At 45.8% G+C, this 262,988-nt stretch overlaps 1 protein-coding gene and 1 long non-coding RNA gene across 3 annotated transcripts; one reads left to right on the top strand and one right to left on the bottom strand.

Annotated features, from left to right (window-relative positions):
• Positions 1-143,113: 143,113 nt before the first annotated feature.
• Positions 143,114-217,310, bottom strand: LOC142585536 (follicle-stimulating hormone receptor-like). Of its 2 annotated transcripts, XM_075696352.1 has the most exons (21): positions 216,862-217,310; positions 216,624-216,726; positions 205,063-205,212; positions 181,928-182,011; positions 173,568-173,670; positions 164,572-164,643; positions 162,343-162,414; positions 161,875-161,946; positions 161,177-161,248; positions 160,525-160,596; positions 159,667-159,738; positions 159,507-159,578; positions 157,540-157,608; positions 156,309-156,380; positions 154,786-154,857; positions 154,202-154,400; positions 152,471-152,882; positions 150,394-150,621; positions 149,347-149,588; positions 146,797-146,967; positions 143,114-144,036 (listed from the first exon to the last, which is right to left on the bottom strand). In XM_075696352.1, exons 2-20 carry the CDS (start codon positions 216,667-216,669, stop codon positions 146,833-146,835), a joined length of 2,316 nt encoding a protein of 771 aa, XP_075552467.1. In that variant the 5' UTR covers positions 216,670-216,726; positions 216,862-217,310; the 3' UTR covers positions 143,114-144,036; positions 146,797-146,832. The 2 variants fall into 2 exon arrangements, with proteins under 2 accessions (XP_075552467.1, XP_075552468.1); XM_075696353.1 differs by lacking the exon at positions 143,114-144,036 and having other exon boundaries at positions 146,818-146,967; positions 149,261-149,588.
• On the top strand, positions 194,936-253,524 carry LOC142585537 (uncharacterized). The gene is made up of 3 exons (XR_012829104.1): positions 194,936-195,367; positions 253,068-253,139; positions 253,222-253,524. It is a non-coding gene; the product is annotated as an uncharacterized LOC142585537 (long non-coding RNA).
• Positions 253,525-262,988: the final 9,464 nt, after the last annotated feature.

Below are 262,988 nucleotides of genomic sequence, written 5' to 3'. Positions count from 1 at the left end.
TTATTGTTAGAGAAAAAGCTCTGCTCCTCCAGGTACAACTCCCAAGGTCGATCTCGGCGCACGTTTGACCTTCAGCCGCCGACGCGCAAGTGTGGTGGTGTGACGCTGCGTCACGTGATCCACTGCGGAGAGGCGTCGCAGATGCGCTCGCTCGAGCCTCGCCGTTGTGCACCACGTGACTAAGCCAAGGTTTAAAATGGTTAAATACAGTCCGACGTAACGTGAGCGCGCGCACACGTTATACGTCACGTCGGCGAGAACAGCGCCTATAGTTCGACCGGTGGTAAGAAACACTGGCGTAGCAAACGCAGCCGGACGCTGCCCACGCACTCCAACGCGCCCGGCATCGAGCGGAACTCGCCCGCGCACCGATAAACGTCGGACTATAAACGAGTCTTACCAGCTGCTTCGGCGGCGCTCGCTCGCTCAGCCTCGCGATTGATGAAACACGCGCCGGTAGGAGCGCGTCAACCCTTCGCCGTAGGCGCCAGGCAGACTCTCAGCACCCTGCCGATATAGCTCGCCGGGAAGAAGCACAGAAGCACCGTGCCTAACCAAGCTTAACAGAGATTTCACTCGTATAACTAAGTTTAAGCCACGTTAAACCCAAACTACATTTGTGTTCTCGTGCTGTGCATTGGCTTGGCGTCGACTTCTCAAAGAAATTCTAATTGCGCGTGTTTCCGTATTTCTTATAACTTTTTTTTTTTATCATCGCACGCAGCGGCTCCTTGTGCGCCAACAGTTCGAACATCCTGTGATCATCTGGCCCGGAAAGCATTAATATTAAGGCCCTTTGCTCCCACCAGAAGTATCTAGATCCTTCCCCATTTGCAGTGGGAAACGTAATTACATCGCATGGACTTCAAACGTTCCTATGCTAATGCACGCTCGCTCGCGCATCTTCCTTGCACACTTGATTAACTCTTGAGCGCAATCGGCACCTGTACTCTCCTGTACCTGTACCTGTACCTGTACACTCTTACAGGGTCTCTGCGAATCATGCAAATTAGGCACACCTATTCTTGGAAATCAGCGTATTTTTTTTAAAACAACCATCACCACAACTTCCACCATTCTGTCAGCTGCGCATGAAGAGTAACCCTTATTTCAGGTTTTTGAACTTGGCCATTTGACATAAAAAAAATTTAAATTAAATTCTGGGGTTTTACGTGCCAAGAAGCACCATCTGATTAGAAGCACGCCTTAGTGGGAGTCCACGGGTAAATTTTGATCACCTGGGATTTTTTTAACGTGCACCTAAATCTTAGTACACGAACGTTTTTCGCATTTCACTCCCATCGGAATGCGGCCGCCGGTGCCGGAATCGAACCCCCGGACATCGACCTCAGCAGCGCGACGTCATAGCGACTGCCCTGCCATGGCGGGTGCTGTCCATCTGTCGCCGTCGCTATATGCCTGTGACGCCGAGACAACTCCTAACCATATAGGCAAGTAGAAAGCAAAGCAAGAATAGATGGCTCAGAACTGCAAGTAATAACGCGCCCTCTCAACAAAAAAAAAAGTAGTGAAAACTTAAATAGCACCGCCATCGCCAACGTCAAGACAATGTCGTATCTCCGCAAGGTAGTGTAGCAGGTAGATGTTGCTATAGTGTGAGGTAATGCACTACAGAGAAGGCTGTGCGTGAAATTGCATAAACACATGTTTTTATCAATTCAAATGCTTCTCACTCGTCCAGGCGGTTGGACGCGTCCACTGAATACCGTTTAAACCTTATTAAAAACGCGTTGACGCATAAACATGTATCCTAAGCGTACTTTGACAGCAGTGGGATCAACTATCGAAACCTATGTGTGCACAAGATTTTGTAAAATCAACGGGTAAAGGTTGCTAGTGTGAGTAAATGCACTGCAGAGAAGAATGTGCGTGGAATTGCATAAACGCAGGTTTTTATCCATTCAAATACCTCTCAGTCTTCCCGGCGGTTGGCCGTCGATTGAATACGGTTTAAACCGTCTTAAAAACGCGTTGACGCATAAACGTGTATCCTAAACGCGCTTTGGTGGCTCTGGGATCAACTATCTAAACATAGGTTCACAAGATCCTGGAAAATCTTATTTTGTATTTAAATGAATTCTCGACGCATGGCCTTTCTTCACCATGCGCAACCAGTTTGCGTGCATCTAAAAGCACACTGCCAAATAATATGCACCCTTCTGGTGAATAAGGGTGTAAACTATTTTACAGTGTTCGCTCATCGCAGAAGGGCAGTGCATGCTGCAGCTTTACTTTGCTGCATGCATGCGTGTCAAGCTCCACTGTTTTGCGGCGGAAGGATGCACTTGATAGTGTACGTTCACAAGATGAGGCATTTTCTCTGATGACGATCTTACATTAAGACGAGGCGGTGAGCTTACAGCAGCTGCAGATATCGACTCATATTTCAGGAAGCTGTAGCAATATTTAGAAACAAAAAGAGGTGACAAGAGAAATCATTCGGGGAAAAATAAATCATAGACAGTCTAGGCACGTGGTGTGCCATCTCTCGCGTTCTGAGGTCTCATTCTCAATTGAGAGTTCAGGGAATCCATTGAGAAGAGTGCCTCAAGAGGACAACAGACTCTTCAGAGAAGCGGTGTTGTGCCACTTCAATTCTTTGTGGAGCTCACCTCACAAGCCATGTGTGATCAAGGATCTCAAAAGAAACCAAGCCACCTTACTGCTCCGCATTCGCACGGGCTCTGCTCGTACCCCTGCGTGGATGTATAAGACTGGCCTGGCGTTATCAACATTATGTTCAACGTGTGGTGTGTGCGGTGACATAGAACATAACCTAATGTGCTGTACTGTGTATAATGCAGAAAGGAGGGTGTTATTCGGGTCCCTCAAGAACACAGGAGTTCCTCACAGTTCTCTTCAGGACATTGTTTTCCCGCGCGGGAACCGGTTGTGTAGGAAGGAGGTCTCTCGCCGTCTGTTAAATTACCTACAGGACACGGATTTGGCCTCCACATGGTGAACTCAGGAGCGACCATTTGTAATTGTGAGGTCTGTGTCTAATTATGTGATTTATTTATTTTAAGTGTCGCTACGGTGGAGCAATTTCCGGCAGCAACTGCAAGGCTAATCCAACCAGTAGCCTACAACAACTCAACTCAAATCAACTGAACTTCAAGGAAAGTTGCTTGTGTGACATGCGCACTGTGTGGTAAAATATGTCTGTCTGTATGTATGCTCTATGCAGGCTTGCCCTGTGAAAGTAGTGCTCATTTTCATCCGCTTCCATGTCCTCGCCTGGATAGCGCCTCAGTTACGCATTACATCCACCGACAAGCCCAAACTGCTCTTATCGAATGAATATTCAAGAAGACATACAAATAGCTCAACGCTGTCGCAGGTAGCACCGGGAGCGTGAACACGCGTGAGTAGCTAACAGAATTGTTTTCAAATAATACTTTTAAACAATTCAAAAATACTAAATGTCGATTATAAGTTTGGAATTCCGTAAATAAACGCGTGCGATCATTTAAGCACTAGTGTTTAGCGGTTTATCTAAAGCAATTATTCAAAAAACTTGAATCCACTGCTCGAAGGAGTATATTAACTGCATCACATGATAATTTGGATATGTTTTATGGAAGGCTGAATAACTCTAAAGTGAGAAAATCTCTTCAGCGTGTTCTTCTTCAAGCACGTTTTACTTTTATACGAAACCTGATCTTGATTCAGCTGTCAGTTCGCGACCGCAGACATTTTAATTTCCCTGCAAGCATCGAGAAATATCCGTGGGCATATATAATGCTTTGATCATATCTTACGGAATCGCTTTCTTCTGCATAGTTACACTAAATGAATATTCAATCCTGGACCTACTAGTTGGGAAAAGACTCGCTGCTCAATGCCCTGTAACGTTCCGGAGCTCAATTGAGCGCACTGTTCGATATGTGACCCGGGCCGGCTGCCGACTTGCTGTTCGGTTCGTGCAGGGCCGCTCGCACCTCCTCGACGCTGATGTCGCGGTCAAGCTTCTCGTTTGCTTGACCGCCGTACTCGGGATGCCTTTCCGTGGGTGTAACCGGAAGGTACTTGCTGTCTATGCGTCTGATTACTTCGGTTTCCCCGTCTTCCTTGACTGCTACGTGAATGATCTTTGCGAGGCGGTCGCGTTGGTGCGATTTTGTTTTAGTCTCGTCGAGCAGATGCCGCATCAAGTTCTAGGTTTTGCCGCAATGCATCTGCCCGTCCGCAGCGTTATAGATTTCGTTCCATTGTTGCGTGCAGAGCAGCCGACAATGGACTTCGATGGCGCGATTCAGCTCTGCCACCTTCTTCCTTAGGCGCCGATTTAGTCGTTGCTTCTTCTACCTGTTTAGGATAGATTGCTTTGCTTCGAATAAGTGCGCGAGACGGATGTCAACCTTGTCGACCTGCTCATCCGTTTCTATGATTTTGGTCGCCTCCTTGACCTTCCCCGCGATGTGGGCTGACCATTCTTCTATGTTCTCGATTTCCTCCATCTCCGTTGGTAACAAGCTACGGAAGGCATCCTAATCCGTAAAATTATGTTTTCTGGTGTCCTCCGAGGCCTTGACCTCCTCCGGTATGATGACCTCTACGATGTAGTGGTCGCTGCCGAGCTCTGAACCTGTGTTGCGCCAGGAGATATTTCCCTTCTCGTCGTTCTTCACGAACGTGAGGTCCGGCGTCGTATCCCTGGACACAGAGTTCCCAATCCTTGTAGGATCAGTCGGGTCTGTGATGAGGATGAAGCCCAGGTCTAATGTGTCTTGGAACAGGTCTCGCCCCTTGGACAATTTCTTGTTATATCCCCATGTCGGGTGCGCCGCTTTGAAGTCCCCGCAGGCGACGAGCCTGTGAGTCCCCGCCACGGTGCTGGCTCTGTGAACGAGCGTCTTGAATATTTGCTTGCAGTGTGAAGGGCTACTGTATACGTTAAGCAGAAAGGTGCTGTTCTTTTGTTTCTTGCCCATAATGACCTAGATGAGAGTGTATTCAATCTTACTTTTGTGCCACTCGTGGTCTTTAAGAAGTTATTGAATAACTTGTCTTTGTGTTGAATGCGCTTGTATAGTTGTTGATTTACCCATTCATTTCTAGCTTTTTTATGCTTGACCACAGGGACGGAAGGAAATGCTACACTGTATATTTGTTTAACTTTGGACACAAATGCATCGTATGATGCTGTAGGATTTTCTTCAGCATAAACATCAGACGAATTTACACTGGAAAGTAAAGCTTGAAATACCTGTATAGTGTGATTATTTATGATCCGCTTGAAGTCATGCTTACTACCTGTGCGCACACGAAATGGCAATGCGACAAGAAACGGCAGATGATCACTACTGCCCCAACTGAGCACTCCGGAATATGTCTCATCTTTTGTGATAAAAGTAGAACATAAATCAATCAATGCTTTTGAGTTCAAAGTTATCCGCGTAGGAAGTTCAGTGAGGTTTTCACAGGCATTTGCTAGCATAGTTTCAATAAGTTGGATCCTGTCATTATTTTTTGAAAGTAAGTCAACGTTGAAGTCACCAACAATTACCGAGTGTAATTTCTTCGCACTAGCAAGTTCAAGTACCGAATCCATATACTGAAGCAGGTTCGTTAGAGCACCTTGAGCTGGGCGGTAGACCAACAACAAGTATAATATTTCGAGAAAATACTGCGACACATTCAAAATCGTCAGTCACATATGTGAATTCAGCCAATGACATTCACGAGTATAAACAGATACGCCACCACCTCGTTTTCTTGAACGACAAATTGAAACGTGCTTGATCCCCGAGAAATGTATGACGTCATACTCGCTAGCATATCAAGTTTGCGAAAAAGATAAGAAACCAAAGCAGCAGTTCAGCTGACTATCAGCCTGTCTCACTATCAACCTGTTTGTTTCTTAAATTTTGTGCATTCATATAAAACAGTTTAAGCCCGTTTTCATGGAAGCAAGTATTTTTCGTTACTAAACTGTTGAAGGACTTAACACTGCATGTGGTAAGGTTCCATGTTTGTGGTAGTTGATGATCTTGCTTAGGTCGCTTTCTATGGCGAACTTTATCGCTCGAGTATTCGGCTGCTTGTGTACATAGTTCCCTGTTAACTCCAAATGAATTGATAGTTCAAATCTCTTGAAAAAAAAAATCTAGGCCAAACGCTAGATTGATACGCATGTAGAGACTAACTCATTATCTCAAGCAGGCTAGGTGACTTTGTCACTGCCAAGTTACAGCGGTGATGACAATAAATCAGTATCATCATCACTAAGTCGATATGGAGAGTTGAATGGGGAAACGTCCTACGGGGTGATGAATTTTTAGTTTTGTTCATTTTACAAAATTGCCTGTTTCAAATAACATAGTTCTAGTCACTGAGCTGCATTGCTCAGAGAGGTGGACATGAATGAAAAATCGAAACACCTATTCAATTAATTGCCGAAAATTCAATTAACTTCGGAATTAATTACTTAACGGCACATACACTTTACGAAGTGTAGCCGGTGAGTCTCTCCGGTGTATACACTTGGAAAGAATTTCCCGAATGACACCAGCTTTAAGATATCCACAATAAAAGTCGCCGTAAAAATGCACTGTTGGTGCAGTTACTTCTTTAACAAAACGCTATTTTATGCATTGAAGCACAAAAGTAACTGAACCGCCCACGTATTTCATCCCACACTTTTGGAAATATCTCAAAACTGGTGTATCCCTGTAAATTAATTTCAATTGGATGCGTCTTGCAAGCTCACTGGCTACAATTTGCAATGTGCAATATGTGCCGTAAATAATTAGGAAGCTAATTAGTCCATCTTTGTTAATTACACGATTATGTGTTTTGATTTCTCGTGCTAGTAATACCTGCCTCGGCGAACACTCCACCTTAAAGACAATAGTTATGTTACCCGCAACAGTCTATTTTAAAAGAAATTCCATAAAATTTATATTGAGCAACCCGTAATATGCGATGGCAAAGCGATTCGATACAGTGGAAGTTAACTTCTGGGAGGGCTACGTTCTAGCTTTTTCCAACTCGGCGTTTCGTACACGCATGTACCACAGTAACGGTAATGCGTTTATTTACGTACATACCTACCGTCATGTAAACCAGCCCGCTTTGGCTTCCAAGTACAACGTGCCCCATGTGCGAAGCAGGTCATTCCAGACTGACCACCAACTTGTGCATTTGAAGAAATTCTAAGCGATCGTTGCGTAAGCAACAGAAGATAAAATGTACTGAGTAATTTGGAAGATTACTAAAAAATACAGCACATTAGGTGATGATGATGATGTATAGTGCTCAGTGGCGCAAGGGCCAGACAGGATCAAAGAGCGCCAAGAGCACATGAAATGCATGCAGAGAGCAAAAAGAAAAAAAAGGAAGGCTATATATTAGATATATTATATTAGAGGAAGAGGAAAACGTTTATGGACACAGTACGACAGAAATGAAGAAGTTTGCAGGCGCAAGTTGAAATCGCTGGGAGAGACCTTTGTCTCACAGTGGATATAAATGTAGGCTGGTGGTGTTGGCGTGATGCTGCTGCTGCTGATGATGATGATGATGACAAAGATGACGACGGCGTCGGCGTCGTCGTCGTTGTTGTTGTTGTTGTTGTTGTTGTTGTTGTTGTTGTTGATGATGATGATGATGATGATGATGATTATGATGATGATGATGATAGCGGCAACACCAGTACAACAGAACCCACAAAATTGTACGCTGTCTAGGGGAAATGAGCCATGAGCGCGCAAGAAATATGAAGGTAAACTTAAATCCAGGACACATGAAAATTGGCACTTTTATGTACAAATTTTACGTTTAATAATATCATGTGGCATAAAGTCACGACGCCTACTCCCGAAATTTGTATATACACTATGGTACAAGATTTTTTTGATGTAACAAAGAAAGCGAACTTCTTTAATACTAATATGAAGTGTGTGATGACAATTATATAGTACGTCAAGTAAATTATATCGATATGTTTGAAAATTGATTAAATCTCTCCCCCATAGAATCTAGTTCCGCAAGCAAGATTGGTTGCAATATTCTGTAGCATTCTGTCTAAAGTGTGAACTTTTCTAGGAGATGCTACACTGTACACTGTATTTCATAGTGAAGCGATTGTGGCCGCAGTTCCCGCTATAGCGGGAGCAATGTGTATATTAAAATGGCTATTAGGACAAGGTACCGATAAATTATGATTGGAAACATGACATCAGCGAAGGCGGTTGGTAGGTGGCAAAAGGTCCTTAGCGAACGAAAGGCCTTCTGGATTCATTTCTGGATCATCAAGATACCAAAGTTGAAACTTCAGTCTAAAAAAGAACACGCTTCGCAGTGGTCGCGACACTGCGTAGGATTATTTTTTACAGATGCTTTGTTTATGTAAACAAAAGCTTTCTCCATCCAGCCCACCTACAAGTGGCAATGTTTTCTTCGACTGCCTGTTTCCTTCACCATGTGTTAGTCCTAGAAAGCAGTACGCAACCCGATGGCAGTTGTTATACTCTAAAGCATGTGGCTAGTTATTTCGATTTAATATACTTTATTCTGCAATGCACCTCTAAAAAGGCTCGAATAGCGCGGGAACATCGGGTGCACGCGTCATGACACTAGGGGAAAGCAATCTTCATACGAAATTTATACTTGCCCTATCTGTCCCGACAGAGCACTGGCTGTGGGATCATAATCTTCCACAGCTTAACCTTTTAAGATCGTGCGATGCGTCGATCAGCCGGCCGCGAAAGTTGCGAACGTTGGAGCGGGCTCAGCGCGCATTCCTCGACGAGACGGCAGGACCCCTGCTGTCCTTCCGCCCGGCACATCGAACCGCGATCTCACGCTCAGAATCAAGGGTCTGCGATTGGCGACTAAACGGCGCCACTTGGGTGACCTGCGGCACCAGGGCAGCGCGCTGGCAGGAGCAGCCCGTGAGCGACATGGGCCCTGGTGAACGTGATACACTGCTTCTTCCCGGGCTGCCAAAGTCGCGCTTCGGTGTAGATAGAGGTGACGCCAAAGAGCGGACGTGAGATGGCCGTCCCGCCGCAGCCACTGACAGCGCTGCAATCGACCCCGTGGCTCCCGCATACCGGCGGCCGGAATCGTCCCCACTTGTTGACCTGCGGTCGGCGGTCATCGGAAGACTCGGTCGGCCATGCCCGATATGCGCGGAAACAAAGTGCTTCCTTATCTCCTTAGGCCTTGCTCCACTGCCATAGGCAGTTAACGCTTCCCATGTCCTGGCCTTGCGTTCTGGGTCTTTGCCAACGACGCGATCGCAAGGCCACGTCGGCTCACTGCGGGTGAAAAGCGTCTCGAGGCTCTTTCGCGCACTGTGCTCGGCGTAGGACAACCTCAAGCGAGACTCTGTGCACCGTCCGAAAAGCTTGCTCGATGACTCGATGGAGGGCCCGTAGAAGTGTACGTTGGGGCAGCTGTGGCCGCAACAGCAACCCGAGGAAAAGCCTATCTGTTTCTCTGGAGCGACGTCCGAATAGCTGTCCGGGCAGATCACCTCCAAATATCGGCCCCGGTCCGACACGACATGCCGAAGGCATGTAGGTATCGGCATGGCAAGCTCCTCCGACCGGAAATTTCCGTGAACCCTGCCTCGAAGCTCGCTTTCCGTGAACATGGCGGTGTTATCGCCCTCATCGGCAGTTCCTTCTTCGATTGGTTCACACAGTTTGGACATGTCGCCCACCCAGAAACTCGTCGGCGTTCCATAGTTAGATGACGCCGCAGACGAACTGCAGTTGACGCGTGTTTTCGCAGTATTACAAGGCATAAGCGTGCTCGTTGACACAGTCGATATTCTTGTTCTTGGCCTTGGGAGCGGCCCTATGCGTCCTTCTCTTCTTGCGTCTGGATAGGCAGTCATGCTCACTGCAGATGAAGCCGCGTTATGTGTTCGTTGCATAGCAATACTCGCTGGGGGCACGAAATGTGGTGATGTGCCATCAGTGGTGCCGGAAGGCGCGTGCGGGAGTACGCTGCTTGATTGTGGTGGAAGACCGGTCTGGTTGGAGCACTCACTTTGGGTTGCGACCCGATCTAGCGGCGTTCGCTTCGGGGAGTTTGCGCATGACCCACTTCGGCCAGAAAAGGACCATCGACAGCGGCGCTTGGCCAGTCTCATCGTGACGCTCGACAAAAAAGAACGTAGCCAACTCCAGACTGAGTTATTAGCATCACCTTCGTGCTCGTCGAGGCTGCCGTCGAAGAAGTCAGTAGTCATCCGGTCACGACCAGAGTAGCCGATGTTATTTGGTAATGACGTCAGCTGTTGCGCGTGCCGTGCCTTATCGCACCTTGGTTTGTGCAGCCTGCGACGCGAAATACGACAGGAGTTACCTGATGTGATGTTTGGCCACTGAAACATGTTTTGCGAATAGTTGACGAAGAATAGCGCTGTATTCATTTGAAGTGCGTGCGTTACCGATTAGAATGACGTCCGAAATGCCGTTAAGCAACTTTCGTTAACTCGGTATTGCGGAAAACAGCGTTTCATAAACGGCTCGAGCCGGAGAAAGGCAGCACTCGGCATTATGCACTACTCTCGGCATCTTTCACAGAAGAAGCCATGCCATACGGACTTGGGGCTAACAGTAGAAAATGCACCAGGCTAATAGGTGCACAAATAAATTGTAAATTTTAGCGAACAATTGTTGTTGTATAAGAGAGCGCACCTCTGGTAGCCGAGCCCTCCAAGGACGACGAACCCGATAATCAGCAGCGCGGCCGGGAAGATAGCTGTGTGCAGCGGGCTCCGTACAAGGTAATCTGCAGCAGCGAACGAGACGCGAGCGTCGCGTCTTAGCGCATTCCATACCTAAGCGAAAGCGTATAGAATGTCTATAACGACTCAATTATTAAAAATATGGGGTTTTACGTTCCAAAACCACTTTCATGATTCTGAGGCAAGCCATAGTGGGGGACTCCGGAATTTTGGACCAACTGGGGTTCTTTAAGGCGCACCTAAACCTAAGTACACGAGATTGACTCAATTATGGGGTTTAACGTCCAAAAGACAACACTGCAGCTATGGGACACGCCAGTGGAGAGCTACGGATTGCTTTCGACCATGTGAAGTTGTCTAACTGCACATAAATGTTGTTTACGCGAGCGTCTTTGCATTTTGCTCCCATCGAAACTCGGCCGCCTCATCCGGGAACCTAAACCCACAGCTTGTGGTCAGTAGCAGAATGCCATAGCCACTACGCCACCGCGATGGGTAGAATATCAATAGTAAGCTATCAATAAATAATTTATTCGTCAGAATGACGGCACTTATAGTTACGCGTCAGCAAAAATGAAAATGCTAATAACCTAAGCGCCGAGTCAAGAGTTAGGCGAAAACTCGTTTCGGTCAGGTAGCATGTTAGAAAAAGAAAAACGAAAAAAAAGTCTTACGGCCGTTTATCAAGCTAAAAGTTAATTGATGTTTCGAAAGCCGTACTTGTTCAAAATCCCAGTGCTCACAATGACATCGTAGATGTGGCGATACACCATCACCAGCACTGGCCGCATTGTTTCTTCCACGTCACCGTTTCGCCCAGCAAGGAGCTGCTTCCATGGCTACGCTCCTCGCCTTTTTCCTTATACAACTGATAAGAGCGCTCTGCGATTGTCTTGGAGCGTCTTTCTCAACCTGCCAAAATTACCTGGCACGACGTTTCGACACTCGGAGCCTGCTCCCAGCCTCCCGAAAGCTTCCAACATGCCCACTAATATATCACTGCGCCCTTTCCACCAGCATTACTTTATCGCTAATGCCTCACCCCCATCGGTTGTCTCGCTCGATGTCCTCACGAACAGGAAAAACGTGCGTTCCGAAACGCCCATTAACTTTTGTCTTGACCAGTGCTTTTTTTATATATAACCCAATGTGTTAATAAAATCTTTATGCTGCTAGCAGTCGCCAGTGACACGAGCGGCTGCTACACAGATACGGATTTGCAGCGTTTTAGCTTTTCGAGTCCGCAACTGACTCGAAAGAAAGAAAGAGAGAAAGGAAGAAAGAAAGAAAGAGAGAGAGAAAGAAAGTAAGAAAGAAAGAAAAAAAGAAAGAAAATGAGAGATGAATGTCGTGAGCCAAGAGAATCTGCAAAGTATGCAAGTCCACAAACGCGCAAACACTCCCAGACACGTTCCTGGTAGAACAAAACCGGCAAGGGAAAAGGCACTGCCTGAAGGCAACGTGTTCTGACGTGCCCGAGGCTTTGTGGGGAAGCTCCTCCTCGGGGGCTCTGCTCGATGGGCAGCGGGAAAGCCCAATCTGCGGAAACCTTCCAACGTGTGCCACAGTGAGCTCTTAACAAGCAGCCAGCAACTGTTCCCCCCTCACCGGCCAAACAGAGAGATCCGTCGATGGAGGCGTAGAAACGGGACTGGCAGCTGCACGTCGAATCCAGACACCGTGCGTGTTCGTTGCCGTGCCTGCACTCGGTGTCGGTCAGACAGGGCTCGCTCAGCCGCCGGGCTGCGTCACAATATTCCTGTTCAGAACTGATTGGCGAACGACCAGCACTCGATTACCAATGGCTGCTGACGTCACGCCACCGACGCGGCACAGATTGGCATATATTTTGCACCGACAACAGTAAAGACTCTACAGATAAGGTGTACACACCGATTACTCATGAATGTCGTACCACTCAATGCCACACTTACATGGAATTTGCATGGCATATGATATGAATGCACTTGGAAGCTCCGTACAGCAGCCAAAGGCCTATATTTTTTAATCATCCAGTTCACTCTCCAATAGAGTTCCCTTTAAGAATTACTTAGAAGAGAGAGAGTGAGATAAGTTTATTATAAAAAGAAGTACCCTTAATGGAAGTCTGGCTGAATGAGGGGCATAGGACATGCATTCATCTGACCTTCGTGGCTTGCAGCTTCAGACGTTCTAGTCACGTTATTTCGTTTTATCTCTGTAATTTTCAAGAAATGCATGAAAGTAATGGGGGTTTCCGTGCGCATGCATAATAACTTGGAAATCATGCATTTATAACGGTACATTTCCTTGAAAATGAATGCAGCAGTGTCACAAAACCATTTCACAAAGCTAACTCTCTGATTGGCTAAAAACACTAGCATGGCGAAATTTGACCGCGTCCAGAACAGCACCCCGGCATGGCCTGCGCCTTACGCGCGGGCGGCACAACTGCGATAAGCTGCACCGAGAGCCTCGCGGGCATTAGAAATAGGCTGCGATTATCGGTGAATGAGCTAGGTACAACCCGGCGCATTCAGCGGTGACCAGCCCGTTCGACGCTGGTTACCTTACAGAGCGAATTCCCCGCTAAAGAACAAAAAAAAAAATCTTTCATGGAACCGGCAGGAACTTATGTCCCACGTGGAACACGCAGCTGTCGGCACGTCAACTCTATTTTTACTGCCACGCAGAGACACAAAATTCTCGAGGAGAATCTCACACCCAGCCCTCGCAACGCCGCCTGCCTTGTCGTATTGACAGAAGTAGCTGCCTAAAGTCCTCAGGTTTTGTTATACCAGTACGACACACCGAGGGATCAAGAAGGCTGATTCTTGGGCTAGTTGGCACGGTTTACGCACAATGGCAAAGTCTTTAGCGCAAAAGCGCCAAAAGCGCGTCGCTGTTTTTTTGGATGGCGCTAAAGGCTTTACCATTATGGGTTACCGAGGGATGACAAAAAACTGTTTCTTTGGGACAAGGCACTACGGCGTACGACAACTCTCTGTCGGATGTCAGTGTGTTGTTTTTGTATGGTGCGTCACTCTCTCTCTCTCTCTCTCTCTTTTCTTTTTAAATTTGGACGTTCTCTTCAAGCCTACTTCCCCTACACGTATTGTCAAGTGCTAAATACAGAATAGGCACTTCTTTGAAATTCGAGGTACATAGGCATGAATGAGAATGTAATATTTGACGGCTAAGCATTTTTTAGAAAGCATTGTCTTAGAGCTTCCAGCAATTCTTCCCTTCGAGTACACTTTACAAACAATAGTGCCCCCATTAAAATGCAGTTTAACTAATTACGTTGCCTTTACATATAAAGGAAAGAGGTAAATTCTTATTCTCTTGCGCTTTAAATCAAGCATTTAGTAAACTTATTCCATGATTGTTTTATTCTCTAAATACGAAACGTATCAGCATTATAACGCAAGATACATAACTTCTAAATATGCTTCTATGAAAACGTAGCTTACAAATCTTCCATAACTCCGCTGATAGAACATATGAAAGGGAGGTGTTGGATGCCGCTGCAAATAAAGCTCTAAACCACACCCTTGTTCTATAGTGGCAAAATTAAGAATGTGCACCCTCTTGTAACTGATCTCATATTTTTGTGCATTCGTGAAAGCTGTAACAAATCATGTCAGTCACGTCCGACAAGTTATCTGTAAGTATAGCTATGCGCAAAACTACAATATCTATTATCTATTCAGAATAACAAGGTTTACAATTCTGATCTGATCTTATTCTTTTTCTTAAATATTGCAAGTTTTGCTCTCGTTCACAAAAGTTTCACTATTATAAACAAGATGGTGTGACAGCAATGGAGTCAGCAAATGTTACTCAAATCAGTTTAGAGGTCGTCCGATGCAGGCATTTCTACAATTGCCACGTGTCTACGCACGAGTTCCTGCGCAGAAGCTTCCTCTCGATAAAGCAGCGCCTCTAGGTGGAGACAGTACGGGTGGAGGAAGAGCTTGGTGGCGCAACCCACCGCCCCGTTCCGAAGGGGACGCTCATAACATCCATTCATCCATCCATCCATCCTTCATGCCACTGCTGCTAAATAACACCCTGTATATTCTTCCGCATAAGTTGCGCTAGCTAAATGGGAGACTTACAAAAAAAATGTTCCACTTATTTAGCCGTACTTATGTGGAACAAGATTTAGAAGGAAAAATAGGCTTAACACGCACCCGAGACGCAGACGACGCCGTCTGCTTCCTGCAACATCACGGGTGCGAGTTCCGGACAGCCACAGGTGTTGGACGGCAGACAGACCAGGGCGTCGTCACAGTCAGATTGCTGGGTGCACGACGAACCACGTCCGAACGGGACTGTCCCTGTAAGGGAGTAATCAATATCATTGTGCTCTTTGAAAATTTAACTGCAATGCTTCCTTTCCTGTCGACTTTGTTTTGTTTTTGTATCAAGTGTCATGCCAGTGAAGGTAAAGGGCATGAATGATTACCAAGTTTGTGGGCAGCTATGGATCTCATTCAAAAGCACAAGAAAAAAAGAAGTACGTATAGAAAGGTGCAGTGTACACTCTTATACCGGGTGCGCGCGGTATTTGGACACATAATGAAAACTTCAGGAATAGCATCGATATTCCAGAAAAGATTTGGTATAGTCATTCCAAATATTTTCAGTGTTTCGTGTACTGATCTTCTATAAGACTGTTAAATAGGAACATATTCAGCTTTAATTATTGACTGAATTCGGCTTCAGTAATGTCTGTACGCACGGACCAGACAGTGTGTGTTGATGTTAGGCAGTGCTTTCACAGAATAACTTAGCAATTTTTATTATTGTGAGGATGTTTGTTAGTTTCCCTATCAGTGACGCCCGCCGCACGTATGGGCGCACAGGTTTAGATGTTTGGACTTAGGCCGCCATACTGAGGGTGTCGCGGCGGCTGAAGTTCGCAACCAGACCGTCTTGGGTAACGCACGCACTGCGAGCGAGAGTAAATTCATAACTGAGGAGTGTCGCCGAATACTAGTGTGCACAGAAAGCTACGTTTTTGCTTATGCCACCCGACGCCGATCGTCAGCGGCCCATAATAGGCTTTTCAGGATTCTCACTCGTCGTGACCTCCACGTGCTGAAGAAATTTCAACCGTCCGAATAACATCTGAGCACTGGCAGGGCCTAATTCTCTTTGTCGCAAATTATTATTGGGCCCTAAATCTCGTCTCACTCAGAAAACAAACCATTTTGCGATATTCCAGAGTTGTTGGTTATATTCAAGTCGCTATGGTCGGCGTGCGGGACGACTAGGACACACAAATACTGCTTCATCTCCAGTGTCAGACTGAAAGCTGATACCCTGGTCTAAATGTGCTAGATAGGTGACGGAGGCGTTGGTGTGCATGACGTTACGCGCCTATACAGATAGAAAGAGAACGTTAATGCCTATGGCGATTCAAAGCCGTGTCCTCCGATACATCGTGCAAGTGATTCTGCCGACATTTCACGTGTTCCAGTGGCCGCCCCAGCGCACATGCAGTACCTCTTAGCATACTGAGAGAGAAAAACAAAAACAATGTGTTACAAATTTAACGAGCACTTGAGGACGTACTGACGGTTGCGAAATATAATGACCCGGCCTGAGGTCACAGGAACAACAGAAGTGCCCCGTCGGCCGGGCAGACGCAGTCATCCGGCCGACGTTGGTATCCTTCTATAATCAAAATACACCCTTCCGCCACGCACATACGCGTGCATCAACACAAGAAAGCACACACGCACACGCAACGCAAACACACACATGCACACACACGTACATAATCACACCAGCAAACTCGCAAACACAGGTGCGCGCACAGACACAGAATTTTTGCTTTTAATTCTGCTGAAAAACGCCTTAGCTGTCTTTAGCAACACAGTTACGGGTAGGGATGGTATTAAGAGGATTACACCTTTTCAAGGAAAATCTGCAGCTTATCTGCGTTTTGTAAAAGGAAGCAAAATGTATCGTAATGTCTGCTTGGCAAGTCATTGTGAAGCCGCTTGACACCGCTGTGCTGTGAGAAAGCATGACACAAGTGTGGTGATCACGTGGTCCACCTACCATTAATAGCTTGGAGGGGCACTGGCGTAACGGTGAAATCTTCATCCTGACTTGAAAACGCTCCACCGAAAGTAGACGTAGGCACATCAGTTCCCTCCTCGAGCCTGCGTGAAGAACCGATCCATCTTCATTACCTTTGAAGTTCCCGTCTACTCAACGTGTTATTTTTCTTTATGCTACGTTTTATTTATTTTTAACCTGCGCAGTCTTCCGGTATTTCAAATTCTTTATTTTTACCAAACATGTTTGGAATGGTTACTAGGGTTAAAAGCTGCAGTCAGCAGCTTGACAGCTGCCCAGAAACCGAATTGGAAGTACTGGGAAGTACCAGGCTCGCAGCGTTGAAGAAAGGAAATGCGGACAAGACAGTTGACGTTTATTGTTGTGTGGCAAGATACAACCCAAATGTTATAATTTTGTTTTAGAGTGTAAGTAAACAAAAGACGACTTAAAGTACTGCCTTGGGGCACGCCACATTTTACAAGGAGGGTAGATGAATGGTAATTACCGATAAACACGCACACACTGAGTCTTGTTTATTAAATATTAACAGAATGATTCTACCTGCTTGCCACAAACCCTGTAATCTGAGAGTTTTTGTGTAAGTACAATATAATTGAGTGAATCGAAGGCCTTAATATAATCGATGAAAACAGCTAGGGTTATATATTTACTTTCAATGTGCTGCAGCACGCTCTCTTATAATCTTAACAAAGCTGTTTTAGAAGAAAGCCCTTTCCTAAAACCGAACCAGGCGTCGGAAAGGAGATTTATTTTGTTAAAAAAGTTGGTTAATGGAGAAAACAGTATCTCTTCTAAGGCTTTCGAAAAAATGAGTATCACAGATATTGGCCTATAATTTTTTGCCTAGTGTTTATTGCCACTTTTGTAAATAATTGGTACCTTATATCTTTTGATTGGATCAGCTAATTGACCTGATTGGACAGCAAGATTGGATATGTAAGCGAGCACAGGTGTAATTCAATATCATACTTTATAAGTTTTACTTGCAGGTTATCTATACCTAAAGCTTTGCTGTTCTTTACACTTGTAAAAGTTCGGCAGATTTCAGCTTCACTTGTATCATGTGAAGCAAAGCTTTCAGCAGGGCTACTGAATGACGGTCTGATAACCCCTAGGTTGATATCTGGGAAAGCATGTTTAAGAAATACTCGGTTAAAATAACCAACAAACACCTGACTGGCGGGCAATTTCGCGGTTCTGGTGCCTTAGCGCTATGGGTGTTTTCGATTTTTTTTCTCGACAAAGAACCCTGTTTAACAAATTTCCACGCAACTTCGGGTTATTTTGTTCTAATGTCAGAAAACAGTGCTTGATAATATGTTATCTTGGCGGATCTAAGCTGGGCATTCAGTCTATTTCTGAAAGATTTAAAATATTTCAAGTCACATGGTGTGCTGGTACGCAAGAAGGTGTGCAATAATCGATTTTTCTTTTTGATGATTTTTCTGTGAGCTCGCGTGGCTCAAGGCTTTCTTACTTTTTGGATTGTTTGAAAGACATAAACGGAAAGTGTACAGCGTAAATTTGAAAAAAAAATTGCATGAACTTTGAAAATGCATCGTTCACATCCCTCGCCCTGTATATAAAATATCAATCCTGAGCACTGATATCACGTTTAAATGAAAGTAAGTCATTGTTTCATACATGCTGCATGTTAATTACGTCTTTTCGGCAATTTTGTGAGTGTCGGGGGGGGGGGGGAAGAAAAACACGAAGATTGGGCAGTGATCACTTATACTTAAGGCTATGGTTCCCGCATGCGTTACAGTAGTTTGTGTGTTAGTGATAAACAAATCGAGTGCGGATGAAGTAACTACCTGATCTGTGTTGGCGTAGTGATTATGTTCATGAAGCCTGTTGGATAAATAGTGTTGTTGAAACCTTGAGCAAGGTTATGTGTTTCGAGTGTACTCATTTTAAAATCTCCACCGCAAACTAGTTTCAGACAATTTGTTGAAATAAAGTACAAAAATTCTTCAAGCAAGCTAATACACTAACCGCAATTCGCATTTGGGGGGCGATAAACGACGGCAATAATGTCAAGCTTCCGTTTTAGTGTTAGGTTCTCGAAATCATTAGTAACACTAGTGTAACCTGAGATTACTTCATATTCTCTCGAAGCTTCAGTATAAACAGCGACGCCACCACCACTTCGATTTATTGGGTCGTTTCGGAGTAGTGCTTATAAACACGTCAAAAGGCAACATTTGTTGTCTCGTTAAACTTGCAGTCCGATCGGCTGCTTTTTCACGCAGAATCGCTGGTTTCAACACAAGTGTTCCTGTTCTGCCGGAGACACCTTATCAATAATGACTTGACAGACCTTTGAAACGTAATTATTGGCGTTCTTTTCTACATCTGGCCGACAAGTTTCACATATATAGTATGTAACGGGACTACGTCCCAGCCGATATTGTTCAGTGCACTTGCTAGAAGGTGTCTCGATGATAAGGCACTTTATCCGAAGATGAAAATCGCAGAACACATTCTAAAGTCATTGTTGACAATTTCGCAGGTTACAGAATGTACCTTCCTTTGAGCGCCGTAAACGCGAATTTACGCCACAAATTAATGTGCGCTTAAATGGTTACAAGAATTTTTCCTGCGTTCGGAAAAACGTTAAACCTTTCACAGTGTTTAAATCGCATACGACGTCAGTGGTAACATTTACTTCGTCAATAACAATGTAGTGTGCTAGCGATTGCTTTGTCAAGAACTACGTAGACACGCGTGCAATATACGACAAGAACATGCCCGACGAGCAGCCTTAGTGACAGAAACCCTGAGAAAAACTATGAGTACTGTAACGTTGCACTCTTAAATATGCACCAGATTAAAGTGTACTTCGTCGCTAAGGAAGGGCTTGCAAGCCATTTAAAGTGGTTTGTGCAATAGGCCTGGCTGATTCCTCGTTTACGTTCTATTCATTTGTTTAAGCCATGGTCAACTGAAGCGGCAAACGCCACATCTAGAAGTCCTTCCGTACGTCGGTATAGTCGTCTAGGAATATTTTCCCTTATAACGGGACTCGCCTAGTACGGAAGCAAGCGTAACAATAATTCTCTTGCAGTACTAGAACGCGACGAATCACAAGCGTTAATGCTAGCAAACGAAGATGGGTACCATATATCAAACCCAGTTTTCCAAATTTCTTAGTTTGCTAACCATTAATGCTGGGGGAATACAAAACAAAACGCACGCCTTCTGTGGTTTATTAAACTATGGGGTTTAACGTGCCAAAACCACTTTCTGATTATGAGGCACGCCGTAGTGGAGGACTCCGGAAATTTCAACCACCTGGGGTTCTTCAACGTGCGCCTAAATCTAAGTATGTGGCTGTTTTCGCATTTCGCCCCCATCGAAATGTGGCCTCCTCGGCCGGGATTCGATCCTGCGACCTCGTGCTCAGCAGCCCAACACCATAGCCACTGAGGAACCACGGCGGGTCCTTCAGTGGTTTAAAAAATATTCATGCAGGCTTCTTAAGCCGACTAGTCCCGACTTTAACGGTACCTCTGCGATACGTTCGTACAGCGAAACAGTTTTCGCGCGTTGATGGGCCCTCGCTGGTAGTGTTTAGGAGATTCGATAAAACTTCATCGTTACCTGACGCTTTCCAACAGCGGAGCGCTTTGAGTGGTCGCCACCACGCAGAAGGCGAACATTACCACGAAGAATGGGAGAACGCGCATCGCCTTAGCAGTGACCTCGCTCCATTTAACTTCACCGTCGTCGTCGTCGTAATTGTTGACCAGCGAACGCGAACATGCGGCTTATTGGTGGGGGAATTGGTGAAGAAATAGCTGGATTACTCCAACTTAAGATCAGAAATAAATTTTGATAGCTGATACAGTGTAAATGGCGGTAAAACATGAAATAAAATCTATAAATGAGATCAATAATGCCAGCGAGAATCGGTAAGTGTTAACTGAAAAGCACACAAAGCATAAGAAATGAGATACAAATTCACTGTCGTCGTCATCAGACTGCTAAATGGATTTCGCACTTCGGCTTCTATTCGTATTACCGGAGTGTTTATTTCTGGGTGAGTCGGGTGTATTGACAATGTTGCTGTATATTAGGTTAACTATACTCCGTTTCATACATCAGGTGCAACGCTGTAAAGGCTAGAGATACTTTTTGCAGTGGCTGCGTTCGCACTTAGAAAGAGTCCGGTGTCTTTTGACCGATTTTTCTGAAAATATCCTTTATCTAAGGTCAGTTCCGAATGAAATTAGGAATTTACCCTTAGAAGCAGACAAACCATGCGCTCATTCAGCTGCTAACACATTGTTCTATATTAATTTACATTTCGTTGTTTCTTTGTTTGCATCCTGTCACGGCAGCCTCACGTGCATGCTCGCGCGAGCAAACGCCACTGGCGCTCAGCGAAGCATAGACGGAACGCGCGCAGTGATAAAATTTGGGGACCGCACTACTTGCGTAGCTTCCACAGCCTTGCACCTGATGTGTGAAACGGAGTATAGTACTGAGGCAAGGTCTGCCCATGGCATCTATTGACCAACGTATTAGATAGATATTCGCGGATAAACATCGCGTACAACATGCCGTAATCGGGCGCTGGGACCTCTTGAGAGCAGTTGTCCTTATTGTACGTATTAGCTACATATAGATATCACCTACATGAGAGATTGGAAAAGGGCCGGCTGGTTAATAAAAAAATTCAATAGCAATTTCAAGACAAAATAACAATTGATGCACTGAGAACAATCAAGCGTCATGGAACAGGATAGACTGCATGAAACAGGTAAAGGACAACGAAAAAATGAATGGAACAGCATGAATTGAAAAGTGTATGAAATAGAAGCAGGAAAACGTAATCGAGAGAAAGTCGATACGCAAACAGCCAAAAGTCTTCCTCCACCCCTTGTCTTTCTTTTTATTATTACTATAATCTCTGTCATCATTATTAAAATCTCTCCCAGAAAAGCACTAATGCTCACTGCCACGTTACAAAAATGCACGTTAGGCCATTTCTCGCTGCAGTGCTTTCTCACTGATCGCCAAGACTCGCAAGAAAATATCGCAAGAAGAACCCCGAGAGACTTCCGTATTAATGTCTTAATGGGTTTGTGCTGACACTCTTCCTTTGCAGGAAGGAAGACTGTCAATTGGGAAATCCTTTACGTGTTGGAACGATGACCATCAAAGGCGCCTCGGAGTGCTTTGCGAAGAGCATTGCCCGGCAAAGATAATTACTGCAGTGCTCCGTAAGAACGTATAGCTGCTATTAACGTAGATGCACTGGCTAGTTGGTTCAATCTCCGGCGGGAAGAGCGCTAAGGAAGAGGGCGAATTACAGAGACGTAGTGCTGATACGCTGCCGCAGCGAGTCGCCTCATTGGTTGTATTTATTTCGTCTTCGAGCTTTGCACGGTTACCGCCTAATGGAATATTGTGCCTGGAAGCGGCTCCGAGTAAACTAGGCCCGCTGAGCATATCCTCCTGCCTACTTGATGGCAGTGCTGTGCCCTCCTGTATCATCTTCCAGCGAAAAAGAAGAAAACCTAAGTAATGACGTACTCCGAAACTCTGATGACGTTATTGTTTGCGTTTCCTTCTTTTTCCCGAAAGAAGATTTCTGGTGCTCATCTGGAGGCTGCCTTACGCGGTCCCAATATCGAAGAGGAAGTATGGGCAGTCCAGCGGGCCCGCGACTTGGCGGAGAGGCTAGGTCTTTCTGTCCCGACGTGGCAGTGGCCCGCTGCGGGCTAGTGCACGTTCCAATGGACCTCAATAAAGTTTTCCGTCCGTCCGTCCATTCATCCATCCATCCATCCATCCATCCATCCGTCCGTCCATCCGTCCGTCTGTCCATCCATCCATCCATCCTCGTCCGTCCGTCCGTCCGTCCGTCCGTCCGTCCGTCCGTCCATCCAACCATCCATCCATCCATCCATCCATCCATCCATCCATCCATCCATCCATCCATCCATCTCCATCCATCCATCTCCATCCATCCATCTCCATCCATCCATCCATCCATCCATCCATCCATCCATCCATCCATCTGCGAATGTGTTCTGCAACCAGTACCACACGAAACTGTACAAGACTGCTTGATGTTGTGCCAATATCAAATCACTGCTTCGCAGCAAGGACAAAACGGCGATTCTTTTTTACATGCTTCATATGTAATATACATGCCTCTAGTTGACGTAAGTGTAATATACAGCAGTTGTATGCAAGCCTGAATGATCTGTTCCTTTCAGGCACATGGACATTGTGCAACGGACCATTTCAGGCCCTCTTTAACATCGATGTGGACAACAGTCATTCGCACTCTTTGTCTAGGTCTTCATCAACCCTTATAGACTCACACTGAGAAAAGGCGCCGGAAGAACGTTCTTTCCTGCTGTGCGCATACTTTCACCACACCATTGAACCGGTAGTGCGCTGCATTCAATTTTACTCCACGTTTTAAAGCTTCAAAGGTCTTCTTTGTTAACCCTCACGGACTTTGCTTTCCGTAGCTGCTGTTGCAGCCGCTTGCTGCTGCTAGCTGCTGCTGCCGTTGCACAGAATAGTTCACGAACACAGCACTCATATAAAGGATCGGCTTCTATACAGCTATAAGTACTACCTTTACTAATGTGCCGATGACCCTCGCAGTTCTCTGCACAATTACGCAGTGAAGCAACAAACAGTACCTAAAGATATTCACTGCAACAAATGTACTCCTTCAAGCGCATAAGGCCTCTTTATATCGAGGCTTTTTCGCCCACTGAAGTGTGCCAATCTTCGAGAGAGTGCAAAACTGGGCTGGCGCCAGAGATAGTGTTATCGACGATCGCGTGGCTCACGCAACTCCGCAACTTGCTGTTTTCCCGTGCTGGCACGCAATTGCAGTGCGGCAAAATGTGGTGGTGCAGAAGGTGAGCAGTTTTTACTGCATATACGATTAATCCCTTTACTGAAGCTTCACTTCACATGTGTTGCAACATATGTGCGTTAGATCTGCATAACGTTTAACTGCTTTTCTTGTTCGCAGCTTCCTCCAGTTTTCCCTTCTCCCGACAGCGCTGTTGAGTTTTTCACATTTGCGTGGGACAGTTAACGCGCCATTTCTTCATTTACATAGCCACTCCATTCTGCTCACGAATTGGCTCTTGATTGCGACTATTCACTCCTTGTCCGCATATTTTATTACTGCGCAGCAGCTGATTACAAGAAAGAAGAAAAGGACATGCTCGCGTGCTGAACCAAGTACTGCCGCTTATGAAGGGGAATGTTTACTTCAGGGTTTTCCTATTCAAATAGACGCAAAATGCGGTAGTCCACTCATTATCGCTACCCCTTGGGCGAGTTGTTCGGAATGTTTGGTGATTAGAATGTGCTTTACGACTGGAACATTTATTCGGCCATTCAAGTTCTTTCTCAGAAAAAGTGAAAAAAATTACGGAGAGAGAGAGAGAGAGAGAGAAGGCTAAGCTGATGAAGTGAAGACATCTTCCAGAGTGTGCATAATTGCCTACACGCTACTGTGCATGCAAAAAAACAATAAAATTAAAGCTCTTCTAAACGACGTTAACAGCGAAGTAAACTGTGGTATATTTCGCTATTCTGTAAGCTGGAAATGACCGAGTATTCAAAGCATATCAGACATACACGTTGGTTTGCGTTTTAGGCGCAGCTGATACATCGATAACACGTGCGTTACAACAGTTTTACAAAAAAAAAAAAATCAGCGTTGGTTTTTCGATTGCTGTCGAAAAATTGACTTAATATCGCCCCTTTAGGAATTTTTTGTGTTTATTTCTAGCTGCCGAGTTAAAATACCTACATGTCTTAGACTGTATCAGAATTACTTAGCTGTTCATTTTCTTTAAACTTTGTCCATTTCTTCATTATTCCTATACAAATGTATTTTAGTCTAAAGGAATAATGTGCATTACGCAATCACGGAAATTTTGCGTTTTCTTTAAAATGCGAAAACTTCCGTTCCAGTGGTTCTCTTACCTAAATGGGAATGAATACTGCCGCATTTGGCATGTGTTTGACATGTCATGTGCTTGACATCTCTTTGCACCCGCTTTTTTTCCGTTTTAGTACTTCGCAATCTTTCGACATTTCAGTTTCGAAGAAGTTTTTGCGTCATTACGCAGTGGAAGAAAGACGTCCCGTGATTTTCGCGCGTGGAACATGTAGGAGGTTCTCACGTTCCCAGCCTAACCGGTGAGAGCGAGGCTAGGAGAAGCAAAACGTTCTTAAAGCATGACTTGCTCGGTACCTCACTTTGTGCGCGGGCTACGACAAGCTAACAGCCCGTCACCAGCGATCTAAAGCAAATCAGGTTCGCGGGACGTAGCGAGAACCTCACGAATAAAAAGAAAAAGAAAGGAAGAAAACCTAGCACCGATAGAGTTGCATTATCAGGGGGGTCTTAGGGGCCCTCATTTCTCTACGCGTTTTCGTGGAGTGTAAATGATGCGACATCCACGGCGAGCAGAAGAACGACGATAACGTCGCCACGGCAACAACAGCGTGTGCTCAGGGGCGAGAATATTTTCTGCTTGCAAATACTTAAGAAGTAAGCAGCGTACAAAGACGATGGAGAAAAAAAAAAATAGAAAATGCAGTCTTTCTCGTTTCTGGAGTTGCGGGGATTTTCAGAGTTTCGAAAGCCCATTCAGTTCGCATTGGCGCGATACATTTTCTCCTGGACTTCGATTTGCCGATCGTTACAGCTATTGCCACCTCGATGCCGCCAAATCGGTCACTCAGTGTTCATAGCGCGCAGCATATTATGGATATAGAACGAGGGTTTGTACGAAACTAACAACCGAGAAAAAAAAAAGAAAGAAAGTAGTGTTCACTATGCACCGCTTTGTCGGTTTCCCCAGTATGATTGTGCGTTTAGATGAACGGTATTCACTTCTCGCGCAATGCATGGATTTCAGAGAACCCCTAATGGTTTCCGTGATCTGATACGTCTCAGGCATGCAGGCACGTGCGGCACTCTAGAAAGCGTTCAAAGTACGCGTAACGACGTGTAGGAATGTAGATACGCATGCATGGTGATGTGCGTGAGATATTGGATTGTTTATTGAATAAGAATTGCGACTAAGGACGGGAACTCCCGCCTCGCCTGTAAAGTAGGACTATCACCCCCGACAACGTGTTCGTTTTCGTCACGTTCATGGTTATAGGAAACGTGACTTGCCAGAATAACCAGAATTCGTGGAACAACGCAGGACTCTTCTTGACGGCGTATCCACGGACGACCAGTTACGGCGATAGCACCGCGTTTGCCTGAAGTAGTGCTAAACCAGCCAACTAGTTTATTCGGTTGATTCCCGTACCGGGCACGCATTCACGAACGATCAGTAACGGCGAGACTTTCCCGTTTGCGGGAAGCAGTGCTATACCCGCTAATCAGTGCGTCCCGCTTTGTTCAGTCAATAAGCGCGCAGTGAAAGTCGTATTGCGTAAAGTGACTACGTCCGTGTTCACCAAATTTTTCGTAAATAGAAAATGGAGTCTCGTTTCTGGAGTTGCGGGAATAAAGAACAGATTGGCTCCATGTGCGCTACCGCGAAAGACTTGGTCTGCGTGCGGGGACGCCACACATTTAGCAGAAGGGTGTTTCATTTCCTCCTGAATTTTGTTAAGGATACCGATCTGTTCCTCTAAAAACTGATCTATTTGTGGTATTGGTATCCGAGGATACCGATCTACTAGCAGAAAATGTGAGGCAATAAAATTGAATCGTTGTACACCTAAAAGTTTTTGTTTGTTTGTTTGTTTGTTTGTTTGTTTGTTTGTTTGTTTGTTTGTTTGTTTGTTTGTTTGTGTTTCCGGTCGCACGGCAGTTTTGTGTGGTTTCGCGGGCTTGTTTCACGCTCGGAAAAACACTTTTATGTATAGCACGTATTGAGCAACAGAGAGCTGTGTCTGGAATGTTTCATGTTGCTCTACGATTTCGAAACACTTTGACACTTTTCATATAATTATAATAAGCGAAAAGTTTATTAATTGATTAAGACTAATTATCGAATTAGTCGGAATGCAAAAACTAACTTGAGTGTTTCCAAGCGATGGCATGCAGCATTACTTTGATTTGGCCCAGCTACGTCGCATTTGCATATATTTAATGTTTGGCCTAAGTTAAGTGGAACACCCTGTACCGTTGTATTCAGCAGCGCTTCCCTATTTCTGACGTAAAAAAAAAAACATTACCACCATCTTTTTCTTTTCTTTTTTACATTACTTTATGTGTACTGATATTGAGAAAATTTGCAGAAGGTGGCAGGAATCACTTTTTTTATTTATGGGCATAGTGGAAGAGTTTTGAGACACTTGCCGAACTTAATTGCGCACGAGATTCGGTAATTACCTTTTTTTTAATTAGGTGTTCGCCCGATCGTAGCTACACAAAAAGATAACGGCGCTGTCGGTATCAGGGAAAAGCTCCTTTTACACGATGCATCGTAAGCATTAATGCCCACCTTGCGCGATGTTCGCGAACAACATTTTAGTCTCTCAGTGTGTTTCATATCGAAAGGTGCGCGGCGCCACTCACCCGTATATACGCGGCCTGACTCAGTGTTTGGGAGGTTATTTCCTTATCACAAGACTGGCTAACCAAAATACTACTCGTTCCGAGCGTTGTTCAAAACAAGTACGAGAAGACAAAGGAGCACTTCATGCCTCTGACCTGCAGTTAAGCGATGAGAAAGCCGATATCCGAAAGAAAGCGTTCTTTACGCTAGGTTCAACAGTGTTTGTTTGCCTCAGGGAGAATCGCCATGAGCACTGAAATAAATATTTCAGTGCGGATGAGATCAGTGCCAGTGAGAGGAAATTTCATTAAGCAATTTGGTAGTTACCTGCACCCTTCGGTAGATAACGAGTGCAAGTGCTTGACCATGTATAAACAAGGCGCTTTTCTGATTCTTGCGGCTGCCTTCAAGCTATGTGACAAAATTTTTTAACTTCTAAATCTTAACACGCGATATACGGTATTCTTTCACGAAGTTTGCTGTATATGAAAGATGGTGCATTTGCAAAAAAACAACGTTAATACACCATGAGACCGCGCATCACTTTACAATAGCTACTACCATTGTCGACAGATACACCATATAGAGGTGCAACGCATTATATCATTATCAGTTTTAGTTATTATTTCTTTTCGGCTTTTCACACTCCCCTTGATCATTTAATTCCCTTTCCCTCTCTATGATAGCTAGCGTATCAGTGGTCATATGCACCCCTCAAAGAAAAAAAAAATATGCCTCACAATAAAGAGTTCCTCTCTCTCTCTCTCTCTCTCTCTACAGCACAAGTAGTAAAGGCAATCCGTTGTTTTTGTAGTTGATGTCGTTGATGTAAATTACTTTATTTAACCAAAGAAGTACTCTTGCAGCCGTTGCGCACACATGCTGAGGTGTCTGATTTCAAACAGATGCAACCGTCAAAGAAAGACATCGCGATGTTCATTTAAAGTTTGTCAGAGGAAATGAGAGGAAACCCTGGCACAGTGCCACCTCCGACTTAAAGAACTTGTCGTAGGGTTAGAAACCCCCTATTCCTTTATTTTCGTTTCTGCTGCATATATCTGGGTAGTGAAGCCTTTACTTAGCCTCCAATATATCTTGAATAATGCTTTCAAGATGTCTACATATGGCTTGCATTATACGCTCTCCCACCACAGCGGCACAATGGATACGGCGTTGCGCTGCTGAGAAGGAGGTCGAACGTTCTATTCCCATCCGCATTCCTATGTGAGTGGAACGTAAAAAAAAACAGCCTGTTCCGAACTTTCTTATTCCGCAACCCTCAACTACGGCGGCCCATAACCCAATGCGCAGTTTCGGCATGTTAGACTCCACCATTTATTTTTATTTAAATTGCTCGCTCACACTTCTCCAATTACACGTCACAAAATCTTCACAGCTTGGTTTTTGCCTACTGCACCGAGGGAATCAAGCAAGATAATCGATCGCGCTTTCAGCTCGGCCCCTGGCACGAACGTATACCTCTGCGTTCCATGTGACAAACAGCCTGCAAGACAATCGGCAGCTCCGTCTTTCGTACACGTTCTGGAGGCCGGGGCAGGCTGCGCTAGATAAAGACCATGACTGAAAAAGCTTAAGTCCCGGGTCTTGCTCCCGATAAGTGAGAAGGCTCATTATCCCGCACCGTTTCGTTGGGGTTTGAAACGAAAAGCGTTCAATGTTTTTTTTTTTCTTCGCATTTCTAAAATAGCTACACGTGCGGCCGGTAGTACGGCTTGCGCGCCTAGAGAGGCTTTAGCGTGGGAGGCCACTGTAAGGTTCGTTAGCCGCAGGATTAGCTTCAGGCTGTAGTCATTTTTAATCCGGAGTTGCGAGCGCGGAATGTCTGAAAGCAGTATTTTCGCAAAATAAAAGAACTCGGCCAGGTCTGTTCTTTCTTTGATGTACTTGCCTTGCCTTATTTATTCTTGTTCTTTCTTGTTCTTTTTTACCGTTCGTTCAGCATGCATATAAGTTTTATATCAAGCTTTCTGTCGCGTAGCGACCTAGATGTGGTAGCGACAGCTGGTCAATGGTGATGCTTCATAATGCTTATGCTGATGGCCTCTTGCGCTATAGTCTTTCTATCCTGCAGCGACTGCCTCCAAGTAATAGGAAAAGCTTGGAAGCGGCACGTAAGAATAGCCTGCGTGTTTGTCTGGATATTCCAATGGGGTTTTCTTTTATAGGGACAGTAGCTGAAGGTCACTGTTTTGACCTGCTACATTTTCAGGAAACGACCCAGGTACATATAAGGCACGTGGTTTACAACAAGAGTGATTTCTTGAGTAATATCAAAACGCAGAACCATTCCGGATTCGGGCAAGCTGTTGGCAAAATTCGACTTACTATCCCCAAATAGGCACCACAGATGATGCCACTACGGTTCCCTCCGTGAATGCTGTCTCCTCTACACATTCGAAAGTACATTCCAGTGATAGAACCAAGAAGAACATGCCTCAAGCAGCTATATTACAGACAGCACTGGCCTACATTAGCGTGAAGTGCTCCACTACGAAGAACACATTTACTCACGGCTCCTCTGGGCAACATAGCTCTTCCTGGGGAATTTTCGTTCCTTCCACAAACCCAACTATTCACGGCGTTCAGATCGAGTAAAGTAATCAACATTGTCTGAGCTGCACGCGATGAAACAGGCGCTAAAATGCGCACTACGGCAGCTTCAACAAAAAATGAACCATCTTCACGGACTCGAAAGCAGCACTGCAAAGCCTTTGCCCGAAAACCACTAAATCAAGCAATTATATTTTGACCCAGGACCCAGCATACGTATAACACTTCGCATCTAACGCTAGACATGCGATAGTATTTCAGTGGCTTCCTGGATATTGCGGTATAATAGGTAATGAAAAAGCGGATCAGGCAGCCCGAAAATGACATCATCACATAAAATTTATAACAGTGTTTTTCACTAAAAGTGAAGCTTCAGCTTTGGCGAAGCGATATGTCCTCAATGAACCACATAAGAGATGGTCTTCACCTTCAGGCAATTACATGTTTTTGTTGAACGACGACCCAGGACTCCAAACGAGGCTACCACAATTCCTACCACGGTATCTGGAGACCCTCTATCGCCGGCGTCGACTGAAAGTTTCGTACAGGAACAATATTCTTTTTCGCAATGGTCAGACCATAAATCCACGTTTTGACAACTGTCACGCGGTAGAATGTTTGGAGCACAACGTGCTCGAGTGCCCAGCTTACAGAGGCCAGCGACATCGGTATAAACGGAACATGGATAATAATAATATTTGGGGTTTTACGTGCCAAAACCACTTTCTGATTATGAGGCACGCCGTAGTAGAGGACTCCGGAAATTTTGACCACCTGGGGTTCTTTAACGTGCACCTAAATCTAAGCACACGGGTGCTTTCGCATTTCGCCCCCATCGAAATGCGGCCGCCGTGGCCGGGATTCGATCCCGCGACCTCGTGCTCAGCAGCCCAACACCATAGCCACTGAGCAACCACGGCGGGTTAAACGGAACATGGAGAAGCTCGACTACAGCCACTTGGCATTGACACGGACGTTGTGTCTCTGTACTTGCCTATCAAAACAACGCAACGCCCTGGACTTCTTGTTTTTTATATATTGAGTCAATTGGTTTGCCGTCTGAACTATGACTCGTGCACGTCGTCTCATCAAGACTGTCATTTTATTTTCTTTGGCATTTACTGTCTACATTCGTCGCATCGGACACTTGCTCTACTGCTAATAGCGCCCAGAGACAAGTGACGTGCAGAGTACTGGACCAGTTGGACAATCGTCCACTATCAGAACTGAAAGCTTTAGGCCAGTGCTCTGAAAGCACATCCGCGTTGAAGGCCTTAGTCGCGTTATTAAGGTTCCTGCGGTCTACGGGGCTTAACGATAGACTTTAAGAACGCCGCCCATTACCGCTGTGTACGCGCTTTGTTATAGTGCTCGTCTCCCTTTCTCTCTATCTCCCCCTTCGATTCTCTTTCTCTTTTCATCCCCCTTAACCCTTCCCCCCATGCAGGGTAGCCAACCGGAACTACCTCTGGTTAACCTTCCTGCCTTCCTCTGTATTTTCTTTCTCTCTCTGCTAACGACATCGAATGAACTGCATTTTTTTCCGCTTTTCCTTCTGCCCACCTTCTACCAGAGCCTTTCTTCTCCTTCGTCCCATTACCTGTAGAGCGGCATGTAGGCGAAAATACGGTCCCTAAACACTCTGCACGTTCAATAAAAAGCTTTCTCTCTCTTTGTCGGCTTCCATGTCCAGCTCTTTCTGCGAGCATGTTGGTGAGCTCAAGATCAAGTCTTGAGAGTTCCTGCCGACGGAATTTCACTTTGAGAACTGCCAATATCCCTTTAGACTGCACAAATATTCGCCGCTTAAAGGGTCCAAGTGTCCACCTTGTAGAGTGTTTAGAAGTATATCGAATACAGAAGGCGGAAATTCGTTATTAACAGAGCTATTGTACAATGATTCCATCTGACACATTCCTTTGTAGCGGCTAGCGACTGATAAGCGAGGATGGTATATAGATGAATTTTAAGCAATTTATTTCGCACTATAGGGGCCGCACGAGGTGAAACGCGATATGATGTTGCCATATAATGCAAGATGAATACAGCTGCATGCAGTTACCGAAGAAACGTCGCGATGGATGGAGAAACTATTCTAATTACTTGTCCATAGGGAATGGGAGCGTCGTCAGAAGCTTTGATTACTTGCGGACTTCGCGGCTCGTAACAAAGAAGCAGGGCCAGCCCGATACAGCCAAGTCACCGGCACGCGACATTTTAGCGAGATTGCTCTTTGAGGGACACGGGCGCTAGAGTTCGCGGCGTGCTCTCGGTGCCGTGTCGCCGCTGCTGCCCCAACGGAGCAATTAGTATGCACCTCCATGATTTTCGAGTGTGCGCAGGATAGCTCTGCGGAAACCCGCAAGGTGGAGAGATGTAACTGATTAAGGGAAAATTAGACATCCACCCAATCGCAGCAATTGCTCTGCGTACCAAATGCGCAGCAATTAATTACTTGTCTCCCCCTTGAGGGTTTCCGCAGAACTGCTACGTCAAACTCTTGCCTTTGCTTCGAGTCGTTGACAAATTCGACTTCGCTTTGCCATCTACTAGCCGCCTGGTTGGCTCAGATGGTAGAGCGACTGCCCCAGAAAGGCGGTGGTCCCGGGTTCGTGCCCCGAACCAGGACGAATTTTTCTTCAACTGCGAGGCTTTTCTTTTGAGGAACCTCTGTGGGTTTCCTTTGTAGCAATTGCTACGATTGGGGGGATGTCTCATTTTACCTTATTTAAGTGCGCAGGATACGCATATAGCGCGTAAGGAAAGTGCACCGAAAAGGGCCAGCGACAACGGTGCATGGATAATCGATATTGCTCGAGGTTGAGCAGCCGTAGACGCCGAAAATACATGAACTGCGTTGCACGGCACCAAATGAGCGATGAATTTTTTTTTCCCTCGAGTTTCGGGACGAAATGCGGCTCCGAGTTCGGGTTGCTATATATTTGCACCGAACAGTCTTTCTCACAACAGTGGTGCATATGGCGCATCGGCAGAGATAAAAGAAAAACTACATCGTTGGCTAAGACACAGCAATGGTATATCGCACGATCGCACGGTGTCCACGCGTAGTGCGCAGGCGATGGGCTTACACCTCTTGTTTCCGTTTGTTTGCTTCGATTTACTCCGCTTATTATTGTGTACATATGCCGTCCTTATTTCCTGATTGCGTGTTAGCGATCAAACCTCCCTCCCTCCCTCTCTCTCTCTCTCTCTCTCTCTGATAATCTTCTGCTTTCTTGACCAAACTTTCATTTAGGAACTCACCATTCGCGCTCATGCCATACCGGTAAATTAGTGACCATTTCATGCGCAACATTGTCAAGGCTGGTATCTCAACAAATTATTGCTTAGATGAGCGTTAATTCCACAATGCCTGCGCAATCTACGATGGTGTAATTGTTTTGTGGGAGATAAAAAAAAGCGGAATTACGTCGCGGTGGTAAGGACGGCCTCGACTAAATACGAGCGGCCACTGGCTGCAGTTTTACAACCCGGCCTTCGCTGCCGTTGTTCTCATTAGGCGCAGTAAACTAACGAAGTCGCCTGCTCGTGGTGAACTCGGCTGTATGCAGTGCTTAATTCCTCATCTAATGAGCTCTGTAGTGCGTGTGGCAAGCGGAGTACGCGTGTGGCTTAGCCTCACAAAGGGCGGCGAAGCTCCGCCTTATCACGCGCTCGAGAGGAAGCAGCGGTTTATGGGAACTCAGTGAGCAAATATGAATTGCTGAGCAAACAGGCCGAATGCAATGCGACAAACGGTTATTAACGTCGACGAGCTGTGAGAACTTTTCGAATTGTTCGGCCGGTCCATTTTTCTTCTTGCCAGGGCCGCAAAATTAGTTGCTATCTTTCTTCATCTTTAATTTAAATTATTTTGGGGTTTTACGTGACCAAACTACTATCTCATTATGAAGGACGCCGTAAAGGTGCGGGGTAGGGGGGGGAGGGGGAGTTCCGTATTAATTTTGAGGACCTGGGGTTCTTTAACGTGCACCCAATGCACGGGACAAAAGCATTTTTGCACTCCACCCACATCGGAAGGTGGAGGACGCGGCCGGGGTCGAACCCTTGATCCCGAACGTCATAGCCACGGGGCTACCGGACAGGTTTTTTTTCTTTCTTTTTGTTACGGTTAATATTTTAGCGGATGAATGGCAACATGAATGCAAATTCCGCCGCGCCTGTGCACTCTACACTGGGGCGATCTCTTTGTGAAACAGAAAAAAAAAAGAGGGAGTAACGCTGGTTAACCTTTCGACAGTGACCTTTCAATAACCTTTCAATAACCTCTGAATAATTTCAATTATTTTTTCAATAATATCGTTTCAAGGAAGGCCCGTATATAGTTCAAGCGCCGTTATGGTAGTTCAGCATGCAGGCACAATCTTTAGGGAATGTCATTTCACTGTGGCTTATCTCTCTACCAAGCTATAAAGTTTGCTACCACAGTTCCTCGGAACAAGAAGGATTCACTTGCAGCCGTTTTAATCATTCCCTTTGGGATGCGTGTTGCAATTGGGAAATGCAATTGGGATGCAATTGGGAAATTTAAGCCAAGTAGTAGTGAAGTCATCTCTGCTAAGCAGAAGTAGCAAGACACACACTATACATTGCAATCCTTTGTATGCCCCTCCTGTTTGTACCCCGCGGTTTAGAGTATTGAATAAATAAAATAATTACATAAATTAATAAATACCTTCAAGTTGTAGGCAAATATGGCGCGCCTTTCTTAATGCGTTCATCAGCGCTGTCGTTTGAGAAAACCAGGCGCATCAGAAAAACGCTCCCTGAAGCCGTTTGAGTGAAAGAAAACAAATATATTTTTTTAACTCTTAAAGTCTTCAAGAACGTGTGTATCCCGACGCTTGAACACATACTACACATTCCCAACAGCTAGAAAGGGTGACATTCTGCCCGCCAGCCTGAAGTAAATCTCGTAGGTTCCGCTGAAGAACTGAGAGAATAAGCTAAAGCTTGTTTCCCGCTTGACTTCCTTGGCCATCTTTTTAACACCGTAAAAAAAATGCACAGCGTGATAGTTGTGCTTCCATGACATTTCTCTCATTAATTGCAGGCGCCTGCGCACAAGCATTACAAAAAAGGAACTTATGAGCCCAGAGTTTTAAATTAACTCAATCGCTATAGCTTATAATTACGGCAGGCCGGCTGCATTGCAGGGGAAAGGAGCTGAATGAAAGCTAAAGGTACCCTTCGCGTAGTGGAGTAACAACAAAATAAGTAATAAACGGATTTAAACAGGTTCTGTTCACTACACAACGAGAAAGTGCTATTGCAGACTTTTTGCTCGCCCGAAAAGGTGTTAGACGTTGAATTAATTGATCTCTTGCAACTTTTACTGGAACGCATAAGCAAAATTCTGTGCTGGCACTAGTTGATTACGCTAAAGGTGAATCCATAGTCAAATAGCGTTGTCGCCGCGCCTGGGGCAGAGCAGTGATTAGTTTTTCCAACTTGTGTCACACACTCTGCAAATAAAGCCCACTCCATACATGTATATTTGAAGTCAGAAGATTGCTTGAAATATTGCAGCTGCTTCAAATCCGGATTATGAAAATTATCGCCACCGTATAATTAATGCCTATAGGCGATTAATTGGGCACGTGCACACCGTAACACACACACACACACACACACACACACACACACACACACACACATATATATATATATATATATATATATATATATATATATATATATATATATATATATATATACATGAAACTTCGCGTTCCAGCTTTTTATTCCCTTGACATAATAGTAGAGAAGTAACCGCAAAGAATGGATCGATATGAATAACCTAAACATAAAATCAAGAAAAGATAGCATTCCACGCATGTTGCGGGAGCTGTGTGTCGGGCTCCCGCCTGCTACAAAGTGTCTTCGTGACCTCTTTGGTTTCCCCCACGTCATTATTATTTCTACAATTTCAGTGAGCACAACAATCATCTCCCCTAATCTTTCTATGACTTCATTATCCGTTTGCTTTATATATGATTGTAAATAAATATTTGAAAGCTCGAGCGCCTCAATGCACCTGTCATAAATGTACGAATATAACGCGAGATTCTTTTTCGAAATTTCGGGGCCTCGGAAGTTGCCTCGCGGTATATTTTGGTTCGCGACACGAATATAGCGCGCTTTCATTTTTTCTTCGTTTTGTTTTTCTCCTTTCTCTTTTTTCTTTTTTTTTTTGTGGCTAGCACTTCCGCTGCACCTGCGTGCCACCACGATCATTATCCAATCGCAGCGATGAGGTTGGAGTTCGTTGCCGCAGTGCGATTCTCGCCGTCTTCTCTCAGTTTAGAACGCTGCTGGGGCCGCATAACTATACATTCCGCATATTAACACGCCATTGATTATTACGGCGAGGTTACGGCTTATACTAATCGCGAACCTGAGCAATGCGATTGGCCCTGTTATGCAGGTGTGTGTGTGTGTCTTAGAGTCTTCGAGAGGCGTGGAGTATTTTAATGAGTGGAAAATGAAGAGAGGTCGGCCGGATATTGGAGCATCTGGCCTGCTACTCTACGTAAGGGAAGGGGAAGAGGCGAAGATAAAAGGTCACAATGGGGGATGATAATGGGAGGAACAGCGTCTTCGAAAATCACGCATTGCATTACGATGCATTCCGCGAAAGGCTTTGCCGTGTTCGATTGTGTCGCGGGCATTTCCGAAACGCTGCCTGTCCAAAAAAAATCGTGGTTGGTGTCATGCAGGACGACGCCGTTTTCGCCGAAAGGGACGGAGACGTCCGAAACTGCTCCTGCCGCTTTATTTTGTGAGGGCAGTTCGCAGGAACGACAAATAAAGCCTGGCGGGTAACCGATTTTGTGCGTCGTTTCTTGGTTTTGCGCGACATCCCTTCGAGTTGCAATCGTGATGCACCTATGTTTCTTGCTTCTTTTTTTGCGAGAACAAATGTTTCCCCAGGCGTTATATTTGTGGTCGCGTTATTTACGTGCAAATCTGGTAATTCTTCTTAATAATAATAGTAATATTTGGGGTTTTACGTGCCAAAACCCCTTTCTGATTATGAGGCACGCTGTAGTGGAGGACTCTGGAAATTTTGACCACCTGGGGTTCTTTAACGTCCACCTAAATCTAAGCACACGGGTGTTTTCGCATTTCGCCCCCATCGGAATGCGGCCGCCGTGGCCGGGATGTAATTCTTCTTGCACATGTCATCAAGAACAAACCTACAAAGGGAAGGGACAATGACGTCCCGTAAAGCATAGGGTAAGTTACTCGTCTTGTTTATTGTAATCTTTTGCGAACGAAGGTCACCTCTCAAAGACCAGTCGTTGCTCCTACTCTAACGAAATCAACCAAATTTGCAAAAATAATGTTTATCAGCCCATAAACACATTTGAGAATCAAAAACTCCATGATACTATAGATATAGAGGAAAAATAACTATGAGAATACTTATCCCTAATAATAACCGCTGGACTATCAGGGTTACAGAATGGGTACCAAGAGAAGGGAAGCGCAGTCGAGGATCCCAGGTAGCACAAAAGAGATACGTAACGTTTTCGTAGCGTTTATCCAAGACGATAAAAACGGGTTAAAGAAGACACGAATGAGAGAACTTCGGCGGGAAAACGTCGGATATCTCTGCTAATGTCCGGCTTAATTACTTTCTTGAGACGATCTAGAACAGGTCTGCAAGACGTATTCGAAAAGCTGGTCTAGAAATAGGATTGGGAAAGACACAAGTAATCCCTTTGCCAAAACTATTCGTAACCAATTTCTAAACGTTTTTAGGACGTTATCAAAAAGCTGGTCTAGAAGCGGTCTTGAAAGGTTTACGATCATCTGAAGCTAATTTTCGCGGGTGACGGGCGCGATCAGACATCGTTGTTCAAAACACGCGTTTAGTTTCGCCTCAGGCGACTGGCCTATGCCGCGCAGACGTCGTCAGCCGCACCCGTTGGCACGGCCTAGGCCAATCGCGTGAGGTGAAACTGATCGGGCGTTTCGAACAACGATCTCCAATCGCGCCCCAGATGAGTAGAAGCGTCGGTGTTGACTGTAAGAGCCATGGCGCAGTGCCAAGCACTGTTCCCCGCATGGCCGGCGCATCGTCTACCAAGTCGCACGAAAATGAGCCTGTTAGGAATAATAAATCCTTAATACCGCCTTTAGTAAGCTACGATGCTTACAACCACAATGGGAATGACATCCTGCAAAGAACAAATGGCCACGTCTTGGCAGGTGGCCAGACCAAGCCCTTCATGCCATGAGTGCATGAAATGAGAACATTGTGACAAAGCAAGAACACTTTATTAAAATGTAATGCTTATGCAAGGTTCGAACAAACTGTGTGAGAAATGCAAATAGAAATAAAAGTACATCAACAATGACAAAAGTCGCAGAAAGGATTCGTAATGAACTCGAAAGTGAACATTCACTAGCACATAAACAAAATTCCAAGTACACATACAAAAATGAACAGAAAAACCTGGAGTGTACTAAAGTGTCTAATTTATCATAGTAAAGTGCGCGTGCTATTAGATGGACTAGAGTTATGCAGAAGTGACATCGGAGCGAATGGAAGAAGTAGACTGAAAAATGCAAGAGTATGAATTGGATGGTAACTGCCTCCAAGCAATGTTACCAATCATCTAGAAGCTTGAAAAGAGCACAAAAAGAAATACCACCGCATACCATCATAAAACAATCCTGTGACAGAAATAAAAAAAAAATGGGAACAATGCAAAATTGGAAATATTGCCTTTAGGATATATCAAAGAAAGTAATGGCGAGAAAAAATAACCATACAACAAAAAAGCAATAAAGTGAAATTACTACAGAATACTTAAACGGGGGATTCAGTGTAACAAGTGAACACTACTGTAGTACAGCGAACGATGAGACAGTAATGCTGCATCTTGCCACTCCAGAATGTGAGAAATGAATATGCAAGCCTCATATTAGAAACTTACATAAACATGGAAATAAACTGGAATGCACTGAAAGCTGCATTTGTGTAACAGAGGAAGCAATGGCCATAATAAATAGTAAGTGTTTTATCTAAAAAGCCCTTTACAAGAGGCAAAGTTGTACCTCTCTGGCAAAAATAAAGTTGCAACGAATAATTTGCAAACCAGCAAATACATTAATTAGCACACTGACATGTCACACTTTGCGCACATCTCCAGTCTCCTAAAGTAAAAAAAAAGCACTCTGAATGAGAAAAACGTTTAACACATGTAGCCCAGAGCAAATTCTTTGCCAGTTCACTCACACTTTCACATCCAAAAACATTTGCCACAAAGTCCAGGCACAGTTCCACTGATGTTTACCAATTCACCCCCACTTTCACGTCCAAAAATATTTGGCACACAGTCCAGGCAGAGCTTCATAGATAAACAGCTTGAGAGCACCCTACTGATTATTGTGCAGTCCCGCTGCTGGAAATAGAACTGCCGCACATGCTGGTAGTGGTTTCAATCTAGACACACTTGCTGCCCTGGACAGGTATGTTCAGATATCTGCACTGGTGCTCTATTTTGTCGAAGTAGACACATTGATGCACTACGCTGGTAATTGAAATGTTTTGAATGCACAAGTATTGACTTCACCAGAAAGACTTGCCCACATACCACCACTGGCATATATATGCACTTGCTCTTCACTCAGTAGCGTTGAACTTAAAGTGTTCCCTATGTGGGAGCCATGTGTAAAACCGGTGTCACACGACCACTCTCGATCGCGATCAAGCCCGATCCGGATCGAAATTATCGATGCGACTGGCTCACTCTCGTAGCTTGCGCAGAGGAGCCATCAGGACCGAGAAATTCGATTTGTAACGGACTGGATAGCGGCTAAAAGAGCCCCGTGTGAAACCGGTACCAAATAATGCACAGACGTACGCTAGGAAAATGTTTTGCACAAGGACAAAGAACTGCGACATGCCCTGTTGTGCGAAGCGCGCGAACAGAACACATGTATATATATACTAAAAAAAACTGCGAGAGCGCTTCGCGAACTCCATGCGCACACATGGCACCCGCACGAACTCGGCAGGCCGCCGTAAAGCGCGAAGGGCGCACAGCGTACATTCGGACACATGTCCCAAACTGCAAACAATCGTACTACCTAAAGCATACAAGTTATTTTATACCAAGGGCATACTCGACTCACGTATGCAGTATGCACAAGCGAGTTATGCAGCGTACATGCTGTATCCATTCGCCAAATAGTAAAATTGATAACAAGCACAAAGCTACAAGGGACTCAATACATTACTACCATTTGAGGCGTCAAATAAAATCGAATTTGGCCGTTTCATATATTGGACACAATATATGGACACATGTGGTACACGGTAATACCATGAAATACCCATCACGTGGGTAAAGGGGGCGAAAACACAATCGAGAACCTGAAGCGCAAACGATAAAAGCACGGTATGGTGCACGCAAAATTCTGTCAGTGCGCTGTAGCGCGAGGGAAGAAAATAGGGTGAGCACTTGACCTCACCTTTTGGGATACCGCACTAGTAGTGAATCATTAAAAAAAAGCCTGTTTGAACCAGTTCCCTTGTCTGCAATACTCTTGCTAAACGGGAGACTAAAATACCACGATGATGGCTCTATTGCGGAGATCGGCAAGGTGCGCACAGACAGAAATTTTGCCGCCTTTCTTCGCATTCTGCAAAATGCTTTCTTGTTAGGATCACGCATAGCGGCCGACCCCGACGCTAGGGACACACAGGCACGATTTCGTCCCTCTAACTTTCGTCCTTATACTGCCCTTAACGCCTTAATTACAGCGTCAGTGAAAAGGCGTCTCACATAACATGACAATGAACTTGAAGAGCTTATTAGTGCCCTCCACTCCGCGCCCTCCAATTGAAAACACTACTGATTTCCAAATTAAACTACACAAACAGATCGCACAACCCAAACTAATCACAGAACGTCGTTTTCTTGACGGCAAAACCCTGCAACACTTACATGACAAAGGGCAGCGGCAGCACATTCAGAACAGTCGCAAACAGACCATAGTGCCATGCGAGTGCGATAACGTAACTATGCCCCGCTTCACGAATAACGTGGCCGCCTTGATCACATAACAATTGAAAACACTACTGATTTCCAAATTAAAACCACACAAACATATCGCACAACCCAAACTGATCACAGAATATCGTTTCCTTGACAGCAAAACACTGCAACACTTACATAGCAAAGGGCAGCGGCAGCACGTTCAGAACAGCCGCAAACACACCACAGCGCAATGCGAGCGCGGTGACGTGACGACGCCATGACGACGCGACTATGCCCCGGCTCGCCCGGCTGCTCGGCATCACGAATCACGTGGACACCTTGGTCACATGATTTGACGACGGTATCGCCACCTTGCGCAAGGTTGGATCGCGTTGATGGGTTGTTGAATATTGTAGAAGCCGCTAAAGAGGCTGACGCGCCGTGGCGTGGCGGTGGCGTTTTGAGTCGTTTGCAAAACGTATTCACCCCTCGTTTTTAAGCTGTCTGGCTTCCAACGTTATCAAAACGTATTCACCCCTCGTTTTTAAACTATCTTGTTTGGAACGTCTTTGATGCGTCGATTTTGGTCAAAAATCCGTTTCAGACGTTGAATCCCTTAATACGACGTTTTCAAGACTTCGTGTGCTACCTGGGATGGCAGAAAACTTGGTGAGGTAATTAAATTAGGAAATTCGCGCGCGATAGTCAGAATCGGCTGGCACCGAACAGGAGTAATTGGAGATCGCAGGGAGAGGCCTACGTCCTGCAGTGGACATAAAATAGGCTGATGATGATGATAGTTAATATGATAATGATGATCCCTGTTCGTCTTAGGGGACATATGCCCGTGACAAAACTTGGTAACTTTTGTTTGTTAGAAACGAACCGCGGTAGCTTAGTGGTTATATGGCGGTGCACGGCTGAGCACGTGGTTGAGGTCGAGGGTTCGGCATTGGCCGCCGACGCTGCTGCGGCCGCATTTGGATCGGGGCGAAGTGCAGAAACGCTGGCATGGTCAGATGTAGGTGCGCGCTGATGAACTCCACGTGGACAAAACTCAACCAGAGTTTACTGTAAACTACCACCTATCTTATCTCTGCTACACTCCACCAGCAACCGAAGGCCAAAAGACGCCAAAAGACATGTTCTTTTATTCAATATATGTCGAGAGCGCCCATCGACACCATGACGTTAAAATGACGTGGGCCAGAACTACTAGATGGCGCCGTTTATTTTCCGGTTTTGCTAAAACCGCCAATCAGCGCGCGCCATTGGCGGAGGCGTGGCCGGGGCGATAGTTTCGCGGAAGGCGAACGTTTCAGAATACGGGCCCTGGGATGCTGCCCTGCCGTACGTAACCTTCACTTACAACACGGTGGCGCAAGAAACAGCACAGATCAGATCGTTCAAGCTGGTTTATGCCACGAACCTGATGACGACTCTTGACGCCATGCCGCGCATGTCACCGACGAAGAGAATGTTGACGTCGCCCCCTATCTCCAGCGCGCCAAAAACGCCCGACAGTTCGCCCGCCTGCGGATCAGGAACCAGCAGAGGACCGACAGCCGACACTACGATCTTTGACGACGCTGCGTCAAATACCATCCCGGTGACCGTGTTTGGGTTTGGACCCCAGTACGCTGACGAGCACTTAGAAGCTTTTACGCCGCTATTTCGGACCCTACAAGATCATCCGATGCATTCGCACACTCAACTATAAGGTCGTACCAGACGACATTTCGCTATCACAGCGGCGCCGCTCACGACCTGAAACAGTCCCCGTTGTGCGACTTAAGCCGTTTTACCAGCGCTAATGCACTTGGGCGTAGCTGACCTGAGGACTTTCTTTATTTTTTGACTGGGTTACTTTGGACTTTGATGCTTTTCGTTGTTTTGTTACTTTTGTTTAATAAGTGTCCTTTTGTGTTTCGTTCTCTTCTGTTTGTGGCATCGGGACGATGCTCTTTAAGAGGAAAGGGGATATTGACACGTGTACTTGTTTATCGGGTGACCCCGTCTCACCACCTAACAAATGTTATCGCACAGTGCAGGACGCGCTTGAATGTATCGGAAGTTTCTCGAAAGTTATCGATGGTCCCATCCGCTGTCTGTTCTCACCGAACCTGGTGCAGAACTTTCTGGAAGACACGCGGGTCTAAACGATTACTCTTGAACTTTAGATGAGTGACGTATAAAAGCCGACGAGCTTGACCCGCTGATCATATTTTCGCCGATCAACGACTGCGTTCGCCGCTATCGTTGTTGTTCGTGCGTAGCCTGCTTTTGAGGGCACAAGTTCGCCCAATAAGACGCTAGTTTCTTTATTCATAGTTCTGTTGCTTTCTTCACCGTCACTACTACGCGACAATATGCTTTCTGCAGGTGTTTAGGAGTAACTGTTTACGAACTTCATATCTATAATAAAGACAAAGGCAAGTAAACCTGTAAGACAGCTTTGTAGCCGTTGATAGCCTTATCCACAAAGTTAGCAGAATGTGTTCTGTTCTATAAATATGGCTTCGCTAACGACTCTTCATTCGTTCACTGGCTTGGCTATTTATGCGTGTCTGCAGCTAATCTAGCCAGCACCCTCGAGGTCACGTGGCTGTATGTAGAACATCTATCAACCCGCGGCCGTCATGCGGTACACAATGTCAGGTGCATGCAATTAGCCAGTAAACCTATACGTGTGCTACGTCAAGGTTTACGGCGATCGATTATTTCTTTCTGACAAATTAATGCTTCTGATATGAAAAAAAAAATAAAAAAAATCACTTCAAATGTAAGGCTCAAAAGCCTCGGAGGGAGCATGAACACGACTGAATGCGTTATTGAAACGACTAAGCAAGGCTAATACTAATTCTACCCTCACAGACTCGTTTGTTGCCCGTAGATAAGAGAGAAGCAGTCAAGTATTGCGTCGAGTATCACAGCTTGTTCGTAAATCGTGAGACCGATCGCTAAAAAAAAATAATAAATCCGCTCGCACGCGTAAGGAGTGCGTATGCATGCGAATACCTTTAAACGTATTGTCTTTTCGCGTTGCGTTAAAATCCAGAACACACGCCAACTTACCAACCAGAAGGGATACATACCAACTCACCCTAGTGGACCCGTGAGTTCCGTGACAAAGAATGGCCCCGGAAATTTTCCATCCCAGCGAACTCAACTTCTTACGAGACGCTTAGGGTGTAAAAGTTCAGTTGCTACACCGCTTACGTAGTATTCTGGGCGGAACCGAGCCTCTATACTGTTACCGCACAGAAATGGTCGTGAACGCGCGAACTGGAGCCTTCTCGAAAGGACGCTATTTCATCCTGAACAGCGCCTCAACAAGGACAGCGCCAAGCGACGGCGAAGCAAGCAAGCTTACGTTGGGCAAACCGCTCCGTAATTTTAACTTAAGGCTCGGGTATAGTCCGACGTATCGCGCGCGGCAGCGAGTGCCGTCGTTCGAAATCAGCTGCGTCACGCACGCCAAGTTCTGCGTTGCTGAAATTCACCGTCGCCCGATTACGACCGACGTCGAAAACGCTGCGACGGCTGGACATCTATGCGCAGCTGTGCGCGTGTTCATCGATCGCAACCGGGTCAACCAAGCATTAGACGAAGATGGCTAAGTAGGGGTGTCACATGTCTTGTGCTGCTCTGTGGTGTTCTAACACGGGGATTTCCAGTTCTGCAAAGTATTTCAGATTTCCCCATGACAACAGGTAAGCGCAAGTATTTCACTCTATTTTCTGAGCAGGTATATACGAGGAGGAGCGGTCGTAATTTTAGCAAAGCGCGCATCTGTCGTAAAGCCCGTATGGTGCGTTACTAGCGTTCAGATCGTTAACAATGCTCGTCGTACACATTGTCAAGTGCACACGTCACGCTTCGTAAGACCGGCAGATCAACATGTAAACTGGCCAGTTGCGTCTTAGTGGTTTTCGACATGGCGAAACCATATAAAAGCTCTAAGCGAAGGCACCAAAGAAATGCGGGCGCCGTTGCAGCTCGAACAATGCACATAAGCATGCGCATGGAGTCATGGCTGTTGCTCTAGCTGGGGATGCTGGAAGTGCGCCAAGGGATATTTAAAACCGAAACTGCGGCGCTTGCTGGCCACGACGTAACTGTCGTATTTGTATGAAGCGTAAAACCAGTGGGCCTTCCAACAAATACGCTTGCGTGTGTGACTACTTGCGCTCTTAACGCTTCTTATGAATGTAGTCTGAACAATTTAGTTGGTTTTCAGTGTTTGCGCTTGCATTTCTTGCGAAATGTCTGCACGTTACGTACGAGCAGCCCATCAGCTGCCGGTGAAATACCTGTAATACAGGGCTTGAGTGCGTGTTTATTTTCATTCTTGCTTACCTTATACTTCATGCTCAGCGTCGGTGTGTGCAGGTTTTTGTTCACCTGCATCATAGACAAGGCGCAATGCTTTCTCTTTTGCCAAGGAAATGTATTCATAATACCAGTATGACATGTATCCGAATTAAGTACGCACTGGCGTTAAGATGCAAAGCGCTATTAAGCTATCTTTTTTATTGAATGGTTCGCTCCTTGTGTTGTTGTGTCAAAATAGTCTCTTAACACATGCCGTGCTTTTCTATATATAGGAATATGATTTAAAGTGTGATGACTGGCAGCTTATATGCACTTTTAAGTGCTATAGAAATTGAGCACAAAAGCGTGCTCCCTTATTCGCCATGCAGTTCAAATGGGGAGAGCAATTGTAGGCTACTTTATGCAGATGCAAGTAGCCAGCTTAAAATTCTGTGTCTGTACTTGTAATGATGTCAGTGAAATACAGGTATTATACTCAACCTTCTACAACAAACAAAATATGTGCATCGTCATAACTTGACGAGATAGAATCGAGTTCCGTGTGGCCCGCTCTTGATGGTTCATCTTTTTCCCGTTGTTTTTGTTCTTCTGGAATCTATTTTCTCTTATTATGTACAAATTTAAGTTGTGATTAAAAATTGGTTCTGCCGATTGACACTTTCGCCGTATGGGGAGGTCAGGCTTTTCCCAGTACTAATTGTGCGAGCAAGAACAAAACTTTGAAGTCTGACTTGGCTTGAGATTTGGCTGACTGAGAAATCGACCATATTTAATTGATCCACTTCACGACACATGAACACACGTAACGAACGATGGTGGCAGGAAGTTTTTTTTATGCCAGCTCCCACTATATCTGTGGACTAGTCGAACTGTAGCCCTAAAGTTAACAAGTTGGGGATTTCAAAGCGGCTACCATCACGAACTGACGAAATGTAACACTTTAGGCGCGAATATTGGGATAGTTAGTGACGGTTTGCTATATGAACATTTCTCGTTCTGATTGCTTGACGCTGATGTGAACGAGCAATGTCCCAATGGTTGAAAAACTTAGCAGAAGCTTGCAAGCTAAACGCCGCAGAAAAAAATACGGGCTTGGTAAACACGGTGCACTCGAGCATGTTCTGCTCTGCGATTTGGCCAATGTCGCAGCGCGGCCAGCGGACCTGCAAGAGAGCACGAATACACCAAACACCTCCTGGGAGGTTTTGACGCATTGCCCTTGCAAGTGAAGGGAGAAACGAAAGCTTCCGCGGCAACCCTTCTCCACCCAGCTGCGTGCCCTCTCCTTCCGCTTTCTGACCTGATCAGTGGCGTCATGAAGACACTGTTCTTTTTTTTTTTTGTGAATAATTTGCAGTTGGATACCTGGCAGCCGCCAGTGGTAGAAGCGGCGCTGCCGCTGGGTATCGGCATGCGACCGAGTGCACCTTGCTGTGGGCCAATACACTCTTACACTCTAAGAACAGTTTACACCCTTTGGAGTGCCCCTTCTGCCACACGACGATAATCATCATCTGCCTTGATGCGTTTCCTTTCTTTAACGCTGCGAGCGCGGTACTTTCCAGTAACGAACGGCACCCGCGTTATCGGCATGATAGCATTGCCGACAGGAATTCTATCACGCTGATAAATCGCGTGCCGTTCGTTACTGGAAAGTACCGGGCTCGCAGCGTTAAAGAAAGGAAACGCATCAAGGCAGATGACGATTGTCGTTGTGTGGCAGAAGGGGCACTCCAAAGGGTGTAAACTGTTCTTAGAGTGTAAGCAAAATTACACACCTTTGCCACACAACAATAATCGTCATCTGTCTTGTCCGCATTTCCTTTCATTACCGCGGCGAGCCCGGTACTTTCCAATAACGAACGCTATGCGCGTTATCAGCATGACATAGCATTCCCGACAGGAAAGCAGCGGGCGCGGCGTTTTCAAGAAAGGAAATGCAAGCAAGGCAGATGATTGTTGTGTGGCAGAGATACACTCTCAGGGGTGTAACTTTGCCTAAGAGTGTATATACTGGCGCGTGACTTTCCCTAAATACACTCTTAGGCAAAGTTGCACGCTTTGAGGTGTATCTCTGCCACACAGCAATAATCGCCATCTGCCTTGCTAGCGTTTCGTTTCTTGAAAACGCCGCGCCTGCTCCTTTCCTGTCGGGAATGCTACGTCATGCTGATAACGCGCATGCCGTTCGTTACTGGAAAGTACCGGGCTCACCGCGTTAAAGAAAGCAAATGCCGACAAGACAGATGACGATTATCGTTGTGTGGCAAAAGGGTGTAATGTTGCCTAAGATTGTGTTTCGAGAAATTGCGCATCTTCCTCTCTACAATTTCAAACCTCCCGCTTCCTTCCCATAAAAGCGCGTCGAACGCCGCCGGTCATGATGGCTGCACCGTGACGCGGCTGTGACGCGGCTGTGAAGCGTCCACTTTGCGCCGGCGTAAAGCGTAACTGCGTCGAGCGTGCGTGCTATACGCCGCATTGTATGTCCGCGTTTGCAACCGAAATGCAGTCAATGACGTGTCCACCCCGCTCACGCCGGCGGGCCCTAACTGCTGCGTCATTTTCGCTGCGAGATGCGATCTTGACGTGTCTGCGCGCGTGCCTCTTTCGAGCCGTTTTATAGCCGTGGTCGTGAAGTGCAGTTCATGAGATAGTTTTCGCTTTGTTCCTTTCTTGTAGTGGTAAACCGAGAAAATATTGCGTAATATCTGGAACCGCAAGAACCTGCTTCTTTTGTAGCCCCTGTGGCGCTGCCGACAAAATGCCGGAAAGGGTGAGCAGCGAACTAAAGGGGTCGCTTGGTCATCTGATATTTTTATTTTGCGGAACATCTTTTTGCCCCCCGCGTGCTCCTCCCTAAACCTCCTAAATATTTATGACAATCGTCGCTTCTAATATCAGCCTATCACCTGGTACGTCATCCATGTATGCCATGACGCGAATACTTCAGCGCTATTTGGTGACCTTGACGCCGCTGTAGGCGTAATTGAAGTATTTAGGCAGACTACACGATGTGAGTGGATGCGGTATCGTAATGTAGTCTTCGTATATTCCTATGAGTGCTGGAAACGTACATTAGCAAAACTGTAAAAACCAGACCGATATTGTCGCTCGTGCTGAAGTGAACGGGCGTAACTACGTTCATTGGTCTAATGATAACTCTATTGTACAAATAGCACAAGTTACATATTTTTTGGAGTGGTTACTGACAGGAATCTGTCCTGGACCACTCGTGTGAATTATGTGAGAAAACGTCTGACGGGAATTTGGCACACGTTTAAGTGTGCCAAATTCCAACCGTGACCAACCCGCAATGGGCTGGTCTGCGCTCCTTCGGCTGGCACTGCAGCGTTGCTTTGCGAACTGTATTATCGTCTAAGAAATAAGCTCTTTGAATAAATTTTCGCGAACGAACACGTCCTATAAATATATTTGAGCGTACGACCCCCATAAGTATACAAGCAGACGGTACGAGAGCGAACAAACGAAAACACTGCAGAAGGCGCCCGGACACCGCCCGAAGTGCAGCAGACGACAGGCGCGAGTCCGTGCTCAGACCATAGACAAAGATTGCCCCGACGTCACAGGGGCGGCGCTCGCAGCGCCCCTGTAGTTCGTTCTCGGGACTAATACCCCTCTCTCTCTCCCCCTTCTTTCTCTTCAATTCTTCCTTCCCCTAGCGTAGTCAACCGGACCCTTGACTGGTTAACATCGCTGTCTTCCTTATACATATAACTAACTTTAGCCAGTTTAAAAATATGTGAATGCCACGTAGCTGGACAAAACCAAGGGAATTTTGTTGGCCGCCACTTGGAGAAACACATTTTTTTTTCATTCCGCCTTATTAGATAACTAGTTTAAATTAATTAACCCACTTTCCAAATATTGTAATTAAATGAATAGTGTCAATGAGAAAATTGTAGGGCGACATGAAAAGCTCCCGACACAGCTTTCTGTTACTCAATACGTGCTACATAAAAGTGTTTTTCCGAGTGTGAAAAAAGCCCCCGAATGCCTGCAAGGTGCCTCAAACGACGAGTCGCGCGGCTTACGTTTCATTTAGATTTCAGTGACACGAAAGGAATCACGAGAAAATAAACTGTGTGCCAGAGACTTCATACAAGAGAGGGTTGACTTCTGTTGCGGTCGATCCATTATCAAAAAGGGCATTTAACCGCTACGTCTTGTGAAAGACCTGAACCTTGAACGCCCGTCGAGCGCCGCCATCAAAGTACTACTGACATTATATATATTGATATGCCCACCGGGACGCATGCCCATCCGCAGCTGTCATGAACAACGAACGAATTAGCATGAACGAAACCACCTCTAACCTTCAGCATCAGTAGACCTGCGCTGACTGTTCAGCGCCAACGTTTATGATTTGCGGAAGCCTTAATGTTTTCGTAACACTGCACCGCATAGCCGCAAGGAGTAGTTGACACCCGCGTGTCTAGTCGGACATTGCCCGCTCCGAACTTGATCTTTCCCTGCTCCTGCTTTTTGCGCGCTTGTCCTCCTGTACATTGTAAGTGAACACATCGCCACGTAACAATATTAAACACTAACGAGCATCTGGTTGGCAGCTTAAAACGCTGCCAAATTTGATTCTTGCGAATTATTTACAACGTTCTGGCTACGAGCATCGGTGAAATTGAAAAAAAAGATTGACGAGAAACACGGTTGAGCAGCCAGGACGCACGAAAACGTATCCAGTGACCATCGCACGGTAGGAGTAAAACATGATAGCACGCAGCAAAAGCAGAAAAATCGGCATGAAATACTGAAGTAAAAACCACTATCAACCGGTGGCCAGCAACGAGAAGCACTAGGAGAGACAGCGAGACACAAATGTGACGAGACTAGTGGCCTTAGAGCAAGATTGGATGCCACGAATGGATTTGCCACGACGTCGAAAGGAACAACTCGGGGATTAAACTTCCAAAGAACAGAAAAGCCGAGGACAATTTTCGCAACCGCAAAAAAGAAAGAAAGAGAAAAAATGGGGAAAGAAAGGAAAAGGAAGTTGTTCAACTAAAGAAAATCTATCACGGCATGCTGGAAAGAACAAGTTCTTAACGGCGTGAAAGTTCACTTTGAAGGCGGCGAGCAAGATTGAACAAACACCGGTGTTTGTTCTGTAGAGTGCGAGGCGCCTCTTATAAGCGAGAGGTTTTAGTAGGAAAAGATGCGGCTGCAGGAAGCAGCTTCATACTTCCGGAGATAATTTTTATTTTCGGTGCGTGGTTTACAAATCTACACTACAAGTCACCAAAAACGTAAAGTAATGTACAAATAACACACAGGAAGTAATGCACTCGTATCTGAATGTGGACCAACAATTCTTGCCCTAGGATGTTCCGTGTCCGTACATCATATCTCTGAGTGCCGCTGGCTGTCACTTCCAGGGCTAGATTTAGTAACAATTAATACCTATAGTGGACGGATTGATACCCGTCGCCGTAGTTCATTCGGTAGTGCAGTGCGTGTGTAATGCGTAGTCTGTATGTTCAGATCCCACCGCTGGCAAGTTGTTTTTCGTCCAATTTTATTTCCCTTCATTATTTGCTAAATTTAGATTTCAATCGCAGCTTCCATTTCCGATGCTTTCCTTGGCTTTATTGTATGTTGCTTTATATGGCCATGGTTACCAAAATCGAGTCCCTCTCAGTTGTCGATCTCCTCTGGCATATTATAGGGTGCGCGACGAGTTCGCGTCCTCGCCGGACCTCGATTAAATTTTCTTCACTCACTCACTCTGTCATATATATATATATATATATATATATATATATATATATATATATATATATATGCGTGTGTGTGTGTGTGTGTGTGAACGAACTTCGCAGTTTCATTACCGCACTCCCTCTGACCGTCGTTGTCGCGGGAAGGAAATTGTGCACGTATCTTGCTTAAAACCTGATGTACGGCACGTTTCGTAGCGGACTTCTGCGGGCAGACTGGCCGCTTCCGCTAGAGGGGGAAATTAGTGTGAGCAAAGTATGAGCATCTCATCCTCCTCGTCTTTACATCTCATCATCATAGCCGCGACTTCTTTGTCGTCGTAGCGCGGAATCTTCGAGAATAAAGAAGTGTCTCAGAACATATATATATATATATATATATATATATATATATATATATATATATATATATATATATATATATATATATATATATATATATATATATATATATATATATATATATATATATATATATATATATATATATATATATATACATACGTGTGCGTGTGTGTACCTCGGCACGGTGTTTCAAACAGGCTAAGCGATCGTTCGACAGACCTATTTCTCCAATGCAGCCTTGTCATCCTTGGCTCTCTACTCTCTAGTTTCATGTGGTTCTTGTCAAACAGACTGCTCACCTTACCTTTAAGCCATACTAAGTCCAAGCTATGCCTGTCGCAGACCGCTTGGCTACCCCTCGCCATAGTGATCGATCCATTTAATGGAATCATTGGATCATGTGTTATGCCTTTCGAAGTGTATTCGTTTTATGTAGGAAGAAACGTTTGTTCAACCTCTGTCTTCTGCAGTGCTGTTTTGCCTCTTGTCAACCACGTTAATTTCCTCTTTCATGAATGGCGGCGTTACGGGGAAGTGATGCGGATGCGTGTTCAATTGGGACGTGGTCCACAACAGAAGACCTGCGGCCTCGGAGCTGCGCGCGGCAAAGCACGTGGTCGGCTGAGCCTATGCATAGCCTCTTCTCTGCTCGGACGATTTTGCTGTGATGAACCAGTTCGGTCTGCCGCGCATTTCCTTTCTACAAAAAAACAGTCCCGCGCGCTTGTTGTGTAAGCTGGGAGCATGGTTTCATCGGCATTCGCGAGCAACTTGCAGGAACAAGTAAACATTTAGGCGCCACTCGAATACCTAAACTAAAGTTTCCGAGGGCTAAACTTACCCTTCGGAAACGTTTGCCGAGAGAGACCATCACTTACATGTTACTGTCCACTCACCCGCTGAAAAATCGCGCTTTCATACCGCAGCGCTCCTTTCGTATTCTTCACTTTACATACCACTACGAAGTTTGGGAAACTAATTAGTTTGTCATTATTAATGCTCACAGCGCGGGGAAGCCGCCAGGTTTCAGGTCAACATCGCGTTGACGCAAGCCGGCTAACAGAAGCCGCCTATAATGATCTTTAGACATCAACCTTGTAACTAGAAATAGCTCCGCTATCTCCGGTTGCAAGGTCGTAATTGAACGAAATTCTCTCGGCAACGTTTTAGGCGTCTAGTTGCGAGATTCGCTCATGCATAGGTTATTACTGGAGCGTTTAAAAATGCCGCTTTGGAGCTCCACGTGTAATGGTACGGCCGTCTTGTTTACGATAGTGCTTCCCACGTGCGCTTTTCGAGTGAAACGCTCAAATAAACACGGTAATTTGAGGCACTCATCGGGACATGACCTCCAGATAGAGAAGGGATGTAAATTAAATGTCACATTGGAGTAACCTTCGCACGACATCGCGTCTCACTAATTATCTGATAGACTGTGTAAATGCATCTGAAATTTGTCTTTCTCCAGGAAAAAAAAAACAAGTTGGCACACTTGTACCTGGAAAGAAGAAGCGGCAAAAAAGAGCAAGACTAGAAGAAAGCAAGGTATGCGGTGACCAACAACTGTCCTGTCTTTCTTCCTGTCTTGCGTGTCGTTTCTTTTCTTTCTTGTTCCTTTTTTTTGCGGTATTCCTTTGGAGACTTACCTTTCTCGTTTAATTTCAAGCAGGCATACGAAGCGCGGATCGACGAGAACGAGCAACGCACCAAGCTTGGGGACGTCGCCATTTCTGAAACTTTGTTTCGCTCCTGATTAATTAACTGTTGATTGTTGTTTAATAAGTGAAATCAAATGTAAGTGCGATTTCACTTATTTAGTTGCTAAAGCGGAGCATGGCTCCTGCAGCAGGCGAATCCTGATTCACTTCGTTTGTCCAATGCGCATTCTATTTATGTGTCTGCGACCCACTGATTTTGCGTTGAGAGATGCCATTTGCGCGTTGTCTAACTGAGACCTCTGCTGTGTTGCGAAAACATTAATGTAGCAGCCTTCAGTTTTGCTTGGTTGGCGCCACGTTGAGGAAGTTGTGATGCAGCCTATGCTGTACCTGAAGGATAATAAATTATGGCGTGCGGATATTCAATGTTTTCCATTGCTGAACCAAACATTGTCCTGTTCCATACGGTTATCGAATTGAATCTGTTGAGAAGCCCTGCCTACAGCGTCATTGGTTTACTTCACACTGCGGCTCGTTATGTCTTGCTAGAAGTCAGACCCCACCGATCGTATAACTCAGTGCATTCCCACGTGTGCAGCAGGCTTTCGCCTTCACGTGTTACAGGAATGGAACATTCTGCCGAACTTTTATAATTGTTCGCATCCTCAACGGTTGATGATCAAGCATACATTTTAAGGTAAAGTGGCATTCAACAGTGGATATTGTTAATTACTGTTACGGACACAGCACCTGTGTTTGCTCATTGGAGTATAAGTTTTTAATGCTTTTCCTTGCAACACTATTTCATATTTTAGTGGCACCTTCCGACACGACCATTCAAACTGTTAAAAAGACTGTCTGCTTTATTTGACTCTGTCGTTGTCGCCGCAGACAATGCCTGTTTTCGGTTTATTCCACAAAGTATACACATGTGCTGACTGGCCTTCTTTGTAAACTTGATTCTGCTAATGCATGGCCTCCTAGTTCCGAACCGTGCTAAGAAAGTGATTATTTCTTTTAATGCTTCACTTGTTCCATTTCGCCATGCATTCTTATATGTGTACCAATGACATAAGCTTGCTAACGTTGTGAATACTACTATGTGAAGACAGCAATGGTAGAAAACACTGTTCATAATTCACAAACTAATCTAAGGTAGTATTCCATTCAATTTTCTTCTGATATTAATTGACTGCGTTCAATTGGAACTCGAAAACAAATATTTGCACATACTGTCACGTTATCCACCTATACCAAAAAAACTCAACGTCACTGGGCGAGGCGAGGTTCACATTTTATCGAACAAGTTCTCTAACGACCATCTTCCGAGGACGAGCTGCTTAACAACGGAGATGGTGAGCGTGAAAAAAAAACGTAGTCGCGCTCAGAGCTTATTCCGGCCTCAAGACAAGCAGAACACGGATTCTATTGCAAAACAAGAACGACTGGAAGTTAATGGCATCGTTGCGTGCTAGTTTTCTCGAGTTTCCAGCAGCTAAGCTAACGACTGCCACGCCTGTTGAAGACAGTTTTTTTTTTACGAACTGACATTTCGGTAAGCTTCGACGAATCGAATAAAAGCATGCTACGTGCCCCCAGTCATGCCTCCAGTCGTGCCCCTAATTGGTCGTTTAAGTGGTTGTTTGGGATTGTTGCCCGAACTCAAGAGGTACTCAATTTGGCCAGACCTGGGCCTTCCTACATAGAGCCCCTATAGTTATGCAGGGGCTCTATATGGAATGGGACGTCCGAAACCCCGTGTCTGGGAAAGTATTGACTGAATAGGGGATTTGTCCAATGATGAGCTCCAGAAGAGTCAGTTGAAGCAATGCTCATTGACCATTAGCGTGGGCAGAATCGAGAAGACACGGATGTGTTTTCGCAAACTCGTTAGGCACGGCACGCGTCTGAAGTTGCCGATGACGGTCAAAGCAGAACGCGTCTGAAACTTGGAGACGTTGACGAAGACCGAAGCTCCGGTGTGCCTGTAGCGCATATAATACAGTTTATAAACCAAACTGAATCACGTGTAACTGAATTCTCGCCAAACCGAAAGTCGAAGCAGGTGTTCTGTTTCGATTGCCTCTTGTCTGAAGCACTGGAAAATGCTCAGATCTCTTGAAAAGTTTAACGCGTCCTGAATGGACATGAAGACGGAAGTATGCGATCAGTCTAGTCAAATCCGCACTTCTCATAGTATTCTCACGCATGCATGCACTATCGCCATATGTTTGGCAAGCTTTGACGAGACACTTCATTTATGCCTATCAGGCAATGCGGCGTTAATGTTGCTTCACACTAAATGTGACGTGTTGAACAAGATGGCGGCGGAGCATGTGAATGCAGTTGCTGAATAAGGCATTTTAAAGAAGTTTCTCAAGGACGAACTCCTAAAACCGATTGGAATTCAAGCTAGGCTTCAAGCTCGGCTTGGTGACAAGGCGCTGAGCCGCACAACGATATTTCAATGGTGCAAACGGCGTCGAGATGACCGGACGTCAGTGGAAGACGTTGCCGGACAAGGCGGCTTGTCGGCAGTGAAATCCAAAGCGATAATTTTTTTTTAGGAGAGCATGGGGGGGATGCAGCAGCATCATTGGTGTTGATTAGCTCTCCAATGTTGAGATCATCATTATCGAGTACTACTGTGAGGTTCTCAAACGTGTACTCAGGAAAGAAAAGGCAAGAAATGGCATGAAAGAAACTCGGGAAGAAATGACACGGCTTATGTCGATTACCAGGTGTATTCTCTTTATCCTCGACAATGCGTGCAAGAGAACAGCGCTCCGTACAACGTGCACTCCGCCAAATCTCGGTTGGGCTTTACTTCCGCATCCGCCATACAGTCCAGACCTCGTTCTGAGTGATTGTCATTTGCTTGGCCGACTGGAAGAGTGCCTTCGAGGCCTGCGTTTCGTCACTGGCGATGATGTCTAAGAAGCTCTGCGTTCATGGCTGCGATGCGACTAGAAATGTTTCTATGTTGCTGTCAAAGAGATGAGATAGGAGCGTCAGTGTCAAAGAAAATTGCCTCAGAAACTAGAGTATTCCTACGCGTCTAATTCTGAATCGGTTATTCACGTGAATCGATCGTTGAATCCTAAAAGAAATAATAAAGAAATCGGGTTTTACTTGAGTACTCCTTTTGTATGCAAGCAGACAAGATAATGAATTTGTCTTGTCCGCGTATTTTCCCTCCTCGGTCTTCCTCTCCGTTTCAGGCTGATTGATACATTGAATGCATGGGAACTATCTAACCCAGGAAGGAGCGATCCAGTAATGAGAGCTGAGAAACGATTCAAACGTCGGTCAACAGCCTTGAGTTTTTGAAAGCACACGTATCCTGTTAGCGCAATCCAAGAGCACGAGTCTTAAGATGTTTTAATCAATAGCTGGCTGCACTTACGAGGCCGATTGCGACATACCCTCCCGCTGCAACAGCAGCACCACGCCCACCGATTGTGATATATGTAAAAAAATTACCTTTGTTGAGAAACGCGCTACTATTATTTAACTTGCGTGAACCTTGAGGTGCAATTGAAATTCTCTTTAATCATCCAGGCTTGAATGATTCATACTGGCATGCATAAAAGAATTTGTCCTTTCAATATATCAACTCTTGAGGTATTCTACAGCAATGAGGCGCCTCAATTACCTATTGATGTGAATCTCTGTAAAACTCAGTGCATAGAGAATCGCCTTGAGTTCTGCCATTGTTCGCAGTGTTACTTGCCCCTCCGCTTCTTTTCCGGATATTATTTTCTTGTGGCGCATGATTATCAGATGTTCACATTTGCACGCAATGCCATCTGCCCCTTGAAACGTGCGACGGTCACAAAATGTCAGTGACATAATATTTTCTTGAAACAAACATATTAATAATACAAGTTCGCTGGAACATCCCGGTGTGGGCTGCCAGGTGGCGTTTTCTTGCCAAGCATTCAGCGATAACGTACGCGCATTGCCAATGTCCCAAGAGCGACCACCTAAACGTAGAGAGAAACGAACGAAGGAACGAACAAAAATAAACAAAAAAGACGAGTGTTGATTTCTGGAAGATAAACAATGAAATACTTACTTTTCGTTGTGGTGACAACGCGCGCCAGCGCGAACACAAATAGCTCGGAAGCGTTGTGTTTATTTCGTCCACATAGCAAGGGACTCGTGCGAAAAAGAGGACACGTAGCGCCACGGGGGCTGCCTAATTGATCGACATGGTTAATCTGGCGGGCCTTACTGTCCTGAAAGCCTGCGTGAAAGCTTGCACTAATGGCTCGTTGCGATAAAAGATATTTACGAATAAAGAGAAGCATGCGATCACTTTAGGCAGGTGAAGCTATAGCGTGGTAATCCGAAAAGAATGGCTGTCGATAATTTTGCAGGCGCTGCGCTTTTACGAGAACAAGCACTGTAAGCGCAAGATTCGGTTCACTTGAAAATAGAATACATTGCGAGTCAACTATATAGCGCGACGCAGTGATGTGTTCCTTGGCGTTTGAGACTGGGAAACAGGCCTCTGCATCAGAAGCAAGGTAATCTTGCACGAAGCGCTACGTTAAATCAGTTCACCGCAGTTGCGTACATCTTACGGCCTTAAAAAAGTTTGGGCAGAAATCTTGTTTTTTTTTTTCTTTCTTTCTACAACTGACAAACGCATGTTACACATATTCTACGCAGGGGGTATAGAATCAGGGAAAGTGAGTGTACCGATAACACTTTTTTCGTTTTTTCGAGCAGCTTGCCTTGCGGCATGTACTATGTGTATCTAAACAAAAGCGTGGAGGCACTCTGTACGATGAAATTGGAACACTGGCTTAGCGAACTTATCATTCAGGGTCAAACCCGTGCCCATGTTTCTTCAATTCGTTCGCAGCTTGGGAACTCTTGGAATGTTTTCTGGAGTAGCCCTCACTCCTAAATGTACAAAGTGTGCTGTTCCGGCCGGCACACTTTGGGCGACTCATAGAACCTTCAAATGTTGGAACCCTAGTCCAGAGGACGGAAGGTGTGAGGGCCGCGCTAAGCCTGCCATCGGAGGGGAGAAACTTTCTTCATCCAAGTACGATTACGGGCATGGGAGCCGACACGTGGATTAAGCTTTAAGTGCGTGTGTCCTAACGGAGCAGAAAAATAAAACAAAAAATTGGGCATAGAAGGATCGAGAGCAGGTCTGAGAGTTGGGTCTCAAGTGGGGTTTCTTGCCTGGAAATGGTGTGGCGTGGTGTTGGTACTTATAGTACCGCAAATGAAGAAAGGAGTGGAAGGAACTGAAGGAATGACAAGAGGCTTAGCCAGTTCGTACAATGACTTGCTACCCCGTGCTGGAGTAGAGGGTCAAAAGGTTTCAAAATAGGTGAAATAAAGAGAATTAAGTAAGAGGACGAAGGAAGAAGTAAGGAACAAGACGAAGTGTGCCACCACCGAACGTAAGCTCCTCAGGGACCCGCTTTCTTGTCTTAATTTGTGAGTTTCCGCGCTTGACCTCAGCACTCAGTAGCCAAAATTCGGTCGACGACTTCCCGCCTCACCAGGTGGGAGGAATTTTTGGCCTCCAAGCCGTACCAGCAGCTCCTACGGCAACCGAAGGAGTTGGCAAAGAAGGAACCCCGTTCCTCCCAGTGCTTGCCTGATGCAAGCACTGGAGAGATGAATGCTACTGGAGAACAACACGTGCTTGCTGTGCAGCCGGCTGGCAGTGACCACTTCAACCCAAGTGCGACAACAGATGCTGACCTTGAGACGAACTCTCCCAAGAGTGCACGTAGTGACGATCATGAGCCGTACAGCGATGCCACAATAGTTGAAACCACCGACATGGAAGCGGATGACAGTTCGTTCACCACGGTGACGTACAAGAAATCACGCCAAACGGGAATACCAGTAATTTTCAAGCTCATTGACCCGGAAGCGTCGTTTTGGAAAGTGAATTCAGACATGTTGGCCAGCGAGATTATTACCACGACAAGAGAGAAGGTACAGTGATTTCGTGTAACGAGGGAAGGTAACTTTTGCGTCAATTTTTCTTCTCTCGCTGCCTCTACGAGACTAGTTGAGTTAACTCTTGTTGCAGTCCTTGCAGTGGAACCATACGTACCACCATCGTACACGAAAAATCTAGAAAAAATAGAACATGTTCCAATTCAATACTCTGAAGACCAACTACTTGAGTACCTACAAGATAGCGGCTTCATTTCCAGATGGATCTGGCGAGAAGATGGAACAGTGGAACCCCATGCACTTGGGAGCATCATCCTACATTTCGTGCCTCACAAACCATTGCCAGCACGCGTCCTACTTGGATTCACGAGTCATCCAGTCGAAGAATATTTAGAATCTGCAACTCGGTGCTACAATTTCCAGCGATTTGTCCATGTTGCTAAGGCTTGCCACGGCCAATTGCGATGCCAGATCTGTGCGGGAGCGGATGATTATAAAGCCTACATCGCTAGAAATCAACCCAAGTGTGCCAACTGCAGCGGTGACCACACAGCTTCATACGCTAGATCTTCAAAGCATCAAGCGGCTTCATTACTCAGGCAACGAGAAATATTACATTGTAGGACCCCCAAGCAAGGCTCGCCTTCTCCGAACTCAGATGCTGTCAACCCAGTGAAAGTAGCTCCTCCGTTACAATGAGCAGAGCGCCAAAAAGTGTGCTGTGGTGGCTATTGGTTTACAGGATATGAAAGCCAAACCAAGCAGGAAAGACAGCCAAGGAAAGATGTCAAGTGTTGTCGACCGCCAACATGAGTCTCAGCAGGCATACATCCTTTGATAACACAAGCACCTGCACATCTCTCACGTTATAAGCGGAATCATCTCAGCAGCATATGGTGGTGCTTATACTCTTTGTAGCGTTAAAAGCAATTCTGCGGGCGTTTCCTATAACAAACAACCTTCCAGAGGTGAACGCTGTTATTTCGTTAGAACCGCTGGTACTACAAAAATAGCTTACAACATAGCATAATGGCTCGCAAAATGGATAACTGTTTTCGCAATACAACCGTATTTCAATGAAATGCAAATGGCATTCGATCTAAGAGTGCAGACTTCAGGAAGCTTAACGAAGCCGGCGTACACCGTACTTTCCGCCTCTCGAACTACGTAATATAATCATCTTCACAAACTTCGAAACCTAGCCGAACTATGTTATGCGTCAGACGCGATCAACCTTCCTGTCTTCTCTTCTCCTCGGACTTTGATGCGCCTGAGTTCGTTGCCTGTAGAGTTCAGTTTGAAGAGCCGCTAGTGAGCATTTTTTTGCGTTTACATGCAACCAGCATCGCGCATTACTGAGTCAACTTTCGTACATTTCTCAGATATCTCAATATTAACGTAAAAACTCTCAGCTGGATAAAAGTTTTTCTTAAGAAGAGGTCGTAGTACGTTTTAGCTAACAATAACAATTCATCGATAACGTCTAACGCATCAGTTGTACCACAGGCGTCTGTCTTCGGCCCTCTTCTCTGCGTTTATAATAAAGAGCTCTCTAACGACGTGACTTCCTCTATCCAGTTATTAGCCGACGACTGCGTTATGTATCGCGAAATAGCTAATGCTATCAATCCTTCTGCTTTAGAGGTTGACCTAAATAGTATATTTAAGTGGTGTAATGCATGAGCCATGGATTTAAATGTTAAAACTGTAAAATTGTGCGAGTATCGCGCACTAATGTCACTGCTCCTGCTTGCTATGAATTAAATAACATTCCTTTAGATCGGTTTACCTCTTACAAATACTTAGGCGTCTATATAGCTTATGACCTTAGCTGGAAGCATCATATAGATTACATAATAGCAGTTATCGAATGCCTGATTACCTGCGTCTAAATTTTTCTGAAGCACCAGTTTCTGCTAAACTGACCATGTACAAGATATTACTACATTCAAAATTAGAATACGCTTCTGCAATTTGTGACCCCGGTTTCACGAACTTACCATCCTCACTCGAGATGATCCAGATCAATTTGGCATGTTTCATTCGTTCCAATTACAGCCGTACTAGCAGGATCACTTCAAAAGGAAGGAAGGAAGGAAAAAGTGGAGAAGGAAGGCAGGGAGGTTAGCCAGTTTTGCCTAACCGGTTTGCTACCCTACACATGGGAGCGGGATGGGGGGGATGAAAGATGGGGAGAAGAGATAGAGGGCACATAACACGGCACACACATCGTCGGTTACAGTCTGTCACTCTTGTGCGGTACGTGACATCACTGTCACAGCCGCTTGTCCAAGCCCGTATCCTTCATAAACCGAAGTAGTCCCTTCGTCGCCTTCAGCTGCGATGACTTCAGTCGGCGATATGTGAAAATGGTTGCAACTGACAATGGTCCATTGTCAAGGCTCGCTAGAACGGACGCCATGGACTGTCTCTGAACATTATATTCAGGACAGTCGCACAGAATGTGTTCCAGCGTCTCCTCGCAACCTATGAGAGTAAACAAGAGTTTGTTCTTTTTAACTGTGACGCATATATACTGATTGTCGTCGTGGGGCGCAATCGGTTGCAAAACATAGGTGAGTTCCCGACCAACAAAAATGATGATTTTGCTGCATGCACTATTTGTTGATGACATGAAACATTCGTACCCTGACAGTCTGATTGGTTTCGACAAGTTGGGCTCACAAATGACGATGAGTGGAAACACATTGGTGTACACATACTGACGGAAATCTGAAATTCGTGATTTTAGCCCTCTGGCGTTCCACTGCATGACAGACGCTGCCTTGACTTCTTTTCGGAAGGATGGGGTATGGGTAGCCCATCCCCATCCCCATCTTTCTAGTTGAGGGATTCAAGCACTGGGCTTAAGGCGTCCAGCACTTTAAGTGCGCTTCGAGCAGACGGTGTCCCCATCTCAACTAAAATCGTTCGGATGGCCTCCATGAGGGAACGTACCACCGAGATGACTTGATCTGTTTTAGGTGAATCATCAATGACCGGAGAAGGCTCCGGTGGCGCCGTGACCTTCATAAACTCAAAAAAACCCTCGTTATCATTACCACCTCTTGAGCTCCGTAGGAAACTATCACGCCTTAACCTTTTTCACAAAATTTATCATCATAACCACTTGAAGCATCCTTTCATTTCACAGCCACCTTATCGCTCATCCGGCATCGACCATCCCTACAAATGAAACGTCATCAGCTGTAAAATCAATGCCTTTTTTCATTCATTTCTGCCCTGTAAATCGACTGAGCGGAATCGCCTTCCGCTCGACGTAGCATTAGTACCGGATTACGACTCATTTCGTTCATTTCTTGTGCGATGTCTTGGTGCTCATCCCTGACATTTCAATTTCTTTTTTCAGACAGTGATTAGGTTTTGAGTGCGTTGTGTTCTATGTATATATATATATATATATATATATACATATATATATATATATATATATATATAATATAGGGTGTCCCAGATAACTTGGACCACGATTTTGAAAAAAAAAAACCTATGCGTTCTTAAGAACAGAAATCGCGTGGATGTTGTTAGTGTTGCTCTAAACTTACAGTAGTATTTTTCCTCGTCTTTTTTGAGTAATTAGCTGTGATAAATTAACTGTTTAAATACAGCTTGAAATGTTCAGGCGTCAATAGGAAAGTTGTGGAGCTCCACAAATATTGCCCAACCCAGGCACTTCCAACGAGATAGACTTTACGCGGCTGTTTTTATTCGGGAAAAATGAAAGCCCGCGGAGTGTAAAAATACCACGGGACAGCGCGCTCTATGCACCCGAATGCGCCAGGATTACAGCGCTTTCAAGCGTGCTTTGTTAAAAACATCGCTCGCTTCGCGCTTTGCGTGCTGCCCACGACAGAGCTTCGCGTTGTGTTTGATTCCGAGATAAACGCCAGTGAGTTCGGGCCGGCAGCTTAAATACAGCGCGTCTCCCGTTTCTGCGGCAATAATTGCACTCTCACGCTAGAAGAATGCATGCGGAGGAAAAATGACAAGCTCATGAATTCGAATTTGGGAGCAAGACCCCAACAAGCAAACACGCATTATAACAAGGTTGATAACGTCGCTTGCTGTCACAAAAGGAGGAATTGTAAACTTACACGGAAGGTTGCTTTTAGCTTCCCCTCCATTCCTTGTCGGCACAGAACCTGTAATTTTATATTACTTAAGTGCTTTTGCCACGTTGTACAAAAGTTTCACACAGATGGCTTTTTTCATGAATAACGGTTGTAGAGATTTATTCGCTGTGATGTCTGTCTAAAGAATGTGTTCAAACAAGTCGCCATCTGCCATAATGCAGTATTGGCACCTTTTTAGCACGTCCGATGTGGTTTCTTTTTGATGACGCAATACGGTATCTCGCTGCAGGCCTCAGCAATCTCTGCCTTTAGCGCTTCTGGTGTAAATGTGGGATTTGCGGTACACTCGGTCCTTCACGTGTCCCCACAAGAAGTGAAGAGGTGTCAAGTCCGGTGACCTTGCAGGCCATGCCACTGGTCCATGCCGCCCGACCCGCTGGCGTTTGAAGGCTTCGTCAAGCCAGGCTCGGGCAAGGCTGTAGCTGTGAGCTGGTGCACCGTCGTGCTGACACCAAGTTCCATTTAAAAACGCAAGAGGAAGATCAGAACAAAAATCTTCGTCTGGGCCTTCCAAGATGTCGTTCACGTACCGCTGAGCAGTGAATATGTGGTCAAAAAATGTGGGGCCAATTAATCTTTCGTCAAAGATTCCGAGTACAGTACTGAATGACCATTGGTACTGGTTGACTGGTCTGCGCCATCCAATGCGGGTTCGTATCGCTCCAGTAATGTGCATTATGGATGTTGACTTGAGAATTTCTGGAGAAGGTTGCCTCATCTGTTCAGAGCACTTTGTCAGCAAAATCCGGTATTTCGTCACTGTTTACAAGGATCCAAATTGAGAAATCAAGCCGCCATTGAAAGTCTTTCTCGCAGCTTTTGATGCAGTTGGAGGTGATACGGATGCATTTCAGCCTTCCTCAGAACTCTTGACAACGAAGACATTGAAATGCCGAGCTCACCACTCATATCACGCACGCTGGAATGAGGATTTGCAGTAATGAAAGCCAAAATGGTCTCCTTCAGTCTATTCTCTGATGGTCCGCTTTCTGTGCCGCGTCTTCCTGAAGCTACCTGTTTCTTTCAGCGTCAAGTAACTCCTCATAATTGTGTTCGTGCTAGGTCTTCCCCCTCATTGCCAATTTCGGTATACCTTGGCAGCTTTCCTCTTGTCTCCCCGTGCTGCTCCCAAGGCTAAGACCATGTTCGCCTTCTGCTCGCTTGAGTACGGCGTGCTTTAGGCACTGCAAACAAATTCTTCGAAGCGGTTGCGCGGCACGACAGTAATAGACAGTCGAGCTCACATGCATCTAGCCGCTGGCACCGCTTGGAAGAAAAGCGGCGTTGTAACAAATGATGCTCTCTCTCGCACAGGTTCCAAATGTAGGATGCATGTTGTGTGTGTATCCTTTTCTATTCCGCCTCGACTTGAACGCTGGAAAAAAATTGCTGTTCTCGTCATATAGGAGTAAACGGCTGATGAAGACGCGTTCTTCGGCGACAGGTGCGAGCAGCTGCTGACGAAGCGCTTTTTCGGAGCGCCGTCGCCAGCCGCTGCCGGTAATATCAGAGCCGAGCAAAAGTTGAAGCCCTTTCTCGTAAGTAAAAAGAAGGCGCGGCGCTGGCGATATTTTTACAAATCACTCATGAGAACGCTGTAATCGCGGCGCATTCGGGCGCGCAGAGCGCGCTGTGACGTGGTATTTTTAAACCTCCGCGGGCGTTCGTTTTTTCCGATTAAAACGGCCACGCTAAGTCTACCTCGTTGGAAGTACCTGGGTTGGGCAATATTTGTGAAGCTCCACAACTTTCCCATGGACGCCTGAACGTTACAAGCTATATTTAAAAAGTTAATATATCTCGGCTAATTACTCAAAGAAAGACAAGAAAATGCTACTGTAAGTTTAGATAAATGCTAACAACATCCACGCGGTTTCCGTTCTGAAGAACGCATAGGTCTATTCAAAATCTTGGTCCAAGTTAGCTGGTACACCCTGTATATGTATATTGCTTATTGCTTCGCGTCTGGTTCTTCTTTGAACTACTGGGTAGCGTTGTCGCTTATCACCATTTATTCTTATTATCAATTGTTTCTACTTTAACATATATTTGGCTCTATTTTTTTCTTGTAGTTTCTTTTCTGTATTGCATTTTGTTTCATTATTCTTGATTGCGTTTGTAAATTTTTCTCTACATGTTACGCCCCACTCGCCTCTATAATGAATATGCGCTTCAGAATAATAAAACAAAATGGAATGAAATGAAAACGGAATTAAAGTGTCAGAGAAGCCAAAATCACGACCTCCCCTACACATCATTGATTACTTCACATATCCATGTTAATGTATCACAATTTCAGAATCAGAATTTATTGTTAGAATTTGGGTCAAATTACATGTATTTAGTATGCAGGAGGAGGTCCCATAGTCAAAGACTGTATCGGGACCTCCTATGTGAGAATGAATAAAGATAGGTGGTTATTAACAAGTGTTAGAAAATCAAGAATAGAAAATTGCTCGAGGGCAGTACCATGTGTTAGAAGAACATGTGTCATGTGTGAAATGAGCGGCATTAAAATATTTCGGAGGAACAGTTCATTTATCAACAACGAGTTGAATCAAAAGCCGTTGCACTGCTACTTCAGGCACTTCGCAGTATGCGATAGCTGTACGAGAAATTATCCTAGTTGCGTACAGTAGTCTTTGTAGTATGAAATTATCGCAGAGCCTCATATGCATTGAGGTTTATACAAATGACGGCATTAATGTTACTCGTTCACCTTATTCACTGACATCTAGTGAAAAATGAAAAAAGGGATATCTGGGCCTGGCCTAGTTCTTGTTTTTTGTATTTATTTATCTATTAGGCCTGGGGTAGCCTGTTTGATAACGTACTAAAGGTGCTCCTTTTGTTTCCTTTGCAGCTGGTAGTTTCGTTCATTTGCTACCTCGCAGTTTGTCCCTATATGCAAGAAAGTTTTGTTAGCCATGGGAAATAGGAAGGAAAACATTGCTACGTGCATCAAATTTACCTTCAGTGAAATTATAGGCATGTGAATGTTTTGCTTATGTCTCTTCGCATTGGCCGTGCTGCTAACGTTATGAACGCTTTGCAAGAGCCATCCCCATTTTGTGTTCACACTTTCTTAAAGAAAGGACATTTTCCCCGTTACTTCTGCACTCATCTTTATCTTGTTACCTAACATCTCTTTACACTGAGCGTGCGCTGCAGCATGGGCTCGCGCTTGCTTCTCTCATTACAGAAAGGCATGCCAGACAAGCAGGCCCCGCCGAATTGCCGTCGTACCATAACCGGCTCGAAATAACTTATGCATGCTTCGTAAAGGAACCGTTTTAGGCACAATAGAATGCAGTTGCCAGATCAACATTGAATCGGACCCATTCAGTGCTTTCAAATACTCTCCGTATATATTTCCTATGTTACCGCTGCTCTCAATTTCGATTAAAGAAAGACCCCATGTTCTTAACTTAGGTGGCAAGATAAACAAGCCTTTTTTTTGTTTCGTCATTCAAAAAGAGAGTGGTAGCTATGGCAACAAATCGGAAATGCAGAGCCGTCGACTCATTTCAAGACTACCTGGAGCACTGTGTCGCAAACTTTGCCTGAGGCTTGAAAGCTTAATGTTCAGCCGTTTCTGAAAACACTGCTCCTCACAAGCGTACGCATAGGCGAAATCACAAGCGGAATTGTTTCCGTAAGCAGTAAAAAAAGTACACAGAGCAGCTCGTGCTTAGCCAAATGCCTGCGGGTCCACCGCCCCGGCAAATGATGATCTACGCGGAAGCAGGAATTGCCGCCTTGTCTACATTCTCGTGTTTACGCTAACTCTAAATTAGGTCCCTAGTTAGTGCGCTGATGCATCTCAGCTGTCGTTATTCAACAAAGCCTAAACAGGGCACTACTAGTACCTGTTGGGGAAATGCGTGCACTTAAATAGCACAAAACAGCAAAGAGTGATGTGCTGTCACGTTAGTTTGTTCTATGGCGTGCTTCAGACTTTAGCCTTTGCTTTATATAACAGCAGGTGCTCTCTATAATCATCCAGGAGACGAAGCAGCATTTTGCTTAGTTGGAAAGTTGTGATTGCCGCCTGGTCTGCAGAATTTTCCATTAGCAGGCTCTAGTACGAGACTTCCTTCTTTTTTTTTTTTTGCGCGCGCGCACCACACCGTTTTTTTTTTCATTTTTGTTTTCCCTGCTACTCTGCTGCGTTTGGTCCAGCGTTGCTTTAACATGCCAGAAGGAAGTACAGAACAGCGGCAGCTTAATGCGCATCCCACGTAACTTTGCTTTCATTAACGAGCAAACATCGAGAATACGATTTTTTTTTATATTAACAGCCTCGTAAACCACCTCTTTTAACGTTTTTTGTATTGCGCCGCCGCTGTTTTGCAATGCAAGAAATCTCAAGGATTGCGAAGTGCGGATTTGGAGGGGCGAAAAGCACTAATAATGTTGCAGATCGGTTTGCTACCTGCGTGGAGCAGAGGCTTGCAGAGCCGACTGAATGAAGCGAAAAGATAACGATTATTGGACTAGAAAACTGCCGGAAGTAGCTGACGGCGTTGCGCTTAAGTGAGGCAACACTCGTACAACGTGCTCACCTTTACGCACCGCTTATAAGCAGTAGCTTTTCTTGCCTACCCTCCCGGGTATGGGGTGCCTGCTGCTACTGGTTATGCTGTCTACTGACTGCTGCTGGGTCGGTCGATATTTAGGCGGATATGTTTGGGAACCTAGCGAATGCTGTATTGATTCGAAAGGACGAAATGGCCCATTCAGCGAAATATGCGCCGTTTGTAGCATTGGAACGGCAGTTAAATTCCTGTTGGTTGCGACGCATTGTCACAAGCGCGCGTTGACGGAACGGAGCGGGCAAAAGGGGACGTGCGCTGTGGCGCGCCTAGGAAGTCACGTGAGGGGATAGGGCATCGCCACGACGCCACGTCACCCTCACTTTCGAAAGCCTGCGTTATATCCACGCGTTCCTTGTCCGCGGAGGCTCTCTCGCCTGCGTTCTAATTTCGTCTCGCTAATCGCTTTAAGGAAATTAATTCATAAAATAACAGAATAAATTCGAAAGGAAGAACTTTTGATGGTCGTGAGTTTCGAGCCTATGATCCCACGCTCAGAAGCCGAGTGTCTTAACCAATCGGCTGAACCAGCACCTTGTAGGTAGCAGACCTATGCACTCTGCTTTATGAGATCATGCTACTTGAACTTGAATTTCCATTGCTAAGCCCGCATTGACGAAAGCGGTGACGTCAAAATCGTCGCGGCTTACTCGGGAGCGTCCGCATTATATTAGCCATGGGACAACCAAACACCCTTTATACACTCATAAAGCGGTAAAAATGTGTAGAGTGTATGTGTGTAACACCCTTCTGGAAAGGAAACAGATAAAAATACAAAAAGTTCACATCTGAAACGTGAGTAGATAAGCATGCATCTTTCTTTAAGCGCGTTTGAGCGGCATTCTTCTACCATGCTGGTAACATGATGCACATTCAGTAGCTTAGGAATCATGTGTGTAAGTTTCTGTCAGACGTAATTTGTCCGGATTCTCTTAATGTAATAGGTAGTGTGTCTAAAACTACAATCATGCTGTTTCCGAAAATTAGCTTCACGGAGTGTATCCGCGTTTGATTATTATTTATTGAAATCGAAATGAAAGAAAGAGATGTATTCCCCCTGTAGTGGTGACGGCTACTCTTTTTCTCACAGCAGAAACAACAATATAAAATATATATGTATTAAGAAAACGAAAAGAAACTGCGTCATAGGGCCAGATTATTCCACAGCACACGGTCCTATATACCCAGTAACAATTAAATATAGAAGGCAAAAGCAAGTCGCACCGCAATGAATTTGTAAAGAAAGCCACACATACTCACAAGCGGCTGTGATGTAGACTGTGATGAGCATATAAACAGATATGAATACACAGAATACAAAAGAGTAAAACACGTAATGTGCAAGCCCTGATAATTGCAAATAGTAGAAGCACGTTGTAGTTACAAAGTGCGCGACTATTCAGTACGATATCTAGTACTTCTTGAGGGCGTCTGGGTCTTCAGAAGAATGTTCGAGCGCACTCAATGCTTTTCGCTGAGCTATTTTCGATATGGCGAGTGAGAATGGCCGGTTAGGATCAATGAAGTGCAGCTCTTGATGCAGCTGTCGTCTTTGCGTCGCGTATCTGGGGAATTCAAGGAGTAGACGGCGAACATTCTTATCGTCGTTTCCACAGGAGCAAGCCGGGGAAGAAGCCTGTTTTATGCGATATAGAAAATGTTTGATGTATCTGTCGCAAGGCGCAGTCGATGACTTAGTGTCTCGGTATTTTTCGAAATTCCTACATCCAGCTGCTATTGGAGTTGAGAGTCCATTTCGCAAAGAATCGATTCCTTAGTATTTTCACTGAACCAGGTTGGCATTCATAAGCCCTTCTTTGGTATTCTTAATAAGCGTTCCGTGTCCATTGATGACACAGAGATGATTTTAATTTCTGCATCTTTATGGAGCGATTTTGCCAACGAGTCCGCTAATTCGTTTGATCTCATTTTGTCATAAATAATTGTCCCTATGTAACTGTATAAAATATTTTCAAACGTTAGAATGTTGTGCATGTGAAAGAGTGGGGCGAGATGCGTTCGGCGTGGAACGACTTCGATTATGCGTACTACTCTTTTGCAGTCTGTGAATACTATCTTTCAATTTTGTGGTCGTGTCCAAATTAACAAATGGTAATGGATACGTGAATTGACTGACGTATAATAGAGCTGCTTTCCTGACAACACCTGACCTTTACGATAATAACAATAAACCGTGAAGTATCTGTACCAAGTTTGGGGATGTGGTATGACTAATTAACGTTTCATGTAAAATAATGCCAAGGAACTTATACAGCGGGTTCAATTAAGACACCTCAAAATGTAAGATTAATTTCGTGAAGAATACATTTGTTTCTTTGTCGAAAAACAACATATTTTGTCTTTACAATGTCTAGCTCAAATTTAATTTTTATTAGCCATACTCACAAATGATTAAGCAACTTATTAACCTGCTTTTTTAAACTAATGATATCTACCAGAGAAAAAAGTTAGTGTCATCAGCATGTGCAACCATGTCTGGTGTTAGTGGCATATTGACGATATCATTTATATACATCATGAACAAAGCGGTACAATTATAGACCCCTGTGGGACATTGTATATTGTGTTACCTATTTTTGACATCGCGTGCTGCATATCAGTGCATTGAAGTCGATGTGCGAGATAACTACTTACTAATTTTAAGCAAACGCTACTTATCCCGTATTCATTTAATTTTTCCAAGAAAATTTAGTGCTTGATTGTATCAAAGGTTTTTTAAAAATCGATAAATGGTCTAATTGTGTGAAGTTTCTGCTGGAAGTTGTCAATTAATTTGTCTTTAGTAGATATCGAGGCCTTCTCGGTACATTTCCCTTCCTGAAATCCGAACTGGCGCATTGTTATGCATTTTAAGCTTCAAGAATGCGAAACTCGTAGACACCTTACATGCTCTATAAATTTTGAAAATACTGGCAACACAGAAATTGGCTTATCGTTATTTATGTCACCTTGGTCCTCACCTTCCTTGGTCCTCCTTCCTCCTTGGTCCTCCTTGTCCTCCTTGGTCCTCACCTTCCAGACCAATGAAACTCTGGCCATCCTGCGCTTATCCAGGAAATATTCCAGTGCATAAAAACAAGTTGCATATATAGCAAAATAGCAAGCAAACTGCTTTTAAACTGCTTTCAATGGACCAGCGTTTATACCATGAACACGAGCAGCAAAACAATTTTGTAAGTTCGCCATGACTAAAGTTATCTCCGATTCATCTATGGAAGGCAAAAAAATCGATTGCGTAATGCGATTTGCGATGTACAATTTATAGTGAGCATCGGTACTAGCGGAGATTTCAAAAACCCCTGATCTCAGAAAATGGACATCGAACTATCAATAAGCAATTTGGCGGAGCGAGATTTGCCCTCTAATAAAAGTTCAAAAGTAGTATTTGTATTCGATCTTACCAAAAGTATTCCATACTGCTTTTTGACCATTCATAATGCTTGCAAGCTTGTATTGGTAATATTTATACGTACCTAATTTATATCGGAACCCAACTTATTCTTCATCTGCTTAAACTGAAGCATGTATTCCATCCGCTTTGTCTTGATCAATGTGTTGAATAGCTTATCTCTCTTTTTCATTCTTTGTAAAAGTGAGGCGTCTATCCATGGCTTTCTCGCTTATCTGTTCTTTTTCAGCAATACTAGGGAAAAAGCAAAGTTATAAAGCTCTGTAATTTTGCTATAAATATTTCATACGCAACTACAGTGCCAGAGATTCTGAGAATTTGTCTCAAATAAGCTTGAGCAGCTAGTTGTTCAAAGTGCCTAATTTTTTTTTTTCGGCAGCAATCAAGAAATTGAAGGAAATGTTTTGCGTTCATTCGTGCGTGATCTGATGAATGCGAAAATTTTGAAGTGGAGAACGCCAGCACACGTCTCATTTTTGCAGTTGGTGAAACACAAGTCCTGAAGAGTTTCAGAATACTATGTCACTCTGGTAGGCAGGTGAGTTTCGTTCTCATAACCAAAAGACTGCATGGAGTCATCAAAATCTTGTGGTTTTTCTAGAATCACTAGATAACATATCCGTGCTAAAATCGTCAGTTATGATAACACGAGCACCTCCTTGTTCGCTGTATTTGAAAGCGGCGCGTACAAAGTTCAGGAACGTAGGCACAGATACAGAAGTGGGCTTATACACTGCATCTAGTAACAGGTTGGCCGTTCTAACCATAACAGATACAAAGCTGAATGTTCTCGCAGTGTATTCTTTTACGACGTCATACTTCAGGCTGTTATTGAGGAATTATTGCTACACCGCCACCTCGACCGCTTCTTCTAAAAAAAAAAAAAAGACTGACGCGCAACTGTGCCCCTGTGAACGGCACAGTTTATGAGAGTCAGTGAACCAGGTCTTAGTGAAAGCTAAGAAACCAAAATTGTGTTTTGAAGCGTTAAGGAATATGTCAAATGCCTCTTTTTTGACTTTGTAAACTTTGTACAAAATCTGTAAATGTATATTAAGCATTGGGTTTTTACGAGCCAAAACCGCGATCTATTTATGAGGCACGCCGTAGTGCGGTACTCCAGAAATCTGGACCACCTGGACTTTTTGAACGTGCACCTAAATCTAAGTACGCGGGTGTTTTCTTGCATTTCGCGCCAATCGAAATGCGGTCTTGTAAACATTGTGCATTTAAGTGAAGCAACGATAACTGCTTTTGGTGACGTAAGGCATTTAGTCGTTGCAAAAAATTTGCATCGTAGTAGCGTCCTTGTGGTCGCTTGTCACAATGACGTAATCACCAGATGCAAGCGGTTATATTAAAGTTGAGCGATTGTTTTATCGGTCCTGCGCAGAAGTAATTCTGATAACCAGATCACGTTGGCTGCGACACACAAACATACTTCTAATTTTATGCCAAGTGAACTGTTATTCCTTTTCGAGTGCCCTAGTTCTCATTTCTCAATATAGCTTCTTGTTGTGCGCCGTGAGGTTCGCATTGAAGGATACGGTTGGCTTTGGCTTCCGCAGATCACCTTTGTAAGCAAGCCATCTGTCTTTTATTAGGCGGGACGAGAACCGAACTATTACTGCATAAGGTTTTTCACCTTTCCTCTCATTCCTCGACGGTACGTGGTGGGCGGCTTCCACGTGACACTCGGGAAGAGCTGGAAGATCGAGATGAGTGGCCAATTTGTTTATCTTTTCCAAAAGGTTTTCATTCACGTGGTGCGGGAAGCCATGCACTTCCAGACCGAGGCGTCTACAGTACTGGCCTAGCAGATTGATCTCATTTCTAAATTTATCCACTTCATTTTCTATGCCTCAGGACCCGCCTGTCATGGTCATAAATGTCGGCTGTCTGTTTCTTCATTTGGACAAAAATTTCGACATATTGATTGGACATCACTCTTACTGATTCTTCAATGCCCTCAACAATTGCTTTGATTTTGTACAGAGCGTCGACCTTCGATTCAATAATTAAAGGGTAAGTCAGCTTGCGATGAATTTCTGCCAGTTCAGAGGCGAAATTGATTTCTGATGTACCGCTGTGACCTTAAGCAGTATTGGTATCATGAGTCATCGCTTCTCACGTCGCGCATGTCCAAGGCGTCTTTTGCAGCCGCGGATTTCTTTTTTGCAGGCATTATCTGTTACCCCCGAACATGTGCCAACATGATAGTTGCATTTACAATGACAGCACGGGAGCCACAGATCACCGTCGTTAATCTTGCCATTTCAAGATGGACATGTGTCGCCCATGTCATCAGATACAAAATACATATCAAGAAAACAAGGAGAAATGTGTTCATTCACTCGTAAACAAGCTTGGCGAGTTTCGATCGCAGCCTATAGCAACAGCCGCGTCGTGTTTTGCCTTGGGAAGCTGAATATCATCATACTGAATCGAACCCGCCGTTATCGTGGTACTTCCTCGCACCATCGCCTTCGAAGTTGCGTGTAGCGTATACGTGTAGCAGTTGCAACACGCAGTTGCACTTAGAGCAGCGGAGACTGTGACCAAGGTCTTATGTCGCAGCAGCGACATCTGCCTTCGAGTCCGGCTTGCCGCGAGAGACCGCGCCGCCACACGTGCCGGTGCGACAGCGTTTGCTGCGGTTGTGGCGTTTTACTTCCCTATTGCTTCCCGCTGCTTCCCCTGCAGCATCGAGGGAGTGGAGTGCTCCTGTTTGTCAGCGCACTTTCCTTGTACCTTGCTGATACATCGATCGATAGAGCCGGTCCTCGTTTTTGTCCTGTCATCGTAACTCGGGCAAATAGGCTGGGAAGGACAGACTTCCGAACCTGTTCGTGTGGTACAATCCATCTCAAAGAGTGGACTATGAGACAGGCTGTTGGTCTGCCCCTTGTTCAGTGTCTGCTCACGTGGGCATAGCTGTTGCATACATCTTAACTCTCATCTCTGTGTGCGTTCGTTTGTGTATGTGTGGTTCTTTTTCTCCTCGGTCTCTTGCATGTACACTTTTCCTCTCACATCTTTCGGTCTCCCGTTACTCTTTCCCCAGAGCAGGGTAAAAAAATGAATGTTTTTCTTCCTGTTAACCTCGCGGCCTTTCGTGTAGTGTTTCACTCTGTTTTTGACTCCTTCATGCACTGAAGTTTTGTTTCTATGATAAAGGCAATTAAACCATCACTAAAAATATCCTGCAAGAAAGCCCATGTTAATAGAAACAACGCTATTATATTCGTAAAACATAACGCGAGTTAAAGCGGTAAACCGACCTGACCACCACTGTGAACATCATCATTAACAATGCATATAAACAGAAATCACACAAAGAAAAACACGACCAGGCTAGGCTAAATTCTGTAGCCTGATTGACTGCTAACATAGACCAGAAACGGTAAGCATATTTAGGATGACCCACCAAGTTGCCCGAACTTTTACCTTGCACAAGAGGAAGCCTAAATCGGGCGACAGCGGCCATCTATATGTGCTTATATTATTTTATTTATTTAGAACATACTGCAGGCCCAGTGAAGGGCCCTGGCAGGAGGAGCACCATGAGTACAAGATCAAAAAGTACAAGTCAAGATATGAACAATAACATCAGTTCACAGAACGGCCTGTTCTAAGGCATCAATGTCAACGAGCGAAGGTAATGGCCGTTGATTCCACTGGGTTATAGTACGCGGGAAAAAAGAAAATTTGAAAATGTTTGTTTTGGCAATGTAAGAAGTTAGCGTTTCAGGATGCCTGTTTCGTGTCGACCTGGACGCTATCGGTCTAAGATACAAATCAGGAGCCATTGACAATTTATTTTTTAGTAGAAAGGGGAATTTCAACCTTTGTATTCTGCGCCGACTTTCCAAGGGCTTTACGTTATGTTGAAGCATTAGAGTACATTGGGAATAAGTGCAAGAATATTTGGAAAATATAAACCGAACAGCTTTGCGCTGAACTCTTTCAAGCGCATTAATATTAATTTTTGTGTGAGGATCCCATACAGTGCACGTATATTCAAGTTTTGGTCTAATCATGGTGCTATATGCCAACTGTTTAACGTTAGAAGGAGCTTGTTTTAACTTATGTCGAAGAAAACAGAGATTAAGAAAAGAAGAAGAGCACACATTTTGAATATGTTTATTCCAGCTAAGGTTATTCGTTAGTGTTACTCCAAGGTATTTCTATTCTTTGACTTCTGAAAGATGACGAGAGGGAAGATTATATGAAAAGGAATGACTTTCTTTTGTTTGTGATCCGCATAAATACTGTCTTGTCAGCTTTCATCCCCCATTTCGTACACCGTTCAGTAATATTATGTAGGTGAGAGTTAAGTAAAATCTGGTCACTTGGAGCATTAATTTCATGAAACAAAACACAATAGTCGGCAAACATCCTAATTTGAACAGGATGAGTGATGACATCTGTAATATCATTAAATGTAGATAAGAAACAGTAGTGGTCCAAGGACACCGCCTTGCGGGACACCAGAAGTCACTGGAAGTTTGCTAGAACAGCGACCATTGATATTGACATATTGAAATCGGTTAAATAGATAAGCAGCAACCCTGTTAACCATGAAAGAAGGAAGACCAATAGTTTCAAGCTTTTGGAGAAGTTTACTGTGTGGAACTAAATCAAAAGCTTTCTGAAAATCCAGAAATATTACATCCACTTGACCGGAATTGTCAAGAGCCTGAGCGAAAGTGTGAATTACTTGTGCGTGTTGTATGACCGTAGAAAAGCCTTTCCGAAATCTATGCTGTAAATCCGATAATTTGTTGTCGTCATCAAGAAATATTTTAATGTAGTTGGTTATAATCTGTTCAAGAAGTTTTCAGCATGATGAGGTCAACGAAATGGGGTGGTAATTATTAAAAAAAATGCGGCATCACCTTTCTTGTGTATGGCAACGACACGGGCCACCCTCCAATCGGGGGGTAGATTTGAAGACAAAAGAGAAGCACGAAAAATGATGACAAGAAAGTGCGAAACCATTTCAGCATAACGATGCAAGGATGCATCAGGTATTTCGTAAAGCCCAGGAGTTGCTTTTGTTTTAAGATTCAATAGCATTGCAAAAATTCCAGGTTAGGATGCAAGATCATGTACAGGCGGGAAGAAGAATCACGGGTTCTAAAACTACTTGAAAGTATGGAAAACACACTGTGAAATTACGAATTGAACTTATCAGCAGCATCTTTTTTGTTGGTGAGCAACATGCCCTCATGCATCATTGCAGGAAGATATTTTTTTTTTTTGCTTAAGAAATTTCAAAATGTCTGAGGGGCGTTTCGAATGAAGCTTGGCAAAATATATTGAAAGTAATGTCGCTGAGCAGCCGCAACTGGTTTGTTCAAGGAAACCTGCTTCATTCGAATGATGCTGCGAGGGACACGTGCTCTTCTTAAGCATTTAAGTTTTCTTTTGAGGTGGAAGATTTACCGCGTAATCCAGGGATTACGTTTTCCAGTTCTTTTGGATCTTGTAGGAATAAAATGACTGATAGAATATTCGCGTGTATGTCTCTGAATTTGGACCAAAGCACGAACGTGTGAGTTTTGTCAAAACTGCTGAGGTACAAATTCAAGTAATCTAATACACTCTAATTCCTGGCACTCGAGAAATGTTTTACAAGCACATTTTCGGCCAGTGCGGCACGTTTATCTGCGACAATTTCCCAAGTGAAGTACACCAACTCATGCTCAGATAGTCCTTCGAAACAGAAAGTGTTTCCAGAGAGCGGCTCACAAAAACCAGGTCAAGAACGGAGTTAGATGAACCATGAATGCATGTAGCTTGTCCTACTACCTGTTTCAAATTGTGACAGAGCAGAATATCAAATAAATGTTTAGTATTAGCGCAATGTCGCGAGGTAGATGAAGCCAAATCCCAACTAGAGCCGGGTAAGTTAATATCGCCAACAAGAAATATGTTATCGTGTTTGAATGATCACGTGTGTTCAGACAAATTGCGTAACAACTGGGCAGGACAATCTAGAGCTCGATAAACTGTGAATAGAAGGAAGGAATGGCCCCTAAAATATAGCTTAAGAGAGATGCTTTGATGGTTATCGATCTGAGGAATTAAAGTAGCTTGGATATTGTTTTTAACCAGAACGACCATTCCACCACCTCTTGATAATCTGTCGCGTCGATAGACTTGATAATACTGAAGAAAGACGTCTTTCTTAACTATTTCATCGCGAAGCCATGCCTCGGTTATGACGACGACGTGTGGATTGTAGCCAAGAAGAATAGCCTCAAGCTGCTCGCTTTTAATGATTATGCTTCTCGCCTTTATGTTTATATTCTGAATTCCATTGTAACTTGCTCATTACGTTAGTTATCCTTGCGTGTGCGCTGCGTTTGCAGTTTCACCCTTGTGCAAGTGGTATCATCCCATGAAAACATTTGGCGAGCAATGAGTAACTTATCATTCAGTAACTTCACCTTCATTTTGCTGTCTCTTTCCGCTTTAGCACTGTCCCATAAAAGTTTTCGTTGCCTGAGGGTTTATTTTGAGTAGTCGTGTTGAATCGATATATTCTTTCCTTTCAGCTTGTGTGCGTTTTTGGGTACATTTTGTTTTTCACTGTAATCTTTGAAAAATATTATCACAGGCCTGCTGTTACTGTTTTTTCCTAAAGGATGAATTCTACCGACGAAAGTGCAACGAACATCAAGTGTTTTCGAGAAGATTTCAGTTAGTACCTTCTGTTTTAGGTCACATTCTGTCTCGTCTTGCTCCTCACGTACACCAAGAACGATCAAGTTGGAACGTCTACTGTAATCTTCCATATAGACCAGCTTTGACTGTAATGTGTTAATTGCGCTCTCCAAATTGTCAGAGCATTCTGTTTGTTTTTCGAAATCCGCAAAACGTGCACTTAAGTCAGATATCATCATCATCATCATCATCATCATCATCATCATCATCATCATCATCATCATCATCATCCTGGTTACGCCCACTGCAGAGCAAAGGCCTCTCCCATACTTCTCCAACAACCCCGGTCATGTACTAATTGTGTCCATGCCGTCCCTGCAAACTTCTTAATCTCATCCGCCCACCTAACTTTCTGCCGCCCCTGCTACGCTTCCCTTCCCTTGGGATCCAGTCCGTAACCCTTAATGACCATCGGTTATCTTCCCTCCTCATTACATGTCCTGCCCATGCCCATTTCTTTTTCTTGATTTCAACTAAGTTGTCATTAACTCGCGTTTGTTCCCTTATCCAATCTGCTCTTTTCTTATCCCTTAACGTTACACCCATCATTCTTCTTTCCATAGCTCGTTGCGTCGTCCTCAACTTGAGTAGAACCCTTTTCGTAAGCCTCCAGGTTTCTGCCCCGTAGGTAAATACTGGTAAGACACAGCTATTATACACTTTTCTCTTGAGGGATAATGGCAACCTGCTGTTCATGATCTGAGAATGCCTGCCAAACGCACCCCAGCCCATTCTTATTCTTCTGATTATTTCCGTCTCATGATCCGGATCCGCCGTCACTACCTGCCCTAAGTAGATGTATTCCCTTACCACATCCAGTGCCTCGCTACCTATTGTAAATTGCTGTTCTAGACTGTTAAACATTACTTTAGTTTTCTGCAGATTAATTTTTAGACCCACCCTTCGGCTTCGCCTCTCCTGGTCAGTGAGCATGCATTGCAGTTGGTCCCTTGAGTTACTGAGCAAGGCAATATCATCAGCGAATCGCAAGTCACTAAGGTATTCTCCATTAACTCTTATTCCCAATTCTTCCCAATCCAGGTCTCTGAGTACCTCCTGTAAACACGCTGTGAATAGCATTGGAGATATCGTATCTCCCTGCCTGACGCCTTTCTTTATTGGGATTTTGTTGCTTACTTTATGGAGGACTACGGTGGCTGTGGAGCCGCTATAGATATCTTCCAGTATTTTTACATATGGCTCATCTACACCCTGATTCCGTAATGCCTCCATGACTGCTGAGGTTTCGTCTGAATCAAACGCTTTCTCGTAATCAATGAAAGCTATATATAAGGGTTGGTTATATTCTGCACATTTCTCTATCACTTGATTGATAGTGTGAATATGGTCTATTGTTGAGTAGCCTTTACGGAATCCTGCCTGGTCCTTTGGTTGACAGAAGTCTAAGGTGTTCCTGATTCTATTTGCAATTACCTTAGTAAATACTTTGTAGGCAACGGACAGTAAGCTGATCGGTCTATAATTTTTAAAGTCTTTGGCGTCCCCTTTCTTATGGATTAGGATTATGTTAGCGTTCTTCCAAGATTCCGGTACGCTCGAGGTCATGAGGCATTGCGTATACAGAGTGGCCAGTTTCTCTAGAACAATCTGTCCACCATCCTTCAACAAATCTGTTGTTACCTGATCCTCCCCAGCTGCCTTCCCCCTTTGCATATCTCCTAAGTCTTTCTTTACTTCTTCCGGCGTTACCTTCGGAATTTCGAATTCCTCTAGACTATTTTCTCTTCCATTATCGTCGTGGATGCCACTGGTACTGTATAAATCTCTATAGAACTCCTCAGCCACTTGAACTATCTCATCCATATTAGTATTGATATTGCCGGCTTTATCTCTTAACGCATACATCTGATTCTTGCCAATTCCTAGTTTCTTCTTCACTGTTTTTAGGCTTCCTCCGTTCCTGAGAGCATGTTCAATTCTATCCATATTATACTTCCTTATGTCAGCTGTCTTACGCTTGTTGATTAACTTCGAAAGTTCTGCAAGTTCTATTCTAGCTGTAGGGTTAGATGCTTTCATACATTGGCGTTTCTTGATCAGATCTTTCGTCTCCTGCGATAGTTTGCTGGTATCCTGCCTAACGAAGTTACCACCGACTTCCATTGTTTTCTCTAAATTTCCCTGCTGTGTTCTAAGAGCTACAGTCTCGGCTGTTAACTTGGAATGTGCTGTAAGCAACTGTTTTAATAGGTCTGAAGTGTCCTTATTTGAATTATCAGGCCCGGGGTTCATTTCAACGTCACCGCATAAAAGCAGTGTGGCAATCAACGCCAAAAGACCGTGGCAGTCACTTCTAATTGTAGTGCAATAATCACTAACCTGTACAAAATAGAAGAACAATGCGTGAGGCAACATGCCTAAGCGCCGTCCGCTGTGCCCACTGAATTTGAAGGCTGGCTGTCGGTCTTTTAAACGTGGGTTCGGGGAGGTCACATGACACAAGGGAGGCGACGCTTGAAGAAGGTAATCCGCCTCCCGCCAGGAAAAGATATTCTCCGCATTTGGCATCAGATGGTCGTGTCGACTGTAGCGCCATCCTGCTGAAGGGTCCGTTTGGACGGACCGAGTAGTAGAAAAACCTGTACAAGTAGAAGAACGATGCGTAAGAACGATGCGTAAGAACGATGCGTAAGGAGATTGTAGTTATCATGGACATTCATGACCTTCTTCCCTGTATTTCTTTCGTTCCTTTGTTCTTTCTCTCCGCTGTTCTTTCCGTCTATCCTTTCCACTTCCTTATCTCCTACCGCAGGGTAGCAAATAAGAATCTTATCCGGTTAACCTCCCTGCCTTTCCCATCCCGTTTATCTCTCTCTATCTCTTGCGAAAAAAAGCTAGCGCATATGTGCACTATTCTCATATTAGATGACCTAGGATGGGAGGCACAGGTAAATCATGTAGCGTCATTCGTAATAAAGAGGCTGTTCTTTATTAAGAAGCCAGATCCACTCCGCGCCACATAAAACGAAACTCCTAGCTTGTAGTACCTTTGTCTGTTCAATACTCTAATACACTAACGTTATTTTGGTACCCGTCTACAAAGAAGGTAATTATTAAACTAGAAAACGCGCAAAGAATAGCTTTTCGGTTTTTAAATTACAAATGCCGTTTGGCTAAGTGTCCACGAGAATTAATTGACAACGCTAAAGTCCTCTCTTTAGGTAATTGGCGAGTATTCACATGCCAATAAATTGATGTTTTACCTTGTTTCTAAATCAGCTTAACATTGACAGTTCAAGGTGCCTATGTAAGCTAGTAACTAGATAGATAAAACCATGTAATCACGCCAAAAACATTCCCAATCTCTGAAGCATTCAGTGATGAAGAGTATTCCTGGAAGCGATCGTTCTTTCTACTCAGGTTTATATACCAAAGTAGCTACCCTAAACGTGAAACAATTTGTAATAATATAAAGGGTGTCATAGCTAAGATGGACGTAGCTTTAAAGAAAGGATCAATTTGCACGTGCGAAACCAAGTATACATGTAGTTCACATTCGAGTTGCGGAGCCAGCAGTAATTTCTTTTTGTTCGTGACAATAAGTAAATAACAGCTACGATCGAACTCATTAATTACGGTCCTAATTGACAAGACCACAATTAGAATATTACAGACAGCTATAATCAACATCGGACAAAGATCGGACGAAGGATTGGTAGCGATAGCGAAATATTAGGCAGTCACACGAAATAATGCTCGTAGTATTAGAGGCCGGTTAATTTATATTAAACATTCGCTTACTAATAAGGAAGCGCGAATCTACACGCACGCAGATAGGCACGAATTCACAGATCTGACTCAATGACCGCCAGCATTCGCCATCACAACGCTGGCTTGACCAGATGCGGCGGCGGCGAGGAGAGCGCACGCTCGCTCCAAATCGGACGCTTCATACTACCGCTCGCTTTACCATTTCAACTTTGCCGTCTTTACAAAACCCAGATTACGGGGCCTCCAGCACTAGGCGCACGGAAAGACAGCACGCATAAAGCTACCAGCCATTTCGGCTCCCCGTTAGCCCTTGCACCAGCCGGAGATGGTGCGCGGGCAGCGTCCGCGCTCAGCCGTGTGCAGCCACGGCCGGGCTAGAGAAGGAGACGTGCGCGCTCCTCTCCGAGCACGCGCTCGATCACGTGACCGCCGACATCGGGCAAGTAGGAAGACGGTGCCGATAAAACCACCATTTTTCTTCGGCTCACCCTCGCGTGCTTGCCCTCGCATCGACGGCATACAGCGCACGTTCCTTTTGCTCGAACTTCCTATGGAACATCACGGCGACGGCGGCGGCGCAGATTCGTCTTTAGTGTTCGTCTAAATGTTGCATCGCAGTAATATAAAACATATAGCACGTGGCCGCGCGACCACGCGCACCACAAAGCAGCGCATTCAAACGAGATCATTGCGTACAAAATGTATTGTGATTGCTATTGCGAGATAAAAGAACGCGCACTCTTTTCCACGATGGGCCAAGAGCTATCGGCGCTCGTTCTGAACCGACACCAACGCTACGCGTTGTCCCAGGATGGGGGCAGCAGAGAAAGTGGTTACACCCCAACCTATTCTTGTTGTTGTTGTTGCTCGTCTTTTCTTTTTTTTTGGAGGGGGGGGGGCAGGAGCTGGGGAGTGTTCCAAGTGATCCTGCTGGATGGCGCTCTTTTGTGGAGCGGATTGCGCAGGAGGGTGCGTAATCGCGTGGTATCTTTAATGTTTTGGAAGCTTCCTTGTCCAGCTGGAAAATTTACCTATTCTAATTTTACCACCCCAGTTCCGTGTTTCTTATACCTGTCTACGACTTTCTGATTGCAATCTTTTTAATTAGGACAGTAATAATAAGTTATGTAATTATTGGCAAAAAAGATAAAATATAATCGACAAAATACTGACGCAAAATAGAAGTGAGGCGTGAAGACAGGACACAAGAGTAGAGAAGTGGACAACACGAACGCCGACTATCAACTCTCTACTCTTCTCTACTCTTGTGTCCTGTCTGCACGCCTCACTTCTATTTTGCATAATGAATCCTTACCAACTAGCTCAGCTTTCTCTCGTTCTAAAATACTGACGGCTTCCTAACGGTGCTGTGAAACATATTTACTTGGTTTTGTTCGCGTAATACGATCGATACTCTTTAATAATCGGTTTATCTTTGCACCGACTGCCTGAATATGTAGTGTCATTTAGTGCCATGCTCCATTTTATCTTCAGCTCGAAAACGTTGGTGTTTGGCACTTTTTAGTATGGAGTTTCCTGCAAAACTACGCGTATCGAGAACACGAATGTACATGAAAACAGAAGCGGGTGCACTCTTTATCGGAAGCAGCGAAGTGGATCGAATACACGCCGTCGTGTCGGGCGTCAGTCGATAGCGGAGCGCAATATTAATGCTATACTTACAGAAGCGTCGTCCTGCAACATCAAGCAACGGCGAATCTCTCGCGCTACTCTAGAACATTTTGCAACTAACGAGCACCGTATACCGCCGTGGAGCCTGCACTTATACCACCATGGACTGGAAGAACACCACTGCATGCTTTCTACGTCTGAAAGTGTTCAAAAACTTAAATAAACTCCTACAAATATACAGGCCTTAACTGCCATCAAAACCTGAAGTTTATCCTGCACGTAAAAAAAAAAGACACTCAAAAGCACGAAGCTTTATCGGACAAATATGCCCTCGCATGCAGATTATCTGTCTTCCGGTATGCGGTTTCGACGATCTCGATGGGAAAATAAATGTGATGATTTTTGAAAATTGCTTGAAGTCTTCCCAGAAACACGTGGTATACACACATACATGCATATACGTGGTGTCCCAACTATCGTGCGCCAAGATTTAAAAATACAAGTACCACGTAGCTGGAAAGAACCAATGTGATGTTGTTTGCTGTTGCTTAGAGATACTCGCATTATATTTTTTGCATTCCGCTTAATTACATAATTAGACGTAATTAAAAAGCCGCTTCTGAAATATTATATGCAGTCGAAGAGTGGCAATGAGAAAATTGTAGAGCAACATGAAGAAATACCGATACAGCTTTCTGTTGCTCAATCCGTGCTACGTAAAAGTGTTTTTCCGAGCATTAAAGAAGCCAGCGAATACGCGCAAAGTGCCTCCAGTCGCGCGGCAATTTGGCTGTATCCGCGGGCTACTTTGACGCTACATGGTCAGTTTACAGTACACAAAGGTCGGTTATAGAAGAAAAATCCTCACATACTGCAAGTCCTATACACACGGCCATTGACCTCACCCCCCCCCCCCCCCCCCCCTCAAGACTGCCCAGATAACTTCAGCAATCTTCCATAGGGCGTGTAACTAGATGCAGCATCGTGGTGCATAAATGTCTTTAAGCCGGTGGTGCATGTTTTCAGCATCTCCTGTAGTGATCACAGCACTGCCGCAAGCAAAGCTTCAAATTTTAGGACCTGCATTTCTACTAGACAGTTGTTTCTCGGTATAACTATCAGTAGCCGCGTCATAAAATGTGTCTTGACCTAATTCTTGCCAAGCCTTAAAAGTCCACACGTGTGCTACAAGACTGCAACAAACTCAGTCTCGCGTGAAGCATCGAGCATTTGTTGCTATCGAGTTTGAGGGCAATAACATCGCCACTGGCAAGCGCCTAAACATGTTGTACTTTTTTTTTTCAAATCTCGTGCGCTTTCTTTGCAGCTTGGAAAAATGAACACCACAGCAGCTATCTTCACGGAAATATATGTTGTATATTTTTCAACAGGCTTTACATCTTCTCCGTAGAAGATTTTGAGCTTAGATCAGTACTTTATATGTTGGTCAATTGTTGTTAATTACTAATGTAAACTCATAGTAAAAAAAAAAAGCCTGTCACCTTCTCAAGAAGAGAGTGAACGATATTGAGTCGGCTCAGTTCCCGTAGCACGCGCGCTGCTATCTTGAGGCTTAGCACGAGTTCGCTGAAACATCTGAATAGAGTACATAAGAAGCGACGACCCATTCGGCACCCCGCGGGAGATCCATGTATCAACTGTATCGGTGCATGTAACCATGCTCCGAGTGGCATTGCTAGCCTCCTGAGCAGCTGTACATTAACGCGATAGTGTCAAGGGCCCCGTGTAGCAGAATATCCTCATATCCTCGATTACCGGGCGGAACGGGTAATTGCGACATCTACTGAACGGCTATCGCTCACGTGGTCATAATTAATTCATCCCTTAATTCCTACATAGTCTCTAGTTTCGGGCGTCCCGGTGCTGAGAACTTCGAATATGCATTGCGCCAACACTATAAGCCGATTAGTCAACCAAATGAGCAAATAATGCAACGTTCTGGCGCTTGAATCATCGCAGCTGCTCTAAGCCGATTAACTAATTGACCGAAATAGGAAGAGCGTAAACTTACCGAGCAGTGACGTTACCGTGGTATACAGGGGGGAGGCGGAAGTAGGTAAAATCATTGAAGTCTTGCATGCAAAACTTCGTAGTGTGAGCAAACGTTCTCTGTGTTCGCTCCCCTCCTCCTTTTTGGATAGATCGAAGCTTTGTATGTGACCACTAGTCGCCAGTGCTATTTCTTTTCTTCCTTTTTCCAACTTTTGCCTGTCCATCGCTCTTCCACATGCTTGTATGGTGTCTCAGTTGCTTCCCTCATTCACTCATGAAGCTGTCACCCAAATGATAAAAAAGATCCGGCAGAATCCACCTCACGATGAATGCCGACGTTAATGCGATTAGCATTGAAGCGATGTAGCGACACATTGTATTGCCGCCGCCGATACGTGGATGCAGCGGGGCCTCGCGCTTGCGGCTGCACACGCTGAGCCTTCTAGCGGCGCCGTCACCGTGATGTCCACGTCTGGCATGGGTTCGATTCCGCTAAGCACCGTGGAAACTTACGGGATCGTTTTTGTTGTTGTAGAGCGGCGCACACCCAGCTACACATACATAGTTACCCAAGGTAACGTCAACGAGGCCTATTAAAGAGCGGTACACTCAAGAGGTTTCTTAAATAGCGGAACACACCTACTCAGTGACCCAACTTGGTATCCTAGAGGAAGAGAGAGAGAGGGTAAATAATGCATAGGAAGGCAAGGAGGTTAAAGAGAGGTAGTTCCGGTTGGCTACCACGCACGGAGGGAAGGAGTAGGAGGATAAAATAACTAGAAGGGACATATATATATATATATATATATATATATATATATATATATATTGTAAGCACTATCAACGTACTTCGTCGTTTTCATTTGTGCATAGCCATCATCATCTTCCCTGTTCTTCTACTACTTCGCGCATGACCTGGGGCGTTGCCTTTTTTCTAATAAACAGCGCTGGACATCTTGATCGGTCTCGGCATTATAAAGGGGGGGAGGTGCGGGGTAGCGAAGCAACACCCGCTTAGGTAGATGTGGGGCGCGCTACCGGAGCAAGGTGCGTCGTGGGTGTAGTCATCGCTGTCAACTCTTGCTTTACGACCTCGCGCAAGTCGAAGGTGGGGTTGGGGCGCAGGCAGCAGGTGGAGGCCTTAGGTCTTGTAGTTGAAGCTCTTCGCGGATGATGGTGCGGATAAGAGCACGTAGATCTGGAGAACGGAGAACCTAAGTATCGCTGCTGTCATGTGGAAGACGAATAGACTGCAGCTCGTCTATAGGCGTTGACACGTGGAAGTGATGTCTTGGACAGAAGCCCGATTTTACACGATTAAGGCGTTCCATGCGACAGACCCAATGCTATTTAATATGTGGTGAACGCGTTCGGCTTCCGTCATTCTAGGATTCGCACGGCCGCACAGAACCAAGACATCCTCTATGTATGAGGTGTAAGATTCTTGTGGAAGTTGGAGGCGTGTTCCCAGCTTCTGTTTAGCGGCTTCTGCACGGCCAGACGAGGAAGCGAAGATTTGCTGCAGCTTGGAGGTAATTGTGGACCAATCCGCGATGTCAGATTTGGGGTTGAAATACCACGTCTTCGCAACACCGGTGAAGTAGAATGCGACGTGCCTCAATTTCTGGGTGTCGTTCCACTTATTGCAAGAACTCACGCGGTCGTAGTGGTCGATCCAATCGTCGACGTCATCACCGCGGAGCCCCGCAAAGACAGGGGCATCGCGCTGAGGGCTCGTCACAGTCCAAGAGGGCACTGCAGGCGGGGTCGTCTGTGTAGTAGGGTTAGAGGCACCGGAAGGACCGGGGTTGGAAGTGTCCATCGTTGTAGGGGTAGCTGGGCGCAGGCGGCGACCGGAACGGAGCTCCAGGAAGGACGTCGGGGTCTTGACGTAATTTGTTCGCCTAACGTGTCTCTCCCAGAAGATTTTGCTGCCCGAGTTGCACATTGCCGTCAAATCACCCGACAAAGCACAGAAGCTACCCAAGCTGAGCGCAAACGTCACTGCGACAACAAACGCCGTGACCTACATTTTCACCCTGGAGACCAAGTCCTGCTTTGGACTCCAGTCCGCACCCCAGACCTCTGTGAGAAGTTCCTTCAACGCTACATTGGCCCATACACCGTTGTGCAGCAAACATCTGCAGTGAACTATTTCGTCGGCACGGTACACTCCGTCACTGACCAGCGCCGCCCGCAATGCCGAAATTGTTCACGTCTCGCGGATGAAGCCCTTCACTCCCCGTTTAGATAATCTCTAATCTGCGGCCAGGCTGGCCGCTTCCATGACGGGGGAAAGTTAGTGTAAGCACTATCAACGTACTTCGTCGTTTTCATTTGTACATAGCCATCATCATCTTCCCTGTTCTTCTACTTCTTCGCGCATGAGCTGGAGTGTTGCCTTTTGGAATAAACAACGCTGGACAACTTGATAGGTCTCGGTACTATAATATATATATATATATATATATATAGAGAGAGAGAGAGAGAGAGAGAGAGAGAGAGAAGCACTAACAAACCACGTGCGCTATAGAGCGGTAGGGGGCGGCGTTCTTAAGAACTATCGTGAAAGCCCGTAGATCGCAGGAACCTTAGTAACGCGAGTAAGGCCTTCAGCGCAGATGTTCTTTGGGTGCACTGACCTAGGGCTTTGAGTTCTGATTGAGGACGATTGTCCAACTGGTCCAGCACTCTGCACATCACTTGTCTCCGGGCATTATATCCCGCTCAGACACATATAATGTGTGCGAGCGTCTCATCGCTGCTGCATGTGTAGTACGTGGGGTTGTTGGCCATTCCAATAAGGAAAGTATATGTGTTCGTAAATGCAACGCCTAGCTACAGACGGTACAGCGTGGTCTGTTCACGTCGTGGTAGCCCAGGCGGTAGATGCATACGTATATCCAGAGACAACGAGCTCAAACGACACATGGGGAAAGCGTTGGAGTCCCACAGAGGCAGAATACTTTCACGGGACATCAATCGCAGCGCAGCCGCAGCATCTGTTGGCGAAAGCGAAATCAAGACACGTTGACTACTATCATGCGCAGATCGGGCGTCTTCGTCGGCATGGTCCTTCATGCTGATACTGCAATGTCGTGGACGCCATTGAAGGATTATGTTGTGTCCCTTGTCATGGCTGCGATGATATATCTGTCGAATTTCTGAGTCCAATTGTTCATTTCGTCCGTGGCGCACTGGGCTTTTATATGCACTGAAGGGCTGCGTTGGAGTCGCTAAAGTCTGTCCATTGTTGTGGTGGTTCCGGCTTAATGAAATCAAGTGCAGCACGGACAGCCGCCAACCTCTGCACCCGTCGATGGGGTCACACATAAAGTTCTCAAGCGAAGCTCGCATTGCCTCGCTTTTGTCGGTGTCAGTGTTGGTGTTGCCGTACGAAAAAACTCAAGCCGCACGAAAAAAAAATTTATTTTCGGGCTGCGGATTCGAGCCACTGCCCTCCGGGTTACCACACCACCACTCTAACCAATTCAGCAACTGTCGGTCTTTTTATTATTCTTTCATGGTATTTGTTACAGTAGCATTAAACCCGATAAAGCATTCACCAGTTCTCCATAGTAGGGGAATGGAGCGCACAGTAAAAGCCACACACAGTAAAGGCAGCGTTCATACTGTGGGTGAAAGCGTTGGTTCCACTTTAGAAGGATGGTAAGAATAGGCACTTCACCAAAATGGGGTACCAGTCCGGTTGAATATCACGTTCATCATAAACAGTCTTTTTGCAAAACCTGCACAGTTTTAATTCCCAAAAGTTCTGGAGCAGGAAGGAGAAGCTTTGCGTGCACAGAAATATTCGACAAGAAAATTTCACAGGGAGAGATATGAAACTTTCCTGTCGGATATTTCTGAGCGCCCAAGGCTGTCAGAAAGATTACATAGTTTTCATTTACGCCTTTTGTCATCGCACATCTCTTTAGAGCTCCGTTATCGTAGTCTATAAACTTTGGTAAGGCCCAAACGGTAATGGTGTTACCAGTGCGACAAGAAAACATTCTTATGGGTGTAAGCATTTTTACAGCGTGCCTGTGTTTCGACTATGTCTGCCTTGAACCGATGGCCGGAGTAGTAAGTTCATCGTTCGTAAGATTGTGGGCTAGTGACCGGTCGCTTTCTCAAGTATGCTTGCTGTCGCCATCGTAAAGTGGGTGCGGTTGCGAACCGCTCAAAGCCTTGGAACTGCCTCGTCAATTAGTAATTCTTAAATTGCGAGAGTCATTGGTCAGAACAATGTAACACTAATCACAAAGATCTCATGTCAACACTGCCAACAGTGCCGCCGATACTATGGGTTTGATGATATATGGGGTTTATTGGAGCAAGGGCCAGGGATGGCCAAAGAGAGCCACTCCGAGTTTAGACTGCTTTACATTGCAATGTGTTCGCATTGATTTCCAGTATTGACGCGTTAAACCACGGCAATCATACTTCCTCTAGCGCTACTAATGCTCCGACGAGAGTATTTGGTTGAAACCACAGAGTTTCTCACTGTATTACCTAGAAGGAAATCTCGCGCTGCTGCTCTGTGGTATGTATAGGGATGCCGGTATGTTGTCACTTCGGATTAACATCGTTCACGGAGAACCAGGACACCTTGAAGGCGCGCCTGGCAAGCGCCGTTCTGTCTCAGTGATTTATTTTCTACTAAAACAGCACGTAGACAGCTGTTTTAGCTTTATTATTGCACAAAAATATGTTTTGTTCAACTATGAGAACTTGTTATTGCATGTACAATTATATGATAGGTTAGAAGCATCAGCGGGCCGCTAAATTTGGAGGACAGACGACAAGATTTGCGACCGCTTTGAAACAATTTGTCAACTGTTCTTGCTTTTCTTCGCATGGTCATGAATTATACCTGAGTAAATATGTAATATGCCTGAATTGAAACATTTTATGAAGATTTTACATTAAGAACGTGTTATTTGTGTAGCCATATCCACGTTTTAGACGAAGCCTCTTATAACACCAGCCAACACAAGCCTGGCAGACACATATACCGTCATTCCTATGACGGCACAGCATCCTTTAGGAAACTCCCATAGACGACTGAGCCAGATTTCCCTCTAGGTGCTATAGTGAGAAACTCTATGGTTGAAACATCTTGCCTATAGACACGGTGATCCATGCTTTCGCGAGGCTAAAGTTATCACGTGCTCTTTTGATACGGAGAGAGAATTTAATGAGGCGTTTGAAGTGCACTGCACTGATAGATACAAAAGTTTGTCATTCATTGAACTTGCTAAAAGATATCTTTATGAAGAAATGTATCTTCAATAGAAAAATAAATACAAAGAATATAAACCTAAATTATTTCAGCGCATGCGGTGACGGGCGAAGTGAGTGGTTCCAGCTTTAATGTGTGTCGCTTTATCTTTCCGTCGGATTTGGTTTTTCACAAAATTTTCAACGTCCTTCTTTTTATGCTTTTACGCAAGCCATTCGGTCAAATATAGAATAAAAGTAAGTTGTAAGTTCACGCATCACCTTTTCTGGGTCACGTTGTCAGTAACTTAACTCTCCTGTGTTACGCAATGAAGCAATTCGTCCAGCCGGCTCAAACGAACGCATTTCATTTCTCTTTCTATAAATGTCAATATACTGAGCCCTTTGACAGCTTCGTCGAAGTAACAGAAACAGATCTCGAAGGGGATGCTTTTTCGCGGGCTATATGCACCAAAAGCAATTGCACAGCCGAAAACACGTCACAGTAGCCACGTTTTGGACACCACCTATGGCTGTCTTTTCTTCGGCAAAATATTGTAGAGACGCAGTGTTCTCCAGGAGGAACTTCGCAGTCAAAAGTTGAAATTCTCAAGGAAGCATTTGCAATGTGATGCTCAAATAGGGACAGAGAGAAGGGAACGTCGCATGTTACGGCTCAATATTGTTGTTATATGAGCTTTTGTTGAAACTGCGAGCAAAGTTGGCAAATGGCAGTCCTGATGGAAGGCTAGTAAATTAACAGCATGTGGGCCACGAGCAAAATCGGCTGCCTCAGAACAGAATGAACGGAAGTTATATGGAAAAGCGCCAGCAGCTTCACCATTGGTTTTTCAGTGAGGAGTCAGAATATGGAGTCAAGTAAACTTCAGTCATTTCTCGCATTCTAAGGGCAGCAGTCTTACACGACGCTCGGGATTTGCGCTGCAATGGAATCCAACACTTACGTCACGGCACTTCGTGAGAAGTAGAAGTAGACCTAATTCAGGCAGGCATTGTGTCTCATTGGTAACGTAAAGTTGCCGCATGCAATTCGAGAACGAACCAAAGTTTGAGCCAAATTTTTTTTTCCTGCACTGTAATAATGACGTAGATGCTTTTATTGGACTAAAGACTGCATTAACGGTTTGACCGTCAGCCCTTGGGTGGTATGTGATTCTTAGAGCTGAGGAAAGCAGTTATCTGAGACTACAGAGTTTTGCTAGTAGAACCTCTGCGAGTGGGTGTCTTGGAAACGCAGTCATGAAAGTTCACTTTCCCTTGAAGTTTACTTGACTCCATATTCTGACTCCTCACTGAAAAACCAATGGTGAAGCTGCTGGCGCTTTTCCATATAACTTCCGTTCATTCTGTTCCGGCGCGTCGAAGAAAACTCATTCAATTCCATGGAAACGCGGACAAGGCGGCTTGATTTATTCCCCGTCCTTTTCAGTTGGCATGCCGTGGTAAAATAAGGAACATCGTTACCGGCATATATGCAATTGGATATCTTCTGATGTTCCACCCACGCTGCGCCTTCTATTCAGTGACTTCCTTTTTGTAAAACGATGCTGTTCGCGCACAAACTTCGACGAAGAAAGAGTTCATACGGGTGATGTTGCGTGACATCCTACAGTATGGGACAGTTATAATCATTTCATGCCTATTTTAATACTACAGGACTAAGACGTCTTCTGGGATAACTACCCCTGTCGTACACTAATGGAACATACGCTACGCCTACGCAGATTTTTCCTTCTCATCATATCATCGTATTAAAGCTCCGTGATTCATAGTGCGATGGCCCGATGGAAAACCTGACAAATTTTGTGGTAGCGAATTTTAGTGCCTCGTTCCTCCACGTCATTCGATCATTGATCACCTGTTCCATTAATTTGGGGATGCAGTTTGTTACGCTTACGGGTCTGAATGAGTCTATTTTGCATATAATTACAAATGAAGCAGCCAGAGGAACTGCTTCCAACCCATCTCGTTAATACCATTTAACCCTACCTACTTCATCCCCGTGGTATTCCACTGATTATTTCGTATCGCTGCTGAGCATGAGGCTGCGGGTTCGAACCGGGCAGCGGCGGCCGCATTTCAATTGGGGCTATACGCAAGAAAAAAAAAAGAAGTGAAGGAGTTCGTGTACTTAAATGTAGCTCCACGTTAAAGAGCCCAACATGGTCAAAATTGATGCGGACTCACCGACTACGGCGCGTTTCCTAATCAGCTAGTGCTTTCGGTGGCTGAAACCGGATAAATTAGCACTTTTTACAACGAAGCTATCTGTACCTAGGATCTGGACAGAAATGTGTCCCCGAGATGTTTCACAAAAACAAATCATCATGTGGGCCGATCCTGGTGATAGTGCAGAAAGGGTCCAAGCTCAATGGCACATATCCCTGTGGGCTTGGAGACGTGTAAGGCGCACTTCAACTACTCTTGCCACACGTGGGAACCAAAGAGGTTCCAGGCACAAGGGTAAGAACAAACGTTTTTTTTTTAAAAGAAGGATTGTACAATTTTTTCAAAATGAACTCTTCAAAAATTCTCGGCGCCAACCATGCATACACGCTAGTTCTTTCTCCTTCAAAATTCTGGCTCGTAAACACGAAAAGGGGGGGGGGGGCGGGAGACTGGCCATGGTTCTCAGTGAAACATATGAACTTCTTGCTTGCTGTTAACTTAATGATATGTACTATCCATATTTCATTAATACTGAATATAAATTATTTTTCTGTTTCTGTTTCTTGAATAGTGGTCATGCCAGTTTTGATGAGGATGCTGCATTGCGAAAATAATACGATTTCCCAGTCGCAATGACGTAGTACAATCTGACACACTTCCTTTGGGGCTCGACCAAGGGCACTTGCCCTCAAAGATAAAGTGTTAATCACCGAGAGAGGTAGGCCATACGTGATAGGGGCTGCTCTGAGTAGGTATTTCTCTCGGAATTATATTTTCGGCGAAATAGGAGGAAATGGTCCATTTGTTCTACATCCCCACGTCATGCACAAAGGTTCCATGGTGCGAACCCACACCTACTCATGTACAGATTTAGTTGCGGTATTCCACATCGTAATAGTGTAATGGAAACTTCGCATTGCCAAGAGGCACAAGACTGGACATGCAAGGGGAACGCTAACTATTCGTAATGCGGTGCAGCAAGGAGGGGCTCATTTTTCTACCAAGGACTTGTTATCGCCTTCGGAATCTTGTTAGCGCTAGTAGAGTAAGGTTGGGTATAAAGAAACTCACTGGCCCACCCAGCACTGCCTAGTGCCACTGCTGGCTTGTTCGTTGTCGTCGTCGTCTTCCACAGCTGGCTCCCGTTGTGCAAAGAACTATCATCATCATCAATGGCTCCACCGTCGTCGTCTTCCACAGCTGGCTCCCGTTGTGCAAAGAAGTATCATCATCATCAATGGCTCGACCGTCGTCGTCTTCCTCAGCTGGCTGCGTTGCCACTCATCATTCCGGAGTAGATCACTTCTCTTCTTTCACACAATGGCGATGGACTAACAAATCTGCCATTTGTAAGAAACGCGATGATACTATAACTACATGAAAGAATCAAAGAGCCTGAAAAGGGTAACACTAGGTACCAAAGAATACAGAAGGACGGACAGTGAGAGTCAGAGATGCATATATGTGTACTGAATTCCTAGTTATTACAGCGTTCACTCTTGACTAACGCCATCCGTGTAGCAAGGAGAGCGGAGGAGGAAGGGTTCAGGTCACTCATTCAGATGACATCGTGGAGTCTTTCCTGTAGTCGCTAAATGCCAGAATTATGTCAAGGACTGAAGTCCTCGCTTCGTTCAGTAGTCGCTTATCGTGGCATAACTGGTCGACGTTCTCAGGTCAAAGTCACAAAGGCAGTGTCTCGATCAGCTTAAGCTTTAGCTGAGCGGTGGTCGCACACTCCTACAGAATGTCATGAGTGCTTGCTGGGGAATGTGCTTTGCATTTCAGTCACTAGTGGCAGCAGTACCGGGTGTCTTTACTGGGAAACGCAGCTGTAGAGCTGGTGTGCCAGTCGTCCCCTGGCCATCGCCGCTGTTGCAGGGCTGCTTGGCTGTGGCCGAGTCCTTTTGGGGCAGGTTGTTTTTCGGTCGGAAGGTGTCCCAAAGCCTCTTTCCTTTTTTGCGAGTAAAAATTTTGTATCTTCATTGCGTTGTCTGTGACTTGATACGTCATATTCGCGTCTCATTTTTGCGCAAAATTGAATGCGTTTTTGGTCCGCCGTATTATTGTGGCCGTGTTGATTCAGACATGCACCTCCTATTTCTTGAATGCAAGCGGGGCTGCGTTTCGAGGTGAACATTGAGAACACAATGAACGTGAGCAGAACCGGTGATTACTCACCCTTAAAGAAAAGCGAAAGAAAGGATACATGGCCTATAGCCAACAATGAGACTACAAAAAAGGGCACTTACAGCAAACATTTTTTTTTTCGTATTGAACGTTCATCTCCGAGTACGCTATTACGATTATCTCGTTACAACAGGCCCTATATGTGGCGTCCACATTTGAGTTTCTTGTACGAAGTCATGCAGTTATGTGCCGCGTTATGTAGTTACACGGGGTAGTGCTTGGCGTCAAGTCCACCGACTGTTAACTTCCGTGTTTGTTCTCGGGCTCTTCAGTTTACTTTCCCTTATTATCGGAACAGCGTAAGTCTCTGAATCCCCTCGCGCTCTCTTCAGTGCCTTTTACTGATGTGCGAATCCTCGGAAGCGTTCTCGCTATTTTAGGACTCTATTAAGTGGGTGTCATTACTTTCTTGCGTTAACAGTTAATTTCCTCGCCGCGGGGATTATACGGTGCCCCTAAATGTACCAACCTCTACTTTGAATTCATAACAATAATAAAAAAGGTTGGAAGATGCTTAAGCTTCGCCTTGGAGAATGGTACGCGATAGCATTCAAAGATGCCCGACTGCTTCTCACGCTTCCCGGCAACTGCAGCCGTAATATTTGCAGGGAAACGCTGGCGGTGAACGCTATGAGCAAAGGCGAGCTTTCTGATAGAAACGCGGCCTCTTGCGTGGGCAGCGATGCGGTGGAGGCGAGCGCCTTCTGAGGTGTTGCAAGAAACCGGGCGCGCCGCTCCGTGGCCTCCAAGATATTCGCGCTCCTGCACGCGCAAATAGCGGACAACGTGGCCGGTCTATGCGTGATAGAAACGCTCGAAAAGGGGCTTAAGTTGTCGCGTAACAGAATTATGTTTTCTCGTATATTCAAACTACAATCCGATGCTAGCACGTCTGTTGGTTGTGTGTAAGTTGTACTTTACTATTTTTCTACGTATTTTAGCTTGAGAAATTCGAGTAGTTCAGAAACTTCCTTGCGCCACTTGGAGTGCCTGGGTATGGGTGGCTCGGAAAATCTTTTTATCGAGTCGACGTCCGACGCTGGACGTGGGAAGCTGGACGCTGATGCCGGATTTTTCGTGACACGGGTCCCTTGACACTATTTATTTATTTATTTATTTATTTATTTATTTATTTATTTATTTATTTATTTATTTATTTGAGTACCCTAAGGGCCCGTTAGGGCATTACATAGGGGGGTCGACGAAAAAGTTCAAGCGTAATTGGAATGTGTACAATGTAATGTATCGCGATAATAGCTTGTCCCTGAGCATCCGAACCTGAGGGCTGGGTGCCAGTATCGAAATCATGCCCAATAGAAACAGCTATAAGAAGGAAAAGAAAGAAAACCGAAAATTGCCAAAAGAAACAGACGCTACCGTACCCAGTCCGCGGGAAATCCCCGTGTTGCTCGGCAAGAGATGCCCGACGACGAGCGCCGGAAGCTAATCCTGCGCGCGGCAGTGTAAGCAATGAAAGAATGTAATAATTATCTGCCCTATAGAAGCGTCGGTCTCGCCAGACGGGAAGTACAGTAAATGCGCAAGGATGGATAGATGGATGCTATAAGCGTTCCCTTTGGGACGGGATGGTGGGTTGAGCCGCCAAGCTCCTGTTATTATATTGTCATAATGTCCTACCTAGTTATGTTAACAAAAGAAGAAAAAAATCTCATTGCCCATCCACTCTGTGAAGAAGGATGACCAGCGAAGTATGTGGGCCCCTTCATGGCGAACTGCACCTCCGCCGGGGGTCGGCCCGGCATTGCACTATCTTCGGGATTTTTATCTACACGCGCACACGATAATGGGGAAAGTAGCCCTTAACAGCTTCCCTGTAAAGAAAACGAAGAATTACTATAACGAAACTTTCTGAACCCCTATCGGGAACATTGTTTTTGTGCGCCTCCTGTTCTTTCTTGTTTCCCTACTTCCACGAATCTTCCAATCGCCTCTTACTAATCTCTGTCGCCGACATGTTTACTTTCCGTCTGCTCTCGGTGAACCAAGGGCTTCGAGGAGGCCAGATCTGCCTAAATCTACCGCTGGGCACATATCTTCTTATTCTAATAAAACGTGCTCCACCGTTTCCCTAGCTTTAACGCGGCAAGAACATGCTTCTTCTTCCTTCTTATATCTTGCTTTAGAAACTGCGCGCTCTAAGGCATTCTGCTGATCTCGCTTCGAAAAGTAAAGAGCCTCCCTTTTAGTTATCATAAATTGTTTCTTTCCCGATTTCGTTTCTTCCTCTGAAGTAGATGCTCATGGCAGGTTTATTTTCCATTGCCGCCACCCATGAGATTGCCTCAGCCTCTCTGGTTTTCCGCTTGGCGTTCTTTGCTGCCATGTTGCTCACCATACCTGTCGCATTCAATTCAATTGAATGCGACAATTCAATTTTTTTCCTCTACAGATGCCTGAACTTTCTCCCAGCCCATTTACTTTCTTCCATATTTCTCAGTCGCTCTTTATAATCATTTTCACTGTCAGCTTCCCACACTTCAAACGAATGGGATTCACGCCGCTGCCACTGCACTATTCATGTCATAAATCTCTATTTTCGTGAAGTCAGCAGTGATATGACCGCTCGCTTTACTACCTTTAAGCATGAAGATTCAAGCGGGCTATACAGTGAAAAATGTTGTGCTTGGCAGTCTGACGAAATAAAAGAAGTGTGCTAAACTTTGAGTGGGCTTGAAAGAGGCTCGCAGACATACTACTTCGATCTATTTTCTTATTTCTCTTCGTAACGCATTAAATCTATCTCTCTGTATATAAATATATATACACACTAGTCCGCCTAGCTTTAAGATAGTTTGTGCTCTTGGATAAGCTCTCTTGGAAGTTGTTGGCGCTCACTAAATAAGGTAAACGTACCGAGGAAAATACGGAAACTGCTCTTTCTATATGGAACCAGCTTAACGGCCATTACAGCCATTTTCATACCGCAAGCTGCCTGTCGCAATGCACGAGGGTATAGAATGACGTGCGTATCGCGCTATTTCAGCGCCGCACGGTCCTTTTGCCGTAGCTCTATGTACAAAATCGTACATGCGGAGTTCGATTTAATAAGGCGGCTTTGTATACGGGCGTCTTCTTGGCTTGCAGCAATAACTGTTGCTTTTGGTGCCTGAGTTCTCGAGATACCGCGACTTTTGTGTCCACGAATATATATATATATATATATATATATATATATATATATACACACACACCCATGCATATTCGCTGGGGGCGCGTGGCAGGGCGCGTCGTGGCTTGTTTCATCACGCGCGCCCATAAAACTGCGCGCATCGCTGGTTTAGATTTATTATACGAAAGGCCACAACCAGACTGCCTTCATTCATAAATAAGGAAGCTGTTTTTGTGCTTTTTCCAAACATAGAACTGAGCAGGCGGCCTTCTCGGCACGTGCGACCGAGAAAGAGGGGTCAATGCGGGCGGGGTTCTCCAGCTATGCCATTGTCGCATGGGCACGGAGAAAATTCGTCGACGCCGCATGTGTCGCAAGATAACTCGTCTCGAATCAACGATGCAGTTCACGCGACCGAGCAATTGCCTGCTTCTAATTTCGCCTGCTACGCGACACCCAGCTGCGCTTGTAACGATGTTCCGCATCCGTCGCCACGGCCCTGATTCGCGCTTTCTATCTTTATTTATTTCTTTACTTCTTTCTTCCTTCCTTTCTTTTTTTCTTTCTTTATTTATTCAAGACATTCCTTACAGAAATGCCTTGGGGGACTCGACAAAAAGTAGTGAACGTGCCTGACTGGGCCGCGCCGCCCTTGGCAGCTGCGGTCACACAACCACATTATTATAAAAGAGACGAATAGAAATGCAGAAATTTTGAACATGGTAAAATTTAGACATCAATAAAAATTATTATTTTTTTTACATGAATAACATATGAGTACAGGTGCATGCAGGGGATACGGGTATGTTGAGGCAGCAGTCGACCGGATACAGAACATATATCGGACTTTCACAATGAAAGCAGACTCGCAGGGTAAACGGAAACCAACAAAAATCACTCCGACAGTATCTTTACTTTGTATTAAGAAAACATTTCATGAGCTCTCTTTCTGAGTCTCCACACCCAGGTAGCTGTAGCCGATGCTTCGGCTATTTCTAGATATTGGTTTAGTAGATCTGGTGTTATGAAACTTAGTTTTTGATCCCCATATTTTGAACGGGAACATTGCCTGGGTATTCAGTTCTTTCGCAGGTAGTACGGACAAAGTTCCGCTTGATATTCGGTTTGGAATGTTCTAGTTGTTCGTGGCTGGTGCGTAATTTCTAAGGCCAGCTTACATAATTTATGAATAGGCAATACTGTATTTGATTTAAAAAGGGTGTAGTGTCTTCCGAAAGTTCTGAATTGCCGAGTGAACGCACCACTCGTTAGTGTAAAAAGAAAAGGCGCTCTAGATTAGTCGAAGTCGTTGTTGACCATACTAACACAGCCATGAATGAATAAGCGTGTAGTGTATCTACATTTTCACCGCAGATGGGATACGATATTTTACTTTATTTAAAATTCCAACGGCTCGCCCTAGCTAACTTCGGAGCTTGTCAACGTGAGGTGTCCATGAAAGGTTTTCTTGAAATGTCACCCCCAAAAATCTAACTGATAGAGATTGTTCAATGGTAACGTTCTGAAATCTTAAATCTAATTTTACAGTCGGGTGGGTTCCTCGCGGCCGGAATAGTAAGTATTTCGTTTTACTCATGTTTAATCGGAGTCTATTAGATGGAAGGCACAAATCCAGAATTGTTAGCCATTCATTAGCTAGATTAAATACCTCCTTTATAAACATCAGCACAAAGAACGATGGAACGAAGAACGCTAGCCATAGCCTTGAGAGACAGAAAGAGGGCGGCTTGGACCCGAGAGCAAACGGCTATACCCGATATTCTAATTGACATTAAGAGAAAAAAATGGCACTGGGAAGGTCATGTAATTCGCAGGTTGGATAACTTGGACCATTAGGGTTACAGAATGCGTAGCAAGAGAAGGGAAGCGCAGGAGAGGAAGGCAGAAGACTACGTGGTACGATGAAATTAGGAAATGCGCGGGTGCTAGTTGGAATCGGTTGGCGCAGGACAGGGGTAATTGGACATCGCAGGGAGACCCCTTCGTCCTGCAGTGGACATAAAATAGGCTGATGATGATGATGATGACGTGAGCACCTGAGAAGAATACACTCGTTTCGTCTTCATGTAAAATTAACTTCGTATATTTGTTAATGTTTAGAACAGCATTAACGTATAATAAGAATAACATCGGTCCAAGTAATAATCCCTGTGGTACACCAAATTTTACAAATCCTCTGTCAGAGTTTGCACCATTTATGCATGTAAATTCAGCCCTCGAAGTTAAGTAGCTTTTTATCAAAGACTAAGCTTTGCCGCGTATTCCACAGGATGGCAATTTTTTTAAAAACCACATCATGTTGGACACAGTCGGAATCCTTTCTGAAGTCTACAAATATTCCCAGTGTAACTATTCTCCTTTCAGTATTGTCAAGTATGTGCTGTTTTATTTCAAGAAGCCTACTTTCAGAGGACTTCTTTTTTTCTGAACTCAAATTGATCGCTTACTATTGTTTACCATCAGAAAGCCAGGTAATCTTTTATGTATTATGTTTCCCGCTATCTTGGCAAAAATAGGAAGCACTGAGATTGGTCAGTAATTGCTCTTGTCTTTAACAGAACAACCTTTAAGTATTACGGCCGCACGGGCTAGCTTTATTGTGTCTTGGAACGCTGCGGTTGTAAGGATAAGGTTGAGAATATGCATAAGTGGGATGCTTACTATTTTCGCGACGACTTTCAGTGGTCTAGATTTAATATCGTCAGCTCCGGTGGCCTAATCGTTTCTTAAGGTCAATATGACATCGTTTATCTCATATTTATGAGCGGGTGAGATAAATATAGTATTTTATCAATGTGTTTTCACGAAATGCTCACAAGGTATTTTAGCACGGTCATCTGCGGAAACATCCCCATCAATAAAGTGTTCGTTAAACAGGTTTTGCGACCTCCATTTCACTTATAGACTCACTTTCATACAGAGCACGTTTTGGCGAATTTGTCTTACCTATAATGCTCCGGGTCACTTGCCATACAAGACCACAATTTTCACTACTTTAGAAAAAATTTTCACGTGGAATTCTCGTTTTGCTCTTTCAATATCAGCACTTAATTTATTCTTCACTTTCTTAAATATTTGAAGATCACTTTAAAATCTTGTGTCTAAGAACTTCTGGAAAAGGTTCTGCCTGTGCTTTAGTTCTGCTGTGTAATTCATGCGATATCCAAGGTTTCTCGTTTTTTATGTGTGTTTTTTAGAGATTTTAGCGGAAAGGAGGCCTTCTAGGCAGAATTAAAACACTTCAGGAAAACAATATATGCAACATTAAGATTATTTTCTTATATCACAATGTCCCATTTATGTTGTGCCATGAGTTCTTTAAACCTTAACATGCTTTATTACGAGTAGTCTGTAACAAGGATTTCTTTTTCTGGTATACGCTTTTGTGGTATCAGACAGTAAATTGGTAAAGAATCTGTAGAGATCACAATTACACCTGATTTAACTTCATCAGGGCAAAAGCTTGTAATAAACAGGTCTAATATCGCTTCAGTACTTGAGGTGACATGGGCAGGCTCACTAATTACATTAGAACAACCATATGATTCGAAAAGTTCCTTGAAATGCCAGAAGGTAGTATAATTTTTAGAAGCATTTATATTAAAGTCACCGACAAAAGCAAATTCACGGTTGATTTCAATATTATGCTCAAATACTCCTTCTGCAAACTGCATAAATTGACTTAAACCCCCAGTTGGCGGTCGGAACACGACAGCAAGAACTATGTTGTAACAGTGAATGATAACACAATCAAAATTTTCTTTCAGGATATTCTAATTTGTTGGAGTTTGGTACGGCGGATCCTAACGGATATACAGAGCAACGCCACCTGAACACTTCAATGACCGACAGCCTGACACACACTCATATCCCGCCAGTAAAAGATCACCCGACGTGAACCATGCCTCCCTAAAGCAAACGAAGTCAAATGTCAAAGGTTTGGGCGCAATAAAAATGAAGCAACGTCATCAAATTTTTTACGCAAACTCGGGCTGTTCAGATGAAATAACAAAAGCTTTTGATCATCCTGCAGCTGCACAGTATGGCGAGTGAAACTTGACATGAACGGAGTGGCGCTTTTTTGGAAGTATAGCAGAGGACTATGCTATCAATTCAGATTTGCAAGCTCATCCTTGGCACGGACGACAACAGCTCGTTCGGCTGCCTTTTTTCTTACAACTACTTTTCGATTCACGTGCCAAACGGGCGCGTATCCGGATTCCGGATACGCGCCCGGATTCTGGATTCCGGATATCCGGATAGCCGGATTCCCATGCCCAGTCTTTTGATATTGCCAGAAGAGTACGAGAGAACCGAGTCAGATTTTCTCAGATAAACATGTTGGCATTCGCGTCTCGTTACGTCTTTCTTTTTTTCCCAGCCATGCATGACGAATTTCTGATTTTGCGAAGCGAACGATTACGCCCCGTGTTCTAGCCGGCTTAGCAGGAAGCCTGTGTCTGGCTGTTATGTCGTTGGAGCACAGTGGCTTAAGCTCCCCTTTCGTACCTGTTTCATTAACCTTCTTCGTCAAATCTTCCTCGTCAGTCTCCGGGAGGCCGTGAATTTCAATGTTCAGACGACGGCTGCACCCCTCTAAGTTATCTACGCCCAGATTGAGCTGTGCAATTTCATTGACCCCTTCCCCCTTCTCAAGCTGTTCAACTCGTTTCGTAACTTCCTTGGTTAACTTTTCTTGAGCAAGAAAGACGTGTTTAAAACTCGTCGAATTTATCGGAAAGTGCTTGGACGGACGATTCAAGTGGCTCAAGCTTGCCAGACAAAGCCAAGAGAGAGTCACTGTTACTTTCCATCTGAAGATGCTGTTTGATTAGCTCTAGGTCGGACGGCTGTTCTTCCCGTGCCGTATGGGATTTACTGCCACCCTTACATGAATCGCACTTCCAGGATTTATATGCATTTCCTCGTTTGGACTTTTAAGTATCCTCTGAGAGGCCACTACAGGGTCCAAGATGAAACGCAAAATCACAGTCAGAACAGCGTATCAACGGACAGCCGTCAGCAATAAACTGTCGGCACGCGCAGCAGTGTAACATGATGACTGCGCGATCTACAGCAGTTACCATGGCAGCAGCGGCAGGAACAAGAGGCTATGGAAAAATAAATAACCAACCTGCAAATACAGGAAGCACAGATTCAGGAGACGTGCGTGCTGGTTGCTGCCGCTGCTGCCTAGGCTGCCTAGTCTAACACTCCCTGCCTAGGCTAACCCTCCCTAGGCTAATCTTCTGCTCATACGTACACATTCGAGAAAGTGGATCTAAGAGCAACGCCGCGTTAGCCTAAACTTAAGTTTTAGAATTAAATCATGCAGCACCGAGTGCCTAATTCGGAAGACATGGGCTCGCCTCCCACCTGTGGGAAGTTGTCATCTCATCGGTATATTATTTAACTTTTTTTTAATATTCCTATGGATCAGTTAAACAAAGCAGCGAATTTTCCCTGTGCTTTCTCTAGTTTCATTATCTGTTTGTTTCATTATGTTGTAAATTACGCTGGTCCATTCTTACAGCAAGCAAGTTATTGGAGAACGCAAGCAGCCAACGACTAACAGTTCTTACACACGAGGATCTCCTTTTCATAAGGCATATAGAGGTGTCTCATATAGCCCAAATATTTTTCCGCGTTTTATCGCATTACAGATCATTTTAGCTTTTCTTCTTAATGATTGCGTCCTATTAATTAGCACTGGCCCTAACGCATGCACAAAGCCACGGGAGCACTGACACGTTTATTTATTCATTTATTTACCTTCAACGCTGCTGATTTCAGTTTAGAACGTAGCAGGTGAGCATACAATAATGTGAAAGCAAAAGGACGTGTTACAAAGAGGTGACATGCAGTAGAGGTAACTGGATTCCATGGCCCCCTGCGAAGACGAAGTGTCCGCTCTCTAGAATCTATGCACGCACTAGGCCTTTGTTAGATCTTTCTGCACTTGTTACTCTTGGCTGTGTGTAGCGTAGTGAAACTGGGGATGGAATGTGGTCAACCCTATTGTATTTGCTTCTTTGTTTCTCTTGCTCTTTCTTTCCCACCACTATGTCAACGACGTTGTTTATTGATGAAAAGAGTATTCATCGAAAAATATTTCGGCAGAAAGTCTTAAGACTGCTTAAGTGTGCGAATGCGAAACTATTATTGTCCCTTTGGGGTGTAGTGTGAAATACGGGCGCCATTCGAGATTGGTCATTGCCGTCATAATCATTTAGTCATCACACCGTCCATGGAGGGTGCCAAATTTGGATAACTAGGAATTACTCTCAGGCGTAACTTTTGCTAACTTGGTCCCACGTGGGCCTGGGTATGTAGTTTGTAACAAGTAATGCAGACATTTATTGGAAGATTACGTTCCGCGCTGCAAAACAGCGAATTCTTTCACGAAGTCTGTTGGAGTCAGGAGATCTCAATCCGGCCGGTACATCCGGACAAAGATTCATTGGTATACAAATCACAAAGACAGCTAAAGCAGCGAGCGTATAAAAAGCAGGGACATACATGAAAAAAAAAAACTTTTTCTAATCATTGGTCGGATGTCCATCCTTCGTGTTTCTTACGTGCTCTGTCTTAGTTAAAAAAAAGTGTCTTCTACTCTGGTTGAGGCAGATGCTGCAATAGCTACCCTAACCCACCACCCTCTCATTCCTCTCTAATAAGTAATCCTGCCTTGTTTTTTGTTTCTTAGCCTTTTTTTTCTGGGAAGGGGGGAGCTGCGTTGCTTACAGAATCTCAATGGACGGAAGAATAGGTCTGCGTATTCACCCTCTCAATCAAACGAGGTCATTGCATTTCCTTCACAGGGCCACAATAGCAAGCCCTCTCCTAGTGATCCGCGGTGGTTGGTCATCGATTGGAGTTCTTGCGCAAGAACAAGCTCCTTGTACTCGAGCTTACCGGAGTGTTTACGTTCCACAGACTTACCCGATCAAGGCTTTTCGTCATGAAGAGCGCACTTACCGGCGGCAGGCTGAGTAGTGCGCGCAAGCCGTTGCCAAACAGGCACCTCTAAGTAGACGGCAGCTGTCATTGACAAACTGAAAAGACCTTCGAGATCCGAGAGTTCCGAGGTCGAAAAAACTGTTTTCAGTCGGACGTACGTACGTGGGCCGCAACGGAAGTCCTCGACTGTGTGCCTTCTCTTCCTTTCTTTTTTTCTTATTTTTTGTTCTCAGTGATCTGCAGATGAGTAGTCTTGGTCATTTCCTGGTTTTTATTAAGTACCTTGACATTAGCTCTTTTGTGCATTCTTAATTCTGACCGCTACTGATTTCACTGGTGCGTCTACCGTGTATTCTCATAGAGAAATAGAGAAAAAATACACAAAAGCTCAGAGTAACTGTATGGTTGGCTATCCTGCCCTGGAGGGAAGGGGAAAAGCGGAAAAAGATGAAAAGAATCAAAATTCTCAAGGGAAGCGGTCCTCACAAGTGCGCGAAAGTCAACTGACAATGGCTGCACTTGTCAAAAAAATGTGCAGAAAACTGTATTCTGAAAATGCTGGTTTAGAGTGAAAAGGTGGCGGAGTGAAAAGATGATTAGCGAAAACCGAAGTGTACGAATGAGGGAAACACGCTTATTGAACGCTGATGCATCTGTACTACCAGCACGAAACACAGCAATGAACGCTGATGCGTCTGTATTCCTGTTCCTTATTGAACGCTGATGCATCTGTACTACCAGCACGAAACACAGCAATGAAAAATGAAACTGTTATGTTAGTGTGCACAATCAATCAATCAATCAATCAATCAATCAATCAATCAATCAATCAATCAATCAATCAATCAATAACCTATGTAACGTGCCCAGGAGGAAGACTGAAGTCTGAGCGCTCGATCACAGAGAAAAAGGAGGAGGTAAAAATTAAAACAACTACAACCAAAAGTTGTGGGATCAAAACAATTAGAATATAAAAACTAAAACAAAAATAACAAAATGTTTTGAAAGTTATATAGATGCAGAAAGCGACAGTTATACAGATTTCGCCTTCTGTGGAAAGTTCAGTGCCTGCTGTAAGAGGCAGGAACATGGAAGGGTTTATGTTCTCTGGTAGACTTCTGCGGAACCAGCAGTGAAGCAAAAATTAGCAGACCCGAAGATTAATATTTTCATGAATGATTTTATATAAAAAGAGGATGTCGGTACTACTACGCCTGCAGCTAAGTGATAGAAGCGTAGGATAATTATTCGTAGTTGAAGAGTTGTTGTGCGAGGTCAGAAGACGATGTTAATGTTCTCATGAACGTTTTCTGTACGAGTTCAATTTTCCTGCTCTTTGAATTGCGTGTGCCATTTGCGTGTGGCATAGTGGGCATGTGGATGCGGACAATTTGAGGAAGTGAAGCGCGGTACAGAGATTTCTTGTAAAGCTGCAAGCGGAACCAAGTAAGCGCAGGCTTTCCCACGCTACGTGGTAAGAGTGTGGGAAGATGCTTAATGTATTGATGGAAAACACCATGATAGCTTACTTCAGCAGCACTCGTCAACACTATAGGATCAACAGAATACGGGAAGATAATATTGCTTGCTTTAAGCGAATATGACAAAATTCTGCTTTTAAGTGCAATTTGGGCCAGCCCGTTTATTTTGCATCATTCAGAGAATGAGGGCAGGTAGGACTGAAAGGCATGGTAGTCCTCAATTACTCTGTATCCCCTCAAATATTTTGATGTCGTCAGTGTAAAGAATAAATTAAGACTTCTGAAATCCTGAGTAAACGTCATTGAATAAAATCAAGAATGGAAGCGCACCTAACAGGGAAGCATGGGGCCCACCACTGGTTGCTGTATGGACAAAAGATGATTGAACATTGGGACTCACGAAGCCGGCCCTACCGAGGAGATGGCTGCGTAGTAGAGCTACACTTGCAGCTTCAACACCTCAGTGCTCAAGTTTCTCGAGCAGTAATAGATGACTGACTGCGTGCTGCTGCTGCTGCTGCTGCTGCTGCTGCTGCTGCTGCTGCTGCTGCTGCTGCTGCTGCTGCTGCTGCTGCTGCTGCTGCTGCTGCTGCTGCTGCTGCTGCTGCTGCTGCTGCTGCTGCTGCTGCTGCTGCTGCTGCTGCTGCTGCTGCTGCTGCTGCTGCTGCTGCTGCTGCTGCTGCTGCTGCTGCTGCTGCTGCTGCTGCTGCTGCTGCTGCTGCTGCTGCTGCTGCTGCTGCTGCTGCTGCTGCTGCTGCTGCTGCTGCTGCTGCTGCTGCTGCTGCTGCTGCTGCTGCTGCTGCTGCTGCTGCTGCTGCTGCTGCTGCTGCTGCTGCTGCTGCTGCTGCTGCTGCTGCTGCTGCTGCTGCTGCTGCTGCTGCTGCTGCTGCTGCTGCTGCTGCTGCTGCTGCTGCTGCTGCTGCTGCTGCTGCTGCTGCTGCTGCTGCTGCTGCTGCTGCTGCTGCTGCTGCTGCTGCTGCTGCTGCTGCTGCTGCTGCTGCTGCTGCTGCTGCTGCTGCTGCTGCTGCTGCTGCTGCTGCTGCTGCTGCTGCTGCTGCTGCTGCTGCTGCTGCTGCTGCTGCTGCTGCTGCTGCTGCTGCTGCTGCTGCTGCTGCTGCTGCTGCTGCTGCTGCTGCTGCTGCTGCTGCTGCTGCTGCTGCTGCTGCTGCTGCTGCTGCTGCTGCTGCTGCTGCTGCTGCTGCTGCTGCTGCTGCTGCTGCTGCTGCTGCTGCTGCTGCTGCTGCTGCTGCTGCTGCTGCTGCTGCTGCTGCTGCTGCTGCTGCTGCTGCTGCTGCTGCTGCTGCTGCTGCTGCTGCTGCTGCTGCTGCTGCTGCTGCTGCTGCTGCTGCTGCTGCTGCTGCTGCTGCTGCTGCTGCTGCTGCTGCTGCTGCTGCTGCTGCTGCTGCTGCTGCTGCTGCTGCTGCTGCTGCTGCTGCTGCTGCTGCTGCTGCTGCTGCTGCTGCTGCTGCTGCTGCTGCTGCTGCTGCTGCTGCTGCTGCTGCTGCTGCTGCTGCTGCTGCTGCTGCTGCTGCTGCTGCTGCTGCTGCTGCTGCTGCTGCTGCTGCTGCTGCTGCTGCTGCTGCTGCTGCTGCTGCTGCTGCTGCTGCTGCTGCTGCTGCTGCTGCTGCTGCTGCTGCTGCTGCTGCTGCTGCTGCTGCTGCTGCTGCTGCTGCTGCTGCTGCTGCTGCTGCTGCTGCTGCTGCTGCTGCTGCTGCTGCTGCTGCTGCTGCTGCTGCTGCTGCTGCTGCTGCTGCTGCTGCTGCTGCTGCTGCTGCTGCTGCTGCTGCTGCTGCTGCTGCTGCTGCTGCTGCTGCTGCTGCTGCTGCTGCTGCTGCTGCTGCTGCTGCTGCTGCTGCTGCTGCTGCTGCTGCTGCTGCTGCTGCTGCTGCTGCTGCTGCTGCTGCTGCTGCTGCTGCTGCTGCTGCTGCTGCTGCTGCTGCTGCTGCTGCTGCTGCTGCTGCTGCTGCTGCTGCTGCTGCTGCTGCTGCTGCTGCTGCTGCTGCTGCTGCTGCTGCTGCTGCTGCTGCTGCTGCTGCTGCTGCTGCTGCTGCTGCTGCTGCTGCTGCTGCTGCTGCTGCTGCTGCTGCTGCTGCTGCTGCTGCTGCTGCTGCTGCTGCTGCTGCTGCTGCTGCTGCTGCTGCTGCTGCTGCTGCTGCTGCTGCTGCTGCTGCTGCTGCTGCTGCTGCTGCTGCTGCTGCTGCTGCTGCTGCTGCTGCTGCTGCTGCTGCTGCTGCTGCTGCTGCTGCTGCTGCTGCTGCTGCTGCTGCTGCTGCTGCTGCTGCTGCTGCTGCTGCTGCTGCTGCTGCTGCTGCTGCTGCTGCTGCTGCTGCTGCTGCTGCTGCTGCTGCTGCTGCTGCTGCTGCTGCTGCTGCTGCTGCTGCTGCTGCTGCTGCTGCTGCTGCTGCTGCTGCTGCTGCTGCTGCTGCTGCTGCTGCTGCTGCTGCTGCTGCTGCTGCTGCTGCTGCTGCTGCTGCTGCTGCTGCTGCTGCTGCTGCTGCTGCTGCTGCTGCTGCTGCTGCTGCTGCTGCTGCTGCTGCTGCTGCTGCTGCTGCTGCTGCTGCTGCTGCTGCTGCTGCTGCTGCTGCTGCTGCTGCTGCTGCTGCTGCTGCTGCTGCTGCTGCTGCTGCTGCTGCTGCTGCTGCTGCTGCTGCTGCTGCTGCTGCTGCTGCTGCTGCTGCTGCTGCTGCTGCTGCTGCTGCTGCTGCTGCTGCTGCTGCTGCTGCTGCTGCTGCTGCTGCTGCTGCTGCTGCTGCTGCTGCTGCTGCTGCTGCTGCTGCTGCTGCTGCTGCTGCTGCTGCTGCTGCTGCTGCTGCTGCTGCTGCTGCTGCTGCTGCTGCTGCTGCTGCTGCTGCTGCTGCTGCTGCTGCTGCTGCTGCTGCTGCTGCTGCTGCTGCTGCTGCTGCTGCTGCTGCTGCTGCTGCTGCTGCTGCTGCTGCTGCTGCTGCTGCTGCTGCTGCTGCTGCTGCTGCTGCTGCTGCTGCTGCTGCTGCTGCTGCTGCTGCTGCTGCTGCTGCTGCTGCTGCTGCTGCTGCTGCTGCTGCTGCTGCTGCTGCTGCTGCTGCTGCTGCTGCTGCTGCTGCTGCTGCTGCTGCTGCTGCTGCTGCTGCTGCTGCTGCTGCTGCTGCTGCTGCTGCTGCTGCTGCTGCTGCTGCTGCTGCTGCTGCTGCTGCTGCTGCTGCTGCTGCTGCTGCTGCTGCTGCTGCTGCTGCTGCTGCTGCTGCTGCTGCTGCTGCTGCTGCTGCTGCTGCTGCTGCTGCTGCTGCTGCTGCTGCTGCTGCTGCTGCTGCTGCTGCTGCTGCTGCTGCTGCTGCTGCTGCTGCTGCTGCTGCTGCTGCTGCTGCTGCTGCTGCTGCTGCTGCTGCTGCTGCTGCTGCTGCTGCTGCTGCTGCTGCTGCTGCTGCTGCTGCTGCTGCTGCTGCTGCTGCTGCTGCTGCTGCTGCTGCTGCTGCTGCTGCTGCTGCTGCTGCTGCTGCTGCTGCTGCTGCTGCTGCTGCTGCTGCTGCTGCTGCTGCTGCTGCTGCTGCTGCTGCTGCTGCTGCTGCTGCTGCTGCTGCTGCTGCTGCTGCTGCTGCTGCTGCTGCTGCTGCTGCTGCTGCTGCTGCTGCTGCTGCTGCTGCTGCTGCTGCTGCTGCTGCTGCTGCTGCTGCTGCTGCTGCTGCTGCTGCTGCTGCTGCTGCTGCTGCTGCTGCTGCTGCTGCTGCTGCTGCTGCTGCTGCTGCTGCTGCTGCTGCTGCTGCTGCTGCTGCTGCTGCTGCTGCTGCTGCTGCTGCTGCTGCTGCTGCTGCTGCTGCTGCTGCTGCTGCTGCTGCTGCTGCTGCTGCTGCTGCTGCTGCTGCTGCTGCTGCTGCTGCTGCTGCTGCTGCTGCTGCTGCTGCTGCTGCTGCTGCTGCTGCTGCTGCTGCTGCTGCTGCTGCTGCTGCTGCTGCTGCTGCTGCTGCTGCTGCTGCTGCTGCTGCTGCTGCTGCTGCTGCTGCTGCTGCTGCTGCTGCTGCTGCTGCTGCTGCTGCTGCTGCTGCTGCTGCTGCTGCTGCTGCTGCTGCTGCTGCTGCTGCTGCTGCTGCTGCTGCTGCTGCTGCTGCTGCTGCTGCTGCTGCTGCTGCTGCTGCTGCTGCTGCTGCTGCTGCTGCTGCTGCTGCTGCTGCTGCTGCTGCTGCTGCTGCTGCTGCTGCTGCTGCTGCTGCTGCTGCTGCTGCTGCTGCTGCTGCTGCTGCTGCTGCTGCTGCTGCTGCTGCTGCTGCTGCTGCTGCTGCTGCTGCTGCTGCTGCTGCTGCTGCTGCTGCTGCTGCTGCTGCTGCTGCTGCTGCTGCTGCTGCTGCTGCTGCTGCTGCTGCTGCTGCTGCTGCTGCTGCTGCTGCTGCTGCTGCTGCTGCTGCTGCTGCTGCTGCTGCTGCTGCTGCTGCTGCTGCTGCTGCTGCTGCTGCTGCTGCTGCTGCTGCTGCTGCTGCTGCTGCTGCTGCTGCTGCTGCTGCTGCTGCTGCTGCTGCTGCTGCTGCTGCTGCTGCTGCTGCTGCTGCTGCTGCTGCTGCTGCTGCTGCTGCTGCTGCTGCTGCTGCTGCTGCTGCTGCTGCTGCTGCTGCTGCTGCTGCTGCTGCTGCTGCTGCTGCTGCTGCTGCTGCTGCTGCTGCTGCTGCTGCTGCTGCTGCTGCTGCTGCTGCTGCTGCTGCTGCTGCTGCTGCTGCTGCTGCTGCTGCTGCTGCTGCTGCTGCTGCTGCTGCTGCTGCTGCTGCTGCTGCTGCTGCTGCTGCTGCTGCTGCTGCTGCTGCTGCTGCTGCTGCTGCTGCTGCTGCTGCTGCTGCTGCTGCTGCTGCTGCTGCTGCTGCTGCTGCTGCTGCTGCTGCTGCTGCTGCTGCTGCTGCTGCTGCTGCTGCTGCTGCTGCTGCTGCTGCTGCTGCTGCTGCTGCTGCTGCTGCTGCTGCTGCTGCTGCTGCTGCTGCTGCTGCTGCTGCTGCTGCTGCTGCTGCTGCTGCTACTACTACTACTACTACTACTACTACTACTAATAATAATAATAATAATAATAATAATGTAGAGAAAGAAAGGTCGTTCAGCCCGGTGCATCACCACACGGGGCCGACTGTCGCAGCCAGCTCGCGGGGTAGAAAATCCGCACCGAGTTCTGCCTCTCCCTTCTTGCGTACCCTGTAAACAAACACCTTGACAATAACAATATTATTATAATTTTATTGCTAATAATGTTTATTTTTTACATGTTGACGGCCTCAGCTAAAAACTCAGTGCTTGTTGGTGGGCAGGCAGATTATTCTGACCGATGGAAAACACCAAATGCAGAAGAGATAAACGCCTTTTGTTCTTATGTACTCACTGCATACGGAGTATATTTCCTTCTCTTGGAAATTAAAAATCTAAGAGGTGTTTACATATACCTGGGTGTACCCGCATGGTCGAACTCAAACATTCCCGAAGAACTCACATTGCTCTTTGTCTCAAGCTTCGCTTAAGGCGAGTACGTTTACTCTTAACACAAGGAAGTGGATTTTTTTGTCTTTGATCAGCCAAGAAAAGCGGGACAGGAATTCCTTTTATCGAAGCCTTTGCAGGTACCCTGCTGACGGATTGAGGATATGGAACACCGTAAACTGGGTTCAGTCCATCTCTCTTTCTCTCTCTCCCTCTTGCCGGCTTTACACCCGCCGTGGTTGCTCAGTGGCTATGGTGTTGGGCTGCTGAGCACGAGGTCGCGGGATCGAATCCCGGCCACGGCGGCCGCATTTCGATGGGGGCGAAATGCGAAAACACCCGTGTGCTTAGATTTAGGTGCACGTTAAAGAACCCCAGGTGGTCAAAATTTCCGGAGTCCTCCACTACGGCGTGCCTCATAATCAGAAAGTGGTTTTGGCACGTAAAACCCCAAATATTATTATTATTATCTTGCCGGCTTTACGTCGAAAACACGCTGCTCCACTGTGCAGTAGTGCAGATGTGTAAAGTCACGACTTTTCTTTCCAGCATCTAAACGGTGGTCCCCATGCGAAAAGACGGCACTGTAATTGATCCTGAAAACTGCCGAGAGATCTCTACAATCAGCAGCAGCTCTGAATTTGAGATCTACAAATAACACAAGCAGAAGCAGACACCGCAATTTGACATATATGTAGGCATTCATATGGTGGACAACATACGGAGGGTGGGCGGGGGGAGAGAGTGAAGTAACAAGAGAAAACGCTGTCCTGTGTCTTTCTCGGCTGTTCGTGTGTGTCTTCCCGTGCGCTTATTTTCCCTCGATACGCTTATGGTGGGCACAGCGAACACACGTACGAACTTGGAGTCCCAACAAAAATGCGCATGCACGCTTGTATCACTAAGCACTTCTCACCGCTACCAAAAGAAAAACATAAAAAAGAAATCAATTCTTCAGCGCAAGCAGTACACGTTGAACCTAAAGGAGGAAAATAAGTAGAATAAATTTATATTGGCAAATGTATTTTTCTGCTAATGAGCATAGTTCGTACGTGTGTTTCAAGATTATGCTCAGGAAGTTCGAGATCTACGTACTCTGAGTATTTATTGAGTATCTTTGGAATCGGAACCATCTTTTCTGTGGGCAAGTGCCTTGTTGTTCTCGTTGTCATTTGCGGAAAAAGTAAGGCGTGAGATATGAAAAGTAAGACGATAAAGGCAGCTTTGTGTGAATCAGTAGTTTTTTAGTGTGCAGATCACTTGCGCTTACAAAGTCACGTTGACATGCAGTGATAAAGGTTCCTGTAACAACATCTCCAAAATTTCAGCGCTTCCTCCGGCAGTATATCGAGTTTCTTACTGCTCATAGCATGTGTATTGTCTATACAAGTGCTCACTACGATACGCGAGAGTAGAAACCGGCTTAATATATAGTTTTTGCCAAAGCCTGGCAGTAATACTGTAGGTAATTTTCGCAGACAACAATGGAAACTTACTCGCCGTGGTTACTTAGTGGCCATGGTGTTGCGCTGCTAAGCAACAGGTCGCGGAATCGAATCCCGGACACGGTGGCCGCATATAGATGGGGGTGGAACGCGAAAACACCCGTGCACTTAGATTTAGGTGAACGTTAAAAAACCCCGGGTGGTCTAAATTTTCGGAGTCCCCCGCTACGGCGTGCCTCATAATCAGATCGTGGTTTTGACAGGTAAAACACCATAATTTAATTTTTACCAATGCAAATTTTCGACACTTACAGAGCATGCTTTGCTCAAACCACATACCCAGATATTTTTGTGTATGAACGCGCGGCAATGTGGTGAAAGTTAAAGTTTAGCTGAGCTGAATATTGCTTTGTTGGGGATTGCCTTAAAAGAATTCGTTTTTTTTAATGTGAGGGTAAATGCCTCAGAGCATACTGTCATGTTGTTTTACTAGCGTTTAATGCTAGTTTGTTCTTTAAGATTCATTTTCCCGTTGTGTCAAGCTAGCACTTACGGTAATCTGAAGGACCTCGATTGATTTAGCCTTGTCTGCGTACGTAACCAGATTGTTGGCAGGAATATTATTATTATTTATTTCAGGATACTGTCAATCCCTGGTGGGATTGTAACAGGGGTGGGTACAATAACGTGTTGGTACAGAGTTTGGATCAAACAAGTACACCAGGAGACAGAGCGGTACAATCGACTGCTCAAAATAATTACAGTGCAAGTCCAAGGATAGGTACACAAAAATAGGCAAGCAGTAGAATTCTTATTGTATATCAACGTACGTAACACGAGTGGTACAATTAGGCGCTTAGTATGCATGCAGAACAAAATGTAACAGTACACACTGAAAAAATTATCGCATGCATTGTTAATTTAAACGATAATTAACAAAAGTCCGAAGGCCGAACCCTGAGGGGCACCGTTATTCGGTTATATTAGTGTAGGCGTCTAGTTTACTACCTTAACATACTCTTCACTAGTAAATACGTAACCTTTCAGAGGTTCATGAGCGAAGCCACATATTCGGTTGTTAGGTAAATTTAGGACTAGAATGCCGTGCTTTACGGTATCGATAGCTTTTCTCAAGTAAAAGAACAACCGAAATACCGAGGGTCAGCCTTCAATATATTTTAGTGTTTCGGCTTTTGTGTTTGACAGGGCGGATTCTGTAGACTTGTCTTTCGGGCATCTATACTGAGCGCTGTTTATTTCTTACTATATATAAGAGTGTTCGCAGATGGTACTTGTAGCACATTGAGGCTGATGATATTGCTGATAATATGATTATTGGCCTATAATTTCATATGCCAGTAAAAGCACCACCCTTGTGGACAGGAGATATGCGATCGAGTTTAAGATCAAAAGTAACAACGCCTGATTCGCATGTGCAATTGATAAGGTGAGCTAGAAGTTGGAAGATATTAGTCGCAAGATATGAGAGCGGGCACAACGCTAATTTTATATTAGCCTTTGTCGCAACTATATTACGTGATCTTGTTCATTGTCCATAAAACTTCACTAGAAGTAGCTGGGGCTAAATTATATTTGAGTTAGGCTGCCTTGAGATTTCAGATATGTGTGCCTGGTCACCGACTGGAAGACGGCAGATTTAGACCATGGGCAAAATACTGACTTATGTGCTTGAGAGCCGCCTCATCACTAGTATCCTGGGAGAATGACTTGTTAATATGTCTTGTAGTTGTCGTAATTTCCCCTAAACTGTCAGGCTCATCCCGCAGTTTGCACGGAATATTCTAATTCTGAAAACAAAGCTGAACGTCGGCATTTAGTTTGCTGTGGCATGTGTTAAAAATTATGTTCCAAGGCTAGAATCACTTCTATTGAATTAGGCATTGATTTTGTTTTTTGATTTTATGTATTTCGTTCACAGCTATTATACTAAGGACACAAATTAACGAGCGTGCACTCAGAGATATAGAAAAAGCAAGAGGAGCTCGTTTTGTCTATACCTCATTGTATATATTCATGTGTTAATTTGCGCCCGCTTTCTTAAGTCAACTTTCAGCAACTAATCAACGGCTTAAGAGGAAGCTTCAGCTGGGGGTGATACGACCTTGACCGGGTGAGGTGGGTCTTCACCACAAGAGTCAGGAAACGACGACGAAGCCGGGTATCGTGATGATGAAAAAAATTGGAAGAGATTGTATTCACTTCATTGGTACATGATTATGACTCTCTTTCAAGTCTCGATCGCTTCTGATTAATAAGGGGGCAAGGACGTCTTTAAATAACCCCTTGTGGTCCTGTGGTCGTCGCTGTCTCCTTGGGGAGCCTGTGAAAGTATTAGTGCTTTCGTCAGGATCGGTCATCGACGACCTCCTGCCCTTCGGTTTGTCTTCTATTTGTTCATCGCTTTGTGTGAGCTCGGGGAATAAAAGGGGTCACGCTGTTTCTGGGAAAACGGCAATCATGTCGACATCGGTACGCCCGCTTGAACGCTTCTTGCATTTGACAGCTCAATGTCCATGCTTACCGTAACAGCCTTTTCTGGGACGAGGCAATTGATCTTGTCATTTGAACGTATGCTTGAATGTCTCTCACACTTGACTGGTCGATCATTACAGCCCATTCGCCGCCACAGGAGTTCTCGAAGGGGTTGCAGTATCCAAGCACCTCGAAGGAGACCGGTAGACCTCGTGTGCCTGCTTTGTTTCGCCGATAATTCCAAGGCATGCCTGGTGACACCTTCTGGAAATAAACCACGCCAAGCCCAAGGCCCAACAAACAGGGAACACCCAAATAACCACGAGAACAGCCAAGTTCACACGTTCTTCGCATAACATCCTATCAGAATCGTACCTGCAGCCCTCGTTCGAGATTCCTGAAAATTAACAAAGGAGAAATCCAGACTGCATCATGTATTTCAACCAGCCTAATGCATAACGTTCTTGTGTTACCTTTTTTCGAGAAAGCCATGGCTGTCGAGAGATAGAGAACGTATTGAAATCCAGCAATAATGGCGTTAGTCATAAATTCAATACGGGCAAACAAAATGCTTTCGAAGAAGAGCAAGGAACGAAAAGGGGCCCTTTACAACAAACAAGAAACTTATGGATGTGCCTAATTCTACAATTATTACATTTTAATGCGGACTCGATTGGACCGCTGTCGAAGAGCTTCGAGCCTCGCCGAAGGCAACAAAGGGCGCCAGGCATACGCTGCCCTCTGTCGTCGTCTGCTACTTTGTGTGCCCGAGGCTTGCTTTTTCGTCCCTGAAAAGGAGGTCGTAAACGCAGGAGGAATTACCAGCCTCTTTTTTCCCTCTCTCGCGGCGCATTCTACTGCAGTGACAGTCTGAGAGGTCCTCTTCGTACAGGCATATCTTCGCCCGGTTGAAACTTTCAGCCGCGCCCCTACTCGCCGAGACGCGTTCTGATTTGTTGTTAGGTGGCGCCTTCGTTTTCTCATCCCCCACAACTAGCCCTTTGAAGTCCTGCGTGATGGCCTGTTCCCTTGCCTTACGGGTTGCGGTGTGGCGACTATCTCTATTCTTCGCTGAGCCGGATATTTTGCTCGCTTGATCTTGCGCTGTTTAACCAATTTTTGCCTTGCCAGGTAATCGCCTGATGCCCCTCTGAAGTTCCCGAGCGTTGGGTTCCTGCCATGCAGGACCGCCCTGTCATTCTCCTCTCATTTTGACAATTCCGGACAGCGGCCCTAGTGCGGAGGTACGAGGGCGTTTTTCAGCGCCTCCTTGAACCTTTTAGGGCTGTTTAAACTGGTCTAGTCTCCGCAAGAAAAGTCCTCCGGAATAGACCTTTTTTTTTCTACATTCGCGACGTAATTTCTCGCTTCTTTCGTCGCGATTCCTTCTTTTACAACCTTCAGTAGGTCTAAAGAGGTTTCCGAAAGTGTTAGTAACAAAGTAGTCTCTAATTCCTCTGCTAGCCCTTGCTGCGGTATTCTCACTGACCCGGATGCCTCCTCGCTAGCGCTTTTCTAACAGATTTCACTAGCTATGTGCTATGCTTGCTGATTGTTTATTTCACGAGGCATATTGCCGTGATTTATCTCCGCCGCGATCTCTCGAGCCTTGGAACACATAAGAGCTTGGACCGTACGGTCGCCAAAACTAGGACCCTTTTTCTTCAACATAATTTCCGAGCGATTCGAAAATGAGTAGGGATAGTGTTTCGAATGATTTGGCGATACTGCTGCTTCAGTCAGTAATAGTCCAAATGATCCTTCAATCTTCACACTGGCTACGGGCAAGTAAACACTGTTCTTCTCGACTACCTGCCGGATCCACGCATATTCTCCTGTGAAATCCTCAGGTTTCACTCTCTTTCTCTCCACAGTACCCTTCCCCACGTAGGGTAGCATGTCAGCGATGTCTATGCACCAACTTTCTATCACAAATCTCTGCCTTTCATTAAAGGCTTCTCTCTCCCTCTCATCAGGTTTCAAAAACGCAGGGTGGACAATGTCCATTGTCCCAGCTGAGTCCCTGAATAATTTACACGGCATTCCATTCACTACTAGGTCGCCAAGGGATGTTTCTAAGAGGTCCAAGTTCTCATCGCTATCGTTCACGAAAGAAAAAAACAAGTCTAGGCTTCCGACAGCCGATCGCCAGGTGTCCAGGCTCCTGGCAATGGAAACAGACGACCGGTTTTCTAGCCTCAAACGTTCTGGCTGATTTTTTTTTTCTTGTCTTTGGCGGCGCTATTATTCTGGCCTGAATTATTGGTTGGCACGTCTTTGGTCCCACCTCCAGTTTAGTCATGGTGAAAGGGGCGCCAGTTTTCCTCTTTACTGAATTTGGTGGATGGCCTGATACGCGTTTTCTCGGATTCGCGACGTGCAGCGAATTCAGCTGCTAGCACTGCAGCAAGGTCCAAGTCCTTTTTGCCCGACTTATCTTGAATCAACAGGCGCATCTCTTCGCTCAAGCACCCATAAAACTGCTCCAAGCAGATTAACACAACAACCTTGTCGTCGCAACCAAACGCTTGTTGCCCTTTTAGCCACTCAATTAGATTGGCTTTCAGCTTATAAGTGAAATCTCGAAAATACTCGCCCGGCGTTCTGGCTGTCCCCCGAAAACGAAGACGGAAAGCCTCCGCTGAGAGACGATATTTCCTTAGCTACGCAGCTTTTACTTTCTGATACTCTCTGCGTCGTCTCTGTTAGCCTTGCAATTATTTCGGTTGCTTCGCTAAGAAGAACGGTCAGAATCTATTGCGGCCAACTCTCTAGAGCCAACCCGTTTTTCTCGCAGGTTCGTTCAAAAGTAACAAGCAACGATCCCGTGTCAACATTTACCTTGTACAACGGCATGAGATCTCTTATTCTTACTCCTGCTTCACCTGACCTTCTTTCATTTATTGAGATGTCATTTGCCAATTGCATGACCAGGCCCCGCTGCACGTCTATAGTTATTTTACCTTTAGTTCGTGAGCTCTCTATTCCACTCGTTCCTTTCTTTCTGCGGCTTCCCTCTGACCAGCGCTCTGCCTTTCTTCTACAGCGATTTGCTCAGCTTTTTGCCTTTCATCTGCAGCGTTTTGTTCATATTTCTGAGCTCGTTTCTCTATCCCTTCCCATGCTTCTGAAATTTCATCATCAATAGCCCCGCCCTTCTCGATCGCTTCAATAAGCTGCGGCTTTCGCTGACTTTTTGCGACCTCAATTCCCAGCTCTCGATATAGTAGTAAGAACTGTGGCTTTTCCGTTTGCTCAAATCCATGGTCGATTCCGAACAAGGACTTTCTTACTCTGCTGTGACGTGAGGAGGCTTTCAACAGGAGGCTGCGCGAACAGAGACTAATTTGCAGTTTTAGAAAGCAGACGAGCTAAAACTTGGCAAATTCCCACAGAAATTCCAGCGCTCACCATTCTGCTGAAGCCAGGACGAATGGCGGAGTACCCACCGCTGACCGGGTTAGGTGGGTGTTCACCGCGAGAATCAGAAAACGATGACGAAGCCGGGCATCGCGCTGATGAAAAAAAGCAGAAAAGATTGTATTCACGTCGTCATGTTTGCACAGCGCAAAAGCTGATGACTGAAAGAAGAACACAACACATGCGCTGTGTTGTGTTCTTCCTTCAGTCCTCGTCTTTTGCGTTGTGCAAACATCCCGATATTGAATCACCAGCTAGCCCAAGCTTCCACCTTATCAAGTTGTATTCACGTCATCGGCATATGGTTGTGACTCTCATGCGAGTCTCGAGCGGTTCTGATCAACATGTTGGCCTCGACGGCCCCCATGTTGTGGAGCCTGTGGAAGTATTAGTGCTTTCGTCAGGTGCTGCCGTCGAGCTCCTGACCTTCAGATACTGTTGCTTTCATCCTTCCGTTTGTGTAAGCTCGGGGAGTAAAAGGGGTGACGCTGTTTCGGAGAAGAGAGCAATTATGTCCACATGGGGACGCCCGCTTGTACGCTTCTCACACTTGACAGGTCGATTATACGGGGGCCAAGACGGCCTTAATTACCCCTTGCGGTCTTGTGGTCATCTACATCTTCTCGGAGAGCCTGTGGAAGTATTAGTGCTTTCTTCAGGTTCTGTTGTCGACGACCTCATACCCTTCGGTGTCTCTTCGTCCATTCCTTTGTGTCAGCTCGGGGAATAAAAGGGGTGACGCTGTTTCGGAGAAGGGGACAGTTATGTCGATATGGGGAGGCCCGCTTGAACGCTTCTCACATTTGAGAGGTCGATGTCCAGGCTTACTGTAACAGCCTTTTCTGGGACGAGGGAAATCATCTTGACATGGGAACGTACGCCAAAATATTTCTCACACTTGTATGGTCGATCATAACAGGAGCTCCCATCTGAACACATGGGAAAGGAGAAATCGTTGTTCTGTCGAACCACCGCGCCAAATATGGTGAGGTTTGTCGCATTGCAAAAAAAAAAGTTAACAAAGTAACTGCTGGCAGAAAATTTTTTATTTAGGCAGTCAATATCGTTATAAATATTATTGAAATGAAAAAAGGAAACTATGACGTTTATAACTGCAACTCAGCAATGAAAAACGATATCATAATTTTGTAAATTGTTTGTAATAGCACATCTAAAGCAGACAAAATGCATGCATTACACGAGGATTTCAAATAGACCACTATTGTGCGAGTAGAACTTTCGCGATACTCTCGCGAACAATGTAACAGATGCACGTAAAATGTAAGTTGATAAACCGAATTTGTCCGCTTTAGATGCTCGAACCGATGCTGCTTACAAAACTGCAATTTAGGGTTTTAGTGTAAAACTAGGAATTTTTAAACTTCGTGCTTCTGTATCTTTTTCAAACTTACCAATTTTGAAAGCTTCTTCTATTAAATTCGTGCCTAAAATGAAAATCCTGCTTGCAACAGTCACCACAATTTAAAATTATCTCTCAAATGCAACAAGTTTAATTAAAATCGGTCCATTCGTTATGTTCGAAACGCGTTCCTGCTCTTTGCATTTATTTGAATAGGCGGAATCGGAGTTAGGACCGAGCTAAAGCTTCCTCGCAAGAATTCTCTCTTTCTTTTCCTTAAGGCGTGTTGCACCATAAGGGTATTCATCTCATATCACGTCTGGAGCATGCTTGGTGATTGGGCGATACGCACGTAGTGTTAAGTGTATGGCAGAAAAAAGAAAAGGCCCCAATTTTTCCTTCATGCTTTCTTCCCTTAGTTTCTGGACAGAAACATTTTCGGTACTGGGTTAAAATGTCGAAGCCCCTATTATTCAAATTTTCGTACTCGATGCTCTTTGAATCAAAACCTTATTTTCGAATACCGAGCTCCTTAAGAAACGTGATATGTTAATTCGCGAAGCAACATAAATGTGCCGTACGTTTCAGTTAGCGAACGACTCACCACAGCACAATATATATATATATATATATATATATATATATATATATATATATATATATATATATATATATATATATATATATATATATATATATATATATATATATATATATATATATATATATATTGTGCTGCGGTGAGGATGCTATTCTACTGATCAAACACCAACCAGCCGCATACGAAAGCTATTTCGGGATTGGATGTGAAAAAAGCTTTTGATCGTATAAAGCATTAGGCAATACTTAACGTTCTCTTGGAGATGGGGTTAGGTAAATGTCTTTTTACCTTGACTAAGGACTTCCTTAGAAACAGAACTGCACAACTCATGCTGGGAGAGCTTAAATCAGAAGCTAACAATTTGGGAAATAAGGGCACTCCATAAGGGGCTGTGCTCTCACCCATGCTATTGAATTTAGCAATCTCCGTGGTTGCAAGAAATCTGGAGGAAATTGAGGGTTTACATTATGTGCTATATGCCGAAGACGTAACCATATGGAGTGCCAAGGGTAATGTAGGACAGACATAGAGCAGACTACAGGAAAGTTTATATTTTGTAGAGAAAACACTGAAATTCATGGGGTTGAAATGCTCGGCAGGCCAAATTAGTACTCTTGGTCATTAAACACCGCAGAAAAGGTCGTAAACCAAGAGGTTACCTTCCAGAAGATGAGCCAAGAGTGTGCTGATACACTAATGAAGGATCTGTAATCCGGCTAGTTGAAAAAATCAAGGTTCTTGAGTATCACATAGAAGGCAACAATGCTAACTATAGAACGATACAACATATCTGGAATAAAATAGATTAAGTCATTAGGTTACTAAGGAGAATTACCAATAGACACAGATGCTTAGGAGAAGACAGCGCTTTGAGGCTAATACACGCCTTTGCTCTCTGTCACTTCACTTATGTGGCTGTATTATTCAAATGGAAGCAGGCAGAACTTAACAAACTTCATGTGATGCTCAGGAAACTTGTTAAAGTCGCCCTAGGGACACCCAGTAACGCTGCAGCCGACGAACTCATGAGTGTAGGGGTGCACAACACAATGGAAGAAATCGCGGAGGCCCAACAGCTAGTGCAACACGAAAGACTGACAAAAACAGGAGCTGGCAGGAACATATTACAGGCAATAGGTGTAGAACTGAATAGATCAAGGAGCCGAATAGAGTCCGAAGTAGAATTGTGGACTCAAGTAAGGAATAAGATCAGAACCAGCCCTCTCCCCAGATACATGCATCCAGAATATAATATCAAAAGAGGAAAGGCAAGAGCTAAAGCACTCTTGCAGGAAATGGAGCAGCAGAACCAACTGGCAGGTATAGTTGATGCTGCCTGGGTGAAAGGTAAATAAGCATAAACGGCCATTGTTTCAAATTATCAAGGGAAGGTGCAAGACGCTATCACTATCTTTACCAAGGACCCCACGGTGGCGGAACAAGCGGCAATTGCTCTAGCCATCAGTAGTAATAAGTGGGCCTGCATTTACAGTGATTCGCAATCTGCTGTAATGTGTTTTGATAAAGTCTACGTAGCAGGAGTTGCAGCTAAACTTTTTGAAAACAATGGGTTTTTGAGAACTCTAATCCGATGGGTTCCCTGCGCATATGGGGAAAGTGGAAGAGACTGAGGTAAATCTCTATGAGGTTGCTCATAACTTGGCACGAGCACTTGCTAACCGTGACAGTCACAACCGAGCCGTTCACCATCAAGCCACGGATTCTAGAGATCATTTAATAACTTACAACGACATTACCAAACATTACTGTTTAGGAAGCAGGCACTTCCCATTGCCACATTCAAAACTGATTGTAATAGCATCATTGTATCATGCATCATGTAATGAACAACGATTGTAATGGCATCATTGGAATCAGACATATGCTGGTGCGGTGTCCCGCGACTCTCCCCAACCTCGTTGAAGTATTGACAAAGTGGGAAAAACGGATTCAAAGCCCATTGTTTCAAAACCAGCTAAGGGCCGTCCAGAGGGCCCATGATGTCGCTGAAGGGCTTGGCCTGACAGTGCCAACCTGAGAGCGGCCCGCCTTGGCTTAAAACGTCGAGCCTCCGGACCTCATTCCAATAAAAGTTTTCACACACACACACATGCTTTAAATATACCGTGCAGTGCTTACAATAATATCCGACTCCAGCTTTTAGGGGTTTCAGACATTTCATCTCTTGCGTACTCTCAGGCAGAAACAGAGTAATCACCTAAAAATACATCGTTCCCGTTTTGACGAAGGTCTTCCGTTCAACACCGTGCCAGAAGAGAAGGTGTATTAGCCAACCATTTTCTCAAACGTATGTGCAAGCTTGTAAGAGCCTATATATACCGACCATATGGCCATTTTCTCAGCTATAACTTTTATGATAAAAGTAATTTGGTACGGTCGCTATTTCTTGGTCTTTTTACGGAAGATTATGTGATAGATAGAAGGAAGAGTTCGAGGGCGAAAAACTAATTATTTTAGGGTGAGGCTGCATGCCATAATATTATGTGACTATTTTATTGGTTTAATTATGATTAGTCTAAAGGAAAACCATTACGACCATTCTAGATTTTAATAAAGGTAGTTTCTTTGGACAGCTTCTAGTACAGGCACATAAACGTAAAAGAAAAGCTTTTCGTTTATAACAATGGTTTGCGATTGTTCCTGCGACTTGTTCAATATTATGCTTCCTGTCATGATTGGTCAGTGCCTGATTTCTTTTTTATATGTAGCATGCGAACAGTGTTGCGTATATCGCCTTTCCTTTTGCGTCGTTATTGTTTTTACAGAGAAATGCGAATTGTGCGCTATCGCATGGCCGATAAGCATTGCGACTCGAGAACCCGTGGCCTGTGCGAGACGTCAGAAGTTCTAGTACTTGGTCGTAAATTCCAGCATCCTAAAAGCGGAAGCATATACTGTGTATACACAAAAATGTTGTTTGAAATGCTGTTTTACTATTCTTTAATGTACCTAGGCCATTTCAAATACAGGCGATAGCTGGTGTGTAGTTTAGCATAACTTTCTTGCTGGATGAGTTGGCGCATGGCTATGTTTTAGGAAGAGTTGTGCCTAAGAAAGAACGAATACAGGAAAAAACGTGGTAGACGAAGAGCGCGCAAATAACATATAGGGAACAGCGTTCTGTCTGGTCTGCGTTTGTGGAGAAGTTGGTCCATTTTGCCTACGAAAGGTGCATGCGGTGCCATGTTGTTTATTCGAAAAACGCGTGGGCAATCTGTTTAGTTCCCGAAAGGCGGCCTTCTCGGAATATGCAAATATAGTGCCCCAAAATTAACCGCAGTCTCGAAACCACGCAAACTGCCAGTGATATTAAATCCCGTCTAGACAGTTGGGTCAAGTCAGACGTGCGCAATGCAACTGTACCGTGAGTGCGTCGCTGTTATGATGCGCGAGATAAAGCCATTACCAGGTTTTTTTCCGAAGCAACCTAAAGCTATCGCAGATAAGCTTCTTACCGCTCCAGCCCAGTGAAGAGACCTAATTGCGTCAGTCTTGGTGTTTGCTTTGCGGCAAGCTCAGGAGAAAGCTTCTACAACGAAGCAATCGCAAGCACCGCGAATAGCAGCCCCGTCGAAAAAAAAAAACCGAACAAGAACCACATTAAACGATATTGTGCGCTCCAAAAAGCGAGCCATCACAGAACAGTTGTCGTTTAGTTTAAGCCTAACCTATGATATGAAAGTACAGTACGATGAATGTCAGTACACTTCATAGGGCGTGATGAAAGGCGCCGAGTGGGCGTAGAGAAAAAAATTCGAGGATGCTTAAGCTTTGCCTTAAAGACTGGCATGCGATAGCGTTCAAAGACCCCTTACAGCTTTTCATGCTTCTCGGCAACTGCAGCTTATGTTTACCGGAAACTATGCATGAAGGCGAGCTTTCTGGTAGAAACGCCGCCTCTTGCTTCGGCCCATCTCCTTTTATTGTTCCGCACTTTTATTATTTGACTCTGAGAAGAGCTAACATAAAGGGTATACGTTGTCGGTGTGTTTTTTTTTTCATTACATTTGTTTGTGGGCTGCCATTCTCAAAATTTCGAGGAATAACTTTGTAAAGAATGAAATACAAGGTGTGGGCAACTTTGGTGGTGGAGAAGTGGTTGGGTGCGCGTGGTTCAGAATTTGGTTCATAACTCCTTTTTGGCGAAGCGATGTCCGACGCGGGACGTCGATGCCGTATTTATTTATTTATTTATTTATTTATTTATTTATTTATTAGTACCTCAAAGGCCCCATTGAAGGGGTATTACATGAGGAGGTGGAATTTAGGCAGTACATTGCTTCTGTGGACGATCTGAATGACGATGAGTTGATCTGATCAACGATGGCATTTGGCAGGTCATTCCAGTCCCTTGCTGTATGGACGAAAAATGATGATAGATGCGCGGAAGTGCGGGTAGGGGCAAGGTAGACGCCCTTCCCGTGGTTTGTGCGATTGGAAATGCGATGTGCGGGGCTGATAATGGAGTACAGAGATGGATGATAAAAGAATTTATGAAACAGACACAGTCTGGAAATTTTTCGGCGGTTCGCTAAAGTTGTGAGATGAGCATTACGTTTTAGTTCAGTTACACTTACATGATAGGAACAGGCTGAGAAAATGAAACGAGTTGAGCGATTTTGTACAGATTCGAGAGTAGTGGAGAGGTTATTTTGATGAGAATCCCAGATCGCGCATGCATATTCTAATTTGTGACGGATAAGTTTTAAGTAAGTAAGGGATTTCACTGATGGGGGTGCTAGTAGCAGGGTTCGTTAAACATAACCAAGGACGCGATTTTCCTCGTTATTAACCTGTGATATATGAAAAGACCAATTTAGATCAGGTGTCAAATGGATGCCTAAATACTTGTAAGTTGATACTGAAGCGATTTCTGCATTCCCAATGGCGCCTGCGACCCGGGCTCCTTAACACTATCGCGTAAAAAGTTTAGCGCACGAGCTTCAATTGGCGCTGCAGCTGGAACATCGAGTAGTGCCGAACAGAGCTTCCACTTGAAGGCGCTTTATCCCAACCTACCAATGAACGTCGACGCGTGCGTTCATGCCCAGGCCACTTCTATTGCGGCCACACGTGCTTCAAGCGTCTTGGTGGTGAAAATTCTGCAATGAAAAGACGCGTTTTCGCTTTACGTTGACTCGTGTGAACGTATAAGATTCAACTCATACGCTAACGATCTGAATACAGCTTCAAAAAAAAAAGTACCAAATAGCAGAGGAGGGCGCAGCAAACGGAATGAAGCTGATTAATTCAAAGCCATCATTTTTGTTTTATACTTTTTTACCTTTCCTTACGATCATGAGAAGTTGTGGGAAACACGGAAGCGCTCTCGGAAAAAGGTAGTTATTAGGCATACGCTAAGTTGGAAGCACACGCGAAACGTGCACATTCCTTGAGTCAGCCCAAGGCTACTAGGAGGAACGCCAGCTAATTAAATTTAGACTCCAGCCGGCGGTAGTCGCATTTTTGCGCAACGTATGAAAAAGTGGCACTATGGCTGCTCATTTAACATTTGTTGCGTAATTGAGATCTTGTGCTGAACTGTAGCCAGTTTTACGAAGTTCCGGTGCCAAGTGTTCAAGGCACTCTAACAAGACGAAAGGAAAAGTCTAGTTGAGAACCTGAAAACAAGAAGCTTGGCACACGTGTGTGAGAAACAGATAACATAGAAGAACCGAGGGTAATGCATAAGGCGGTCTGACTATGCTGCACTGAGTCATTGGCATGTGGTAATAAATTTCTGAACAGCCAATAAGACACACAGGCGGAGCGATTGCTTGCCTAAATGGTTTTGCCAACCCCGCCTGTAGCAACCACCTTAACCACTCAATTAACCATGTAAACGAAAGCCGTTCATAAACCTATATGTCGTGACGTATCGGCGTGAGGCGCTTTGAGTGAGCTGTAAAATGGCTGCCATCATTAAAAAAAGAAATGATGACGTGTTTAGCTTAACCTATGCACTAATTGAGAGAATGAAAGATGACGGTAATTTAACTAAATATGTTAAGCGCTATATGTTAAGTCGAATCAGGGGTGAGGATATTGAGGAGGCGACAACGCAATAACCCCCAAAAACAGAGGCGGCCTGCTTGGAGACTCGTGGGGATGGCCATGACAAGGCTCGGTTGTTTCTATTGCTATAAGCCTCCTGCAGACACTTGGTCCCGTAAATGGGCAGAGCCTTCGGCGCGGGTTCAGTGGCGGCGTCGACTCGTTTCTTTCAAAACCACAATCCTTCGTCGAGATTCCGCAGTAGTGTTCTTGGTGGGAACGAAGGGAAACCAGAAAACAACCTAATGGGAAGAAACGCATTTCGCTTCGACGCACGTCGACAGCGCTTCGTCGGTCTCAATCACGTCCCGTTGTTCAGCGCTGTTACTAGTTTTCTTCAGACATGTAACCAACCAGCCCAAGTTAGAACGTTGTGGTAAATCAGACCTAGTGTGATGTTCAATCTTGGCACGTGTACAGGCCGATAGATTTAAACACAGTTTAGATAGTTAGACGGGGTTGGTTCCACCAGTCTACGGGCCGATGTTTCCACAGGAATCCGTAGTGGTGGTTTTTAATTAATTTATTGATTTGTAAATAATTTACAGATACTGCTGGCCCTATTCGGTCCCAAGCAGGAGTGGTGACATCAATGGTAATAAACAAGACAAGAAATTGGAAAATGGAATAATACAGAAAAATAAAGAAAAAATTCCTGGACATCAGCCTCTGCAATTTAAAATTATTAACAATAATTGTAGTTCGTAGCTCGGCAACAAAGCAGTGATATACCAGGCAACGACAACAGTTCACTGCATTCAGCATTTTACCTCATTTTAATACCACACTTATGAGAATTGCTTAATTTCCTTCCCTGTGTGCAGGACGCTCTTTATCAAAAGAAAAAGTATTCACAAGATGAACGAACGATTGTGTTTGATTGACGTTAACTACTACTTCCGGTATTTTATTCCATAATGAAGTAGCATGAGTAAACAAGGAATATTGATGTATGTTAAGGTAACTGAATGGTTACTTAACTGTTTTGTTGTGGTGTGTACGGTGAAAGCGCATGGACGGCTCGGTTATGTGCCGTTCACGCGGTATTTTAGGTTACCATGGCAAAGTTGATAGTTAAATTTTATTGTGGGCACCATTCTACGATGATCGAGTGTTTTCATCTTTGCCCTATCGAGAACGACAGATACGCTCGAGGAACGCGGATAGAATAGATAGGGCTCAAGGTTAAGTTCTCCACCATTTCTATATTTGTATTTAAATATTGTTGATACGCACTCCAGATTAGGTCCGCATATTGTAATTTTAGCCTGCTGATAGCTTTGTACGCTGTTAAATTTACAGTGCGTGACGCATGTCGTAGTTGACGTTCTTAAAATGCTGACTTTTTCAGTGTGTTACTACAAAGATTATCTCTATGGGGTTACTAACTTAAGTTACTCGTGAGTGCAACACCCGAATCATTCCCTTGCCGAGCTTTTTTGAACATATGCATTTTTAATGGTGCAAGCAAATTCTAAAGGCTTTCTGTTACTAATGGTTATGCTGGGTGTTTTCGAAGTATTGAGCTTCAAGCCCCCTTTGTCAGACTATGCACTGATTGAATACAATGCATCACTTAGTCTGACTTGATCAGAGTTGATTTATGCTGGTATAAACAACACAATCGTCCGCAAAAAGTCGGATCTTTACAGTTGGTTGCACTGATAAATAGGTATCATTGATATAAATAAAAAGCAACAGTTGACCGAGCACCGACCATTGTGATACTCCTGAGTGTACATAAAGGGTATCAGTGATGCAGTCATTCACAGTTACGTATTGTTTCCTTGAAGCGAAGTAGCATGCTATCCATTGAACACTGTTGTGTTCAATAGCAATATCATGCAACTTAGTTACTAAATCATCATGTGGAACAACATCAAATGCTTTAGAAAAGTCTAAGAACACTGCCTCAATTTGACTCTTCATATTTAGTGAATTTATGAAATCATTGGTTACTTCGGCTATCTGAGTCGCAGTGGACAGACCAGACCTAAAGCCATGTTGATAGCCATGAAGCAGTTATTTTCTAGATGTATCATAATCGCCTCAAATATAATATGTTCTAACAGCTTACAAATTGTGGATAGGGGAACGGGAATGTAGGGATATTAGGTAAATGATAGTTGTTTAATTTGAATGGAGATCCAGACATGTGAATTGGGGCTATCCTCATGGTGCGCCAGTCATCCGGTATCACACGAAATTCTAACGAGGTTGTATGGCACGTGTTCGGAAACCTTCGGTGTTTGTATTAGAAAAAGCCATCTCCAACACATGTTAATAAAGACGATAAAGCGCGCAGTGGGGCAACCCACAACAATAGCTTGGTGAGGCAACCCACCGCCCCGTTACAAAGAGGACACTGATACCATCCATCCATCCATCCATCCATCCACCCATCCATCCATCCATCCATCCATCCATCCATCCGTCCATCCATCCATCCATCCGTCCATCCGTCCGTCCGTCCGTCCGTCCGTCCGTCCGTCCGTCCGTCCGTCCGTCCGTCCGTCCGTCCGTCCATCCATCCATCCATCCATCCATCCATCCATCCATCCATCCATGCATCCATCTATCCATCCATGTTTACGTTAGCAATGGCCGTGCTTGTACAGCCTGTTCGTGTATACTTCATCATCATCATCATCATCAGCCTAGTTACGCCCACTGCAGGGCAAAGGCCTCTCCCATACTTCTCCAACTACCCCGGTCATGAACTAATTGTGGCCATGTTGTCCCTGCAAACGTCTTAATGTCATCCGCCCACCTAACTTTCTGCCGCCCCCTGCTACGCATCCCTTCCCTTGGAATCCAGTCCGTAACCCTTAGTGACCATCGGTTATCTTCCCTCCTCATTACATGTCCGGCCCATGCCCATTTCTTTTTCTTGATTTCAACTAAGATGTCGTTTACCCGCGTTTGTTGCCTCACCCAATCTGCTCTTTTCTTATCCCTTAATGTCACACCCATCATTCTTCTTTCCATAGCTCGTTGCGTCGTCCTCAATTTCAGCAGAACCCTTTTCGTAAGTCTCCAGGTTTCTGCCCCATATGTGAGTACTGGTAACACACAGCTGTTATACACTTTCCTTTTGAGGGATAGTGGCATCCTGCTGTTCATGATTTGAGAATGCCTGCCAAACGCACCCCAGCCCATTCTTATTCTTCTGGTTATTTCAGTCTCATGATCCGGATCCGTGGTCACTACCTGCCCTAAGTAGATGTAGTCCCTTACCCCTTCCAGTGCTTCGCTACCAATCGTAAACTGCTGTTCTCTTCCGAGCCTGTTAAACATTACTTTACTTTTCTGCAGATTAATTTTCAGACCCACCCTTCTGCTTTGCCTCTCCAGGTCAGTGAGCATGCATTGCAATTGGTCTCCTGAGTTACTAAGCAAGGCAATATCATCAGCGAATCGCAAGTTGCTAAGGTATTCTCCATCAACTTTTATCCCCAATTCTTCCCACTCCAGGCCTCTGAATACCTCCTGTAAACACGCTGTGAATAGCATTGGAGATATCGTATCTCCCTGTCTGACGCCTTTCTTTATAGGGATTTTGTTGCTTTCTTTGTGGAGGACTACGGTGGCTGTGGAGCCGCTATAGATATCTTCCAGTATCTTTACATATGGCTCATCTACACCCTGATTCCGTAATGCCTCCATGACTGCTGAGGTTTCGACTGAATCAAACGCTTTCTCGTAATCAATGAAAGCTATATATAACGGTTGGTTATATTCTGCACATTTCTCTATCACTTGATTGATAGTGTGAATATGGTCTATTGTTGAGTAGCCTTTACGGAATCCTGCCTGGTCCTTTGGTTGACAGAAGTCTAAGGTGTTCCTGATTCTATTTGCGATTACCTTAGTAAATACTTTGTAGGCAACGGACAGTAAGCTGATCGGTCTATAATTTTTCAAGTCTTTGGCGTCGCCTTTCTTATGGATTAGGATTATGTTAGCGTTCTTCCAAGATTCCGGTACGCTCGAGGTTATGAGGCATTGCGTATACAGGGTGGCCAGTTTCTCTAGAACAATCTGACCACCATCCTTCAACAAATCTGCTGTTATCTGATCCTCCCCAGCTGCCTTCCCCCTTTGCATAGCTCCTAAGGCTTTCTTTACTTCTTCTGGCGTTACCTGTGGGATTTCGAATTCCTCTAGGCTATTCTCTCTTCCACTATCGTCGTGGGTGCCACTGGTACTATATAAATCTCTATAGAACTCCTCAGCCACTTGAACTATCTCATCCATATTAGTAACGATATTGCCGGCTTTGTCTCTTAACGCACACATCTGATTCTTGCCTATTCCTAGTTTCTTCTTCACTGTTTTTAGGCTTCCTCCGTTCCTGAGAGCCTGTTCAATTCTATCCATATTATAGTTCCTGATGTCCGCTGTCTTACGCTTGTTGATTAACTTAGAAAGTTCTGCCAGTTCTATTCTAGCTGTAGGGTTAGAGGCTTTCATACATTGGCGTTTCTTGATCAGATCTTTCGTCTCCTGCGATAGCTTACTGGTTTCCTGTCTAACGGAGTTACCACCGACTTCTATTGCGCACTCCTTAATGGTTCCCATGAGATAGTCGTTCATTGCTTCAACACTAAGGTCCTCTTCCTGAGTTAAAGCCGAATACCTGTTCTGTAGCTTGATCCGGAATTTCTCTAGTTTCCCTGTTACCGCCAACTCATTGATTGGCTTCTTGTGTACCAGTTTCTTCCGTTCCCTCCTCAAGTCTAGGCTAATTCGAGTTCTTACCATCCTATGGTCACTGCAGCGTACCTTGCCGAGTACGTCTACATCTTGTATGATGCCAGGGTTCGCGCAGAGTATGAAGTCGATTTCATTTCTAGTCTCACCATTCGGGCTCCTCCACGTCCACTTTCGACTAACCCGCTTGCGGAAAAAGGTGTTCATTATCCGCATATTATTCTGTTCTGCAAACTCTACTAATAATTCTCCTCTGCTATTCCTAGAGCCTATGCCATATTCCCCCACTGACTTGTCTCCAGCCTGCTTCTTGCCTACCCTGGCATTGAAGTCGCCCATCAGTATAGTGTATTTTGTTTTGACTTTACCCATCGCCGATTCCACGTCTTCATAAAAGCTTTCGACTTCCTGGTCATCATGACTGCATGTAGGGGCATATACTTGTACCACCTTCAATTTGTACCTCTTATTAAGTTTCACAACAAGACCTGCCACCCTCTCGTTAATGCTATAGAATACCTGTATGTTACCAGCTATTTCCTTATTAATCAGGAATCCGACTCCTAGTTCTCGTCTCTCCGCTAAGCCCCGGTAACACAGTACATGCCCGCTTTTTAGCACTGTATATGCTTCTTTTGTCCTCCTAACCTCACTGAGCCCTATTATATCCCATTTACTACCCTCTAATTCCTCCAATAACACTGCTAGACTCGCCTCACTAGATAGCGTTCTAACGTTAAACGTTGCCAGGTTCAGATTCCAATGGCGGCCTGTCCGGAGCCAGGTATTCTTAGCACCCTCTGCAGCGTCACAGATCTGACCGCCGCCGTGGTCAGTTGCTTCGCGGCTGCTGGGGACTGAGGGCCGGGGTTTGATTGTTGTATTCATATAGGAGGTTGTGGCCAAGTACTGCACCAGGGTGGCCAATCCTGCTCTGGTGAGAGAGTGCGTTACCGGTTCTGGTCACCGGGATCAGGCCGCACTCCAGGCCTGTTTGTGTAATTTTCTCAACACAAGGTTTTTTTTTTTTGTATTTCCCGGTGGAGAATTGCGCGGCACCGGGATTTGAATCACGGTCCTCTTGCACTGGAGACGGATACTCTACCGTCCCCGCAGGAGTTAAATTAAAAATTGAATTATGCTGTTTTGCGTGACAAAACCACTTTCTGATTATGCACGCCGTAGTGGAGGACTCCGAAAATTTCGACCACCTGGGGTTCTTTAACGTGCACCTAATTCTAAGTACACGGGTGTTTTCGCATTTCGCCCCCATCGAAATGCGGCCGCCGTGGCCGGGGTCCGATCCCGCGACCTCGTGCTCAGCAGTCTAACACCATGACCACTGCGCAACCACGGCGGGTCCCGCAGGAGTTGTACGCCTCATTTAACCTACAGTGGTGCCCTATTTGATCAGTCAAGGTGGACCAATCTGAGCTCGGTTATACCGCATGGATGGCACTCGGCTAGAGAACCTGGTATTTATGACCTGCACATGTGTGGCCACACATAATTGAGGATATATAATTTTTTTTTTAGGAGGGTTTCCGTACAGTGATAAAAGGAAGGAAAATACATTAAAAGAAAAAGAAAAAAAAGGAAGAAAAAAGGAACATAACATGTGATTTGAACTCGTGATCCTTCAATGTTGCCCGGAAAGGTAGCTCAGTCGGTTGGTTCGTCAAGCCAACGGTTACTTTCAAGCGCCAAAGCTCCTGTTCCGAGCATCATACTTATGTGGAAAGGGCCTGATGTTGTCCGCGGCAGTCGATTTTTGCTGATTCTGAGTGGTTGGAAGGCATAATTTCTTGGAAAAATGGCCGCCAGAGGAGCAGCGTGAACTCGAGCGGCTTTAGAGACTAGGAAAACTGCCTTTTAAGGGCGGAGAAGAGGGAAGGAAAAGGAAGCAAACTTGCAGCGCCGTGGTTTTAAGGCGCAACCGTGGTAGAGAAACGGAAAGGCGATATAAGCATGCGTGGCCATGATACGCACACGACAAACTGCCTTACAATATTTAGACTTGAGGGGAAGCTTCGTAAACAAACTATAATACGGCAATGAGCACTCGAATACGACGAGAGAAATAATTGAGACGTGGAAAATTCCCTTGAAATAAATCTGGTTTGCGAGACAAATGCTTGTATGTATGGAATCTCTTAAAAGATGAGGGGGGAAATATGCGCTCACCGAGAGGGCATCGTCCGCACGAGACCACGACCAGGCTCCTTACGGGGATGTGGAGAGCTTCGTATACTTACTCGAATGTATTCTCAAATACTACAGCACCCTTACTCGAGTGCACTTACTCGAGTGTATACTTGACAGGCATTTTTTTTGTAGTCGCGAGGATACACTGTTCCTTGACTCAAAAGCCGGCGGCATCAAGGTGATTGAGATATTGGTCGCATGGATCTAGCTTCAAGTCACTATTGTTTCTTATTTTTTGCGTTATAGTGTATGGTTTACTATTAAATGGGTGAAAGCTAAGGAGGCCTACGATGATGGACACTGAGTTTCAGAAGGAGGCATTTCAGCGCTAAGCACTTTGTTATGAAATCTGTAACGCGACAATTGACACCGCAGATACATGTGTTTAGCTCCTCTAAAATCTGCTTTAACTGATGTAAACCTTGGATATCACGTTGCTCTAGGCCTTATATTAACACTATTTAGGGTATATTACTGTTATTTAGGGTAGCTGATGGCCGATCGCCTACAAAACATCGAAATTTGCACCTTTACAAAGGTTACTGTGTTTACTAGTTTTGTTTTTGCAGCTGCAGCGTGACTTAAAGAATGCAGGAAGTACTTCTGCGCCGCGCACTTTGCCTGTAAACAACTTTTAATTGCTTACGCTAATGAGGATATTACACGCGATAGGAGGGGCAGCCCGCGTTATTGTTTCTGGCACCTTCACCGTGAAAACATGAAGCCGTTTCATGCCGCTTCGTGCTTTCTGAAGGTAGATAGGTCGGGAAAGCAGCTCAGAGAAAGAAAAAAAATGTTTTGTTACTTCTTTTCCGGGGATAAATTTCCCGCAATAAAGAATGCGGTTGTTAAATTTAAGACGGACCTTGTCCGAATTTTAATTATGGCGTCCTTGCGTAGTTCTTACGAAAAGAAGAGAAAAGCAATACTAAAGGAACATGTTTTTGAAGAAGCACGGCCTTCTTTCCCTTTGTGTTTTCTGCTCTTGGTAATGTGGGACACTCATGATTGGCCTGACCCTTACGAGTAGTAAACAGAAAAACGTAACTAAAATAGTCGTTCCAGTATAGCGTACCCAAACAGCACAGCAAGTGCGAAGTTTAAATGTTTCCTGCATGTGTGTGTACATTTTACGATGTTTGAGATAATACTGCGGGGGACTGAATCCTTCCTTCATACATACGCACTAATCTAACAACTAGAACTTTCACTATGTGACGTTATTATACGGCACAATTTTGTTCGTGTCCTTGAAGAACGGGGTGAGTGGTCAACAAATACCACTAGAAGACACATTGTTTGTTTGATGCGAGGTGAGCCCATAGCTTAGTGTTCTTTCGTCTACCCAAGCAACTGCATGATAGTAAATATATGAATAAGCTAATTGACTTAGACACATAAAATTATTTTGATAGAGGTAACTTCTCCCCAAACTGGTGAGACTAACACGCAATTACCTACCTTGCTATACCCGCTCTCAACTGGGCAAGTACGACCAGCGGTCGAATTCACAATGCATTTCATTTGTAAATGAGATTTGCCATTGGCCGCCTGTATCTGCTAATAACCCTGTACCAGGATTACCTAGCATGTTCTATTACAAAAGATTATTGCGTAATGAGCTATTTTTATTACAGACCAAGAATGTGGAATGAGCATTTGCGGCAGCTACGAATATATCGACATGTATAAGATATAAGAATATATCGGAGCATGTATAAGATATATAGAATTTACTGCGAACAAAAGAAATTCAGTAATATAAAATATTAACAGATTTATTCCACAGATTTCGGTTTCCTCAAAGGGCTTCGTAAAATCAAAAGAGCGTTCTGCAATAACTGGCAGTAAATTTTTACCCTTGTGGTGGCCCAGCACACGTAATTCACGATATGAAGTTTATTTTTCCTTAGAAGATGCAGCCGTCTTCTTGAATGTTTTGTTAAATTTTGCAGACACTTAGGGCACATTAATAAAATTTCTGCGGCCAAAAGTCTGTGAAACTATTTTGCCTGGGGGATGAGTTGGTGGAATTACTATTTTTTTCACAGCAAGGAATCTAACAGAAGTTAGTTCAGTGGGTGCTTGATAAGGGCATTTTTTCCGTTTGGTGTGCACTTGAGGTGAGGGGGACGTGAGAAACGGAAATGATTACTGCACGGGCAGTATGCAGAAGGCTCCTAAGCATTCGTCTCCCGTCATGTCGTGGTGATTTGGCTCTTAAGTATCAGTAAGTTCAACCATCCTGTCAGAGCTTTATTAAAACTACGCTTGAAGTTACTACGACTAACTCGACTCGAACTGCCTGTTTTATGTGACTGCAGCCGCTCAGACAGACAATCTCTGAACACTGTGTCGTATCTGTGCCACGACTCTAGTTAAAAATAACAGCGGGACATTCTTGTTCCGTGGAAAAAAAACACTGTTTTCCCTTTGCGTGCAAAGAAATCCCTTCTTTATTTGAGAATTGGGGGTCTGATGAGAATTTAGAAGCACGTTTAGTGTGTGTGCGTGATTCCGGATGGGAGTGCGCTTTGCGTATTCTTCTGATCGCTGCGATTACCACGTCTTTCACCCAACACCTAGAATGCAGCTAGCATGCCAGCCCCTCCGCCAGGCAACCATATTCAGCTTTCTTAAAGAGAGCTTCTCTGTCACTCTCTTCGCCTGAGTGTTGGCATCGATCTGCCCCGACGTCCACATTGGCAGCAATGACAACAACGACCACAAGCACGAACTCCTTTACACACACATGTAGACACTCCTGTACTCACGTTCGGGCGCTGTCACGAAGGCTTGCCCTAATTGTTTCAATTCTCTTTCTCCGGTGATTGTGTTTGGTGCCATGTCACTGCCACTTTCAAGTGGCAGTTGTTGGCAAAAAAGTCACAAACTCCGGTTCAGAATAGATAGGCGTTGGTGCAGATGGTGCGGAAAGCAATCTGGCGCTCGTACCTAAAGACATAGCAAATGTTCAGGCGGCATTCTGACGGCGCAGTGGCACGCTCGACGCAGGGACATCAAAATTGGCCTGATTGCTGATTGGCTATCGTCAAGTGTGGTTTCCGCTCCTGCGCCTTCTGCCACGTGGTTTTTAAGTAGAGCGAATTCCAACACGGCAAACTTTGGCCTTCTTCTACTCAGTAATAACTAATCTAGTCCTGCAATATGAACAAGTATAAATTTAAAATAATTATTTACCAGAACTAATCAATTTAATGCTGCTATCTAGCGTTCCTTTAATGATTGCGCTTCATCTCCGCACAGACTTCTGCAATTTAGCGGAAATGTGAAGGCTCGTGCCCTGCCAGGTTCGCTGCTCAGGCTCAAGCCCCGTCTCCTCAAGCCTGCGGCTTCACATGTAAAATATGTTCGTATCCGGTAGGTGGACTACATAAAAGGCCGGATTTCAGGCAGACAGCGATACGCATATTTTCACGCCCGATTGCTAGTGTTGACAGACACTACACGAAACTCTGCTAGTCTTACCCGCGTCACGCGGGAACGCACGAACTCCTTTAATATAAGGGAGCACGAGACTTCCCAACGGAGTTTAACAACAAGGAAGCTGCGGTTGTGTGGCACGGCCACTAAGGAGTTATTAAAACAAGCCGCCAGAGGCGCGTTCAGCGGTGCTTGGTATTTGCGCAAGTACAAAAGTTCGAAGGCCAAACTATACTTACGCGTGCCGGCGCGCGACGGCTCGTACCCACACGCCTCACGCATGCGCATGTGGTGCAGGACAGATCGTACGCGTCGAAGCGTGGCGCCAGCACAAATATCAAAAGGCCAAGCTACATTTACGCTTGCCGGCGCGTGAAAGCTCGCGCCCGCGTGCCTTTCGTTTGCCGCACCTCGCTAGTAACGGCGGTTTGAACCTGCAAGACGCGCGCCTGGATGCGTCCACTCGGCCTTACTTTACTTCACTTGGCTTTACTTTACTAACGGCTACAGAAGGCAGTTTTTTGCTCTGTGCGCTTTGTTTTTTTTTTGTGTGTGTGTGTGCCGTCTGCCACAAGTACCAGACGACGTGCGTCGCTGAGAACCATTGTATTGAGAGCAGCGCCAGTGCTGCGTCATGATGCGGAGAAATGTTAAACTATGTTCCACATAGAGTTGCGCGTTTGCAAGTTGCTAACATATGTTGAAGCTTCTACGACGAAAAAGGTGAGCGGCATGCATGGTTAGCGGAACCTCACCTCCGATGGCCAATAAGCAAATCCACGCCAAATAATGGCCTTATTTCTACTTCCCAGAAGCTCAACAAGCACACTTATTTCTTCGCTCTAAAGTATAAATCACGGGTGCCTAAAGTAGCATTGTTCTCAGCGCTGAGAAGAGCAGCTGCGGACAATGCTTGTGGGCGAACGACGCTTTTAGGAACAGTTCCTCAAGCGCGATTTCACCCATGTTTAGTACAAGTAAATGTTTACCAAAGATGCACTAATATGGTGTTTCCGCTCATGTCTATAACATTACGTCCTAGAAAATAGGAGAGGATATTTTTTTCCGACTGTGATCTCCACAACGTGATTATGACCGAAAAGTCTTGGAGAGATCAGAGCAACAAGCTGCGAATGTACCTTGCGCAAATTACGACGTCGAGATTTCTGTGCCGGCGCTTGCGGAACCTGTCATCGCGTACGTGTTGCATCATGCTCCATCACTGGATGTGGAAGGGAAAGGTTCCACGGCAGCTGCACTTTCGCTTTGAGCGAAATTAGTCTTTAACATCAAGATGAATAAAGCTTCCTTGTGTTTGCGTTCCTGTGCGTCTAACTGAAAGTCTTGAAGGGACGCACACAAAAGCGTCCCAAAAAGGTGCTTTGCGTTTAATGTACGTAAGGCGACAAACGCTATTTTGAAGATGTCTATCTTCTCCAGGCAAATTTCGGCACTGCGGCTGGCTTACAAAAGTAGGAGATGATGTCTACCGAGGCGAACATGTGAGCCAAGCATGGAGGAAGGAAATAATAGGAGGGAGCATGCTGCAACGCGATTGAATCATTTGTGGCGGCCCAACACGTGATAAAAACGTCAGAGCGCGCGGTGGGCTTTAGTACTCCCGGTTGAATTTTTTTTTAAAATACACATTAGAAATCATTTGAAGCTCTTCAAATAAGCGAAAACATGGCTAGCGCCGCGGTACTTTCGCTTAATGCCGCGCTCAAGTTTCTGGATTGTGGCATCCTTGGTGGCATCGAATCGCGGTGTTGCGCTATGCGTGTCCGTTCGGCGAGCCGCATCAGAGAGAATGCCTCTCAAGCGTGTCGGAAGTTGGAGGCAAATGTTGGAGGCCGCTCCAAAAGGTGCGCGGCGTTGCTACACTGCCGACTGCTTTTGCGGTATACGTGTGCGTTGCGACTCGCGTTGCAGTAAATTGCATAGTAATGTCTGTTGTCATTTCTGAAGCTAAGTACGCATATCGTTCACTTATAAAGGGAGGCTAAAAACTGTTTTCTAAGCTGGTCAGTTCTCGTGTGGGGGATAAAGCAAAGTTCAGTTTGAGTTGGAGTGCACCTTTCTCTTTCGTTCGCCGATATATGTCATGTTTTACCCGCCGTGGTTGCTTATAGTGGATGTATGGTGTTGGGCTGCTAAGCACGAGATCGCGCGATCCAGTCCCGACCACAGCGGCCACATTTCGACGGGGGCGAAATGCGAAAGTACCCGTGTACGTAGATTTAGGTGCACGTTAAAGAACTCCGGGTGGCGCAAATTATTCTGGAGTTCTCCACTGGGGCGTGCCTCACAATGTGATCGTAGTTTTGGCACGTAAAACCTTATCATTTTTTTGTAATTATATCGTCTGCGTCCGATGACCAACCATTCGTGTTCCAGTTCGTGTCCGCAATACGCAGTGTTCGAAGCAGGGCCAGTGCATGGGAATATAGCGGAGACCGTATGACATGACCGCATATCTGTCTCAAACGCCAAAAGCGGGAACAAGTGCCGTTTGCAGTAGTTGCTGCTTTTCTTGGGAGCAGACAAATTGACAACGCTCCGCGTTTCACGAGAGATAAGCATAGCACGCACATATCAAATGCAATTCACCGTTTCTTGCTGGAGTCAGCGTCATCTGAGGCAATAAGCTCCACCGCGTTTGGCCTCAAGGATGACTTCGCTCCCGCAATGCGATCAATAGCATGCATGAAAACCCTCATACGTAAGATGCCACTGATCCATTGACAATGCAAATCAATAGAGCTCGCATAACAGGGCAAAGTGCACAGGGGCAAGGCTTCGGTCAAAAAGGTGGCAGGTACATGTAGCGTATTATCGCTCACAACGCTCTGTTGACTTTAGTTCGGCCGAAGTGTGCCTGTAGCCTAAATGCTCTGACGTTGGATTGTGAACCTCTCACAACTAGCCCAGAGTGCGGAACACATGCCCTGCAGGAAACGACCGAAGTGGAACAAGCATCCAGAGAAAAATTCGACCATAGATGCAGGCAGAGAAACTGGGCAGCCACGGAGGCCTCCATCTGAGAAGCTAACAGCTGCCGGCCGAGCGCGCACCGAATAAAAACTACCGGTAACCAAACGTCTCGGCAAATCTCGAATTTGCTCCGTGATCTCGGTGCAAGAGGTGACGCGTTGGGCCACCGCTGTGGCTTCACAGAGCGTTCGCTTTCCAAGACTGGCTGCATGACGTAACGCTCCCTCCTATCTTTTTCTTCCTCCATGGAGCCAAGTAAAGTCAAGTGGACGCGCGCAGGCGCGCTTCTTGAAGGTTCAAAACGCCACTATACTCGCGATGCGCGGCAAACGCAAGGTGTGCGGGCGGGTGCTTTCACGTGCCGGCAAGCGTACGCGTAGTTTCGCCTTAAGTTCTAGTTACGCTCGTAACTATTATAATTGACTGTCCTTCCATAAAACATGTACTGATCGATATATTTGACGCGGAAAACATATAACACGTTAAAGATAGAAGTGAGCTCACTAAATACAGCAGTGCTGACAGCGACGCCGGCCATCCCGAACCTATACCCTCGTTTCCTTGCGGCCTGGCGAGTGTATGTTCTGCGGTCTGTGACCCGAACTGCTGCAAACTACAGTCAATACGCACCATTTCGTGCATGGTGATCTCGTGAGCTTTGCTTTTATTTTCTGTACTGTGCCAGTGTGAGTCATGAGTGACGTTACACCGCCCACTGCACGACTAGCTCGACAAAGGCTACGTTTAAACGAACCCGACGCTAGCGGGTCGAGACGGGAATCAGGCTGACCGAGCCCGACCTGACCGCGTTTGCATGAACTCGCTTCTGAAGAGTCTGAACAACGACGGCAGACAGCGTCGAGCCGAGACATCTATACGCGCTTGAACTGTGCCGCCGATTTTCGGCTGCCTTCTTCGCGGGTCTTATCACTATGATTAAGTTGCGCAGCACAGTGCTTGTATTGGTCTTGTCCTGATACTATTCCCGGTGCCGGCACCTAAATCTCGACGTCACAGTGGTCCCGCGCAAGTCTCGGCGCTGTCGGGCCCAACCCGCCTGCGTTTACATGCACACTGCTAACGGGGTGGCCTGAACTGGCTGGGCCAACGAATAAACCTTGCAGTCGGGTTGCCTGAGCCCGACTCGACGCTTGTTCCGCCCAACCGGCAAGCGTTTACGTGAGCTCGACAGGCATATTCCATCCGGATAAGGCGACTCGACCCACCTCATTCGGGTTCATGTAAACGCCATAAATGTCGAAAATAACATGGCGCCAAGCGACCTAGGTCGGAGTATTGGGAGGCAGGGGCCGTATTCTGAAATGATCCACTTCGGCGATAGTCCACCGTCAAGCGTGCGCTGTTTGGTTGGCTTAGCGAAAATCGGGGAACTACGACATCCGATTTTGCTCATCCAGCCAATCAGCGCACACCTTACGGCGAACTATCGCCGAGGCGATAGTATCGGCGAAGTGGATCACTTCAGAATGCGACCCCAGCAGGTGTAGCTTTCGATAAATTGTGCTTGAACTTTTATTTGATTCAATATAAATGTTGTAAACACACGCAACATTAATTTTGATGCACATGATCATAAAGTTCTCAGTTTTACAACGAGTATGGGCATGAAAGTACTGCCCTTCAGCCACCAAGGGAGATCGCCGATTTCCCTTCGCCAAAAGCACCGTTGAACTCCCTTAGTCGAAGTGCGACCATGTGACACCGAGAGCATCTCCCTCGAGATAAAGGCAACGGAGTTAAATGCAGTTTGCGGGCACCCGCGTGACCAATATATTAGGGCTGTGCAGCCCTGCCCTACGCATATTGCGGCTATACTGACCGACACTTTGCGAAAAGCTGGCCATAATTTTTTTTTTATCTTGAAGATTGCGTTTGGCGTTCAACCCCACAACTTCATTGCGCAACGCATTGCTTCTTACTATGCTCGCGTAGTAACGATGAAACATTGCCTGTGGTCACCAACGGTGTCGTTCGACGGGAAAAAAAATTAACTTCTCATAAAACGTTGGACTGCGAAAGCATGGTTGGTTGCGTTAGCAACGCGAGCCGTTTAAATCACGACATGCAAAGTCTGCAATGCAATGCTTTTTATTGAACAGTGCGGGCAAGAGATTTGTGTTTTGAAAATTTTCGCGAGACAAGCACCTAAACCGGGAGATACAATAAGTGCATGTGCCGTGTACCATGCCTCGTTCATTGAACAATGGTTCACCGAGAGCACCTCCAATGTGCGTTGAAGGTATAATCATCATCGTATGAATTCCTGTGTGATGTCGCCGCAGCTCAACGAGCTTGCTGCAGCTCCCAAGTCCAGTTCTGTGCAGTTAGTAAACCTTCACTTTCATTCAACTGCATGCATACTTACAAGATTTGCGATCTCCTGTTGTACGAATTGTACGGTAGCGCAGCAATCGTTCGTACTCGCCGCAGTATAGGTTGGTATGGCCAGAAGTAAAGTTTGAAAAGAGAGAACCACACTTCTCCGTATTTAATAAATATTGAACATGTAACATTTATTGTGCGCATTCCTTGTACAACGTCCCCGGTTCACAGATATTGCCGTTCGGCGGTGTACAGTGATGACGAATGAAATGTGTATATCTGAAGCACGGTGACACAGACACAGCTTGCACGAAATTGTAGATGTTTCACGGCAAATATAAATGAATCTGGCTTACGTAAAAGTACACATTGAGAACGATTGTATGCTTATATAAAAATAACAACGAGTATCAGGAGCACCGTTGAATTTGTGTTCCTCTCTCATGATTTGAGCAGAGTGATAGTTTCAATAATGAGAGTCTAAAGCGAAGCGGGCCCATAGGACGTGACCGGAAGAGGGTCGTTTGCGGAGGACAAAGTGACAACTACTGAAGGTGTAACATTGAGGAGACAAGCAGCAACTCTATAGTGATCGGGAATGGTGTGTATTGCGGGGAGTTCTAAGTGGTTAAGATAACAGGCGATATGGCGTTTCTTTCGTCTTCGCAAATTTCAATTTAGGTTTCACATAAAGCCGCGCACCCATGTTGTCCGATAACTCGTATGTACGTAGCTGCTTCCTCGTGAATACTGTTTAATTTTTTATTTTGGTTTTGTATCATAGCATGTCCAGTACATACCCTTTCGATCTTGGACAAGAATAGATGAAGTGATATGCGTCGAGGGGGTCCTTGTCACCCCGTGCACTTATTTAACTGAAAGCACATAGTCACCGACCGCACATCGAGTGCCACTTCAAAGATTCCAGTGGCCATGGAGCCAGGCTGAGTCTTAGGGCCAGTCTGAGGGAGCTGGTGTCGAGGTGAGGTCGTCTTCACCGGAGGCAGTGATCGTTATTTCGCCCTGAGGGGTCATCCTTCAAACGGTCATTTTGTTTGGCGTAGAAGCAAGCACTCGAAGGGCGTAGAATGCACAGTGCTGAAATAAAGCAAAACAAAACAGTTTATATTAGAACAATGCTGGGTAGTTCTGACCAAACGTTCCTTTTGAGCTTGTTTTGTTCATCTTCTTAATAAGTTATGCATTGAAAGTAATGCGTTTTTTTTAACGCGCAAGGAAGTAAGATAAGCTATATCGTGCAAGAGTTGCAGTCATGGTGAAAGTATCAGCACACAAAGATTACAGAATGTGCTTCACAATTGTAGTCTGGGTGCCTGCTGTACAAGGGTACCGTTTCACTTAACACAAATGTGTTGTTTGTTACTTTGTCAGCGAAAGTACAACATACACGTAAGTCACGTAAAGACAGCGCGGTCTCACCATAAAACGCACCAAATTCCAATAATTTTCGTCGTCGAGATCCCACAAATTACGTAACCTTTAGCGCATGATGACAATAGAAAGAAAAACAATTTTATGCCATACAAGCACATGACAAAATCTAAATTGTCACTAAGCCGAGTGAGGAGTAATGAAAAACAAACTTGAAATTAACAATCTATAGAACGCAACGGTCATCAACGTGGTCTATATTCGACGCGTGCCGAGACAGGGTTAGGGATCTTAATAAAAAAAAACGTACTTAATAAAGACCTCCTGTGGTATATGTAGCAATTGTGTAACATGAGCAGGATTACTTGGAAAGGCAGACGCCATATTCAGGATCAATTTCAGAGTGGTAATTATTTGTAACAATATTTCACCAATTAACTTTGGAATTATTAACTTTAGAGCGCATATCCGATTTTAGAAATTGAAGCCTAGAAACAGGGAAATATTATTTCATTCAGGAGAAATTCTGCGTTCAACGCTTGTTTCTGGAAATAACTGTTTGAATTTTTCGACAAAATTAATTATTCAGAATTCAATTTTTAGGGTTGCTGCTAGCACTACATTCTCAACAGTCGTTTTGCAGCTAGTTTCTTTGAAACAGACAATAAGCCCCAGATTTTTTTTACAAGTCACAGTGCGCCTTAACGAGCTGACTACTCGAACTACATTTTTATGGCACGCACGTGTGGTGAGTAAATTAGCGTGCGTAAACAACCACAACAACAACACCCTGGCATCACACAGGAAACTCCCTTCTCATATAAAACGGAAACGTTAAATGGACAGATTACGCCGACAAGTATTTGTTTGATCTGAAGGCTCATTGCAGTTTCTCATGTAACAACTTTTGTTTTATATCAACCCTTTTTACAATAAGTTTCTCTCACTCTCACACACAGCACCTCATTCGGGGTAAAGGAGAATGGACTATAGACGTCGATCGCCACACAGCTGATGAACGGACGTACAGGCCTGGTGAATACGGCAAGCAGTGCCAAATTGTCATCCATAACTCAGACTCGTTACTTTTTTGCGGTCAACTTATAGAAAACTCGGTGCGCTTATTTTTTCAGCGTGAATGAACAGGCCAATGGAAAGTCATCACCAGACAATGACTTAAGGAGCATTCCATATTTGCATATACGAGTATTCCTCGTAAGAGTGAGCCGGTAAAACATCAGTTTGAAAGGGAGGACTACTCTGAGGTGCCACGTGCTGCACTGCGACGTTCTTTTTTCGTCTCATTTTATTTTAGTGATAACTTTACCTCGAGAGTGACCTTATTACGCGTTTTGCTGTGGACCAAACTAATGATACTGAAGTTATCCATACCAGCATAAACAGAAATTGATCCGGCCTGTCACAAGTCGTGCGCTAACTTTGCACGTCGTATATGTATGCACGTATTTGCGACTTCATTTGAAATAATAAGTGCGTAGTGTGCACATGTGTGTCTAATCGATTACCAAAGGCTTTGATTATTTCTCTTACGCGACTATGTTGTTCATTCCTCTAGCCTTTTTGTTTGCTGTTCGCTTTGGTTTTGGGATAAATAACTTTTCAGTAGGCCAGACTTCCCATGCTGTTGGAGTTATGAAACACCGGTGCGACTGAAATCATAGAGCTTCCTACGAGAAAATTAATAGAGATAAATCTGGCGCTGCAGTTGCTCAGTCATCATGGAATTTATTGGTAATGCATAGATTCTGCTGCGACTTGTCGTGGCTTCTTGGAAGAAGCAAATTTGAGCGCATTATATTATTCTTCGTGGTTCAGATGCTGTGCATTCTAATTGCGCAGCATTTATTTGGAACCGTGCATTGTTTCAAGTTGACAGTCAGTTAATTCTCTTATGTAATTTTGACTGCAGAAGTAACTTCAAAGACTTCTGAGTAGGCAAGTCGCTATAGTTCTGTATGGCTTCGTGGGAGTGACAAACACCGTGTGTGTCTGTCTTAGGTATTTTAAGCAGCTATCTTTAAGGAGAATAGTAAGTTAGGTGAGCTGGGCACTGATTGCTCTCTGAAGAGTATAACACGAAAACCTACACAGCACGAAACAAAAGATAGAGTGCGACCGAAGCGCTCAAGCGTGAATGCTTTTCATCATTACAACGTTGTCGGAACAATACGTGATACAAATTTGAGTAAACAAGGCTTAAGGCATTGCCATACAATGAATTTCAGGCGACATGTAAGGTTAAAGCAAGAACCTAGAAGGCTTTTTGAAGCCTTAGCGATGATGCTTAGACAAATTCATGTACTAGCCATCGTTCCTGCATTAACGAGGCGCTGGCCGGCGTCGCGTGTAGACCACAGCGCCAAATTGCGGTCTGGTGTTTTTGGCAGGCGAAACGTTATTATTAAAACGAACATCTTTGACATGCTGTCGGCAAACGTTACTCACTGGTCTGCTCTGCGCGCGTGCGTGGGCGCCACTTTCCTACACAAAGTCCTCGCGCCGTTGGACGGCCTTGCCGTGCTGCGAATTCTGTTCGCACAATGCGATGTGCCGCGCATGGTTGAGCACGCAGGGCGGCCTCAGCGGTGACGACGGCCTCACGGGTCCGATCGTGAGCTGCGAAAAGGCACAAGAGAAGAACGTGCGATCCAGGCTTCAGGCACGGACTGGGGGACTCTGTGACTATACTACAATGTCCATGTCAGGTCCCGAGGTCATGCAAATTAGGAAATAAATCTTTACACGTGTCGCTTTCTTTCAGTATTATCGCGTTTTTACTTCTACAATGAAAGCCAGTAACTCCACAGATAATTCAGCATTGTCAGTAGTGCTCTCCGTTTGTAATTACATCGGAATTAGAGCTCCTAAGGGCGCTTGAACGTAAAGCTTTTCCATTGTGATTGTATTCCAATCTCCCGACCTCCACTTTACGTACTTCCCGCCACATTGTTTGAACGCCAAGTCCAACGATCTCCTTGTTTACATGAGGTCACTTTCCCTTGGTTTCAAAGCAAATAGCATTGCCTGCAGTGACAGGTTTTCCTTATGTATCACTGGCTGACGAGAGGCGATGTTCGCGATGAGGTGGAGAGGTTTTCGTCGTGGCCCATCCAGTGGAGCGAGAGTACGTGACCGGGTGAAGGAATGTTGCTTCGGCGCCTTCCGAGTGGTGCGTGGCTTGCTGACGCCACGCTGGCATCACACGGGAGAGGCGGGGGGGGGGGGGGAGGGGGAGGGAATAGCGTGGTTCCGACGCCTCCGATGGGTCCGCTTCCCGTTTCTGCTCGACGACGACGTGCGGCGTGCAATGAGGTGCTAAGAAACTCCGCCTAAAACAAGTCCTCAGCGAAGAAGAGTTCACAGAGCGACGTGGTCTGCGTGCCAAAATGGCTCCACAACGTTATACTGACAAGACGGGTCCAGAACGGCAGCAATGATTTCACTAGATAAGAATGTTCAGCGCTCAGCGCCGCGAAGCTGGAACGTAAGCATTCATAATTTACTGCTGCGCTAACAATTACATCGATAAGCACTTTGTTAATGTCTCTTTCGGTGCATCATCTGCGATCGGCTATAGTTCCAGTCACACAGCAAGTGTCAATAACGTCGGAAGAAATAAACTGACATCATTGATTGCTTAAAACATTTTCCTTTAGCTCGTAAAATACATTATACAACAATTTAATGCACGTATCATAAAGAAATCATTAAAGCCTTAAGCAGAATTCGTAAAGTACGGCAACTTCATTTTGGACAGAGACACTTAACAATTGAACAATTCGATCGAAATTGAATTCACATCTCGGCTATCGAGGTGTACTTTTGATCGAGGAGTATTGCATTGGCGGAACCAATCGGGAAATCGGGAAAGATTAGAACGAAGTGAGCAAAGACCATGTGACGTAACTTGGTGGTGAGTGGACATAGCTTAAGTGCGGGCTGTTTCAGTCAGAATATCCTCTAATTGTCATTTTATACGTTCCGTATTAAAATTCATTTTCATCATGAGCAAAAAAAAGAAAATCAGTTGTAGCCAACGCCGGTGCAATTGGCCGAAATCTATTCCTTTCGGAACCAAGCATTCTCCGGCGTTCCAAAAAAAAAAAGGAAGAAAGAAATAATCGTATTAAGCATAGTAATAAATGTTTGGTGCGTACACTTCACTTCGACGTGGTGAGTTTTGGAGGTGTCGTGACGCTGCGTTACACTCAGGTGAAGTGGGCGCCGCGCGAAAAATTTCGACCGATAGCGGAGGGCTTATGGCGACAAAGGCGCAGAATGAAAAATATATATGCTTTTTTTTTGTTTGCCCTAATCATGCATAGTAAGACTGACAGACAGGCTGCGTGACAGACAGGCCAAGTGGGTGTGGCCCGCGAAGGTTTGACTAATGCGCAAGACTAATGGCGGTAATGGAATAGAAATCGATTGGAATAGCTTTCTTTTATAGCGCCCTTAGACTGTTCTTGCTTGGATGCGTAATAAAGATGTGGTTGCTTTTGGGTCTCTCACGGATTAGTGTTTTGCATTGAGAGTCACGAAATCGGCCAGGGTTGCTATGCGGAATGCCCTTAGTTTCTCGATCGCCTCAGCTTGCTCGACGGCAGTTAGTGAACAAATTTTACCGTGGAACGCCTGGGAGTAGCAGAAGACAAAATATCGAGACAAATCCCCATATGCCCTGGCCGTCCAGTACGCCCGTGACAGGGCTAGGAGGCTTGACCTCCCAGTCCCAACATTCGACTAGCCAGGCAGGTGGCAACACCTTGTACACGACCTGAATAAAGGGCGAAACTGCTTGCCTACTATCGAACGCGCGAGGTTTCGCTCGTCTCCCCGGCGCATTCGCGTGCATGTGCAGCCTGAATCAGCTAGCTGCTCGCTTAATAGCGGGTCCGCTGCCACCAACCTGCTCGAGGACCCAGGATTTCGCAGAACGTCGGTCTCTACTGTGGCGAAAGCGGTGAAACGGGGAAAGCGTAGTGGGAAGCTCACGTCAGAGCTTGTGGAAGGGAAGTGGCGCTTGAAGCTCCGGTCGTAGGGCAGCGAGGACCAGGACTGTGCCGAGTGGCGCTCGGCCGACGCCTGCCGGCACTCGCGCAGCTTGGCCAGGAAGCAGTGCAGCTGCTGCTTGAACAGCCGCGTGGTGAGCGTGTACAGCACGGGGTTCAGCGCCGTGTTCACCGGCAGCAGGAACACGGCGACCCAGGCGTACAGCGTCTCGTCGATGGGAATACCTGCGTCACGGCATACAGGTGCGACGGTGTCCATACAGCTAAATCGGTCTCGTCATTAGAAGCGGTCGTCACTTGAACAAAGACAAAAAAAAAAGAACGATTCTTGGAAGCCCCCGCTCTCTCACCCTCAATCCGGAATACCACAATGTCATTGCAATGATTTCTAGATTCGAATGAGGGGGAAAGAAGGGGACAAAACTTGATTGAACTTCGGCCGAGAAATTCGTAGTAAAACGCAGTTCGTCGGAGACGCCGGTACTTCGTTTCGGGCGATAGCTTGCTTTACAGAGCTCGCATCAACGTTCCTATTGAAGAACGCCTCCGTGTTCGATCACAGCGCGTATTCGTCGTTGTCGCCGTAAATGAAATGCGAACCAGCTGCAAAGCACTTTTTAGTGAATCAGGACGGCGCGTTTAGCCATCCGCCTGTTTATCTTCCTTTGCTTTTGTTTTTTGAGTGCCTATTTTCGGTCATCAACTTCCAGCCCATATTGTGTTCTTGAAAGGCCGAAATTCAGGGCAGGTCGACTTAGAAATACGAACGCTTGCTGCATTAAGTGACGAGCGAGTAGGCTCCTGTATAATTAGAGCATGCATAATTGAGTTGCTTGTTTTGAACCTGGGTACTTGTAAGTGTCGAATATAAATGTTGGTGGCAGTCATCTAGTCCTGAACATAGGGTCACGACTATGCGCGTAGTAAAGGACACAATAAAAGCAAGATTCCCGGCATAGTGCTGCACTGCGGAGGTGTTTCAGGTGCACACAGATTGCTGTTGTATTTCAGAGAACGCCAGAACACACACCTGCGATGGCGATGATCTTGATGATGACAATGGGCATCCAGCACATGAAGTCAGTGCCCACGATGAATGCGAAGCGTTTGGCGATAGCGCGGTCGTGTAGTTGCTGAGTAGAGCGCAGGCCAACTTTCGAGTGTTTGATGGTGACGAACATGCTCAGGTAGGCATAAGCGATGAAGCTGAACGCGATGGTGTTCACTGTGCAGAAGACAAACGCCGAGTATTCCCAACCTGTTTGAAAGACAAAGAATACATTGCTGACGTTTCTCTCTTTGTGGGCATATCACGTGATCGACTTACTAAAGAGAAAGTGACACAAGGCCGTATCCTTTAGCAATGCATGCTTACGAAAAGGCGATCGGTCCCTCATTTACTTGTAGTGCTTGTTAGGAGACTCACTTATTAAGCGATGGAGTAGTGCATAACCTATGAATGAGGCTGCTCTTAGAAAGTTCATTTTTCTTCTGCCACATCACTTGCGTTGGAGCTCACTAAATGTAGTTTGTTTTACATCTCATTCGCTCATGTTAAAGAAGACAAAGCAATATTCATCGTTCCTAGTGCAGTAAATTATTTTCCCGCTTTTCTTATTATTAAGGTATTTTTTATAGGCCACATATGCACTGCTGTAGCGTTTATCGGCGTGCTTTGCTGATCTGTCTGTCCACCCAGAACACTGTGCGCTTAGGTGTGGCAGTGAATGTTTGTTACCTTTGAAAAACAATAAACATATTTTAAAAATGCAAACAAATCAATGCAAATTTAGACTCAAGAAGTCGCACGCATTTGAGAGTTTCTGGTTCTTAATTAGTTTAAATAAATTGCCCAGGCTTAACCACAATTTATGCAACAGCTTACTCATTTCTCACTAATTTTGTTATTCTTTGCTGTACTCATCAAATTCATCCCTGTGCCTCAATTTCATTACTATTCGTTACGTTGATACCGCACTATCCTCTCTGAGCAGTTAAAGAATACCGTGAGACCTTCCCAGAAATAGTTACGATGATATTGTTACCGTTGCCCAAAGTATCGTCACGTGAATACTCATTATGATTAGGGCTATGAAATTTTATATTGCACATGAAGGCAACCTCATACTACACGTGCGATGATAAAAGTCGCAGTCTATAACTTTGTATTAAGCCTTACCACCTGGTGAGCACAGAAATATCTGACCAGTGGTGGGTACAGGGCAACCTATACGCGAGGGGCGGGTGTGGGGGGTTGGCGAGGGGAGGCTAATAAAATCTGCCGAAAAAAAAGGAAGGCTTGCTGCATACTTAGCTTTGCCAGCACTAAATTTCTGGAATTCTCAAAGAGGGGGAGGGGGGGGGGGCATGGCTTCTGTCTGGATCCGCGAGTGCATATATGGCACGAGAATTTCGCAGCGATAGCTACTAAAGTGTATTTCATGCAGTTTTTCGCTTATTCCATTGCAGCTTCTGTCATCATTTTCACTTCATCGCCCCTCCCTCCCCCACTGAAAAAAAAATTAACTTGATCGCACTGATAATTTAGTGCCACCTCAAAAAAGGTCCCTAAAGCGAAAAAGAATTCGAGCCGTGCTAGAAAATTACCCTGGAAGACGCAAAAACAAATAACGGGTGGCGAAGTCTCCTTGAAGTTCCCGCACCAGCCAGTCGTTACGTCATGAATTTTGACGCCGTTTGCTCGGACTTTGTTAAAACATTTATCGACAAGAATGAACCACATATTGCTTTCTAAAATAAGCAGTCGCTGAACTCGTCAGGTTTCAAGACGCTTTACTGAGCCGCAACAGCCGAAATGCGAACAAGTACTTTGTTATCCGTGACGTCATGCTGACATGCCGACACCTGGCTGTCGGAACGACTTTCGAAAACAAAACTTCCACCGTCATTTCTATTCTTCTTCTAATAAACACCCTACGACCGCGAAACAAATTAAACTAGGGTTCTTCAAGAAAACTTCGTCAGTCTAACCTATGTCACTGTCTCTCTTCAGTGTTTCTTTAAGGGCGAAGAGTGTTAGCCGCGGGACAAGCAAGCAGCCTTTGTTCACCCCTAAAAGGCGTTGGAGTGTTTGTAGTACCGTGTACCTTTTGTTCCTGGGTCGTGAATGTGAAGCGGGAGACAGACGCCGTTGCTGCCGTAGAAGTCTGCTCCGTAGTAGTGCGGCCACAGCATGGGCACAGCCGCCATGAGCATCGTGGTGAGCCAGACGCAGGCCATGCAGCAGGTGGCCGACCGCAGCGTGCGCTTCTTGATGGACAGCGGGTAGAGGATGGAGACGAACCGGTCCACCGTGATCACGGTCAGCGTGAACACGGACGCCTCGCTGCTCACCGTCGAGAGCAGCCCGGACGCGCTGCAGCCCCACGAATGGCGCCACCGGTAGTCGTGTCGGATGTACTCGCCGCGGAATTTCACGTCGTGCGTGGCTATCACCAGCAAGTACACTCCCATGAGGAGGTCGGCGAGCGCGAGGTTCTTGATGTAGAAGGAGTGCACCTGCGATTGCCAGAGAGCGACGCGCCTCTTTTTTAGAGGCTTGCGTTCCACCTACAACCCCTTAACCTTCGTAAAGTAGCGACACTCTCCTCCTCCGCTTTCACTATTCCTTGTCTCTCCTCTCTTTCCCGCTCCCTCCTCGACCGTGGCGCCGCCTACACTGCTCGAGCGTAGCAACGGTGCCAACATGCGCTCCTCGCCACTCTGTAGAAGCTTCTCGAGCAAAAATGGCGCTGATGCACGGCGCGAGGGCCCACGTGATGCTATTAGGCCAATAGCGACACGGCGTCGGCCTCGGCCAGAGCTCGCGAGGAGGAGCGGAATTCTTCAAAGCGTGCCGCTACTTTACGAAGTTTAAGGGGCTTTAGTTCCAGCTAGAGTTACTGTATATGCTACCGAAGGTAGCAGAGTTGCGCGTCTGTTTTATTACGCCGCTAGCGCCTCTATTGGCAGAACGTCATCACGTGGTAGTCAAGCAACCATGCATTGCGGAGAAGCAGATGCTCGGGCCAATTTTTTGTATTTCCCTACGCCGCCGCTAAAGCGAAGTGGATCGAAACATGTTATCACCAGTCAAATTTAAAGCGAATACGGCCGATCTTGGCGTTCACTGTTCGCGTGCGGCCTAGCTGCGGAGCAACAACGCAACGTGCGCAGCGCATCTCAGAGTTGGTTCATTGCAGTGTCATCGCAGTCCCGTCGGAATGATATAATGACCGGGTGCTATGCTCCCAACTGCACGAATCGCTCTGAAAACGGAAAGCTTTTTATTCGATTCCATTCGATCCCATGCACCACAATGCTTTCACATAACTGTCATAAAAAGCCAGCTCACATTTTCATGATAATGCACTGCTTGGGTTGTTGTTTCTGAACATAAAAGAGGTTACTACTAAGTAGAGATATTTCGTCTACTACTGTTTATGTGAAGCAGGAGGCAAGAGGAATGAATGTCGTCATTTAACATACGCTATGGGCCTAACTGTATTTACATTATTACCCATAATGTAGTTTTGTCAATGCTGTAAGAGAAAATCTTTCACTACACTCCAACAGAAGGTTACTTTTGGAATCCCTGCAGTCAAAAGGCACATAATGAAGTGGCTCGTATGTATATATAGCAGCTCATATATATATATATATATATATATATATATATATATATATATATGCATACAGAATATACAATGCGGTTGTGGTTACCTCGTTGTGAAGAAGGGAAGAAGGGTGCAAGATTGGGCTAGTTGGTGAAACATGCTTTAAAGATCGAACAACAGTGCGACGACACCAGAGAGGACATGCACAGGAGAGAACAGTACCTCATTGTGTTCTCTGAACATGACCCTTCCTACGAGGACCATCAAGTTTCCGCCGCAAGCAATGATGGCCACAATCCAAACAGATATGCGCAGAACGACGTTGTCTAGCAGATGCGCCAAGCTGCTGATGCCATCCCCACGTGGCTCGCAGACTCGAACGTGCAGCGCCATCGAGCACATGCTGAACTCGCTGAAGTAACTGCATATAGAGACACAACGCTAAGCTGTGTATATGCACCAACTCCAATGGATGATAGTAGAGTGACCTGGCCAACCAACAGCAATATTTATATGTGCACTTGTACAGAGAAGGCTTCTTTCTTGCTCACCAATAACAAAAGTCAAGAAATAGAAAGTATAATTCCAAGATTTACCTTATAAAGGATGAAACTGCGCGGCAGTGATGTTTTGAAATAAGTTATTTCCCAAAAGAAATTCCTTGTAATTTAGAAGTATTCTTTAGTAAACCTAGTATATTAGCAACTCCTTCTGAGCAAGACACTTGCCCTGGTTATCTTTATTTGATTATAACTGGAACATGCCCAAAATAAAGAAAAGTGAAACACCTTTAACTTAATGCTTACATGTGCGTCAGATTTTGCAGGTGCGCAAAGACTTGTGGGGAACAGCTGCGAAGTGTGTTCTTCTTTATGTTTCTGAAAGAAAACGGAAATATGTATTACTTACCCCGTGTGTGCATATTAATTAACGTTTCGGAGTAGCTACTAAATCGGAAGAACAACAGCCCGACGGTGTCACACCACTGTTTACCTCTCTCTCACTCTCTCTTTTCGTAGGCTAAAGCGTGCTTCTTTGACTACAATGTCGTGGCAAACCACGATTGAAATGTTTTAACAAAATATGACGAATAAGCGTGCTTTATCTTTCCAACGAGTAGACTTGCTGTGGAAAGAAGCCTGTGGTCGCATTTTGTAAGATTTTATTTTTCAGTCATTTTTTTCTCTTATTATTATTCGCTCGCACCACAAATCCGTGCCTCTGCTATCACTGGAATCAGACACTCGCTGCAGCGAGTGATTAAAAAAATGGCATGTTATCCATCCTTTCGAGATGATTGGAGACTTTGATGCCATTAGCAGTATAACTTATGGTTCGTTGGTAATTGTTGATGACGTGTCGTAGAATCGAAAAGAAATTACCTTCAGCATCTTCGTGCGATGGCAAACACGATGATGTATACCATCTACTCGGATGCTCTAAGCACTGTACAAAAGACGGCTTTGAACAAGAACTTCGTTCACTTGGTTCATATCGGTCATCTTCATTTGCCACAGGGTTAAGTGGTACTTCACCACAAAGCTACGCCAGCGCTTCAACGCTTCTTCGAAGACGCTGACATTTGTGACGAATACTCACTATACCGCAAAGTTTGTATTTTGTCTCATTAGTGTATCTGAAAGAAACTTGTGCATACCAGACAACCGCGGTCTTCCTCTAACACGTTTTGAGACATGTTAAGCTGATTTGTTAAAGCGTTACCTGCGCAAGAATTTATACTGAAACAAATATATCATATATAATTAAGCAATTGAAAAAGGCGTAGCTATCGTCAGCAAACGGCGTCAACTCCTTTATTTATAGTCATCTCAAGAAAAAGAAAAGAAAGGGAATGATCGATACAAACTACACTGGGCGTAATGGGATTGAATATACCAAAAATAATTTTACGGATGATAAAATAATGAACAAGCAAACAAACGATCGAACGAATGAGCAAGAAGAAGTAAGCAATCTGGGATGTGCAGGTTGTCCTTTAGGCGGGGTGACAAGCGGCTGCCACTGTTTCGCAAAATGAAGTGAACAATACATGGACGAGATCAATTTGATAGTGTCTTGCGCGTGCACCATAATCACGATAGATTTTAACTGTAATAACAAAAAAAAAAGAAAAAGAAACAAAGGTACGTGATTGGTTAAACTCCAAGAGGAGAAGCGTGCTACTCACAGAAAGAGACAAATGGAGGAGCCAGATCAACAGCCGGATTTTACTATCGGGTTGCACATGCTCCCATGCCAGCATGTAGTATAGAGCGTTACAGGTGTTTACATGCTCAAATGTCAAAAACGTATGCCTTCCACTGCTTACAGTGATTGCAGCCGCTTCAGCGGTTGAAAGGTTTCGGCAGGAACGAAGTCCAGCAGGTTCCCTTCCAGATCTCTGCAATATCGCAAGAATATCTTGTTAACCAGAAAGCCTATACTATGTCCATGGTAACTACAAATATCAACTACATAGGTAACTTATCGCAGGCCAATGCTTCTCTGTCAAGACTCAAATTCAACTCGTGTTGCTCGCAGTTCTTAAGACAGCTCAACCAGAGTGCGTCGTTTCACAAAATAAGGTTGCCTAAAACGCACACGCCTGTAGAGGAATTGAGCCGACTAGTGACACCAGCGAGAAGGGGAAAAAAAAACATTGTGCTGTTGGAAGCCTCACAAATTGAAAACGCTCTTGTTTCAACTTTTGTGCAGTAGTGCTGGTAAATTGTTCGTAACTATCTCGATCGTTCGTTCGTTACTTGTTTCAAGGAGAGGAAATTCAGTTGTGACATGCATGGCATTCCTTCAGAGCTTTCATGAATGCATGGAAGTAGGACCCATAACATGTACGCTTGCTTTATTCCTTACCATTTCTGATTGATCTTGCAGTGTTGACGGTCAGTATAAATAGCGAGTGTTGGTTATACAGCAATGGAGGAATTCAATATTTCGCACAAGCAAGAAAATCTTGCGCCGTATGCAAATCGGTAGCAGACACATGTCACTCAAAAACTGATTCGACGTCTTGACAGCATGAAATCATTTCGTTCTTCCCATTGCAGTAATCTTTTCATGAGAACCTATACTTAGTGTTACTGAAGCCCTTAAATTCGCTTGCACAAGGGACATCGGTCACAGAGCGGTCTACTTCACGTCGCCAACGGCAAAGACGTTTAAAATAGTTTTGCATATATTTTTTTTCACATTCCCCATCGATGTTCATCTTTTATGTCCAAGACAAACTGTAAGATGAGGTGAGATGACGTGAGGTGAAGTGAGGTCGTTGGTGGCCGGAGGTCGACCGAGCCTCTAGAATGTTTGCCGGTAATCTGAACATCGGGGCGTCCCATGTTGAAACTAGTAGTTAAAAGTAGTAGTCAAATATCAAGTTGCATCTCACACATGAGGGGGCTATCGGCGACACGAAAGAAGTTCAGAAATTACAGCACAATAAATTTTACGCAAGCAAAAATGGGAAAATATTGCAGGTGTCACCGCTGTCACTTGCCTAACCGACACGAGGAGAATGTGCGACAGGATTTACGTTCTCTGCTTACATGTTTAGCAGTTCATCCAAACCGAGGAACGGTGTTTCCATGACGCGGATCTTGTTGTAGGCCAGGTTTCTGAAAGCAGACGTAAAAATGACCATGATGCACCAAATTACGAAAGGCTCACCTCGGCATTTAAGGATGAGGAAAGTACTTGTCGCGCTTAAACAATATTGTCTAGCAGCCTACTGCTGCTAATTAATTGGCCCTACCCGCAGCCCTCGCAGAGTGCCCATGGCAGGGTTCAACATCACGGGCTCCTTCACATGCCATTTCGCCGTATGCCGGCGGAAGTGGAATACAGAAACACCTATGCAACTGAATTTACACACACATTAACGCCCCAGGTGATACAATTCCAAGGAGTCCTTGACTGCGGGAAAAAAATAAGCTACTCGTAACCAAGCTGTTTCTTCAAGACGTTTAAGCATAATTATTTGTACTTCTTCCCCATCTGCCTATTATTATGATTATTATTATTATTATTATTATTATTATTATTATTATTATTATTATTATTATTATTATTATTATTATTATTATTATTATTATTATTATTATTTCCCTAGTACTACTCCCGATACTTTATTGAATTTTCTGACTGTATAAACTGCCGCCCATGTATATTTTCTTTTTGCTTTCCTTTTTTGCCTCCTGCTTCATACGGCTATATATCATTTCTCGGAAGCGGACATTCATCCTAATACGGTCCATAATGCCACACTGCAGTTTTCCTAATGAACCATAGCGCTGTTTACCAGAAGCGCCGAAAGGGTAAAAATGAAAGAATGACACCGTATTCATTGCGTGTACCGAGGTAAGAGTCGCCTAGGACTACAAAAAAAAAGAGAAAGGAAACCAGTAAAGCTGCGACCATCGAGCCGTCGCGAACGCGGGGAAACCAGAAAGGTGCGGCTATACGTTTGCTCAGAGGCTTCCTTGCTCGCATGTGTCCCGCAAGGCTCTGCGCCGTACTCAACCAAATAGCGGGGCCCGGCGCCAGAACGTGACCCGAGTCTCGCGGGAAGTCTCACTGCACACGAGTATCGCTTAACGTCCCATTCTGTCACGTTCAGTCGACACTTGGAGGGAGCAGCGGCCGCGTTGCCTGCGTGTCTTCGGCAGTATGCTGCTGAGGTCGTGGGTTGAATTCCCTATCTCGGCGGCCACATTTCCATGGAGGCTCAATGCAGAAACTCCTTTCTGTTTAGATTTAGCTGCACCTTAACGTACCCTAAGTGGGCGAAATTATTCTGGAGCCCTCCATTACGCCAATTCTAATAACTCCAGTTCTGCTTCTGGGCTTTAAATCCAATCAGTCGATGATAAAGGGAAAGCGATATTGCTTGAATAGAAAGCCACAGAATTTTCTCTGCACCGTTTTCATCCAAGGGAGACCATTGGAGTTTATCACAAACAGTGTGTCACGCTAATAACAGCACAGCATATGGCGAAATATTACTTCCACGTAACAATATAAAGGTGCGTGCCTCCTCTCCTATGTGTGATCGGCGGCGATTGAAAAATGGGTTGGAGACAACGTTTCCACGAGGGATACTGTCTTCGTCAGGACAACAACTGCTCTCCTTGCTGGCTGGCTGTTTGCCAGAGGAAGACGCGCTTCCTTGACGAAACGTCGTCTCCAGCCCTTGTTTGGTATCTGTTTGTCACTTCCCGCCTCCATTTGCAATTGAAACTCTCTTGTTGGGATTCTGTTCCATGCGACCACTGAAAACAGCCGTCTTTGTCGTTGGTCGGTGGTTGGTGGTCAGACGTGTACCAGCGAACGCGTTCGTTCGTTCATTGATAGTCATCGTCGATGGTTTCCGCTTTTTTTTTTAATTATGCCGCCTTTCTTTCTATTTTTTTTCTGTTCACTTTAATTTTTTTGTCTCTTTATGTTTCTTTGGGGGGAGTAGGGCGACTTCTCGATACCTTCAGAATTAGCAGAAATTAAAGAAGTGTTCACTCACAAGGTTAGGAGCATCGAGAGGCCACTGAAGTACGAGGATGAAAGCCGAGACAACTTGTTCTTTGTTAGCGACCTGAAAGCAAATATTCCTTTGTTAACAGTGGGAGCAGGCTTCGCAAAACTCAGCGGAACCTTCTTTTTTCTCTCTCTCGATGACTTACAGTATTTCGAGGTTTTTCAATGCTGCGAAAGTTCCCGGAGGCAAATTTTCGATAGAATTTTCGTCAAGCCACCTGAAAAAATAAAGAAGATGACTGATTCTTCGGTACTCAAATGATTCCAGGGTCTCGCTGGTACATACTAGAAATTAAGGACTAAATGCAGTGTGAACCCTGCTGTGAACTTATTAGCACTTGTTGGATTATTCCCGTCTGCTAGAACGTTATCGTGCACTTAATAGTGGCTCAGTGACCATCGCGTTTTCCCGCTGAGCAGGAGGTCGCAGTTTCGATACTCTACTGCGACCGCACTTGAATGGAGGCGGAGTGTAAGAAGGATCGTCAACCGTTCTCTGAGTGAACGTTAAAGAAATTAAGGCGGTAAAAATACAATACAGGTTCCTCCACTACTGCGTCTTTTATAACCGATGAACAGTTTCTGGATGCTAATCCTCACAATTTAGTCTTGGATAAGAACATAGAGTTTACGAACGCATCAGAAGAACGCTTGGTAGTTCTCACGCACGCACATGCAGACACACACACAACGCACACACACAGCCGCATGCCTACACATACACACATATGTATTTATGTACGTGAAAAAAGTACTCACACCATCAAATATGACATTAATAAAGCAGCATAGACAGCACAAAACACTGTAATGGCGGCTATGTCTTAAGGAAGAACTGATTTTTGCGCTGGAAGGCGCGGACCAAGAAAGGAAAATACGCGATACATTCCCTCCCCCCCCCCTTTATTTGTCGGCGCCTTTCAGTAAAAAAAAAAAAGGAACAGTTCGCAATGCATGACCAACTCTCCCAAATCACCACTTTGCTTTACGAAGATAACACTCACAGGCTTGTCAGGCTTTCGAGGTGCCGAAAAAGCTTGGGGTGGATCCTTCTCAGGGCACAACTTCTGAGATCTCTGTTGAGTTATTGAAAGAAAGTTAGACACTTCTACGTATTTTCTGTTTAATTTACAATAAAAAAAAACTTTTTCCAGTTTGAAAGCAGAAGTGTATTAATGCTTTCTACAAAAAGCAGACGCAGAAGCTAACCGGTAATGCTGATATAAAATGCGAATTTGTAATCAGGGTTGCATCCCCACACTATTAAATAAACGTGAAAACATGAACCTCGCGCGACTGCATAAAGGTGATTCTGAATCAGTTATTAATGCCAGTTAGGAGAACATAACGCGTAACGCCAACGCTCCAGGTTCACTGATGTCGGCTGAAGACCATATTGCTGTTCGAAAATTTTTAAATTTTTTTCTGGGAGGACATAATGCGTAGCGTAGCTAATGCATTTTATTTATTCCGCTCTGAAATCCCGTACAAGGTTTATTTTTATGTATTTTATGCTTTATTTAAAAACTCGAACTTATTAAATTTGTATCTGTTTTTCCTCGAGGACACCTTGCCGAAATACTTCACAATATACACGGTGATCTGGCAACACACTGAATTCGCTAATTTGTAAAAAAGAAAAACGAAAGGACTTACAGAACGCTGAGGTTGTCAAGCCCACTGAATGCTTCGGTCGATATGTCTCGGATAGCGTTGTGGGATAATACACTGAAATAAATCAATAAAAACACAGACAGCAACAACTCCTTTAAAACAAAACATAAATCTCTTTACCAACGCGCGGGAAAGGGCATGCAACTGTATTGTTCAAATTGTACTCGCAGATTTCACAAATTCTTGCAGAGTTGACTAAATGATCTCGTCTGTCAGCAATACGAGGCCCTAATAGAAAGGGCGAGAGGTGAATAGAAGGCTACGGTTGCAAATTGAGGCTTGCCTGTTGCGTGTAAAATCGGCACCGAAACTCCAGTAAAGGTTGCCAAAATCGACGCGTTTAGTTTTTAGTACCCTGCAACGTTAACCTGCCAAGGAACAATAGGGCAAATGTAATTTACATAACTTGAACAAGTGGCTTTCTGCAACTGAAAACTGTATGCCAGGTCGTTCTTGGGGGCCCTGAACAGATCATCACTTCCTGTGCAGCGTTAATTTCAGCTTTCGGCTTCCTTTGAGTACGTAGCTCAAACGCTGTTTACGCTGTTTTACGTTTACACTTACTGCTATTTTTATTTCTGCACACCTTACCGATATTAGTTCGTCCGACCAGCTTTTCGCTTAGCTTCAAAAAAAATTCTAAAAATTTAAAAACATTTATGGGCCTCGAGTGTACTTACAGATTTTCTAGCTCCTTGCTTCCTTCGAAAGTGTAGTCCCGCAGCCAAACGATGTCGTTTCCCATGAGGTATCTGGTACAAGGACACATTTATTTCGACTCTCAGTAAGCAACATCTGAAGCCGGTGTTTAATGCATGATGAAACAGCCAACCTTTCAGTTAACAGTTTTCACAAAACAAGTTAGATATACACTTTCTCTTTTCGTTGTTTTCTTTAAACACGCAATCAACAAACGGGCTATTCGGTAAACTATCGTGGTATTTGAGTGCTTGTGAGCAGGCTTCGTTGTCATAGCGAATGACTGCATGACAGAGTTCTCCCGAACAACAAAACTTCCGCTTCCTCGTGCGAGGTATGGCGCCTCGCCGCGAAGAAGCAGTACTTTCGTCTTCAGCTTGTTATCGACAGGAGAAGCACTTAGAAAAGAAGCGCGTGTTTGTTTTCCGAAAGTCGGACTGTGTACTTACACTTCTTTGAGACTTGGAAGATTCTCAAATACTTTTTCAGAGAGCTCTTCGACTTTCGATGAGGACAGGGACCTGAGATGAGTGCAAAGAATGTAGTTGTGAGTAACTGCTGTTGCTCAATGTTGTGTTCACCTATCTAAGAACATCGCCAAAAAAGAAACTAACTTCAAACAATATGCGGTAAACTAAACTTATAAATAATACTTTCAAGCATTCTTCGTGCTTTTTCACAAGAAAATAACGTTTCAGTACACTGAATATATCCAATGAACGGACCATAGCCTTAATTGCATGCAGTGACTACGACGTCATTGCATGACGCCATACATTTTCCCTGCTTTCATGAAACACAGTCGTTTTCTGCGAAGATAGAACGACGATGTACCAGTACTTTATTTAATATTGTGACCTTATTATAGAAACGTAGGAATTTTTAATAATCAATATTTCACTTTTATCGGTGAGTAATGCCGACAATTTCTGACGTCAGTGACAGCTAACACGGGAATTAGGATTTATTGTCACCCCCAGGTCTTGCTCTTTATAAGATAGTGACTCTTGAATGAAAGCTACGCTGCAGTTAAAACTTTTTTTTACAAGATTTTTAACGTTAAACGTGGCCCTCCAAATAATTATCTCCAGCAGTGGTCCTGTTGGCATAACGATCTCATTCTCGCGCGCTAAAGTTGACATATTTCGTGGGACATAAGCTGGCATAAAATATAGTCCCTGTGAAATACCGCGGACAGCATCTTTTCTTTGGTCTGCTGCCCCTTTCTGGTGCGCAGAGATATTGAAAGGCAGTGGACATGCATATGGTCGCAGTCAGCCAAATTATTAACGAGCTCAAGCACGTTAACAAGGATTTTCCGGGTATTCACATATTCCTCTGTATGCTCGCACTAATGTTGTTCTTTGTTTCGCTGCTTTATTTCTTATGATTATGTGCTACCTCCTCCAGATATGAACCGAAAATTAATGTCTCAGCACCCATAAAGCCGGCAAAAAGCTGTTCCTACGTAAAAGATGCTATGTTACCATCGCCGCGTTTAAAGCAGCCATTTTCGCCTAGCATGTCTTCTATTTCCGCAAATTATAGTATTCGCGTAAACAGAAACTTCTGCGGAATATTTTCTTTTTCGCACGTCACACTGGGTCTTCTGTCCACCTCAATATGCGTGGCGTAAAGGCAACGAAAATGTCTTGAAATACCGCCAATGGCTTATTTAATTCCTCTCTATCCCAAAGAGAATGTTGCGAGGCCGACACCGAGGAAGCCAGACTCCGGACGGAAGTCGCGAATGCGTCCGCCACGACGGCAAAATAAGGTTCGGCCTATCACTGGGGCAAAGAAACGCGAGAGGCCGGGAGCACTCTGAGTGCTCTCGCGAGAACGCACGAGATGCTGCAGTAATGGCATGTACCTCCGCGCATAGAAAGAAGGTTAGATGGGCCAAAAAACAGTGCTACATATGCGGCACGTGGCCTTGCCTGGAAAGATTCTACGAGCGGGCGGTGCATAAAAGAGATGCGGGAAAAACAAGGTTCCGTATCCAGGTCATTTCCGATCGCTTGGCACGTCTTTCTCTTGTAGATATATATGTGTATATATATAGAACTTACGTTAATTTGCTTTCTCTAGGCTTCTCGCGCGTAATATGCATGAAAGACTTCAAGACTTGCAGCAGAAATTCAAGCTTCAAAATAACTTTGTTTGGCAGGAAGCGGTGTAAAAAAAAATTATGGACGACGGAGGTCATTGCCCGATCTTTACCATGCTACGTTTAGTCTCTGAAACTTGAGCACGAGCTCCATCAACTTTTGCCTGAATACTTTGGAGTGGCTCAGGTTCCTGTTTACGTTGATCATGTTTCAGGTTATAGTAGCGCGTAGGAGGTGTAGATTCTGTCTTTTCTTTCCTTCTATACGTTGCCATTATATTCAGATTTCGTTTAATGTCCTTCTTCGTGGCAAAAGAAGAACTCATTTGGCAACGCGGATATTTTGAAATAATTAAATGGGATTCACCGTTTCGCAAGGCTACGTCTTGACTGTCGCAGTTGATGACGTTTATCTTCATATTTCTGTCGAGACAGATAAAGGAGTCGAAATTCGAGCCTTCTATAACAGTGTTCAACCGATCTGTCGACTACGAAGCTGCAGTTTAAAACCATCGCGATGGAGAGGTATATAGGTCAGTCAAACTGCGCGAATCAGCACAACACTTACAGTGTCTCAAGGTACGGCATTGCGGGGAAGTCGTTCGTATGCAGCGTTGTGAAGCCGTTTCCGGATAAATCCCTGCAAGAGATTAAAAGAAAATTATGCAGATTCAGAGGAAATGTAATTTATGTGAAGCAAAGTTTTCGTGAGGCAGTTAGGTGCTATAAGACTAAATGCGAGGCATGAAATTTGCTCTATTTTTCACCTATTGAACGTGTGATCTCGTGCTATGATTATGCACCACTCTGATCTCAGTTTTAGTTTCAACAAAATGTTTATGTTTATGCGCTAAACCATCCACAAGCTATGTTGAAATGCGAACTCAACTTTATGTGGATGCACAATTTGAGACATCGACGCAGGGATGTCACTCATACGAAGACCAAATACTAAAAAAAAACGACTTCAAGCACCTTGCACAAAAAGGAAAATTGAGAAATCTGGCAGAATACGTCCGTGCGCCTGAACATTTCATTGAATCTAGCGTTCTTTTTTGCTCCCGCCTTATTCTTTCAAATATCTTAAGCTAATCGAAGCATTGACGACTGAAATAGGGTTCTTTGGAGTAGGCAGAGGTAAAGACACTTGAACCACACTGAACCATACTCCTTACTATCAGTGATGGAAGATTCTAACAGCAAACGTGTGTTTTAGATACGTAGACAGGTTCGCGTTCATTTCAGGAATCGTTCTCGGTAAGAATCAACGATTGTGGCTGTATTCAGCACTCTGGTGCTTCAGCGGCGGACATTTCGTGGAGCTTTCCCTTTCCTGTATTTGTCTATTATTTTTTACACACTATCGTTCGTTCGCTGACGTCTCCCGTATTAACTTGTGATATACAGCTTGTGACACACAGCTTGGTATGTGAGTGCAGCTAGCGTTCTCTCTCTCTCTCTCTCTTCCTTTTCTTTTTTACCTTGTTACCCACTTGTTCACGTCATCGTCATCATGAGCAGCAGACGCAGCAGCAGCGTCCGTAGCAGCCTATTTTTATGTTCACTCCAGGACGAAGCCCTTTATCAGCGATATTCAATTGCCCCTGTCTTGTGCAAGTTTATTCCAACTTCCGCCTGCACATTTTTAAAATTTAAAACATCACCTAATTTTCTGCAGTCATCGATTGCACTTCCCTTCCTTTGGCAGCCATTTTGTAAGCGTCATGGTCCACCGGTTATCTGCCGTACGCATTACATGGCCTGCCCAGCTCCATTTCTTTCTCGCTTCTTCAATGGCATCAGTGGCAGTTCAATGGGCCCAATTTATCGCGTAATGTCTTCTGATGCCGACTTTACGGCACCTCTGTCTGGCCTTAACGCTATCACTGACTGCTGCAACGCATGGCAAATGCGTCTGAATACTAAAAAGTGTTAAGGAATGAGAACCTCCCAAAAGTCGGCCACCTCTAACCTTCTTCTTTATAACATTGATCGCTCTGTGTTAGACAAAGCAACCCCTTATGTGTATCTATGCGTTCAAATACCGGCTAACATTTCTTGGCAAAATCATATAAACTACATTGTTATTAATGTTCATCGCATGTCAGGTTATTTACGTCGCAATGCTTCAAAGTCACTGTCGCCTTTTAAGTTAAAATCGTATTAAACACTTTTAAGATCTAAGCTTGAGTGTGTATGTGCTTTGTTGGATGATAGTGAAGGATTTCTTAATAATCTACTAGAATCTGTACTCTGTACAGAACCGCAGTGCGTGTTTCATTTTGGCGTATTATTCCCGCTTTTCAAGTGTATCATCCATGAAACATTGCAGCTTCCCTCTCTTTCACTTTTTTTATAATGCACGCACGAAAAATGAACTCTGTGAGCCAACTTATCTTTCATGTCGTATTAACCACCACCACAAAGTTGACGCCCCATTTTGTTGCACTAATCGCTAATGACATGTACTTTTTCTTCGTTCTTTGTCCACTGCCTTCTGTAACGCTTTCGGGCATTGAAGGTATTGAACTAACTAACTAACTAACTAACTAACTAACTAACTAACTAACTAACTAACTAACTAACTAACTAGATAAATAAATAAATAAATAAATAAATCCTCGTGATTACAAAAACGCAGCTACGTGCCAGTGTACCTGATGCAGAAGCTACAGCATGGAAGCATGGAAATGGAAGTGCTGAAACGACTCTTAAAGTGCCGATTAACCAAATTCCTATATGAAAATCGTGCTATTGTAGATGAAGAATTTGACTTCGGTGAGCATATGCCTACTCAAATGCCACATCTTGAGACCAAAGAAAACATGCTCAGTGATTTTGAGAACAACTTGCATATGTTCAGTCTTTTTCTAGATATCAGAAATGATTTCGACTCCGTCAAACATACCATCCTACTACATGAATTGCTATTCTTTGGAATTCGTGGTGTTGCCCTAAGCCTGATATGTAGCTACTTCATCGATAAAGTACAATACACACGCTACGCGTATAATGGGTTTTCTTCGCAAATGAAAGGAATAACGTACAGTATCTCTCAAGGGTGAATTTTAGGCCCACTATTCTTTATCGTATATGCAAATGGCGTAGTTAACACGCCGCTTAATCCAAGTATTGTCCAAAAACACAAGCTTATTTTATTTATTTTTGATTTTATTATTTTTATTTTTTTGGTAACGGCCTACGTATGCTTAAAACCACAGTCAATAGCTGGTTAGAACAACTTTTAGATTGGTTAGTAGTGAACAAACTCCAGCCAAACGTCATTAAAACCAAATGTGTGAATCCTAAGCCTATATATAGAAATAAGCATGGTGACTCTGACAGTTGTGTCAAGTTTGATAGCTGTGTAATTGAGCGGACCTCAGTCTTTTCTTTATGCAAGAAAGAGGTGAGGCGTGCAGACAGGACACAAGAGTAGAGAAGTCCTGTTTGCACACCTCACCTCTTTTTTTGCATTATGAATCCTTGCCAACTAGCTCAGCTTTCTGTCGTTCTAAGCTTCAGTCTTTAAATTTGTCAGTGTTTGTTCTTTAAACGCCGAAAAAAATCACCACGCAGCAAGTAGGTTGCCACAGAAAATTGTGTCTGTCGCTTCTGAACCCAGTCTACAACGCACCGAAACGCACATGGCCCTGAAGTGGACATTACAGATTTTGTATAATTGATCCCACTGAATTAGCTACATATCATATTGACCGCAAATAAAGACGGGTAAAGCGGAAGAGAACACACGTTTATATGTTCTCTTCCGCAGTCCCCACCTTTATTTGCGGTCAATATGATGTGCAGTAAACACCAACTAGGCCAAACTGAAGTTCTTATGAACTAGCTAATTAAACGGAATATATAAAAAACATACGTTGAGGAACGCCACATCACGGCAAACCTTTTGTCGGTTTCACCCAGCTGCGGTTAACAACTTTTGGTAAATCCTTTGTTCATGTTACGTGACACACTCACTATACATAGGAGGTGACATTCAGAAAGATCAATTTTTCATCGAAAGTACCTGCCGAATATCACGTCATACAATTTCAGGCATAATAATGTCACAGTTCCTTTTTGCAGGACGACCTACTGTACAAAACAGCTAACATACGTAATTATAACCTTCATAAATGCACATCCAAACACAATAACATTTGCGCAAAACTTCCGATCATTGAATTGCTTTAAAGGTATTATTAAAACGCATTTGCTTTCCTTTTGGAATTGACATTACTATGTCGACAAGTTCTACTATTTCACATCTTTATACTTTCCTTTGCGTTACTATAATTATTTCCTGTTAAGTCAGATTCATTCAGAGCTTGTTTATCTGTGATTATATTTCTTGCACGTTTGTTTGTAATTTATGTTATTCACTGTTGAGTAATGTGCGGGTGACAGGGCCTACGTCAGGCAGATAACTCTCTACCTGTAGCCTTGCCATCCAAGACATTCACTGTGTCTAAAACAACTATAAGTAAATAAATAAATAAATAAATAAATAAAAAAATAAATAAATAATGCGAGCGAAACGAATAATCCAGAGAAAAAGGAAGGCGTGTTCGAAAACTTCGAGGCCTCGAATGAAAAGTATCCTACGTCAAATGAGAACGGTACCTCATAGCCTAACTACGGCATCAAAGGATGAGTCTTTGTCATCACGCTGAAAACTTTTCCCTCGGAAGCGCCAGCAAAATTTTAACGGCACATAAATCCAATGACGAATAATATGAATCATCCGCGTGATTAAAGACTTGTGCTGGAACGCAGTGAAGATTTTATTGCGTTTTTCTGACGTTTTCACTCGGGATGGTGGAAAAGTACCGAACTTCTCAGTTTACCAAAACCGTTCTTCCGCTAATGAGATAGTAATTAAGGAAGAAGGTGTTCTGAATCTACTTCTTTGCATTAACACTGAGGAAAGTGCTGGTCCTGATTGCATGCTTAACGAACTTTAACGTCGGTACTGCCGAGTCGGATGCTAAATACCTAACTATAGTTTTTCAATCTTTCATTAGCCAAAGTACTTTCCCTAGAGCTTGTAAACGGGCCTATAAAATATCGATTCACAGAGGTGGCAGCATAACAGATATCAGTAATTATAGGCTAAACTGTCCTACGAGCAGCTGCCCCGGTTTACTACAGCGTATTAGTTAGGCACCTCACTAATTACTTTAATGCACATTATTCATTCTCTTCAACTCAACATGGTTGTTGCCATAGGGGATATCTACTATAATGCAGCTTGTTCAAATATACCATAATGTTTCGGAAATAATAATAGGGGACAGATGAACCTAATTTTTTTTCAGTTCGTCAGGGCTTTTATAATGTTTCCTACGCGAAGCTCTCGCTAAAAATTATTACTACGTTTAAAAATGACAATATAACTAAATGGTTTACTTCATGTATTCGGTATCCTAAATACATTGACATACAAGGTTCTACATCTAAACTCTTGGCAGAAGAATCGGGGGGCAGGGCACTGTATTAGGGCCTCTTATATTCCTCACATTGATTAATCACCTACAAAACTCTAGTGTTATTCCGTTGCGATCATGTTCGGATGATTGCCTCGTATATAGTAGGATAGAATCTTTCGATGATCCGTCGGAGTTGCAGATTAATTTGAAAAAAAAAATCATGAAGTGGTTTTATCAATTGCAAATGACGCTCACTTCATCAAAATCAGTTTCTGTGAGTGCATCTAGAACGAAAATGAGAATTCGTGACTTTAAATACAGTAATGGTGGTACTTAACTTAGATAGGCATCATAAATATTTCGGTTTAGTTTTTATTCATGACTTTAAGGGGAACGCGCATGTAGATACTGTATTCAAGAACGCAAACAGAGAACGCGCAGTGCAACCCCTAAAATAAAACGCCCAGAATATAAGACGATAATAAGACCTACTACGGAGAGCGCTAAATTAGTTTGGGACGCCCGCATGATCAACAAATCGCCAAAAATTAGACAGAGTTCGGCGACTAGCTGCTAGGTTTAACTTCAGTAAATATCGCCGCTGTCGTTCCGTTAGCGAACCATGCCGACTGGCAGACTTTATTGCTCGAGAATGAAGACCGATTTTCGAGCGATTAAAAGTCTTGTTCATTGCTATTCGTAAAAAAGCTACAACTAACGGCTCTGACATGTTCGAGCTTTCTCGAAATGAGCGCTTTAGACATCGGCCCAGCACGTGTATTGCACCACAACTAACACGAAATGATGGTTTCAAATATGCTTTCTTTGCGCTAGAGTAATCAGGGAATGGAACAGGCACCGAAATTCTTTGGTTAGTTCGTCTTCTATTAATAATTTTCACAGCCAATAAGAATCATTTGTTTATTCTGGCCATGCATTTATTTGAGTTAATTACTTTTTTATGCGGAGAAGTTCTTGCGCCAACTGTCCTTTTTTTACGATCTTTTAGGTCAACTATGCGGCGTGCAAAATATCACCAATGTAACCTTTTCTTAGCTCTGAAGGTTGCACGTTATATCGTTGTCAAGTGTTATAACCTGTGCTTTCACACCTGTAATAACTCTCTATTGGAGCTATCAGTTTGAACAAGCAAACGCACAAATTAACAACAAAATTGGGGAAAATTGCCATGATTTCAAAAATTAAAGCTGTCAGAAAGTCTAGAGTTATGTTGCTTGGCCTCAAAGAAGGCATCCTAGTTCTGTAAATAACATCCGTTAGAGAATTTGGAGCTGACTAATCTGATAATATGAATTTGGCAGCTTACGTAAAATTGTTATAGTGTTTACACAGTTTTAGAACATTGCAACTCACAAATCGAGGTTATATCTCAGAGATCTGCATATCATACATTTTTCTCGCTTTAGGTACCTCGATAGGTGCTGTTCACAGAATCGTGATATTGTTGTTTATTGCTGAGTCACAGAGTTGTAAACTTGATGCTTGAGTTTCTTCTTTCTTTAATTTCGCTTTCGAACAACAATATAAAAAGAATTCGATGGTCTGTACATACGGAGTAGCATGCTATACTATGGTTAGTTGACCTGATTTATTTTTGTCTTTTAAATGCAACAAGCTTGGTCAAATCTGGCGGAGTGAAATACAATTTCGTCGTTCCCACCAATTCAGAAAGAAACTCAAGAAATAAAGTTATCTCTTGAGCGTAATTCCTAAGGCTTTAACCCATATAATGTTAGACGCGAGTCAATAGAGCGAAATTCTACTTCCAGCGCAACGACAGAAGAAATGAGCAGTAATCTGTTTTCTCCTGTCTATTCCTCTGCCGCCTCCTTGCGTCAGAAATATCACTAAAAATAACTGTCTTTTCATTCTTACAATGCCACTTTCTTTACACATGTTACTGATAGTTCTTCAGGCGACGAAACTATAAGCGATAAAGAGCCTCGTACGAGAGGGAGGTACGTCGCACATTCTGAAAGCTGACAGGCCCGGCTTTGAAGCAGACAGCAAGGATTAATCATAACGATTTCATATTCTTTCATCTGAGACCTTGAAACTTGGTCGGCGAAAGGTTGTGCCGTGGAGGGGCCTTTAATTGAGTGCCGATATTGTTACAAATTCCTTCAACATTCTGTATTTTATCTGGAACCGAAGTAATAATACGTTATGAAGCTTTTTTTCTGTTTTCTTTTCTTTAAATATGCTACTACGAGTCGCTTGCGAAATTCCTTATTCCTTGCGCTATAACTACCCGAGTAGTAGTGTTGTGATGTCTACAATATTCCGAAATTGTAATGTCGGCTGGTTCAGACTCCTTCATCCGCAAATAGAGATCGTCATTTATCCAATGAAATGAGACTTGTGGATTTTAACTAAGCTCATTTCTCTACCATCTGTATTACACACCCTCTCACCTCCCCCCTCCCTTCCTATTTTTCCCCGCAACCCACGCACATGCGAATATAGAAAATTAGGTTCGCGTGTGGGAAGATTCCAAAGAAATTGTGCTAGGTCAGGGTGCCGTACATTATTATTGTTCGAAGGCGATTTCTATTTCTGCTTCTGACGTGCTGTTCTCGATTGAAATAGGACCCACGTTTCTGCGAACGGGGGATTACGAAACCGACACAGGCATATAGTTTTATGCACTGCTGCCGCCGCCTTGCCATAATCCGAAACACTATATATTGACACGTGTACTTATCTTTATCGGGCAACCACGTTTCGCCGCCTAACAAATGTAATCGCACAGCGTGGGACGCGCCTGCATGTATCCGAAGTTTCTGGAAAGTTATCGGTGCTTCTATCCGCTGTCTGTTGTCGCCGAACCTTATGTTATCTGATTTCATCACCTGACGCGAATGGTGTAGAACTTTGTGGAAGGCACGCGGCTCCGAACGATTAGTCTGGAACATTCGACGACTGCTCTATAAAAGCCGACGCGCTTGACCCGCTGCTCACATTTCCGACGATTGCCGACCGTGTTCGCCGCTATCGATGTGCTATAAGTGTAGCCTGTTTTTGTGGGCACAGGTTCGCCCAATAAAAGCTAGTTTTGTATTCCACCGTATTGCTGCTTTCTTCACCATCACTGCCACGTGACAATATCATGTGACCTTCTCGACGTCAACCAGATTTGACATATGTTTTTTTCCTATTTGTGTGTATCGGCTTTATATGAGCAACCCTGTACCAGGTGATTGAAAACGAATAAGAGATAAAGAAGAGAAAATCAGAGAGAAGGAAAATATGTACATAAAGAGAAGAAAGAAAGAAAGAAAGAAAAAGAAGCCTAAAAATAGAACAAAAGAAAGAAATCAGAATTACGAAACAGAAATAAAGAAAGGAAAGAAAAAGGAAATGAAGATACAAGAAAAAGTAAATAAAGAAAACTTGAGAAACATAATGAAGACAGAAAGAAAAGAAGGACAGCAATAAGGAAAGGAACGGCGAACCCTGGAGCACTAAGAAAGCACGACCTCTGGTGTAATGATGTCGAATGGTTTCCACGCCACGCACTGCTTAAGAGCCCTCGCCGAGGTCGTCGTCGTGCCTTGATATCGGCGTTTAGTGATCGCTTGGCGCCTACGCCTTAATTCAGGTCTGTTCAGCGAAGGATATGTATAGCACCGCAACACATAAGCACATATACGTCTCGACGCAACCGTGTTGATTATCTGTTAATATAGCCTATGAACTACGTCAGAACACACTATTCACTTCCTTACAAGGAGAAGCCGCCGCCATGTTCGTAGGCCAACATCTCCGTTTCAATGCATCATTGAAAATGAGCAAAGAAATAGGCACGGACAAAAGACAGCAGAAGAGCGAAGTAGTCGCTTCCCCGCTTTTTTTCCTTCTTTTGCTCTTTGAATCCTAAGAAACGAAGTCCTCAAACCAGACATTTCTAACGCTCCGCGTTTTCTAACCAATGACTGAATCGCAATGCACTATCGTGAAAAGGCCAATATATATGTATTTATAGACCCCTATTTGATCACTCATTGATTTATTCGTTCATTCATTTATTTTTTATGTATTCACTGAACTGGGCCCACTAGTGCAGTTTTGCTGCAGTTAGTACGTCAGCTTTTACAAAAGAAGTACTCACAGGTCAATAGCATCTCGCGGCACCGTCGATGGCAGCTCAGTGAGGCCCGTATTTTCGCAATAAAAGCTCCGTTCCACGCAGCGACAGCCCGGATACACCCAATCTGAAACGAGCGAAATAGCAGGCGACACGAATGCACCACGCTTTCGGGCCTTCGTTTTCTTTTTCGTGTTCCCGCATAAATAAATCTAGGAGAAACCAGACATCAAGTAAAAGAACAAAGAAGGAACACTGCAAACAAACAAAAAAAAGAAGAAATCCCGTCAGTACGACCACGCTTAGCTACGACGCCATTATGCACAGTGAGGCGCATATTGCTTTTTGCAGAGTCACTTGCACTAAGCATTTGAATGCTTCAAAATGCCGTGCTCAATTGTGCGAGCGATGTTGTTCAATATGAATGCTGGTACGAACGAAATGGCTTTCACTGCTAAGCTCTTTAAATTGAGTTTTCAGCATACGCGGGCGTATGCTGACCTACGATATTGGCGCTGTGGCATGGTTTTCCTTGGTCTGTGTTTTAGAGCGCATCTCTTAAGCGCCCGTTCCTGCATTGGATGAAAGAGTGAATGTGGAGCGTAGCGGGTAATGAAAAGCGGAGAGAGCGAGAGGAAGAAAGCAGACGATGGAGGCTGCACTGAAAGGATGGGGTGGAAAGTAGAGGAGGAGGGTATGGCGAAAGTGGTGAGAAGAAAAGCGTAGTGCCCCTCTGCGGCGACGACGGCTACGAGATGGCGCAAGAGTAGCGCGCCTCGTAAGCCATCTGAATAAATGCAGCGACATTCCTCCTCGCCCGGCCTCTGCTTCTCCCGGTCTCCTCGCCGCTCGCGCTTACACTCGTCGCTCGCCCTCGCAGCTTGCTTGTGCGGTCCGGGGCGTGCGGTTTCGCTCATCAGCCGCGTTTACGTGAATGCGACTGTGGCACACCGCATCGCATTTCTTGCGCATCGCATTCATGTAAACAGCGGTAATGCGCTATAGGAAGGCGCATCGCATTATTGCGCCAGGTGAGGTTAGATTTACGGGTGCGAGTCGACTCACGCAGGTGGCACTGCGTTCTCGCGAGAGTTACTGCGCTACATGTAAACGGTGTCGCATCGCCTTTCCCAAATGCACTTGGAAATGCGATGCGCTACTGTCGCATTCATGCAAACGTGGCTATGGAGTTGCGCGAGGTGATACATTAAAAATTGCTGTTGGGTGCTTCCGTATGAATTTTTACCCCATTTCAAGCTTGTTCATACCGCGCTGTGCTAAGATAGATGACGGAACGCTATGAAACTAGTAGAAGCAAATGATTTTTGTCCTTTTTCGGCAGAGTAACGGGCACTTGTTCTGCCACTTCTGGCTGGCTACCTGCTTCCAGGCTGCCAGCAGCCTCAGGAAACTATGCTCAAAAGTCTTTAGAAGCGTTTTGAGGCAAGTTTCGTGAACAAATTCCGTTTAGTGTCGAGTACAACGACAAAAATCAGAGCTCGTTGTCTCTCCAATAACGTATACGTAATGTACACGATATTCCTATACCTGCCAGAGCTTTATATGAGTGTCATGTCGTCCGCAACCACTTTACATGGAGGCAAAAAGACTGTCGCGGCTAGCACAGATCAAGCCGCTTGGCGGGTTATCTCTGTTGCATTGTTCATATTCTCAGCTCTGGGCCGTCCAGCAGGTCCTCGAGGCGCTCGAAAGGCACGGACCCAGCGAGCCGGCAACGGCGTGCGGAGACCCGCGCCGAGTAACGGCACCTTCGAGGATGACGTAGGCCCTCGTCGGGGCGCGCGAGCGCCCAACTGCAGGCATAAATAAAGTTTCTCCAATCCAATCCAATTGAGCTAGTTATCGAAAGACACCTGCCCGGCATGGAAGCTGTCATGAAGTCGAGGTTTCGCCGGTACACGCAAAAGGCGATGCGCTTGTTGTGCGCAGCGCTATATATCACCTACTGATTCAGCAACTCGATGTGTTTGCACGGCTGGAAAGTGCGCACGTATATACCTGTGTGTACCCAATTGGCTGGCGTGTGTACAGCTTGTGCAGTTACTTAATTTAAACATGTCAGTATCGCGATGACGCAACGTAAGGCGCCTGACATATTCGCGTGGATAAAGCGAGCGTCGTGCAGAAACGTGCGCGATCAAATCAGAGCATCTCAACTGTTCTCGTTCTTTAGTCAATATTCTGTCTTCTCTGCATGCAGTGAAAGTGGTCCTACGCCTTTATGACAAACTGGTTCCGCTAGCTCTCAATCGCACACATCAATGTGGAACCTGTACTTCATTTGTAAACAAAGAACTTGCAAGGACGAAAGATGCACATAGAAATGCTTTCCATCAATCAGCACCTTTCAGATGTTAGCCTTTCGCGCTGCGTGTAAAACGCATTACTTGGTTCTCCCTCTTGCGAAATATATTTGCAGTGCCTAGCAAAAGCATGCACTGACAACGTTATGCACTCTCACTAGTGCAATAATAGCGCGTGCTACGCTTTCAGCACGATATAATATGACACACAGCCTACGCACTCCATAGCTTCATACATTTGTTGAAGATAACGCAATCAGGAAAAAAACCTGAATGAGCACCGAGAATAGCACCCGTGTATAAGCTTATCCAAGCCTTAGCTTCGTACCCCATGAACAAGGAAAAAAGCTCTGTTCGTTCATTTTTGCGCATTCAGTACCATTAAAGGCAATCCCTACCATAATACAAAACAAAAATAGATTTATTCAGTGCCACGGGTTGCCATGAAACTTATCCAAAACATGTAAAATCCCTTGCGAATGCTTCGCCGCAGCAAGTCGACAGCCAACTGTTGTGGCCAGTGCGCCGAAGCGCGGAAAAGAATAAAAGCAGAGAAAAGGTGCAAAAATACCCCGTGTTGACGCTCCACCAATTGGGAGACGCAGACCTTCTCTCTTGCCTCCTCTCATCTTCCTCGCAGCAGCTGCGGCGGCATGATAAAAATATGTCGCTACCTTTAGTTTTATTTATGGGGCTTAGTGCGTCGCCTGTTCACCAGTGCCGTGCGGAGAGCGCGTCCGGTGACACTATATATGAAAACAAAGCGCTGCATGAGCGGAGGTCTGTTTGCGGCGGCTGCTGCGAATCGCGCCTACGCGTCGCCCACGCGTCGCCCACGCGTCACCCACGCGCTGTCTCTAGCTATCTCTTCATGGGTGGAGGCAGCCCCACCACATTTCGCTCTGTTTACAACGTGGCGCATGAGGCAGGTTGTCTGCGCCAGCCAATGTATCGCGAAATGAAAACACGTTTAGAGCTGTGCGCTCAAATTTTGCCTTAGGGGGTATCGTATAGTGTCGGTGAATTTTTTCCACAGTGCGAACAGCCGACCAGTGGTCACGTGGTCCACTCATTGTGTTATTGATGTAGCGCTAGCTTGAGGTGACTGTATAGCGAAGCAGTCATACTGAGGCAAAGAGCTTTCTACAAAACCTACTGGAAAGAACTCTGGCTCTGTAAAGGTTCAATTACCACGAGAATGCTGGTTGGACCATAAAGTATTATGTTATTTGTGCTTGTGGGGCTTTAGGCGTTCCTGTGGCTATTTATTGCGTTTCGTCGTCGCAAATATGGTAGCCATTCTATTTTTTTCCAAACAAAGCAAGACGATATGTCTCCGCGCACTCGCATAATTATAGCAGTACGTTTCATTTGTAACGCAATAATTTCTTAAGAAATGATCAAATTTGCTCATTTACAAAGCCGTTTGAAACTAGACGCGCCAAATTCAGGAAACTCTACGTATTACCCACCATTTATGTGCTGGCTAAAAGCGCATTACTTGCAGCTCTCGTGTAGATACTCAGGTCGTAGTACATTTTCAAGGTTTGTAGTAGCAGTACGAGAACCTGCATTTAACTACTTCTCACCTGCCATCTTTCTTATGAAAGTCATATTTTTCTGTGGCTCTTCTGATCATTTTGCGGTTTGTATGTTTACAGCCGTTTATGGCCAACCTGGCGCACTAGATGTCCCTAGCTGCCACTATAAGTCGAGCCTCATCACTCAGGGAATCTCATCACTTTTCGAAGCGAGATCAGAATGCCTTAGAACACGCACTTATAAAGCGAGATACAACTAGGAACAAGAAGCATGGGCTTGCTGCGGTAAAGCTAGGGAAGCGATGGAGCATGTTCTATTACAATGTGAAGATATCTGCCCAGCGGTTGATTTAGGAATCACTGGCCTCCTTGAAGCCCTTGGGTTCAGCGAGAGCAGGAAGAAAGTGAACATGTCTGCAACAGAGATTAATAAGAGGCGATTGGAAGATTGGTGGAACAAAAGTAGAGAAAGGACAAACAACGGGATGCGTAAAAAAACAGGGTTCACAATAAGGGGTTCAGAAAGCTTGGTTATGGGAATTCATCGTGGGCTTTTAGTATTTTTCTTCCTTTTCTCTTTTTTTCTTTTTTACGTAAGTAGGACATCAGGCAGTATAACAACAGGCGCTTGGTTGCGGAACCCACCACCCGTTCCCAAGGGGACGCTCATAACATCCATCTATTCATGTCGGGGATGAGACGCGTCGGCTTCAGCAGGTGACAACGTTCAAAGCGCGTTCCTGATGCATTTTCTACGCCGATCCTGGGCAGCAGTTCCCGACTGGTGATGCTGCGGTGGATCTCGCCGTTTTGGATACACGCGAGCGGCCGCATCCTTTTTTTCTTTTATTTTTTGTTATTTAACCAGCGGCCGTGAGCTTACAAAGACATCAGTGCAAGGTTTTTCTGTCGGATTTTTTTTTGTTCAATTATATTGACACTCCAAGTGAATCTTCGCGGACGCCGTGGGGTTCATCGCATATTTAGCTATATGTATACGCTATACATGTATGCTTTGACATGCCAAATATGCGAATTATATTGCTACAAAATTGAATCACTAAATTTGGTCATTTCATTCAAGTGGTACGTTCTTGGCGAGATTGTTCCTCGAAATTTTTAGAAATGCAGTCCACAAACAAATGTCCTAGGACATAACAATTACAATGCATGCTTTGTATCTTGCATCTTCTCAATTTATTAGATATGAAGCATGCACAATAATATCAATGTTAAACCAGAAAGTGATGTAATTTTTACTGGTGCGGCCCTTTACAGGCACGGTAGTGGCGACTGTGCGATGTTACAGGTCCCTATACACGGCGTCCTAAAGCATTGAAGGGTGCCGGAAATTTTGGCGCATCTCGCGTCCGCGTTCGTCGCACCCGCACATATTTAGAACACAGTCCGAGAAGTTCACGCGAAGCGCTAAACCTCGCTATCGCAGTGAGAGCGAAGCCCTTCGCGCTAAACTGCCATTTATTTTGGTAAATCTGGGGCTTTACCTGCCAAAACCACGATTTGCTTATGTGGCACGCCATAGAGAGAAACTCTGGATTAATCCTAGACCCGGTGCAGTGCGTTCACTATATCATTTTTCGATTTCGCCTTCATCGAAATGCGGTCACAACGCCAGGGATCGAACCCGTGACCTCTTTCTCGGCATCGCAACGCTGTAGCGACTGAGCTAACGCGGCAGGTTATTTTATTTGCAACAATCGCCGTTTCGTTGTTTATGCGAGTTGGTTGTCAAACAACTTGTCTAGCGAATGTGGAGAAACAAAACTACGAAGGATTTCCTGTAGCGAGGCATCTTCGTTTCCGCGTGTGCCATCGAGCGTATATACTTCAGTTGATACGGAGAGTTGGAATAACTGCAACAGATGCCTAACTAATAACGCGGATGCGTAGCAAGGCGACTTCGACATAGTGATCCTCGTATTGCCCGCCTTAGTACAATCGATATCGCGCGGAGGACCAAGCCATTTCCTCGCATAAAATTGCGCTAGCAATCACTGTCACTTCTTGGCACTATTAGGTTCGCTGTTTCAGCCCAGAAGCGGACCAAAGTAAAATGCGAAAGGGAAAATATTCTTTCATCAATCTTAATTCGGCGCGGTTCCTTGCTTTCCGAGGAACTGGCGCTGAAAAAACAAGAAATTGGCAGACTCGATCGCTTCTTGCAGCTCTGAACCCATTTACCGCGACAGCGGCGTTCGCAGCAGCCACCACCCATCTTCTCTTGGACAGCTTTGAAACTCCCACAGCGTTATTCCTCGACCGCCACAGTATTGCCTGTTAAGGCCTCTTATGTTCGTGCACAGACGCCACCGCTCTCAGTCTGCGTCGCACACAGTACCCCGCAAGAATTCCCGTGTGCCTAGGGAACGCTTGGCAGTGGTTAACTCGTCTGGTTTCTAACATTGCCGACACAACTATATGGTCCCGGATGGGTGACAAACTCTTTAAAGCGAATCCTTATTTGCCTCGTCGCCGGTATAATTGTGATCATATATATATATATATATATATATATATATATATATATATATATATATATATATATATATATTGTGTGTGCCAAGATACGACCCAAAGGGTGTAATTTTGTTTAAGAGTGTACACTTTTAAGCAAAATTACACCCTTTTGCCACGCAACGATAATCGTCATCTTTCTCGTCCACATTTCCTTTCTTTAACGCGGCGAACCCGGTACTTCCAAGTCACGAACGGCATGCCCGTTATCAACATCACAGAGCATTCCCCACAGGAAAGTAGCGAGCGCAGTGTTTTCAAGAAAGGAAACGCAAGCAAGACAGGTGACGATTATTGTTGTGTGCGCAAATATACACCCCAAAGGGTGCACGTTTGTTTAGGAGTGTAGTACTCTGGCTGCAACTGCGTTGCAACGGCCGCGCTCGACTTGGAGGTGTCTGTCGCGGATGGGGCGCTATCACTTCGGTATGTTTAACGCTACATACCCGTTGTGTAGCCTTGGCGCAACCACTCTACGGAATTAGTCAAGAATGGGCGCATACCGATATCCCACACGCAGTGCCGAAGTTTTCTGTTCTGGCATTTACCAAAGGACGCCATGCCCAGCGACCGAAGTTGTCTTCTAGGCCCGACAACAGCCACGCAAGTTGTCCATTCACGCACGTATACAGTGGCATACACACTGGTCCATGCATGTTGTCAGCTCGGCAAGACGGTGGCCAGAACTGACCTAGTGGCCCAAGCTAACGGACAGCTTGGGTCACTGGGTACGTTCCACTGTCCAACCGTCCAAAGTGACCGACATAGCTAAGGAGAGCTGTAGATTTAAACCTGTGCTTCGTCTTCGACATTGACGCACACCGTTAACAGCTATTACAGGCCACCTAGGTTCCGCTCCTCTCATCCGCTACTGCTCCTACCTCGATGATGAAAGGTATCGCTCTCCGCGTGATTCAGATTCCAACATTGCTTTAGATCTGTGTGTGTGTGTGTCTGTGTGTGTGTGTGTTTGTTTGTTTGCTTTCCTTCTTTCGCCGCAGGATAATGGTATATTTAGCGATATGAAATTAGCCTGAATATTTATACGTGAGACCCACAAAAGACAGAGAGCTGGGCACTGCCGTCCCAAGAGCGCTGTGATGTTCAGCCCCCTTTAAACACGCATAAATGATTGAAATGTTCAAGCGACGTGGATTTCACGTGTTTAGTTCTTAATATCAGAGAAATTACGATAGCGCTAAAGGTAGAGGCACGTCGTTAAAGTTAAATGCATGTCAGCAATATGAATATATTACTGTGTTCCGGTGGAACGTGGTAGAAAGATACCTATTAAAAGCTCCGCAGATGGTTCCTATCCGTGGAACGTTTAAATGGTGCAATATAACGGCCACGTTAATACCAGCCACAAATTACCATACCTTCTATCAACTACGACTTCCATATCGATCCTCCAAGTTCAATCGTCAGCGTGCACGGAACAAATTACCACTTTTCTTTTTCTCGTTAATGCATAGAAGCTGTCGCAAGCTGCGCGAGCGTAATGGATCGTGTTATTAACACGCAATCTTTGTGTTCGTTTCTGTTCAGTGTTCTTTAGTATTCGTGGCATGAAGTTGTAGCAGATTGCGTCTGCAAAGAGTAGTAACATCTGTGAGAGTGATGTGAAAGTTAGATACAGACATTAATCAGATGAATGACACAGGATTAACTTGCAATAATTTTTACGCAGCCCGTTCATTTGCCTCATCACCGTTCCAGTTTGCAGCTTCTCGAAGTAAAGATAAAAGTTTCGTCCATACACAGTTTGGAAAATTTTTGGGTGGCAATCGCTGGAGAAGGCAAACTAGCCGATTTGAAGTCTGCAGACGATCTGCGTATACGTTCATCTCAATGGTACACTTTCTGGGCACGATATTCACAGATCGCTTTTACACCTGTTCACCACCATGTATTTACACCTTTTACACCATTCGCCTGTTTAGCAACATCATTATAAAAACGTGGGTTCTCGTATTTCGCTCACCGCATTTCTCAGTCTTATTCTCTCGGTCTTCATCCAGTCTCTTCTGGAAATAATTCTCGAAGAACTCTCGGATGTGTTCGTCTCCTGCGCAAGAACATGCGACAAAGATTCGTGATCAGCACTTGAACAAGAAATGTTTAAAAGAGATGTTATAAACACCACACGCAAACTGAAAAGCGCACTCATTTTCTTTCTCTCTTCTTTTGCAATGAAGCACTAGTACTGGCTAAGACTATTTTAGGCGCAGGTTTTAAATCTTTATGAATTCTTCGCTGGCCGCCTTAAGCTGGAGCTGTTAGCGAAAAGTACGTTTTAAAAAGGGATTATTTGACACTGCTTTTATTTCGCCATTCTGTAAGTATAAATAAAAGGTTGATATAAGTATTAATTAGCTATTCATTTCAATTAGTAATTGTTTAGCTGTTTGTTTGCTTGCTTAATTGATTGATGGGATGGGGAATTATATTTCACAGGTCTTTCTTTACGACTTAGGCTGGCATAATAGATGTCATTAACCTCTCTTTCAGGAGTTTTCTTTTATAACAGCTTACTTCTTTTGTAATGAAGAGCGAGTCTTTCAAGGCGATGAGCGTAGGCCATGACAGCATCAACCTTCACTTCGTTGCGTTTGCTTTCCCATGGGCGGTATTGTTCAAGACGTGTTCCATTCTCAATAGCTTGTCATCTTATAGTGTATGGTAAGCTCATTGCAGCTTTTGCATAATACCTGAAGCGATTGCCAGTGCCACTGGCTACGAGCGTGAAACCACAGCGTCAAGAAGGAAAGAAAAATAAAGAGAGAAGAAGAAGTCGTGCAGCGAATGCGTGGACTACAGATAGTCATGTGATGAACGGCGCTTAGATCCATGCTGTCATGCTACAAGGATTCTGTTTGTGGTCCCATAATTATGTATGTTTACGATAGCATGCTTACGTTACCAAAGCGATAAGGGTGGTGATTTTAGCGCATTGATTAACGCGTGGTTGTCGTGTTCATAGGAACGTTTTTGTGTATACAAATAGTTCACTAGGACGGTCCAACGTCCATTTTTCACGGGAAACTGAGTATTACCTTGGCAGCAGTAACATCTTTCGTAATCGTCAAACTTTATCGTGCTGGCACAAATATTTTTGCCGTCATTACAAGCTGTCGGGCTTTGCCAGAGGGATTCTATGCGTGTCTCGCTACCTACTGGAAAAAAAATTAAGAAAAAAATATTTTACGTCCATTTCGCATTACTGCGGTGGTAATGTTACCCCAAATTTGTGGATCTATGGGACCTCATATACGAAACATTTTACTACGAGGTAGACGTGCGGTACGGTAATGGGTGTGCCAGACGTTGTCATCGGTGGGAATAAGTTCGATGCAACTGCGATAAACGAATGAAATAAATATATCAGCCGTGTCAGGCTGCGTCCAGCTGCGATCCACGTGATTACGGCCCTGAGGACAGTGTAGATAATCTCTTTTGATATCGTCTATGTTTCTGTGGAAATAAACTTTTGTTCTGCCTACCAACCAGTTTTACTATTAATTGTTTTTTCTGTAAGAAAACGAGACCTTATCTTTATTTTATGTCATGCAAAGGGCTTTTCATCTCAGTTAGCTACTAGCCTCATACTTATCAGTGCAGCCTGAACAAAGAAAAAGACGAATGCTAACGAAATGACAGCGAAATAGGAATATTTTCAAACATCTTTCAGATTGTTAGTACGCAGAATGCTCGCCTGTATGGCATCTAAGTGACTTCAACTTATTGGGACATGCAGAATATCGCACATCTGGTCGCTAGTGAAATGAAGAAGCTGTGCGGAGTCGTAGGAATGGATATTCCAACACGTGGCAAAATCTAAACGAAATACTCCCGCGCTAGAACAGAAAGCCTTTGTTTCGAAGTAAGGGACGTGCGGGGTTGAGATTAGATCTGTCCTCGGCAGTGATTGTACAAAGATTTTTTAGAAAGGTCGCCTCATAAGGTACGACGAAACATCGCAACAACTTTTATTTATCGGAGTAAGGCGACAAGTTAGAAAAAAAGAAGTTTCTGTCGAAAGCGATTTGAACTGCCCAAGTTTTGTTTGTCTGTTCGGGCGAAATACTTTTTTTTCGCGCAAAGAATTTCGCGTAAGGGCTTAGACTTAATAAAAAATGCAAATGAAAGTAATTACGAGGAAAGGGGCGCCGGTACGATGAATATAAAGAAAGTCAACATTTCTCATTAGACCGACAGGATAGCCGACGACGGTTTTACTTGAAGGGCTCCTGTAAATCTGCATTTAAACATAGCAAACTTTGCTTATAGACTGCAAGCTGTGAAGCGCCCTCTAAGCAGCGTTTTCCTGAAGCAATTTTTCAAGTCGGCTCATTATTGGAGGACATGGAAGAAATTAACTGTCCTTTTATCATGCTGCTATAAGGAGCGAGCGTCACTGTCAATGGAGACACTCTCTCCTTCTGCTTTTAGCAGCGTTGCCAACTGGTGTTCATCTTCCTGTATTCTCCCACGCTGGAGCCGAGAGAAGCACCGCTGCCTAAGCCCCGCCCCTTTTCTTGCGGCGTTGCGCCTTCCGCATGTAATGATTAGTCGCGGTGAGTGACGAAGCAGGCACTGCGGTAATGCGTGTGTTCGTGTGAGCATGGCTCTATCTGGCGGCGTGCGAGCCGCCTCGAGAGTGAAGGAACGCGGCGTTTGGTTTGCAAGTTATCCTGTATCTGCGGCCCGCTCGGCAGACACGATTGTCTGTGCCTCATGTATACGCTGCGCTTATTTGATAAAAATCCCGAACCATGAAGCCTGCTTCACTTCCGCCAAAGCTCGCCGCGGCACTGCACAATCTCCGGGATCTGCCCACATTTTTGTCTTACGTGACGGAGGGTTGTTCTCGTTGGGCAACCATAGAAATGCTTACGCATTAAAAAAGAAAGGATTCAGTTGTTTGTACTTGGTTACAGCTGGGAACAGCCTAACAAGGTTTAGGAGAACTAAGAGAAGAGGAAATAGAAGCTTGGGCACTTCTAAAAATTTCGCTTAGCTGCACGGCCATGACACGGCATGAACGGGCTACATCGCCGGTACTTCGTTTTCACCAAACTTTCGAAACACTGAGTGAGGCTCTTGTGCAGACAAAGTTACAGAAGCGGTCCAAATTCCACGTCAAGTGAGCGGCGAGAAATTCTCAGCCTGACGGTTTCGGCGTGTTTGTTTATTTTATTTTATTTTTTAAGCACCGTCGCATGGAAGACCACAGCGCACTCGATAAAGTAAGTATCAAGAATTATTTTGAAGTGTGGCCTCAAATAAAGCATTGTCTGGCATTGCCACAAATAGGCAGCGCTTATACGACGTGGGCTGCATTTTTATGCGCCTCTTCGTGCGCACTTAATAGGTTACGAGACACTTATTAGTTATACATCGGCAGCTGCGGCTTGCGTCGCATCGTAAGACGCGACCCTTTAGGCGTTCCTTGCGAAACTATGCCCCCTTGTCGCCAGGCGAGGTATACACTTGGTAGAAACCAAGCAACGGCACGCAACCGATTTCTTCACATCTTCCATCATTAGCGCAAGCAACCCACGCACTTTTGCCAGATGTCATGGAGCGCATAGACAAGGAGGAGGTGAATAACTGCTATACATGTTATTCAGTATCTGTGGTGGCGCAAGCGCGTGCGCCTTTTTTTCACTCGATTGTTGGCGAGTGTTCAAGAGCAATATCGTGGGCTCATCAAGACCTGCTGCGCAGTGTCTCCAGACGTCGCCCTCACTAATGAGCTAGCACGCTCTTATCATCTACGAAGTTCACCAACCCTAAAGTTCGGTTGGCGTCTATAAGTTTCGTGTTCGAGAGTTTTCATATCGAGGAGGCGGAAAGTAGAAAATAGGCTAAATTCATCTTCCTTAACCGTGGCCAGAACGAAAGGAACGATAAAGTATTCTTGCGCTCGCTGGGATTAAAATGTGTTCATTAAGACCGCTATGCTAGTTCGTGGTGGTGTGAAATTTAGTCTCTGATGGCTGGTATGCAGTCACGTCGTCTGAGAAAATCCCTGTCCTGAAAAAAAAAAAAAGAAAAGCACCTGTCGGATCATGTTGCGCTTCGCGTGGAAAAGCAGGCCTCATAATTGGACACGTTCCTGCTTAACACAGCGCGTATGGGGAACGCAGATCGCTCGCGGTTTCGTTAATAAAGATTATACGGGTCAGTGCCCTTCGTGCCGCTCGCACTCAGGCTCCCCACCTCTCAGCTCAAATTGAACAACCCCTGTAGCGTCAGCGGAGGGCCAGGTCAAAAGCGTGTGATATATCCTCGGTCGTGTATAAAATAGATGGTGCGTCCACTACCCCAAGTGCAAGTAAAGGTTGTGGGAAGCTGCTAAGATCTATCCTATGGACATAATAAAATTGCGTTAGGTGCGTCCGTTGCGGAGTTACAGACGTATACTTTCAGCTAGCTCAAAGTGTTTTCCTATTTACAAATTTTCCTCAGCTGTTCTGTAACATTTCGAAGTTAAAAAAAATATCTGCTCCCGAGAGCCCCTGTAATGTCACTTCTTCAGTTCCACTCAGATAAAACTAAATTACTACAAATTGCACCAGCCAGTGAGATGCACTAAAACTGGAGTTAGGGCTTTCTGGTTACTCGCACTGAAACAATGAAAGAAAGAAAGAAGCGTTAAGAAAAGGTCGTCCTGTTGATTGAGAAACCTTTACTTTGCCCATAAAATGCATTTTTTTTTTTTAGTTTTATGTTTATTCGGACGAGGAGAGACTCAATTAAAGCATAATTTAACGATTCGCAAAATAGTAAGCGCGAACTTCTGTTTTCCAACCTCGACCTCTCTTTCACAGATTGAATTTATCACTCTAAATGCGCACGCCCTCCCTCGTCCAGGGAAAAAGTACGGGCGAAAACGCGTCTAAAGCGTTTGTTGCGTTTCGCCTGCGACACGTGGTTTTGCCGGCGCGACTGCGGCGGGGCGGCAGACATTTTGGCCCGATCGTCGTCGCCGCAACACTCATCGCCAGGTGTTTCCAGGCGCGACTGCGGCGGTGCGACCGCCTAGGGATCATCCTCGCATTCCAGTCATTGTGCCCGAAACAGGCGATGCCAAAGCAGGGATCTCATTCCAGTTATTGGGCCCGAAACAGGCGATGCCAAAGCAGGGATCTCGTTCCAGTCATTGTGCCCGAAACAGGCGATGCCAAAGCAGGGATCTCATTCCAGTTATTGGGCCCGAAACAGGCGATGCCAAAGCAGGGATCTCGTTCCAGTCATTATGCCCGAAACAGGCGATGCCAAAGCAGGGACCATCCTCTCATTACAGTCATTGTGTCCGACCGGCAGCGCCACGACAGGGTGCTACGAGATCGTGCTCGACATGGTGCTACGGCATCGCTACGACAGTGTGCGTCACCATTAGCCCATTGTACATTCACGTGCTCGTCTTTTGAGGGGTTCCTTCTTGCCCTCAACTGCGAGAGTATAAAAACAGCTGCCCCCGGACGCCAAAAGGAGGGCTCCGATTTCTTCTGTTGAGTGAAGTGCTCTCCCGTCTCTCTACTTCGGTCAAACCTGACCGCCAACTCTTTGCGATGTTAAAATAAACAAGTTGTTTCGTTGTTACCAGTCGACTCATGCTTTGCCGGGACCTTCGGATGCTTCCAGTTGTACCCCAGGCCGCCAGGCCAACGCTACCCTTGGGGCTTGCGACCCAGGTACAACCACGGGCGTCAGCGCCGAGTTCCCAACAGATCGTACCAGCGGTCCGATCCAAACATCTGGTGGCAGCGGTGGGATCGCGACAACGGAGGCCAGCAGCAAAGAGATGCAGTTGACAGTATGCTGAGCAGCTCAACGACGATCCGGGAGCAGTGCAACGAGCCCTGTGTGATGACTGGTTGCCTGCAGCGGAACGACTGCGCGGAATTCCTGCCTGCGAGGTTTGGTGAGTGCGGGACTTTCTTCTTCTGAGCTTTGCCAGGCTTTTTGTTAGTGTTAGAAACAGAGCTGGTAATTGTGGTTGTCGTTGCTGCCGGGTTAGTTTGCGGCAAGACAATAGTAAGCAGTAGAGAAAGCAGCATTCAGAGCAGCCATGGATTTGAAGTCGTTGCGCAAACCGAAATTGTTGGAGCTTGCAAGAGAGTTGGGTCTGGATGTCTCAGACAAACTAAGAAAACCTGAACTGCTAAAGGCCATTCTTGAGTTAGAGGCTGAGGATGACGAGCTGTCGGAATGCCTTGAGACTATTGAAGAGAGGGAGACTGCAAAAAGACAGGAGCGCGAACTTAAAGAACAAAAAGAGAAAGAAAAAGAAGAGCGTGACCATCAACACGCTTTGGAAATGAAGCGTCTCGAGATAGAGATGGAACGCGCTCGTAATGGAAGTCAGGCACACGGTGCAGGAGAACGCGTATTGTTCAAAATGACTGACCTAATGCGGCCGTTTAAGCTTGGAGAGGACATTGGTTTGTTCCTGGTTAACTTTGAGCGAACGTGCGAGAAGCAGGGGTTCTCTCGGGAAACGTGGCCACAGCGCTTGCTCACTTTGTTACCCGGCGAGGCGGCCGACGTAGTCGCTCGCTTGGATAGAGAGGAAGCAGAGGATTTCGACAAAGTAAAATCGAGTCTGCTAAAAAAGTACCGGCTGTCTGCGGAGGCGTTCCGTCGGAAGTTTCGGGAAAATGAGAAAGGCAGAAGTGAGTCATATACAGAGTTTGCGTATAGGCTTATGTCGAACATGCAGGAGTGGCTCAAAGAAGAGAAAGCGTTTGGTGACCACGATAAAGTTCTGCAGTGCTTCGGGCTAGAACAGTTTTATAGTCGGTTACCGGAGAACGTGCGATACTGGGTCTTGGATAGGCCAGACGTGAGTACGGTGGCTAGAGCCGCTGAGCTAGCCGAGGAGTTTGTGACGCGTCGAGCTCGCGGAGCTAAGGACGGTCAAAAGGGTGAATTTGGCTCCAAGTCTGAGAGGCCAAGGTTCACGCCCATGAGATTTAAGGGGGACACGCGTAGTGAGGATGCGAGTGAAAGCAGTCCGACCAAACGTAAAGAGACGGCGGCAGCCAAACGCAGAAAGCGGTTCGAGATGAGGCGAGCGCGCTTGTGTTATACGTGCCAGAAGCCGGGTCACTTTTCGGCGCAGTGTCCGGAAACAACACCAAAAGTTGTTTTTTTTTCAATAGGCAGCACTGACGAGAACATGAAGCTTCTCGAGCCTTACATGCGAGACCTCCTCGTGAACGGGAAAGAGTGCCGAGTGCTTCGCGATTCCGCAGCTACGATGGATGTAGTTCACCCATCTTACGTAGAACCCCATATGTTCACGGGCGAGTGCGCGTGGATCAAGCAAGCCGTGGAAGCTCATAGCGTGTGTCTTCCAGTAGCAAAGGTGCTTATTGAAGGACCTTTCGGAGCGCTTGAGACGGAGGCGGCAGTGTCATCTGTGCTGCCACCCCAGTACCCGTACCTATTTTCAAACAGGTCCGATCACCTCCTGCGCGAGAAGGGGCTTTTGTTTGGTGAAGCTAGTGTTCAGGCCTTAACCAGATCGAAGGTTCGGGAGCTCGCTGCAAAGGCGGTAGTTGCGGGGCCGACGTTATCAAACAACGAAAAAGCGTCAGAGGCGCAGCAAGCTGACATTCAGAGCACGCCCGAACTGAATAAAATTGAGTCTGTAGCGTTGAAGGCGCCAGATACTGGAGAGGAACCGCCCGACACGGGAAAGTTAGAAGAGCTATCTACAGATTTGCTCATCGCGCCTACGTCAGACGGACTTGATAGGTTGCTAAAAGTCAGCCGGTCGGCTTTGATAGCCGAGCAAAAAAAGGATGGCAGCCTGGAAAACGTGCGCTGCAATGTCAAAGAAGGTATCGCCAGGAAAACTGCGCGTTTTGTGGAAAGAGGTGGAGTCCTGTACCGGAAGTATCTAGACCGCCGAGGAGTGGAGTTCGATCAGCTGGTCGTGCCTCAATGCTATCGTCAGGATCTGTTGCGCTTGTCGCATGGGGGTTCGTGGTCCGGACACCTAGGAGTTAAGAAAACTAAGGACCGTCTCTTGCAAGAGTACTATTGGCCAGGGTGTTTTCGGGACGCAGACCATTTCGTGAGGACATGTGACACTTGTCAGCGGGTGGGCAAACCAGGGGACAAATCAAGGGCGCCGTTGAAATTGGTACCTATCATTACGGAGCCTTTTAGACGGCTCGTTATTGATACTGTGGGACCTCTGCCGGTAACAGCCACGGGGTACAGACACATTTTGACTGTGATCTGCCCAGCGACAAAGTTCCCTGAAGCAGTGCCGCTTAAAGAACTCAGCTCAGTTGAGATAGTTAATGCACTACTGTCCATATTTGCGCGAGTTGGTTTCCCTGCTGAAATCCAATCAGATAAGGGCACAGTGTTTACTAGCGCTTTGACGACAACTTTTCTCGAAAGGTGTGGGGTAAAGCTGTTACACAGCTCAGTGTACCACCCACAGTCGAATTCCGTTGAGAAGCTCCACTCCGTCATGAAGCGCGTGTTGAGAGCGTTGTGTTTTGAACATCGAACTGACTGGGAGCTGTGTCTGCCTGGGGTGATGTTTGCTTTAAGGACCGCGCCGCATGCGGCTACGGGGTTTTCGCCAGCTGAACTGGTGTACGGTCGCTCGCTTCGATCTCCGCTTCGCATGCTTCGAGAATCATGGGAAGGTAGGGGCGACGACCCAGTCGTGGTGGAGTACGTACTTAAGCTCCTCGAACGCTTAAGAAGGGCACAGGAGTTGTCAGGTGAAGCAATGACAAAGGCCCAGCAGAGGGCCAAGGTTTATTATGATCGGACAGCCAGGGCCCGTCGTTTTGAGGTTGGCGATGAGGTCATGATATTGCGCACATCGCTAAACAACAAACTAGACGTGCAGTGGGAGGGCCCAGCACGAATTGTTCAGAAACTGTCGGACGTTAACTACGTGGTAAGTCTGCCAGGAAAGCGGAAAGCACAGCAAGTTTACCACTGTAATCTGCTCAAACCTTATAGACAAAGGGAAGCAGTGGTGTGCATGATGGTAAACGTTCCTGAAGAGCTTCCGGTCGAGCTTCCGGGACTAGGCTCAGTGACGAACAGGGAAGACACCGGTCAAGTCATTAGTGACCTTATCAGTAAAGCACCGCTGTCGCCCGAGCAGAAAACCGAACTACACCAGCTATTACAAGAGTTTCAAGGTCTGTTCTCTGAGAGGCCTGGTAGGACTTCTGTACTTACTCATGATATTGAACTTACCTCCCCAGAGCCAGTACGATCCAAGGCGTATCGGGTGTCACCCCGCCAGAGCGATATTATGGAGGCTGAGGTAAAGAAAATGCTACAGCTCGGTGTTATTGAGGCAGGTGAGAGTGATTATACCTCCCCTTTGATTTTAGTTGAGGTACCGGGCAAGGAACCTCGTCCTTGCGTCGACTACCGCAGGCTTAATTCCATCACTAAGGATCAAATTTATCCGATCCCTAACATCGAGGAGCGCCTTGAGAAAGTTAGTAGCGCTCAGTTTATTTCCACCCTAGATCTTGTCAGGGGTTATTGGCAGGTTCCACTTACAGAAGAGGCTAGTAGGTATGCGGCGTTCATTTCACCAATGGGAACATTCCGTCCTAAAGTGTTGAGTTTTGGTTTGAGGAACGCGCCATACTGTTTTTCAAGTCTCATGGATAAAGTGTTGCGGGGACAGCAAGAATTCGCTTTACCGTATCTAGACGACGTAGCGATATTCTCCGCATCCTGGTCTGAGCATATGACACACTTGCGGGCAGTGCTAACCCGCCTGCGGGAAGCAGGCTTGACAGTAAAGGCTCCTAAGTGCCAGTTAGCACAGGCCGAGGTTGTCTACCTCGGTCACGTGATTGGTCAGGGTCGTCGCCGCCCCTCTGAAATAAAAGTGGCCGCTGTGCGAGACTTTCCGCAACCGCGCACAAAGACCGATATTCGGTCGTTCTTAGGTGTCGCCGGCTACTATCAGAGGTACATCCCTAGGTACTCTGATATCGCGGCTCCCCTGACGGATGCTCTAAGAAAAACAGAGCCTCAAACAGTCGTCTGGGACGAGACCAAGGAAAGAGCTTTTAGCGCCCTAAAGAGTGCCCTAACAAGCCAGCCTGTGCTACGATCGCCAGACTATACAAAAGGGTTCATTGTTCAGTGCGATGCTAGTGAGCGAGGCATGGGCGTTGTACTGTGCCAACGGGAAAATGGAGAAGTAGAACACCCCGTCCTGTATGCTAGTCGTAAGCTGACCAGTCGTGAGCAGGCGTATAGCGCCACCGAGAAAGAGTGTGCATGTCTCGTGTGGGCCGTTCAGAAATTGTCATGCTATCTAGCCGGCTCGAGGTTTATCATTGAGACGGATCACTGCCCTCTCCAATGGCTGCAGACCATCTCTCCCAAAAATGGCCGCCTCCTGCGCTGGAGCCTCGCTTTACAACAATATTCCTTTGAGGTGCGTTACAAAAAGGGGAGTCTCAACGGTAACGCCGATGGCTTAAGTCGAAGCCCCTAACGTAGGAATCAGCCTCAAAATTGTTTGTTACTGATGTTTTTCTTCCTGAGGCAGGATTTTTTTTTAACATATTGCTTTTGTTTAGGGTTTCAAAGTGATGATATGCTTTCTAGTGCAATTTTTCAATTTGTGGACGCGTTCTGAGTGATGCTAGACTACTGTAGGGAACTAGGCAGTGGTATAAAAAGGGGAAAGAGCCTGGCAGGGCTTAGTGAGGGTTGTGCCGTGCTTGCTGACTGAGCGGTTGAGTTTCAGCGTAGTTCTAACGCTTGCCGGGAACGAGAACAAAAATGTGAACTCTCCCGAAGTCACTTTGCAGTGTCCCGTGCGAACCTGAGCAAGAGAACGAGGCCTTCTCTGTGCGCTGCGCTCAAGAAACGTCGAGGGACGCCCGACTTCGGTTATGAGCATCATCGAGCGACATCCCTCCGGACAGCGGATGCAGTCCCCTGTCCATCGGGATCTCCTTCCCCCGGCGGGGCGGTCTGTTGCGTTTCGCCTGCGACACGTGGTTTTGCCGGCGCGACTGCGGCGGGGCGGCAGACATTTTGGCCCGATCGTCGTCGCCGCAACACTCATCGCCAGGTGTTTCCAGGCGCGACTGCGGCGGTGCGACCGCCTAGGGATCATCCTCGCATTCCAGTCATTGTGCCCGAAACAGGCGATGCCAAAGCAGGGATCTCATTCCAGTTATTGGGCCCGAAACAGGCGATGCCAAAGCAGGGATCTCGTTCCAGTCATTGTGCCCGAAACAGGCGATGCCAAAGCAGGGATCTCATTCCAGTTATTGGGCCCGAAACAGGCGATGCCAAAGCAGGGATCTCGTTCCAGTCATTATGCCCGAAACAGGCGATGCCAAAGCAGGGACCATCCTCTCATTACAGTCATTGTGTCCGACCGGCAGCGCCACGACAGGGTGCTACGAGATCGTGCTCGACATGGTGCTACGGCATCGCTACGACAGTGTGCGTCACCATTAGCCCATTGTACATTCACGTGCTCGTCTTTTGAGGGGTTCCTTCTTGCCCTCAACTGCGAGAGTATAAAAACAGCTGCCCCCGGACGCCAAAAGGAGGGCTCCGATTTCTTCTGTTGAGTGAAGTGCTCTCCCGTCTCTCTACTTCGGTCAAACCTGACCGCCAACTCTTTGCGATGTTAAAATAAACAAGTTGTTTCGTTGTTACCAGTCGACTCATGCTTTGCCGGGACCTTCGGATGCTTCCAGTTGTACCCCAGGCCGCCAGGCCAACGCTACCCTTGGGGCTTGCGACCCAGGTACAACCACGGGCGTCAGCGCCGAGTTCCCAACAGATCGTACCAGCGGTCCGATCCAAACACGTTACTATTACAATAGCACGTCTTCATACTTCCCCCCCACCCCATATATGGCTCGTGATACGTGAATGGCTCGTGATACGGCTTGAGCCGATCTACGTACACAGTTTCGCGGCATCGGCGACGCAGGTCCGTAGGGGGCGTCAGAGGTTCGATAACGTAGTTCACCGGAGAAGTTTGGCGTAGAACCCGGTAAGGTCCATGGTATCGGGATACAAACTTGGAGGAGACACCTTGGGTCGAAGTAGGAGGCACCCACAACCAAACGAGAGCTTCAGGCGAAAACTGGTGGTGGGGGCGCCCGTCGTCATGACGAAATTTCTGTAGCGCTTGTTCTTGCGTTCTAAGAGACCCAGCTAATTGCCGACATTTTTCTGCATACCGGGCGGCTTCGGAAACCGGTGTACACTCTGATAAGTCGGGACGGTAAGGAAGAATAGTGCCGATGGGAAATTATGGTTCGTGGCCACATAGAAGAAAGAAGGGAGAAACGCCCGTCGTTGAGTGGGGTGCCGTGTTGTAGGCGTACGTGACATAGGGAAGGATGAGGTCCCAGTTGGTGTGGTTGGAGGCGACATACATCGAAAGCATGTCGCCAAGAGTTCGGTTAAAGCGCTCTGTCAATCCGTTTGTTTGCGGGTGAAACGCGGTGGTACAGCGATGAATGACACGGCATTCATCGAGAAGTTCTTGAATGACATCGGCAAGAAAGACGCGGCCTCGGTCGCTCAGGAGTTCGCGGGGAGCGCCGTGACGTAGCACGAAGCGTTGAAGCCGAAAGGAGGCAACGTCACGAGCCGTCGCGGCTGGTAGAGCGGCCATTTCTGCACACCTAGTGAGGTAGTCTATAGCTACAATGACCCGGCGATTGCCAGCAGCTGTGTATGGCAGAGATCCGTATAAGTCTATCCCAACCCGGTCAAAGGGTCGCGAAGGGCACGGCAAAGGTTGCATTGGTCCCGAAGGGCGGCAAGGATCAGGCTTGCGGCGTTGACATTCAATGCAAGAGCGAATGTACTTTTGCACAAATGTGCACATACCACGCTAATAAAATCTATGACGTAGTCTGGTGTAGGTCTTGAAGAGACCAGCGTGTGCGCACTGAGGGTCGCTGTGGAAAGCGACACATACATCAGTGCGGAGCTGCCGGGGTATTACAAGCAGCCATTTGCGGCCGTCGGAGCTGTAGTTACGGCGATAGACGATTCCGTCGCGGATGGCGAAGTGCGAAGCTTGTCGGCGTAACGCTCGGGATGGTGGGCGTGCAGGTGAATCAGAGATGTAATCTGTCAAAGATGAAATCGAGAATTCCTTGCGCTGCTCCAAGGCCACGTCGACAGAAGCGAATGGGTCGTCTAGGACGGAGACACTGACAATGTCGGCGTGGACAGGCGAGCGCGAAAGAGCATCGGCATCTGCGTGCTTCTTGCCTGAGCGGTAGACAACCCGTACATCGTACTCTTGGAGCTTCAGTGCCTACCGGGCAAGGCGGCCCCAGGGATCCTTGAGAGACGATAACCAGCAAAGTGCGTGGTGATCCGTAACGACATCGAACGACCGGCCGTACAGGTATGTACGAAATTTTGTGATGGCCGAGATGATCGCTAGATATTCTTTTTCCGTGACTGAATAGTTCGCTTCAGCTTTCGTGAGAGTGCGGCTTGCGTAAACAACAACATATTATTGGCAGCCGGGTTTTCGCTGGGCGAGCACAGCGCCGAGACCAACACCGCTAGCATCCGTATGGATTTCCGTGGGAGCAGTTGGATCGAAATGGCGCAGTATCGGTGGTGTTGTAAACAGGCGACGTAGCGTCGCGAAGGCAACATCGCAAGCCGGGGACCAGGCGGAATGATTGGGGTCTCCTCGAAGAAGCTCTGTCAGTGGGGCCGTAATCGAAGCGAAATTTCGAATAATGCGGCGGAAGTACGAGCAGAGGCCAATGAAACTGCGCAAGTCTTTTAGAGACGTGGGCCTCGGGAATTCTTTAACAGCACGGAGCTTAGCGGCATCAGGGAGAACGCCGTCCTTCAACACGACATGTCCGAAAATTGTCAGCTTGCGTGCCCCAAAGTGACATTTTTTCAGGTTTAGTTTGGAGGCCAGCGTCAATGAGACAGCGTAAAACCTGCTCCAATCGATGAAGGTGAGTAGGAAAATCTGGCGCAAACACTACTACGTGATCCAAATAACACAAGCACGCGCTCCATTTGAGGTAACGAAGAATAGTGTCCATCATCCGCTTAAATGTCGCGGCCGCGTTGCAAAGTCCGAATGACATCACATGAAATTCGTATAAGCCATCTGGTGTGATGAAAGCAGTTTTAGGCTTATTGTCTACAGCCATAGGCAACTGCCAATAGCCAGAGCGTAGATCAAGGGAGGAAAAGAACTCCGCACCTTGTAAGTAGTCTAGGGCGTCGTCGATCCGCGGCGATGGATAAACATCCTTTCGGGTTATTTTGTTTAGGCGACGGTAATCCACGCAAAAGCGGATCGAGCCATACTTCATTTTAACTAAAACAACTGGCGATGCCCATGGGCTATCGGATGGTTCAATGAGACCACGCTTTAGCATGTCACCTACTTGCTCATCAATGACGCGTCTTTCTGTCGACGATGCGCGGTATGGTCGCTGCTGTAGCGGCGAGTGAGAACCGGTGTCAATCCGGTGACATACAGTCGTCGTGCCGCCCAGAGAAGTGGTATGGCTGTCAAAAGCAGGGCGAAATTTCTCGAGGAGACGAAGAAGGTCATGACGTTGCTTGGGGTTTAAGGCGTTGTCGATGACATGGTTGAAAACGTCTTCAGGCGATGTAGCAGTTACGGGACTATAGTAGAGGGTGTTGACCTCTGACGATCCAATAGGAAGTTCCAACGTAGTAATGGTGTCGTGAAGCTCCACAGTGCCGAGAGATCCACCGCGAGGCAACGTAATAGGGAATGGGAAGTGGTTGTATACAGGAAGGTGAGTCGTGCCAGCTTGAAGGCCAAGCAGCGCAGTTGAGAGTGGTGAGAGGTGGCGATGAACGAAAGCAGTCAAAGGTTTGAAGAGCACGGTAAAGTCGGAGGCAACTGAACAGAACGGATGCGTGCGGAGGTATTTGGATGTCGTCAGTTAGGGACAACTTGGTGCAGGAAAGCGAAACGTCATCAGATATGGCATTGCCAAGTGAAGAGAAGGCGACTTCTGCACGGGAGCAATCAATGACAGCTTGGTGACGGCAGAGAAAATCCCAACCTAAAATAATATCGTGGGAACAGTGGGGCAGAACGACGAACTCGACTGTGTAGAGCGCTCCTTGAATTTCAAGTCTGGCGGTGCACGCAGCAACCTGCTGGACGGGCTGTGCTGCGGCCGTGCGGAGTAAAGGACCGAAGAAAGGCGTCGTGACTTTTTGTATTGAGCGGCATAGTTTTTCGGCAATCACAGATATGGTGGCACCTGTGTCAATGAGGGCAAACACAGAGACACCTTCAACAGCGACATCAATAACGTTGGGCGGCGAAAGAAGAGGGCTTAAGCGTTGCGGTGATGACGCAGTTCTTGCCTCGGGAACTGCGCCACTTAGTTTTCCGTGTCAGCAGGAGAGGGACGTCGACGCATCGGGGAGAGCGAGCGACGACGAGGAGAAGGAGAACGGTGGTCAGAAACTTGGCGAAGGCTTGGGCGGGGTAGGGTGTTTGGATCCGGACCGCTGGTACGATCTGTTGGGAACTCGGCGCTGACGCCCGTGGTTGTACCTGGGTCGCAAGCCCCAAGGGTAGCGTTGGCCTGGCGGCCTGGGGTACAACTGGAAGCATCCGAAGGTCCCGGCAAAGCATGAGTCGACTGGTAACAACAAAACAACTTGTTTATTTTAACATCGCAAAGAGTTGGTGGTCAGGTTTGACCGAAGTAGAGAGACGGGAGAGCACTTCACTCAACAGAAGAAATCGGAGCCCTCCTTTTGGCGTCCGGGGGCAGCTGTTTTTATACTCTCGCAGTTGAGGGCAAGAAGGAACCCCTCAAAAGACGAGCACGTGAATGTACAATGGGCTAATGGTGACGCACACTGTCGTAGCGATGCCGTAGCACCATGTCGAGCACGATCTCGTAGCACCCTGTCGTGGCGCTGCCGGTCGGACACAATGACTGTAATGAGAGGATGGTCCCTGCTTTGGCATCGCCTGTTTCGGGCATAATGACTGGAACGAGATCCCTGCTTTGGCATCGCCTGTTTCGGGCACAATGACTGGAATGAGATCCCTGCTTTGGCATCGCCTGTTTCGGGCACAATGACTGGAATGCGAGGATGATCCCTAAGCGGTCGCATCGCCGCAGTCGCGCCTGGAAACACCTGGCGATGAGTGTTGCGGCGACGACGATCGGGCCAAAATGTCCGCCGCCCCGCCGCAGTCGCGCCGGCAAAACCACGTGTCGCAGGCGAAACGCAACAGACCGCCCCGCCGGGGGAAGGAGATCCCGATGGACAGGGGACTGCATCCGCTGTCCGGAGGGATGTCGCTCGATGATGCTCATAACCGAAGTCGGGCGTCCCTCGACGTTTCTTGAGCGCAGCGCACAGAGAAGGCCTCGTTCTCTTGTTCAGGTTCGCACGGGACACTGCAAAGTGACTTCGGGAGAGTTCACATTTTTGTTCTCGTTCCCGGCAAGCGTTAGAACTACGCTGAAACTCAACCGCTCAGTCAGCAAGCACGGCACAACCCTCACTAAGCCCTGCCAGGCTCTTTCCCCTTTTTATACCACTGCCTAGTTCCTTACAGTAGTCTAGCATCACTCAGAACGCGTCCACAAATTGAAAAATTGCACTAGAAAGCATATCATCACTTTGAAACACTAAACAAAAGCAATATGTTAAAAAAAATCCTGCCTCAGGAAGAAAAACATCAGTAACAAACAATTTTGAGGCTGATTCCTACGTTAGGGGCTTCGACTTAAGCCATCGGCGTTACCGTTGAGACTCCCCTTTTTGTAACGCACCTCAAAGGAATATTGTTGTAAAGCGAGGCTCCAGCGCAGGAGGCGGCCATTTTTGGGAGAGATGGTCTGCAGCCATTGGAGAGGGCAGTGATCCGTCTCAATGATAAACCTCGAGCCGGCTAGATAGCATGACAATTTCTGAACGGCCCACACGAGACACGCACACTCTTTCTCGGTGGCGCTATACGCCTGCTCACGACTGGTCAGCTTACGACTAGCATACAGGACGGGGTGTTCTACTTCTCCATTTTCCCGTTGGCACAGTACAACGCCCATGCCTCGCTCACTAGCATCGCACTGAACAATGAACCCTTTTGTATAGTCTGGCGATCGTAGCACAGGCTGGCTTGTTAGGGCACTCGTTAGGGCGCTAAAAGCTCTTTCCTTTGTCTCGTCCCAGACGACTGTTTGAGGCTCTGTTTTTCTTAGAGCATCCGTCAGGGGAGCCGCGATATCAGAGTACCTAGGGATGTACCTCTGATAGTAGCCGGCGACACCCAAGAACGACCGAATATCGGTCTTGGTGCGCGGTTGCGGAAAGTCTCGCACAGCGGCCACTTTTATTTCAGAGGGGCGGCGACGACCCTGACCAATCACGTGACCGAGGTAGACAACCTCGGCCTGTGCTAACTGGCACTTAGGAGCCTTTACTGTCAAGCCTGCTTCGCGCAGGCGGGTTAGCACTGCCCGCAAGTGTGTCATATGCTCAGACCAGGATGCGGAGAATATCGCTACGTCGTCTAGATACGGTAAAGCGAATTCTTGCTGTCCCCGCAACACTTTATCCATGAGACTTGAAAAACAGTATGGCGCGTTCTTCAAACCAAAACTCAACACTTTAGGACGGAATGTTCCCATTGGTGAAATGAACGCCGCATACCTACTAGCCTCTTCTGTAAGTGGAACCTGCCAATAACCCCTGACAAGATCTAGGGTGGAAATAAACTGAGCGCTACTAGCTTTCTCAAGGCGCTCCTCGATGTTAGGGATCGGATAAATTTGATCCTTAGTGATGGAATTAAGCCTGCGGTAGTCGACGCAAGGACGAGGTTCCTTGCCCGGTACCTCAACTAAAATCAAAGGGGAGGTATAATCACTCTCACCTGCCTCAATAATACCGAGCTGTAGCATTTTCTTTACCTCAGCCTCCATAATATCGCTCTGGCGGGGTGACACCCGATACGCCTTGGATCGTACTGGCTCTGGGGAGGTAAGTTCTATATCATGAGTAAGTACAGAAGTCCTACCAGGCCTCTCAGAGAACAGACCTTGAAACTCTTGTAATAGCTGGTGTAGTTCGGTTTTCTGCTCGGGCGACAGCGGTGCTTTACTGATAAGGTCACTAATGACTTGACCGGTGTCTTCCCTGTTCGTCACTGAGCCTAGTCCTGGAAGCTCGACCGGAAGCTCTTCAGGAACGTTTACCATCATGCACACCACTGCTTCCCTTTGTCTATAAGGTTTGAGCAGATTACAGTGGTAAACTTGCTGTGCTTTCCGCTTTCCTGGCAGACTTACCACGTAGTTAACGTCCGACAGTTTCTGAACAATTCGTGCTGGGCCCTCCCACTGCACGTCTAGTTTGTTGTTTAGCGATGTGCGCAATATCATGACCTCATCGCCCACCTCAAAACGACGGGCCCTGGCTGTCCGATCATAATAAACCTTGGCCCTCTGCTGGGCCTTTGCCATTGCTTCACCTGACAACTCCTGTGCCCTTCTTAAGCGTTCGAGGAGCTTAAGTACGTACTCCACCACGACTGGGTCGTCGCCCCTACCTTCCCATGATTCTCGAAGCATGCGAAGCGGAGATCGAAGCGAGCGACCGTACACCAGTTCAGCTGGCGAAAACCCCGTAGCCGCATGCGGCGCGGTCCTTAAAGCAAACATCACCCCAGGCAGACACAGCTCCCAGTCAGTTCGATGTTCAAAACACAACGCTCTCAACACGCGCTTCATGACGGAGTGGAGCTTCTCAACGGAATTCGACTGTGGGTGGTACACTGAGCTGTGTAGCAGCTTTACCCCACACCTTTCGAGAAAAGTTGTCGTCAAAGCGCTAGTAAACACTGTGCCCTGATCTGATTGGATTTCCGCAGGGAAACCAACTCGCGCAAATATGGACAGTAGTGCATTAACTATCTCAACTGAGCTGAGTTCTTTAAGCGGCACTGCTTCAGGGAACTTTGTCGCTGGGCAGATCACAGTCAAAATGTGTCTGTACCCCGTGGCTGTTACCGGCAGCGGTCCCACAGTATCAATAACGAGCCGTCTAAAAGGCTCCGGAATGATAGGTACCAATTTCAACGGCGCCCTCGATTTGTCCCCTGGTTTGCCCACCCGCTGACAAGTGTCACATGTCCTCACGAAATGGTCTGCGTCCCGAAAACACCCTGGCCAATAGTACTCTTGCAAGAGACGGTCCTTAGTTTTCTTAACTCCTAGGTGTCCGGACCACGAACCCCCATGTGACAAGCGCAACAGATCCTGACGATAGCATTGAGGCACGATCAGCTGATCGAACTCCACTCCTCGGCGGTCTAGATACTTCCGGTACAGGACTCCACCTCTTTCCACAAAACGCGCAGTTTTCCTGGCGATACCTTCTTTGACATTGCAGCGCACGTTTTCCAGGCTGCCATCCTTTTTTTGCTCGGCTATCAAAGCCGTCCGGCTGACATTTAGCAACCTATCAAGTCCGTCTGACGTAGGCGCGATGAGCAAATCAGTAGATAGCTCTTCTAACTTTCCCGTGTCGGGCGTTTCCCCTCCAGTATCTGGCGCCCTTAACGTTACAGACTCAAGTTTATTCAGTTCGGGCGTGCTCGGAATATCAGCTTGCTGCGCCTCTGACCCTTTTTCGTTGTTTGATAACATCGGCCCCGCAACTACCGCCTTTGCAGCGAGCTCCCGAACCTTCGATCTGGTTAAGGCCTGAACACTAGCTTCACCAAACAAAAGCCCCTTCTCGCGCAGGAGGTGATCGGACCTGTTTGAAAATAGGTACGGGTACTGGGGTGGCAGCATAGATGACACTGCCGCCTCTGTCTCAAGCGCTCCGAAAGGTCCTTCAATAAGCACCTTTGCTACTGGCAGACACACGCTATGAGCTTCCACGGCTTGCTTGATCCATGCGCACTCGCCCGTGAACATATGTGGTTCTACGTAAGACGGGTGAACTACATCCATCGTAGCTGCGGAATCGCGAAGCACTCGGCACTCTTTCCCGTTCACGAGGAGGTCTCGCATGTAAGGCTCGAGAAGCTTCATGTTCTCGTCAGTGCTGCCTATTGAAAAAAACACAACTTTTGGTGTTGTTTCCGGACACTGCGCCGAAAAGTGACCCGGCTTCTGGCACGTATAACACACGCCCGCTCGCCTCATCTCGAACCGCTTTCTGCGTTTGGCTGCCGCCGTCTCTTTACGTCTGGTCGGACTGCTTTCACTCGCATCCGCACTACGCGTGTCCCCCTTTAATCTCATGGGCGTGAACTTCGGCCTCTCAAACTTCGAGCCAAATTCACCCTTTTGACCGTCCTTAGCTCCGCGAGCCCGACGCGTCACAAACTCCTCGGCTAGCTCAGCGGCTTTAGCCACCGTACAAACGTCTGGCCTATCCAAGACCCAGTATCGCACGTTCTCCGGTAACCGACTATAAAACTGTTCTAGCCCGAAACACTGCAGAACTTTATCGTGGTCACCAAACGCTTTCTCTTCTTTGAGCCACTCCTGCATGTTCGACATAAGCCTATACGCAAACTCTGTATATGACTCACTTCTGCCTTTCTCATTTTCCCGAAACTTCCGACGGAACGCCTCCGCAGACAGCCGGTACTTTTTTAGCAGACTCGATTTTACTTTGTCGAAATCCTCTGCTTCCTCTCTATCCAAGCGAGCGACTACGTCGGCCGCCTCGCCGGGTAACAAAGTGAGCAAGCGCTGTGGCCACGTTTCCCGAGAGAACCCCTGCTTCTCGCACGTTCGCTCAAAGTTAACCAGGAACAAACCAATGTCCTCTCCAAGCTTAAACGGCCGCAACAGGTCAGTCATTTTGAACAATACGCGTTCTCCTGCACCGTGTGCCTGACTTCCATTACGAGCGCGTTCCATCTCTACCTCAAGACGCTTCATTTCCAAAGCGTGTTGACGGTCACGCTCTTGTTGCTCTCGCTCTTTCTGTTCTTTACGTTCACGCTCTTCTTTTTCTTTGTGTTCTTTAAGTTCGCGCTCCTGTCTTTTTGCAGTCTCTCTCTCTTCAATGGTCTCAAGGCATTCCGACAGCTCGTCATCCTCAGCCTCTAACTCAAGAATAGCCTTTATCAGTTCCGGTTTTCTTAGTTTGTCTGAGACATCCAGACCCAACTCTCTTGCAAGCTCCAACAATTTCGGTTTGCGCAACGACTTCAAATCCATGGCTGCTCTGAATGCTGCTTTCTCTACTGCTTACTATTGTCTTGCCGCAAACTAACCCGGCAGCAACGACAACCACAATTACCAGCTCTGTTTCTGACACTAACAAAAAGCCTGGCAAAGCTCAGAAGAAGAAAGTCCCGCACTCACCAAACCTCGCAGGCAGGAATTCCGCGCAGTCGTTCCGCTGCAGGCAACCAGTCGTCACACAGGGCTCGTTGCACTGCTCCCGGATCGTCGTTGAGCTGCTCAGCATACAGTCAACTGCATCTCTTCGCTGCTGGCAACCGTTGTCGCGATCTCACCGCTGGCAGACAGTTGTTTGAAGTCGTAGGCGATCTCACCGCTGCCAACCAGATGTTTGGATCCGGACCGCTGGTACGATCTGTTGGGAACTCGGCGCTGACGCCCGTGGTTGTACCTGGGTCGCAAGCCCCAAGGGTAGCGTTGGCCTGGCGGCCTGGGGTACAACTGGAAGCATCCGAAGGTCCCGGCAAAGCATGAGTCGACTGGTAACAACAAAACAACTTGTTTATTTTAACATCGCAAAGAGTTGGTGGTCAGGTTTGACCGAAGTAGAGAGACGGGAGAGCACTTCACTCAACAGAAGAAATCGGAGCCCTCCTTTTGGCGTCCGGGGGCAGCTGTTTTTATACTCTCGCAGTTGAGGGCAAGAAGGAACCCCTCAAAAGACGAGCACGTGAATGTACAATGGGCTAATGGTGACGCACACTGTCGTAGCGATGCCGTAGCACCATGTCGAGCACGATCTCGTAGCACCCTGTCGTGGCGCTGCCGGTCGGACACAATGACTGTAATGAGAGGATGGTCCCTGCTTTGGCATCGCCTGTTTCGGGCATAATGACTGGAACGAGATCCCTGCTTTGGCATCGCCTGTTTCGGGCACAATGACTGGAATGAGATCCCTGCTTTGGCATCGCCTGTTTCGGGCACAATGACTGGAATGCGAGGATGATCCCTAAGCGGTCGCATCGCCGCAGTCGCGCCTGGAAACACCTGGCGATGAGTGTTGCGGCGACGACGATCGGGCCAAAATGTCCGCCGCCCCGCCGCAGTCGCGCCGGCAAAACCACGTGTCGCAGGCGAAACGCAACAAGGGGTAAATCGCGGTCTGGAGCGTAAGGCAACGGATGGTCGTACGCGGCTGTGCGTGGGTCGTCACGGGGATGAAGTGGACGGCGGCGGCACAGGCGTGCAACGTGACCGGGAATACTGCACGAAATAGTAGATGGGCCGATTGTCCGCTGTGCGCCAGGGATTTATTACTCTATGGAGTGGAGGTCGTGGCGGCGTGGGGGTAAAAACTGTTGACGACACGAAGGACGCCTACAGGAAGAAGCAACAGCGAAGAGGCAGTCACACAGGAACAGCGTCTAGCCCGAGACCCACTTCAGTAGCGCTGGCGATCCGGCTGCGGAGTTCTGCACGGCGCACTTCTTCTTTATATATATATATATATATATATATATATATATATATATATATATATATATATATATATATATATATATAGACGGGGTGGGAAAAGCAGGGATGCTAACCGGAGAATATTATGGTTTTCTACCCTGCACTGGGGGTAGGATAAGCGGAAATGATAGACGGACAGAATAGTGGAGAGAAAGAACAACATGTGGATAATAACGTATATGGTGCCGCTCAATAGGCGCTGGAAGAGGAGAAGGTTGTGTAAGGGTTCGGCGCAGGCAACGGGGAAGCTGTTCAGTGGGAACAATGCTTCGCTCTGCTGACTATAGTCTGTGGTCGAGATTACTTGTTCAGAAGATATGTTCAGAAGACATTTTTTTTTTATTATGGACAATTGTTGGGCACGTTGTACGAGTGCACTTACCGCAGCTGAGCTCGTCAGAGCTGTCGGGACAGTCAGCCCTGCCGTCACAAATGAACTGCCGTCGCACACAGTCCTTGCCTGTCTTGCAGGGAAAGTGACCCTCGGGACAAACAGCTTCGGTCGCACCGGCTGACGCCCACCACCCGAGCCCTGCGTACCATAAGCAAAAAGAGACGGGGAGAAAGAGGGATTGCACATTTTGACAGTAAGGTGAACTAGATAGTCTGGCCAATGGCCTGGCATTCTACTCCAGGTGCTTGTTACAGACACTGATCTCCATAAACGCACGAACAGCACAACATGTATTGCAGTTTCGCCTGAAGGTGAACCACTGAAAGGAATAGCATTGTTTAGCGTTGCGCCGAAGCTGCTTCGGAAAGCTGGCGTGATCGTACTGGCACATCCCCGCATGGCCAAGCTAAAGCCGCAAAGGCCTCACCGCCAGCGGCGTTGCAAGCGTGGCATATCGAGGGTGCTCGAGATGAGACCGAAAGGAAACGTTCATCAGAGCCCGAAGAGAAGATGACACATAGGTGTACTCTGACGTTCACTGTCGGTTCCATCTCATAACAGTGCATATGCACCAAGAACACAGCTGGTCAGCACGAGCATTAATGTGTGTGCGCACAGCCCACAGTACGCTCTAGATGCTGTTTGAAGTGCGAAGCAGGTAAATATGCACTTAGGGATGCCACAAAAGCTCGGGAGACTGTGTGTGCTGAAGTTGTACTGAAGCCGTCATATCTGATCGATAAAATGCATTTGGTTCCTCTTTTCTGAATGACATTGGACACCCGTGATTAAAGGTTTGCAGACCAGAGGTTCTTAGAAAATGATAAACTAATTTCTTCGAAGCTGCGACTGATACTTTGAAACTGACAAATGCACTGGAATGCTAACAATGCTAAGTCTGTACTCCAACTATTAGTATCTGGATAAATGCCAAGGCATCGAGTAAACTCGTCGGAACCCCTCGCCACATACTTTTGATCGTGGATGTAAATACCAAAAACTCATTAAAATCATGAAAACAAAAAGCAACATGCACACCGGGAGAGAGAGATCGAGAGATAGAGAGAGAATAACTTTATTGAATTGGGGAAAGGGGGATATGGGATTAGGAGCTTGATGGGTGGCGCCTCAAGTCCAGGGCTCCACTGGCTTCTGCCGCTAGCCGAACGTGACCAACAAGAGCCTTCTGCAACTTCGGGTCTCAGCTGGCGAGTTGTGCTTCCCATTGCTCCAGTGTGTTAGTTAGATTACATACCTAATAAGGTAGGCATTTAAACTCAGTGATCTATTTTGGCATCCCCATGAGATGTGGTACAAAGACGGTGGCGAGTCGCTACACCACGGACAGGCACGCCCATACATCGTTGGGAAGATTTTGCTCAATCCTAATAAATTTGGGTAGACCCCCGTTTGAACCCTGCGGAGATCTATTGCGTCTTCCCCTTGCAAAGATGAGTGTGGGGCGCCGTATCTTTGCCGCATGCCGCGCTGGTGAGCAAGAATATCGCGTGGTACCATGCGTGCCGGATCGTTATCCTCCTCCTCGCGACGGATTTCCTGTGAAGTGGCGGGGTGTGAATGGGACGGCGACGGTTGCTCCGCTCGGCTCGTGAGCTCTCTAGCTAGAGCGTCAGCTTTCTCATTCCCCTCCAGGCCTGCGTGTCCCGGGCCCCAGACCAGTCTGTACGCATTCGTGAGTTCCTTTCCCAGGAGGTGGCTAACCTTGAAAGGGAGACGGCCTTTCACAAAGACGCGGCAAGCCTCCTGAGAGTCTGAGATGATGGCGTTGTACGACGGCCCCGTCCGTTCCCGGTCCTTGATTGCGAAGGCGACGGCGAAGCATTCTGCCTTGGCAATAGAGGATGCGATCAGGGAGGCGCTTGGGATTAGGCTAGTCCTGTCATTGCCTATGACAGTGACTACTGCAAGCTTCCAGATGTACTGAAAGGCGTCAACATAAACGGTATTTTCCTTGTTTCTGACTAGTTTGCCTAGCCATTTCACTCTCTCTTCTCTTCTCTTTTTGTTTCTGTCCTTGTGCATATTACTCGGCACAGGAGCGACTGAGATACTGCTTTGGACGGGACCGGGAATATCCACCAGTCCATCGTCTAAGTTTTGGGGGTGTGGTGGAATACCCGCCCTCACCAGGGATCTCTCTGCCTGATCTCGTCTGGCTAAGTCGGCTTCTTGAGCTCACTGTATGTGTTGTATACACCAAGGCCAAGGTGCTTGTCTAACGGAGTGCCCACCGGTAAGCGCAAGGCCACCTTTTTGGCGCCTCTGATAATAGTGTCAACCAGCTCCTCCTCACTTTTGTTGAGTGTGTGAAAAAGGAGGCTGTATGTTTTCTGGTAACGAGCGCCTGTACTAAACGGACAGTGTCACTTCCTTTCATGCCTTGTTTGTGGAAGGTGACTCTGCATCATCCTTGCCACTTGTTTTGTTGCCGACTTTAGTAAATTGATGGTGTGGCTGCCCCTGCCATTGCTCTGAACCGAGAATCCCAAGATCCGAGCAACAGTCACCTCTTTGATTTGCTGATTTTCCATTTCAATTTCTATGTTCGAATTACTTTTATATCGTTTCCCATGATGCGTATTATCTCCGATTTTTCGGGTGCACAGCTGAGACCGCTGGCCCTGGCAAAGTTTTCAACTGCAGTGGCCGCCTCTTGGAGGGTCTGCTCCTTCTTTGCTAGGGACCCGCGCGTGGCCCAAAGGGGGACGTCGCCCGCGTATACAGTTAACCCCGCAGCGGGACACCGTCTAGGGTCCGCGCAAGTCTACACATGGCGATGGAAGATGAATGATTCTTATAGGGTTTAACAGGTCGCCATCTACAACGCAGAGAAAATCATCAGCTGTCCAGAGATGGCTACAATCCCTACATAATCCCTACCTCACTTTGCTGTCGATGCCGCGATGCATCAGCGCTTGTAATATGTTTGATAGCTCTTAACTATAACGCATTTTATTACCATGCCGGTGGCACCCCGATAAACGCTCTATGCATGAGCGTCCATGAGCTGTGATTTATTTGCTCTTCGATTTCGAACACTCACTCACTCTCTCTCTCTCTCTGTCTCACTCAGCATAACATAAACACAAACGGTTAACTTCTAAATCAATGTATCGACTATACCATTATGCTGGTATGCACGCACAGCCATTAAACACGAATAAAGGAACGTCTTCTGAGCCCACACATGTTTTACAGGGTGCACTGAACTACGCCGAAGGCACAAAAAAAAATAGCTTCGCTGTTTCGCAAACAAAAATATATCCATGTTTTAATAACCTAGCTTTGTCATTGATGTCCTAACACCGTCGTAACGGTGGGCGATGCAAGCTTGGAACAGCGAAATTTTAAGGAGTACTATCAGATATTAGTCAAACCGGTTTGTTGGAACTACACGCTGCGTCTGAACAGAAACATACAGGGTCAGATTAATTACCTCGAGCTGGTATTGGTTTAGCACGGGCTAAGTGTACAAAACTTTCTGGATGTGCAAGACATGTCAGCGGTGAGGCTACTGACAACAGGGGGCGGCACGACGGAAAAGGCACAGACCATTCGCGGACAACTGTACGACATTGAAGGCTCCGACAATAAAGATCCAAGTGAACTAATACTTTCGCGAACTCGAAGTGATCTAACGTCGCAGTGTGCAGCAGGCGCCGTCTTACGCGGGAGAGGCAATATGCGGGCAACGCACGCAAACGCGCACTTCCGGGCGTAGATTTGTCTACAACGTGTCCACACCAACTCCCCCAAGCTAACTAAGCAAGACGGAATAGAAAGCTGCTGTAAGCCTTCGGTCGGCGAGACACGTCGTCTCATCAATTTCCGCCGCGCTGTAATCACGCAACTTGCTAAAACTCGGACGGAAGCCTGAAGCGGAACCATTTGCGGTCCGCTGTGTGCGAAAGGTTTTGGAAAGTAGATGGACATCGAACGTTCTTGCTTTCCTGAAAAGATGGCTTCTCAAATAGTTTATTTCACGACGCCTTTGCTTATATGCACGCTTGCGGGAGTGTTCTTAGTCGCACTCCTTGATGAATCAGGTACTGCGCAACGTCTTCCATTTACTCCCCGGACTCTCGAAGTCGCTGCAGACATTCAGTGGACAACAGTGAAAGATAGTTCTAGCACAACGTTACCGTCTTGTGGTCAGATTTATCAGCCTTGCCGGGTACAAAGTGATGAAACCTATTTGCTTTAACGAAATCTACAATTTCTCGCCATGGGATATTACGTCATGAGATATTACGTTATCAAGCAAGGCCGTGAGCCGGAAATAGAACGTGAAAATGAAAAACAGACAAGTTGATGGCAGTCGTCATAGTGAGCAGATTCCATCTTTGCTGAGGAGGTAATATGCGGGCTACGCATGCAAAGGCGCACTTCCGGGCGTAGATTTGTCTACAACGTGTCCACACCAGTTTCCTCAATCTAACTAAGCCAGACGGAATAGAAAGCTGCTGTAAGGCTTCGGTCGGCGAGACATCGCCTCATCGATTTCCTCTCCCCGGAAGACCATCCAAAGAAGTGTTCGGGTGGTACTTCCTGCCATGTGATTTGTGTTTTACAGAGAAACTAGCTAGTTGGTCGGGATTTTCGCGGCGCGTCGTCACGCCAAAAAAGAAAAGAAAGAGAGAAACAAAAACTAAAAAAGAAAGCTTTCAGCTATTGAAGCGAAAAGTGCATACACTATTTCGTATCGCGCCTACAACATACAGCACTCGTTCCAATAAACAAGCACAAAACAAGCATCCCAACCACATCATTGATGATAAGGCGCTCCTGACAAGAGTGCGAAGCACCTAGCGATCACCGCATATGTTTGCCGGTAAAGATTTCTGTTGCGCAAGCGGCCGTGACGTCACTAGCCTTTCGTATGGAGGGCGTCCCAGCTAACTTCAGCCAGAGTTTAAATATATGCCAATGCTACGTAGCTGGACAGAACCAAGGTAATGTTGTTTGCCGCCGCTTGGACACACTCAGATGATTATTATTTTTTCATTCTGCCAAATTATATAATTAGTCCTAATTAATTAATCAACTTCTCAAACATTACAATCAGATTAAAAGTGTCAATGAGACGATTGTAGAGCAACATGAAAAACTCCTGATACAGCTTTCTTTCTGCTCCTCAATACGTGCTACAAAAAAGTGTTTTTCCGAGCGTGAACGAAATGCAAGTATTGCTCCGCGAATTGAAACTGTTCTGGCAGATTTGGACAGCGTTACATTATGAAACTTAAAAATGGCTCCTATGCCGACCTCATTATTCCAGCAGCCTTCTAAGACGCGTCCTTATTTCCGTTGTGCTACACGGGGATTTCCGAATGCTCTTTTTTTTTGGCTGTTCTTCGCTCGTGACTATTTCTTCTGAGAAAAAGATCAGCTCGCCATATAATGCGACAACTCTCGTTTCGATGCTTGACGGTTTGCGACTGCGTATCACACTACAGAATAAAAAGTAACATGCCAGGGAGACTAAGCCAAGGATAAAAGGATTTCGGTGAAATCGGAAAGGATTTGCTGAGAGTAATTTGTGTGCAAATAACTCCAGATCCGTCTTTTCGCCGAATGTTCAAGCAGCAGGCTCAAGCTGCCCTCGCTAACACCCTCCTCTCCCTTTCTTCTTTCGCGAAGCGCCGTAGGTTCTGCGTATGACTCAGGACTCATGGACCTCTTGTTGGCAATGAAATATTCTACACCTACCAGCCCCTATGTCTTTATCTCTTGGGTGCCATGATTCCCAGGTTCTCATTGTTACTAACATTTCATTTCATTTATTTGTTGTTTGAGACATACAGCTGTCTCAGGTGCTGCAGCAAAAGGCAGTATTCTTGCCTGACAAAGGCTGCAGCACCCAAAGCATGTTGACACTCTGAAGCAAACAACAGCACCACAAGTGTTACAATTTTCGAAATGTGATAACATATCAAAAACGATTAGCAATTCGACTCTCAATCAGAACATGTTAAAAAGGAAAACAAAACAATGACATTGTGGTACATAAGGAAGTTATGCAATAAAGCAGCCTCCCTCTTCCTCCCTCTTCCAAAAGGTTTCAAAGACTTTCCTGTTTGGGGGAAATGCCCTCATTAAAAGAGGCTAAAAGAATTGCTGTGGCCGCACAAAAGCAATATATATATATATATATATATATATATATATATATATATATATATATATATATATATATATATATATATATATATATATATGTATGTGTGTGTGTGTGTGTGTGTGTGTGTAATGTAGTTTTCTGTCCGTCTGCTTTGCCTTAAGCAGCAGTATAGTTCTGTATCTGTCCAGGTGGCTTGTAATCTCGACAAGATCAATATGGTGGAGTTGGAACCAAAGGCAGCAAAGAACGCAATAAACGGCTTCTTCCCACATAGTCTTGTTTTTGCTTTCCTACCGTAGCATTTAATTTGAACTATTATATACGCAATACCATTATAGCTCCGGCTTCTTTATGTGCTAACCAACCAAATATATGAACGAAGGGATGCGAGCGCGGAATCTACTATCCCGTCGTTGTTCAATGGCACGAAGATAACTGCGGAAGGCACGCCAGGAAGCTCGAAGAACAGAATAAAACGCAGAAGGAAAGACGAAGCCCCATCCATATCCAATGTCTGAGAATGCACATATGGGGGAAGATATTTCCGAAATTGACGGGAATGTTTCGTGGACTCTCGAGTTCAGGCAAGTAAGGGCCTCACGGCCACTTCTGTCAGCCTCAAGAAAGGTTATGTGAGCAGGACTGGAAGGAGGAGAACAGGTCTTCTTAATAAGTATAGTGGATACGTGATATTGTGGTAGGAAGTGTTCCTGTCAAACATTACTTCTTTTTTACCCACGCTATGTAGGCTCAATACTGCAGACAGCATGGTCTTTACAAGGATGTCGTGGCCCACGTTGACAATCGCAAAAGACCACCTGCCAACAGTGACCGACATAATTGCTGATAATCTCAGCAGACTGCAGCTGTTTAGCCTTGCTTGCTGTAACGTTCATGGGTTCAAGCATGGTGCAAGAGAAGGTCGCGGGCCAGCCTCTTGGGGCGTATTAGTTTATTGATCGCGCTTGCGTCTTCCTCGCAACATTGCTGAGGTACAACGCTTATAAGCACAGCCTTGACGACTGGGCTATCTTGAATAAACGCTATAAGAATTAGAGAAGAAATTAGTGCATCGGCTCATAGTGTCCGCAGTACTAGAAATAGCGAGAAACCCTGTGCAGCCGCCTCAACGGGCTGGATGGGCGTATTTTCTATATAGACAAGGCTCTTGGTCCCTAGTCGCGCACTGACATAGACACGATGTCACAGCCCTTCATGACGTTCTAATAGACAGTGACCTTATGCAGAGCAAGGCGTTGGTTCGCGCTAATTGACAATCCATGCCTAATACTGTTTAAGAGCAGAATTTACAAAAACCAGAAAGGGACACGAATGGGTCAGGCGATCCGCTCATTACACGTACGTACATTATACATGTACACAACACGCACACATACACACTATATATATATATATATATATATATATATATATATATATATATATATATATATATATATATATATATATATACATACGTAGCTCAGACGGAACGACGCCAAAACGAGAGGTTAAGGGAGCACGACTGGAACGTGGCAAAGGGAGGGGAGGGACACATAACCCTGCCGAGACTGCCAGTGCAAGCCACACCTTGACAACGTTGCAGTCTTGTTTAGAGACAAAGATCGGTGCACGCGCGCGATTGTGGAAGCTGAATTAATGAGCAGTCATTTTACGAGTGCCTCAGGTCACCGCCTCTTTTGTGATCTGCCAAAGAAATACATTTTCTTGATGGCAGTTGGCGACAATGGCTTAGTAACGCAGGCATGTTAGACGGCACGATCATTAGTTACGTTCTCTTTTGTCTGTCCTGTTTCTTTTTGTCTGTTTTTCTGTATGTATTCATGACATCTTGCTTTAAACCCTAGTTGGAAGATAGCGCCTGTGCGGTGTGTAAATGCTGCGTTTAAACATTATCAGGAACCCTATGCAGTCTCATCGATAGACGATCAATCGTGAAATGTGCTCGTTACCTGACTTTGTGCGCACTCTTGAGAACTTGCGCCAACTTTTTTTTCTTGGTTTATTTTATGCTATGTAGAGCTGCGACCTTCTCTTGCATCATGCTTGAAGCCATGAACGATATTGGCCTCGAACTACACCACTGGAAAAGCTGGCGCCACCGTCGGCGTGACGTGCTATTAGGGATCACGTGGACATAGCGGCCGCGTCGGCTGCTTCGGGAGCGCCGAAGCGAGCTGAAAACGACAGTATAAATTCCCTCGTACGCTGCGGTCCTCATTTAGTGGCGAGATTTTCCCGCTTCGAGTGTCTCCTTTACAACGCTTGGAAACACTACAATAGGTAGTGGCTGCCTTTGAAGGCGCGCAACATGGCAGGCTACTGCTCGGTGCCGCAGTGCCGGACGTACGCAGCGGAGCCCGGTGTCAGCCTTATTCACACGTAGCCACGGGACAAGAAGCTGCGTGAAGCTTGGCTCGCGAAACATAAAACCGGCAAACAGTCATCGGCTACAACTCGGGTATGCAGCAAGCACAAACGCGAGGAAGATTTCTGCGACGGCGCCGGGTCTGCGAAGTTCAGAAAACGCGCACTGAGACGCTCGCCCGGGTCCGCTGCCCGACTAATGTCATGACGGTTTGGTCTATGAACTTGTCGATGATATAGATACTGGCAAGTTCACTGGAGTGGAAAGGGAGCGGTAAGAAGCACATTAAAATAAAGCATGGCATATGGTCATGTTTGTGTTATGAATTAATGCACTCAATTACAAAAGAGAAGCAGCTGGACATCGCACGCTGAGAACACCGACAAACATACAGTGCGACGCAACTCGAGAAATAATATTGAAACATCCAAGAATTTAGAAGAAAAAAAGATTGAGCCGCCGCGACGGCACATCACAGTCCCCGTAGGTGTCGAAGTCTCTACAATGAAATTATTTTTCAACAGCTCCGATAGCACCCACGCAACAATGGTTGCTTGTATACTGTCAAATACTCATATTCTGCGGCCTAAAGCTCATGGTACGGTGCGAAAATGCGCACGCGCCGAAAGCGAAACAGTGGGCGGACAAGCATGCAGACTCGCAGTCGATCGCTGCGAATCTGTGCGATCGCTGCATTGAGGCTTCATTCTACTACGCTCCATTTAGTTATACAAACATTATAAGAACATACTTCACATAGCTTGCTCTCAGCGTTTACCTACCTTTCACGCAAGAAGCCGGTTCGAGAGACTCCATCGCGGCGACCGCGCGCAGTGGCGTTCACTGTACGTATTAGGTAAAGACATAGCGTCTGTAAACGATTCTGTGCTTTCAGTTTGCCCCATATTATTATTTAGTCAGTAAAAAACTTCTTTCGTTTCAAAAGTACTTACAGAAATGTCCGGGAGAGCTCGTGCATGGTGTTTTCAGTGAGCGCTGACAGCAAAACCTATGAGGAGCGTGCCGCGTGATCCCTCATACTACGCCAGCGAGGCGCTTTCGATAGATGGCGACTCCGTAACTCCTCGCCACCAATAGCAAGCAAGGCTAAACAGCTCCAGTCTTCTCAGATTATAAGGAATTACGTCGGTCACATGTTCTTTTTCCTGCGCCGTGCGCTTGCGCTAACCTCTTTGAGTGTGTGTGTGTGTGTGTGTGTGTGTGTGTGTGTGTGTGTGTGTGTGTGTGTGTGTGTGTGTGTGTGTGTGTGTGTGTGTGTGTGTGTGTGTGTGTGTGCGTGCGTGCGTGCGTGCGTGTGTGTGTGTGTGCGTGCGTGCGTGCGTGCGTGCGTGCGTGCGTGTGTGTGTGTGTGTGTGTGTGTGTGTGCGTGCGTGTGTGTATGTGTGTGTGTGTTACCGCACGGACAGTGGCTGCTCTGGTAACGCGCACTGTGACTAGACGTTCGCGCGTTCCGATACAGCGCGCTGTGACTGTGCGTATTCTATAGCAGGCCGTGCCTGAGTTATTTCATATTCTATTCGTTCAATATATCTTTTTTGCCTTTCATCATTTCTTCTTTTGTTCCCTTCTTTTTTGCAGCATTTGGGATATTTTGTTATAATGTGAGTTTATATATACTTGGTGAATGGTATAGCTGGCCATTCTGTGGCCTACTTTCTGTGAGCTCATTCGTTTACCAAAAACCAGCCGCAACAACATCAAAAAGAACGAGAAATGGAGACGGAAATTTCACAGCTATTAGCTATAAACAGTAATGTACAATGTTTTCCAGTAGCCCCTCCATTTCGATAGAAGCAAAAAAAAATTATTAGATAATCTCAACTATGGAAAACAGACATTGCATCTTGACAGGTACCTTTGTTCGTACGACTGTATGCTAGGCGTAAAGGTTCCTTTAAAAATGTTGCGCATCAAAAGTAACACTTTCTGTACTATAGTCGGATCAGGGGTATCAGACCTGCTAATAAAAGCGCACATGATGTTAAGCGGTGTCATAATTATTAGCCGGTACACGAATCCTTCACAAAACACGCGGAAAGGTAGCCAAATAAGCGTTTGCGCTTTTCAAACAACTACCGTATGCAATCTAATAAACGCCATACCCCAAACTTGCCAGCGAAAATTATTAAACAGTAGGGCTGGTCTGTTATTTTTCATTCTGCATGAGGCCATGGCTTGCAGTGTATCTTCGGGCACTGCTGTGAACAGTTTTAAAGTCACGGGAATGTCTGACATCATGGATGGCACGCAGGATGACAGCATCCATGAGCGAACTGCTGAACAGAGCATGAGCCACGGCGGCAGCGAGAATCTTCAAGACTAGATGGACACCACTTCCACGGCGTGCATGCGTGAATAAGCAAGCGCATTATGAAAACAATCGCTTTTGCCTTTCCGGTGCAAAAGGCCCATGAAAATTACGCATTGCTGGAGAAATTTGACCGAAACGGCCCGCTGCCATTTAAAGAGCCGCGCCTCCTGGCGATCGTGAAAAAAGGCAAAAATTAAAGAAACGCGTCGCTTTACAGTGCAAGGGGTTAGAACTCATTAGATTAGAACTCATTTTAACCTGACATCTTCTTGCCGTGTTAATTATTTGTCCAAGTAGGCATAGTTCAGGAAAAGTATAAACGAACTGTTTAAGTTCCACACCAGCTCCCTAATGCAGCAGCGTACAGCCTTTGTCACAAGTATGGAGGCATCTCCGCCCCTGCACCATATATTTCGTTAGGCCATAGGGCACAGTTTCCACGGCGCTTTTGACACTCCAGACCTCAGGATGGTTTATGGGAGAATGCTTTCCATTCCCTAAGGCGCTGGACCTTACGGCATACCACAGTAACTCCCTTAAACAGCTTGTTGTCTGCCTGGTGGTCGTATAGTTAACGCATCCTGTATAGTGTTTACAAAGAGTAGTGCACATGCTTCCTTAAGGTTCGACACGATGTACTTAGAAGCATGGTTTCAGTGAAACCTCGACATTCCGTGTCAACTTACGTTCACGAAAAGCCACGAACAGCAGGAGGACTTGCAAGTGATGCATTCAACGGTCGCTGCGTCGTCGATGTCAGAGTCCTTGAGGCTGCCTCTTAGACTTGATCTAGAGCAAAAGAAGAAATAAAAAAGAAAATGTAAAGACACTTGTTTCTTGTGCCATCAAACAAGAGCACACACGGCATCATTGCTGAGTACATCATCAGAGCACCAGAAACTCTAATACGTCAGAGAGTATTACCTGTTGAATTAAACAATCGCAGTTCCGCCCGAAAGGCGAAGGATTGATTGTGATAGCAAATTAAGAATAGTATTTATATCGGCCGTACAAACTTAGCAACATTCGCTTACTAACTGAATTACCAACCATAGTGTCCGCGTGCACAGGCAAACATGAACAAATCACACTCTGTGACCACGGATACTCGCTGTCAAAAAAGCTGGGGTCAGCAAGCGCGGCAGCAGCAGCGAGCGAAGTCACCTTCGTGCCGTCTATCGCTTCAACGCAAACTGCGGCGAGAGCAGCGCACGCGTGAACGTATCAGCTGTCTGCAGATCGCTTTCAAGGTACGGCGTGCGCCACCGCACGCCGCCGAGCAAACTACGCAGTTGCTCACGGAGTACACGCCATTCGCCCCTCACTCCCGCACTGCCTCCCCGATGGTCTCCACTACGCGCACGAGTTCAAGCCGCGATCATCAGTTCCCCCTCGCGCCTGGTCGCGAAATACGGAGTTGCTGCCGAGGCCCAATACCTTTGCCAACGCCGCCGTCCTCCCTCCCTCTTAACCCACCCCCTCCCCCCACGGCATTTCGCGCGACCGAAGGCGATGCACTCGCTCTCCGCTTTCCCTCCCTCACGTGTGCCAGATTGAGCTGCGATCGTCCGCTCCCTTCGCGGGCTTTCGCTCACACATGAAGCACACAGCGCCCGTCGATGGTTTTACCGCCCTTGGTATTTATACTAAACATCACGGCGACGGCGACGGCAAGAATGCGCCTGGGGTGTCCATGTAATCGCTATCGCAATAATAATAATAATAATAATAATACACGTAGTTAGACCAAGGACTAGCGCCGCCTTTGCGAACCGCGCAATCAAGGCACTCCTAACCTTTCTGAGAGACACGGAAGAATCTTTCTTTCGTGTCTCAGAAAGATTAGGTTTTATAAATCCGATAGCAGCTGCGTGTACCAATAGTTGTAGTTTGTAATTCTATCCGCGGTCATGTTTATTCCTGAGCGCTCAAGGATTCATGCAAGCAGGACTTGTAAGAAAATCCAACGCTCAATCCTACTAATTCATTCACACATGCATCAGTTTAAACATTGATAGGGCTCAAAATTTGGCACAGAAGCGAGAATAACTTTCGGGTCCCATTCTCTGACGATCAAAAGTTTTCTCTCAGTACTTGTCTTCGTCGATTGGACAACAGAATGTTCACAAAGTAGGGAATACTAGAACACTGAACTGAAGCGTCAACCCAACACTCCTAATGTCGCTTCGTGTCATTTCCAATAATTAAGTGAAACATTTTTCAAATACGTGCAACTTAGTTGATGAAACATATGAAACGATGATGATAATCATATATAGAAACTATTTCAAGAAGCCTGACCTTAGGAAGAGCGGAGGATCACGGACATTGGTTCAACATAGATACCACTTAGTGAGCCGAACATTTTGCAAATATGTTCAACTTATGTAGTCGCACCTGTGTGCAACAATATTAGCAATGAAGGGAAAGCTTTACTACGAGCCCTAACGCACTTTTTAAAGATGACTGAACTCTGCGAATTTCTTTGAGTGTACAGTGAATGCTGTCATGTGTGCGCGCGGATTGCACCTTGTAACTTTCCATTTTCTTTCGTGATTGTTTCCCATCTCCCAGCGTAAGGTAGCAAACCAGGATCATCTGGTTAACGTTCCTTCATTCTCTTCCTTTAAACAGAAGTGCACTTGTAAAATTATTTTTTAAGTAGGCTGTTCATATGTCTGCGTAACACAGGCCTCATTTAAGACAGCAAGCTTACAGAAAATTTTTTTCCGGGTAATATTCATGGTAAATAATAAATGTATTGGCTGGTCGAAAAAAAAAGAACATAGGCAATGGTGTAGAACACCGCCATGCTTATCATATTTTCAGCTAGTGCACAATAAAACACTATTCGACATTATAATTGGAGTTCTTAATGTAGAAGATAAATTTTTACAGCTCGCATTTCGTTGGAAACAAAGCGTACAACATCCAAATTTTTTTTTACCCCACTAAAACTCATGACGAAGAGGAATCGCTAAAGCATTCCTTTCTTTTACTTGGAGAGAGGGGGTGACAAATATAAAAACAAATTTATACACTTCTTTCTCTATGGGAGTATAAGAACAACCCAAATGTTCGAGGTGACTTATATTCGGAAAAAAAGAAGTTAAGCTTGATTCTACAGGAATGCAGCGTCGCTCAGTTTCAACTTCCGCTTTTAGTTTTTATCACGGCCTTCTTTCGCCATTCGTGTTCCTCACTTACACTGAGTTGTTTCCAACCGGCTGCTGTCCGGTTAGCCTTAAACGACTACAATTAAATTCCGGGTACAATTAAGCCTACAGAGGCATGTGCTTTCGGAATGCTTTGAACTTGTTCAATGTCCTCGGAGAGTCGCTTTCCGTGGCTAATGAACGCCATAGCAGTTCTTGCAATCAGCACGAACACGAAATAATAGAACGAGAAGAATGTAGTCGCGTTTCGTCGAACGATGAGCGCTTTAGAGACGGTGCACAGCACGACGCCGGGGCTAATGAGAGTCTTGACTCCGAAAAAAACACGTATACATTCACTAGACCCAGTCTGAGCGATCCCGCTCTATTTTCCGGGAAAGGACAAAATCCTCGTGGCTTTGTAGCCTGTTTCATTGCGATTCGGAACCGCCGTCGTCACTGGGAGACAGGTGAATTCGCGGCTCTCTTTCGCATGCGTAATAGTGCCGCACTGGCGCCCGTGTAAAACTCGACGAAATGTGGCCTTCTAGCGAATCATGAGCAACTATGCTCAGGCGATTTCTTCATTCGTTCATGCCTTCTTCGCACGAGGCGGGGCCGCAATTACTTCCCCATTGACCCAACCGGAAGTGCGATTCGAAAGCGTGAATCTGCGGTGACAAGACCGCGCGCGAGTTTTCCGCCAGAGAAGCAGGGCCATTAGGTCCGCGGAGCTTCCTCTGCGCTTTCCTGTCTAGCGACTGAGCCCCTTACTCACCCTCTTCACAATTTTTTCACCGCGTTTTAACTCAGGTGTGCGCAAGTCATTGCGGCAGTTATGGTGACCGCGGCCGGCCTCACATTTTTCTGAGCGTCTTCTAGCTTTTCGTTCGTAAGTTATGTTTCATATTCTCCCGTCGCACTCGCTAATGTAATATCCTGCATCACGATTGGCTCACACCTGCCTTTACGAAAAATTCTATGGGAAAAACAATTTTGAATTGTGGGCCCCGCTAGTCAGCTAAAAAAATGTTCAGTTCTTCGTACTTTGCACGTTTTCAAGCAGTCAATAAAGTAGCTAACACTTCAGGGGCAGTTTTACATGCTTTCCCAGGTTGCCACTATCGCTAACTAGACAGACTTTCGTTCCGCATAATTTCCAATAAATAAGTGGAACTCGTAAATGCTTTCTACCTATTAAGTGGAACACACTATGTGAAACGGATGTCCTTCCTTCGGCTTTTATTTAGGTAGAGCTTTTTTTCCCCAGTTCCTGTATAACACTCCTCATTTCGTTCCCTATGCTTCTCCAAGTGTAACATCTTCAACAAGTAGAACAAACAATTTAAACATATTAGAACACAGCTCTTAGACGCCCGTTCTTGCGCCGAGTGTTGGCGTCGGCGTATCCGAGTGAACGAGCACAACGTAGAAGGATGAAAGAGCGAACGCGGAGCGGAAGATGAACGACGCGAGCCGCGAACGGCGGAGACCAATGGGAGCGGCCCGTTAAGCTACGTGCACACGGGAAGCTGGAGTCATGCGGACCCACTTGATGCGTACTCGTATCTGGTCTCAGCCGGATCACTCGTTTCGTGCTATCGTCTGCTCGCGTCAGCTCTCACCCTTGCTTACTTGGTTCGCTTGGTTCGGTCTCCTTCGCGCTTGTTTCAATCGTCACGGTTTGAGATTGTTTTTTTTTTACGATGATGAGTTTAAAAAGATTAAATTTTGGGGTTTTACGTGCAAAAATCACTTTCTGATTGTGCGGCGCGCCGTAGTGGAGGAGTCCGCAAATTTCGACCACCTGAGGTTCTTCAACGCACACCTAAATCTAAGTACCAGGAGTGTTGTCGCATTTCGCCCCCATCGAAATGCGGCCGCCGTGGCCGGGATTCGATCCCGCGATGTCGTGCTCAGCAGCCCAGCACCATAGCCGCTGAGCTACCATGCCGGATTACAATGATGCGTCTATTTATTTATTTATTTATTTATTTATTTATTTATTTATTTGGTACGCCTACATCGCCTGCATGGCATTATCGTATGGGGATTAAAATACAGGTGGTCACAATGGAAAAATATTCAGCAACATCAAAATAATACATCAGTTTATACAACATTTTTTAAGCCCTGAAATTCGCAATAGCGGAAGACAAATCAATAAATTACCAAACAAAGTAAGTAACAAAGTAACTAAAAAAAAGAAAACAGTAGCTATGTACAGAGGTAAATAACACAACATTCAAAGAATGTGGCTCTCAATAGCATTTTCAATACTAGATGCTGCCATCACTTCATTAGGGAGCTGATTCCAATTGTTAATCGTGTTAGAAAAGAAAATGAATACTTAAACCCATTGGTGCAGCACTGATAAGCTCTAATTTTGTTAGCGTCGTCTCTCCTAGATGAAACGTAATGCGGCTCCTCAATGAACATTGTTTTGTCGATATGAGTTTTACTCCTGTATATATTGTAAAGGAATTTCAATCTTAGGATGTTCCTGCGTGAAGAGAGAGTTTTCCAACCTAACCCTTCCCGTATTGCCGGATCCTCTGATAGTAAATTTATAATTTCCTGTTACGACGCGTACTGCTTGCTTCTGGAGGCGTTCAAATTTGTCTGTAAGGTTTTTAGTGTACGGATACCAGGTAACGCTTGCATATTCTAGAATAGGCCTGACGTTTCTTATATACAAGGTTGCCTACAATGATGTAGGACGATGCTTAAAATTTTGTCGGAAACAGTGAAGAAGACGTTAAGCTTTCGCGCTAATTAGGTTAACATGATTAGTTCAGTCAAGTGTTTCAGAAAACGTAACTCCGAGGTATTTAAGATGCTCAGTGGTACTGTGCAATATTATTTACGCAATAGGAACTGGGGAATTTTTTATTTTTCTTTGTAAGCTGCAAATGGTAGCATTTACCAGTATTCAGAGTCATCTGCCACCGGTTGCACCAGATAGACACTTCTTCAAGGTCGTCCTGTAAGACAGACATATCGGCATGGTATTTCACTGTACGATACATGACACAGTCATCGCCATACAGTCTAATGGTTGATTTAACTCCTACTACTAAATCATTAATATAAACAAGGAACAAAAGTGGCCCAAGCACAGAGCCTTGAGGCACTCCCGATAGCACGTGCATTGGAGCTGATGTCACCCCATTAATAACAACTTGCTGTTTGCGCAGGTGTATATAATCCTTATCCAGCCGAGAATATGTTCAGGAATGCCTGGGAATGATAATTTTAAGCAAAGCAGATTTTTCGGGACGACATCAAATGCTTTCCGCAGATCAAGGAAGAGTGCATCTATTTGTTCACCATGGTCCAGGTCGAGTGCAATGTCGTGCGTGAATTCGGTTAGTTGTGTTATGCACGAAAGACCAGTGCGGAACCCATGCTGAGCCGAGGTGAAAAAGTTGTTTGCTTGAAAATGCTTCCTCAGATTAGAGTACAGGCCATGTTTAAGTGTCTTACAGCAAAAGGTAGTTAAAGATACCGGCCTGTAATTGCCTACGTGTGTACGATCACCCTCTTTAAATATCGGAGTCACGTTGGCTGCCTTCATATCTTCGGGCAGCTTTTGAACATCTCGCGACTTGTTGAATAATATTACTAAAGAAGGCACTATCTGTCTTGAACACTGTTTCAAAACATGATTAGAAATTCCATCGGGTCCGTGAGCTGAATGCAGGATCAGATTAAACAACAAAGCCTCCACCTTCCTTGGTCACGGCAATGTTTTCTATTTGCGGTAATCGTGTCGGTGTCGGTGTGACCTGGACGGCCTGATGGAAAGGTTTTTGGAGACTGTGTGCCATATCCGCTTCTGTACGACAAGACGGACCCTGAATAAAAGCATGCGGAGGCTCCAGCCAGTACCTCATTCGACTTGATTTTGAAACACGGCGACGCCGCAACAGAAGAAAGCGCACTAACACGATTATGATCAGCGGCAACGACGTCGTTATCTTCATAAGAAATGACTCGCGTTAAGAACGAAGGACGAAGAACGTAAACACAGCGCCGACCTGTCAGCAGACGAAGGAAAAAATTCACCGACGATTACGATACTCCTTAATGCGAAATTTGAGCGCAGCTGAATACGCATTTCAATTCGCATATATTGGCTTGTGGGGACAATCTATCCCTTGCGACCCGTTGCAAACAAGTGTGGCGCGACTGCCTCGTTAAGGGCCGATTTACGCTCGAGCCGCCCATCGCCGCAAGCCGCACCGCACGCGTGCGGTTGCGCGAGAGATTGCACGTATCAAACGCTTGTGCACGAATTTCGGTTTACAATGTGTAAGTTATACACTGTGCACACAGTGTAAATGGTAATTTGCGCACAAGTGCTGGATACGTGCAATTTTTCGCGCGACCGCAAGTGTGCAATGCGGCTTGCGGCGATGGGCGGCTCGAGCGTAAATCGGCCCTAGGGGCCTGTTTACGCTGGAGCCGCCCATCGCCGCAAGCCGCACTGCACGCTTGCGCTCGCGCGAAAGACTGCACATATCAAACGCTTCTGCACAAATTTCGGTTTACAGTGTGTAAGGCATACAATGTATATACACAATGTATAAACGGTAATTTGTGCACAAGTGCTGGATACATGCAACCTTTCGCGCAACCGCGTGCGGTGCGGCTTGCGGCGATGGGCAGCTCGAGCGTAAACAAGCCCTAACCGGGAGAGCGCGAGAGGCATTGCGCAGATGATGCGTGGGCGCGATTCACTGCAGCCGCCGCAGACGGACCTCCGCTCATGCAGCGGTTTGTTTTGGCGCAATCTCATCAGTGCCTTATCGATGGTGTCATCGGTGAACAAATGACGCGCGCTACCCAGCACTATCTCGGAGCGATAGTTGCCGCGGAAAGCCCGATGCATACTAGGGGTAAAAACGCGTGCCTCCGCGCAGCTGCGGCAGAGTGGCCACACCCACTGGCCACGAGCCGATGCGGCAGTCACGTGACAGCGTGAAAATCTCGCCTCCGAATGAGCACAGAGAGCGCAGCGAACGCGGAGCGCAGCGGTGCGATGAAAGAGGCGAGGAGGAAAGCGGAGTGCCATCACAACCAGGCATGCGGCCAGCGCGGAAACAAAGCGCTGGCTTGAGCGCCGGACCCACTGCGCATGCGCTAAATGCTTCGTCTGCCGCTTCTGCTAAACGAGCTGCCCGAGCTAAAGCCCCTTGATAATTGCAGGGTGGCGAGGCGTGGACGCGCATTACGATCGTCTAAACGATACTTATCACAACTACAGTGATATAAAAGGGGCACCGCCTTACGTCGTAAACGCTACATTACAGCTACGCCCCACGTTCTTTTAAGTTTACTTCAAAATGTGCAGCGGACAAACGATACTTAGTTTAATTTGCTCCAAATGACGCATGGGACGCTAGCTTATAACCGCTCCGCAGCGAGGATGTGCTTTCATTTTCTACGTGCGACATTAGCGTGTGATGCAAATACAAATGCAACGCACAGGCTGTCTCCTGAGAAGCAGCAATAATAATAATTGTAGTTAAATTTGAGACGCGTTGAAGTTGAGTTATAACTAACTAGGGAAAGAGGGCGGCGATATGGCAGACGGACTTCCAATTGTCTCATCTCTACTTTGTGCCTCGATTGGTCTGTAATCATGCACTAGCCAGTCCTAATCAGTGCACTTGCTGGAGTAGAATAGATGGCTCAGCGCACCACTGAGCCTATATGCAAATGACGCGACCGTGTATGCAAAGCCTGAAGATCTATATGTCCGCCCGCTATGTTACAGACGCCGAGCATCCACTCATTGTTATTACGCCAACTCCGAGAGCACTGATTGCGAATTGCCAGCTGTCGACAACATGGTGTGTGTGGCGGTGGGGGTTTCCTACGCCGCCTGGCAATTCGGGTGGGCGACTGACGAAGTTTCGGCGTAATTTTGAGCATAGCGTAAGGTACCGCTGTCAACTGAAAGGTATACACCGAGGGTAGTCACCTGAGCTTTCTCATTATCAATAATTCCTCGCGCGTTAATGAGCCACACTATAGGCCAATACAAGATTGTAATACCACCGAGCTGGGGAACTCTGGCGTCTTAAGCGCATCTAGGCTAGACAATAAGGCTTCCTACCCAGTTAGGTTCACAGGTGCGATTGGACTGAAAAAAAAAAGAACTTGCGATAGTGAAGTCACTTTGGACGCGCAGTCTCGCACAGGTAACGAACCCCGGAAGGGCGCTTGGGTCATCTGAACAGCGAACTTAGAGAATCGAGAACGAGAAGTTCCGACTAGTATTGTACTGGTATTCGAAATGAGCTTCATGGTATACAACCTGAAGATATCAGGTATTAAGACTAACTTGCAGCGGTTAAAGAACTTACGTCTCCTGTTAATATCTCTACTTCCTTGGCCGGTTCGCCAACTCGTTTTACCTATATAGGGTGCTTCTATACAAGCGGTACGATCGAGGCACCCTAGTTTTACTGTGAGAGCCATGTGTGACGAAACGAATAGAAAAAGAAAATGCATCCTCCAATTCGTAAACACGTTCAGGACTATGCGTTAGGTATGCGTATAGAGCAGCGATTTTAGTGAACATCGGCGGCCAATAGTTGTAGCAGCCCACTTTCTGCTTCGACTCTCAAAGTATCGCAACTTAATTAAAATATCTATTATGCCCTAGCTACGCGGACAAGCTAACGACGCTTAAGATGAACTCAAGTTATCACGTAGAAAACTTAATTATGCTTAGGGCACACAAAAAAAGCCACCACATTTTTTAGGCTAACTGTAATAACGATATACATTAATGTAGTCGAGTCTTTCCTCTAACTGAGTACATCTGCCGTACATCGTAACTGAGGTTCAATGTAACTACAGCAAGTCGGCCCAAGTAACTATGATATTGCCGCAACAGTGTTAAACTACCTGTGTGAGTACGACTTCGGATGTCTGTGTTTGCGTGCCTGTGCACCAATTATTGAGAATAGAATTTAAGCAAGAGAAAAGTATTGCACCGGTGTGTGAATCGGGCCACAAGCGCAGCCGTTTGTTTTATTAGAACGAGATATAGGGAAGCTGCCCCTATGCCTGCGCTATTTAGATTTCTTTTTTTTTTCTAGGCCACTGCTCAGCCATCATGGTCCGAGCTTAGCCGTGTAGTATAGGGCTCACGTGACACACACGACATAGAACAATCTTCTTTATACTGTTGCGTGTTTGTGGCGGTTTTTCTTTTTTTTTTGTTTAAAAATACAAACAAACAAACTGGTACTTGTCACATTAAAGACTAGCGAGGGTATCGCAGGAGTGAAGCGGCACATTTACTCTTCAAACCTTTGTTTTACTCTTGCAAAATGTCGAGCGGAGCGAAATGCATTGCTCACTCCGTCAACAAGGAGAGAGTGAAATGTGCTTTTCACTCTGCCTTTCTGAGAGAGAGTAGAATGCCCGTTCTACTCTTGCGGCAATAGAGAACAAAACATAGCGTAATCTTCTGCTTCAACTGCAGGAGGCTGGCCCCGAACATGGCGATGTATCACGCACGCTGAGCAAAGAACTCACCGTTTTACTTCTAACAGGAGCCGCAGTTAAAAGGAAGGTGGAGCGAACATGACATGTCATGACAAGAACTTTATTTGAGTCCTGAGGGACTGAGACCTCGGGGAGCCAAACCGAAGGCTCCCGAAGATCAAGTCGGTGGCTCCGCCCACGATGGAACCGGGAGATCAAGTCCCGCGGCAATGTCGTGGGCCCTCTGGACAGCGTGGAGTTGAATGTTGAGATTGCTGCTCTTGAGAGAGTCCTGCCATTGTTCTTTCGTGATGGGTGAGCGAACGCTCTACTTTTTCACTCGGATTTGCTCCACCGAGTGCGCGCTCAACATCGCTGTACAGCACAGCACAGCAGAAAGGTGATCCGACCAGCGAGCAGCAACGAAGGCCATATCCAAGGAAGATCTCGCGTCGCCGCGAGAACACGACAGTTCTTCGTCATTCGTTGGATATAACAACAAATCCACCGCAGTAAGTGAATTCTAATTTAGGTGCACATTATGTGTATATGACATGCTATCGCCAAAAAGTCTTCGCGGTGCTTAGCCGACGCGATTGACAACGGACTAGGCAAGCTCGCTGTGCCTCTCGATGTCAATCGAAAAAACCAGTCATCGTGATAACTGCATGTGATTTTATCACCTTCCGCTGTCCGTAAAAGCTTTGAAAATCGTAAATGCTGCCAAAACCATGGTATCTTCAATAAGACGTGTGGCGAGAGGACGCTTAAAATGGTAGGTTCACCAGCCCATGATTCCGAGCCTACGCGGAGCATTTTGTGTGTTTGAATTCATTCAGTGTGGCAGTCTACTGTGTACGGAGTGCTGTTGAAATAAGGAGTCACATAACAGAAGGCGTCATTTTGCTGGCGGCATGCTTTCGTTATAAATAAGCCATGCGCTTGATAGTGTCTCGCCCATGTGTAATCTGCGACCGCTGAAGTTACGTGCAGCGCCAGTGTTATTTTTGCCGCAGGCATTTAGCTGCATGCTGCAAGAGGTCAGTGGGGCGCGTTATCTTGAACTTACTGAAAACGCATGAGGAATCCATGCTTTATGCTGAATAAAGTGTAAACCCCATATAAGCGATCTTGCGCGCTACAGCTACAAGCGATGCGATGCAGATGGCTGTCGCGTTCGCTCGTCGCCTAGAAGTCGTACTCCGTGCGGGCTGTTTGGAATCGCGACACTGGAGCGATCGGATGGGAACTCGGCGCTGACGCCCGTGGTTGTACCTGGGTCGCAAGCCCCAAGGGTAGCGTTGGCCTGGCGGCCTGGGGTACAACTCGAAGCATCCGAAGGTCCCGGCAAAGCATGAGTCGACTGGTAACAACGAAACAACTTGTTTATTTTAACATCGCAAAGAGTTGGCGGTCAGGTTTGACCGAAGTAGAGAGACGGGAGAGCACTTCACTCAACAGAAGAAATCGGAGCCCTCCTTTTGGCGTCCGGGGGCAGCTGTTTTTATACTCTCGCAGTTGAGGGCAAGAAGGAACCCCTCAAAAGACGAGCACGTGAATGTACAATGGGCTAATGGTGACGCACACTGTCGTGGCGCTGCGCACGATCTCGTAGCACCCTGTCGTGGCGCTGCGCACGATCTCGTAGCACCCCGTCGTGGCGCTGCGCACGATCTCGTAGCACCCTGTCGTGGCGCTGCCGGTCGGACACAATGACTGTAACGAGAAGATGGTCCCTGCTTTGGCATCGCCTGTTTCGGGCACAATGACTGGAACGAGATCCCTGCTTTGGCATCGCCTGTTTCGGGCCCAATAACTGGAATGAGATCCCTGCTTTGGCATCGCCTGTTTCGGGCACAATGACTGGAACGAGATCCCTAGGCGGTCGCATCGCCGCAGACGCGCCTGGAAACACCTGGCGATGAGTGTTGCGGCGACGACGATCGGGCCAAAATGTCTGCCGCCCCGCCGCAGTCGCGCCGGCAAAACCACGTGTCGCAGGCGAAACGCAACAGACCGCCCCGCCGGGGGAAGGAGATCCCGATGGACAGGGGACTGCATCCGCTGTCCGGAGGGATGTCGCTCGATGATGCTCATAACCGAAGTCGGGCGTCCCTTGACGTTTCTTGAGCGCAGCGCACAGAGAAGGCCTCGTTCTCTCGTTCAGGTTCGCACGGGACACTGCAAAGTGACTTCGGGAGAGTTCACATTTTTGTTCTCGTTCCCGGCAAGCGTTAGAACTACGCTGAAAACTCAACCGCTCAGTCAGCAAGCACGGCACAACCCTCACTAAGCCCTGCCAGGCTCTTTCCCCTTTTTATACCACTGCCTAGTTCCTTACAGTAGTCTAGCATCACTCAGAACGCGTCCACAAATTGAAAAATTGCACTAGAAAGCATATCATCACTTTGAAACACTAAACAAAAGCAATATGTTAAAAAAAAATCCTGCCTCAGGAAGAAAAACATCAGTAACAAACAATTTTGAGGCTGATTCCTACGTTAGGGGCGTCGACTTAAGCCATCGGCGTTACCGTTGAGACTCCCCTTTTTGTAACGTACCTCAAAGGAATATTGTTGTAAAGCGAGGCTCCAGCGCAGGAGGCGGCCATTTTTGGGAGAGATGGTCTGCAGCCATTGGAGAGGGCAGTGATCCGTCTCAATGATAAACCTCGAGCCGGCTAGATAGCATGACAATTTCTGAACGGCCCACACGAGACATGCACACTCTTTCTCGGTGGCGCTATACGCCTGCTCACGACTGGTCAGCTTACGACTAGCATACAGGACGGGGTGTTCTACTTCTCCATTTTCCCGTTGGCACAGTACAACGCCCATGCCTCGCTCACTAGCATCGCACTGAACAATGAACCCTTTTGTATAGTCTGGCGATCGTAGCACAGGCTGGCTTGTTAGGGCACTCTTTAGGGCGCTAAAAGCTCTTTCCTTGGTCTCGTCCCAGACGACTGTTTGAGGCTCTGTCTTTCTTAGAGCATCCGTCAGGGGAGCCGCGATATCAGAGTACCTAGGGATGTACCTCTGATAGTAGCCGGCGACACCCAAGAACGACCGAATATCGGTCTTTGTGCGCGGTTGCGGAAAGTCTCGCACAGCGGCCACTTTTATTTCAGAGGGGCGGCGACGACCCTGACCAATCACGTGACCGAGGTAGACAACCTCGGCCTGTGCTATCTGGCACTTAGGAGCCTTGACTGTCAAGCCCGCTTCGCGCAGGCGGGTTAGCACTGCCCGCAAGTGTGTCATATGCTCCGACCAGGATGCGGAGAATATCGCTACGTCGTCTAGATACGGTAAAGCGAATTCTTGCTGTCCCCGCAACACTTTATCCATGAGGCTTGAAAAACAGTATGGCGCGTTCTTCAAACCAAAACTCAACACTTTAGGACGGAATGTTCCCATTGGTGAAATGAACGCCGCATACCTACTAGCCTCTTCTGTAAGTGGAACCTGCCAATAACCCCTGACAAGATCTAGGGTGGAAATAAACTGAGCGCTACTAACTTTCTCAAGGCGCTCCTCGATGTTAGGGATCGGATAAATTTGATCCTTAGTGATGGAATTAAGCCTGCGGTAGTCGACGCAAGGACGAGGTTCCTTGCCCGGTACCTCAACTAAAATCAAAGGGGAGGTATAATCACTCTCACCTGCCTCAATAACACCGAGCTGTAGCATTTTCTTTACCTCAGCCTCCATAATATCGCTCTGGCGGGGTGACACCCGATACGCCTTGGATCGTACTGGCTCTGTGGAGGTAAGTTCTATATCATGAGTAAGTACAGAAGTCCTACCAGGCCTCTCAGAGAACAGACCCTGAAACTCTTGTAATAGCTGGTGTAGTTCGGTTTTCTGCTCGGGCGACAGCGGTGCTTTACTGATAAGGTCACTAATGACTTGACCGGTGTCTTCCCTGTTCGTCACTGAGCCTAGTCCCGGAAGCTCGATCGGAAGCTCTTCAGGAACGTTTACCATCATGCACACCACTGCTTCCCGTTGTCTATAAGGTTTGAGCAGATTACAGTGGTAAACTTGCTGTGCTTTCCGCTTTCCTGGCAGACTTACCACGTAGTTAACGTCCGACAGTTTCTGAACAATTCGTGCTGGGCCCTCCCACTGCACGTCTAGTTTGTTGTTTAGCGATGTGCGCAATATCATGACCTCATCGCCAACCTCAAAACGACGGGCCCTGGCTGTCCGATCATAATAAACCTTGGCCCTCTGCTGGGCCTTAGCCATTGCTTCACCTGACAACTCCTGTGCCCTTCTTAAGCGTTCGAGGAGCTTAAGCACGTACTCCACCACGACTGGGTCGTCGCCCCTACCTTCCCATGATTCTCGAAGCATGCGAAGCGGAGATCGAAGCGAGCGACCGTACACCAGTTCAGCTGGCGAAAACCCCGTAGCCGCATGCGGCGCGGTTCTTAAAGCAAACATCACCCCAGGCAGACACAGCTCCCAGTCAGTTCGATGTTCAAAACACAACGCTCTCAACACGCGCTTCATGACGGAGTGGAGCTTCTCAACGGAATTCGACTGTGGGTGGTACACTGAGCTGTGTAACAGCTTTACCCCACACCTTTCGAGAAAAGTTGTCGTCAAAGCGCTAGTAAACACTGTGCCCTGATCTGATTGAATTTCTGCAGGAAAACCAACTCGCGCAAATATGGACAGTAGTGCATTAACTATCTCAACTGAGCTGAGTTCTTTAAGCGGCACTGCTTCAGGGAACTTTGTCGCTGGGCAGATCACAGTCAAAATGTGTCTGTACCCCGTGGCTGTTACCGGCAGAGGTCCCACAGTATCAATAACGAGCCGTCTAAAAGGCTCCGTAATGATAGGTACCAATTTCAACGGCGCCCTCGATTTGTCCCCTGGTTTGCCCACCCGTTGACAAGTGTCACATGTCCTCACGAAATGGTCTGCGTCCCGAAAACACCCTGGCCAATAGTACTCTTGCAAGAGACGGTCCTTAGTTTTCTTAACTCCTAGGTGTCCGGACCACGAACCCCCGTGTGACAAGCGCAACAGATCCTGACGATAGCATTGAGGCACGACCAGCTGATCGAACTCCACTCCTCTTCGGTCTAGATACTTCCGGTACAGGACTCCACCTCTTTCCACAAAACGCGCAGTTTTCCTGGCGATACCTTCTTTGACATTGCAGCGCACGTTTTCCAGGCTGCCATCCTTTTTTTGCTCGGCTATCAAAGCCGACCGGCTGACTTTTAGCAACCTATCAAGTCCGTCTGACGTAGGTGCGATGAGCAAATCAGTAGATAGCTCTTCTAACTTTCCCGCGTCGGGATTTTCCTCTCCAGTATCTGGCGCCTTCAACGCTACAGACTCAACTTTATTCAGTTCGGGCGTGCTCGGAATATCAGCTTGCTGCGCCTCTGACCCTTTTTCGTTGTTTGATAACGTCGGCCCCGCAACTACCGCCTTTGCAGCGAGCTCCCGAACCTTCGATCTGGTTAAGGCCTGAACACTAGCTTCACCAAACAAAAGCCCCTTCTCGCGCAGGAGGTGATCGGACCTGTTTGAAAATAGGTACGGGTACTGGGGTGGCAGCATAGATGACACTGCCGCCTCTGTCTCAAGCGCTCCGAAAGGTCCTTCAATAAGCACTTTTGCTACCGGCAGACACACGCTATGAGCTTCCACGGCTTGCTTGATCCATGCGCACTCGCCCGTGAACATATGGGGTTCTACGTAAGACGGGTGAACTACATCCATCGTAGCTGCGGAATCGCGAAGCACTCGGCACTCTTTCCCGTTTACGAGGAGGTCTCGCATGTAAGGCTCGAGAAGCTTCATGTTCTCGTCAGTGCTGCCTATTGAAAAAAACACAACTTTTGGTGTTGTTTCCGGACACTGCGCCGAAAAGTGACCCGGCTTCTGGCACGTATAACAAACGCCCGCTCGCCTCATCTCGAACCGCTTTCTGCGTTCGGCTTCGGCTGCCGCCGTCTCCTTAGGTTCGGTCGCACTGCTTCCACTCGCATCCGCACTACGCGTGTTCCCCTTTGCTCTCATGGGTGTGAACTTCGGCCTCTCAAACTTCGAGCCAAATTCACCCTTTTGACCGTCCTTAGCTCCGCGAGCTCGACGCGTCACAAACTCCTCGGCTAGCTCAGCGGCTCTAGCCACCGTACTCACGTCTGGCCTATCCAAGACCCAGTATCGCACGTTCTCAGGTAACCGACTATAAAACTGTTCTAGCCCGAAACACTGCAGAACTTTATCGTGGTCACCAAACGCTTTCTCTTCTTTGAGCCACTCCTGCATGTTCGACATAAGCCTATACGCAAACTCTGTATATGACTCACTTCTGCCTTTCTCATTTTCCCGAAACTTCCGACGGAACGCCTCCGCAGACAGCCGGTACTTTTTTAGCAGACTCGATTTTACTTTGTCGAAATCCTCTGCTTCCTCTCTATCCAAGCGAGCGACTACGTCGGCCGCCTCGCCGGGTAACAAAGTGAGCAAGCGCTGTGGCCACGTTTCCCGAGAGAACCCCTGCTTCTCGCACGTTCGCTCAAAGTTAACCAGGAACAAACCAATGTCCTCTCCAAGCTTAAACGGCCGCATCAGGTCAGTCATTTTGAACAATACGCGTTCTCCTGCACCGTGTGCCTGACTTCCATTACGAGCGCGTTCCATCTCTACCTCAAGACGCTTCATTTCCAAAGCGTGTTGACGGTCACGCTCTTGTTGCTCTCGCTCTTTCTGTTCTTTAAGTTCGCGCTCCTGTTTCTCTTTTTGCTCTTTAAGTTCGCGCTCCTGTTTCTCTTTTTGCTCTTTAAGTTCGCGCTCCTGTCTTTTTGACCTCTCCTCAATAGTCTCAAGGCATTCCGACAGCTCGTCATCCTCAGCCTCTAACTCAAGAATAGCCTTTATCAGTTCCGGTTTTCTTAGTTTGTCTGAGACATCCAGACCCAACTCTCTTGCAAGCTCCAACAATTTCGGTTTGCGCAACGACTTCAAATCCATGGCTGCTCTGAATGCTGCTTTCTCTACTGCTTACTATTGTCTTGCCGCAACTAACCCGGCAGCAACGACAACCACAATTACCAGCTCTGTTTCTAACACTAACAAAAGCCTGGCAAAGCTCAGAAGAAGAAAGTCCCGCACTCACCAAACCTCGCAGGCAGGAATTCCGCGCAGTCGTTCCGCTGCAGGCAACCAGTCGTCACACAGGGCTCGTTGCACTGCTCCCGGATCGTCGTTGAGCTGCTCAGCATACAGTCAACTGCATCTCTTTGCTGCTGGCCTCCGTTGTCGCGATCTCGCCGCTGGCAGACCGTTGTTTGAAGTCGTAGGCGATCCCACCGCTGCCACCAGATGTTTGGAATCGCGACACTGGAGCGATCGGATGGGAACTCGGCGCTGACGCCCGTGGTTGTACCTGGGTCGCAAGCCCCAAGGGTAGCGTTGGCCTGGCGGCCTGGGGTACAACTCGAAGCATCCGAAGGTCCCGGCAAAGCATGAGTCGACTGGTAACAACGAAACAACTTGTTTATTTTAACATCGCAAAGAGTTGGCGGTCAGGTTTGACCGAAGTAGAGAGACGGGAGAGCACTTCACTCAACAGAAGAAATCGGAGCCCTCCTTTTGGCGTCCGGGGGCAGCTGTTTTTATACTCTCGCAGTTGAGGGCAAGAAGGAACCCCTCAAAAGACGAGCACGTGAATGTACAATGGGCTAATGGTGACGCACACTGTCGTGGCGCTGCGCACGATCTCGTAGCACCCTGTCGTGGCGCTGCGCACGATCTCGTAGCACCCCGTCGTGGCGCTGCGCACGATCTCGTAGCACCCTGTCGTGGCGCTGCCGGTCGGACACAATGACTGTAACGAGAAGATGGTCCCTGCTTTGGCATCGCCTGTTTCGGGCACAATGACTGGAACGAGATCCCTGCTTTGGCATCGCCTGTTTCGGGCCCAATAACTGGAATGAGATCCCTGCTTTGGCATCGCCTGTTTCGGGCACAATGACTGGAACGAGATCCCTAGGCGGTCGCATCGCCGCAGACGCGCCTGGAAACACCTGGCGATGAGTGTTGCGGCGACGACGATCGGGCCAAAATGTCTGCCGCCCCGCCGCAGTCGCGCCGGCAAAACCACGTGTCGCAGGCGAAACGCAACAGGGCGAAGTTATTGAGCGATGTCTCCCCGGTGTTGCCGGTATGCGGGCTGCAAATACGCGTCGAAACTAGCTTCACGCGTGCTTTAGTAATTTAAGTTGGTGTATTTTACTGTAAACGGTAGCATAAAATATTTCCGAAGGGCTTGCAGTAGGTTCTTATCCTTGCACGTATAAAAATTCAATCGTTTGCTCGTTCCACGCGACAATCGGTAGTGCTTGAGCAATGTACGTACATCCAGTACTGGCTTCGCGCTATTGGCTAGTCGCTTACAGCGCTTCCGGGATAGGAGACGAGCGACGAATTCTAGATTTGTAGAACCGAGTGATCTGTTCAAGCGACGGCCCGTTTTGTCGCTCGAAGACGTCGCTCGTCGCCGTTGCGCACTAAATCGCTCTCATGGGGTTTAGCCCTAAGACTGAACTATTTTTGCTCATGTATCGAAATGGTGTGATTATATGTCTGATTTTATGTCTCCTGTTGCGGTTTTCGGGCGCGTTGCCAATCTGAAAGGGTGCTTATGTCTACGAACTCGGTTAATTGTCAAGCAGCGAGTTATGCATCGGCATCGAATATAACGGCTGATCTGTGGAATTGTAATTGCAGGGGCGCTTTGCATACGCTTATTGTTTTGCACATGCCTGCGCATTTGCTAATACGAGTTGGCGTTTCAGAGTTATGTCATATGAACTGCTAAATCGCCCTTCCTCTGGGTTTACAAGCGCAATGTGTGCATCTTTCTTCTGCATGGCAGATCAAAATGTGCTTATCGCTTTAATATTTTAGTGGAGAAATAAAGTATCAAAATAAAGCTTTGCTTTAATTCCCTGTTACCAGTCGTCTGTCGTACACAAAACAAAGAGTTGGTCTAATAAACTAATAACTGTGGTCTAACTGCAAATTTTACGCGCCTTCAAGAATGTAAATTCTTAGATTCCACACTGCAGCAGTAGTCGAGTCTGTTAAAAGTGAACTCGATTGCACATCTGATAAATGAAAATAAGTTTGTACCTTTTAGTAAGCTTAGATGCTGCCCGCAGTGAACTTTCTTTTTATTATTGAAAAGTGGGTAAGCTTGCCATAACAAGCTTTGTTGCTCTTTCTTATAGGCACATCCAGTCATATTCACTGAACTGGAGGGCCATGTTTTCATCCCTACTGAGCACCATGTTTGCAGATATGATCCTCAAATTATGACTTGAGCAGTGACACAACCAGAGATGGTGTGGGGGGCACACTGGGCACGTGCTTATAGGATGTGTCACAAGTAGTGTTTGCGACGCAGCACACTAATGACAGACTTGTGACATCTGACAATGACCAATATTCTATTTATTAGCTGAAGTATGTTAACATTGGTGCTGAACGAGTATGAATTGTCGTGTAAATTTTTGTGTAAATCTAAAAATTGAAGTTAGTTTAGCACTTGACTGTTACAGTCATTTAGACGTTTCGCATGCATTTCAGTAGGAAGACTAAGAGCCAAGACTTTCTTTTAGGGCCATGACCTTGAGTGTCTTGATGTTGTTTTACACCATGCCCTCGTGTTGACTTTTGCACACAATATTTTTCAGGCCCCGGCTTTATATAATGCAAGAAGGCAGCTGCAAGGACACAAAGATGTCAAAGAGCCAGCCCAGCGCAATTCCACGTAGGGCAGAGGAGCGCACGCCAAAGAATCAAAATACATTGCCATGCAATTTGGACGAGAAAACTAGAATGTGGGTATATTGGGTGTGCCATTTGACTAAATGTCAACGAAATCAAAATACAGTATGTCACACCAAGATGAAAATTCTCACGTGCTCTGGGCAGTCATCTTAACATGGTATGTTTATGTAATGTCTTTGATGGGAAAGTCAAAATCAAGTAGGTTCTCGGGAGAAAAACACATAGGAGTTAAGTGTCATTGAAAAGTTAGAAATATGTTTTAAAAAGGCTGATTAGTTTTGTGAGAAGTGACTGCTTTTTGTCTTGCCTTTCAACATATATATCCATGTGATAAAAAATAGTGGTACAATAAAATTGCATATTTGCTTAGTGACATGATACATACTTGCAACGAGCATGGTGCCCATGTTCACTATAAAAAGCAACAGCTCATGCATGGTTAGGTGTTTACATACATTTAACAGCTTTAATAGCTTAAATTTAACAGCACGTGAATGCAAGGGTGGTAATACAAACCAGTGTGATTCTGTATTTTAAATGCTGACATGAAGCAGACAGATTTTCATGTCTTCCGTTTTATATATTTTGTACACCTAATTTTAGAGGTATGGCTTCGTTTTAGGTTTCAGAAAGGGGAAGCATGAATAACTTTATGTGAAATATAAGCGAAGCTAGCTAGACCCTCAGTGTCACATGAGAATATACAACACATTTCTAAATGCACTGTACTCTTAGTCAGGAACATCCATGTGCTGTGCAGGACGTTATCAAATGAGCTGCTGTCTTATATTATGGCCCACAAGAAAGCTTCTTGCACAATTTATCTACATTACCAGCCCCAGGCTTAGCAGCTCATCTGGTAACCTCTGCCATATAAGTGCACGCGTTTTGTGCCAGAAATGAGTTTGCTTGCCAATACTGCGGTGCATATTTCTTTTCGATCATAGTGTCAATACTTTGTGAGTTTGCACACGTTTGCTCTGTGTTTAACTTTCCATTGTATACTTTTTTGTTAAAAGAAGGAGCCAATTAAAAGATATTTCTACAGGGTAATACTGATGAAGCTTTAGAGAACATGCTTCTGTTTTATTACAAGATGTGTTCTAAAGCTCATGGGCATCATTGTGATCTGATTTTATGTGTTTTTCAGTATGTTTCTCAAATTGTTATTCAGATTGTCTCGTGACTGATCAGTAAATATTTTGACCATTTAAGAGGGAAAATGTTTCATTTGAGTAACTCGGCGACTACAGATTACATCCCATTCACCGAGCATAAGGGCAGGAGCTGCTCATGATGGAACCAAATATTCCCCGCATGTAATTATTGCGAATCCCTGCTAACGTGACCGTGACACGTGCTTTCACTCTAGTGGGAAGAGTACTAGCACTCGGTTCTGAAGGAGCACAAGCACTCTGTTTAGGGGAGTAGAAACACTCGGCTTGGGGGAGTAGAAGTACTTGGTTTGGAGGAGTAGAAGCAATCGGTCTGGGGGAATACTATTATCCTTGTGGGGAGAGTATTAGCACTCTGCGGTAGAGTACTAGCACTCCCTTGCGGTGGAGTAACAAAACCTTGTCACTAGGAGTTGTCCTATTCTCTCTTAAAGAGGGTCGATCTAGTCTCGATAAGAGTGAAATATGGGACAAGCAGGTACTCCCTCAAAGAGAGTGCCCGGAACTTTTTTTTAGAGTGTGCAGTCCTCGCCAAATATGTCTCGCTGCTGTTTGAGTAACAAATTCTGCCGGTGAATCATATGGTGGAGCTACTCCAGACATTCCTCTCACCGCAAATCTCAACGCGTAGGGCACCCACGAAAATAGGCTACTAATTTCCGTGCTATAAAAATTATCATGATAATGATGATGAATATGTATATGCCAGTTCCTCATATATAGGACCTCATATTGACACGTGCACTTGTCTTTATCGGGAGACACGTTTCATCGCCTAACAAATGTTACCGCACAGCGCAGGGCGCTCCTGCATGTCGCGTATAAGTTTCTGGAATGTTATCGATGGTTCCATCCGCTGTCTGTGACCGAACCTTGTGTAAGCTGATTGCATGTGTGCGCGACGCGAATAATGTAGAACTTTATGGAAGACACGCGTGTCCCAGCGATTAGCCTGGAACATTCGACGATTGATGTATAAAAGCCGACGCGCTTGACCCGTTGATCAGATTTTCGACGATCGCCGGCTGTGTTCGCCGCTCTCGTTGTGCTTTACGTGTAGCCTGTTTTGTGGGCACAGGTTCGCCCAATAAAAGCTAGTTTTGCCTTTCATAGTATTGCTACTGTGTTCTTTCACGTCACGACCACGTGAAAATATATTCCTCATATAGGACCTCAGTTTTCGTTTTGGAACGCTTCTTTGGCAATCCCAAGGCAGCGAATGGAACGTAAAAATGAAAGACAATTTTGTAAAGAGTGCAGGTATAGGCTCTATATTTTTACTTATCTTCCATCCTTTTAAATGCGAGTGGAACAAAAGTTCCGACTTCTCGCGCAGTCTTTTGTGCCTGTTGAGGGTTATTACATGCTCCACAAAAGTCGCCAATTACTGCAGGTTTGTCATATAAAGCCCTTTTTCATGTCAAGGTGTGGTGTCATGCTGAGTAGATTCAACGAGATTGAACTAAGCGGCAGTTCATTGTCCACTAAGCTCAGGCACTCTTTGCTTTATTAATTAGGTGCCCTCAGGTTACCTGCCGCGCTTCATTGAAAAGTCGAATCGAGTCTGCGCCTCCGGAGCTTTCTGGTCGTAGCTGTTCTTTCGCACTTTGCATTACGCCAAGTAACGACATCTGAAAAGAAACTGGCGTCATATTGCACAGCGTAGGAGTATAAGAGCACGCATACACTTCAAAGATTTCATTTCAATAGTCTTAATGTTCAGAATCTTGCAAGAAACATTACTAACCTTCTAAGTTTACATCAGGAGGCCATATGATTCAGGAACACCCGCAAGCGGGACCTGACTACATTACGCTTCCAACCCCATAGTCAGATGGCCCCGGAATATCTTCATATTACAAATTAATTTTTACGTACTTTACGCGACAAGTGTGCAAGGCATTTCTTCCCCATGCCCTTATGAAAAAGCTGCTGCATTAGCCTTTAAAGACTGAGCACTGTTTAAAGCACGGCCCACGCTGTGCGACAGCATAGAAAGACGCATGTAAGGCTTTCTGAGAGTAATATTGAAGCCTTCGCAATAAGGACAAGCATAAAGCTCTCGGGTTAATATACCGGCCCTTATGACTGCCCGAAAAGTTGAGCACTCTAAGAGTTCGCTACATTATCAGAATGTTAGATTGACACTATTAGCTTGCCTAATAAGAACGAACATTATTGAGTTCCATAAAAATATAGAGAAAGTGACGCAACTTCAGTTTTACACGCAAACAATCCTGACGTGAAATAGTTAACCGAGAAGAAAACAAAAGTAAAGAAAGATGAAACGCATGAGCCCTTAATATCCCTAAATGCAATTACGCTTTCGTTACGTCTCTTGTTATGGCAGGTGTATGAGCAGCTCGCGAATTGCAGTGTTCTTATTGCGATGGCAAGTATACGGAAGCTTGAAGCGCGTTCGAATTTTGACCGTTGGCAGCGCCGTTAGCGTCGTCGTGCTGTCTCACAATCGATGGTGTACGCAGCGCTTGCGCCCGCACAGGTTACACACGAGGAGTGCTTCTGGCTTCAGGAAGGACGTACGAAGCAAAGCGGAAGCGCCAAGGGGACAGTCGCAAAAAAAAAGTACTAGGCTGTCGCCTATAGAATATAGAACTGCTTGCTACGCGAATAAACTGTCAGAAACACTAAATCAGAGACTACAACGAAAATTCCAGGTTGTCACGTAGCCTTCCGCTGCGAAACCGAAAACAAAGCTTGCATTCCCCATTTCGTTCCTGATTTGCTTCGAAAACTCTAGTCGCAGTCGCAATTCTGGCACTTGCGATACTTTGTTTAGCAGGGAGAAAACAGCACACATATATTATAACTCGGTTGTTGCGAAATATATTGTTAATTTTGAATATTCTAAATTACGACATCTTTCCTTTTCTAGTGGAAGTACGAAGAGTTAGTGTGTGCTATTCGATTCGTATTCGAAACGTCGCATGTTCGCCCACCTTTATTTATATATATCATGGCATCACTAAAGAAATGGAAAGTACGCAGCTTAAGACATAAAACTGGTAAATATTTTATTGCGAATTTTCAATAAAGCAAGCATGGCAGCATAGGTAGATAGGACCTAAACAATTGCCGACAAACCAAATAATGAAGGACCTTCTAATATTGATTTCTTTTTTTAATGTTTGTTGTGTCTAATTTAGTGGTTTATAAAGAACTGTCCATCTAGTTCTTGTTACTGTCTCAAGCTGTGTGATTTAACTGTGTGAACATTTTTTTTTTCTTTTCTTGGGCGTTTGAGTGCAATCCGATGCGACAAGATGACAATGCTATATACCCTAATTGTTTCAGTTTCTATCAAACGCACCGCGAAGGATGGAACGTTTCATTACAAGGAGTACCTATGTTTTGAAGAATCTCGAGTTACATATGAAATTGCGCGTACATTTGATTTAACACATTCTGGCACGAATGCCTGTTTATATTTACTAGGTTATCGGGCCTCTTCACTCCAACCTGTGGTAACTGATACAGAAGCTGCTTTTTAAAAATTTCAGTGGCCTGAACCAAATTATCCACAAGCTGTGTTTACATTTCGCGACTGCCTACAAGGACAAGGAAACGGATAACTGAAAACTAATTTCAGCGCTTGCCATGAATCCGCTCACCGTATTCTCATCAGGAAAGAAAGGTCGGAACGGTGCACTCAAACTCGTTCGCGTGGTAACTCAAAACGAAGAAGTTTCACTCTTTTTCTGAGACGCTTCAATTATTCTTGAGTGTGCTAAGCTCTCCGGTGCAAATCATCTCTTTGCGTCGGTATGGTCAGTATCGAAATTGCTCTCTAAATTGCGACAGGTGAATATATATATATGTGTGTGTGTGTGTGTGTGTGTGTGTGTGTGTGTGTGTGTGTGTGTGTGTGTGTGTGTGTGTGTGTGTGTGTGTTTGTGTGTGTTCTTCAAAATTCAGCACGCAGGACCCGACGTAACATACGCAGGAAAGAGACGACGAACTATTTGGAAGACTTCTTAACGTTTTCGGCTGGTGGTCCAGCCTTCGTCAGAGTACAGTCATTTCACTGTACTTTGACGAAGGCTGGTCCACCAGCCGAAAACGTTAAGTAATGAAGTCTCCCAAAAAGTTCGTTGTCTCTTTCCTGCGTGTGTGTATATATATATATATATATATAATCACCACTTTCCTAGCTCAAGATGCGTTCGCCCTTCATTTGAAGCGTAGTCGTTTCAAGTAGTCGATTGAAGCGTAGACCCATGAACAACTGGTGCTTGGGACCAGAAAGGTTCTCCATCAAGCCCTCGTAAACGACCATGCATTATGTTCCAACGGCTTCCGGGACACTATGGCATCGTTGGAAATTACCTTGCTGATGAATTCGCCCGGTTAGCCCATTAAGAAACCCTGACACTTGCTATACCCTTGTCAAGGACAGACGCTGCTAAGAGTCTTCGTTTACTTTCTCAAACCACGACTCAAACTTCGTGGAGCGCCCCGATTGCCCCGATTTTCTTCAACTGCCCTCTCAACCGGCTGGATCCTACATTGAAGCTGCAGATTCCATCAAACTTCTTGCGCCATGATGCAACTTTACTGTGCCGCCTCTGGTTAGGGGTGGCTTTTACGAAAGCATATTCATTCCTCATTGAAATGTCCGACGCACCGATTTGTGACTCGTGCAACTGCGAAGAGACGATCGAGCACGTGCTGTATTCTTGTGATCTCCATGAGATCGAGCGCGACGTTCTTCGGATGATATTAAACCGATTAGATAACAGACCGTTTTCAGAGACTAAGATTCTCGGATCATGGCCCCGCGCGTCGCAGGCTTAGAATGCGCCCCGGGCACTGCTATGTTTCATGAAATCGACTGTTCTCAATGACCGACTGTAGGCGTAAAGGGATGGACAACCGCACGCATTCACACAGACAGTGCCTTCATCCCTCCCTTCCCTATCTTCCCTGAAACCCCTTCCCCTGTGTAGGGTAGCAAACTGGACATGCGTCTGGTTGACCTCCCTAGCTTTCCTTCCTTCTTTTATCCCTACCCCTCCTCCTGTCTATACGCGAAAAAATTTTCTGCAAAATGGTACGTTTTGAGCACAAGCTGAGATCAGTTCTTCGCCGGATACAATACGCACGTCAATATAACAGAAATCGGTAGTCAGTAAAACTTAACTAACGGTTCTGCCGTCTGCCTTCGCGCAAATTGTCGCGTTAGTTCTTTTGCGAAACTCGGGGATAAAAGATTATTTTGTCCCGAATATTTGCGCTGCTGCCATCTCATTGTCCACTTTAGTTGATTAGCCATACTTTCAAATAAATTGTTCATTCATTTATTCATTCATCTCAAATCCTTTATTTTAAATAACCAGAAACAGTCGTGTCTAAAACACATGGCAATATATAGTTCAGCGCAGTAAGCGGAAGCAAAGAACAGTGGTGTGCAAACGCCCACAACATGAACTTTGACAGGTTGCTGCGACCGCGTTTGTGCTTTCTCGCTTGAAGTTCCCCGAGGAAAAGCTTCAGGAAGAGCAGGTGGCGAACACTGCCGGTCAAGGATATTGCGTTTTCCGCTATACGTTTTCATTCGGCACCGACAGACGGGGCACTGCCATGTCCTTATACCGCTGCGACAATGAACAACGACACAATATTATGACACTCGCAATGCCAAGGTCGCATTGCGCTCTCCATTCGGTCAGGTCGAAGTTGTGCGACGTTATCCTTTATTGTGTAAACAACATAAATCATCCGTTACGCGCGAACGAACCCATAAGAGTCACACGGATAGCGTATCTTCATTTGTTCGCGCAGCGTCCCATCCCTATATTTCCTGTGCTCCTTGCATACGTCTTAATTAGGGGAAGCATGCGGCAAAATGAACGCGGACACGATGGCATTATCAAAATGAAGGTGGAAAACATCCACGTAATTTCCAGTTGTATCATTACCACTTGCATCGGAAGTCACTTCCAATGCAGCTTCTATCTTTGCGATTGCGCTTTAAATGTTGACGTTGTAGTTGTTTGTTGTTCCAAATATGTATAACTTCGAGGAGAAGGGAAAGAACGCCGCGTATCCAAGGCTTGACGTTTGCTGCCACCTCCCACTCTAAACACCCTATAGCGGTACTTAATTTATGCCATTCAAGTGCCTCAGTCAGGCCAAAGAAATTCGTACTCCATACGCAAACTTTATATGTATACATATGTACCAACACCGCTATGTAATTCAAACATAAAGTATTTCGTACTAAACTATAGAAACCGATAATTCCCACTCGTTAGAGACAAAATAAATCTACACATGAACACTTTATTGCTAAAACTGGGTGTGCAAACAAGTGGTCGCGGAAACATAGCTTTAAAGATATTGTACTAAACACAAGAACCTGAGTGGTCAGTTATATAGAAATTATTTAGCGTGGATGGGAAGGGGTATAACTTGCAGCTTGAAAACTATATGGGCGGTGCGAGGACGTGGTACATTCCAGTATTCGCAGTGTCGTATCATGTAAATAGTGGGACATCGTTGTAAGTTGATTATGTCTAATAAAAGGGTTTTCTTATACTTGTTTTTGTGTTTTTGTTCTCTGAAGTATCTCAGTTTCTCGGAGGTTGATATATACGTGATCATGGTAGCTGTCGCGAAAAGAGAACAACAATCTTTTTTAACATTATTTACCGTGAATCTGTGATGAAAACAAATGGATAGATAAGTTCAGTACCATTCTCACACAGGCTATACTTCTTCTTTTTAATCGTATCTCTTCTTACACGAGCCAGGAGCACGTTTATGCCTGCCTCTATTCTTGTGGCAGAAGAATTCGGGAGTTCGCTTTGAAGCACGCGTAAAGGAAGAACGCATCAGGGGAATTTACGTCTATCTTCTATAACAAGTACTTTATCACGAAGCCGAGGCTTGCCGTAAATGAAGTTTTATGCTTAGACATTTGTATCTGTGTATAAACATTCCGCACTTAAGAAACTGAATAAAATATTCGAAATAAAGGCCACAAAATCTGCGCAAGAACAAACGTGCTTCTTTCCACTTATCTATCGGCACGACCTTCGCCATCAGTTTTTATGCTGCCATAAACGTTAAGTTTCGGAGAAAAGCTCTTACGAAATTGCGCGAACCCTGCGTGTGCGTCACATACCTGCCGGGGTGTAGCCATAATTTAATGTATTGTGCCAGCCAAAAACAAAAACCCCCCAAAAAAACTGCACTTTCTTTTTTCAAGTTCACCATGCACCTGCTAAATGTAACGCAGTAGTCGTGGTCATATATGATCGAAAAATGCAAGAGAATATTTAGTGCGCCTTTCATCAAGGTTAAGAAAAGTTGCTTTCTTACTAAGTTCAGAGCAGTCAAGCAGAGTGCTTTCATGGGCACTAATAAATTATCGAGCAGTATTTACTATTTACCCAACTTATATTTGTAGTAAAAAATGTACGACAACTTTATTACCTTTCTCGTTGTAATCGTTTAGCAAAATATACTCCCCACCGTGCCTTGAACGTGAGCTCTTCGGATGACGTGATACTGTAGTATTACCTTGTCACCACAATATTTTTTCCACCCTCGAAGTTATTCGTGCATGCTCACGAAATACGAGTGCTTCCTTGGATACGTATAGTAAACCATTTAGCATGAAAGCATTGACAGCGCCTTATATTTACTTTATGAACGCACAACCGTCACCCAGAAACGGAACAAACACCACCGCTCAGTATCAGGCTTGAGAGATTGGTTAAGACGGTGGGCCAGAACGTCAAGGCAGATATTATACAACCAGACAACAAGATAGAGTGTCACTGCTGAGTAGATCTTCGTTCAAGTAGCTTAGAGACCAAATGACTGTCTGTGTAAAACTTTGAAGCTTTGAGGACGTCCTAAGCATTTGCGTCTGGCTTGTGGATCACTGTAGCCCGAGGTAGGTTAATATCACGCTCTACCTTCTGCGTCGTGCTTGCTCTCCATTCTCCTGTGACATTGCAAAACCGCCCACGCGCTCACTTCTCCACGGCACCGTCATTCATAATTATGTATGACCTCCCCTATTCAGACGCTTATCCGCGAAAGTCCACCATGCTCATCCTGTTCGTCCTTTGTACGCACGTGCCCTGGGGCTGGGAATAAGAAAGACGTCGCCCACGCCGCCGGCTTCTTTCCTGTTTGCAGTCCCAACCCACTCACTCCTGTCGTCTGTTACCGAGCGAACGAAAGCACACCCTGGCGCAGCGTCACAAAATTGCTGTACATAGTTCCCAAAGGGAGCCCTGCAGTTACATACGTAAAGATACATTCCGACATACAGTTACTCTAAACACGAGAGCCGTGCCCGTCCCCTAGGCGGTCTGCTCTTTTATATATCGTCTTTGTTACGTCATTCTCTTCTCGGCCTTCGGCTACCTGCTCTTAGTGCCCAGTCGTTTTCCCACGTGAGACACGGGGACGATTCTAAGTGAGCGACTGCATTTATTTTTACTGGCATGGTAGAAGGACACGTTGGCGCACGAAAACAAAGCTGGCTAACCTTTGTCCCTTGAACAAGGTGGTAGAGTTACGTATATAGTTTTTGCACACTTTTGGGCACGTTTCTGTAGGATAAACAGCAGAAGAACAGTTAAATGCGCACACAACGACGTATTCACGTAGCAGCCGAAACACAGCGACTTCACGGAGAAACTCTAGAACCAACAATGCGAGCACTCATGATATATATATATATATATATATATATATATATATATATTAGAGCGTAGAATTTCACTTCTCCTCTGTCGTCGTAATGGGGAGGCCGCGTTTGCGGGGCTATGCTACTCATTGTCTTACGTGATGGACAGATTTAATTTTGAAGAATCGCAAGCGACAATGGCGGGCGGGTGCTACCATAACCACGCCGCCGAGCAATCTCGAGACATCGAACGCAAGCGGAAACGGCGGAACGCGGGCATACCATCGTTGACGTTGTTCTCTCCGTCGCAGCCGAACGTGCGTGTAACTTCATTAAGAAGCTCAATAAGCTCACTAATAATTGAGAAAGGCTTTAATGAACTGTCGGGATTAACCCAGTGATAAACACCAGGGCCACACATTTCAGCTTCGCTGGTTAAGCATGTGTAAGGAGTGCTTGGGTGGTAATCCTTTCTCTTTTTTTCTTTTTGCGTTCCGCCTATTCACATAATTAGTAAACTGTTGAAATATTGTAATTCGATTAATGGTGTCAGTGAGAAAATTGTAGAGCAATGTGAAAAACTCCCGATACAGCCTTCTGTTGCTCAATACGTGCTACATAAAAGTGTTTTACCGAGCGTGAAAGAAACCACGGAATACAGCCAAAATCGCCGCGCCACTGGCCGCTCGAGGCACTTTGCGTGTATTCGCGGGCTTCTTTCACGCTCGGAAAAACACTTTTATGTAGCCCGTATTGAGCAACAGAAACCTGTATCGGGAGTTTTTCATGTTGTTTTCAATTTTCTTATTGACACTTGTTATGTAATTATAACGCTTCAGGAATTTCTTAATTAATTCGGACTAATTATGTACTCAGGCGGAATGAAAAAATTTATTTGGGTATCTCCAAGCGATGGCAAAAAGTATTACCTTGGTACTGTCCAGCTATATGGCATTTGCATGTTTTTAATTCTTGGTGCATGATCGTTGGGAAAGTGTATATATATATATATATATATATATATATATATATATATATATATATATATATATATATATATATATATATATATATATATATACACTCCACCTCGCCCAGTGCGAGCGGCCGAACACTGCTCAGGCTTGTATCAACGCACAAGTAACGGAAAAAATAGCGCTTTCTGAGAAGAGGACTCTTCCACTGAACGCCACTAATCCTTCCGTGAAGCGTCAATTAAGGCGGAATCGCACACAGGTCGATCAGCTGCGGGCATAGGAGAAGCCCTTCTTATGGCTCTCTATTCTGGTTCGCTGACGCGACACAGCGCTTTCGACACACTGTACGGAGCTGGCGAGAGAAAGTAATCAGCCCGGTAGTCAGAGTGAATGCTGTTCTTTAAAAAAAGAAGACAAAGAAGAAAAAGGCAGCGTTATAGCAGATTTCGATTCACTCAAAAAAAGAAACTTAGAATTATAGGGGTGTGCGCAACTGCCGAGAGAGATCAAAGCAAGCGTTTGCAATTGTCCGGTGCCACCGTAATTTTTTTTCTTTTTGCACGATTCTCTGATTGCGCTTGCTCAAACAGCATTTGGTTTTGTTCATAGCGTTGAGCTCATCCGTTGCACCTTTACTAGAGGTTGGATTGCGCAACATTTTGACGACACACACAGAAGAGAAACACTCACCACAGAGCGCTACTTGCGTCAATTGTTTGTCAAAACAAGTTTTGTTTTTTTTTGTTTTTTGTTCGCTAACGCTCTCCCCCTGAGTATATTCCTGTATTTATTCCACTGACGAGGGAATAAAACGATAGTTGCACGTAGCGCTCTGTGGTGGTGTGTTTCTCTTCTGTGTGTCTCGTCAAAATGTTGCGCAATCCAACCTCTAATATGCTATACCAACACGCCCAGTCGTCAACCTTTGCACGTTTACATTATGTTCCGTGTTCACCATTCCATTAGTGCGGCTATCCGTTCTGCACTTTGGTGGTGCAAACAGTCATTCGCAGCCGAGGCTACTGGATTCTGTCGTCTGCTGCACACTTTATTTTGGGAAGCTGTCTGGCTTACGTCGGCGCACTTAGTTTTCACGTGGTAACACGTTGGCAGCGGCCGTACACCTGTTCTTGGTAGCGAGGAAATGTTTTCCTGTGCTTTGCTTTACTGCATAACGAGTTAGGTACCCAGACTAAGTGAAATGGTTCCAGTGCTGAGGTGTGACTGGAGAGACGTTATCGTCTAGTTAGCCGCGCATTGCTTAACACGAATAGCGTGCTTCAACGGGGAGCAGTTTGGGTTGAGATAACTAGCGTCTGGTAACGCGAACCACTCTGATGAAGCAGTCGTGTCTGGCTCAACAAGTTTTGGAAAGCCTCTCTTGGCAGAGGGGGAAATAAATTTAAGAATAAGGTAGTGAACAGATGGCCGCTACCTACAAAGCCACGAAAGCTTAAACTTCTGGTGAAATTACGATTTCGTTCGTTAATTTCTCTGCTGTCTTTTGAGCTCGGCGCATAATTGAAAAGGTTAGCCAACCTGGGTCAGCCATAAGAAAAAAAATTACATCTTCAAAGGTTGATATTAATGGCACATGGTTCGCTAATGCTGAAATAACGTCAGATTGCACCTGTTGCGCATCGTTTGAATCATACATATTGAAGTCAAATTAAGCTCATGCTTGTGTTTCCAAAAATGGAAAACTTGAGCTTGGAAGGTCATGTAATCGGTAGATTAACTAACCGGTGGATCATTAGGGCTACAGAATGGGTGCCCAAGAGAAGGGAAGTGCAGTCAAGGATGGCAGAAGACTATAGGTGGCGCGATGAAATTAAGAAATTCACGGGCGCTAGTTGGAATCGGTTGGCGCAGGACAGGGGTAATTGGAGATCGCCGAGAGACGCCTTGGTCCTGCAGTGGACATAAAATAGGCTGCTGCTGCTGATGATGATGATGATGATGAGTTTACAATAATCGGGGTTGACAGCAAACAAGATAGCTATTGAATCAGGTTCAGAGAACAAACACGCCATGTAAAGCAAAATAAAGTATAAACGTCGCCGCGTGTCTAAGTACTCGCATAGAAGTAGTAATTTGAAAGCGTGTTTTCAACAAAAGAGGCTCGCATACTGATTGAATATCCGACAATACCGGTGTCAGCAAGGCAGCGCACTTCAAGAATTACGCTGTGACAATGAAAAACGCCTGCTGCCGCGAATAACGAAAAAGAAAGCATTAATCTAGTCAACAGAGTCAGGGTCTTTGTTGTAAAAGTTGTTTTCCTCAGCTTGTCATTTCTACTGCCGAGTTGTCGTTGCCGGAAATAGTGGGAGCGTATATTCGTGTGATTCTATGGTTACGGGCAAACAGGACGGAAAATGTATAGAATTGTTATACAGTACGACCGCTGAGCTCTTTTATTTACTGGCCTTTCTTGGATACACCGTACAGACATCTACATTGAAAACATCGTTGAATAATTATCAGTGCCAAATACCACTGGTATGTTGATTGATATCAACACATGCTGGTAGGCTAATTTAAATAAGCAAATCTACACACCACTTACGTAAACACGCATAGCGTTCATTGTTGAGTACCACTCTTCATTGCCTAAATGAAACTCCTTTTGAACAGAAAACAAGACGGCGATTCATGAACACGCAACGGTTCGTTTCCTTCTTCTTTTCTTTTTTTCTTTCCCTCGCTGCACCTCTTGTTTCTTCCTTTTTTCACAAAACGTGGTCAAAATCTAGAACAGTTTCAATGAATCGAAGTGCCAAGACGGAAGAATTATAACCTGCAACAAAATGAGATATCGTACATTTACATCCTACAGGCTATGTTCAGCAAAATAAAAATGTCCGGTTTGGTTTTATAAAATTTGTTTGTTAGTTATGTCAGCTTCAGGGACTTATCGCAGCGTGGTGGTATTGCATTATTCAATTGTAACTTGAATGCGACTGTAAATCGATGTCGGTATTTTCAATTTTCGATTCCCTAAATGGCGAGATTTCAGAGTTGTTTTCTTTTTTTTAGAAAGAGAGAAAGTTGCGTTGGTCTACGCCTCAATTTATTGAAAATTTACTCACACCCATGAGGTTGTAAGTCACAATTCGGCTCGCGGCTGAAAGGTTCCGCCTGCGTTCCAATATATTCGCATGTTTTGCGTACTCTTCTTCTGGAAATAACGCAGAATTCATATGGAATCCATATACATTCCGTATACTTATACGGAAAGCAGACGGAGTTATTGGCATGGCGTGCGTTTCAGTAGGGGTAACTTTCGATTTTGCGTTCTAAACGCAGTAAAGTTATTCAAGGCAAACGTGTCGGTTGTTTATTGGCAGCATATCGATGCTAAAGATGTGTACGAGTTGGGCCGTTACAATATCCTAAAAAGGTTCCAGACGAGGCAGAATAATCTTATGCTTGGTAGTTGGTTCAAGATGAACGGGGGAATCAGCAACAAAGAAAGCAAAAACGCGTAAGCGCAAAATATATATATATATATATATATATATGATAGCTCTCGTTGCTTTTTTTTGCATGTTTTTCTTCTTCGTGTCATTGCTTAAGTTGCCTTGAATACTTGTAATTATGAGATTTTATATTCAACAGAGGTATCGTCGGCAACGCGAGTTTTGAGATGCACACACTAGTGAAGTTCTTCCTTCACTTCGTGCTGCGACTGTTCCAGTCAGTGCAACCGAATACTTCTTTGCCCTCCCTCCAAATTAACTCATTGTGAGCGCTTCAAATCATGCCCACTGCAGCACCACCCGTAAATCCTGTAATACTGGACTGTTCAACGCTGTCGTGGTAAACGCAAGGGCATACAGTGCATACCCTCAATGAGGGATGTAAACCTGTAGGCCAAGAATCAAGTGCTTACACTAAAGAAAAACCGAAGAAAAAAAGGAGAACGCGGTGACTGAAAGGCTCGCACGTTGTCAGGTAGGCGTAAAAGATAATCAGGCACCTTGTGTATAACTTCTGTCCTTATGTGTACAAATATTTTCCGCGCGTGAATATACGCGCGCTTTGCTCTTCCATGAAAAGCTAACACACGCCATTGGCGGCTTCCGCCTCCGGCGGCGCAGTAGTCCTAGCGTAGGACTTCGATGTCCCTTAAAGGCATAACCCTCTTCCCTCGGAATTCCGGCCCAGGTGTCGGCCGCTCTCAGTTGCACTTCTTCTTTCACCTAAATTTTTTTTATTCGCAAACTGAATACAGCGTCGCATGCTTCCGTGTTCTGCTTAACTCGGAAGTAGACTTTGTGTATGTCGTTTGTTTCGTATAAATAATTTAAGGTAAAATTATATTCTTTGTTAACCAGTAACGCTTTGACTGTAGTAAACTTTGTAAACATTTTTTAAGCCTAAGAAAACTTTAAGGTTATGAAGAAGTCATGGTAATAAGATCGTTACTTATTATCTTCCCTAATCAAGTATTTAGATAACTACTCTCTATTGTTTCGGTTGCAACTGCCACTAAAGGAAAGAAGTGGTCAAATCTCTATCACGAAACCATTACTAGTTTCAACATATCTGCCAAAAATCAAGGATGACATGCACTTGTGTTTCACTTAGCTTTTACCCGCTATGCACCAAGAATATGTCTTTTTTTATTTTGCAGAATGCTCTTGCATTTTGTCGCCAATTTAGGAACGCATATCCAAAAACTGTTGTTAATATAAAGACTCCTCCTCAGCAAGTGTGCGTCCACTAAAGTCTGGATTCAATTGCAGAATGTGTGGTGAGAATCACTAAAAAACTTTAAATTTTAGAGATAATTGCTCAAGTAACAACCTTATCTATTATTCCACACAATTTTAAGCCTGCCACCGCTAAACAAATATTGGCGAGCAAAAATTATCTACTATTTGGAGAACGAAAAATTTTGTGTATACTTATACTGACGCATCTTTAAACACTGTACGCTACTTTCAAATACGTCTGGTTGTCTAAACTTCATGAAGGGTAAGAGGACGAACCAGAGGTCAAAATTTCCTGTCGTAATGGCGATAAAAAAATTGCAATGAAAAAACGGTGTTCGCATTGACGTTTGTCATTTTCTTTCTTCATGTCTGCTTTTGTTTGTTGCCCAACAACAGTAAGCTCTTCATTGTGAACAACGCTCCCGTCTCGAAGTCGAAACGTCAGATAGAAAAGGAATCACCTTGGTCGGCGTCTCTTTCCTCTTTTCGTCAACATTAAGCACATTAGTCTTCTAGTCTGTCCCCAAACTTCTACTTAGGTGTCAATGCAATGGCATGAAAAAGATAATAATAAAGAACACGGAGCTAGCAGCACCAAGGTGTGACATCTGCGAGACGGCATTTTATTTAAATTTTTCTCAAATAATTTAAATTGGCGTACCTTTACTGCTAGTGTTCTCTTAACAGCTACAGGAGCTAGGATTGTTTTCTGTTCGCTTTGCACTCTTGAGTATTACGGCATCGATGAAAGGCAAGTTAATATAAAAATTCTCGCTCAGGGCAATACATTTCGGATGCAATGAACCGTTGGCTGCATAAATGTATGAGTGGTTGAATTAGGTTTTTTTTTTCCTTTTTTTGCGTACTGTCGTTTACCATTAGAATATTTTAGGACCGAAGAGCAGAGCATCCTATCCTATTTTTTTTGTTTATTTGTTTATTTCTTCCTTGACACAGAGAAAATGTCAAATATTCGTAAGTCTAGTCCGAAACACGACGCACACGTACCGAAAACCTGCTTGTGGTGAAACAACCGCGAAAGAAATTCGAAGACAAACGCAGCGAACTTACTCTCTCGTCGTTTTTCCTTCCTTCCAGATCAGGCGGTGCTCGAAGAGTGATCGCCAGCCTTCGAGTAGCACAATTGCGTTGCCACGTCCGTCGCAAACTGTCAGTACAGCCAACGGCCACAGCCAACAGAGTCGCTGGGGGAGCGCATATCCACTTCCCGTTTTTTTTTTCTTTCCTTCAGGGACCACCGCCTCAACTTTTGAAAACAGCAGCTCGGCGAAACTCGAGGAACCACTCGCCGAACCGACAAGCCGACCAAACTGTTGCCGCGCAGCAATACAGCCTGAGAAAACTAAGCAACTGTGCCATCGGCACAATGGGGTGAATAATAATAATAATAATAATAATAATAATAATAATAATAATAATAATAATAATAATAATAATAATAATAATAATAATAAAGAAAGAGAGAAAGAAAGAAAGAAACGTTAAGCGACTTAAGTCTTGAAGTCAAGCGAGCGTCCTTAGTGGCGGGATCGCGTCCGTGCGCTTTCGCAACCTGGCGCGCTTCCTCGGCGCTGACTGAGTTTCCGCACCGCACGCGCGCGGTGTTTGAGCCTTGCGCGTTGGGGAGCGGAAGGCGGGGAGGAAAGGGACGTTGAGGGAAGCGCCAGGACGGTAGACGCCAGCGCCTCTAGCGGCGCCCTGTAGTGTTCGCGCCGAGCGCCGGTGCAAAGCACACTCAGAAGCCGCGTGCCCGTCGGCCACAGCATGGCAACTGCTCCGCTTCCCAGGAAGCCTCGATCAGGCGCGAAAGCGCAAGCGCGTTAATAGCTTTACAAGAGCTCGCAAAATAAATGGATGGAAGGAAGCATACTAGGCTTAACTAGAAAAGAAGCCACATTGAGCTGAGCGCTGCTGAGTAGTTGTTTGGTGTTTTTAAACCTGAGACATCCGATCCGCAACGACACCTGTTGAATGTCGGGCATCCTGTGAGGCAGAACAAGTTCTAGCAGATAAGTTATTCCTGTACTGCGCTCAATGTTTCTTCTTATTTTGCTTTTTTTGTTCGTTTGTTTTTGTTGTTCGTATAACTTTAATTCAACAGGACGCTCGCAATTTAGTTGTACTAGAATTAATATCACATATGGGAATCCACTCTGGTCTGAAGTGCTCATACTTAGTGTTCGATGGGATCTGTTGGGGCACGCCTTCCTCTCGTCTTTACCTATTTCATCTACTTCCTCTTTTAATTTTTCTTTCGCTCCCTTTCAAGCGGGAGGCCATGGTGTCCCATTCAGGAGACAATCCGCTAAGCTGCTTTTCTTTCAGTCCTTGTGTGTGTGATCTTCATATATATTTACCGGATCAATAATGCTTTGTCGGCAACGATAACAAAATGCTCATTTCGAGCATGCGGCTCCTCTTAAACGCTTAAATTTAACAGTGTAAATTGGGACGTAAGGGAATAATCACAATGCTTGAGGCAGAAGTACTTCCGTCGTGAGTGCATGTTAGATTGATTGAGAAAATGTTCACGAACCATGATGGCCAAAGGCCTATTCGGCAGATTCAGCTGTTTATAGCTTAAGCTACAAACTAGTTCAGAACTACAATTTCAACCTAGAAACCAAGCACGAAAACAGGACAGAATAAAAGAAACAACTCGGCAGGAACTAACAACTAGTTTATCTTTTTCTGAGACACACCGTAATATATATACATACATATATATATATATATATATATATATATATATATATATATATATATCCAAGTGCTGCCCGTACACAGAGATTGGTTTCTCGTACATAAAGAAAACTCACTGCAATCTGGTTAATCATATAGTATTCACTTTTTCTAACCTTGCTGAAGTTTCGTTGATACACTCATTTTCAAACCATTCCTTTAAATGTGAAATGTCTCCAAATATTCGCATGCCATTGGGTCCCTACTTTCTCCTAGCATTTTACTTTTGCCAAAGAGATGCATGCAGCAGCGATCGGCACAGTGTTGTGGCAGGGGAGGTAGCGTCTTACGCTTCTTCCTGTCTGCCCGATGGATCACTGAACACGTGATAGCGGATCTGGTAAACAACGCCTACAGCGCAGGACACAAAAGCTAGGCGCGGTCCTTTTCTCAAGGCGTCTTCTAGCAGCCGCTCGGCATCCTCGCACAGAGACGAGAAAATTTACAGGAAAAAAAGAACTAGTACGCCATGTCATAGCGCAAAATTTTTTTTCCAATTAGTGGGAATAATTGTGAGTATGATGCACTACTTCCCCTTTTGTGGTGTCCTGCGAGTGCCCCCCCCCCCTATCCTTCTTAAAAAAAATTAAATTATGGGGTTTTACGTGCCAAAACCACTTCCTGATTATGAGGCACGCCGTAGTGGAGTGCTCCGGAAATTTCGACCACCTGGGGTTCTTTAACGTGCACCTAAATCTAAGTACACGGGTGTTTTCGCATTTCACCCCGATCGAAATGCGGCCGCCGTGGCCGGGATTCGATCCCGCGACCTCGTCCTCCTTCTTGCAGAATACGAACTTTCGCATGCAGAGCGCTGCCTGCAGCTTCGCCTGTTGTGCGCCAGATGACACTCACTATTTTGCAAATTGTTTTATCTCATTTTTTTTTGTTTTTAGAACTCACCGTTGAAGCAGCCGTCATTTAAACTTAGGGTTTTCAAAACTAATTACGGCGAAGCGCCCATTTAGCGCATGGGATTTCGTTGCGAAATTTCGATGAATAAAATCCAAATTAAGCTTTTTATTTTGTACCTTGCACTGCTTGCGGCATTTAATGCAGCATTTAAAAATCACGAGAACACCTAAGCAAAAATATGCTATGTCGTCATTTTAGCTTTAACCGATCTAAGCTTAAACAATATTAAAACATCACAAGCTGTTAAAACATCCTGACCATTCAAATACTATAAGTAGCGGGAGAACTTCCCCTAAAGGAATTAGTACTGCTAAAGGTTGTACTACCCAACATATGTCACCAAGCTACTATCCGTCGATCGGTAACGTGTATTGCGTATTTTTGCAGTTCTTAACGCTGTTGAGGGCATCAGCTTTATGGTTCGTTAATCTGTAACTCGATAAAACTACCAAGATGCCTTTCTTACGTTGAGGAATTACAGCAATGGAATTGAACTGCCTGGCCATTCCAGGAATGGGAAAGGGCTCAGTTTTTTTTCATTCCGAGGAATTGAAAGTAATGCAATTGCGACAAGTTCTAAGCTGCAGCGGTGGCGTAGAGGTAGAACACCCGCCTCGCGTGCAAGAGGTCCGTGGTTCGAATCCCGGTGCCGGCAATTTTCCATCGGATTAAAAGAAAAAAAAAAGATCCGCGTGTTGATAAAATTGCACAAACAGGCATGGAGTGTGTCCTGATCCCGGTGACCAGAACCGGTAACGCACTCCCTCACCAGAGCAGGATTGACCACCCTGGTGCAGTACTTGGCCACAACCTCCTATGAACACAACAATCAAACCCCGGCCCTCAGTCCCCAGCAGCTGCGAAGCAACTGACCACGGCGGCGGTCAGACCTGCGACGCAGCAGAGGGTGCTAAGAATCACTGGCTCCGGACAGGCCGCCATTGGAATATGAACCTGGCAACGTTTAACGCTAGAACGCTATCTAGTGAGGCGAGTCTAGCAGTGCTATTGGAGGAATTAGAGGGCAGTAAATGGGATATAATAGGGCTCAGTGAAGTTAGGAGGCCAAAAGAAGCATATACAGTGCTAAATAGCGGGCACGTCCTGTGCTACCGGGGCTTAGCGGATAGAAGAGAACTAGGAGTCGGATTCCTGGTTAATAAGAATATAGCTGGTAACATACAGGAATTCTATAGCATTAACGAGAGGGTGGCAGGTCTTGTTGTGAAACTTAATAAGTGGTACAAAATGAAGATTGTACAGGTCTACGCCCCTACATCCAGTCATGATGACCAGGAAGTCGAAAGCCTCTATGAAGACGTGGAATCGGCGGTGGGTAGAGTGAAAACTAAATACACTATACTAATGGGCGATTTTAATGCCAAGGTAGGCAAGAAGCAGGCTGGAGACAAGGCAGTGGGGGAATATGGCATAGGCACTAGTAATAGCAGGGGAGAGTTATTAGTAGAGTTTGCGGAACAGAATAATATGACGATAATGAATACCTTCTTCCGCAAGCGGGATAGCCGAAAGTGGACGTGGAGGAGCCCGAACGGCGAGACTAGAAATGAAATAGACTTCATACTCTGCGCTAACCCTGGCATCATACAAGATGTGGACGTGCTCGGCAAGGTGCGCTGCAGTGACCACAGGATGGTAAGAACTCGAATTAGCCTAGACCTGAGGAGGGAACGGAAGAAACTGGTACATAAGAAGCCGATCAATGAGTTAGCGGTAAGAGGGAAAATAGAGGAATTCCAGATCAAGCTACAGAACAGGTATTCAGCTTTAACTCAGGAAGAGGACCTTAGTGTTGAAGCAATGAACGACAATCTTGTGGGCATCATTAAGGAGTGTGCAATGGAAGTCGGTGGTAACTCCGCTAGGCAGGATACCAGCAAACTATCGCAGGAGACGAAAGATCTGATCAAGAAACGCCAATGTATGAAAGCATCTAACCCTACAGCTAGATTAGAACTGGCAGAACTTTCCAAGTTAATCAACAAGCGTAAGACAGCTGACATAAGGAAGTATAATATGGATAGAATTGAACATGCTCTCAGGAGCGGAGGAAGCCTAAAAACAGTGAAGAAGAAACTAGGAATTGGCAAGAATCAGATGTATGCGTTAAGAGACAAAGCCGGCAATATCATTACTAATATGGATGAGATAGTTCAAGTGGCTGAGGAGTTCTATAGAGATTTATACAGTACCAGTGGCACTCACGACGATAATGGAAGAGAAAATAGTCTAGAGGAATTCGAAATCCCGAAGGTAACGCCGGAAGAAGTAAAGAAAGCCTTAGGAGATATGCAAAGGGGGAAGGCAGCTGGGGAGGATCAGGTAACAGCAGATTTGTTGAAGGATGGTGGACAGATTGTTCTAGAGAAACTGACCACCCTGTATACGCAATGCCTCATAACCTCGAGCGTACCGGAATCTTGGAAGAACGCTAACATAATCCTAATCCATAAGAAAGGGGACGCCAAAGACTTGAAAAATTATAGACCGATCAGCTTACTGTCCGTTGCCTACAAAGTATTTACCAAGGTAATTGCAAATAAAATCAGGAACACCTTAGACTTCTGTCAACCAAAGGACCAGGCTGGATTCCGTAAAGGCTACTCAACAATAGACCATATTCACACTATCGATCAAGTGATAGAGAAATGTGCAGAATATAACCAACCCTTATATATAGCTTTCATTGATTACGAGAAAGCGTTTGATTCAGTCGAAACCTCAGCAGTCATGGAGGCATTACGGAATCAGGGTGTAGATGAGCCATATGTAAAAATACTGGAAGATATCTATAGCGGCTCCACAGCCACCGTAGTCCTCCATAAAGCAAGCAACAAAATCCCAATAAAGAAAGGCGTCAGGCAGGGAGATACGATATCTCCAATGCTATTCACAGCGTGTTTACAGGAGGTATTCAGAGACCTGGATTGGGAAGAATTGGGGATAAAAGTTAATGGAGAATACCTTAGTAACTTGCGATTCGCTGATGATATTGCCTTGCTTAGTAACTCAGGGGACCAATTGCAATGCATGCTCACTGACCTGGAGAGGCAAAGCAGAAGAGTGGGTCTAAAAATTAATATGCAGAAAACTAAAGTAATGCTTAACAGTCTCGGGAGAGAACAGCAATTTACAATAGGCAGCGAGGCACTGGAAGTCGTAAGGGAATAGATCTACTTAGGGCAAGTAGTGATGGCGGATCCGGATCATGAGACGGAAATAATCAGAAGAATAAGAATGGGCTGGAGTGCGTTTGGCAGGCAGTCCCAAATCATGAACAGCAGGTTGCCGTTATCCCTCAAGAGAAAAGTATATAATAGCTGTGTCTTACCAGTACTCACCTACGGTGCAGAAACCTGGAGGCGTACGAAAAGGGTTCTGCTGAAATTGAGGACGACGCAACGAGCTATGGAAAGAAGAATGATGGGTGTAACGTTAAGGGATAAGAAAAGAGCAGATTGGGTGAGGCAACAAACGCGGGTAAACGACATCTTAGTTGAAATCAAGAAAAAGAAATGGGCATGGGCAGGACATGTAATGAGGAGGGAAGATAACCGATGGTCATTAAGGGTTACGGACTGGATCCCAAAGGAAGGGAAGCGTAGCAGGGGGCGGCAGAAAGTTAGGTGGGCGGATGAGATTAAGAAGTTTGCAGGGACGGCATGGCCACAATTAGTACATGACCGGGGTTGTTGGAGAAGTATGGTAGAGGCCTTTGCCCTGCAGTGGGCGTAACCAGGCTGATGATGATGATGATGATGATGATGATGACAAGTTCTAATTCCCCGGAATGTAAATGGAATGGAATGGGCGCGCCCATTCCGCAACACTGCCGATGACGCTCGAGCGATTGCTGATGATGATAGTTTTTGCTCGCGCAGATTTGTTGACGGACGCGAAAAATGCACGGAACCCTAGCCACGAAGAGCTTGGCCGTAAAAAGGCCCTGAATGCAATCAAGGAGTGCGGATCCAAAGAGTCACGGAAGATATTACAATACACAAAAGTTGACAGTCACTTTTGCATATACGCCAAAGAGGATCAAGGCGAAAGCCTGCTCGTTCACGAGACATTCATTAAGTTACTTTGACATTCTTATTCGAACGTGTTGTCACTTCCTATTACTTGTTGTCTCTTTACTTGTTTTTCTCTTGTTCTCTTTTTCGGTTGCCTATGCATCGCCACTGGTTCTGCGTCATTAATGGTGTATTAGAACTGCCAGCTCTATAAAGACCGTTAAGAAACATAAGCAGGTTCACTGAATTATTTGTCTTCTTTCTTTATTTTAAGAGTTTATTCGATGAGGGAAGACAGAGAGAGAGAGAGAGAAGTATAAGACAGAAAGGCCAGGGAGGTTAATCAGACGCACCTGCGGTTTGCTACTCTACACAGGGGGAATGGGTATGAGGATGAAGAGAGAGAGAGAGAGGAGATGGAGAGAGATGAGGGTAGCTGCATAGGCTTGTATATATGGTGCCTTCTACTTTCTTGTAACGCAGGCAGAACGAGAGGGACACGGAAAAGCACTAGCTTTCAACAACAGATTTATTTCCAGTTCTCGCAGGCACACTTCTAGTTCTCAAAACACTATGATACGTGTGAATGAACACACAAACATGAACAAAACAGGGAAAATATGCAGGCACTTTTGTGGCCACACGGCTTATTTAGAAGGATGTCCGTTCAGCGCGACAGTCAAGCTTTTTATTGATAAAGAAATTGGTGGTTTATTGGCGCATGCGCTCTCATTTTCGTGCCACAACACCAGACATGACACGACAAGAACTTTATTTGAGTCCTGAGGGACAGAGATCTTGGGGAGCCAAAACCCAAGGCTCCCGAAGATCAAGTAGGTGGCTCCGCCCACGATGGGACCGGGAGATCAAATCCCGCCGCAATGTCGTGGGCCCTCTAGACAGCCTGGAGTAGAATGTGCAGATCGCCGCTCTTGAGAGATTCCTGCCATTGTTCTTTCATGATGGATGGAGAGGCGTTAAGGGCTGGGCACAGCCAGGGCATGTGGTCAAAAGAGCATGAGTCATGACCACATTTGGGGCACGACTGTTAGTGTTCAGGATCCTCTTGTTAAGGGATCGAGAAGTGGGATACGAACGGGTTTGCAGGAGTCTAGTCGTCGGATTTTTTTACCCATAGCCATCTGAGATTTTCGCCTTGAAGTTGTGCAGATCGCCCGCACTGTGAGAACGGATGTTATATGCGAAGCGCTTTGCAGGCACTTAACGAACCAGCATTGTTTGGGGTTTCGAAAACCGGAACGAGGTGAACCAACGTGCTTCTGTAAATTGAATGTGCGGCTCACGAGCGTTCCTCTGTGTATGACGACTGCAGCACTACGACGATCCCGTCTAATACAATCGCATGGCAGCAAGGACGTATCTATATATACGCCGGCCATTCGTTACGACATGACGATTGTCGGTTTCTGCGCGGATTGCGGATGAGCGTCGGGAGAAAAACACGCATTGAGACGCCATCAGCAACCACGTGCTATAAAATTTTACCTATGTATGGCTATCTCATGCGGTGTATGTTTAAACTGCGACGGCGTTTGTACTCCTGCCAAGAATTGTTAAAACATGCTCAGCTTGGGCGATCTTGAAGTTTGAACAGCGTCGCAGTTGCTACACGTAGCGTAAACAGGTACGAGGAAAGTGCTGGGGCGAGTGGGCCGATCCGGGAGCGGGAGAGAGAAAGAGAGAGAGAGAGAGAAGACAGGAAAGGCAGGGAGGTTAAACATACGCACGTCCGGTTTGCTACCCTGCTTGACGGAAGGGGTATGGGGACGGAGAGAAAGAGAGAGAGATATCCGGGACATAGGGCACTCTAACATAGTACCTCGAGCGTGAGCTGTAACAGGGAAAGAAGACGAGGAAGTTATATGTGGCGCACGTGCTGATTGCTTCAAAGAAACCTTCGGAACGCAATCCTTCGGAATGACCGAAGTATGCCTAGGTCAGAACGTACTAAAGCGGGTCGAAAGAATGCTGGTGAGTCTAAGTACGAATACTGATCCTTGTTTAAATTGCACACAGGAGCGCTCAAAAGACGTCCAAAAACCAATACTACTGACGCTCCCCTTCGATAGGTCACAGACGTATGCAATACAAGCTTCATAATAATAGCTTTAACACTGAAGGAAGTGCAAAATTTCAATTTCGTCTCACATTTACGAAGATAAATGCCTTACTAGTGATGCACGTTTTTCTAAGGATGGCCTACCATGATGTGTACAACCTATTTGGCAGAGTACACTGATGAAATGGTTTCGTAAATAAACCTGAACAACTTTTAACGTTAGAATTTCTAGCCGACAGTGAGCAATTTCTTTGTCAAGTAAAACTTGTTCTTTACTTGGAAAGAGAAATACACCAGGAAGTGAACCGCGTTGTGGGTAATAAAATTACCTTTAAAATGGAGTCCAGAAAGTTCGCACGAACCATATTCTCGGTGAAATTCTAAGCTGTTTATTTACTCTGCGTGCTTAGAAAGCGCAACCCTCTCTTTCTTTTCGCGGAAGACAGTTTATGTGCGACAAAACGCTTTAAAAGTTCGAAATCCCCAGCTTCCTTATCTTTCTTCCTTTTTTTTTTGCTGTAATTAGGGAGAACTTAACGTTAGAAGTGAAGGGCTGTAATGCGCTGTGATTTACAGCGCCTTACGAAGGGAGGTTATTCGTGCGCAAATGGAATAAAACTGAGAAACCGAAAAGACTTGAGTGAGAGTGACAAAAAAAATTCCTTAGCGCGGCCTTTGCCGAAGGATTACTTGGATGCGAATGATGCAAGCGCTACGCCGCCGCCCACATTCAGCAGTCAACTTCACGGGCACTACAACTCCAGCGGAAGATCCCAGCAGCGTCTCTAATTTGGCTGTAACTCAGAGGAACACCTTTGCCTAATTTTCTTTAAGTTACCGAGGCGTAAGTCGGCGTTTATGCATTTTACATCGTGTCCTAACTCGCCTCGCCGTTTACCGCTCACTGAAGCTGAAAGCGTTTCCGCTCTGTTTTCTCCTCAGTTGTTGCATGGTAGTGAGTGGGATGCCTAAGTGCGGCACAGACAGACAGACAAAGAACTTTAACGATGTCCTGAGAAGCGGCACAGAGAAAAATATTAATAACGAAACGCAACTTTGCACTCAAATTGAAGCGTATGTGTTATGACAGACAGACAGACAGACAGACAGACGGACGGACGGACGGACGGACGGACGGACGGACGGACGGACGGACGGACGGACGGACGGACGGACGGACGGACGGACGGACAGACAGACAGACAGACAGACAGACAGACAGAC

The sequence above is a fragment of the Dermacentor variabilis genome, chromosome 6 (assembly GCF_050947875.1).
Source record: "Dermacentor variabilis isolate Ectoservices chromosome 6, ASM5094787v1, whole genome shotgun sequence".
Lineage (NCBI taxonomy): Eukaryota > Metazoa > Arthropoda > Arachnida > Ixodida > Ixodidae > Dermacentor > Dermacentor variabilis.
Note: the sequence above shows the minus strand (reverse complement) of the source record. Positions and strands in the feature narration are given on the sequence as shown.

Coding starts and splice junctions, on each gene's coding strand:
- LOC142585536 (XM_075696352.1), bottom strand. CDS start 216,669: ATGCATCACTTGCAAGTCCTCCTGCTGTTCGTGGCTTTTCGTGAAC. Junction 154,401..154,785: donor CTGCAAAATCTGACGCACAT/GTAAGCATTAAG, acceptor CTCTATATGCAG/TTACTTCAGCGAGTTCAGCA. Junction 152,883..154,201: donor TGTTCAGAGAACACAATGAG/GTACTGTTCTCT, acceptor TGGCAATCGCAG/GTGCACTCCTTCTACATCAA.